Source organism: Topomyia yanbarensis, chromosome 2 (genome assembly GCF_030247195.1).
Source record: "Topomyia yanbarensis strain Yona2022 chromosome 2, ASM3024719v1, whole genome shotgun sequence".
Taxonomy (NCBI): Eukaryota; Metazoa; Arthropoda; class Insecta; order Diptera; family Culicidae; genus Topomyia; species Topomyia yanbarensis.
The window spans coordinates 348,938,709-349,227,066 of record NC_080671.1 but is presented as its reverse complement, the minus strand read 5'-3'; the positions used below and the strand labels follow the sequence as shown (position 1 = coordinate 349,227,066).

The following is a 288,358-nucleotide window of genomic DNA, read 5'->3' as shown; positions in this document are numbered from 1 at the left end:
AGGAAGCTCTTGTGTGGACTAGATTTTGTCGGATATCGCGGACGCGTAGCTCTTCCAATCAATATTTCGTGAGAGGTCATACATTGATTGTATTCGGTGGCCCTGAACCGTTAGCAATATTAATTACCATTGGCAGATGTTCGCTGCCGTAGGGATCAGAGACTACCTTCCACATGCAACCTAACCGGAGCGATGTTGAGCAGAGGGACAAGTCTTATGCGCTTGGGTGCGTTGTGGGAGCCGGAGTCCGTGTCATTTCACCGGTGTTCAAAATGGTCATATTGAAGTTGTCGCAAAGCTCGTAGAGTGAGGTAGATCGATTATTATTATAAAGACAACTCCATACCGTACCGTGCGAGTTTAAATCACTTAAATCACTTAAATTTCTCGGTGCGAGGAGGAGTTGCGCAATATTGCCAAGCCGTCGTGTCGGTGGACCAATGAGGATCTAGGGGGCTATAGGCGGAAGCAATGCAAAGGTCTTTTCCTTTAATTCTGGTTTGGCAAACGACAGTTTCAATACCTGGTGTCGATGCGATTGAAAGAATAGTACTTTTTGATCCCCAGAAGTACTCCTTTGTAAGAGTCTTCACGATCCAAGCGAATAATATTAAAATTGGGAAAGTTAAAGCATATTTCTGAAATAAATAATGTTTCGCATAATGCATCGTATTTCAAATTATTTATAATTTTTTTTAAGAATATGCTTCTGCAATTCCACAGCAAAACAGTGATTAGATCGGTTATCTCGTTCGATGAATTAGCCATGAAAGGAGCGGCCATTTCGCAGTGAACTGCATCAAAAATGTTTTTACTGCGGGGAGAAAATTTGTCAAGATGCTTTCAAGAGGGTCAGAAATATAAGCTGTAAACATTTCTCCGACTGAAACATGGCACCACTTGCGGTTTCTGATGTTTCACGAAGTGCTGGGAGCTCTTTTTCTGAGCTCAGGCTTTTGAGACTGGGAGCTACCTGTTTAGGATATGCACCAGTACTTCCTCCAGTAGTTATTTTTGGGAGACCTCGAAGAAACACTTTCTGGCCTTTACAACGAAGCTTGGGGGAGGAAATGTTCCTCCTTTTTCCATTGCTTCTAGGCACCGTACAAGATGTTCACAGTCGCCTTCGTCAGCAGACAAGTTAGTATAGATGTTACTAGGCTCCGATGGCGTAGCTATCTGTAGCAGTTATGCAAAAGATCGCTTAGAACGTCCCTAAAGGGAACACTTAAATTTCTTCCCGCACTGTTTGTATGCGGGACATGTCGGAAGATCATGTGGATTTCCCTCACAGTAGAGACACAGGAATCATCCACAAGATTCCCACACCCATTTCCCACAACGAGCCTTATTGCTACAATGAGAAGCCGTGTGTCCCAGTTGTTTGCAATTTGTGTATTTCATGACTCGCGAAACAAAAAGGCGAACATGTAGACGAACCTTGTCAAAGAGGAGATAGTTGGGTAGAGCAGACCCGGCGAAGGTTACCCTATAAGAGTCTGAGTTGACACTCAGACATTTATCGGGACACTTGAACTACAATATCTTCACTGGATGGAATATGGGGTCTTTAAAACTATCAACCAATCCTCGCAATTCAAACTCGAATCGGAGACGACCCCATAGACTTCAAAGCGATTTGCTGGTACATATACTCTGTACTCCTTCGTAAAAGGCCCGCAGCCTTGCTTGATTCAAAGCATTTACCACCATTTACTTATTTTTATATTCTAATATGTTTGAAACGGGTTTTGCGAAGCATGTTATATCCTTACAACTTTTAATTTCGGTCGCTCATATATCATTATTCGCTGCTAGGATCTAACTTGAAACGGTAAACCTGCATCGAAGATCTCGGGGTCATGCTAGATAGTAAACTGTCGTTCTGTGATCACATATAATACATCGTGTCCAAGGTATCCAAACAGCTCGGCTTTACATTCCGGATGACTAAATCATTCAAAAACGTCCATTGCTTGAAGGCGTTTTATGTCGTCCTTGTTCGCTCGTTACTGGAGAATTCGGCAGTCGTTTGGTCGCCTTTTTACAACAATGGAGTGCAGCGCATTGAGGCAGTACAACGTAAATTTGTTCGCTTCGCTCTGCGTCAGTTGCCTTGGAGAGATCCAATAAATCTCCCGAGTTCCGTTGCAATCTGATTGGTATTGAAACACTCAGCGATCGGCGCAACATCTCAAAAGCAATATTCATAACTGACTTACTTTTGGACAATATAGACTGTCCCAGCCTCCTTAGCCAACTCAACATTAACAGGACGCTCCGGGGCTTCTTTTTTCTCATTACATTCATTGCTAGAACAAGTTATGGGTTCAACGAACCGATGGCAAGTATGTGCAAAATTTTCAACTAATGTTACACGTCCTTTGACTTTGACTTTAACTTGTCCTGTGTTTCCCTTAGACGCCTATACAGTGTTATTTTAAAATCTTGACCCGTAGTTTAATATATAGTTCGTAACGCTTATTGTTATTAAAATATTAGATAAGATGTGTTATTTTAGGATGTAATTTATATAGCTATAAGTAACTACGTCTCATTTGGATTATCTCATATCTGTTGGTACGAAAAGACGAGGAGGTTTTGCGCCCATTTGAGAAAGAGTGCTTATGTTTTCTCATCTCAATGAATAAATAAAAAAATAAAATTCGTTTGCGCCCTATTTTTAATTTTCCTCCTAATTACATTAACTATTATATAGAATATTTATATAAAAATGGATATACAATTTATTCAACCCATATATCTGTGATTGCAGTCATGCCTCCTACACTATTATACCGATATTATTGTACATCCTTTATTACTCACGTTGGTATCGAACAGCAGTAATGTAAGCTCTCTCACTTGCATTTTGCTCACTACGTTTGCGATGGTGTATGGGGTAAAGGATCCAAATGGTAACAAAACCTTTTGACAAAATATTCAATGTAGACTTTTCTTAATTAAAACTGCAGAATCTTTTGATAGAGTTTCAAGATAGTTTCGAGCTTAATGGGTTTGCACAGTACCGGTAACGGCGCCAGTGGTTGAGTGGTAAGCGTGACCGCCACTCATTCCAGTTGGCCTGGGTTCAATTCCAGCCGAGGTCGTTGAGATTTTTCTGAGGTAAAAAAATCTGTGGTCACGTCTTCCTTCGGAAGGGAAGTAAAGCCGGTCCCCGGTCTATGAGTTGATGGATCGATATCGAGTCCAGATAATGGATTCACCTCTCTGGCGTCGGTAAAGAAGAAGTAAAATCCAAATTCTATACCTACTAAAAAAATCCTCCTACCGTGATACTTGTGGAGTGCGCAGTAGTATATACGGCCTCTAGCAAAAGCAAGTATTGGACTAACCATTCCTTCCCTTTCCTTCCGCGATCTACGTTCGGGCCTGGCTGGCGCCGGTATTGATCAATAAACACTTTAGGATTACCAGGAGTTGCACATAGAAAGATGTTTTTGCTACTCCCAAGCATGATTCCCTGTGCAACTTCAGCTAGTCCAGATCGATAACGGAGTAGCAGCCAGGGGTGGTCGCACAAGCCCAAGCTCAAGCTCAATGGGTTTGCATAGTACCGGTATTACGAGGTATGTCTTTTTCTTGCTCGTAAAACCGGTATTTGTAATGGATATTTGTTTTTTCCAGTTTTGGGTAACGGTGAAACTATGTTTGTTGTGTCCCTTTGCGAAACTAGTGTCCCAGTAGGATCCTACCGTTAGAGATTTCGTGGCGGTCCTCTTGGTATCCTAACGGATGATTTGGCTTTCCCTTCACCTTAAATTTCGCAGCAACGACCGATTACTCAATAACTGTTCGCTGGTGGTTTCAACGGATACGCATTACACGAATAAAGCCTTCGAGACAAGTACTTCACATTAAAATAGCTTTATTCAACACAAGACGGTTTATTGACTATCTAAATTAACTTTACTACACTACACTACTGTATTAGAAGAAAAGCACGCAGTTCCAGTTTCCTCAAACAGAGGTCGACTGTATCACACGATAGTCTACTCGGTCTACTCGCATCTCCCTTCGTTAAGTTTCGGCTAACCTCGACTAGGTTATGCTGATTTCGGTTTTAGATCAGAGTCGCCCTAGGTTCGCTCTAATATTTACAAAATCCATACAAAAGTGACAGCTCAGAGCGAACCTAGAGCGAATCCGTTCTAAAAACGAAATCAGCATTAGTTTCTCCTGCTTTGACATTTTGACGTAAACATAGCCGGCCACCTAAATGTGTTTTTGCTTCAAATTCAACATTTATATTAAAAGACAAGGTGTAACAAATAGTCCTTAACTACATATTTCTGTAACTACAGCTTCGGTGTTGTGCTCATTTTGTTTTAAGTCTGCCTCACTGCAAAACGGTAAAGGGTATAATTTCCGGACCGGTCGGGTGTAAATTCCACTTTTAGTGCGGACGGTTGCTACTCGTACGATATTGTCTTGTCCAGGTGTTATCGCTTCAATCCTAGCAAGCGGCCAGGCGATCGATGGTTTGCTTTCGTCGTGCACTAGCACAATTTGACCAACACGTACATGCATTGTAGCCGGCGATTTTTTTCTTTGCATGTTGAGTTCTGTTAGATATTCGTTTCTCCATCTAATCCAGTGCTTCTGTATTAATTGTTGCAGCTGCTGGTAGTGTTTCAAGCGGTTAGATGTGTCATGTACCCAAATAACGGGTATAATTTTAGTACAGCGCTAAAATTATGCCCTAATTAGAGTTACGCTATTTTAGCGAACATTTGCAGAAAGGAAAATAAAAACATCTGCATTCGAGACGTCAGTCTCCTTTTGCAGTGCGTGATTCAAAGTGATTAAAAGAAGTGTTTTTTATTAAGTAGAAAAAGAATAGTTCCCTTTCTCCCTGTGTTCGACGGAGTTTAAGTGTTGGTTCCTGCTTCTGGAATTTGCCTTCTCTTCGGAAACTGCGCCTTTGTGCTGGATTGACGCTTTTTCAGAAGATAGCTGTTTGAGAACCGCGCAACTAACCCATCCCAAGCTACTCGATAGTTAGCATCGCTCATTGGATATGAATCGACAAGTTTCAACGCTTCGCCTCTCAAAGATGACCGTAAGTAGTGAAATTTTTGTATGTTGCTTAGCTCAGGTGAAGAATCAATCAAGGCTCGAAATGTATCGTGGAAAGGAAGCCATTTTTCGAAATTTCCGTCGAATTCGGGCAGGTTTATTTGAGGCAACCGAACATACGCATGAACACTGCTCGAATCTGAACTAGGCAATGAAGAAGAAGAAGAAGCGGCTGTATTCTCCGATAATTGACGCGGAAGCTTGCTTACCAACCCTGCCCTTACCACGAAGTATTGCTCCTCGAAATCTGCTCTGATCTGACGATGTGCTTCGACGTTTCATTCGTGGTCATCCGCTTCTTCAATCTCGCTCTGTATCTCCTCGAATTCGTTCCATTTCACTTCGAGTTTTTCCAACCGGAACTTGATTTGGTTCTCGTCTGGGGCTTCCATACTGCTGAGAAATTTCGCTGCACGTTGCAGGAAATCCACAACGCTATCTCGAACGTGTATTTTCGGCTTAAGCTTCTTTCCCATGGCTGGTGTCGATGGCGATGAATCAATGTTGAATGGTTTCAACGGATACGCATCACACGAATAAAGCCTTCGAGACAAGTACTTCACATTAAAATAGCTTTATTCAACACAAGACGATTTATTGACTGTCTAAATTAACTTTACTACACTTAACACGTAATTACAAATAACACCGAATATTTTTGATAGTAGCCGATCTAATCGCAATGAAGGCAGTAAAACGAATGTTCCAACGTACAAGTTTTAAATCTAGCTACTACTGTATTAGAAGAAAAGCACGCAGTTCCAGTTTCCTCAAACAGAGGTCGACTGTATCACACGATAGTCTACTCGGTCTACTCGCATCTCCCTTCGTTAAGTTTCGGCTAACCTCGACTAGGTTAGTTTCTCCTGCTTTGACATTTTGACGTAAACAATGTTAACTATGACATGATAGGACAAAACCAAATCATTACTAGAGAATATACTGTCAACCATTTGATAGATTGCATGATGAACAAAGGAAAGAAGTCTTGCGTTCTTGAATAGAGGTCAACTTATATACCATCAAGCCAATGTAAGGTTATACACCGTTGAACTCATCCTGCACCTTCATGTGGTAATCGACGAGTTTTTGCCCTCCAAGTATGAGAAATTCTATAGGTACCAACGGGATTGGAAAGTTAGCAACATGTTGGCAAGGAGACTTATTGACCGATGGTAATTAGATTCAAAACTAGGATTATGAATGTAAATGCAAATGTTTTCCAGACAATAAAAGCAAATATTCAAAAACAAAATTAATTTCATCACTACCTTATAATAAATGTTATTGTTTTTGGGTCATTCTCACCTCAAACGATAATTTTGATTGATGATAATATAACACCATTCATTTGTCCTTAGATTTGTGCTAATCGGACCAGCCATTTTCGAGAACACAATTTGATGTAATCACACGGTGTCTTTTTTTAACAACTTTATGCAAAAAAATTCAGCATCTCTGAAACTTTAGGATTTGAAAGAATGGGCTTTCCCCTTTCATTTGAAATGAACATCAAAAATATCCGTCGGGGGGTCTAGAGCAACTTTTTTTTTGAAGTTTTTTCGTGAAAACATAAATTTTACAATAGAACTAGTTCATATTTCTGTCACTAGATGGTGCTTTATACTTTCGAACAACACTAAAAGTGAGAATCTGATAGATATTTTAATTGTCTAACCTTTCGCACTTTGTTAACAACTAAAAACCGATTTGAAATTATCTGGACAAGTTGTTTAATATTGTAACGAAGTCTAAGTTAGTTTCACAGAAACCCTTGTAAGTCAATTCACACGCACTTTTTTCATTTGCCAAATACCTGTGTTTAGTTGAACAATGCATTCAGTGAAATTTAAGAGCTTGGAAAGTCTCATCTTTTAGCTAAAAATTATAATTCCAGATTCCACCTGATATAGGGCACCATTAATATTTTTGGGATGAAAAATCTTAGATAAGTGTTGATCAAACCAGTATGATAATAATATTCTTTTCCAAGATGGTGAGTGATTCTTCCCGCAGAAACAGCTTTTTCAATGATGTATGCCTTCTTTTTCATTTTTTGATTGTTCTCGGGGATGACTGATAACTATTCTTGCACGAACCTCCTACTTCGTATAAAATTCACTTGTCCTGAAGTTTAACCTTTTTATTTGAACAAACTCAATGAAACTGTTAACACCATTGCAATATTTCGCGAATTTCATTGCAATGCTTGGTTAAAAACGCTGATTATATTTTTCAAAATTAACTCAATGTGACAAACAGTGAACAAAAAACTTTGAGTTTTTGGATCAAGATAATTTTTTTTTTGGAATATATTCGTGGATTTGTATGTATATAAAGTTTTTCTTGTACTCAAATCATATTTTGTAAGTAATACATTTTGCTTAATCTATGATCAATTTATTAACGATTTCTCGCATAATTGATAGGAAATGGCCGTAAAATCCAACTGCCACAATATACTTTGCGGAGAAATTTTGAATATAACGTTTCACGCTAACCACTAATTTGGACAGTTACTTCTGTGGTTTGCGTTCAATTATAAACTGTTTATCCCAACATTTCGTCTTGAACAGAATTATAATAACTGACTTAAACGATCATAATCTAAATTATGCGACGTATGGTCCTTTCCAAAACATAAATGTAAGCAAACCCTTGTAACCAAGAAATACCTTCCGATGAATGGTAGTTCCTTCGAACCTATCGGGAAAGATTACAAACTTGAACCAAAATCACAAATAGTTTTCTGTCTCTATCAAACATCCTAATTTTCAGAAGGTCAATAGGAATTGTCAACGAAGAAGTTGCAATGAATCCCGTCAAATATTTTCATGTCACTAAACCCAATTATTTTTTGGTAAAGAAATAAGTGCGAGAAACTATCGTAGATATAACTTCGTTAAAATCTTAAACAACTTTTCCGCGTGATTTCAGATCAATTTTTAATTGTCAACAAACTTGTAGACAATTAAATTTTTTTTCCAATTTCTCACATTTATTGGTTTTCGAATGTCTAAAGCACCATCTAGGGACAGAAATATGAACTAGCTCGAGTAGTTAAACCAATATTGTTACGAAAAAAACTTCAAAAAAAAGTTGCCGGATCATTTTGATCTTAGTTTCAAATGAAAGGGGAAAGTCCTTTCTTTCATATTCCGAAGTTTCAGAGTTGTTGAATTTTTTTGCATAAAGTTGTTCTAATAAATACACCGTGAATCAATCATTGATCATTTTTGCAAAAGTGTGATAGATGTCTAATCGCAAGAAAATGTTTTTACAAACAAACAACAAATTTCTTGGACAATTTTAAACGTACATTTTTGAACCAAATCTAAATGTATGGCCATCTCGCTGGTTATAGAAGCAAATTACTATCCGGTTAGAAATTGTCCTCAACCGAAACCCGACAGAAAAGCTACCGCCTATCCATTCAGCCACAGAATGATCTCGCTGTGCGGTGGCGTACTCATTTGAATATATTATTATAATGGTTTTTTGTTCGTTCGGTACGTCAAAAATAGTATATAAATAATAAATTAATATTCAATATCGACACAAAGCCGCAAGCTAGTCCAGCCTGGCTGGTTAGGAGGTGAACTGGCGGATTCCGCCTGTATTAGCCGTATTAACACACTCTAGAGCAGTGATTTCATTCATAAAACCCGCGCGGAGGAGTAAATCGTATCCGCTCGTATAGGTCCCCTTCCCCGGTGGTTGCCATTTACTCCGACCCGAGGTACCGTTCCACACATTTGCAACGCGCACAGCATTGGAAATGCGCGTGTTACAAAATTATGAATGAACGCGACTGCCTAGTATATGCCGGTAGGTGGGCAGGTAGGCCGTTGCATTATATAGAGGATACCAATCACGTATGTACCTTCGAACGATGGTCCGCCGCTTGTTTGCTGCGGGGGTTTGGATGGATAGTTATACAGCTGCACCGTGGCAGAAGTGGACGACCTTTGCCGAAATGCAAGCACTTCACCATTGGGCGGGGGTGCAGGGTTGCGTTGATGACATTACGTCAGATATAGGACCAAAAGGTTTACGATAGAGGTGGAATACGCTATTATTTTGTAATCTATCCGAAGCTTGACCTGTCTAATAAAATTTCTGATTACCTGCCTAGCAGAACTTCGACGCATGATCACTTTCAGTGTCTAGAGCGAAACTGTGCCTTATAGTGCTCATTCTACAGTTTTTGGAAGATTTATTTTTGTATTTTGATACACTAGAACTGAAATTACTGTCAGCCATTGTAACGATTCGATTTGAAAGAAAGATAGTATTTCATTCGAGGCAGTTAACCCATTCATGCCCATGTTGTTTGTGGACAACAACGTTTTTAAACAGCTATAACTTTTGATTAAGGCAAAATTTGCTCACAAAAACAAGTAAGGCTAATAAATGTGACTATTGCCTTTCATTTGAGTATTAATAGTTTCAAGGACCACCCGATCAGAACATCATAACAGAAAGCTATCAAATTTATATCTCATGTTGATATAAATTACTCTCTGTGTTATCTTTATGATATACCGAATGGAATGAATGCAAGAAAGCTTATATCAAGATTATATTTTCTGGTGCTATCATTGGATTAATAATATGATATTAATGTACGCATACAACGATGATGTTACAGTAAGTTATATATTCTTTCACAATTATCTTTAAACGCTAACGGTTACACAAATGACAGTATATTTGCTTATACACTGAGGTCTCTTTTTATGCGTCGTAATTCAACTTTTTAAAGCGAATTTTCTATGTTTTTGATTTTTTTGATTTGGATTTTCAAAATTTCGCGTTTTGAGTATGGATAAGTTTTAGATGCAATTGTTCGGCGACAGTGGCGGATCCAGGGGGAGGGTCTTGGGGGTCCGGACCCCCCCCCCCGAAAATTTTTAACATCTTGATAATTTTCAAAAAGGTTCTTTTTTAAATTCATTCTAAGTTCAAAATCTTTGCAAACCAGATTCGATTACCAAAACTGATATTAATTAAATGAGGATATTACATATTACGTATTGTACAATGAACATTTTAAAGTCGGAATTTTGGACCCCTTCGAAATTTTTTTCTGGATCCTCTCCTGGTCGGAGAACGTGTCAGTGAGGTGTTTGATTGACTTACTTGGTTACAGTTGGATTAAGAGATGACATTGCCTATTTTCTGAGACACTCGTCTGACACATAACTTCGAGTAGGAGGCGTATGATTTAAATGTTAAAGCCATTATCATAACAAGCTTTGGAATCGTGAAGTTATCAAAGAACTTTTCTAAAGATTATAATTTTCCTATAGAACTTATTTCGAAGAATATGCAGGAAGTATCAAGCAGTCCAGATGAAATAAAGATACGCGAATTGAAATCAAAAAGCATTTTAAAACTAGTTTTCATGGCTTAGTCTAATGAGTATATAATTAATTTTCCTCTAATCTATGCTGCATATTGCGAAAACGAATTTTCGGGTCACCCAAAATTTTCGTAGTTTATTTTGAGGATCGGTAAGACTTTCAGTGCGATTTCTCCAATTTATGCAGGTTTTTATGAACACTTAAACCTTATCCAGTTTGTGGCTTTCTAGTTAGTGCGTTTTTTCAAATTTCTAAACTACCGACTTTTTTATTTTATCCTCCGCATAAAAAGTGTTTGAGTTTACTTGAGTATATTTAATGGTTGAACTGACAAGTGATTTGAATGCGTTTTAGATAATCCTTAAAATATCTAAAAACTTTAATGCAAAAATATTGTTAATTTCCTCCTTAAAATTTAATTAAATTTGAAAAAAATGTGTAACAGAAAAAACATGAAATATTAAAGAGTCCGTCCCATCGAACAAACATCAACAATTTCTCGAATTTTCTCATAAATCTTTTATATTCGCAGTTGATAGATATAACTTCTGTGAAAGATTTACATTTCTAGCAATTTATTGGGTGCGAGATAATTGTACTGGTTTGTTTAGTCTTCCCCATATCAAAAATGCCAATAACAAATCCCCAAAAGAGACTTATTTTGAAACCTGAAAACACATTTGTTGCTTTGAATCTATGCGGAATCCTAAATAAGATTTCTCGTATTCTCCGTAAAATAATGTACGTAAAATATCCGCTCGATGTTACCATGTCGCATCGACATTATTTCTAAAAACCACGTAAAACACGTTAACGTACAAGAGAAGCGCCAAAGCGCACTATTTAGAATCTAAAAATAGCCCCTCTTTCCTAATCTGAAAAGATATTATAAAGCTATTCAGTCTATCGTCATATAGACAGCTGTATTGGTGAGTAAAACTGAATAAAAACAAAGCGTATGACACCAGGAAAACAAAGAGCACTTAGGCTTGGGCAAAGTTCAATGTGTGCGTTCTGGAAACGTCTTCTACATCTATAATCGTTTTGCCCTTGACGGAAGCGTGGAATATTATGCTAACTTTAAACATCAGTCGAAAACAACGTCGTTGGTTCATGCAGGAAACTTTCCCATCAAACTCAGAATACCCAGGTGTTCAAAGCGGCAATATCGACAAATAATAATCTGCGTGTCATATATTCACAATAACAATCAGCCAGCAGGTATGCAATCATTTGGCAATGCTATAAAAGCTTTTGATGCATGGAAGCTTTTTGCTCCCAAAGCAAAAAGCGCCTTAATGTATGCTTTATTTTTCTCGTATTCTATTTTTAGACGTGTACGCTAAAATCGTTGATATTATACAATAAGTAATACAAGCTATGTTGGGGTCAATTATGCTATCTCATGTTGTTATGATCGTGTTATATTGCTATCAACGTTTGTTATAAATGTGATATTCGTAGAGAATTTTTTGTTAGAATTTTTGTTATTTTAACACCTAACGGTTTCTGCTTTATAACAAAATTTGATAGGAAATTTTTCGTAACAAAATATCAGCATGAGTTATAATTGTGTTATTTCCTCCTGGTCGGGCAGCTCTAGAACTGAAGTTATTTCAATTAGTCTGATTGGATTCTGATGGAGCAGTGCTGCCAGGAACAGTTTACGTTGACGACGGAAAATGAATTTTTCATATATCTTCGTTATGCTGCAATATTATTGACAATTGATAATACTTATCAACTTAGACTGTGTTTGGCTACATTTACCATGTGATTAGACAATTTAAAATATTATAGGAGATTTGTATTGAGCATTGGAAGATAAAAATTGAGCAGCTCATAGCACTGCGAGAAAAGCACCAATCTTTACGAAAAAGGGCTTTTCGTGTTTCTTGACCCCACCGTTTTCAAGGAAAAATAGTTTTGAAACCCTTCATGCACTAGAAAAATGTTGGGTATGAAAGGGTTAAACGACCTAAATCGAAACGGTTTAATAAAAAGTTTTATTATTTATATTAATAATTAAATTTATTTATATTAAATAAAACCTTTTGTAAATCAATTGACACTACAAGTCAGTGGCAGTGGTTTGTCTTTTTCGTGAGAGCCGACACGTAAAGAGGGATAAGTCTGTTCTGGCCGGGAGACATGTTGGTGGACTTGAGTGATTCGTAGTTATGCTGCCTAAGCTCGATCCCCATCAGCAGAAGACAAAAGTTAGTGTGCCAGATCGCTTGGTGGTCGCTGTGGGTGTATTTCTCGCACACTGTCCAATTCAAACTTCCTACCAGCCCGGGGCTGCAGAAGGTGATATCAATAACTGATTCTCAAGTTTCCCGGCGGTATGAGCTGGTTGTACCATCGTTGGCAACATCTACGTTCTGATTTACAAAAATCTCGAGTAGACTACTCCCCCTCGAGTAGGTGAAGCTGATGGGCTGGCATTGAAATCGCCGGCTATGACGACTGGTCTCCGATCGATTAGCTCTTCTGTCAGCTTGTCGAGCATTTCTGTAAAGCAATCGATTGTCCACCGCGGAGGTGCGTTGCAGTTGCAGAAGAAGACTCCATTGATTTTGACGATAGCAAAGCCTTCATCTGCGCGATAAACCACTTTCTGAAATTGAAATTTTCCCTTCGTCCAATTAGCCGCTGATTTTGCGGTATCTGATGTCCAGGTTCCATCGCTGTCCGTGATACAGTATGGCTCCGAGGTGATACCTACACCTACCTACTTCGACTCCGCTACAGATGGCCGCAGTCAGTGTTGTGCTGTGTCGCAGTGGTTTAGGTTGATTTGCGTTACCTCCACTGTGACCTCGTTTTAGTCGCCTATTTGAAGGCCGGATATCGTGAGCCTCCTGTAATGTGGCTGTCACCTTCTTATTTTGCACAGATCAGACATTTCGGAGCATGTCGGCAGTTTTTTGTCTGGCGGCCTGCTTCCCCGCACCTTCTGCAAAATTTGCTGCTGTCAGGTCCACTGCAGTTTCTAGGTGAACTCTTGACACTTGAAACACACTTTCAGTCACAGAGAGACACTCATGGGACATACCGACCAGCCTTTGACCTTTTTGGTTTTTAGTGTCTGGAAATCTAACCAAAACCGCTTGCGTACTGAAAGGTCCCTTCCTCATTCCGATCGTCATCTGCACTTCTCCAAGCTCGCACAGTTCTTTCAGTGCTTCTTCTAGCTCTTCTTCCGAGGATACTTTATTCTTACATTAGAAGGTTGCCTTCGGGCTTTTTTTGATGATCTCTTTAGAAGCAGAGTTGCTTGACGTCGGCTTCTTTTTCAATTCCAGGATCATTTCTCCGGGTGCGCCTGATTTTCTTAACGTCTGTTCTCCCAAATCCTTGATTATCGGTTTTATCCGCATTGCGCGCAGTACCTTCTCGTACGAGTCGTCATTAGCTTTGACTATGAGTGCTGCACCTTTGTTTCGTCTCTTAAAGAGCTTTCGCTCTTCGGACTTACACTTGTTGTTCGCCATCCGTCTTGTGCTGCCGTCGACTTCCCTTTTGGTGTTTTTGCCCACATTAGTGACTGCTTCGTTCGCTACGCATACCACGGTGCCGGGAGCCTCCCTGTGTTTCTTGGAACCTTCTTGTTTACCATAATCTGGGCAAGCTTTTGGTCTCTTCGGCATAGAGAGGAGCACGGTTTCCGTTCCCTGGGGTTTGTCTATCGCCTCATAAACTTCTCTTACTTTAGGTGGTGCCACTGTTTGCCTTATTTCCAAGGACTTCTTAGCCGCCGACATTTCCTTTTCGGTTAATTCCGGTTTCTGCTTCAAGGTTCTCCATACCTTGACGGCCAATTCGAGGTTTTCCTGTATCTTTTGAACCAGTATCTTAATGTCCTTGTGTACATTACTCCTTTTATAGACAAAATGGTTTATTGGGTCCCAACTCTGAACCGCTAAGTAGTTGTAAGTAGTAGCCTCTTGTGATCCTATGGTGAACTATGCAAACAGGGAGGCCATGCTAGGGTTGACACAATCCTTCATGGTGAGTAGTGTTTCGAACCGGAACGGCGTAAAATGGGAATGTTCCATTCGAGCATAGTACCACCATCTATTGATGGTCAGTCTACTTTCTACTTCTGCCGCATTCAGACGTACAATCAAGCCAAGTGAACAACAGGCCTCTCGATCTAGTGTGCATTGTCTCGAGAACAAAGGAAACATCGGATTATTCTTGTCATCATGAGTAAAGTTGACGGAAAAACTCTACTCCGACCCAACGCTGCGGTCGTTGACTTTAAATTTTGTTTAAAACGACCGAGTTTTAGTAAAGTGGAATACCTTCTGAAGGTAAGAATGCAACTTCGACTTACGGAAGTGTTGTACCTTCAGTATCATCATCTTCGCAGTGCAGTGTTAATATCATTCAAACGTTAGCACAAGCCGAGCGTTTCGTTTTGAAGAACAACTTAAAACACGTGGTTGAAAGTGACAACATTGGAATTATATATTATATAATATATTATATTATTGAGAATGATTATATAGATGTAAGGTTATATGACCTATCACCTCGTACCCCTCCTGAGCCAATTGCAAAATGCATGTCGCAATACGGAGAAGTAGAATCCGTTACACCTGATACTAGGAGAAACTTCTTCCCGGGTACTCCTAACCGCGTTTTTGTAGTGAGGATGCGGGTTGAAAGGCCTATACCCTCCTACTTGACAATAAAACTCAAAACTCACAGAACTACAATTATGCAAACTACGCTATGCACCCAAACTCCTACGTGCAAGTATTGTAATCAGACAGCTCATCATGGACAACCTTGCGCGGAAGATGCAAAGGATGACGCATCTCAATCGATTGCCAACTCATTTACGGCAAACCAACCCAAAACAAAGTTTTCAATACCAATGCCTGAACCACAAACGGTGGCCAAATTTGTGGCAGCAGTTGCACAGACCATAATGTCAACCACAAAAGAAGCATCCAGTACCGCAAAATCAACTGTAAGCAACATTGGCAAGGATAACAATAACATACGGATTTACGCTGGTCAACAATAAGTGCAAGAAACAGGGAAAAACATCTGATCGCGTACACCAAGCAGGTTTCGACCTGGACGTGAAAAACAAAAAAGAATTAAATGACCCCCCAGATGCAGATTGCCAGCAAACCACGCGAAAGAAGGTCTCCGCTCGCAATAAAAAGTTGCGCGCACGAGATCCAATATTGTAATAATATTTGTTTATTTTATTTATACATTTTAATATATATATATATATATATATATATATATATATATATATATATATATATATATATATATATATATATATATATATATATATATATATATATATATATATATATATATATATATATATATATATATATATATATATATATATATATATATATATATATATATATATATATATATATATATATATATATATATATATATATATATAAGATCCACGGCTCCGTTAAGTTACCGCTATGAGCCGTGTTAAAAAAACGAATTATAAAAAAAAACTATTGATGACGAGATTTGAACCCACTCGGAGATCTGCCAAGGTTTTAACAGGACGGAGGCAGATTTCTAAAATCTAACAATCTTAGCAAAAGCGACACAGGCCCGGAATTATGGCTTTTATAGAGGCTTAACAGAGCTCAACGCTGCCCTAACTCCACCATATCCTAGCAAAGCTCCATAACTTGTAGTAAGACCGGGGGTTGCTAAGCCCCTCTCCCTCCTGTCCCTGCTGACCTCTTTTTTATTTTTTGATATAAAGTTTAAAAAGGTTAAACAGCTTGGCCTGTACTATATTGGCGCTGTGTGGGGCTTATCAATCACATTCGTGCCTAACCACTAAAACACTCCTTATTCTTTTTTCGCCCTTCTTCCTCACGGAAATACATAAAAGTACTACTTCCGTGGAGCGGGGGGGAGGTCTTGTTGTACTTTTATCGCATTTCTTTTTTCTGCTCACGAGTTTTCCGTAACAATCTAGGAGCCTCACTTGATCCATAAGCAGGCTTGACCTTCGAGCCATTTAACTCTCGACTCTCCTCTTGCTTTCGGTTTCCATCTATTACGTCACCATGTAACTCCTGGTTCAGTGAGTCCTTCAGCTACCATCGTTATCCTGATCTACTCGGATAGCCCCCGGATAGTGAACTCATTCTACTCCGACTGAAAGATCCCTGGCAGCGGAATTTCTCTCGGTACCGGTGTCTGTTCCATGGAGCCAATTAGCTCCCATTTTTGTCACTAGACTGTCCACGACGGTGAATCTACCCTTCTCTCAATAGGGATCTTTAGGGGTGTGCGGGTTAAGGCATATTCTGATGCAGATTAGTACCGTGAGTTAATATCTCAGTCCTTTTTCAATTTTTTGGCCCGAAACTATCGAAAAAAACATTTTTTAGTTTGTTTCCTTTTAGGACAATAACACATCCAAACCCATGCGACTTGCACGACCCTATAGGTTGCCTTATCAGATCTACCATAGTTTGCAGATGAAACTTGGGATGGCAGGTTGCTAGCAGATTGACAAAGTACCAGATCATGCTGTGTGGGGTGCTGTCCCGGTTAACAATGAGGCGAACGAGATATTTGCAGATACGTCATTTAGTAGGACAACTGTCAGTTTGCTGGTTGAGTTTAATTTGGTTTTTTTTAAATTTAAAAATCATAAAAGAATAATTAAGGTTTAAGAATAATATGAGTGTACTCGTAAGGACACCCGCTACCAATACATATGAAAAACTGGCACAATTTTTCCAAATTAAAGATCCCTATTCCCCGGCGGTAAATTTGTCCCTATACCGATGTTCGTTTCCGTGAGTCATTTCGCTTCCCGCTTCGTCTCGATCTACTCGATCTAGTCCCTGAAAGTGGACCGAATCTATTAAACGCACCAACCGGTATGTTCTGAAGTCTGCCTAGCGATTCCGTAGCATGCGGTTTACTTGGTCTTATTCCCCGGCGGTGGATCTAATTTACTCACGAACAACCCGGTAGGATGTCATGGTCGGTACGGCGATTCTGGTGGAATCTGACCACCGGTTCGCTGGCGGCTCGACGACCCGGTACTAAGTCGCGCACTACTCAACTGGTCCTCGGCGCCGGACCTAATCTACGCCGGCGGCAAGTTCCACGCTTGCGAAATTTCTCCCGAGACCCGATTTATGGCTTTACGGCGGCTTTCTAGTCGGTGGCGCTACTTTGTTGTTCCCTTCGCCACTTTCTCTGCAGCTCGGAGGTTATACTCGTAAATGCTCTGTTGACAGCACCTCTGGTATGCTCGTCGTGGCACATCTCTTCGACGATATTGCCAACTGTCACGCCAGGTATATATGAAATGAAAATGTCATTTTTCTCCCATCATCCATGCTGTGGTCAGTGTTGTCACACTTGCATTTTCAGCTTCCCACCAATAACAATATCAAGGTGCTTAGAGTTAGAATAAAAAATCCTTGAACAATATTTTCAAATGGAAAAAGACAAAAGAATATTTCAAATTTGAAAAAAAAAATAATTTGGCAATGGAAAAGATTTTAACTTTTTTTTGTTAGTACTGATAAGGAGGTATTTTATTTACTATTAACAGGGAGCTTCATAAACTATTTAATGTTCAGACACTGGAAGGACAGGGCGACAGTTCCTGGTCGGTAGCGATGGGGCTTTTTAGCACCACCAGCAGCTTGTGCACATTTGCCAACTGCTTATGGAGAGCTTTCCCTCCGGTGGACTTGTGGGCGGTCTGTTTACTTCGGATCATGGCATGAAAAATGCTGCTCTGCTACTGATACTGATGCTGGTAGTACAACGACAGTCGAACGAATGATCAGAAAAACCGCTGATATTTTTGTATAGTCGCACGAATACTATATCTACCATCGCTCTCTTACTCATTTTCGAGGCTTGTGCCTTCAATTCCGTTCGGCTACTAATACTAACATAACCAAAACGATTACCACGTCTTACTCCCACCAACCGGTATTGCAGTCTTTTGAGGAGATGCTCTGTTCGCTTCAAACAGCTCAAAACGAATGGTAATAGAAACGAATCCTTAGCGGACCCATATTTATACCTTTTCGTCAGTGTATGGTTGGTGCATTATAATGACGAGTATGATCGAGATAGGCTGAAAATTTTCACTTTTCCGAGCCGTTTTTGGAAGCTTTTCAAAACACTGCTTTTCGTCGTTAAATCATTTCCCATATATTTCCTGATTATACATCATATTAACATGATTTAATCTGTTCCACAATATTCCGCCACGTCACTTGGTCAGTTGCTGCTGGTCTCCAACCTCTCAGGTGCCCAATACTCGCCACGTACTGCTTCACTTGGTCCAACTACCGGGAACGCTGCGCTCCTCTCCGTCTTGTACCTGCCGGGTTGGAGGTGAAAACCAACTAGGTGGGGTTGTTGTTCGGCATCCTCACAACATGCCCCGCCCACCGTACCCTTCCAGCTTGAGCTACTTTCCAGATACTTGGCTCACCATAGAGTCGCGCAAGTTCGTGGTTCATCCTTCTCTCCTTTCGAAGACTTCGAGTGCTTGCAGATCCTCCTCGAGCATTGTCCACGTTTCGTGCCCGTAGAGAACCACCGGTCTAATCAGTGTGTTGTACATGGCGCATTTCGTGCGGTGGTGAAGCTTCATGGATCTCAAAGTTTTGTGGAGCCCATAGTAAGCACAACTTCCAGAGATAATACGCTTTCTGATCTCCCGGCTGGTGTTATTGTCTGCAGTCACCGATGAGCCTAGATAGATGAAGTCGTCAACCACCTCGAACTCACCGCCGTCGATCGTAATACTACTGCCCAAGCGTTCCCTATCGCGATCGGTTCCGCCAGCCAGCAGGTGCTTCGTCTTAGACACATTTATCTTCAGTCCTATTCGTGCTACTTCGCGCATCAGTCGGGTATACAGATCTGCTACCGTTTCCACGTTTCTACCGATTATGTCCACGTCGTCAGTGAAGCACACGAACTGTCCGGACCAAGGAGTTTTTATTCTCAGGTGATACGATCCTCGAAATCGCCGATCAGCCATGTTGGTTCTAGAAACGACAGCTAACAACATTATTTACTACATCCCCATGCATGTTTGCTTGGATTTCATATGTAAAAAAAGTTGTTCGCCGTCATTTTTCTACTCCGCAGCTTGCTGCACGCTTACCTCACTCCTCACCTAGTTACTGCCAAAGACGAATCACCTTATAACTCTAAGCACCTTGGTCCGGACCTCGTGAAAATCGTGCCCCACATGTTGAACATCGCCTTTCGTATTACACCTTCCAGCGCTATATTGAACAGCAGGCAGGACAACCCATCGCCTTGTCTTAGTGCCCTGCGTGTTTCAAACGGGCCCGAGAGGCCGCCCGAAATTTTAACACAACACCTTACACCATCCATCGTAGTCTTAATCAGTCTTGTCAGCTTCCCAGGGAAGCCGTTCTCGTCCATCATTTTCCATAGCTCTACACGGTCCACCGTGTCATATGCGGCTTTGAAGTCGATGAACAGGTGATGTGTCGGGACCTGGTATTCACGGCATTTTTGGAGGATTTGCCGTATAGTAAAGATTTGGTAGTTTGTTGATCTGCCGTTGATGAAACCCGCCTGATAACTCCCGACAAATCCATTTACCAACGGTGATAGCCGCCGGAACAGAATCTGGGATAGCACTTTGTAAGCGGAATTTGGCACTGTGATCGCTCTGTAGTTTTCACACTCCAATTTGTCGCCTTTCTTGTATATCGGGAGGATGACCTCTTCCTTCCACTCCTCCGGTAGCTGTTTTCTGTCCCAGATTCTTTCGATTATTCGGTGCATGCTTTCCGTCAGTTTCTTCGGACACACCTTGAAGAGTTCCGCTCCTAGACCATCCTTACCAGCTGCCTTGTTGTTCTTGAGCTGTTAAATAGCCTCGTTAACCTCATTCATAGTTGGCGCCGGTACATCATCGTCGGCTGGGATACTGACATAATCGTCCTCCTCGAACGCCCGATTGTCCGCCTGCACACCATTCAGATGTTCATTGTAGTACTGCCTTCACGCTTCGATCACCTCACGTTCGTCCGTCAAGATGCCACCTTCCTTATCTCTACACATTTCGGCCCGAGGCACAAAACCGTTGCGAGAGTCATTCAGCTTCTTGAAGAACGCCCGCGTTTCTTGAAAGCGATACATCAGCTCCATCTCCTCTCTCTCAGACTCTTCCAGGCAGCGCTTTTTGTCCTGAAAAAGACAAGTCTGCTGTTTTTGCTTCCGTCGATATGACTCCACGTTCTGACGAGTGGCTTGAAGCAACATCGCTGCGCGTGCTGCATTCTTCTCGTCCAATGTCTCTTGGCACTCGCCATCGAACCAATCGTTCCGTCGACTCTTCTGTACGTATCCCAGGACGCTCTCCGCAGTGCTGCTTATAGCTGCTTTAGTCCTGGTCCAGCAGTCCTCAAGGGGAGCATCGATGAGCTCCTCCTCCAGTGGCAGCGTTGGTTCAAGATGCTGCGCATACGTTGTCGCGACGTTGGTTTCCCTCAGTCGATCCAGGTTATACCGTGGCGGGCGCCGGTATCTTACACTGTTCACTACGGATAGTTTTGGACGCAGTTTAACCATCACCAGATAGTGGTCCGAGTCGATGTTAGCGCCCCGATAGGTCCTTACGCCGATAATATCGGTGAAGTGCCGTCCATCAATCAGAACATGATCAATTTGCGTATCTGTTTGTTGCGGTGATCTCTAGGTGTATCGGTGCAGGAGGCAGTGCTGGAAGAAGGTGCTCCTTATGGCCATGTTCTTGGAGGTAGCGAAATCGATTAGTCTGAGGCTTTTCTCGTTCGTCTGCTGGTGGGCGCTGAACCTTCCAATTACCGGTCTGTATTCCACCTCCTGGCCAACCCGAGCATTAAGGTCGCCGATGACGATCTTGACATCATGTCTTGGGCAGCGATTGTATTCACGCTCCAGCTGCGCGTAGAATTCGTCCTTGTCGTCATCGCTACTTCCGAGGTAGGGACTATGCACGTTAATTATGCTGATGTTGATGAACCGGCCCTTGATCCTCAACCTGCACATTCTGTCGCTGATCGGCCACCATCCGATCACACGCTTTTGCATCTCCCCCACCACCATAAAAGCTGTTCCCAGCTCGTGTGTATTGCCGCAGCTCTGGTAGATGGTGTGGTTCCCGCGAAAGACCCGCACCGTACATACCTCCTGCAGCTCCACAATGTCGAACTTGCGGTCTTTCACTATATCGGAAAGTATGCGAGTGCTCCCGATAAAGTTAAGCGACCTGCAGTTCCATGTCCCAAGTTTCCAGTCTCTTGTCCGTTTCCGTTGCGTACGTCTGGGCCAATTTTCTCCATCCGAAATTTCTGGATGAACTTCCTGAGCATGCTATTTTTATGGGCGGCTAGCTAGGCCTGCACCAACCTTGCAGTAACGCTGAAGGATCACGGGAGGAGAGAGATTTGGGCTAAGCACTTATTTAAAGGCGGCGCTGGCTCGCCTTGTCAGGGCTGCTTTAGGGCATGTGGTATTTAGGCCTAGAACGTGTAGGGCCCCCTACCTCGTCCTACCACACCCGCAGTCAGCCCCCGCTACTGGTTTAGGTCGCGAATCACAACTAGTTGCTATCGAGACTAAACATTATCCACCACCTATGACCCGCCCGGTTGCTTGCAGCTCAGCTTCCCACTTAACGTTCCTCCACCACCAGGGGGCCTGGGTAATGCATATCCTACATATTCCCAAATTTAGTATAACATTGCTATAAATATTTTCGACAAAACGACGAAGAAATTGTTTGATTCCATTCAACACAACAAAAGACTTTTTTCAAAACTTACACGACTTTTCTTTCGAAATTTTGAAAAGGGCCCCTTGTGCTGAAAGGTTAGTTATGACGAATTTCGCGCCAAATCGTATTCAGAGTTGGCAGCACCCTCTTAGATTCTAATGAAACTTTCTGTACATGAAGATATTGTCACAAAAAGCCACTTTGCATATTTTGTTTTTTCCAAAAATGATCTTGACTGTCTTTTGAAAAGGGCCAAACATTTTTTACCCTTTTTTTAAAAAGGTTATTAGTCTAAAAATGACAAATCCTACAAAAAATGTTGTAGAAGTGATTTTCACAAAATTAGTCAAAAAAAAACATTTTTGATTTGGATGAAATTTTGTTCCAAGAAAGATAATTATGTTCTTTACCTTCCGTCAAAAATTCAAGTTGGGCACTTTTAAAGAAAAAAGTTATTTGAAAAAAAACTTTTCCTTGTTTGAACTGAATTTTTTTTTCAGTGTATTTTTATCGAAAAGTAAACCAATGAAAGTCATAATCATCTCAGAATCCAATAAAACTCAGTTTGTGAAAAGATATTGGCTAATTTAGCAACTAAGCATATTTTTATTAAGGGGTTAACTACTTTTTCATTTTTTATGAAATCGAATTTTTTTGTATTACTTTATCTGAAAGTATAACTCCTTGAGAATGCTTTCCCAATTATTTTAAAGATCCGAGAAATAGATCGAAAGTTACAGCGCTTCCAAGCGCGCTTCGTCTACCAAGAGCAGTTGTAATTTGAAATTTTAAACTCGATTATCTCGAAATGTCGTTTTTCTAAAAATGGTTTTTCCGTGATCAAGATTGCCGAAAAACTACGCAATCAATTTTCTTGATTTTTTTTTCAATTGATCGTAATTAATTTTCCTCGTACTTTAACGATTTCTTTTTTATTCATAAATTCTTGACGGCGCCGGTGGTAAGCGTGACCGCCACTCATTCCAGTTGACCTGGGTTCAATTCCAACCGAGGTCGTTGAGATTTTTCTGAGGTGAAAAAATCTGTGGTCACGTCTTCCTTCGGAAGGGAAGTAAAGCCGTTGGTCCCCAGTCCATGAAATTGGTGGATCGATATCTAGTCCAGGTAGTGGAATCACCTCTCTGGCGTCGGTAAAGAAGAAGTATATCCAACTTCTATACTCTACTAACAAAAAAAAATATCCTCCTCCCGTGATACTTGTGGAGTGCGCAGTAGTATATACGGCCTCTAGCAAAAGCATGTATCGGACTAACAATTCCTTCCCTTTCCTTCCGCGATCTATGTTCGGGCCCGGCCGGCGCCGGTATAGATCAGAAACACTTTAGAATTACCAGGAGTTGCACATTGAAAGATATTTCGCTAATCCCAAGCATAATTATCTACTGATTCCCTGTGCAACTTCAGCTAGTCCCGATCGATGATAACGGAGTAGCAGCCAGGGGTGGTCGCACAAGCTCAAGCTCAAGCTCCTTTTTTATTCATAAATATTTTTTTTCATCAATAAGAATTTTTTAATACAATTTTTAGAGCCTAAAACAGCGATTTTTTACTAAAAACGTTCTCGAATGCAGGAAAAAATTATTATTTATTCAACTCATCGTTAAGGTACGAGGAATACTCATATACTAATGGAATTTTTTGAGTTTTGGGATTTTAGATAATCTATTGGTCTCAAATCGTGATCACCGCAAACCTCTTAAATAAAAAAGCATTTCGGGGAAAAAGCCATAACTCCGCCAATCATCAATTTATTTTTATAAACTTATGCTTGAAAAATGTGCTACCAAAATATTATAAGTTTGATGTAATGAAATCATTGCTTTATTCCTTTTCGTAAATTCAAACTTTCTTGACATTTTTATCACTAAAAGGTATCCCATTGAAAAGTGTTTATGTCGTTAAACAAATATTCCATTATTACTTTTTTATTTTCTTGCTTAGTGCTGGGGAAGAATCAGAGAAAGAAATAACCACCACAACAATATGTATTGAATTTGTTATGGTATTTCCATAGTCGCGAGCAATACTGGGTCTTTTTGCCATTCGCTTGAGAGTGTCACCAATAGCATCACAGGGTCCTTTTCCATGGGATGCTGCAACAAAATGCCATTCTGCGCTTAACTCATAGTTTGACTGGAACCTACACAAGCTTGCAAAGTTTTTCTTATTTTTGTATTGTGCTGCTGCTCCATCAGACATAAAATAAATTTTAGAAAACTTTGTCAATTGTTTCATTAAATTTATCAGTTTTGAGATGAACAAATGAACTGCAGTCTTCAAATCTTCCAGTCTTCTTGTCTTCCAGTCTTACAGTCTTCATTCAAGTTTGTTATGAATATATACCAAATTCGTTACTGATACTGTTTTGCATGTATCAGGCAACTAGCAGCTGGGAAAATGGATTCTGAGATGATTATGACTTTCATTGGTTTATTTTTCGATAAAAATACACTGAAAAAAAACCTATTTTAATCCACCTAGCGGTGCAATTGTGCCTTTCTCATTTCTCTAAACTATGGCACGGAGGCTTTTTATGTTCAACATAATTGTGGAAATGTCCATTACATTCTTAGTACACTTTGCACTTATACACAATGGCATGCCAGCCACGAACTTGAGTTGACGGTGAAACACTTGAAATAAAAAAATATAATACTCCATTAGCCTAATCAGCATTAGATCAATGTTATCTGCTTGCTAACTCATTTTGTCATGCGGGGGTGGGTATGTGAGGAGGGCGAAAGTCCCATGAACGAACGACTCCCGAGCTTAAATTGGTATGCTTTGTGATATAGTGGTGGTTTAAAGATGATGGGGTTGAAAGGGAGGGGTATGAGGGCTGGATGGGGTGGTGGTCTGAGGGGTGATTTAAGGAGATTTTTAAAGGAGGGAAGTCAACAGTAGAGGGGGGGGGGTAACCCCTCTCCGTAAACAATCAACTACGCCCCTGTTAAAATCCAGAAACCTTATGAGAGTCGAAAAAAAATTTTGGCCGGGATTAGGTTGACGTTTTTCAGAGTGATTGCATAACCTTTCTATATGAGAAAGGCAAAAATGTGCCAAAATCCAAAAAAGTGAATCGTGGTCAATTTTTTTTTCGAGTTTGCATCAAATCTCGACGTTTCATGCACCTTGAGCACATTTAACATCAAAAATAAAAATTCTATTTTTAATTTTTCCTATAGTTTATATGAGAAATTTCTGTGTGGCCGCACTCTGAAACCCGTAATTCCGGAACCAGTATTCCGATCGATCCAAAATTCAATAGCAGCCGATGGGAAGGTTGCACCTTTCATTTGAGACTAAGTTTGGGCAAATCGGTCCAGCCATCTCTGAGAAAAATGAGTGACATTATTTGACACATACGCACATACATACACACACACACATACACACACACATACACACACACATACACACACATACACACACACATACATACATACACACACATACAGACTTTTTCCGATCTCGACGAACTGAGTCGAATGGGATATGACACTCGGCCCTCCGGGCCGGGATTAGGTTGACGTTTTTCAGAGTGATTGCATAACCTTTCTATATGAGAAAGGCAAAAAGGTGCGAAATCGGCAGTCTCAAAAAGTCGATTTTTATAAAAAAAAATTTTTTCGAGATAACATAAAATCTCGACGTTTCATGCATTTTAAAGATGTTTGGCATCAAAAATACGAATTCGATTTCTGAAATTTCATGGGGTCCCCCCTTTGGAAAAAAATTTGAGTTCCGGCTTATATGGGAATTTCATATGTGACCGGACGATTTAGTCTATTTTTCCGGACCCATATAAGCGATCCGTACGAAATTTTATAGACTATAGCTATCATTTGGGACTAAGTTTGTGAAAATCGGCCCAACCATTTCAGGGAAACTGATGTGAGTTCGTAAATTTTGAAAGATGGCCGCTTTTCCCGGGCACTTCCGGAACCGTCTATGGTGGTCAATGTAGTCAACGAAAGTTTGTTTGGCCGTCGGTGACCTAGAACTGCAAAGTTAAGTTATTTGAGAGACATTTTAGCGAAATTTTTACCTTTTTTGCTTCCATCGGAGTATCGGTTTGAATCACAATTTGCTATGTGATCGCACGCCATAACCCGTAACTCCGGAACCGGAAGTCGGTTGGGGATAAAATTTAATAGCCATTTACGGGGACGCAACATCTTTCATTTGAGACTAAGTTTGGTTGATTCGGTCTAGCCACCTCCGAGAAACCGATGTGACTGTTAGTCTGAATTTGGATACTTCCGCCGAGGCTTCCGGAACCGATGATGGTGGCCAATGTGACCAAAGAGACTTTGAATGGCTGTTAATGACCTAGTACTACAAATCAAAACAGTTGTGGTCACATTTTGGAAAAATTTTCACCATTATACATTCATTGCAGAATTTCTTAAAATCGACATTTTCTGCGTGATCGTACTCATCACCCTGTAATTCCGGAACCGGAAGTCGGATCCATTAGAAATTCAATAGCAGCCTATGGGAACGTTGCACCTTTCATTTGGGACTAAGTTTGTAAAAATCGGTTCATCCATCTCTGAGAAAAGTGAGTGAGATTGTGTTCGCGTACACACACACAGACGCACATACACACACACATACATACACACACATACATACACACACAGACATTTGCCGAACTCGACGAACTGAATCGAATGGTATATGTCACTCGGCCCTCCGGGCCTCCGTTAAAAAGTCGGTTTTCAGAGCAATTGCAATACCTTTCTATTGAGAAAGGCAAATATTCAGTTTAAACAAGGAAAAGTTTTTTTTTTCAAATAACTTTTTTTTTACCTTGAAAGTGCCCAACTTGAATTTTTGACGGTAGGTAGGGAACATAATTACCTATCTTGCAACAAAAATTCACCCAAATCAAAAATGGTTTTTTTTGTAAATCGACTTTAAATTTTTAAAATCGATTTTTTTCAGTGTAGGAGTCCATGAAGAATTTTTTCAATATTTTTATTCAAAAAATTGACCAATTTTGTGAAAATCACTCCTACACATTGATTTGTAGGATTTGTCATTTTTAGACTATAGCCATTTGAAAAAAATGGTTAAAAATATTTGGCCCTTTTCAAAAGACAGTCTAGATCATTTTTGGAAAAACAAAGTGGTGAAAAGTGCAAAGTGGCTTTTTGTGACAAAGTTCTCATGTTCAGAAAATTTCATCAAAATCTGAGAGGGTGCTGCCAACATTTGTTCGAGCTGTCGCGAAATTCGTCTTATTAGTCACGACAAAAAAAATCATTCAAAAAAGTGGTTTCAAGAAAAACACGTCTTATTAGTCACGACAAAAAAAATCATTCAAAAAAGTGGTTTCGAGAAAAACACGGTTAAATTTTTTAATTCACTTGGGGTATATATAAGAGGCATAGCGTTAGAATTGAACATTTGAACCTTTATATATCACTGTCGCTTTTCATATTTTGAGATAGCATTTTTAAGAGACAGTACATTTTAGGCCAATAAAAATTTATTTTTCAAATATTCTACAGTGATGTAACCCCTTAAATATGGATCTACTCTGTCCACAACTGACATTTTTTATCTGAGACAAATATTTATGTGTTAAAAGACTAAAATGATATTTGTTGCCATTCTTACAAGAGTAATATAATTTATCTAATCACATTATTCGACGACAAGGTTCCACTAGCTTCTGTTTGCTTATTATTTTGAGAAACATTCTAATACATGATACAAATATCAAATAATATGTCGATACTCACTCTAGTTTTCAAAGAACCGGAAATACGAATGTAAATCAATTAATCAGAATTTGAATAGATCCACGAAGAAGTTGATTGCAATGAAAAAGGCGATCAAATGCAAATACAGTAACAACAATCAAGTTGGACGTTTATTGTTTGACACGAGATGAGATCTAGGCCGGACAGGCTAGGGTTGCTGAAATTGGCATTGGACGGAAATGGAGGTATACATATGTATTGATAAAAAAAATCAAAAGTCATTAAATTCAACAAATGGAGTCAACAAATTATTCATCCATTATTTAAGTTTTAACTGTTTCAATAAACCTGTCGAGAGCTCTGGTTATGCACCTGCGACAAGGATCGATTTAATCCAATTATCAATTGCTGATCTGCAGCTGCCCACGACTGCCCCGAGGGTGACACTATACGCAGTCTCTGGTGGGAGTTTTACTTACGGCTGAAGTTAGGAAACTGTCCGGTTTCAAGTGTCTGGCGTAGGTGGATGAACTGGCGCGTGACTCCTGACACCAAAGTAAAATAAAAAAAAACATGTCGCTATCGTCTCAATTAATTTGGCTTTAATTTGCGTGGGCGAACACGATCATGAACGATCAAGGCGCGCGAGAGAGACGAGATCCCGGCTCGGCTGACTCAAATCTCAGGTCGGCTATCTAAACGCTACCATTACACATCGCGGTTTCCAACAATTGGGCGCTGTTCAACATTCAAATCGGGGATTGACTCGAAAAATCCATTTCTCGCAGATAAATATGACCAAATACGACCCGGGGCAGCAATACTCTAGAGGGTATAATCCGACTTCCCACGTATAGCTCAATCCAGCAAACGATTCAAAGAAAAAAAAACCGAGGAAGATGAAATAAATTCAACTAATTTGGCGCCATTATTGAAATGTCGGCCACCAAACCGTGCCCGATTCTTGCTTGTTGTCTAGTCCACCTTATAGGAAACGAAAACATCCAAGACGGCCGTGGATCGTTAAACGTTAAATCGACAGTAAAAAATGAATCAAAAACGCCTTAAGCTGACGGTTGTGTACTACATTTACTTCAATAGCATGGCAACTAGGTATGGCGAGGAGATGAAAAAAAGCAACCTAACTATCAAGTGTAGGTGTTTCCTGTACCGCGGGTGGAACACGGATGACGTTTCTTTTCCATTATACAAAGTTGATTTTCGTGTGCTTCGGCCGGCAGCTTTAGTTGTCTAATTTATTGTTCTGTCGATGGGTGGCTCAGTTCGTCTACGAGAGAGAGAGAAAATGCCTATAGACTAGTCATTTCCGAGTGCCATCTGACATAAAGTGATACAGGCGATGAGTGTGTTCCGCACAGGAAGGCGGCAGGAAGTTAATGTGAGTAATATGCATATATTTAGCGTTTTGACTCATATCTGTCTTGGATGTTTAGATCGAGGTTTGAATATCGGAGATGATTTAATATGTGTAGTTTTAGGCGAAAAGAATTGAACTGAGGAAGAATCATAGTAATATATGTACAGATTTCACATTATTATGGAAACAATATAAAATACGGGAATTGCTTTTTAGGCTTTACCGCACGAAGAGCCTCGATAGAGCTGAAGCTGTTCGAAATGATGAAGTAGTGATCTGTGGGCAAAGTGTCGATGATCCCAAGGGCATACTGAATAGCGGCTAATTCGGCGACGTAAACTGAAGCAGGATCATTGAGCTTGAATGAAGCGGTGACTTTATCATTGAAGATACCGAAGCCAGTGGATCCATCAAGGTTTGATCCGTCGGTGTAGAACATTTTGTCACAGTCGACTTCTCGGAATTTATTATAAAATATATTAGGGATCACTTGTGGGCGTATATGATCCGGGACTCCACGGGTGTCTTCCTTCATGGATGTGTCGAAGAATACAGTAGAATCAGAAGTATCAAAGAAAGGGATACGATTGGGATTATATGAAGAAGGATTGATGCACTGTGGCATGTAGTCAAAGTACAAGGACATAAATCGGGTTTGAGAATTAAGCTCGACGAGCCTCTCGCAGTTTTCAATCACCAGCGGCTTCAAGATGTCGCATCGGATGAGCAATCGATATGAGAATTCCCATAATCGATTTTTCAGAGGTAGAATGCACTTCGAGATTCATCGTATGGGTCGAGTGCATGCAACCTACGGCAATGCGCAAGCAACGATACTGAATTCTCTCCAGTTTGATGGAGTGTATGTTCGCAGCAGAGAAGAAACAGAATCACCCGTACTCCATCACCGACAATATCGTTGTTTGGTATAACCTGATCAGGTCTCCTCGGTGGGCACTCCACCATGTTCCAGTTATTGTCCAGAGAAAATTGATCCTTTGTTGGCATTTTTGTTTCAGATACCTAATGTGACATCCCCAGGTACCTTTAGAGTCGAACCAGACCCCGAGATATTTAAATGTGAAAACCTGATTGATCGTTATACCCATCAATTGGAGCTGGAGTTGCGCCGGCTCACACCTCCTAGAAAAGATAATCAACTCAGTTTTCTCTGTGAAGAACTCGAGATCCAGCTGAAGAGCCCAAGTAGACAAATTGTCCAAAGTATCTTCTAATGGTCCTTGCAAATCGACAGCTTTGGGCCCTGTTACAGAGACCACCCCGTCGTCTGCAAGTTGCCTTAGCGTGCATGAATTGGCAAGACAATCGTCAATGTCATTCACGTAAAAATTGTAGAGCAGGGGACTTGAACATGAGCCCTGGGGAAGACCCATGTAGCTAAATCGCGATGTTGTTAAATCGCCATGCGAAAAGTGCATGTGCTTTTCAGACAACAGGTTTAGCAAAAAGTTATTTAAAATCGGTGAAAGACCATGCTGGTGCAGCTTTTCTGACAGAACGTTGACAGAAACTGTGTCCCATTAATATCCCCTTAATATCCAAGAATAATGATGCCATTTGGATTTCTGTGGAAAGCAACGCAAGGCAATCGTTCGTCCCTTTGCCTTCGCGGAAGCCAAGTTGTGTATCTAACAGTAAGCCATTTGCTTCGACCCAACTGTCGAGGCGAAACAAGATCATTTTCTCGAACAACTTCTGAATACAGGACAGCATTGCAATCGGTCGATACGAGTTGTGGTCGGAGGCTAGTTTTCCTGATTTATGGATGGTGATGCCCTTCACTTGCCTCCAGTAATGAGGGACAATGTTACTCTCAAGAAACATGTTAAATAAGTTCAACAAGCACAATTTTGCAGTGTCAGGCAGATTCTTCAGCAAGTTGAATTTGATTCTGTCTAACCCTGGGGCGTTATTGTTGCATGACAAGAGAGCAAGCGAGAACTCCACCATAGAAAACGGTATTTAATACGCGGTATTGCGAGGAGACGCGGCGCGATGCGTTTTCTGTATCGGGACAGAGACCGGACAGATCTTCTTGGCAAAAGCGAAAATCCAGCAGTTTGTATATTCCACGTGCTCGTTGGCGCTGTTACGGTTACGCACACGTCGAGCCGTACCCCAAAGAGTGCTCATAGCTGATTCTCTCGTTGACGAACCGGCGCCAAAAACTGCATTTTTCGGCTTTCATTAGACTCTTCATTCGCCTTTCTAACGAGTGATTGTTTCTGATGGTATTGGACCGTTAATTATATTATTCTAAGAGGAAAAACTTAACAACCATCTTAAAACTAAGGATACCATTCGATATATTAGAGTGATTGATGTATACAAAGATTATTGGGGTCAATCAGATCTATTTATATGAGTAGTACTACAGTATGGTCTTTTTAACGAGATTATTTAATATGGCATTTAAAACTAAGAAAAAATAGGGATGAGAAGATATTCAGCAGGGTTAATTCTAACATCTGGGTATCAGAAACAGGGAGAGAGGGTGGGCAATGATGACAGGGAGAAAAACCCGTTTTAAACCACCTAATGGTGCAATTGTGCTTTTCTCAATTCTTCAAACTACGACTCCATGGCTGGTTTAGTTCAATGTAATTGTGGAAATGTCTCTTACATTCTTAGTACCCTTTGAACCTATACACAATAGCTCGCCAGCCACGAACTTGATGAGCTACGTGTCGACGGTGAATCACTTTAAACAAAATAAAATTCTCTAATTAGATTAATCAGCATTAGTTCAATGATGCCTTTCTGCTAACTTAATTTGATATGCGGGGATTTGTATGTGAGGGGGTGACTAACCAACAACCGAATCACCCTCAGCTTATTTTGGTATACCTGGCGAAATAGTGGTTGTACAAAGTTGACCTTCGTACACCCCTAGCTACATCCCTGTCAAATTCCAAAAACCATATCCGCGCCGAAAAAAAAATACACACATATACACATACAAACATACATGATGGGAACAGTAGAGACAGGAAGGACTGGAGCTCAGGAGCTTAACGACTTCTGCCCCCTCCTAACCCGCACCTACTACGAGTTGAGGAGTCTTGAAATGATGTGGTGTGGTTGGGGCAGCGTTGGGCTCTGCTACACCTCTCTAAAAATACCCCAATTCCGAACGCAGCTCCGACGTAGCGAGTCTGTGCCGCTTCTGCTAAGATCCTAAGATTGCAGTAATCTAAGATCTTAGCAATAAAAGCACTATGCTATATTTCACCCTAAGGAGGAAAATTTGATAAAAACCAAAATTTCTCACCAGGGTGAAAATTTGTTGGTAGAACCAGTCTTTGTACAGGAGGGCACAAATCCTTATTTCATACTTAGTTGCGTTTCGGCTTCGCCTCATCAGAAACCGACACTAACTTATTGCCGGAATAGATTAGCGCCGGTTTGACGCAAATCCCTTAAAACTAAAACACACTTTGTGTTTCAATCGAACGACTGATCAAACGTGATGTCCCGTTCGAGCAGAAGTTCTGTTTATGCCGATGAGACAGTGAAGCCGAAACTTGTCTTGGCTTAGCAGGATAATGCGAAATATAGCATAGTGCTTTCGGCGCTAATCTATTCCGACAATAAGTTAGTGTCGGTTTCTGATGAGGCGAAGCCGAAACGCAACTAAGTATGAATAAAAGCACCCTAGCGCAACCGGAGTGCCAACCGGCACATCAGGATCGACGCCAGTAACATCCTGATTATGGCATACTGGCCATGGCGCACGTGAACGGGCAGGACAAGAATCACGAATTGCTGCTATTCTGCTCCCTGAACAAGGAAGGATGACACCGACTTGAAATGGCGAGTAGACTAACAGCTAGTAGTTGCGGTTATCTCCGTCTCGTCGAAACCCTGGAAGTTCTCCGGGTAAGCTCAAAACTAGTTACCATTTAGTTGGTGGTACTAGGTTCGGATGCACCATTTCCGAGTTTACGCCGATCTGGCTCTGAGCATTACTCCCCACGAAAAACAGTGTCAACCCTAGCATGGCCTCCTTGTTTGCATAGATAACCAGTACAAGAGGCTACTAGGTACAAAGCGTGTAGATTGCGGCCAGGTGCAACAAAATGAAGAATAAACAAGAAACTCCACCACCACCACCAGCAGCAGCTGAAGTTATTCAGCTAGAGCAGGAGCAGCATAAGCGCCAACATCATCCGGAGCAGAGCGGGATGAGTTACACTCCACAGAAGCCAAAAGTAGTGGCAGCGAAGTGCTTGGGGGAGAAAGTCCACAAGTTTGTGGACGCAAGAAACAAAGTGCCTAAGGACATCATGGAGATGGTTTTCAGAATCCGAATGGCGCTACTGTCTGTCGTGAGGGCGTGAGACCCGGCAACGCTGAAAGCTGATTTAGCTAAGCGAACATTGACATTGGCTAAGGCTACTATCTTCTTAGCCTCCACCTCCGCCGGGAGCAGTGAAAGGAGAAGCTGGTTGAACTCCTAAGAGGGCAAGAACCTCGCCAAGAGCTGGCAGACCAGGCGGGCCTAAGGGACAGAAGCACGAGGATGCTCTAACTGCCGAATGGAAGGATGCCACTCAACCGAGAGAAAGCTGGAGTACCGATGCAGGTAAGAAGGAGAAGCACGGGACACAGCGAAACCGGAAGCTAGAGAGAAAATGGAGAAGAAAAGGAAAAGAAAGCCTCCGGCTCATCAGAAGGCGCCAAAAGGAGAAGCAATGCTCGTCAAAGCCAATGACGTAAGAAGACCAGAGAGCATCCGTAGTTGAGAGAATTGGGGAAAAAACGTGATAGAAACCAGACGTACCCTAAAAGGTGAGAAGCTCTTCGAGTTGAAGGTGGATCCTACGCTTAAAAGCTCGACTATGCAGGAGATTATTACTAAATCACTGGGTGAAAAGGCAGAAGTTAAAGTCTTACGCCCGGAGACGGTGATTGTCTGCAAGAACTTTGATAAGATCACGACAGAAGACGAGCTGAGAGGTGCACTGAAGCAGCAGTGTAACCTGGGCGAGGTGCCCATGACGATCCGGTTAAAGAAGGGATACAGAAGAACTCAGACAGTGATGATTCGTTTACTGGTAACCGCTGCCGACAATGCGCTGGAGGTAGGCAAAGTTATGGTTGGATGGTCGAGATGTCCATTGAGATTCGCCCTACAAGTAAATAAACAAGCGGAGAATGCTTCAAGTATTTGGACTATGGACATTCGCAGGGACTTGGAAAGGATAAATCAACAATATGCTGGAGATGCGGAGAGACAAGCCATCTTGCGAAAGACTGTATGCAGACGCCGAGGTGCGTGCTTTGCACTCCAGCGAACGGAAACGACCATCAGACAGCTGACTTCAAATGACCTGCCTTCAAGAAGGCGACAGCAGGCCAACGGTATTGGAAATAACTCAGATAAATCTGAATCGCTGTGACACCGCACATACACGGCTGTGGCAGTTTACGACAGAAACTATACGTGATGTCGTTTTGATTACAGAACCATATCAAGTCCACCCTGATAACGGTAACTGGATGGCGAATAGATCGGGAACGGCTGTGATACAAATTATGGGCAGATTTTTAATTCAAGAAGTGGTCGAACGCTTTGTGATCTCCAAAATCGACGGCGTCTTCGTGTGCAGCTGTTTTGCTCCTCCAAGGTGGACAGCGGTGCTGTTCAGTCTAATGCTGGAGCAGTTAACCAAGAAGTTGATCGGCCGAAAGACTGGCCATTGGTGGCGATTTCAACGACTTTGCAGTGGAGTGGAGACGTAGAGCAACCAACACAAGGGGGTGTATCCTGCAGGAAGCTCTACCAAAGTTAGACGTACGATTGTGCAATGAACGCTCTGTTAACACATTTCGAAGAGATGGGAGGGAGTCTATCATTGACATCACATTCTGTAGCCCTTCACTAACGGCGAACATGGATTGGAGAGCAAGCTAGAAGTATACGCATCGTGACCACCAGGCGATTCGCTAACGTATCGGACAAAGGAACCCTGCTGCAATACGGAGAAATATGCCCGGCGAGCGAAAGTGGAATACGAAATCATTCAACACTCTTCAAGACCTCTTCATTGAGGCACTCCAGACGAACGGTGGGACCGAGAACGTAGATGCGGTGATCTAACAAGAAGTATTGTGGCGGCTTGTGACGCCACAATACCGCGAAAACTGGAACCACGCAATAGACGGCGTCCAGCTTACTGGTGGAATGAGACGCTTAGTACGCTACGCGCTGCTTGTCTCAGAGCCAGAAGGGGGGCTCAGAGAGCAGTATCGGAGTCAGATGGAGAGGAGCGCAAGGCAGCTTTTAGGAAAACTAAAGCTATTTTAAAACGGGAGTTCAAGCTTAGCAAGGCAGATTGCCACAAGGAGCTGTGCAGAGAAGTAGACGCCAATGACGTGTACCGAGTCGTGATGGGAAAAATAAAGGGCCCGTCGATGCCAGTCGAAATGTGACTGACGATAATCGTTGAGGGCTTCGGAAAGATACCCGAACCAACTACCTGGTCATCGACACCGTACGGAGAAGAAGAAGAAGGAGCAAACATAGGCAAGTGACTAACGATGAGCTTGCGGTAGCATCGAAGCGATTGAAATCAAAGAAAACCTTCGGTCCGGATGGAATATCAAACGAGGTGCTGAAAGCTGCGATCCTGGCATATCCGGAAATGTTCAGGATGGTGCTGCAGAAGTGTCTAAATGAAGGCAACTTCCCCGAAATGTGGAAGGTCCAGAAGTTGTTGCTGCTGCGAAACCCAGGGAAGCCACCGGACAATGCGGCCTCGTACAGGCCCATATGCCTGCTGGATACGCTTGGAAAACTCCTGGAAAGGATCATCCTTAACAGGTTGACGAATTTCACGGAAGGTGAGCGCAGACTGTCCAAGATGCAGGTTGGATTCCGCAAAAAAGCCAATTCTGACAATGCTCGGGAGCGCTAAGAAGGCATCTGAACAGAAGCGAAGAGGAGATCGATACTGCGCTGTGGTCACGATAGATGTGAAAAATGCGTTCAACACTGCCAGCTGGGAAGCCATCGCTTCAGCGCTGCATAGAATGAGGGTTCCTGTCTATCTATGCCAGATCCTGAGGAGCTGCTTTCAGAGCAGAGTGCTGCTGTACGAGACGAGCAAAAGGCAGAAGTCAATGCGAGTCACAGCGGGCGTTCCTCAGGACTCCATTGTCGGTCCAACTCTTTAAAACGGGATGTACGATGAGGTCTTCACACTGCGGTTGCCTAGGAAAATCGTGGGTTTCGTGGACAACGTATCACTAACGGTGATGGATGAGACACTTGAAAAAGTGGAGGTGTCGGTGACGGAGACAATAGACGCGATCGATAGTTGTATGAATGGGGTCAAGCTGCAGATAGCTCATCACAAGAAGGAAGTGTTGTTGGTCAGCAACTGCATAGCGGTTTAGCGGATGCAGATTGACGTCGAAGGTCACGTGATTGCACTGAAGCGTGCACTAAAGCAATTGGGAGTGATAATCGACGACCGGTTGAGCTTCAACGACCACGTCGACTACGCCTGCGAAGAGTCGGTTAAAACAACGAATGGGATAGCGAGGATCGTGCTAAACATTAGCGGTTCAAGAAGCAGCAGGAGACGTCTGCTATCTAATATTCCGTTATCGACACTCCGATGGTACCAGCCTGGGGTGCGGGGCTGAAAACCTAGCGAAACCGCGTAAAGCTGAACAGGACGTTCTGGCTGATGGCCATATGAGTGTCGAGCACGTACAGACAATATCTTCGGAGGCAGTATATGTTATCGCTGGGATGATCTCCATCTGCATCACCCTGGCGGAGGATATCGAGTGCTACAATCGGAGAAACACCAGAAACGTGAGGAAAATGGTGAGAATCGATTCGATGGCGAGGTGGCAGTAGGAATGGGACAATACGGAGAAGGGAAAGTGGACCTACCAGCTCATCACAAACCTGTAGACGTGGGTCAATAGAAAGCACGGAGATGTGAACTCCCACCTGACACAGCTCCTGTCAGGCTACGGTTGCTTCAGGAAATATCTTAATAGGTTCGGGCACGCAACGTCACCATAGTGTCAGGAGTATGAGAATGTCGAGGAGACACCGTAGCATCCGAGGCTCAAAACGACGCGCAGGGAAATGCTACAGAATCACCGCCGGGAAGCTCTCCGCCGGAGTAGGCTAGATCCACCGCCGGCGACTAGTCGAGTAGACTGCGACAGAGCACCGGGTATGGGTCGTCGGGGTGCCAGCGAACCGGACGCCACGCTCCACCCGGAATCGCCGGACCGACCACGGCACCCAACCGGTTGGCTCGATATAAATATTGCGAAAACTACAAAACAATCGGTATCGGGAGAACTCGTCGCCATAAGCTAGAGTCATCGCAGGGATCTAGACTAAGTAGACCACGACGAGACACCACCAGTTGCAAGTCGTCTGGGCTCCAGCGAACCGGATGCCCTACTGCAGCGCAATCGCCGAACCGTCCCCGACATCTGGTTGGTTAGCTCGGTTTCGAGAGAACTTCTCTCGCCAGGGAACTCTCCGTCGAAGTAAGCTAGGTCCATGGTCGGGGACCTCGATCAGAAACACATAACAGAAATATTTCAAGATTATATCTCGCATTGTTACTTGTTATAAATTTCTGTTATTTTAACTACTAACGAGACCTAATTTATAACACAATCTGTTACAAAAATTGTTTTCTGTTATAATCTTGTTATTTCATTCTGATCGGGACTAGACCGAGTAGTTCACGGACAAGTCGGGAGTTCAACGAGAAAGTGGTACTAAGTGGTACTACAAGGGAACCGTAGGACTCAGTAAATCAGACAGTTTAAAGTTTGCCTGCCAGATCACCCTCGTAGGGGATCAGCACTAATTCTTGACCCACCGCTAGCTGTCCTACTGCCATACTGAATATACCACGTTGTGTGGATGGTCGAAAACTGGTAGAGTGTCGAGGAGGTGTGCTGTCATCCTGTTGAAAAAACTAACTACTAAGTAGTTGGATTGTAGTGTGTGCTGTGCACATAAAAAAAGTCCTCACCTCGAAGTAATGGCCTATGGTAGTTCCGGGGAGGAATCAGGTTCCGTGCAAGAGTATTTATTTAAGCGGGTCGGGTCGTTGCACAAACCAGTCCACTGAGTTGTTGGTTCTTGTACATTTTTTTCCTGATCAGGGTGTTTTTAAAAAATTGTTCTACTCCCTTATAAAAAGAAAAAAACACATTCATGATGATGAGAGAGATATCGGAACACAAAGTCTTCGAATGCCCTAGGTCATCAGCGAATAACTGATGTGACTTTATTTCTAAAAAATCCCCTAAGCCCAGGATTTCTGGAATTGTGGATAGTGAATAATAACATCAAAGAATTTTTGATTGGCCGTCAATTATCTAAATCTGCGAATCGAAGTAATTTGGCGTCCGTTTCAGTAGATTTTGAACCTCTGAGAAATTAGGTTTGTAACGGTTTATATGGAAAATTTGTGTCTGGCTATACTTACCAACCTATAACTCCGGAACCAAAAGTTAGATTTCAATAAAATTCAGCAGCAGTTAATGGAAGCGTCATATTTTTCATTTGAAATTGGGTTTGGAAAAACCGGTAGGAGCTTAGGAACTTAGGAATTTGGCAGGCACCAATAACCGTCATAGGCGGCCAGTGTGGTCAAAGCTGCTTCAATTGGTCATTAGTGATCTAGGCACGCCAATCCAACATGTATTGCATCGTTTGGCACTACTTTCATTTGAGACAAAGTTTATGCAAAACGGTCCAACCATCTCTAAGAAACAGAGGTGATATTTTTTGCCACATGCATACCTAGACATTTTCCGATATCGTCGAAGTGAGTCGAACGGTATATGAGACTCGGCCATCCGGTCCTAAAGTCGATGTTTGGTGCGATTGCATAACCTTTCTATATGAGAAAGGTAAAAACAATGAAAAATGATTGACAGTTGATCATATGAAAGGCCGATATGAATAGGGACTACTGATTTCTATAGAAAGTCGCGGGGTGTCCATTTTACCCATAATTCCCCTACAAAATCTAATTCAACTCTAGAACCCCTCTCTGCGCATACTGGTCTCTACCAGTCAAATCGGACTCGTGGCGAGTTAAGCATGTACCATGTCGAGGTGCAGTAAATCAGATACATTTCAAACACCGATCGACGGTCTGCTAAACCTTGGTTGATAAGTGGTTAGTGCCGAAGCGAAGCGAAAATCGTCAAAAGCCGAGCGACAATTCGTGATGTGATTTATGACTAAAATATGAAATTTTGTTTCGCACCCTGTGTGGGCTTCAAGTCGGTTGGAACAGCGTGAAACGCCCCGATCATATTTTTGTTTGTTTGACATGGAGTTGAAACTCGGTGGAGTCATGTATGTAAGGTCGACTGATTTCCGCTGCATGTTGCTGAACGAGTCTCAGATCTGTTTGGGATGGAAAAGTAAGAGTAACACCTAAACAATGCTTCCCATTGTCAGAGAATAATCTTACTACATATTGTCTACATTGAATGACACGAGCAGCTTACTCCAAGTTAAAAAGCATGACGCAAAACAAATCCAAACCTGCCCCGTGTGGATGTGTCCTGAATGGGCATTATGCTGGTAGACTTGTAGTATCAATGTTCCTACAAGCCGACTACAACGACGCCATGCGAAAAATGGGCTGTTCCTAGAACGATCGAACTAAAGAAAAGTGCATTTCCTCATCAGGCACGGCAACAAGCAACAAGTCATCCGTTATTGTTATTATTATTATTATTATTCCGCTCCTGCAGCCTACGTTCCGATACGATTTTATTATGATGATTTACCGGTTAGAAGTTAGCGCGGTTGAAGGATGAGAAAAGTGACGTTTTTTGTGTTGTTGTTCGGAGCACGCCGGTGAAGATGACTCCCCACTGCCATCAGCATGAGATGTTCTATAGTCTCGGTTCGACTGAAGACTGCGAAGATGATGCTGATGATGATGACGATGATGAGCACCTCTTCCTTGGGACGTGTGGGAGTCACCCACGCCACGCGACTTACCGCAGGGGTTATCGTTTTTTGATGTTGTTTATTCGTTGTTTTCGGGGCTTCTTCTCGTGGTGGACGAACAGATGTCAAGGGGTCTTCAATAGTTGCAGATTATGATCGTTTCAATGGTACTTCGTTACGACGAGAGCAGGGCCACACAACCATTCTAGGACCCCCGGTGCAAAACCGATCAAATAAATTCTACCAGACTGTCTTCCAGGTCTGCGTCAGGCGTTAAATCCAGCTCGGAAGGCGTTCGCAGAGTCATGAAAAGAGCACAAAGATTGTGTACATTTATTCAGCCAGAGAAAAGATGAAACACTTTAAAAGCTTTCTAAAAGGCGTTTTAAGCGTGTAAAATATGGTCTAGTGTGGGACAGGTAGGTAGGTACGGTGGTTTGCTGTGCGCACGCAACGCCCAAGAAGGCAAGGCCGGATTGAGTCACACGTTTGTTGCACCAAAGCAGGATAAAATGTAGCCGCTCTGCCAACCTAAACCAGCCAGTCTCCCCTGGTGAAGATGGCCTCTACGGCTAACGATCGTTTGCGGACCGTCAAAGTGTGATTTACTTTCACTGTAATCCTGCCGGTTTTGCCGAAGGAAGGGTGGGCGATGAAAACGTTCATGGGAAAAACAGACAACGGCACAAATAATAATCGTTAACTAACGAGGAAACTGCGCGAATGGGTGTCGTAATATCGCTCTAAGGGATTTTGGAAAATGATTAACTGTTACGAGGATCTGTCAAGGCGTTTCGCCTCGGACTTGGGGCTCCGGGGTGCTTGAAACTGAATGAAACGCTTTCAGGAAGCTTATTCGAACAGATTATTCGTTTTACGGTCCTGGTAGAGTCGACTTCGGCACCGGTCTATTAGATGTGATTATTGAAGGCCACACTGAAATCGGTTCGTTTTATTACTTGCAGAGTTACGCAGGAAACAGGGATGCTCAGTAAAATGTTTGCGAGAGAATCTGCGATTTTACTATTCGAACTACTGGGTTTTGTGAACTGGGATGATAATTTTAAACTTTGTTGTGAAGTTTTCTAGCCAGCATACTTTTTACAATGCCGCAAAATGTATTTGTATCTTTTTGCGGAAATAACAAAACGCAAGACAAAATTTTTATTAACCTATTATTGCCCCGGTCCTGAGATATTGGAACTTTCCGAAAAAATATAATTCAAAGATATCTGAGTTTATCGGTCGGTGTAGCTAGTCAACAGCAGTAACTCAAGTTGTAGTGCTCCGATCTTAATGAAATTTTGAGAAAATTTTTCTCAACGTATATACTTTTAGAATACAGGGTGTTTGGTTCATGGTTAAGAATCTCTCGGGGGGTGATAGATTGCCATATTTGGAGAAAAAAATTGTTCTACACATACCATCAAATCTCAACCGTTACAGAGTTATTGAACTTTTTGTGTAAAAAACTTATTTGTCTTAAAATACCTCTAACTTTAAAAGTATACTTTGTATTTTAAATATTTTAGTTCCATTCGAAAGGTGAGAAAATTTCCTATTGAATGGTGTTCTCATATCTTTTAAGTAATTAGTTTTAATTACCTTTTAGTTGTAAAGTAGTTAAAAGCTAGTGTTTTTGAGGAGGTTTTTGCTAATTTTCTAGAAATAATGAAGTATGATTATAGCAATATCCATTATCCAAAAGTTGGGTTTTGAGACGATTCATAATTTGTTCTTGGACGTCATATTTCTATCTCTTCTCATTTCTTTGTAATTTCATAACTATACTTTTCCTGTAACCGACTTGCAAGTGCTTAAAAGACTCTAATCTAAAAAATATGCTTTATATCGTTATTTACAAGATTCCATTGGAAAGCTGAGAAAATTTCCTATCAGTGTATGTACAAATATCTTTTAGTTAAGTGTACTAAATGATTTTTTACTAACGAAATAACTCAAAATTTGTGTTTTTGGAGAGTTTTTTAATTATTCTAATTATTAATCAACAAAATTTATCGTTACTATTGTTCATTTGATGCCCCTTAATGTTCTCTATAACTTTTTATTCGACACTTTGTCTATATCTCTTTTCATTTTGCTGCTGTTTAATAGTTATCACAGTATGAGCTCGCCACAAATATAGTGGGTTCGAAATCGTTATTTTTCCATATGAAACGATGTGATAAAAACGATTTTGCGTCGAAACCAAAAGAGATAATTGAATGGAGTCAAAGAAAGAACTGTAGAACTTGCTGAAATGCATTATTTCCATGATAATAATGGTGATGTTTATTATTTACTATTTTAAGAAAATTAACGAAAATGCTAATAATAGAACTAACTTTAAACTAATTTACTTTTAAAAGAATACTAAATTCACTTAACTGAAAGGTATTACTACATTTTTCACTGTAAAATTTTCCTGGCTTTCGAATAAAAGGAAAAACAGTACAATAAGTGCCATATTTTTTCAATTAGAGCTGGTACTAGTGAAAATGAGATAAAAATATCAAAGTTGAATAACCCAAAATCATGAAAATAAGAAAAGGTAAGTGTATCATATCAAAGAACGAATTAAGCAGCTCATCAAGACTAACAATCTGAATTATTAAAATGACGAGGTTAACTATAAGGATTTTCAAGAAATGAACGAAAAATCGTTCAAAATTGTTTAATTTTCATTAAATTACTTTGAAAAGGCTACTTAAACTCATTAGCTGAAACACTCAATGCGAAATTTTCTCACCTTTCGAATGGAACTAAAATATTTAAAATACAAAGTATACTTTTAAAGTTAGAGGTATTTTAAGACAAATAAGTTTTTACACAAAAAGTTCAATAACTCTGTAACGGTTGAGATTTGATGGTATGTGTAGAACAATTTTTTTCTCCAAATATGGCAATCTATCACCCCCCGAGAGATTCTTAACCATGAACCAAACACCCTGTATATGGTCGGTGTTAAGTCAGACCGGACTAAGTGGCAAAATATTGATTCGGAGGAAAACGAGTTTAAAATTTGAAATTTTTGCCATAATTCTTGTTTTATGTTACATAATTTAAATCTGGCAAAAGTCGAATGTAGCTGAAGAAATACCTTATCCAGTGATATCATTATCTTACAGTTGTTTTCGAGCCTTTCAACGGAGCAGATCGTTATACTTCACAATGACCATACTTAGTTGCGTTTCGGTTTCGCCTCATCAGAAACCGACACTAACTTGTTGTCGGAATAGATTAGCGCCGGCTTGACGCAAATCCCTTAAAACTAAAACACACTTTGTGTTTCAATCGAACGACTGATCAAACGTGATGTCCCGTTCGAGCAGAAGTTCTGTTTATGCCGATGAGACACAGTGAAGCCGAAACTTGTCTTGGCTTAGCAGGCCTATGCGAAATATAGCATAGTGCTTTCGCATAGACCTACTAAGCCAAGACAAGTTTCGGCTTCACTGTGTCTCATCGGCATAAACAAAACTTCTGCTCGAACGGGACATCACGTTTGATCAGTCGTTCGATTGAAACACAAAGTGTGTTTTAGTTTTAAGGGATTTGCGTCAAACCGGCGCTAATCTATTCCGACAACAAGTTAGTGTCGGTTTCTGATGAGGCGAAGCCGAAACGCAGCTAAATATGAAATAAGGATTTGTGCCCTGCTGTACAAAGACTGGTTGTACCAACAAATTTTCACCCTGGTGAGAAATTTTGGTTTTTACCAAATTTTCTTCCTTAGGGTGAAATATAGCATAGTTCACAATGATGTTCGGTGTGTAAGTTTCAGTGAGTGAAGGTCAGCCTTTGTTTGTTTGTTGGCTGCCGTTCTGCTGGTGCCGGTGGCAAGTCCAGCGTATTGTTTTCGCTGGTGCGGAACAATCGACGTTACTGCAGATAAGTTTTGTCTGTTTTTTTTCCTCCTTTCCTTTTCTCTTTTTTTATTTTACCTTGCAATCTAATAATAAGACACATTCCCGTATATACAACGCTCTTCCCTCGTGCTTAAATGGCCGAGGGCGAAATACCATCTGATATTCTCATGGAAGTCCCTGATTCCCCTAATACGCGCATTGCCCCCCGTATAAAACAGTACCCTCTAGATTCCACTGAGCCATGGGTAGTGTACTTTCGGACCGGGGAGAAACCGGTTAATGTATTGAAACTTTCTCGGGGTCTGACAGCTAACTACCCGGCTGTAGCTCAGATAACACGTGTTCTGGCAAACAAGATACGTGTTCTAGTGAATTCGGCCAGGCAAACGCGATTGCTTGCTGTGAGCGCTTTGCGCGGGAATTTAAAGCGTACGTGCCTTGTGTGGCCGTAGAAATCGATGGGGTTGTGTCCGAACCGGGCCTGAAATGCGATGATTTTTTTTTGTATTTATGCGAAAAAAATTTCAATAATATTCTGAGAAAGAAAAAAAATGTACAAAAACCAACAACCCGACCCGCTAATACAACTAATCTTGAACGGAACCTGATTCCTGCCCGGGGCGGCATTACTTTACGGCATTCGGGAAGAGATTTTTTTTGTGCACAGTACGCACTCCTATCCAACTAGTTCTTTCAGTAGGGTTACAGCACCCATCGTCGACACACTACGCGCTTTACGCGGGAATTTAAAGCGTACGTGCCTTGTGTGGCCGTAGAAATCGATGGGGTTGTGTCCGAACCGGGCCTGAAATGCGATGATTTTTTTTTGTATTTATGCGAAAAAAATTTCAATAATATTCTGAGAAAGAAAAAAAATGTACAAAAACCAACAACCCGACCCGCTAATACAACTAATCTTGAACGGAACCTGATTCCTGCCCGGGGCGGCATTACTTTACGGCATTCGGGAAGAGATTTTTTTTGTGCACAGTACGCACTCCTATCCAACTAGTTCTTTCAGTAGGGTTACAGCACCCATCGTCGACACACTACTAGTTTTCGACCATTCACACAACGTGGCAATTTCGGTATAGTAGTAGGAAAGCTAGCTGTGGGTCTAGAATTAGTGCTCTTCCCCTACGAGGACAATCTGCTGGGCGGCAAACTTCAGACTGTCTTATTTACTGAGCCCTTCAGTTACCTTGTGCCATTTAGAACCACTTCCTCGTTGAGCTTCCCACTGGTTCGCGAACTACTCGGTTTAGTCCCCGACGATGGATCTAGTCTACTCCGACGAAGAGTTCTCCGGTGAGAGAAGTTCGAAAGCAAGCCAACTAGCCATTTGGGCCTTTTACCCCATAGACCAGTTGCAAAAATGAGAGCAAAACACGAGCAAGAGAGTTTGCCATACTGCTGTTCAACACGAACGTAGGCAGTAATAGATACACTATAATACTGCGTATAACAGTTAGGAAGTATATACTATCAAAAGTATTAGATATGTGTCTTGGATAATAAATATATAACGCCTATTTTTGTATCTAAATATTTCATATAAAGTTTAATGTGATTAGGAGGAAAATTTAAATAAAGCACACGTAAATTATTTTCAAACGGTCTAAGTAAACACTTAAGCTTTAATATGTAACACATGAACATAAAACATCAAATTACACACACGTTAGGAAAACAGGAAACGCTCGGGATTGGAAAACCATGGGAAAGCAGGAAATAAAGCCAAACAGGAGAGGAAAATTGCGAGTGAGAGTGAAGCTACTGGGTTAGGATAGAAAGAATGCGAATCACTTTTGCTAAAGACTTCAAGAAAGGCAGACTTCAAAGTTAAAGATAGACAGTTGGAAATATTTTTATAACGTAAAGTTAGAGTGAAGCAAATAGAGGAGTGATAGAAAGTGAATTAAATAAATACCGAGAAGGAATCAGGTATGAAACGAAATTAAAGCAGTCCCAGTAGCAAGCCCATAAGATTTCTCTCCCTCGTCAATATTATCCGCTTGCAGGACCCATTAAATTAGATTCTAAGGCCATCGGAGTAGCCTATAGTCCGAGGCGTGGTGTCCCTTGATAGTGGCACCAATATCGCTAAAAGCCCGTCAAAAGTGCCCATGAGCACACTGAACCAACCACGAGGTTTCATCGAGACCTCCGAGTCATCAGCAGGTAGCTGAGTCCAGCCACGCGGTGCCAGAGTGTCCTTGAATCGCCGGTCTATCACCGAAGATCAACCGCAGTGATCGCCTATCGACGCGCCCGCCAGAAAGTGGCATCGCTGGTTGCATCGGACCACGCCACCCAACAGCCCACGTGTACCTTCGCCACACCAACAGCAGACAATCGCAGCAATATCCCGTCGTCGTAGCCATCGCAGTAGCAGCCGACCGTTTCCCGCTTCGTCCCAGCGTTCACCGGCCGGCCGTATACATACACCTACACTGACACACAAAAATTGTAAGTTACAATAAATAATTGAAAAAAGTGAAAAGACCGTATTTGTCTTCTGATTGAGATAGAGTGACATTGAGCCGACCCTGAAGCCTCCGTGCCTCAAACTCGAGCTAGCCAAGAAAAGAGGCCTTCGGAGCCCACCCCAAACGGTCCCCGTGGCTCTGGTGCGATAAGTAACACAATAGAGTAGGGCGTCCGGGTTGCTGGAGCCCCGGCACGACTGTTGGTGTCTCGTCGCGGTCTACGCAGTTTAGTTCCCGGCGGTGAGTCTGACTGTACACTGACGGAGAGTTCCCCGGCGAAAGAAGTTCTCCCGATACCGATTCTTATTTGGTTTCACTACCACAACTTCTTGAGCCCTTTAGCTCCGTGACCGGTGCTATTTAGCGCCGCAACTCCTTTAAGCCCTTTAGTCCTTTTCTTGGGCCATTTAGAACTACTTCCTTGATGAGCCATTCAGCTCCTCGACATGTTCGCGAACTACTCGGTCTAGTCTCCGACGATGGACCTGACCTACTCCAACAGAGAGTTCACCGGCGAGAGAAGTTCTCCCGAAACCGAGCCAATCCGCTGGATGCCGATGTCAGTTTGGCGATTGCGGTGAAGCAGGGCGTCCGATTCAGGCCGGCAAATGCCTGGGCAATGCGCAATACAGACCCGGTGGTTAGCCACAGTGGTCCTTAGCCTCTTGCCCAGGAACTCCTATCTCTACCTCCCCGCGGAACCGGCTGGGATACGAGTAGCCATAGGAATGTTCGGGTAGCCAACTCGTTGGGACTATGGTCGTATGCTGACAGGGAAGGGGGGCCGTGTAGTTGCCGGCATACAATAGCGCTACGGACCACCCGTTCCGGTGATATGGGCCCACCAAACGGGGTAACCCCAATTCCAAGGCGTGAAGCGATCCGTGCCGAGGGATGAATGATCGGGGGGGTGAAAATGATGCCCGATCGTTAACGGAGCCTGTGGGGTACCTGGGCACCCCCCACAGTAAGTGTCTCTTACCACGCTAATGCGGAGCTCTGGCGTGGCGGACCTATTTTCTCGCGCAACTCGTGGGTCTTAATATGAGTCTTTGCAATAACAATAAAAAAGTATGCGATAAGGAGGCGGAAGTGTTTACGGCGCTGAACCCCTTTGCCAAAGGGGGTCTGGCGAGGTCTCCCCCAACAGGGGCTGACAGCGGAGTGAAGGTGGCCGCAAATAACGGCACCAATGGTGAAATGGAGGTGGTAGGAGATGATACTACCAGCACGCTTGGCGGACCACTACCTGCGATGCAGGAAGTTGCCAAGCAGCTGGATAGCATCATCGAATTCACGAGCGGGAGGAGTAACATCAGTAAGGATCTAAAACAGAACCTGCTGGTGCTTCGTCAGGCTGTTCGAGTCGCAAGACAAGAACAAGTAGCCTACATGAAGAGGTGGACGGAAAGAGAGAAGGCCGACCGCGGTATCCAAACCGAGGCCTTCTCCTTCCATGGCGGAGCGACGATGGCGCAGGAGGCGATAGATTTCGCCTTATCGGCCACCAAACGCTTAATGGAGGGGGAGACTGCGAAGCGGCCTAGGCCTAATGTAGGCACGCGCAGCAATGCCAAACGACGGGCAACCAACAAAGCCAAACGTCGCTTGGGTGGTGCGGATCCGGGTGCGAAGGATCCCGCAGGGCGGCGTCCCGAGAAGGCGACTTCCCAGCCTAAAAAGGCGAAAGCCGCCAATCGGGCGCGCACTGCGGAGCGACCTGGCACCAGCCTGCCGGCGCCATCGGTACAAGATGGCGAATGGCAGGTGGTTAGCAGGGAGCGGAAGTCCAACGCACCTCGACCCGCTAAGAAGAAGGCGAGGGATAGAGGTGAGGCCCTGTTGGTGAAAACCAACGGGGGCAGCTATGCGGATGTCCTAAAATCGATGCGGGCGGCCGAAAGCCTCTCGAATTTAGGACAGGATGTGCGAAGCGTCAGACGCACCAAAGATGGCGAAATGATCTTGGTGCTGAAGCGTGGATCACAATCCAATGGAGCAACGTATAGGAGGTTGGCCCAAGAGGTCTTGGGAAACGGCGCTCAGGTGAGGTCGTTGGGAGCGGAAGTGACTCTCCAGTGTAAGCAACTGGACGAGATCACAAACGCAGAGGACGTCGTCTCGGCCGTTAAGCAGCAGTGCGGCGTCGAGATCGATCAGAACTCTGTACGTATCAGGGAGCGGTTGCTTGGCACGCAGGTAGCTTACTTCAAGTTACCGGCCGCGGAAGCCAAGAAAGTAACCGACAAAGGGAAGTTGAAGATCGGATGGTCAGTATGCCCAGTTAGCATACTCCAGCCGCCTTCAGTGGACCGATGTTTTAAATGTCTGGAGCCAGGCCACAAGTCATACGACTGTAAGGGCCCAGACAGGAGCAAGTTGTGTCGTCGCTGCGGCGAGGAGGGACACAAGGCGCTGAAATGCGAGAGGGCACCCAAGTGTCTCATCTGCGCTAGCAAGAAGCAGGGCCGCAACCATGTTATGGGCGGACCTGCTTGTCCCTTCGGGGAGGCGGGAAAGAGGAAGTAATGGCAATCGTCACACAGCTGAATCTTAACCACTGCGCACCTGCTCAGCAGTTACTGTGGCAGTCGGTATTGGAGTCGGGGACAGATGTCGTCCTCCTATCCGACCCGTACAACGTCCCTGCCGACAACGGCAACTGGGTGGCGGACGGGTCTGGAATGGCGGCAATCTGTGCAACGGGTCGGTTCCCGGTCCAGGAGGTAGTACAGTCCTCTGCGGAGGGTGTCGCGATTGCCAAGATCAATGGTGTGTTCTATTGTAGCTGCTATGCCCCACCTATGTGGCCAATAGAACAGTTCAACCAGATGATCGATAGGCTCTCGTCTGACATGGTGGGACGAAAGCCGTTTGTCATAGCGGGTGACTTCAACGCTTGGGCGGTGGAGTGGGGCAGCCGCTATACAAATGGTAGGGGCCAAGCGCTTCTGGAGGCGCTTGCGAAACTCGACGCAGTGCTAGTCAATGATGGTTCCGCTAGCACATTCCGTAGGAATGGGGTCGAGTCGTGGATTGACGTAACGTTTGCCAGTCCAAGTCTGATCCCAGACATGGACTGGAGGGTAGACGAAGGCTACACCCATAGTGATCACCTAGCAATACGCTTCAAGATCAACTTTGGTGTGCAGCATTCTAGGGCGGGTAATCCCTGTCAGGTACGCGGGTGGAAGACCAATCACTTCGACAGCGAAGTTTTCACCGCGGCCCTGGGACTGGAGGCCAACACCGACAGTCTAAGCGGGGATGCGCTGGTAGCTGTTCTATCACGCGCGTGCGACGCCACTATGCCGAGGAAGACCCTGCCAAGAAATGGCAGACGCTCGGTATATTGGTGGAGTGCTGAGATCGCAGCCCTACGGTCAGCTTGCCTACAAGCTAGACGTAGGATGCAGCGAGCCCGCACTGAGGAGGGTAGAGTGGAACGACGTGAAGTGTTTCGTGCTGCGAAATCGGCCCTTAACAAGGCCATCAAGCGCAGCAAGAGAGCGTGTTTTGACAAATTGTGCGAGGAGGCCAACGTGAATCCGTGGGGCGATGCCTACAGGATAGTGATGACAAAGACCAAAGGGGGCTCCTCACCTCCTGAACGGTCGCCAGAACGGTTGGCGAGAATTATCGAAGTACTCTTCCCGTCCCGAACCATAAGTCCCTGGCCCCCAGCGCCGCAAGGCACGGCGGGTACGGACGACATGGTGGCCCCGGTGACGAACGAAGAGCTACTTGCAGTTGCTAATTCTCTAGCGGTGAATAAAGCTCCAGGGCCTGATGGAGTTCCAAACAGCGCTCTCAAGTCAGCAATCATGGCGAACCCGAACATGTTCAGGTTGGCTATGCAGAGATGCCTTGACGAGTGCCGTTTTCCGGATAGATGGAAAAGGCAGAAGCTGGTACTGTTGCCGAAGGCCGGGAAGCCACCTGGCGACCCATCGGCGTACAGACCAATCTGTCTGATTGACACGACGGGCAAATTGCTTGAGAGGATTATCCTCAACAGGCTAACTCCATACGCAGAAGGTATGGACGGCCTGTCAAGTAATCAGTTCGGTTTTCGAAAGGGAAAGTCCACGGTGGACGCTATCAACTCAGTGGTAAGGACTGCCGAGATAGCGATCCAACGGAAGAGGCGGGGCATTCGATATTGCGCGTTAGTGACACTTGACGTGAAGAACGCATTCAACAGCGCAAGCTGGGATGCCATCGCGCTCTCGTTACACCGGCTTGGCCTGCCGGTGGGCCTGTACCGGATCTTGGAAAGCTACTTCCAGAACCGTGTACTATTATACGAGACCGATGCCGGTCAGCAAAGTGTTCTTATTACCGCAGGAGTTCCGCAAGGTTCAATCCTGGGCCCGGTACTATGGAACCTTATGTATGACGGGGTTCTGAGACTAAAGTTCCCTCCGGGTGTGAAAATCGTCGGTTTCGCCGACGATGTCACCCTGGCGGTCTACGGGGAGTCAATCTCAGAGGTAGAACTAACGGCGACACACGCGATAAGCATAGTGGCGGAATGGATGAGCGCGAGAGGCCTAGAGCTCGCCCATCACAAGACGGAGGTGGTTGTTGTCAATAACCGCAAGTCGGCACAACAAGCAGTTATCCAAGCGGGAGAAGTTGAGATAACTTCTAAGCGGAGTCTGAAGATTCTTGGGGCCATCATAGACGACAAGCTGACCTTCGGCAGTCATGTCGACTATGCGTGCAAGAAGGCTTCGGTGGCTGTTGCGGCATTATCGAGGATGATGTCCAACAGCTCCAAGGTGTGCGCCAGTAGACGCAGGCTACTGGCCGGTGTCGCCGTATCTATTCTTAGGTACGGTGGACCGTCCTGGGCGAGGGCACTGGGAGTAACCAGTTACCGTCGCAAATTGGAGAGCACCTATCGCTTGATGTGTCTCAGAGTGATATCTGCCTACCGCACGGTATCACATGATGCATCCTGCGTGATAGCGGGTATGATGCCAGTCGGGCTGGTCATCCGGGAAGACGAAGATTGTTTCGAATTGCGTGGCAATAGGGGAGTCCGTGAGCGTGCCAGGGTGACCTCGGTCGCCAGATGGCAACGCGAATGGGACAACTCGTCGAGAGGTAGGTGGACCCACCGGCTGATACCCAACATATCTAGCTGGGTGGGAAGACCCCATGGGGAAGTTCACTTCCATCTGACACAATTCCTGTCAGGCCATGGCTGTTTCCGACAGTACCTCCACAGGTTTGGGCACGCTGAGGCCCCAGTCTGCCCAGACTGCCCAGGTGTCGACGAAACTGCGGAGCACGTACTATTCGTATGTCCCCGCTTCGACGTCGAAAGAGGCGCTATGCTAGGCGTCTGCGGCTTGGACACAACCCCTGATACCCTTGTACAGGGGATGTGCCAAGCGGTAGAGAAGTGGAACGCAGTTTCGACTGCCACCACTCAGATTGCCTGCCGGCTGCAGAGAGCATGGAGCGCCGAGCAGCAGGCGAGGAGTTAGAGCGAGTGAATTGGCGGATGATAGACGAAGGTATGGTCTACCCATGCCAAGATGGGAGTGAGTGTGCGATAATGTAAGGCACGAGTGAGAGCGTACGCTAAGTACGGCCATCCCCCCAGAAGTAATGCCGAAAGGTAGTTCCTGGGGATGGATGGCGGAGCCCAATGGAGTTTAGTCGGTATTAATGGCTGGTCACCATTTGAGTCCGACACGCCCCCAGTGCACCCCGTGTGGTAGATTGGACCCTACCGTTAGCACGTGTACTGGGCTAGGACATAAAGGTCTTCTCCATTGTTAAAAAAAAAAAAAAAAAAAAAAAAAAAAAAAAAAAAAGGGCGTCCGATTCACTGGTGCCCCGATGATCCACGCCTGGTGGTGACTCGTTACGGTCTACTCAGTCTAGTCCCAGCGGTGAATCTAGCTTACGTTGACGGAGAGTTCCCTGACGAAAAAAGTTCTCCCAATATCGATTCTTCTTTGGTTTTCGCTATTTTTCTATCGGACCAACCGGTGGGGTGCCGTGGTCTGGCGATTCCGGATGGAGCGTGATGTCCGGTTCGCTGGCGTTTCGACGATTCATACTCGGTGATCTGTTGCAGTCTACTCGACTAGTATTCGGCGGTGGATCTAGCTTATTCCTGCGGAGAGTTCCCTGGCGGTGACTGCGAAACCGTTGCTCGATGTTCATCACGCCGTTTCCGCTATAAGACGGTCATGATCTACATCACAGCTCTGTTTACTGCGTTACACCTCTTTACGTTGCTTGTCATTCTGTAAGCTACATTATCCAGGTTGATGTCCGGTCCTCCCGCTTTAAGTAGCTCCCTGCACGTCACTTCAAACCTCTAACATTAAAAGACCATATGCTCCGGTGTCCCCTCGACGTTCTCACACTTCGGACACAGTGGTGACGTTGTGTACCCGAACCGATGAAAATGCTTCCTGAAGCAGCCGTGGCTTGATAGGAGCTGTTTCAGGCGGAAGGTAATCTCTCCGTGATTTTTATTGACCCACGTCGACAGGTTTGGATGAGCCAGTAGATCCACTTTCCTTTCTCCGTATTGTCCCATTCCAGCTGCCACATCACCATCGAATCGACTCTCATCATCTTCCTTTCGTTTTTGACATTTCGTTGATTGTAGCACTTGATATCCTCCGCCAGTGCGATGCAGATTGGCGATAACGCATACTGCCTCCGGTACGCAATCGCAACTCATACGACCACCAGCCGGAACGTCCTGTTCAGCTTTTCGCTGTTCTACTTTTTTTTCAGCGCCGCACCCCAGGCAGGAGCCCCATATCGCAGTATCGATGACGAAACACTAGATAATAGACCGACATTTCGTAGGTGTAATCAACGTGGTTGTTAAAGCTCAACCAGTCGTCGATTATCACTCCCAATTGCTTCAGTGCACACTTCGATGCAATCACATGCCCGTCGACGGTGATCTGTATCTGCTGAACCGCTTTGCAGTTGCTGACCAACAACATATCCGTCTTGCGGTGAGCTATTTGCAGCTTGATCGCGTCCATACAGCTCTCGATCGCATCTATTGTCACCGTCTCCGACACCTCCATTTCTTTTAGTGTCTCACTCATCACCGTTAGTGACACATCGTCCACGAAACACACGATTTTCGCTTTTCCGGACAGCCGTAATCTTAAGACCCCATCGCACATCTCATTGAGTTGGACAGAGAATGGAGCCCTGACGAACGCCCGCTGCGACTCGCATTGCCCTCTGCCCTTTGTTCGTCTGGTACAGTAGTACTCTACTCTGGAAGTAGCTCTTCAGGATCTGGCTCATTCTTCTGTGCAGCGCTACGGCATTGGTCTGTACGAGGCTGGATGGCCCGGGTACTCCCCTAACTCAGCTTCTGTACCTTCCTCATTTCGGGGAAATTTCCATCATCTAAAGACTTCAGCAGTAGCATCCTGAACATGTCCAGATATGCCAGGATCGCAGCTTTCAGCGCCACGGTTGGTATTCCATCCGGAACAGGGGTTTTCTTTGGATTTTAGTCACATTGACGCTTCTTTGAACTCGTCGTTAGTCACTTGCCACTCGGTTGTGTTACCTCCTTCTTCTTCGACGTACGGTGTCGGTGGCCAGGTAGTTGAATCGTGCTTCGAGAAGAGACCCTCAACGATTATATTTAGCTTACCCGGGCATATTTCAGCTGGTGTCGACGGGCCCTCATCTTCGTCATGAGTCATGACGACTCAGTACATGTCCCCAGCGATTGACGTCTATTTCTCAGCACATCTACTTATGGCTATTGGCTTGCTAAGCTTGATCTCCCGTTTTAAAGAGTTTCTAGCTTCTCGAAACGTCGCTTGCGCTCCTCTCTCACACACTCTCCAGTCCATGTTCGTCGTCAGTCAAGGACTACAGAATGTGGCGAAATTTCTCTCGGTACCGATATCTGTTTCGTGAACCAATAAGCCAAACCAAAGTTTTGTCACGATACCAGGAGCCATTTATTCGTTGTAGTTCTCGGCGGTTGAGCTAGCCTCCACAACGAACCGACAGGTAGGTGTCGCGGTGTGCCGCCAATTTTCACTACAAGGAAATATTCTCACAAGATAACTTTTGCAAATGAAACTTTGAGAATTCCATTTAAAATATTAAGTATATTTTTGTAGAACATATTTAATTTTTTCAAATTTCTTCAAAATATTTCGGGGGGGGGGGGGGTTCGTCCCCAAACCCCCCCCCCCGCTGCTACGCCACTGTAAATGGCCCCTCCTTGCAGCGATCGTATCCTTCGATGGCTAAGTCATCGAACGAGGTCACCGATTCGATCACTGTTCTATAGTGGAACAGCAGAAGTATCCTCCCGAAAATCGATTCCTTCAAATTTTTACTAAACAGTTTAAAATGTGATGCTTTCGCATTATGTGAAATTTGGTTAACTTCCGATATAAATCTCAACTTCCACGACTTTAATATAATTCGTCTGGATCGAGAAAACCCCTATGGAGGAGTGCTTTTGGGGATTAAAAAGTGCTATTCTTTCAACCGAATTAACCTCCCTTCGACACCAGGCATTGAAATTGTCGCTTGTCAAGTTCTAATCAAAGGCAAAGACCTTTGCATTGCTTCCATCTACATTCCTCCTAGAGCCTCGGTAGGGCACCGAACGCTTTGTAATATCACGGCATCCTTACCGGCTAGTTCTGGGAGACTTTAACTCGCACGGTACGGTATGGGGCTGTCTTCATGATGATAATAGATCAACATTAATCCAAGATCTTTGCGACAATTTCAACATGACCATCTTAAACACGGGAGAAATGACGCGGATTCCTACACCACCAGCACGCGCAAGCGCGTTGGATTTATCGCTATGCTAGACATCGCTGCAGTTAGATTGCATGTGGAAGGTGATCCCTTATCCCCACGGTAGCGATCATTTACCTATCGTGATTTCAATTGCTAACGGTTCAAGACCATCGGAAACAATCAATGTCTCGTATGACCTCACACGGAACATTGATTGGAAGAGTTACGCGACCGCGATATCCGTTAAAATCGAATCAACTCAAGAACTTCCTCCGGAGGAAGAGTACAGGTTTTTGGCCGGCTTGATTCTCGACAGTGCGAATCAAGCTCAGACTAAACCAGTACCCAGCGCGAATACCCATGGACGGTCTCCCACAATGTGGTGGGATAAAGAGTACTCAGAGCTGTACACGGAAAAGTCCACTGCATATAAGGCCTTCCGGGAAGACGGGTTGCCCGCTAGCTATCAACAGTGCACGTCGTTATAAAGGCGAATGAAGAGTCTAATGAAAGCCAAAAAACGCAGTTATTGGCACCGGTTCGTTGACGGGTTAACGAGAGTAACAGCGATGAGCACTCTTTGGGGTACGGCTCGACGTGTGCGTAACCGAAACAGTACCAACGAGAACGTGAAATATTCAAACCGTTGGATATTCGCTTTCGCCAAGAAGATCTGTCCGGACTCTGTCCTAGTACAGAAAACGTACCGCGCCGCGTCTCCTTACTATACCGCGAACGAAAAACTGTTTTCGATGGTGGAGTTCTCACTTGCTCTCTTGTCATGCAACAATAACGCCCCAGGGTTAGACAGAATCACATTCAACTTGTTGAAGAATCGGCCTGACACTGCAAAAAGGCGCTTGTTGAACTTAACAAGTTTCTTGAGGGTAATATTGTCCCTCATGACTGGAGGCAAGTGAAGGTCATCGCCATCCAAAAACCAGGAAAACCAGCTTCCGACCACAACTCGTATCGACCGATTGCAATGCTGTCCTGTATTCGAAAGTTGTTCGAGAAAATGATCTTGTTTCGCCTCGACAATTGGGTTGAAGCAAATGGCTTACTGTCAGATACACGATTTGGTTTCCGCAAAGGCAATGGGACGAACGATTGCCTTGCGTTGCTTTCTACAGAAATCCAAATGGCCTAACAAAGACAAATGGCATCAGTCTTCTTGGATATTAAGGGGGCTTTTGATTTAGTTTCTATCAATATTCTGTCAGAGAAGCTGCACCAGCATGGTCTTTCACCAATTTTAAATAACTTTTTCCTAAACCTGTTGTCTGAAAAGCACATGTACTTTTCGCATGGCGATTTAACAACATCGCGATTTAGCTACATGGGTCTTCCCCAGGGCTCATGCCTAAGTCCCCTGCTCTAAAATTTTTACGTGAATGACATTGACGATTGTCTTGCCAATTCATGCACGCTAAGGCAACTTGCAGACGACGGGGTGGTCTCTGTTACAGGGCCCAAAGCTGCCAACTTGCAAGGACCATTACAAAATACCTTGGACAATTTGTCTGCTTGGGCTCTTCAGCTGGGTATTGAGTTCTCCACGGAGAAAACTGAGTTGGTTGTTTTTTCTAGGAAGCATGAGCCGGCGCAACTCCAGCTTCTATTAACGGTGTAACGATCAATCAGGGCTTCACATTTGAATATCTCTGGTTCGATTCTAAAGGTACCTGGGGATGTCACATTAGGTATCCGGAATAGAAATGCCAACAAAGGATTAATTTTCTCCGGACAACAACTGGAACATGGTGGAGACCTGATCAGGTTATACCAAACAACGATATTGTCGGTGATGGAGTACGGGTGTTGTTGCGGCACATCATTTATGGCCGCCCTTTCCGCTGCTACCGTCATAATCACCATAGCAGCGACGCGTTACTGTCAATTGACAAACGCTATGACAACATGCGAATTGCAGTGAATCTGTAGTGTCAGATCAACCAGTGTAATTATGTTTACGTTTAGTATATGTAGGTGTAATAAAATGTGACTCTTTCTCTTTCGCTATCCAACCACCGCTGTGAGCGGTCGGTCTGGTAGATATACTAATAAGTTTTTTGATTTGCCATTGAATCCGAACTCTGCTACCTACGTTCCTGCCGTCGCTCGTTCTGCCACCGTTCTGCGCCTTCGTAAAGTAGGCATTGTACTTGCTTGCGAGGTAAATTCTTGGGTTCCAACCAATTCCGGACTAGAGAAGCTGAACACAACGTAGGGCCTAGGCACCAGACGTATCAGGTGTTTCTGTTTCCGCTCCGCTGCGAACATACACTTCATCAAACTGGAGAGAATCCAGTATCGTTGCTTGCGCATTGCCTTGGGTTGCATGCACTCGACCCATACGATGAGTCTCGAAGTGCTGGCGGGCGTTCTTCCGCTAAAAAAATCGATTTTGGGAACTCTCATATCGATTGCTCATCCGATGCGACATTCTGAACCCGTTGGTGATTGAAAACTTTGAGATGCTCGTCGAGCTTAATTCTCAAACCCGATTTATGTCCTTATACTTCGACTACATGGCACAGAGCATTACTCCTTCTTCATATACTCCCAACCGTGTCCGTTTCCTAGATACTTCTGAGTCTACTGTATTCTTCGACACATCCATGAAGGAAGAGATTCATGGAATCCCGGACCATATACGCCCGCAAGTGATCCCCAATATATTTTATAATAAATTCCGAGAAGTCGACTGTGACAAAATGTTTTACACTGACGGATCAAATCTCGATGGGTCCACTGGCTTCTGTATCTTCAGTAATACTATCACGGCTTCATTCAAGCTCAATGATCCTGCTTCAGTTTACGTCGCAGAGTTAGCTGCAATTCAGTACACCCTTGGGATCATCGACACTCTGCCCACAGATCACTACTTCATCATTTCGGACAGCCTCAGCTCTATCGAGGCTCTTCGTGCGGTGAAGCCTAAAAAGCAATTCCCGTATTTTCTGGGGAAGATACGGGAGTCCTTGTGTACGTTATCTGAAAAATCTTATCAGATTACCTTTGTTTGGGTCCCCTCTCATTGTTCTATCCCGGGCAATGAAAAGGCCGACTCATTAGCAAAGGTGGGCGCATTAAATGGTGACATATACGAAAGACCAATCTGCTTCAACGATTTTTTTAGTATTTGTCGTCAGAGGACACTCAACAGTTGGCAAACCTTGTGGAGCAATGGTGAACTTGGACGATGGCTACATTCCATTATCCCAAAGGTATCAACGAAGCCTTGGTTCAGGGGGATGGATGTGGGTTGGGATTTTATTCGTGTAATGTCCCGACTTATGTCCAACCACTACACCTTGGATGCGCATTTGCGACGTATTGGGTTTGCGGAGAGTAGTCTGTGCGTTTGGGAAGAGGGCTATCACGACATCGAGCACGTTGTCTGGGTATGTGCCGGGTATTTGGACGCCAGGTCTCAGTTAAAGGATTCCCTTCGGGCCCGAGGTAGACCACCCAATGTCCCAGTCCGAGATATGCTGGCAAATCGTGATTTCCCCTATATGTCCCTTATTTATACTTTCATAAGAACGATAAATCTCCCAATTTAGACCCTTTCTTTTTATTTCTCGTTTTTAGAAGTTTCCTCCTGCCTTGTGGAACCGATCAGCTCCAGACTGCCACTATATAACCGCCGTCGCCCTTACCACTACGGAAGCTGAAGCGAGAGCGACTCGAGGTCCGATGACTTTTGAAGGATTCCCCGCGGGTCCGAAGAATACCATCCGCCAATCCGACCCACTAGACTGAGGCGCTAATTTGTTTCGCTGATCTCCCGTTTGCCCGAAAGTTGCAAGTTTTGCTCTTCTCTCCCGGTCACCATCTACGCCTTCTCCCCCCTGTCCTTGATTCAACTGGTTCTACACCGATTTTGGAAATAAGCCCCCCTCTGAATATCTTGACCAAGTATAAGAAACCGATAAAAAATCAAATTTGTATTCCGTATTCCTAGTTTTAAGATAGTTGTAATTTTACCTCTGTGTTAAAGCTATTGTCCCCCATCTTGTAAATAGAATTGTATCCCTAGTTTTAACACATCTGTGAAATTTTTCATAAATATTTTTCCCCCTTTTGTGTACCAAACTATATTGTTAGTTTTAAGATAACTGTAAATATTTCCTAAAAAACTATTACTATTGAGTTCCTTGTTTTAAAATTTTTCATAAAAAAAATCTTTTGCCCCCTCTCTTGTATATAGAATCTTATTTCTAGTCTTTAGATAGCTGTAAAATTTTTCTCTTTTATAAAAAAAAAAATCTACATTGTAACCTCCTAGTTTGAAAATATACAAAATGTAAAAACAAAATAATTTGGCAACGCCAAGCTAACGCATTTGTGCCTATCAAATAAACGAAATGAATAAAAAAGGACCAAACACGGTTTTGATATTTTTTAGTAATGTTGCATAATATTTTTAAACATAGTTTATACGAAAATACGACCATTGGCATTCATGACTAGATTTCTTTAATTTTGTTATTCACATCCTATTGAATCTTTTCTCCAGTTATCTTCATTGTTTCATGTTGGCAACAGAAATATTGTAGCACGAGGATTTTGTCCTTACCACAACGTGTTTGCAACAATATAGTTATTGTCCACTCTGTCTTGGATTTCGCTTCCATGAAAGGAACGAAGAATTGTGTAAACATAAGTCTTATGGAGCTATCTGCTGTTCTACTTATGGTTACGAATGCTTGGACATTTTCGTAAATTAATAAATTAATAAATCTTCAGTATTACAAATAGAGTTAAAGTATGCGAATTGGTTTATAATGTTTCTTGTACGTAAAAGTGTTGTGCATGTACTCTTTAATATTTACAAGAAATTAATCGGTCGCTTAATCAACGACCATCCCGACGGTCCAGAAACTGTTGAAAGGCACTAATCATAACATCACAAGCATCGAACTCCATCCAACCAGCCTCAACGAACTGCACCCATATCCTGTCTATCGATTCTAGGCGCAACAAAATCAACATCCCCGTCGGCTTGATGGTCGCATAAATTGATCATAACAATAATAGTTTTATTGATATTGCCCTTGCAATTTGTACCGGTTCTAATGCCGCGATGCGCGAGAAGCGTGCTGGCACGGGGGTTACACTCGAACTTTTTCATTAAGACGGGACGTTTCAGCCTGTCAATTTGATCGATTCAAAGTGATAAATTTGCGCAAATTATGATCCAGTCGGAAGGAGCGCCTTGCAGCTCAGTCGGGTCTAGCTCGCTGAGCGGCTGACTGTTGCGCCAGTCCCAAGTTGATGCTCAGCTGTCGTCGCCGCGCCAACGCCGGCCGGCCGGCCGATCAACCAGTCGGTGGTGTAACCTTCTAAACAACTTCTCCGCTGGCGACGCCGATAACGACGACATCAATTGTTGCAAATTTGTCTATGACTTAATTGCTTTCGGCTGGTTGGCCGAACAGAGCAACGCGAACTGATGCTGACGTCGCAATCGTTGCCGGGTTAATGCGGTAAATCGAACGGGCAAATTTATGGGGGGCTTTGTAAACTAATTAACATGTGTCGTTAGGGAAATTGAGATAAAACTGAAATTTTATGAACGGTCAATCCGTAGTCGATAGAGGTTTTCTGAACACTAGTAAAAGTAAAACTGAGAGTGTAAATGCGGAACGGACAGTATAGGAATAGTTAGGTTACTATGCTGAGCTGTTTATTATTTAATTTTCATTCCTACTTACTTTCCTTTGCTGTTATCGACATTGATCAAAACTCTTTGTTCCTTGATTCTCGTTCCTTGCTTCTCGTTCCTTGTTTCTCGTTCTTTGTTTTGGGAAATATGTTTCTGGTCTCTTGTTTCTTGTTTCTACTCTTTACTCTTTACTCTTTACTCTTTACTCTTTACTCTTTACTCTTTACTCTTCACTCTTTACTCTTTACTCTTTACTCTTTACTCTTTACTCTTTACTCTTTACTCTTCACTCTTTACTCTTTACTCTTTACTCTTTACTCTTTACTCTTTACTCTTTACTCTTTACTCTTCACTCTTTACTCTTTACTCTTTACTCTTTACTCTTTACTCTTTACTCTTTACTCTTTACTCTTTACTCTTTACTCTTTACTCTTTACTCTTTACTCTTTACTCTTTACTCTTTACTCTTTACTCTTTACTCTTTACTCTTTACTCTTTACTCTTTACTCTTTATTCTTTACTCTTTACTCTTTACTCTTTACTCTTTACTCTTTACTCTTTACTCTTTACTCTTTACTCTTTACTCTTTACTCTTTACTCTTTACTCTTTACTCTTTACTCTTTACTCTTTACTCTTTACTCTTTACTCTTTACTCTTTACTCTTTACTCTTTACTCTTTACTCTTTACTCTTTACTCTTTACTCTTTACTCTTTACTCTTTACTCTTTACTCTTTACTCTTTACTCTTTACTCTTTACTCTTTACTCTTTACTCTTTACTCTTTACTCTTTACTCTTTACTCTTTACTCTTTACTCTTTACTCTTTACTCTTTACTCTTTACTCTTTACTCTTTACTCTTTACTCTTTACTCTTTACTCTTTACTCTTTACTCTTTACTCTTTACTCTTTACTCTTTACTCTTTACTCTTTACTCTTTACTCTTTACTCTTTACTCTTTACTCTTTACTCTTTACTCTTTACTCTTTACTCTTTACTCTTTACTCTTTACTCTTTACTCTTTACTCTTTACTCTTTACTCTTTACTCTTTACTCTTTACTCTTTACTCTTTACTCTTTACTCTTTACTCTTTACTCTTTACTCTTTACTCTTTACTCTTTACTCTTTACTCTTTACTCTTTACTCTTTACTCTTTACTCTTTACTCTTTACTCTTTACTCTTTACTCTTTACTCTTTACTCTTTACTCTTTACTCTTTACTCTTTACTCTTTACTCTTTACTCTTTACTCTTTACTCTTTACTCTTTACTCTTTACTCTTTACTCTTTACTCTTTACTCTTTACTCTTTACTCTTTACTCTTTACTCTTTACTCTTTACTCTTTACTCTTTACTCTTTACTCTTTACTCTTTACTCTTTACTCTTTACTCTTTACTCTTTACTCTTTACTCTTTACTCTTTACTCTTTACTCTTTACTCTTTACTCTTTACTCTTTACTCTTTACTCTTTACTCTTTACTCTTTACTCTTTACTCTTTACTCTTTACTCTTTACTCTTTACTCTTTACTCTTTACTCTTTACTCTTTACTCTTTACTCTCTACTCTTTACTCTTTACTCTTTACTCTTTACTCTTTACTCTTTACTCTTTACTCTTTACTCTTTACTCTTTACTCTTTACTCTTTACTCTTTACTCTTTACTCTTTACTCTTTACTCTTTACTCTTTACTCTTTACTCTTTACTCTTTACTCTTTACTCTTTACTCTTTACTCTTTACTCTTTACTCTTTACTCTTTACTCTTTACTCTTTACTCTTTACTCTTTACACTTTACACTTTACTCTTTACTCTTTACTCTTTACTCTTTACTCTTTACTCTTTACTCTTTACTCTTTACTCTTTACTCTTTACTCTTTACTCTTTACTCTTTACTCTTTACTCTTTACTCTTTACTCTTTACTCTTTACTCTTTACTCTTTACTCTTTACTCTTTACTCTTTACTCTTTACTCTTTACTCTTTACTCTTTACTCTTTACTCTTTACTCTTTACTCTTTACTCTTTACTCTTTACTCTTTACTCTTTACTCTTTACTCTTTACTCTTTACTCTTTACTCTTTACTCTTTACTCTTTACTCTTTACTCTTTACTCTTTACTCTTTACTCTTTACTCTTTACTCTTTACTCTTTACTCTTTACTCTTTACTCTTTACTCTTTACTCTTTACTCTTTACTCTTTACTCTTTACTCTTTACTCTTTACTCTTTACTCTTTACTCTTTACTCTTTACTCTTTACTCTTTACTCTTTACTCTTTACTCTTTACTCTTTACTCTTTACTCTTTACTCTTTACTCTTTACTCTTTACTCTTTACTCTTTACTCTTTACTCTTTACTCTTTACTCTTTACTCTTTACTCTTTACTCTTTACTCTTTACTCTTTACTCTTTACTCTTTACTCTTTACTCTTTACTCTTTACTCTTTACTCTTTACTCTTTACTCTTTACTCTTTACTCTTTACTCTTTACTCTTTACTCTTTACTCTTTACTCTTTACTCTTTACTCTTTACTCTTTACTCTTTACTCTTTACTCTTTACTCTTTACTCTTTACTCTTTACTCTTTACTCTTTACTCTTTACTCTTTACTCTTTACTCTTTACTCTTTACTCTTTACTCTTTACTCTTTACTCTTTACTCTTTACTCTTTACTCTTTACTCTTTACTCTTTACTCTTTACTCTTTACTCTTTACTCTTTACTCTTTACTCTTTACTCTTTACTCTTTACTCTTTACTCTTTACTCTTTACTCTTTACTCTTTACTCTTTACTCTTTACTCTTTACTCTTTACTCTTTACTCTTTACTCTTTACTCTTTACTCTTTACTCTTTACTCTTTACTCTTTACTCTTTACTCTTTACTCTTTACTCTTTACTCTTTACTCTTTACTCTTTACTCTTTACTCTTTACTCTTTACTCTTTACTCTTTACTCTTTACTCTTTACTCTTTACTCTTTACTCTTTACTCTTTACTCTTTACTCTTTACTCTTTACTCTTTACTCTTTACTCTTTACTCTTTACTCTTTACTCTTTACTCTTTACTCTTTACTCTTTACTCTTTACTCTTTACTCTTTACTCTTTACTCTTTACTCTTTACTCTTTACTCTTTACTCTTTACTCTTTACTCTTTACTCTTTACTCTTTACTCTTTACTCTTTACTCTTTACTCTTTACTCTTTACTCTTTACTCTTTACTCTTTACTCTTTACTCTTTACTCTTTACTCTTTACTCTTTACTCTTTACTCTTTACTCTTTACTCTTTACTCTTTACTCTTTACTCTTTACTCTTTACTCTTTACTCTTTACTCTTTACTCTTTACTCTTTACTCTTTACTCTTTACTCTTTACTCTTTACTCTTTACTCTTTACTCTTTACTCTTTACTCTTTACTCTTTACTCTTTACTCTTTACTCTTTACTCTTTACTCTTTACTCTTTACTCTTTACTCTTTACTCTTTACTCTTTACTCTTTACTCTTTACTCTTTACTCTTTACTCTTTACTCTTTACTCTTTACTCTTTACTCTTTACTCTTTACTCTTTACTCTTTACTCTTTACTCTTTACTCTTTACTCTTTACTCTTTACTCTTTACTCTTTACTCTTTACTCTTTACTCTTTACTCTTTACTCTTTACTCTTTACTCTTTACTCTTTACTCTTTACTCTTTACTCTTTACTCTTTACTCTTTACTCTTTACTCTTTACTCTTTACTCTTTACTCTTTACTTTTCCATTTGTCACTAGTATTTATTTCTCATGCGAGTTGTAGCGTCGGTGATTGAACTAATCGGTAGTCAATAGAATCGGCTTCACCTTTGCTTTTGAAAGAACAATTGTAGCGTGAACAAGATCACGATAATCATCAGTATTGTATGCAAATATGCTTGCCAATAGCATGTCATGAGTTGTCGGTAGTTTCAAGCCGAATTTAATATTCCACTCATTCTCAGTTAGTTATGCGCGTTCTTCAGAGCCAACTGGGCTCGCTGTTTCACTATGTTGTCTAGTCTTTCATCCGTGATTTTCCATTTCGCTTAGTTTTCATTTAGAATAAAACAAGTGCGTAATTTTTCATTATTCGGTCCGTCCGCCTGATTACATTGTTCTTCAGAACAAGCAAGCCACCGGCGGCGACAGCAGTGCACGTTAGTCAGGCAGTATCGAATCCGCACCATCGAACGCATTCGCGGGCGCTTCTGCCGCACGATCTCCCGACTGAGGTCAGAATACCAGCGCGAAACTCAATCGATTGCGCTGTTCGGCAACTGAACCAAACCAACCAGCCAACAGAAACACTCCGATTATGCTCCATTGTTTTCGTTCGCAGCTTCAGATTATTAATAACAATAACAACTGCGCCCGTCTGTCGGTAGCTCAGATCTCATCGCGAGGGGCCTCCGGGGCGCACTTTGGTTTCACTGTTCGGCAGAAAAAAAGAATAACACTTGGCTATCGGCTACCTGCCTATTTACTATAGGTACTATACTATAGGCTCGCTGTGAAATCGCAAACAAATCCCTAATTGCCAAATCGAGTGCCCCGCGAATTGTTTACCACCGACAAGTTTTTCAGCATCCGACCGAGTGACCGACCGAAGATTATCAATTACAAGCACCAACAATCGTGAGGGCTCTTCTCCGGTTCGCTTTGGTCCGGTGCCGACCAGCCGGCCGCAGGTCCGGTGACGGTGAGTACGCGTGCACACGTAAAGTGCATGTACCACAATTACGATGTGCCATTTCGCATGTCAGTTTATCTGTTCATTTTTTGTCTCCTTCCCGCGCCTCCACGATCCGCTGTTTTTCGGTTATTGTGTACTGCTTATTGCTGGCTGATCTGCACTTGATTAATAGAGTGCCATTTAGTAGAGTGTGTCGTTACGTAACCTTTTCGCGGTTGCTTCTGCTTGTCGCTTGTGCCGGTCGCCGCAACCGCCGATGTGACCTCGCGGTCGAATGGTGCTTCAGGGGGTCGATATCGGCAACGTAGTACGCTTGCGGGAGGATGCGTGTTGGGTGATTATTCTTCTTGTGCTGGGCTTTCTCTTTCTGGCGCCTAGCTGGGTTCCAATTTTGCCCTTTTGAGTGTATTTTCGTTTACGGCTGAAACGGGATTGAAAAAGTATTGGAAAATTCATAATGTTCAAGCCTATACACTGAAAAGGTTGATATATGACTAGAAATATAGTTTTTAAATCATTAATTCAATAAAATGGATAATTTAAATTCATTCAATTCGATAGTTTGTAGAAACCATAAAAGGCTCAAATTGCTAAAAGAGTAACCATTAAGTTCTGAGATGGTGCTGGCCATTCTAATCCAATTGCGTTAAATTACTGTATTTATGTGACGTTGCTAGATTTGCAACATTTAACACTGCTAGGATACACCTAGAGTACCATTTCATTAGCAGTTTCAGCACTCTGCCAAGCTGTTATTTAAAATAAACTGATGAAGCTGAAATTACTGCAACGCTAATCTTGACCTCAGCCATTACTGAAATTTTTCAGCCTTTCTAGCTTTTCAACATGACTATAATGCAGAGTTAGATCGAGTGCTCTGAAACCAATTTTTACCATTTTGCCAAGAAAATACAATAATAAATAAAGCACCCTTACACAATTAGTACATTTCAGTCAACTGCTCCCACTGTGTCAGCACGGAACAGTAATCAACGCGCTCATATTTACATCTCGCTATATCTACGGTATTTCGCGGGTGTTATACAGTGAGCCTATTCTCAAAGTTTAACCGAGGAAGTGGTAGTGTGTGAAAGTTCGCCGAAAATCGACATTTAGGTGGCAAATTTTGGAGTAAAACAGTGGTAAACGAGTGTGTTCACAAACAAACGCGCGCAATCGCACTCGGTCTAAGTGATACAATCAGCAGCACTGCTGTTGACCGGTGTTGTGACGGTGCAACTGTGGGTAGAAGACGAAATAAGAGTGCGCAAATTTGAAGAACAAATCAGTACGATAGAAGCTGATATTTAATCATAAAGAAGATAGTGTCCGTACGTGTTTATTGACGACTGTACATACGGTTAAGTGATAGTGTCGGATATACTGGTCACCACATAAGTGTCGCCCATTGCGGGCAAATGATCCCTTGGGGGGATACAACCCTAACAAGAACGTTACCACTCTGGATGCAACCAGACGGGGACAGAATCGTTAACCAAACATTACTTCTGCAAGCGGTGAGTACGACAAATGTAGACAATAGTACAGTCCTATCACCATCCCATACCGAAGCAAAACTTCCGTCCAATCCCTTTATAATTAATCAAACCCTACAGCAGTTTCTTGGTTGTGACCCGAGGACAGTGATAAAAGCCTCTAAAGAAGGAAGAGGCACCCGATACGTACTCCGCACATCCGCGAGAACGATTTACACAAAGCTATTGGGTTTAAAAAATCTTGTTGACGGCACTCCAGTTGAAGTAATCCCACATCCTACACTTAACGTTTGCCAAGGAGTAGTCTACGACGTTGACACCGTCGACCTGAACCCGGAAGATCTCAAAAACAATCTCTCCTCCCAAGGCGTGGACAATGTTCGCCGAATCACAAAAAAAATCGGCAATGAAACCCGGAACACTCCCCTCGCAGTCCTCACATTCAAAGATCAATTACTCCCGTCTCATGTCTACTACGGCCTTATTCGTCTCCCAGTCCGCAGGTATTATCAGTCGCCCTTGCTATGTTATGGCTGTGCCAAGTACGGGCACTCGAGAAAGAACTGCTCAGAAACTCCCATTTGTGCCACGTGTTCTCAGATCCATGAACGACCCGGGGTTCAGTCATGCGAGAACCCTAAATACTGCCGTAACTGTGAGGGGGATCACGGACCCACAGATCGAAACTGCCCAGTATATAAAAAAGAAGAAGCAATCATAAAGTTGAAAACCGACAATAATCTCACCTTTGGCGAAGCAAGGGCTGAATTGAAAAGAAACAAACAACCAACAACATATGCCAATCAAACGAGCTGCCAAGACAACGAGAAGGACCAACTAATAAAAGAACTGCGAGAAGAACTAAATAAGGCACGTAAAATTAACAACGAAACAAAAGATTTGCGCCAAGAAGTAGCAACACTCCGCCGACAAATGGCTTCCAATCAGCAGAATAACCCTCAAATAGAAGCCCTATCGGACGAGTTGAAAAGATATAAAGAAGCGTACAGAAAACTTGTCGGAGAACGTTCCATCTCCAAAATCGACAGCAAGCATAGCGCGAGCGAAAACGTGGTAAACTCTCAGACCAACTGGACCAAAAAGAACAAACCCTCTACCTCGGCAGCCAGCATAGAAAATGTTGAAGAAGAAGAAGCGAGCCGCTTACTGCGAAAACAAACCCCAGTCTCCTTTGCAATACCAACCGGGCCGACCACCAGGGGTCGTTCCAAGAAACCAAAATTAGGACACCACGGCAACGCTGTCACAACTGAGTTTAACCCAAAAAACCTAACTAAAAGCACTAGTGACAATGGATCAAACCAAGATATCGCTGACGGAGAATCGGATCTTACCATATCGTACTAAACTTCAAGCGACGGCAAACAATGCAAGCAAACGACCAAAAACTCTCACCATCTATCACCAACATAATATCTCTAATAGCTGCTTATCCTACTGTTCCAAACTCTCCATCCCCTCAGGCATCGAAAGTGCCGAATTTCGATGATCTCGATGTTGTTGGGGCACCTGTACATAACCCATGCACCACTTCCCAAACCAAATTCCTACTTTTCCATGTACTGTTTCTCGCCTCTAGCCGCGCACAAAATACAGCATTCACGACAATAAATCAACCGCAAACCAGGCATAAACGTCAAATACATCCAGCCATATCAGAAGGCCTACCACCTTACGATACATGCTGGTTACAATCAGTCGCGACTATGGCAGAAGGCCAACCGCACAATTCCTTGTGGGGCAGCCGTGGCCCCGTCAGTGCGGACGCTACACCCCCACCGGAACTGACGGACAACCCGCGGCACCCCAGAAGCATTGTGTTTCTAACGGAGACGCACAAAGGCGGTAACGCCTGTTCCTCCTCGGTCATCTGGCAGGACTACGTGGGAAGCCGGACGGAAAAGGGCAGAAAGGCCTATCCCCGGAAGGATTTCGTTGTACTTCATCCCAGATTAAAAACTATAATTATCTACGAAACCACTCTAAAGGAAGACCAATCCTATCATATAACACAACTTCGACCTACCGATATTGCAAAAGGTCGACAGTACAACATTGAATGCTGGTCACGATCATTTGCGACTATGACAATTTGCGAATTGCACCATCTCCAACAGGGCAGCCGTGGCCCCGTCAGTGCGGACGCCATAAACCTACCGGAACTGACGAACACCTCGCGGCACCCTGGAACTATTGTGTTGCTACTGGAGACGCACAAAGGCGGTAACGCCTGTTCCTCCTCAATAATCTTGACGGACCACGTGGGAATCCGGACGGAAAAGGGCACAAAAGCCTATCCCCGGAAGGATCTACCGGTTTTTCCCCTGTTATATAACCCGCAGTGGTGCTTGGAACGCCAACAAGACGATACTCTGGACTAAATCACAATTCCAAATCAAATGGCTTCAAACAACAATAATACTTTATCGAGAGAACTAAGCCCTATACCCGGCTGCTCCTGGCATCCAATGAGATTTCGCGAACCCAGTTTAAACTGTTCTACAAACACTACTCCGGCACCGACAGCACCAAAATCCTCCATTCGTAACACGGACCCCATACCAGCCTTTACTCCAACAAACTCATCAGATATAGGTACTGCGGGTGGGTTTTCTGCCAGTTCCTCAAGACGTGTTTCTCCTAACAGCCAATGTCTTTCGATTCAATGGAACATCAATGGAATCCGCAATCAACTGGGCGATCTACAACTGCTTATCAACCGACTAGATCCCATATGTTTGGCTCTACAGGAGACACATATCCGGAATGATCTTGATCCTAACGATTGGCTCGGTGGGCAGTTTATCTGGTATGCCAAGCAAGGGGCTAACATCTACCAGTCAATTGCACTAGCCATTCGATCCGATTGTATTTTCTCCGTCGTACCATTGAAAACTACGCTACTAGCCTTGGCAGTCAGACTACATAATCCATTTCCGATCACCATGGTCTCCGTTTACCTTCCATCAGGCGCAACAAGCAATCTAAAAGGGAAACTCAGTGATTTATACAACCAATTAGAACGCCCATTTCTTATAATGGGAGACTTCAACACGCACCATACTGCTTGGGGAAGCAAGGTGGATAGCAAAAGAGGAAACGATGTAGCTTCCGTAACTGAATCATTTGATGCTATCTTTCTCAACAATGGTAGCGAGACCTTCACTAATGCTCGAGCATCATCAGCCATCGACCTCACTATCACTTCCAGTAACATTGCTGGTCTACTCAGCTGGCAAGTGTCTGCAGACACCCACGGCAGCGACCATTATCCCATCCAGATAACCCTCAGCAAACAACCTCCTCCTACAACGCGTCGAAGAAGATGGCTCTATGATCGAGCCAACTGGGAGGACTTCGAAAGCAATTATTTAGACCTTGCGCACCGAGACCACGTCTATTCTCCGGAGGAACTATCCGACATTATCGTCAAAGCAGTAGAAAACAGCATTCCCAGGACCAGCGGCACACCTTCCTGCAAGGCCGTTCACTGGTGGTGTCCCGAAGTACATGCAGCTCTCAAAAATAGGCGTAAGGCCCTGCGAAAATTAAAGAAAACTCCAATTAATCACCCAGAAAGGGAAACATACGCCGCAACATTTCGAGAACTCCGCAATGCAAGTAGGAAAACTATTCGTGAAGCCAAAGACAAAAGTTGGTCTGACTTTCTGGACGGGATCCATCCGGATTCGACTACTACAGAGTTATGGCGACGTGTAAACGCTTTTAGCGGGAAACGTAGACAGAGCGGCTTCAACATATTGACCATGAACGGCCCACTTGACGACCCCCTGCAAATTGCCAATGAGCTTGGGAAATATTTCGCTATCCTCGGTTAACGCGTATTGTGAACTCTTCCGTCGGCGTAAAGTAAATACAACGAGCATTCCTATCACGTTTCCTCCAGATCACAATACTCAGTACAACCAACCATTTTCACCAACTGAACTGGCCTACGCACTGGCCAGTTCACGTGGTAAATCCGCCGGCTTAGATGAAATCGGATACCCCATGTTGCGACATCTTCCTGCTCGAGGTAAACGTGCCCTTCTCGATAGCCTAAACCAAATCTGGAAAAGTGGACGCTTCCCAGACTCGTGGAAGGAAGCACTCGTGATACCCATACCGAAAAGAACCACAGGACGACGATCGGTCCAGGACTTTCGTCCCATTAGCCTCCTGAGTTGCATCAGTAAAGTTCTCGAGAAATTGGTCAACCGCCGACTAGTTACCTACCTAGAGGAGAAACAATTACTAGATGACAGACAATTTGCGTTTCGCCAAGGAAGAGGTACTGGTATCTACTTTGGTTCACTGGCAGAAACAATCGCTCAAGCCCGGGGCCGAGGGACAACATTTAGACATTGCAGCAATTGACCTGGCTAAAGCATACAATACTGTATGGCGAAACGGCGTCCTCGAACAACTTCGTGACTGGAGAATTCAAGGAAGTTTAGGTATTTACATCCAACAGTTTCTAACCAACCGACGATTCAGAGTTGCCATCGGTGGTACGTTTTCCAATTTCTTCTCCGAAGACAACGGAGTTCCCCAGGGCTCAGTTTTGTCGGTAACGCTCTTCCTCATTGCAATGAACTCCATTTACCGATATCTGCCAAAAGGGATACATATCTTCGTATATGCCGATGATATCCTATTAGTGGTAACCGGTCTCCACCCTAAACGGGTTCGGCGAAAATTGCAAGCCGCAGTTAATGCAATCGGTCGCTGGGCCGAGCAGAATGGATTCAACGTATCGACGAGTAAAAGCGAAATTACACATCTCTGTGGGACACATCATCGTGCCACTGACCGACCGGTCACACTAAATGGTTATACGCTACGCTACCGAAAGGAACCTGTCATACTAGGTGTTTCAATCGACCGTACTGGCACTTTCGGACCACACTTTCGCAGGGTTAAGAATGACTGCAAAAGTCGTCGCAGATTGGTTCGTGCGATAAGTAACCGACACCGCAGGACTAATCGACACACAATCCTTAATATAAGTCAGAGCTTAATAACCAGCAAAATTCTTTACGGAATCGAGCTCACAAGGTCTTCCTCCGACTTGCTTGTACGCACGCTTGCTCCGGTATACAACGGATCCATCCGTTCCGCTTCTAGTCTCCTACCCAGTTCACCTACGGAAGCTTCGTGCGTCGAATCTGGCCTGCTTCCATTCCCCTGGTTCGTAGCCTCCAGCATCATCAAACGTGCTGTTGCGTTCGTAGAGAAAACCACTGGAAACGATTGTTGCTTGTTGAACACTGCCAGGAACGTTTACAATCAGTTCACCGGAGAAGACTTACCAGAAATCGCCAATGTGCCTCGAGTTTTCCGTCGAAGCTGGTACGATCGAGGTCCAAACATCAACCTTTCCTTGACTAAAAAGATCAAGGCTGGAGATCCACCTGGCGTAATTCTTGCGCAGTTCAACAAACTAGCTAGCAAATACGGCAACCATCTTAAACTGTACACCGACGGATCCAAATTGGACGATCAAGTCGGCTTCGGAGTACATGGTCTTGATATTTACCTCGCCCGCAAACTTCCAGCGAGCTGCTCAGTTTTTTCAGCTGAGGCAGCCGCTATCTTGTTAGCTACTCTCAAGAAGCCCCCTGATATTCCAGTAGTCATCTTTTCTGACTCGCTTTCAGTGCTCAACGCACTTGACAAAGGGATATCCCGTCATCCCTTCGTCCAGGCAATTGAAGACGCCTTGGATCCTCTAACCACGTTATGTTGGATCCCCTGACATAGCGGGATTAACGGCAACACCCAAGCCGACCGGCCGGCATGCCAAGGCCGCAACTGCACAATTTATTTCACAAAAGAGGTCCCAGGAGCCGATATCCACCGATTGATCGACGAAAAAATGATAGAACATTTCGCGCATTACTGGCGAACCATCAGAGGACATTGTCGCAAAATTAAACCAACCATTGGAAAATGGACCGACAGAGAATCCCGCCTTGAACAACGTGTACTCTCCCGCCTTAGAACCGGACACACTAAAATAACCCACGCCCACCTCCTGACCGGTGGGGATCCACCGACATGTCATACCTGTCATTCCAGGCTCACAGTTGAACACCTACTAATCGAATGCCGCGAACTGGAGGAGTTCCGCCGATCCCATGACATCGATTCGATTGAAGACGCTCTGTCAAATGATCCAGCCCGAGAGCAAGCTCTTCTCAACTTTCTGAAGGACACCGACCTATTTAAACAGATCTGAAAGTTGTATCACCACACCAACGATCTCCTAGCGAGCTCCAGCGCGGCTTTATTTTCCATGAAACATACCCGTTGTTTACTTTCTTTTTTTTTACAGCATGGGACACTCTTTCTGGAGATCGATTAATGGAAGTTCTTCCGGCCGAAGTTTCAGTGACGAACGCAAAAACAATATCAATATAATTTTTTTTTTGTAAAATAATTGTAATTATTTTGAAAAATTAGGTGAATGACCCTCGGGGTTAAAACCTAACAATAAACAACAACAACAACAATTAGTACATTTGGAATATTGCAGCGTAGGAGAGATGACCCAATAGTGGATGAACTATGCCAACGCCTAAGCAATTTTAAAATCAAAGTAACTGAAATTTATATGAAAGAGTTTTCAATTCCACAACTAAAAGCTACAAGGGGCTGCCCTATGGGATTGCACGAATTGTAGACTATACTACTTAATGTAAAATATTTATTTTCTTAGTACATTTATAGCGGTAAGCTTGAAGCTAGTTGGTACCGCCTCACGGTACTATCTTTGATTTTAGGCGTAAGTTTAGTTCGGTCTAAGACGTTAGTACCTGTCGTTGCAGAAATGGCTGCATCCTGAAGCCAAATGAAAAAGTGCAAAAGGCCGCCATGTTTAGGGTTGTGGTACCGGTAATACCGGTACCGAAAATCCTGGGAATACCGACCCATTTTTGGTACCGTAATACCGGTACTGAACAAAAGCCATTACCGGTTATAAACACTCATAGTAATAGACTCGCGGATATAAAAATCGCAAAACTGGCAACTAGAAAAACAAGCATGTTAAACTGGCATCACCCAAAAATGTGCAAGCTCGAACGTGCTCGACTGTATTCGATCATCTGTTTTTATCAAAATAATTTTTCAAGTGGTTCAATATATGAATCAAAAGAGAAGTTATATGTTTGGTACTGAGCAACAAGAAATTGAGAAAAGAAAGAAACAAATCCAATTTCTTCAGAAAGACAAAGTTGACGAAAAAGAGCATAAGTAAAATGCTTTTTGTGTAGTTATATTGAACACAATAAATATCTTTCTAAATAACATTGTGAAATACTAATACGAACACGAAAAGTGAAGCCTACTGTGAATAACAAAATATATTTTTTTAACTAAAATCGCAATACTTGTTCTGCTTGTTTGCATTGAATGACGTCATGCTCGTTTGGCTCCGGATATTGACAGTTCGTTTGGCTCGATAAAAGTAGCTTCGCTGGTCTATTACTATGAGTGTCTATATTACCGGTATTTTCGGTACCATACTATTTTTTTATAAAAATATGTAAACTCTCTAGAGGACTTGTTTCAGAATATCGGTCTGCAAGATGACTTTTACCTTTGTGGGGGAATGAGGTGGGGCCATCATCATGATAATTCTAGAAGTTAAACATTACTAGCTCCCGTTGTACTGAACGATATGTTTAAATTTCTGCTATGTTTTGTCGAAATTAAATTTTAACGATCTTGTACTAAATTTCAAAATATTCACATCTAGCGTAAGAGACTAAAAATTTGCTATGATTTTTTTATTAGCGACATTCTGATTGGTTTTCATTATTCACTGGGTGGCGCGTAATAAGACTATGGTCTAATTCATGTCTGTATTTGGTTTGCTCTTAGACCTTTATCTATAAAAGAACGAACAGCAATTTAGTAGCTATCAATTCAAGACTTGGTGAACAGCTTCAAATGGGGCGATTTTGAATTACTGGTGATCGGAAAATTCAGCAAAACTCCATAGTTTACAAGAAACCAAGGAGCCTTGGTATGCATTAGAAAATAGTAGACAAACGACATAAAGGTCGAAACCAATTTACAGAGAAGCAAGCGAGGAAATGCGAGCCCGGATTTACTGCCCTTCTCGCTTTGATTTACTATTGTTAAAGGGTTTCTTACATTTACCATCTGTTGAAGTCGACGAAAGTCGCACCGTTTACAGTTATTGATTTCAAAGTGGTCTAGATTTCGAAATAAAAGAAGGTGCCGCTTACGAAAAATATCTTCTGCTGCAAAGAGTCATGCCAATCCGAAGCAATTAAAACATGTTTTTATGATCAGCACAAATCAATCGTCTGAGAATAAGGTAATCAGTTCAAGCATTCAATTTCCCTTTGAAGTTTTTTTTTCGAATTTTTTAAAAAAAAATTTCGAGTACCGGTACTTCACCGGTACTACCGGTACTGAGGGCTTCAGTACCGTAGTACCGGTTCTAGCCAAAAAGGGGCGGTACTGCGAACCCTATATGTGTGTGTATGTATGTATGTATGTATGTGACCAAAAATAAGCACATCGGTTACTCAGGAATGGCTGCACCGATTTTTTAAACTTAGTCTTAAATGAAAGGTACAACGTTCCCATAGGCTGCTATTGAATTTCATTAAATTCCTACTACCGGTTTTGGAGTTACGGGTTGAAGAGTGCGGACACACAGCAAATTCACATGTTTGCCTTTCTCCTATAGAAAGGTTATGCAATCACTCTGAACATCGTCAACTTAATCCCGGTCAATTTTTTTTGGACTTATATAGGTTTTCTGTATTTTAACAGGGGCGTAATTAGGGGAATGCGGTGAGGGGTACCTCCTCTCCCCCACATTACTCACCACCTTTTCCTAAACCACCCTTCCCTCATCATGCACCTCCCTACCCGTATAAAATTTTCTAGTTCCTCCAGAATAAATTTTCATAGTGGGTCTGAAAAACCAGTGAAAAATTTGGTTTGAAATAATTTTGAGTTAAGAAACTAATTTAAAATTTCTTAACAAGTTGAAAATTTTTGGTGGGATACAAACTCCCGAACCTCCTGGATCGACCGCTGATTTCAAGTGTTTCAGCGTCGACACGTAGCAACTTAAGTTCGAAGCTGTCGATTCATTATACGTATGTGTAAATCGCACTGATTATGTAATAGACATTTCCACCATTATATTAAACATACAAAGCCAAGGAATCGTAGTTTGGATAAATAAGAAAGCCACAATTACACCACCAGGTGGATTAAAACGGGTTTTGTATAACATCTCTGGAAGAAACATAATTTGCGGTGTTACCTGCCATTCAAAAACTACTTAACCGATTTCTTTCAAACTTTACATACACATTCTATATTAAAAATTCCTAACCCCTACGTTGAGTTCTTGAAATAATTTTTCATTAAAGGGGTGATTACTTATAAAAGGCGGAATTTTTCGTGAAAATTAGAAATTTTTATTTAAAATGAGTAAGAAATCCCACTTAATTGAAAATTTATCTCAAAAACTCAACGTTAGGTTAGGTTAGGTATTTTTTACATAAAATTTGTATGCAAAGTTTGAGAAAAATCGGCTCAGTAGTTTTTGAATGGCAGGTAACACCGCAAATCATGTTTTTTTTTTTCAGAGACGTTCTACAAAAGTTTTTTTATTTAGATTATAAAGGTTTTAACCTTAAGGTTATTCGCCTCTTCGGGTTTTAAAAATCTCTTATGAATAATTTCTAACCCTATTTGCGGGTTTTGGGACTCGAACCCAGGTGCGCTGCGTACAAGGTAATCGATTTACCAACTACGCTGCGCCCACCCCTTGTTACAAAAAGTTTCGTCACCGATTCGTTTGCCAAATTTTTGCATAGAAAAATTACAGCATGTTATTGAAATGATACACTCTAACGTACAAAAGTTTTGATCAATTCGCTTAACGTAAAGTTCTAAAAAAAATGCAAAAAAAGAGTATTTTTTTCACGCTGAAACATTTACAACCCCCCTCCCCCCTTAATATCTAATGAAATCTAGATGGATATCTGCCGGCTGTCAAAGACCATCCTATGAAGATTTGAGTACTTTAGGGTTTTTTTCTAGTACTCTGCTTGAGGGATAGCGTACCTCGGAGTTTATGTTGCAGTTGTGATTGCGCTCGGCTGTTCACTTTTATACCTAAAATAGTAATAGTTATAAGAGTCTTCATACACGAACAAGTTGGTACTACTCATCGAACATCATAATGCAATCGTTTTTATTTGCGGAAAATTACTACGCACAAATATATATTTCTATATTCATCATGATTGCTGGACGTAGCATCACTGCTCCGAGACTCGCGAATACAGGCGTAAACAAACTAGCGTCATCAAGTGCCCTGCACCATAATGCACCACTCCATCACGACCCGGAATGCTCCGGTGAATTTGAGTTGAAGTGCCTCCACCAGCTTCATGCCGTGTGCTCCAGATGGTATGCGTGGACATATTCGAAAAGGAATGCTTTATGCGTTAAGGCGGCACCCGATGCAGGAGCAGTTGGGGAGACGAGAAAGAAAAAAAACGGTGGCCTCAAAACCATGCTTTAATGGACCCGGTAAGCGATAAACAATGCAAGTGGATTTTTCGGCAAACGAGAACCATTTTTCAATACTCTACCGGCCAAACCAACAACCTAAAGCTGGAATTATCCTTTTTTACTTCTTGAGGCACGTACGAATTTGCGCGAAAATCGTCCCGGCCATGATCGGTTCGTTTATTTCCACAGCTTCTTACGGTTAAAGGTCAGATTTTTGACAAGCGGAACTTATGGTTACACCGCGCCCGAGATCTACATCGTACAGGAATCGGAGAAATGTTGCAATTTTGGGGACCACTTAATTATCGTCCGCCAGACTTGGCCAGGTTTCGCAGTTCGGTTTTGTAGTGAGCTAAGGTTACCATGTAGTGATTTGGATTTGTTTACGGTAGGTACGTTTGATCGTGGGCTGTTCGGAATTGAGAGTGGGGGTGGCAGCAAAATTAATGATTATGACTTAATCATGAAATAAATTGGATTCTGGGTTGAACAATTGCGCTTTGCGTGACTGGCACCTTCTGTGGTTTCGCGTCTGGTAGAATGATCCGTAGATTGATCTTAACTGTCACGAAGTATCCATTTAGAGTTAAGGGTTTTTTTATCAGTGAAAAGGCAACCACGGTAGCTGGTAGTATCTTCTGGAAGCAGTATCAACAATGAAAACATTGGACGTTCAACATTTTAACCATACAAAATGTATGCATTGGAGTGGGCCAGGAAGGCGGAAATACTGGATTAGATTGCATGCGATTGCGGACTATTTTTAAACAAATTTACTTCTCAGCTCAGTTAGGAGCTCTGGACTGATTATTACGATGGATAGTAGATTCTCGAAAATCTTTTTTTCAATTGGTCTAACTTTTATTCCGCTCGTGACTCAAGTGTTGTTCAACACATTTAATACTGTTTATGGTTTTCGATTCGCCAGTTTACTCCACACATTCTCTATTCTTGATACTCTATACACGTTTGACAATATTTATTACGATTTAGCTGGATTTATTAGCGAGCAAGAGCATCGATATACGTAGCAGCATTTAGAAGTGTCGTATTTTGAAAACTCATTTCCTAACACTGTTCATAGCGAAGAGTTGAGAAAATCACAGCGTCCTTGAAAAGAACGGAGGTTCTAATTTAAATGACCAAAAAGTAAGCAATATTTGGAATTTTATTGTGGGCAAATGATAAAATAAAGAAGGTAACAGTTTTAGGATTCCAATAGCTTATATTTTCGTGGCCATTTACAATTTTTTTTTCAAGGCGAAAAAAAACCAAATGGCGCCCGTGGTGAAGTTCTACCTAAGGTTGGGGGCGCGTGGAATTCCTAAACTGTGTAGGGGAATGGTGCCTAAGACGAATACCTTAAGGTTAAATAGAAAATTCGGCTCATCCATGGATGCATTGATCGCAATTTCCACGTAAACCGTGATTTGAGATCATGTTGCATCAATATAAGAACTTATACTAATAAAATTTCAAGCAGAAAGATATTTAAAATAATTATGAAATAATCATTTCAAAAGTGGTGTGGGTAAGACGGACACTTGGGGTATGTAAGATGTAGGGTAATTTGGGGAGAGATGGCGCACATTTCTTAAAATCGATGCTGTATCAAAGTAAACCATTCAATATTTGATAAAATCATTTTTATCAATTGCGACAAGTCTCGAAAATACTGTGAAATGGTTTTTGTCATGAAAACAAATTCATCGAATTGCCATGAACATTTAAAAAATAAAAGGTCATTGCGGGAGAGATGTCGCATGTGCGGGTGAGATGCCGCACCATGGTCACAATCTGAAAAATGATGAACAAAAGTATTTTTAGCTATCGTTGATGGTTTTGTGATTAGAGGTCTTCAGCTTAGTTTCATGAAGTTTGATTACACTCATAAATCCGCCAGCACCTTCATTTTTCTTAAGGGGGTAATACCATTTCTAGAAACATTTTTTTTATTCAACATTTTAAAATATTTTTTTTTGTAACCTTGTGTAACGGTTAAGCTGGAGTAACTTAATTAAGTGTACTATTTATTTATATGTTTGTACGAGCGATATATTGGTAGGGGTTCCTTGAAAGCAGTTTTTGGTTGTTTCTTCCAACAATTTATTTATATAACTTTGATTTGTTCTTGAAAGATTCATTTTAAAAAGCATCAATTGGTCGAAATTTGCATTTTTATCCCAAGATTGACATCACTACAAATCAATGCGTTTACTAAAATTAGTGCCTGAAACTTTAAAGAATAAACCGAAGTAACTAATACCTAGATACATATCGCCCCTTTTAAATATATAGATAAATAAACGTATATTCCAATATGTCACTGTGTTAGGTCCGTTAGTTTGTGGATATGCCTTATTAACAATCTATACCTAACGCAAATGATTATTTAACTACATTCCGAGGTGAAAAAAATACATTTTAGCTACGTATCCTCTGCCATCGAGTGCGGCATCTCACCCGCAATTTTGGTGCGGCATCTCTCCCAATTGTATGGGAGAGATGCCGCACGACGATATTTTCCTCTGAAATTATGGATGACCGTGTTCATGATCAGAATGCCTTCTAAAAGGTTCCAGCTATTCAACCGATACATGATTTACCAAAAAAAATCGATCAATTTAAAAAAAATCGAAATTTTATTGTGGTACTGAAAAACTTTCGGCACTCCATGATGCAACTGGACGCACATAATCATTAATAAACAATTTGTGAGTTTATAATAAGGATTATTTTACATCTCCAGTGTGGTAATCCTTCGAAAGACAAACTCACAATATCATATTACCGTATAAAAGTGACCCTATATACGAGGTATAGAAAGTGCGGCATCTCACCCGACGCGGCATCTCTCCCGAAATTACCCTACATGTAGCATTGGTGAAGATGGACATAGAATAAGGGCAGAGTGAGACGCTTCTCGACTAATAAATTTTATTTTCTGTCAGTACATCACAATGTAGCGATAACAAAAAATAGCCCAAGGATATGTAATTTGACGGCATTCTGCTTTGTATTGGCTTAAAAAATACACCCAGGTTTTTTACGCGGGGGATACGCACCGCGTTAAAAAAAAGCGTATAAAACCGCGTTAATTAGATAATCCGCGTAAAAAAACCGCGTTTATTCGAAAATCCGTGTAAAAAAATCGCGTAATTCGAAAATCCGCGTAAAAAACCCTCAGCAAAAGACTTAGAATATTTTTGGAAGTTTTTTTTTGCACGAATTTCGCAATTAGCTCGGATTTTGCAAAAATAGTCCTTTTGAATGCAAATGAAAAAGATTTCTACAAAGAACTTAGAAGAATTTTGGCAGTTTTTATTTTGCGCGAATTTCGCAATCAACACCGTTTTTGCAAAAAATATTCCTTTAAGTTCTTTTGAACGCAAAAAACTTAGAAGATTTTCGGAAAGGTGGAAGACTCCTATATGGCCCGCATCTCAACAATAAGGGTATTTTCGGACGATTAGGTACCAGAAATCAATTTTGACACCATTTTGAAATCCTAGATAGCGATTTCCGATTTAGAGAAATTTGCTATAACCCAATCAATATGCGTATTTTCGGAATGGTCCTAACAAGTCGGTGCTAGAAATTCATGTCTGACGCCATTTTGAAATTCTAGATGGCGACTACCGGTTCACCGAAATTCCCGCATAAAAAATGTGGGCGATCATCCAAAACATACTCAAAGAGTGCAGTGAGAATGGAAATGAGAGAAGAAAGAGACGTATGTGGTGTGAGTTGGAGGTTTAAATTGATCCAAATTAAACACATTGCTAAAATTCAAGTAAATTAAACTGTTTAATTAAAACTATTTGTACTACAACTTCAACTTCCAATAATACACATATTGATTGGATTTATTTATTTATTTATTTATTTACTTTTTATTTATTTATTTATTTCGTCAATCGATGTAGACTACAGATTTCCTTAATTACTAATGTGTATATTTCGTGAATTTAGTATAAATGAAGCAATTTCGGCTTTTACTGAGTCATCCTCTTACGCGTTAGAATTTCTTTTGTGTATAAAATATTGCTTTAGTTTCAGTTTAGACATTGTAAAATCAATTGAGTCGCAATAGTGATTATAAATAGACATCATTCGATTTACGGGGCTATATTTTGCATAGTTTGTGCGAAAAGGAGTTATTGAAAATATACTTCGATTTCGTAGCTGTCGTGAAGGTGCATAAAAGTTCAATTTGGATAAAATTTCAGCTGAATCGATACGATGCGAAACGATATTATTAATGAATGAGAGCATTGCAAATTCGCGACGCTCCTTTAATGTTTGAATATTGATAAGCAAGCAGCGTGCTTCATAAGATGGCAGAGGGAATGCTGTCCATCCTAATTTACGAAGGGCAAATAATAAAAACTGTTTTTGTACCGATTCTATTCGTTCTTCATGTCTGCTTGAAAAAGGGCACCAAATAATACTGCAATATTCCAATATCGACCTAACATATGCAATATATAATATTTTTATTGTATAAGGATCTTCAAAATGATAGCTAAAGCGTTTTATAAAACTGAGCATGTTGTTAGCTTTGTGTATAATTGTGTTATAATGATCAATAAAATTTAACTTTGAATCTAATATAACACCTAAATCCCTAATTCTTTCACATTTTACTACAGTCTGATTTCCTAAGGTAATCTCAACATTCGGTGTTTGTCGTTTTCTACTAAAGGTTATTGAATTACACTTTTTCACGTTTAGTTGTAAGAGGCTTTTTTGACACCACATGTGGAAAATTTGTATTTCGTTTTGAAATGTATTAATATCCTCGGCATTTCTTATCTCCAAATAAAGTTTCATATCGTCCGCATAAATTAGTATTTTCAGTTTTTTGAGAATGAAGGAGATATCGTTCACGTATAAAATAAACAATAGAGGGCCTAAATGAGAGCCTTGTGGAACTCCTGAGGTGACTTTAATTGGATTAGATTGCTTTCCATTAAATTTAATTATTTGCTGACGTTCGGAGAGATATGATTCTAACCATGTAAGTAGCCCAGGCTCAATGCCGATCTTTGTCAATTTATAAAGTAACATTGGGATGTCAATGCGATCAAATGCTTTACTAAAGTCTGTATAAAGTGCCTCCACGTAGTTTCCATTATCCATTGCAATCAGTGTATAATTAATAAATTCTAGTAAGTTTGTTGAGGTCGAACGACCTTTGAAGAAGCCATGCTGGAGGTTGGAAATTCTGTTTTTTATTTGAAGAAATATTTTTTCGTTAATGATTGATTCGAAAAGTTTCGGAATACAGGAGATTATGGCTATACCACGATAATTACGTACGTCAGATTTTTTGCCAGATTTATATATAGGCACTAAAAAAGATTTTTTCCATATTTTAGGGAACTGTCCAGATTGCAAAGACATATTAAACAGCCAGAACAATGGGGCAGTTAACTCGGTTGCTAGGTTTTTCATAAATAATGGTGGGATTCCATCAGGGCCAGAACCTTTTGATACATCTAAATGTTTTAGAGAATTGAAAATGTCTTCCACTATGACATGATTGACACTAATATCCAAAGGAAAATCGGGAAGAAAATCGAAGTAATCGCGATCACGGTCTTGTTCAGAAAAAATCGTATATATTTCTTGGAAGAATGTTGCAAATAGGTTGCAGATTTCTTCCGAGTTATCACGTACGTTGTCATCCAAGTGCATTGTTGATGGGAAATTGTCTGATTTTAATTTAGTTTTGACGTAGTTGAAAAAATTCTTTGGACAAGATTTGATCTGCTGTTCCGTTTTTGAATTATAATCCGCAAGTGCAGAATCTATGGCCATATTTAGTTTATCGCAAATGTCGAAATATTTTTCCAAGTCCTCATTATTTTGGTTTTTCTTATATAGCTTATGGGCTTTTTGCTTCCTATTTTTCAAACTCTTAATTTGTCTATTATACCAAACGGGATGCTTCGAGTTGCCGTGTCGTCTTTTTTTCTTAATAGGCACCTCTTCATAAATTATTTTGAAAATAATTTTGTAAAATACGTCCACTGCGGTTACAATATTTTCTTCATTTCTAAGGCTATTTTGCCAGTCGACACTACTTAGCTTCCGCCTGATATTGTCATAATTGGCTTTATGGTATTCAAAGACTTCTTCAAAGTCACAATCGCTGGGTTTTTGAATTTCATGGATGAATAAGGAAAATTCAATAGCAGTATGAAATGCTTCATTTTTCCACAAAGGAGTTAGAGATTCAGATACACAGAAGTCTTCCTGAATGTTTGTAAATAAAAGATCGAGATAGCAATTCTGTCGATTTTTTACGTGATTTATTTGATTTAGTCCTATGCTAGCAGTTTTGTCGAAAATATACTGCAATGTTTCGTTTTCTCCCACGACTGGGATTAAAATATGTTCGTTTTCAGAGTCCGGAATAAAATCTGCGTTGCGTTGGTTAAAGTCTCCGTAAATGTGAACTTTAACCTCGGCTGGGAGTTCAGATAAAATTTGTTCAGCAATTTGGAAAAAAGCTTCGTACGATGTTATATTAGCATGCTCTGGTGGGAAATATACAGAGGCAAAAACATGCCTTTCGCCGGCAATGTTTGATTTAACCCACACATGTTCAAATTCCTTAAACTTCACTGTGACTAGAATTTCTGAATTAAATTGAGCCGAAATACCCACAAGGACTCCCCCGCCAGACTTCTTTTGAGATTCGTGAAGATTTCGATCGTCTCTGAATACGTTAAAACCACTGCCGAAAATTTCTTCACTTTTTACGCTATCGTCCCAGCTAGTTTCAGTTCCTAATATAACCAAAAATGACGAACCTAATATACGTTTATGAATTTCTGCCATTTTGGCTGGACTTTTCATCCTATTAAAATTTTGACAATACATTAATAATTCTGTCGCAGTCTTTTTTGTATTGGAAAGTCTACCATCATTATCTAATTCTTGGAAAACACTGTGCTCAACAGCAAACTCGTCTTTTTCTTCTTCTAAGGAAAGTGTCTAAACTACCGAAAACACGAATGTTGAAAGCGGCATGCCTCACACGGTGATGATGATGGCGAACATTCCGTATTTACTGCATTTAATTGTTGCGAAGATCTTGATGTATCACGTGCTGGGTAGGGATTCAAAATCTCGCCTCGTGTAAATTGAATCGATGGAATATAATTTGTAGGTAGGCCGGAAAAACGATCCTTGGCTGCTGCAAGAAGCACTCTATCCGGTGGTAGAAAATTCGTGTTGCAGCTATGATTTGGATGACGGTTTTGGTTATGACTGGAGCTACTGGCACGATTAAAAAAGTTACGGTTGGAAAAATTGGCCGGCGGGCCATAATAACGATCGTTTATTGTTGCAGGGGGTCTCCGATCAGGTGGAAAAATATTGTTGTTGTTGTTGTTTTTAATATTAGTATTCCGGTTTCTAAATATTTGTTTCTTTTTACGCCTTCTAGCCTTATCCGCCTGTTTTTGTTGATTCAATCGATTTATTTCTCGCGCATCGTACTCACTCCAGTCAGCTTTCCATACTTTTTTTGTGCCCAAGAAACGCCATCCTGAGTTAATAGCGTTATTTAATTCAATTTCCAAACTGGGGCGTGAGTCATTCGGCGATAGCAATTGCGCGGTCTTATTATTCGCATATACATATGCTGACATCGATTTAACCTCGTTGAGAATTTCTGGCAGCAACGTTGATTCATGTGACGACCGTAGTTGCCTGGTGCTTTTGTTTTCATTGAGGGCAACTGAGACCGACTTCAACTCGTCGAGAATCTCGTATCCTAGGGTGGAATTTGGAGGATTACTGTTGGCTGTGTCTAAAGACAGCTGACTAAGCTGACTTATTTCCGCGTTCATGTCACGCAAATCAGCGGATAATTCCGAAGTAACTGTTTTTAACGATTCGTATACACTATCTGATGTTGACTTAATTGCTGTGTCGAGCAGAGAGGTAACGTGGTTTTTTATTGCAATAACACTGCCGGCTAGAGTACTATTTTTGTTGATTGCAATCAATTCCTGTTATAGCGTATTTCGCTCTACCGCCATCTTGGATTTCATAATGGCGTCAAAAATCAATTTTTGGAGCCTACTCGTTAAGATCATTCCGAAAATACCCATACAGACGAGGTTATAGCGAATGTGGCTAACCTGAAAGTAGCCATCTTAGAATTCACGTGGCGTCAAACATCGACTTTTGTCTCATACTCGTCAAGACCATTATGAAAATACCCATATTTATTGGGTTATAGTAAATTTCGCTAAACCGGATGTCGCTCTCTTTGATTTCAAAATGGCGCCAAAAATCAATTTCTGGCACCTACTCTTCACGACCATTCCGAAAATATCCATATTGAATGGGTCATAGCAAATTTCGCTAAACCGGAAGTTGCCATCTTGGATTTCAAAATGGCGTATAAATCAATTTCTGGCAGCTACTCTTCAAGTCCATTTCGAAAATACCTATATTGTTGGGGTGCGGGCCATAAGGAGTCTTCCAGACCCGTCTCTTCCATCTTTTCGAAAATCTTCTAAGTCTTTTGCATTCAAAAGTACAAAAACAAAAACCGTGTTGATTGTGAAATCCGCGCAAAATAAAAATTGCCAAAATTCCTCTAATCGAAGCAGCATGGATTGAACTGGAAGATGTAGCATTATGTCAAGCTGTACATGATGTGTCCCAGGATCCGATTGATGGGTCAAATCAAAAAACCAAAAATCTGCATGGAATGTATGAGGAAACGCTGCGAACAAATGGAACTGTGGAAAGTAAGATTCAAGAAGAAAAACAATGCGTGAATTTTTCTTGTGCAAAAGTCTTTAATTCAGGTCCAGTAGTAAGTGGAAGATAACAACGATAATGGTTTGCCACACACTCTGCAGCGCTTGGTTCAGAAAAGGATACCTAAAAAGAACTTGGACGGACACAGATCACACCTGTTACATCATCACCATCTAGTTTCAGGCGGTGGTTCATCATATTTTCGAGGATAATTTTATGTTGTGGTGTATAGTGAAATGTATGAAAGTGAATGCACTACCCTAATAATGTGTTGACTAAAAGCCATTGTTTTCACTGTACTAAAACAGTAGTTTAACAATAATTTATACTACAGTCTAATATGTCATTACAATACAAAATCAATAAATTTTAACCTTTCTCCATAAAATTTTAAAATTCACCTAGTTTGTGAAAAAGGAGATGGCGGGGTTGGACGGTAGTACTTAACATTATAAAAATTTATATTTTTGATACATTTAAACATTTCTTATATTGCTCATAGAAACAGTAACACGAAATGTTAATTAACTATATAATTTATTGTTGGACAATAAAATTGATTATTGCAAGAAATTTTATTGCAAATTTACTACAAGAATTTCATGTCGAAGAATGTAGAAATATTCTATGATTCAAGCATAATTACTTTTGTTAATTCGTTTCAATAGTTTTTGACTTACTCCGAGACATTTATCCAAACTATTGATACATGGATGTGGATTTGGTGACCAATTTGGTAAGCAGCAAACGTCACGCTCAAAAAGGTTCTAACGTTCGACTGTTTAATCTACCTATGATTATGACCTGTGTCAGGCCATGGTAAACGCCGGAGGATCCTTTGGCACAGTCTAAGCACAGACAAACAGACCTAACAATTCGAAGACTGACTTGAGAAATACATCGACCATATTCAAAAGAGCACATCTGAACATTACATTACGCTACCTACTATCGCTTCAGCTTATCGCATCGTAAAAAGCGATGCATTTAACAGGTGAAGCACTAATAGAACTTCAAATTGTTTGAGTTAAAAGTTGGAGACACAAGTGTTCACCATATTAAACTCTGGTTAGGAATTTTGCACAACCCCGCAGGATCATTGTTTGAAAGCAAGATTCCGTGTTGTCATTTGCCATACTGATAAATTGGAACCAAATTTATAATTTTAAACAGTAAGTGATAATTTGATTCCATCTTTGGATTTACCGTATCGATGACAAAATGTTGGATTAAATTGATACACTGTACCAATTTGCCCCAGGGTACGCATTAAGTTTTATTTCTTGAAGTAGATGTAGTCGTAGTTCAGTAGTTGTAGTTAGTATTCCAGCTCAAATGATACAACCGATTCTAATTGGAATTGGTTGTGTTATCAGCGCCGGAATACTACAACTTAAGCTCAGCCGGAATGTTGGTTGGTTCTAATTCGCATTCCGGCTTCAGTGACACATTCTAGTTAGAATTGGTTTTATCAATGGAGCCGGAATATGGACTAAAACCAGCCAGAATTCCGGCTCATTTCCGATTGAACTTTACTGGGTGTACGCAAAGTCCGTATACCGATTACTGGAAGTCTGTTGGCCGATAGTAGCGTTGGCTAGCGGCTAGTTGTTGCTTACTGATATCCGGAGAAAATATTGTTGGCTCAGCGCAGTTCACAGCAGTCACGAAAGAGATGACAATACTCCTTTTGTTCACGAGCACTAGATGTATTTGGTGAATATTGGTTTGGAACTTCCCCTCAACGTGAATATTGATAATTGTCTTTTAAGCACAACGCTTGGATCTACACAGAGAACGTGCCATTTTAGCCAACCGTTACTGATTCCTGATTCTAGTTCTAATTTAGACGAGATGTGATGACTATATCAACGTACTCCGTGTATCAACCTCGGAAAACAATGCGGTTTACTTCAGCAAGTTAATATCATTATTGGAGCCACTCAAAAAATGCTACCACTTCATTATTTTTGTTTTACTGTATACTATTCTGCCCAAGTTGTACAGTAATGTTTCCATTTCAAGTGGGTACAGTCTAGCATACCAAGTATTCCTGAATAAGCCCACTATTCTGCGGTTCAAAATCGCCTTTGAACATTAACAAAACGCAGATATATTTACCCAACTATACTCTCTGCAATATTACCTCAGATGACGGACATTTGGGCTAAAAATTTATGTAAAAATCTGTCTAAACATCTATTATCTGGGGTATAGCAGGATTCTCACATAGATTAAGGCGCAAATTTTCTCCCATGCGAATATACTTGACTGTAGCGTCCGAAGGACGTATGCCAGATGGCTTTCGCATAATTTAGTAAAACCCAGCTTTCTCTGTCTTTTCAATATAGTATTATCTCCTCTTCAAAGGCTTCGAAATACAAAAAACGAAAGTCTTCGAAACCAATCGTTCTTGAAAACTGGTTCTGCAAAACAATCGTTGAATGGTCAAAAAGCTTCTTCCGCCGCAAGTCTGTTCGTAATATCTAGGATGAGATCTTCTTCATTGCACTCCTGATTCGGAACCGTCGTAGTATGTGCTTCAGACAATAACTGCCGGGCAAACATTAGTTCATAGAATTCTATAAATTCTCATAATTATTATTACATAGAAAAACATATTTGAACAAAAAATGTTTATTGAATTTAATTATACAATGTTTATTGCTTCAATCGGCAAAATTAATGGTACGAACATTTTTTGCATTCAAACAATAATTAACTTTTAATCTCAATAAACATTTCCAGTTCGAATAATTTTGCAATCATTTCAATAATTCAAAGAGAACGATATTTGTTACTGAAATGATTTTATTGAATTCAATAAATAAATGTATTTTCTTTCTAGCTATATTTTTTCACTGAATTAAATCCATATAATTAAAAAAAAATTAAAAAATACTTTATTGCATGATTGCAAAAAAATGTAACGTAACTATAATAACAACTACCGGTGTGAAAACAGATTATTATTTTGGTAACCTATTTACCAACGACCGGTGCGAAAACGGGTGTCTAAATATATTATTGTCGTTTAGCGTAATCAAAATACACACGCATTTGCTTACGCACCGGTGCTGATAGTCTTAGCTAAAAGATATGAGAACACCATTCAATAAGAAATTTTCTCACCTTTCAAATGGAACTAAAACATTTAAAATACAGAGTATACTTTTAAAGCTAGAGGTATTTTAAGACAAATAAGTTTTTTACACAAAAAGTTCAATAACTCTGTAACGGTTGAGATTTGAGGGTGTGTGTAGAACAATTTTTTTCTCCAAGTATGAGAGTCTACATCCTCGGAGAGATTCTTAACCATGAATCAAACACCCTGCATAGTAGGCATTTGTTATGGAGCGTGTTTGTGTGCTATTGGTTGGGGATTGTCTGCCCGCCAGATGGCGCTTCGGAACAAATTGTGGTTTCCTCCTATTTCGTTAAAAGTCCCAACAACGCGCGATGGCTATTAGCTAGTACATAATATAACTTTATTTCAAAAACAATTTCATTGTAATTCGTGAAAATGATTTTTTGTTGTTTAAAATAAATCTTATGTAAACATAGACAACCGTACATAGCAAAACTGCGATTGTTTACATCCGGCCTATCAAGACAATACCCAAAATGAAAAAAACTAAATACATTGGATGGTGTTTATGTCAAATAGAAATAACACTGCTGGAAAAGTATTAATTTTTTCTTACAGGGCATAATTTGTCGTGAAATTCGATACGTCCAACGCTTCTGATAGTGTCAAAAAGGCTGTCAACATAGTTCTGTATTTTAAATTTAAATTTTATGTTCACGTTTCCTGAGTTGAAAAAAACATTGTTGTTATCATGAAAATCTGCTTTTTCGATGTATATAATGAAAAAAAGATTTTTTTTTTCGTTTAATGACCTAATTTACTACAACTTTACAGAATACACTCACTATCTCTAACTATATAAAATAAATTTTGCATCTCACTTATAGGAGGAATAATCAACAAAAAATTATGTGAAAAGAAGCGGCGGCCCATTGCCATAAATCCGTTTTAAACCACTGTGCACTGTGATGTTGGCCGTAAACCGAGGTTCACACCACATCACGTGTTTATCTCTATCTAAAGCAGGTTTCTGAAAACAAACTATCGACAGTCCGAGATTTAAATGTATTTTTTCAACTAGGTCTAATATTCACTAAGTTATTGTATTTTTTCATCTCTTTCTAAGGTTAATCTCGAGTTAAAGCCATCCACCCACGAATCAGGCCAAATAACAAATTAAACTGTGTGTCACTACACTATCTTTTTAAAATGCATAAACTCAGCAATTGTAGTTATTAGTATCAATGAAGGAATGCAAAATCAGCAACTATCTCCGACAGCTCATCCCAGTATCTCGTGTTCAATATTACTGAAAGGATCATCTGTGCCACGGCCGTACACGGTCTTTATAAGTATGTTCGTTTCTCTCCTAAATACTCAACTCTCTGAGACGATATTGCGACCAATTAACGGTTCTCCCATCGCAGTAGCCCCCACCATTCTGAAACGGGGTCCGCGGTGTGGGACACTCACTCTCTTGCTCGTTTCTCGCTTGCGTTACACCACGGTCGCGGCATTGTATTCCGGTCGATCGAGCAACGGTTGAACCAGCCGGCATCGTCCACCTCTTCAAATCTCCAACTCGATCGGGTTGCTCGCATCCGCGTGGGGGCAGAAACAATCCTACGCGCTCATTCGCGCTTAGCACCTCGGTTCGGAGCGGGGACCCAGCACCTTTCGGTGCCAGGCGCTGATCGTCTACAGAGCGAGAGAGAGAGAGAAACAAAGAGCGAACGAATGGATTGAATGGGTAGAAAAAAAAACTGTCAAAACTGAAATCAGTGGGGGCGCACGCGTATGTCTGAAGATCGCGCGAAGGTTCCGGACCACGCATCAGAGCGCGCGACCGGGCAAAGCGAGAGTCCCACCAGTTAGTTTCCGACTAGGTGCCCTGCGTTGTTCGCGAGTCTCAGTACGATTGTGTCTGTCGCGCGGGTAAGACGATTATCGAAAAAAGCGGTTGAATCCATTCCCCATCCGAGTTTGAGTCGAGCTCGATCAGCTGAGCCGTTTGGTTGTTTGTGGTTTTTTGCGAAGGTGGACCGGACCTCCATTCAGACGAGGGTTTTCGTGATCCGCTGGTCAACGCGGGCGGTAGCAAAAGGAAGGAAACCGAAAGTGCCACACACACAACACCCACACACGCGGTGAATTTGAGATCAAGTGGGCACACGACGAGTGCTCGGTTGGTTGGCGCCTCTCCAAATAGACCGAAGGGGGTGCCCGTGCGGGTGCGCAGTGTTGTTGATTGTTTAGTTGAAGATCCTAGCAAATTGGTGGATCGATGATGCGCGAAGCGTAAAGCGGTGAATCGAAGGGAGAAGAAAGATTTCGGCGGTGGTCCAGATCGTATCGGATGCGGCGATTGCGGTGGTACTACGAGTTGCCGTCGTCGTTGAACATACGTCCGATCGTTGATAGAAGAAAGCAAAACACGGCTGAAGAATTAATAATTTACATACTTAAGTACAGTGTGCGGTTGTTGTTGCAGTACATCGGTTGATCGGTGGCCAGCTTGGGCAGTAGCCATACGAGGGAAGAAAACAAAAACACGAAGAAGGAAAGTGTTTTTCATGCAGTGGTCGGGCGGTTTCGCGGTGCGGAGGTGAACGATAACTGGACCCAGGTCTTGAAAGTGCATGTCGATCGGGATCTGCTAAAGTGCAGCAGAAAAGTGGTTATAAGTTGCAAAATTTTAATAAACAGCGCATACGATTATCTCGCTTAATCTCGGAGCTTTTTTCACCGCCGAGGGTTCCCCGCACTTTATTCAGGCATAGTTAGTTCGGTGTTCCCGGTTTCTGTCGCCCGGAGGATCGCGCGGTTTCGAGGCAGCGACCGAACCTCGGCGGAAGATTGCAGCAAGGTGCCGAGGAAGCCGAGAGTCGTTAATAATTTTAAAGATCATTTGTTGGATTTCTGTGCTCGGTTGGGGCGGACGTGAGTGAAACGATCCGTGCAAAGGACCGACCAGAAGATATCGCGAAGTTAAAAAAGGGGGAGAGATAGTGGAATAAGAAAAAAAATAAGCGAACAGATATACTTTAATCGCAGAATTAAATTATCGATCGGATTGTGGATTGCGGAGTACACGGCTACCGAGATATTGATAGCAGAGTGACCGGTATGTATATGTATGCTAAACTGTTGCGACGATCGTATGCGCGCTTACCTATGTTTTGACGTTGATGATAGTAATGCGCTGTCAGAAGGTCAAGAGTTGTCATTTTTATTTTTATCTTAACTGGTGTTCTGTTTTCCAATTAAATTATTCTGAATTTGGAATGTTCGTTAAAAATATTTTTAATGAAAATAAAACTCCTTTTGGCTTGAAGCTTATTAGATAATGGTGTGAGTGAAAGCAACTCAGTTTGATACGATTAAGACTTTTAGAAGGTATAAATAAATCAATAAAAATATTTGTGCGTAATCTGGTATCTTTTTTACAATCACAGCGAAGAATATCAATAAGATATTGAAGTTAATTTCCAGCGCTGTCAAGTATTTTGAATTCAAATCTAGAAAAGTTGGTTACTATCTGAAAAAAATCTGGTATTCATGTAAATTTGATGTTATTGCTAAAGAGTTCGTCGAGTTTTATCGAGGCACTAGTAGAATTCGAGAGACAGACCACTCACCTGCGAAATAAAAATAAAAAATAATTAAATAATATCAGCAAAATGTTCCAAAGCATACCTGTCTCTTGCGGAGACGAAACTTACGTTTTATTTATATTCCACTTGAATTGAAGTGCTTCCGGTATATCTAGAAATCCGTAGTCGAGGTCCGGGCCCAAGGTTTATTTAAATTTTATTTAAAGGGCTGTAGCTAGCAATCATCAGTGCGTGATCTCATAGGCATATGTAGGTCCACAGATGAAACTGTTTGAGCCCTTTATTTTCGTTGACAAGTGTCTATGCGTTAGCTTAAGTGAGCCGTGTTCGTTGGATACTGTGCACGATTAAAAATTGGTCTAACAAAAATCTAAATTTGTAAATCAGTCTTTTTATTAAAAATTGCAAGTTTAATTCTTACAAAATAAATAAAAATATTCACTTATGCTTCCGTTTTAACGAATGCGATTTGCTAGACCTTTCGTTTGACTTCTTCCATTAAGTTTTGCACAATCGCCTTGGTCACTTTCCTCGTGCGGGAACTAGAACTGCTTCACGCTGAAAACAGTCTTTCGCGTCTTCTTGAGGTTCGGCTTGATGGTGTGTTGAGAGGGTTCATGTCCTTAGACACCACCTGGACGTTGTTGGCGGTAGGGTTCGTCACGGTACGGATGTGGACGGTAAATGGATTGTCCGCACCGCAACCGCAACAAAATAATAAAACCTTACCGCTTACCGCAACCGCACTTTATTTACCGCACCGTACCGCGCGGTAATGCGGCAATTTTTTTATATTTTTAAAAATAGTGTTAAAAATTGTACATTTGTGTAACCATATATAATAAAATGTTATTCTTATTCAAACGAAACTTAACTTTAAGAGACTCCTCAGAATGTATTTGCATTTTCTATTAATAAAATTCCATACATTTTAAGGCAAACATTATCTTGAAGAACGTTCTACTGCAGTAATAGGAAAACTTTTATTTTAGCAACCCTTCAGTTAATTGAAAAATGTGGAATAAAAATGTAATAAGAAGTGAAGTTGCTTATTTTTTTTTAAAATTTTCATATTTTCAATGTTTTTGACATATGAAAATGAAATGGATGATTTTCGCATTTACGTAGTAAACTACCTTATTTTTAAAGGAATTTCACCAAAAAAAATTAAAGTCGAAATACCAGTACTTCTATATAGTAGCGCATATATTCCAATACAGTGAAATAAAAACATATTGTATTTCTAGGGTTAACCGTCCTTATTTTAAAGGACATATCCTTAATTTTAGGTAGTGGTATAATTGAAATCAATCAGATTAAGTTCATTCAATCGAACAAAACAAAATCGCTATTTTAGTTAGTCACTTAATCTGACCATAACAAATCAAATGTACTGTACATTTGATTTGTTATGGTCAGATTAATGATTCAATAGCATTGATTCAGTTTATTGGTTAAAGTAATCCTTCAAACTAAAACATGTTTCTTATCTTATTGAGTGTTGGAAGAAAACACGATTTTGTCCTCTAATTCGAATTTTGACCAACTATCTTTTGCTAGCAAAGGGTTCTATTTCTCAGGGTAGTCATCTCGGACTATTCATGTATTTGCTCAATTTAAATGACCTAAACCATTTGCTGAAGTACATGAAAACTTTCATTTTCTGATGACCTCAAACTACTTCATCTTATCATGAATGCGAAAGACGCAGAATTCTTGCAGTCCCAGTTGGATGTATTCACCAATTGGTGCTACGCCAATAAGACGATGTTAAATGCTTCCAAGTGTTCGGTTATATCCTTTACTCTCAAACACTCGAAAGTTAGTTTCGACTACAATATTTTACAAATCTTTCTCAAACGTATGTTAAAGATTTGGGAGTCTACTTAGATCCCGAGTAAACTTCAAGCACCACATTGAGCACATTATTTCTAAGGCCTCTTAGCTTCTAAAATTCGTTTTAGAGTCATTAAAAACTTTACCAATATACATTGTTTAAAAGCACTCTATTATGTTTTGTTCCGTTCTACACTCGAATACGGCAAGTCTGGGTTCCTTATAACCAAAATGATATTCAACGCGTTGAAGCTATTCAGCACATTTTTTTTCATTTCATGCTTCGTCAACTTCCATGGAGAGATCCATGGAACCTACCTTTGTCCCGTAATGCTGTCAAGAAATCGTTTCTGAGCTCATTATCTTGTTAGCTATAGTCTAGTACTAGTTCCTAGTTATTGGGATTATGCTATTAGTTTTAATTGTAGCTAAAAGTGACGAAATGTATCATTTGGATGTTTGTTATCTGTTGTTATAAAAGATGAGGAAATTTTATACCTGCTGGAGAGAGAGTTAAAGCAAAATTCAGCTCCAGCGGATTTTTCCCTATCTTCGGTAAATTGCTTAAACTCACTTCATGGTCTATACTTTAAGCAATAAGTTGTATACTTTAGGAAAAACTTTGGTTTTTGATAATGGAAAAGTAAGTGGTAGGTTTCCTCGTACTAATACCCATTAAAATTTCAAATGTAATGCGGGATGCCACGCGATAACCAATCGACTTTATATTGTGCACAGTTATTTGGGGCTCCAAAAGAACAAAAAAATCGCTGTTCTGAAAAAAAACCATATAGCGAATCTTTTCTAAAAAGCATTTAATAAATCACATTTTGCTCAAAGATGAGTAAAATTTGTTAGTCTCGGTCAAGATTCAAGATGTCCTTATTTTGCTCTCGATCCATTTGGTAACCCTATGTATTCCATCAACAAGAACGACGCCATATTTGACGAAAAAAATTGTTCTATACATTACATCTAATCAGGAGTCCGGTCTCAACCGGAACAGAATTATTGAACATTAGAAAAACTGCAAAAAATGTATGATTTGTAGCATACAGCAGAAATGATTTTTAAAAATAGGGGGTTTTACGGACAAAATATCCCAAAGCTCTAACTTCCGCATTCTTCAAGAAACAGATGCATTATCATTCAAAAACTAAGATTGCTCCCTTTAAAAATTTATGAAGCATAATTTTCTGAAGACTAGTTCGAAAGTTCTAGCATTTAATGTATTTTCCTCTAATATTTTCCTAAAGAACCAATGGCAAAAACTTCAATTGAAGTGAACGGGAGTCAAACTATGTGGTATTTGGCAAAAAAAAAGCTTCAAAAGAGCTACAAAATAGTCTTAACTGAAAAATATTAGGACTTAATTTAGTAGAAAATTTTAGTAAATTTGAATAGAAGTACGCGAAAAAAAGTTATGTAGCATACTTTTTGAGAAAGAGTCCAATAAATTGACTGCAGAACGATTCACATTGATTTTACACAGCAATCAAAGAACATGGAAATACAATGTTGATGAACGAAGGATAGAATAATCATCCTAATTTGGACCCCACCTTATTTTGGACGCTTTCATACATTTGTATCCTTTACTGCTAATTACTGCAAATTCGTTTGGTTTGATGAAGATAATTATATTCTTTGGGTTGTGTTTAAGTCCCAGCATAATTAGTTCATCTCTAATTCCTTTAAATTAGTCAAAATTCACAGTTGAAATTGATATCGAAAACGATTCAAAATTCTACGATTTCCAACAGAATTCGGGAGAAGGATGCATTTTTAATTTGGATTTAAGAGTACAAATTTGTTGTTTTTAAATGATCTAATAATTTTGTCTCTATTTGGATCTTGCATTTTATGTATTTGAAATGGTTAGTTTGTGAAGTTCTAAGTAATAGAAGTATAAAATAACTATTCCAAAATATGTCGTAAAAATAATAGCGTCAACATATTTCGGACACAGCTAGATTTTCTTTCGTAATAGCAGTCTGTTTACCAATTTAGAATAATCAAAATTATCACATTATCAATTTTTGTTTGCGGTGCGGTTGCGGTAAAACCGCGCGGTAAAATCTCTTTCCCGCACCGCATCTGCGGGAAAAGGTGTCTCACCGCACCGCAGATTTTGCGGTGCGGGTGTAGTAAATACCGCGCGGTTGCGGTAATTACCGCAACCGCGACGAACCCTACGAGAGACAGACCTAATATTTATATAATAACAGCAAAATGTTCTAACTCGTCCCTGTCTTTTACGGAAGCTAAACCTATGTTTTACTTATATGCCACTAAAATTGAGAGACTGCAAGTTTCAGGTATCTAATAATTCAGGGCTCGGTATTTGTATCTTGGACTACTAAATAATCTATATCTAGAAAGCCGTTGAGAGACCCTGAAATCCAAATTTTATTTAAATTCAATTTCAAATGCTGTAGTTAGCAATCAGTGCGTGATTTCAAAGGCGTATATGCGTGCATAGCTTAAACTATTTGAGGTCTTTGTTTTCGTTGACACGTATCTATGCGTTAGCTTAGTGAGCCGTGTTCGTTGAATACTGTGCACGATCAAAATTTGGTCTAAAATGAGTTTACACTTTTTATTAAAAATTCAATTCATGATTCTTTTGCAAGTTCAATTCTTACAAAATAATCACTAATGCTTCCTTTTTAGCGATTGCAATTTAGAAGGTCTTTCATTTGACTTCATTCTTTTATTTTTTGCACAATCCCTTGATCACGTGGGATGCCAGTGTGCCAAGAATTGCATCTCGCTGACAACTGTCTTTCGCGTCTTTTTGAAGTTCCGTTTGACAGTTGTCTAAAATTTTTCTATTGTGTTAGGAGGGTTCTTGTGCTTGGACACCATAGGGAATGGCAACATGCCAAATCCGATCAAAACAGAAGGGAATAATTGTGTTGCGTGAGGAAAGACAACATACGTACAACAAGTTTGTTTCAAGGTACCTGCAAATAAATTTGCTAGTTAATAGTCTCAGTTGCGATGTAAATCACGCTCTTCAAGCCACTGAAACAGAAGGCCAGCCACACGAGATAATTTTTTACGAACTTCGACAGCCTAATGTGTTTGAAAATCTCTGCCACATTTCCTCTTCCAATCGCCATATAGTATTCCTGCCCATGAAGTTGTTAAAAGTTCTTCTTGATGCAGGTTTCTTCATTCTGTATTACGCAATTAAACTTCGTCACCTTTTCCACGTAGAGCTTCTCTTGCCAAATCATATTTTTTTCAAATTTTTTTTCGCGAAAACATTCTTTGATTTGCTCAAAACCGCCTCACCAGGATTTACTTGAAATCGGCTTTCGCGTAAGTTTCAATGTCGATCAAGACACATCCATCGAGTTTCGACAGCACCTGGTCGTATAGCTAAAAGGCCCTAGTTCCGACCATTTTGTGTTCTTTAGGGCCACTGTTAGGTTGTTTACTTCTTCGGTAACATTTGTAGTCTTCTCGGAGATGTACTCGCCACACAGTGTAACGTTTAGTTTCTCCACCATGATTGCATAGATCTTTGACGAACAAACCAATGATCAATTGCCTTAAGTGATGCCCTTGTGTGAAACCTGAGATTGAGCCTGAAGAACCAACCCTTTAAAGGCTGCAGTAATATATATTAAATTTCCAACGATTAGAAATATCACATCTTAACAGGCTGACCTTTAATCAGTGGCGTTGCCAGAAATTCGTTTTGGTGAAATTCGATGATTTTTCGAAAATGCTAGAATTGAAAGTAACTTTGATAAAATCTTGAGTCTACGACCAACAAGAAATAACATAAAACAGCTTTCAAAACCCCATAAAAAACTTTTGAAGTAGAATAATTCTAACGTTTCATTCTAGGGGCCCCGTTTCAAAATTTTCTGTTGGAATTTTACCCGAGTATTTGAACGTGAATATCTGCCGTTGTACTGAATGAAAAATTAAAATTATTTCGCTATCTGATTGGAAATATGTACAACAATTTTGTACCCAATTCCGTAGGATGTACAATTACTAAAAATAACGGAAATTATGGATTTTATGAAAGCAGTAATTATCTGATCCATGATCGGTACAATTCGATCAAGCAGCGAGCGTTGTTAAAACTGCCCCTTTTTCATCGAGTGAACAGCAACAGGTATAAAAAGGGAACATAAGAAAAAAATCGTTAGTTTGTGTTCTGACGTTGTAAGCGTAGCAGCTACTGCGTTTCATGTCATCTCGCATTTTTCGGTGGTAAGTAATACGTAGGTAATACACACGGAAGATACAATAATGAATTAATGTCACACCACAGAAAAAGCAGAAAGCTCTTTCTTTTGGTGCGAGAGAACCGCGCTTTCTTGCTCTTTAAATTATATGTGGCGTCAGGTGCGTGTACAGATAAATTCACCACGGCGAGCGTTCTGGAGGCAAACTGGGAAAAAGTTTAATGAATCATCAATGTTTAAGTTTAGTTTATATGCGGCTAGATGACGCATGGAGCATTTTACTTATTTTGTTTGCATATATCGCGACTCAACAAGTGAAAAGTCCATTCAAAGTAATGTCCTGGTACTGCATTCGTTGTCGATTATCATACGTGACAATTGCAGGGTTATAGAGAAAATTCCGCTCTAAGAAACCTGCTTCGTTAAGGATTGAGCATATTATTATATACGAAAAGATATGGTGAACGCGCTTAAGGAAATAGGATAATAGCTTGGATATAGAACATTAATTAGGAGAATTAAATAAATATCATTCAACCAACATTTTCCCTTGTAATCGCAATCATAACGCTTTGTAAAATGGTGAAAAAACATGTAAGATATGCAATGTTTCAAAATCATTATAAATTACACTTTATAAAATGGTCAGGGCAAAACGCACTTGTGCGGGGGTAAATCACCGACAAACCGACATGATAACTAGAACGGTTTCGGAGAAAATTTTTGGCAAACGTCGAAACAGTATCCGTATAATGAGTTACACATCATTGTGTAACATGTCTCTCATAAAAGAACACTAATGTATTCTAGTAAAAATCTAGACTAGATGAGTTTGACATATTCAAACGAGCATAAGTTTTTTGTATTCAAATGAGCATCTTATATAAACGTTTCTAGTAGAAAGTACAGTGGTATTGACTTACTTTGTGCATGGGTTGACTTCATGAAAAGTAAATCGAAAAAAAACAACATTTTTCAAACACATTGTTTGATAACCCATTCTATTTTCGTTGTTCAAGAACGAAACGATTTACGATCCAATTTCAAAGATTTTTCACCGAAAATGCAGACAATCTTTACAAAATATTAGATAAGGGACCATTCATAAATCACGTAACACAAAATTTCCCAAAATTGACTCTTTCCTCCCCCCATATAACAAATTGTCACAAATTTCTCCATGTCCCCTACTCCGTTATTACGTAACAAATTCCTAGAAAATTTTGTTTTCGTTCGGTGAAAACGTGTTACGTATTTAGCTAACTCCCACTCCCCCCTATGTCACAACATGTCACAACTTGTCGTACCCCCTCTCCTCTAAAAGTGTTACGTAATTTATGAATGGTCCCTAATTGTCAACTGTTCAACAAAACCGGAGCATATATTGCTAAGATTATTACGCGCTTCAACAATTTCAAGTTTAGTTCAACTTTTTTAAGCCACATTTCTTGAAGCTATGGCTGTCAATTTTCTCTTGACCAGACTTTTAATGTAGGAACGATACATGACAGTTTTGTGGATTACTGGAGAGTTGAGGCAAAATTTTGTAGCTCGTACTGTCAAATACAAATGTCCGTTTGACAGTACGAGTTACCGATTTTTGCGTCAACTATCTAATAATCTCTTACCAAATCTAAAAACAGAGTGTCATGTCAGATTGTCGGTGGGTAAACTTCACCACAACAAGGGGGCATAATTCAGTACCACAACGAGACAGAAAGCTCGTTTTGTTTTTGTTTGTTTTGTTTTTTGTCGAGATTTCACAAAAGTGTAGCTTTAAAGCGCTTTAGGTTATGCATTTATTAGGTTTTCAGAACAATTTTTCTGTTTTCGATTAGAAAAATAGGAAGGTAATGTCAGAGACATTATCGTAATGTAGCATACACTTTACGCTGTTAATACGAATGATGCAATTTTTAATAATTTGTGAAAGGTTTCATTAAAATAAGTCTTTTCGGTATATCTAAAGGAAACAGCGAAATAAGGGAACAAGTATAACCGATTCTCTACTATTATTATTATTATTGTTTATTGGGGCTTTAACCTCCTGGTCATTCGCCCCGATTCTCTACTGTTGCCAAATGAATTGTTTCACTTCCATTAAATGCTCCTTTCAGGGTTACCATATGAGGATAAATATGTTCGAATCTTTAAGATTTCGATGCACATGTACCGATATTTCGGTGTTTCCATTAGAAATAACCGAATAACTGGTTTTAATACAACCTATCAGAAGATAATCAAAACTATAGCATTTGGATTAACAGCCTAAAGTGTATTCTATTTCACTCCGGTTATGTCTCTGACATTACCCACCAATCTTTTGACATTGAAAATGTCTTACTCCACTATCTGGGGCTAGGTGTCATTCTAAAATCTAAACTATCTCCCATGTAACGAAACTATGTAAGGTTTGCACGCTTATAACTCCGATATTACTAGATGGATTTTAATCATTCATACACCAACCGATTCAGAAACACCTAACTTAAATATTGGTAATAATTTAATATCTCCCCAATAAAAGTAGACTTTTGGAAATTGGTAAAATTAAAAAGTTCACGAAAAACGGGAAAATTACCATTCGTGAGGCAGATTTCTCTGACACAGCCGTCAAGAGAGGGCAGCTTAGTTGCTCAATGAAACACAAAAAGTCATAAATAGAAGCAACGCATGTCCGTTTAAATCAGTTGTTACTCTTATCCCATACGAGCAACATCGTCTCCGGGCGATGCAATAACGAGGGTCTGCCCCAAAGGGAAGAAGAGCGTGTCCGGATAAGAATAAGAAGAGTGGCAGATTTGACAATATTATTTGTGGCAAATGCCTTGAGAACCTCAAAAAGGCTGAAAGCACTAGTTTCTATATTCAAAACATTGTTTTAACTAATTTCGATTTTAACAACTTTTTTTCTGGAAGTAAAGCAGTATTTACGCAATATAGATGTTGCTGATTGTAAAACCAAAACTCTCCCTTTACGTATGCCTATACCTTATCTGATACCATCTTGGGTTTTCACGTCATTTGCAGTTTGACAAGACCAAAATTTGACAAGACCATAATTTGATGTTGGAACGGTCTATCGCTGAGAATCATCATAGGAAGGGCAATCCCTCGTGCAATAAGCGCTATCGATTTTCGGTAACGTTGGCATTTGCACACACTCGCACCTAAGTGACTAAACCATATACGGTTAGTTTATAAATAGAGGTGACGCGTACCCGTTTGAATTAGTTTTTGTTCTTATGTCGAACGGGTAAGATCATGGCTGCAGCGTCTGGGCACTACAATAAGCGGTAGATGCTATGCATTTTCGGCAGCGGTGGCCGTGTGCGGATTTTTCGAGTACCAGCACGGTGTCACAGAATGATTTGCAAAGTGGGTGGGCGGGGTGATTTGGATTTAATTCAATACGGTGTGTGCTGCTTAAGAGTGTTGCGTTTGAAAAAAATATATTTATTTTTATGCATGCGTGTGCGTTGTAACTTGTTAATCCATGTTTACGGCGCTTTGTAGCTGCGTAGGGTAAAGAGCCTATTGGTTTTCATGTTTCATATTTCGGTTATATGTTTTTTATCAGTAAGGCATCTGACAACGTGCTTCTGTAGTTATTGCACTGTTCAGCAGCGTAGTATTTTATATAGGAGAGTACACTCAGGTTTTTTTACGCAGATTTTGAAATTTACGCGGTTTTCATTAACGCGTTTTTTTTTTTAAATTTACGCGGTTTTCATTTACACGGACGTGAAAAATCTGAGTGTAATTGCATCGGAAACAATCACATTCCCAGCAGAACTTTTTGTTTTCTAATTTCAAACACTTTTGTTTCGTACTGCACACAACGGAAAACTTTAAAACAGAACTAACCGTCCCAGCAGCAGTTTAAGCGGGTGTTCTTTTTCGATTCAAATTCAAGCCATGTCTTAAGCGTTACTGGACTTAAAATTGTTTTCCCAGTTTATCCCGTCAGAATATCTGTCCTACTCTATGTATTTAAAACACAGTTCTAATTGCGTTTTAAAGTATACAACAAATAGAACGGTTTGGTATACTAATTTAAATTTTAAAATAAATCTGTTTTAAATTATGAAACAAACCGCTGTACTGAAGATATAATTATGTCAGTCTTATTACCACATAAAACACCTATATAACATCAAACGCTGCAGAATTGGTTTAATAATACAATGTTTACACTACAGAGTTATAGTACGTTTTAATAATTAGCAACAAGAAAAATGTCGCCAAGATAGCATAAAAACCCGTTTTAACTGGTAGTGCGAACGTTGCATAACAATGTAATATAACAAATAATTTCATTTTTTCCACCACCAATCGATCAAGAAATACTTAAACTTAAGATTGTTTACTTAAGTTCATTAGTACATTATTGAAAATTTAAATGGAAAATGAAATTTCATATCGTCGCTGTTGTGCTATCTTATGACAAGCGCCATTTTGCACATTTCGAGAAAAACTATTTTTAAAGCTTGAGATTGAATATCATGAAATTTATAAATGGTAGAAACAGTTCAGAGAAGACAACTGATGCTTCTACCTATTCTGTATTAATCTCACGAATATTACGAAGATCGGTTGACTATGTTGCGAGTTTTCACTAAAACTGTAAACAAAAGTTGTACTCACACGTGTCATCCTACGACATTTTTACACATAAAAGCAACTAAAACATCATTATAACTTGAGCCAATCCCAAGATATAATGATTTGAATAAAAAAGCTCACAATTTCTAATCACTTTTCTCGTTATATTTCAGTAACTAAGCAAAACTTCAAAATTCTGGAAACGCCATCTTGTAGAGACTCGTTAGACGAGTAATGTGGCATATCTAAGCCAGTTTACCCCAAAATGGCGTTTGTCATAAAATAGCACAACAGCGACGATATTTCATGGAGAATCTGTATATTTCCATTGGAGGGCGTGGGCTTCCTCATCACAGCTCTCAATATGGAACTTTTCTTTTGAATATATTTTCTGGACAGACCAGCCTATTTTTACTAGATGGATCAGCCAAATAATGTCAATCACCTAGTGAGATACTTAATTAATTAATAGATTACCGTTAAAAGACCTTCAATAAATTATGTTTTGATGGGGAGGGTATATAGCAAATTGTAACATATGAAAACAGGCGAGTGAACCAGAACGTGAGTCGATATGTGTGATAGATAAAATTCATTTGCACGCTCTTGAAAAAAGCTACATTTTTAATGTCACTGTGGTCGTGTCCTGTACACAACCCTTTAATTTTTTTTGCAGTCGACTTCTCGAAATTTACTATGAAAGATGCTTGGGATCACTTGTGGACGTATGTGATCCGGGATGTCACGAATCTCGTCTTTCATGGATGTGTCGAAGAATACAGTTGAATCAGAAGCATGAAGGAGATTGACACGGTTGGGATAATATGAAGAAGGATTGATATTATGTGCCATGTAATCGAAGTACAAGGACATAAATCGGGTTTGAGAATTGAGCTCGACAAGCCTTTCGAAATTTGCAATTACTAACGGGTTCAAGATATCGCATCGGATGAGCAATCGATATGAGAGGTCCCAAAATCGATTTTTCAGCGGAAGGACGCCCGCCAGCACTTCTAAACTCATCGTATGTGTCGAGTGCATGCAACCCAAAGCAATACGCAAACAACAATATTGGATTCGCTCTAGTTTGATGAAATGTATGTTCGGAGCGGAAACAGAAACTCTCGCACTCCATCACCGGCAATATCGTTGTTTGGTACAGCTTGATCAGGTCTCCTGGTATGAGGCTTACTTGGGTGCTCTCTCTGTCACACCTTGATTCACTTTTCTAACACTCCACATGAGGCTTACTTTTGTGCTCGCACTTTTTCATTCCTTGCTAGGCTTACTTTTGTGCTAGCCTCATACCATACATACCATGTGTGGCTGACTGGGATGCTGACCCTTTCGCTCCTCTGCCACGCCACGAGGCATCGATAGCTAAGTCCCAACATACTACGCTACGACCCTCCCATCTTGGCATGAGGCAGTCCACATATTCGCCTGTACACTCGCTCTTCTGCCTTGCTTCGGGGTGGCTGGGTTTACCCCTTATGCGGTTGCCAGTCGCTGCGCCAAACCTGCCTCAGCATGAACAGACCATTCACTCCCTTTTTTTGCGCTCGGCCTTTTTCGCTCCAACTAACCAATCACTAGTTAGTCATGCCCGTCGTCTGTTGCTCGGTGCGCCAAATTCCCTGTAGCCTACAGGCAATCTGGGTGGTTGCAGTCGAGACTACGTTCCACTTCTCCACCGATTGACACATCCGCTGAATAAGGGTATGAGGGGTTGTGTCCCAGCCGCGGACGTCAAACATAGCTCTTCTTTTGACGTCGAAACGAGAACATACGAACAGTATGTGTTCGGCAGTTTCGTCTACACCTGGGCAGTCAGGGCAGGCGGGGACCTCCACGTGCCCGAACCTGTGGAGGTACTGTCGGAAGCAGCTATGGCCTGACAGGAATTGTGTCAGATGGAAGTGAAATTCCCCCATGGGGTCTTCCCACCCAGCTCGATATGTTAGGTATCAGCCGGTGGGTCCACCTACCTTTCAAGGAGTTATCCCACTCACGCTGCCATCTGGCGACCGAAGTCACCCTGGTGAGCTCGCGGGCTCCTTTATTTCCACGTAGCTCAAAGCACTCCTCATCTTCCCGAATGACCAGCCCGACTGGCATCATGCTCGCTATCACGCAGGATGCACCGTGTGATACCGTGAGGTAGGCAGATATCACTCTGAGGCACATCACGCGGTAGGTGCTCTCCAGTTTCTGTGGGTAACTGGTTACCCTCAGTGCTCTTGACCATGACGGGCCGCCGTACCTGTGGATAGATACGGCAACGCCTGCTAGTAGCCTACGTCTACTGGCGCACACCTTTGAGCTGTTGGACATCTTCCTCGATAGAGCCGCAACAGCAGTCGACGCCCTCTTGCATGTATAGCCGACATGGCTGCCGAAGGTCAACTTGTCGTCTATACCCGACCAGGAGAAAATAACTGGACAATAACCCTAGCATACTATTTTTTGGTATTCATACCAAAACTTAGTATTAATTGTTTATTATACCTCATTGAGGTATTAAGCAGGTATTGAAGAAACATTTTTCGATACCTGCTTAATACCTCAATGAGGTATAATACTTTATTTTAGTATTATTTATGTATTCCAGTTATTTTTACAAATACCAAACCAATACCTTATTGAATTCCTCCATAGAGTGAATTTAATTATTGGAAGGTTGAAAAATGTTTTATAATTATTCAGGTATTATAATAACATTATGAAATAGTTATTTGTAGAACATGTCTGTGTTATTTTTGTTTGGTATTTTACCTCTTATTTAGAGCTCATTGATACCATATTGTGGTAAACAGTCGTTGGTATTGATACCTAAATTTAGTATTCCGCAGTTATTTTCTTCTGCTCTGGTAATGACTCCGAGAGATTTCAGACTCCGCTGTGAGGTGATCACGACTGCTCCCACACGGATAACTGCATGTTGTGCCGACTTGCGGTTGTTGACTACCTCCGTCTTATGAGTAAAGTGCTCAAACCGAAGCTTATTTTGGTTTACGATTTTTAAGTCAAAATAACAATGGATCTTTTTTGTAATGTTAAGATTTATTTATACATTCATTGCGCAAAAAAAAATTTTTTTTGAATTGGATGAATAGTTTTGGAGATATCACGTTCACCGCAATGGTGCTTTTCAAAAAGTTCATTTCGAGATAATTACGTTCAAAGTTTTGTGTCTACTTCATTCGTAGAAGAACCATCGCACTGCAAACGGCTGTATTTAAAATCTAGTTTTCCGACCTAGACGAAAAATTTCGCACAGATATTTTCAAAAGTACATTCAAAATATACAATAATCTTTTTTTCGATTTCCAACTTATGTATATAACCCCTTAAAACAAAAGAAGTTCAGCGTGGCCACCGCGATTGCAGGAAACTGTTCTAGAGGTTCAATACTAAAAATTAAGCGGATAAAACTGAAGTCGATTTTTTTTTTGCCCACTACACCAGACGCCCCCCCCCCCCCCCCTTAACGTGTAAATTTAGCCGCAAGGCGTTCTAGAGTTAAATGTCTTTTGAAAAGTCTCAGCTGGAATAAATCCCAAATAAACAATAACAGCTTTACTGTACCTTTCGCGCCGATCCCACTCAATCAGTTAATTAATTCAATTCACGCAACCTCTTTGTGTGCTGAATTGACCAATTTGACTAGCATAATCGATCAATAAAACCGCCCATTTAACTTGAAGTAATCCCCCATCATCGCATCGTAAAGCATCGCCCGAATCACGTACCTGCCTACCGCTACAACAACTGCTGGTTATTCCAGTAAGTACTCTGAATCGGTAATTTATGTGTGAACATATTGGTTTCCATTCGGCTCGAAAATGACTTGCGAACAAGGCAACGACACCGGACAAAGGCGTCGCCGCGTGGTGCCGTGACCGACTGGTTTCGTGGAAAATAGCCAAGTGTCAAAGCCAAACACTTTACTTTTCACGCAGTAGGTGCACTTCTTCAATTCAGTTCTTTCCTCGCTTTCTCACTCACTTTTCTGCTACATCGCGTTTGAACAATCGAGTACACCATACCGCGTTTCGGTTAGGACCCCAGGAGTGGAGCTTTGTTCGCAGATGATGGTGTAGGATAAGAAATGGGGGAAATCGGGGCCGAGGGGAAACTGTTTGATGGCCATCGGCCACCAATTGAGTAAGTGCGCAGAATAGACATTAAGATGTGAGTTTTTGAACTAATTTGAATAAAAATGAAGACATTTATCATTCAAAGCTTTTCGGACGTGCCTGCAATGGCAATGGGCACGTAATGCCTTCGGTACTTTGCATACAGCCGGGGACGATGAGTAATGCGCTATGCGCATGGTTGACCTTTCGGCACTCAACGCCACCTCCCAGCAATGTCTAGGCTGAACTCGAGTATCCGATGGCGGCTCAAAGCACGGGGTACAAAGGGTATTATGGGGTTGAGTATACCTTCTCACCCTCGCATCACGGACGCTACAGCGGAATTGATAAATGTCGCTTTTGTCTCGCTTGATTATTGCCTCACATTCGTACTCGTTACGTTTTGTTGTTTGGCTTTCTGGTGATCTACGCATTTGCACCCACCGCGCCGCCGCCACCACAGGCACACTCGGATCGGACGAGCCAAACGGGTCTAATGAAAAAAAAAAAAAAATAATAAAAAAAAGTTCGCGATCCTCGCCCCGATCGGTTGCTTTGGTTCTTCAGGCGTGATAAATGAAATCATTATACGGCAATAGATCAAGGCGTCACACTTTTATAAACTTATAAAACAATAGCCCGCGCTATACGATGACACGGCTAGTGAGAAGGGGTTACGGGTGACGACGCGTTCAAATGTTGACTTTAAGTTTGCTGGAGGCGCACCGCACCGTCGGGTAGCGTTTACTTCTCGGCACGCGGTGAGATGATTTCGTTTGCACTAGCCGAGAGTCACCGTCCGCGGCCACCGTTGCGTATTAGCTTTTTCGGAGGGATCTGCTCACACTTTTCGAACGAAGACCTAGTGATGGCCGGCGGGCGACGAGGGTCGAGTGTGATTTTAAGCACACGCTTCTTAATTACCGAAGTGATGCGTCAGTTGTGGGACCAGCTACTTGAGGGTGAGAGATACCAAGAGAGATGGAGAGAGAGAAAAGACAAGTCGTCTTAGTCCCTGTGCCCGTCGAGTGGCCACTTGTTGACGATGAGATGTAAACGGTCAGTTGAATTATTGTCCAAATGAGCTGAAAAATGTTTATTTGCTTTGACCAAATTCAAGCTTAATTCGCACAGAGGTCACTCTTCAGCCCGATTTCGTGTGTATTTCGATGTGCCTCACTGTTAGTTGAAATAAGACCAGCCAAGGTTACTTATAAAATGCTACTGGAGTAGGCTGAGATCATTCTTAATATCGTTGCATGTTGCCACCTTGAACGCTTCCGGGCACAATATGACCATCGCCAGGTCAAAAACTATGAAACAAAATCCAAACCTCCGTGAGTTCCAAATAAAAACGAATCGAATGTCTTTCCAGCTTCCAACTTGATTTTGACCCATCCTACATTACACAAACTAGCATTATCACATTTTTCGTAAAGCTTTGTTTATGTGTTATCTGTTCGTTTTAATTCAGTGAATAGTACGCTGCCTTAAAATCCACAGGAAAATGAAAACTTCGCAAGTTGCTTTCTTGAAATTCATTCAAGTTTTGCTGTATATTAAGCAGCATTTCATTAATTGAACCATTTTCTCGAAACTCGATTTTCCTTGGCAAATGATCCAGACAACGAGCGCAGTCGCTATGTATTCAAAAGACCACACTTATTGGCGATATAGAGGATCGTTGGGTCCCGACAGTTCTTGCGGTTAAAAATAGGGTTGTCTCGTTACTCTCACTCATCCGCCCGTAGCTCGTATTTTGAAAACATAAGCAAAATCAATATATTTAAGCATTCGCTTTCATTAAAGCAACAACCGAAGCGACTCGCACAAGTGACCATCGACCCGCTGCTGGCTGTTCGACGCGATCTACTCGAATTAGTCCCCGGCGGTGGATCTAGCCTATTCATGAGCGACCCGGTAGGATATCGAGGTTAGTCCGGCGATTCCGGTGAAGCCTGGTGTTCGGATCTCTGGCGCTCCGATAACCCGAACCCGGTACTGCGTCGCGTACTACTCAATTGGTCTCCGACGGTGGATCTATTCTACTCCGGCAGAGAGCTCCAGTGCGGCGGAGTTTTTTTTCCGAACCAGACCACATGTTTCAAAGCAGCTTTCTAGTCGACGGAGCTGCTTTGTTGGCCCCTTCGCCACTGCGTCTGTATCTTGGAGAGTATATTCGCCACGACACTGTTGACCGTATTCCATATAGGCTCAACGTGACACATCTCTTCGGCGATATTGTCTACTGTCACGCTAGGTATACTCCTTCGAACTTCTTCGAACCTAGGACATCTGAAGACCACGTGTTCCGGTGTCTCTTGTACGTTTAGACAGTCCGGACAAAGAAGAGACAAAACATTTCCAAACCGATGCAGGTTACTTACGACAAATTTGGGATGAATCGGTGGTTGCAGTCCATGTCCTCAGCCAGGGTGATGCAGATAGGAATCATCCCGGCAATTACGCATACCGCCTGCTACGATATCGTTCTGTACGCACTCGCGACATGAACAGCCACTAGGCGAAACTTCGTCCGGTTCCGCTTTGAGTTCAGCTCCCGCCAGGAGACTGCCTCTTGCTCCTCCGTGATTCGGCATGATGCTTGCCAATGCGTTAGTAGTCTTCGCAGTCTTCTCACATCCAGGTGCTTTCGCACACGCTTCGATGGGATGGATTATCCCCCGACGCTGATCTCGACACGCTGATTTTTTTACAGTTGCTGACCAGCACTATCTAGGTCTTGTGGTGAGCCAGCTGCAACTTCACGTCAGCCATCAAAGTTTCCATGATGCCTATTGTCTCTGCCGTCAACATCTCCACCTCCTCAAGAGCCTCGCCGATTATCGTCAGGACAACATCATCTGCAAAGCCAACGATCTCAACTCCCCTGGGGAGTTACAGTATTAACACTCCGTTGTACATTATATTCCAGAGTGTTGGGCCGAGTATGTAGCCTTGATGGAACTCACGCCGTCACTCTAATCCACCTTTTTCCCATTTTCGTTTCGTAGACCAGTACTCGGTTCTGGAAGTAACTTTTCAGAACCTTGCACAGATAGTCCGGGACCCGCATTCTGTGCAGCGCTGTGGCGATAGCCCCCTAGCTGGCACTGTTGAACGCGTTCTTCACGTCGATCGTAACCACGGCGCAGTAGCGATTTCTTCTTCTCTTTTGCTTCCACGCTTTCTCTGGGCTCTCAATGACTGTGCGAATGGCGTCCACTGTCGATAGCCCTTTCCGGAACTCGAACTACCTCTGCGATAGTTCGTTCTCACTTTCAGCGTAGGTCGTCAGCCTGTTGAGGGTGACCCTTTCCAGAAGTTTACCCAAAGTATCCAGCAGGCATATAGTTGGATACCATGCTAGATCTCCTGGTGGTTTGCCTGATTTTGGCAGCAACACCAGCTTTTGGATCTTCCATCTATCCGGAAAGTAGCCTTCGTTCAGGCATTTCTATAGGACTATCCTGAACATGTCCGGAAACGCCAGGATCGCAGTCTTCAGTGCCACGTTGGGGATACCATCCGGTCCGGGAGCTTTCTTCGCTTTCAGCCCTTTTGCCACTATAAGGAGCTCGTCGTTGGAAACTCGATTGTCACCGGCATTTTCACCGTCTGCATCAACGTACGGTATAGGTGGCCATGCAGTTGGGTCGTCCTTCGGGAAAAGACCCTCCACGAAAATTTTCAGTGAGTGAACGCACTGTTTCCGACAGCTCATCGGCGCACGGAATTGGAGTGAGGGTCAGCACGAAGTACTTTTACAAAAAGGTTCTTGGCGAAGTCCTTTATTTTCCACTTCCGCTCGCCAGTCCTCACTCTTCGCGTTACAGTACAATTCCGCCGACCAATGGTGTAGTGGATCGCCTGATGGTCGCTATGTGTATACTGCTCACTAACTCGCCAATTCATGTTATCCATCAGCGACGCACGGCAGAATGTTACGTAGATGATGGATTCCCGGCCATCTTTACGGAATGTGCTAGCGGAACCTTCGTTGCACAGCCTTACGTTCAGCTTTGCCAGTGCTTCTAACAGGCTGTAACCTTTTGTGTTTGTCAGCCTGCTACTCCACTCCACGGCCCAAGCGTTAAAGTCGCCTTCTATAACAATCGGCGTTCGTCCGACTAACGAGTCGGTTAGTGCGTCCAGCATCCGGTTGTACTGCTCTGGTGTCTATCTGGGGGGAGTGTAGCAGCTACACACGAATACGCCGTTGATCCTGGCGATCACGAAGCCTTCGTGTGTGTTATGCACCACCTCTTGGACAGGACCCATTACTTCGATTGCAGCCCCTTTCCTCCGAATTTTTTAAGCAGTGCAGACCTATCCGGACCCTTGCAGTTTCTCGCCTGATGTCCGAGGTCCAAGCACCTGAAGCATCGCTCCATCTGTTTGGTTACTCGCGGAGCGACTCTCAACGAGCACACCGACAATCCGAATTTTATTTTGCTGGTTTCCGCCAGTTTGTTGGCAACGACCACTGGTAGTCGAATCGACGCCATTTAAGTTCCTCCGTACGATTTCCAAATCCTGATAGTCGCCGGTACGTTCAGTTTTCACTGCTCTATCAGTGCACCCTTCAGTTCTTCTACGGTCGTTATCTCATCTAGACTCTTGCATTCGACTACGGTTTCCTGCGACAGAGCTCTCACGTTCGCTTCGCTACCCAAGGATTTAGCAACGAGCTCGCGGTAGGTCGAGCTCTTGACGGAAGGATCCTTCTTCAGCTCGAAGATCATCTCGCCTTTCTGAGTGCGCCTCGTTTCAACGACGTTCTCTCTCAGCTCCTTCAACTTCTCTCACTTTCTTAAGAAAAGCGGCGTAGGACGTCGTATCGTTCGCTTCGATGATTAGTGCATCACCCTTGTACCTCTCCCGAGAAGGGTTCCGTTTCTCTTTCTTCTCTTGTTCCTTCTTCTTTTCTTCCTTTTGTTTCCGTTCCCTCCGCTTCGCCTGCTGGCTTTCTACGACGCGCCAACCACGGTCTTTCTCAACATTCTTCTGGTCGCTAGAGCCTTCCAGCTCGCTCTTCTGCTTTTTCGGGTCCTCTTGCTCCCACGGCGTGTCCCTCGCTCTTTTCACCGAGCGAATATTGTGGTGATTCTTCGGTGTCACCTCCGTTACTCCCATCGCGTGTTCTGCAGCTTCCATCAGTGCTCTTTCGGCTGATTCGGCTCTCATCAAGAGCGCCTGCTGCTCGCGTTCAGCAGCTGTTATGGCCGATTTGATGCTCGTCACTAGCTACTTCACCTTGTTGTGCACATTGTGCTTATCCTTCACGAACTCGTAGAGTTCATCGACCTTTTTCTTCACCTCCGTCAAGTACGACTTCCCGAGATGTAGGTCATTCTGGGTGGCGTCGCTAGCTGATCTCGAGGTGAGCACTCGATTCGGTAATCGCATCCCACGTTGGTTTCCTCGTGGCTCACTCTGTACCAAGCCGCTGCTGGTACTCGCTGTAGCTACCAGTGGCGTAAACGATGATCTCTGCAGCTTACCGCTCCTTGCAATCGCGTAGGAGTAATGCGACGTGACAATCGAGCGGGCCTCTGTGCGTTTTAGGGGGGACCCTCTTGCACCCTAGTAGCCTACCTCAGGCTACTGAAGGCGGATGCCAAAAAGGTATCCGAGAAAGGTAAGCTGAAGATCGGCTGGTCGGTATGCCCAATTAGCATACTCCAACCGCCTTCAGTGGATAGGTGCTATCGGTTCCTTGAGTCCGGCCACAAATCCTACGAGTGCAAGGGCTTAGACAGGATCAAACTATGTCGTCGCTGCGTTGAGGAGGGGCATAAGGAGCGGGGTTGCACTAAGGCGCACAAGTGCCTTATCTGCACCGCTAAGAAGCAAGCCCGTAATCATGCTATGGGCGGACCTTCGTGTCCCTTCGGTGATGCAAATAAGAAGAAGCCGTGAACGTTACACAGCTAAATCTTAACCATTGTGCAACAGCTGCTGTGGCAGTCGGTCTCGGAGTCGAGGACAGATGTCGCCCTCCTATCAGACCCGTACAACATCCCTGCCGGCAACGGCAATTGGGTGTCGGGCGGGTCTGGAATGGTGGCAATCTGTACAACGGGACGGTTCCCGGTCCAAGAGGCAATACACTCCTCCGCCGAGGGTGTTGCGATTGCCAAGATCAATGGTGTGTTCTATTGCAGCTGCTACGCTCCACCAAGGTGGCCAATAGAACAGTTCAACCAGATGATCGACAGGCTCTCGTCAGACCTAGTGGGCCGGAAACCGGTAGTCATAGCGGGAGACTTTAACGTTTGGGCAGTGGAATGGGGCAGCCGCTGTACAAATAGCAGGGGCAAGCGCTAATGGAGGCGCTTGCGAAACTCGATACTGTGCTAGTTAATAATGGCAACGCTAGTACATTCCGTAGAAACGGAGTGGAGGCGTGGATTGACGTAACATTTGCCAGCCCGAGTCTGGCTCCAGGCATGGAATGGAGGGTAGACGAAGGCTACACCCATAGCGATCACTTAGAAATCCGCTTTAGGATCAACTATGGTGTGCAGCATCCGAGGGCGGGAGATCCCTGTCAGGTACGCGGGTGGAAGTCCAATCACTTCGACAGCGAAGCTTTCGCCATGGCCCTGGGACTGGAGGCCAACACCGACAGTCTAAGCGGGGATGCGCTGGTAGCAGAAATTGTTGCCGAAGCCCGGGAAGCCGCCAGACGACCCATAGGCGTACAGACTAACCTGTCTGATCGACACGACTGGCAAACTGCTTGAGAGGATTATCCTCAACAGGTTAACCCCGTACGCGGAAGGTACGGACGGCCTGTCTAGCAACCAGTTTGGCTTTCGGAAGGGTAAGTCCACAGTGGACGCTCTCAACTCAGTGATAAATACTGCCGAGATAGCGATCCAACGAAAAAGGCGAGGCATTCGATACTGAGCGTTAGTGACACTTGACGTGAAGAACGCATTCAACAGCGCAAGCTGGGATGCCATCGCGCTCTCGTTACACCGGCTTAGCCTACCGGTGGGTCTGTACCGGATCCTGGAAAGTTACTTCCAGAACCGCGTACTGCTATACGAGACCGATGCCGGTCAGAAAAGGGTTCCGATTACCGCCGGATTCCCACAGGGCTCGATCCTAGGCCCGGTGCTATGGAACCTCATGTATGACGGGGTTCTGAGACAGAAGTTCCCTCCTGGGGTCAAAATCGTCGGCTTTGCTGACGACGTAACCTTGGAGGTCTACGGGGAGTCAATCCCTGAGGTAGAACTAACCGCAAAACACGCGATCAACACGGTGGAGGAATGGATGAGCGCGAGAGGCCTGGAGCTCGCTCATCATAAGACGGAGGTAGTTATCGTCAACAACCGCAAGTCGGCACAACATGCAGTTATCCATGTGGGAGAAGTCGCCATCACTTCACAGCGAAGTCTGAAGTCTCTCGGAGTCATTATAGACGACAAACTGACCTTAGGCAGCCATGTCGACTATACATGCAAGAGAGCGTCGACTGCTGTTGCGACTCTATCGAGAATGATGTCCAACAGCTCAAAGGTGTGCACCAGTAGACGTAGGTTACTGGCAGGCGTTGCCGTATCTATCCTCAGGTACGGCGGCCCGTCATGGTTAAGAGCACTGAGGGTAACCAGTTACCTACAGAAAGTGGAGAGCACCTACCGCGTGATGTGCCTCAGAGTGATATCTGCCTACCGCACGGTATCACACGATGCAGGATGGGGAAGTTCACTTCCACCTGACAAAAATCCTGTCAGGCCATGGCTGTTTCCGACAGTACCTCCACAGGTTCGGGCACGCGGAGGTCCCAGTCTGCCCGGACTGCCCAGGTGTAGACGAAACTGCCGAACACATACTGTTCGTATGTCATCGGTTCGACGTCGAAAGAAGAGCAATGCTTGACGTCTGTGGCTGTGACACAACCCCTGATACCCTTATTCAGCGGATGTGTCAATCGGTGGAGAAGTGGAACGCAGTCTCGGCTGCTACCATCCAGATTGCCAGTAGGCTACAGGTAATCTGGCGAACCGAGCAACAGACGACGGGCACGGCTAACTAGTGATTGGTTAGCTGGAGCGAAAAAAGGCCAAGTGCAAAAAAGGGAGTGAATGGTCTGTTCATGCCGAGGCAGGTTTGGCGCAGCGACTGGCAACCGCGTAAGGGGTAAACCCAGCCACCCAGAAGCAAGACAGAAGAGTGAGTGTATAGGCGACTGCCTCATGCCAAAACGGGAGGGTCGTACCGTAGTATGTTGGGACTTAGCTATCGATGCCTTATGGCGTGGCAAAGGAGTGAAAGGGTGAGCATCCAAGTCAGTCTCACACGGCATGTTAAGGGTGAACACAAAAGTCAGCCTCACATGCTATGGTAGAGGCTAGCACAAAAGTAAGCCTAGCAAGGAATGAAAAAGGTGAGCACACAAGTCAACCTCGCAAGGAACGAAAAAGGTGAGCACAAAAGTCAGCCTCATGTGGGAGTGTTTGAGAGTGAATCAAGGTGCGATAGAGAGAGCACCCAAGTAAGCCTCATACAGGACGTATGAACGCGTGAGTGAGAGTGAATGAGTACATTAAGTACAGCCATCCCCCCAGAAGTAATACCGAGAGGTAGTTCCTGGGAGGAACGATGGCGGAGCCCAATGGAGTTTAGTCGGTATTAATGGCAGCGTCACCATTCGAGCCGGACACGCCCCCAGTGCACCCCGTGCGGTAGATTGGACCCTACCAATAGCACGTGTACTGGGCTAGGAGGTAAAGGTCTTCTCCATTGTAAAAAAAAGACTAAAGTCTAGCGTCCCTCATAACATGCTTGTGCAATGAAGATAGATGAAGCATGGCTTCCATAGCTGTAGTGGGTGTTGATTTCATAGCGCCTGTGATAGAGAGGCAGGCTAGCCTCTGAACTTTAGTTAGTTTAGCTTGGGCGGTCTTTTGCTTAACTTTGGGCCACCACACAATGGAGGAATAGGTTAATCGTGGTCTGGCGATGGTCATGTAGGACCAGTAAGCCAACCTCGGTTTGAGACCCCAAGTTTTCCCGACGAGTTTACTGCACGTCCACAGTACTGTTGTTGCTTTATTAACGGCATATGTCGGGTGCGAGTTCCAATTCAGTTCTTTGTCTAGGATAACACCTAGGTGTTTCGCTTCTTCTGCGTAGTTAATTGTAGTTCTCCTGAGTGTTGGAGGAACCAACTTCGATTTTTTCCTATTGTAAAACGGTACAATAACCGTTTTGGCAGGGTTCACTTTGAGTCCCTCTTTGAAACAACTCCAAGTCATGATGAAGTTCAGGGCTAATTAAATCCGCCGCATAGTACAGATTCATGTTGTCCCCTCACAATTAGGACAATGTCATCTGCATATTCAACAATCTCGAAACCCATTTCAGACAGATCATTGAGAAGATCGTCCACCACTAGCGACCAGAGCAGGGGTGATGGCACGCTTCCTTGGGAGCAGCCTTTATTGACTGTTATAGTTGCTTTCGTGTCTCCCAACGTTACTGTGATTGCTCGACTTCTGAGCATTGCAAGAATACAGTCCCATATCGATTTTTCCACTCCTTTTTTGTCCGGGCCTTGTGAATTGATATGTAGGACGTAGTATCAAAAGCACCCTCGTCATCAAGAAAAAGCGCAAATTGCTATTTCCTTGAAATCGAGGGTGTTCTCAATAAGTGTCACTAAGGTATGTAGGGCTGTTTCCGTAGATTTGCCCTTTTGATATGCAAACTGGTACTTGTTTAGCGGAACGTTCGAATATTGTGGTCCAGCAGTTTTTCCATCAGTTTCAGAAGTGTTGATGTCAAACTAATAGGTCTAAAGGCCTTGGGCAGTGTCAAGTTTTTTTTACTTCGTTTTCGAATAAATAACTGATAAATATTACCCTAACTTCTCTCCAGCTTATAGGTGTGTGCCCAAGCATAAGACTGGATCTCACGATGTTTAGTAGATCCAGAGGAATTATGTCTGCTGATTTTTGTAGAACTATTGGAAGAATGTTATCAGGGCCGGGTGATTTGTAGGGTTCGAAGGTGTTGATAGCCCATTTAATTAGAGATGGTGTGAAAATCCGACAGGCCTGTTTCTGTGATGCCTCACAAGTCCTGTTAGGACGGAGTCCATCACAATCCTGATCTGTCGAATTCTCGTCTTTCGCAACCGACCCAGGAAAGTGGGTGTTCATTAGAACACCCAATGTTTCACTGTTTAGTTTTAGTAGTTGGTATTTTAAAGCAAATTATGCGCCCTAAAATATTCTTCCAGTTGTCCAAAGGGAGCTTTCGTGTAAAATAAAATTTACAAAAGTTATTGAGATAAAACAGTTTTTTAAGGAACACCCTAAAGCTTACATTTGGATTTTTCGTACAATGGAAAGTTAAAAAGCTAGAGCTTGTATGTCTTCAGCAAAGTTGTCTAAAGTATGCTGCTCAACAACTTCATCGAAGACAATGAAGCTCTATCTCGAACCGTTAAAAAGTTCAATTTTAAAATTTCCAAGAATTAGAAGCCTGGCATCTTTTAAAATAAAAAGAAGGGCCTTGCAAAGTACAACAACTTTGCTAAACATATTGTAAGGCTAAGTCATTTAATTTTGGCAAAAATGAATTATAGGGGAGACCGGGGCTAGTTGGCGGTGCTTTCAGTTTTCATTTTTTACCGCTTTGATTTTGGTAGATCTTGCAAAATAGAAAAAGTTGTATGAAAGGGCAGACTGTTGGCAATATATCTGAATTTTATGAAAATGTTTCATACGTTGTCTTTATTTCTAGAGACAAAAATATGTGACGCGGAAAAGCCGCCAACTTACCCCAGCCCCGGGGTAAGTTGGCGGTATGTATGGGGTAAGATGGTGGAATGCCAAAAAATAAGCAATCAAATGGAAATTCGATTACATCAGTGATCCTTATGAAATGTGCCGATTATCTTTTCAATAAAACTGTTTATTATTCGACACATTTCAATATATTCCAGTCTCAATACCCCGTCATTTTGACTTCGACGCGTACTCCATATTCAAAAGCAAATTTTCGAAATTCTTCAGGCGATTGGTCGAAATAATTGTCCCCTGCATTGACGAGAGACTCAAGAAAAAGTTTCTCATACTTTGGAGTGAATTCTAGAAATGAAAATATTTGATGACTATTTTTGCATTGTAAATAGTACCGCCAACTTGCCCCATGTGCGTCACCGCCAACTTACCCCAACCGCACTTTTTATAAAAAAGTATTTAAAAAATTACTTTTGTGTATGGATAGGTGTAATATCTATACGGATACTGAAAGCTCTTTTCACGCACTATCGAAAAATATAATCATTCGATAGTGCGTGAAAATTCACCCACAGCTTCTACAAAATAAAATGTTTTACAACAAAAACACATTGGATAATGCGTTTCACATTACTTGAGGTTCACTACGAGAGACAGCGCTTTATGTCTACTAGAAACGGGGAAAAGGGGATTCCGCCAACTAACCCCGGGCCCTCCTATACTGGGGTACAAATGTACCCCACGGTAACTCTGATTCCTGCATTCACGAAGGCCAAAAGCAAACTGGATTTAGCACCTTCTCCTACTCTTACTATGAACTCTAAATTGAATTATGCCTAGAGTCCCAGGTCGCTAAACGCCAAATTCTCGTTTTCACACGGCTCAAAAGATGGCGTGGGGTACATTTATACCCCAGTGCAATGTTCTAGGGTTAAAATACCAATCCACAAAATATAAAAATTATTAGTTTCGCCTTTCATCTAATATGTGTTTTCTAAAATATTTTTCTAATTTTATGCCGAAATCGTGATGTGTTGCCGATACGACAGAAAAAAAGCTACAAATAGTCCCACTCAAGAACGTTAACCCTAATTACCATAACAAAAATTCATTTTGCTATTTTCGACAATCTTCTTTGCCTTGCTAAAAATCAACAAAACGTAAAGCGAAGCTAACTCTTCAAAATGCGCGTGCTGGATGCGGCTTCATTGTCAGCCTAATTGAATTCCTCGACACTCTAATTTTGTCTTTGGCTATGTTCCCGTCTCGCATTGTTTCCGACTGATTAGCAGCTTTCGGGTAATTTGTCCCACCTGTCACGGTCCGCTCTCATGATGTTGTCGTCTGGTGGACTCCGAATTGATCTAACTTCACTCGGTGGAATCGACCTAAAATATATGCAGAGGCTTTGACCCAAACCGACGTGCGGCGGTAACCAGTTCGTACCGGAGGTTACTGTGAGTGATTTGAATTGACACATCCGTTTCATAACTTAGCACCCCGTGCGCACGGAGTTGCCCACCGACCGGGGGAAGAGTGAGGTGTTTGGGAAAATAACAAAACTCTGTCACACGATATCAAACTGTTGTCCTTCTCCGTGGCGTTTGGCAAGTGCCCGCCCAAAACTCGAGCCGACTGGCGGAACGTGTATACCTACATTTTGTTAGCCGTTTCGAGATTGATTTGTGTGCCGATGAATTTGCGTACTTTGACGTTTGAAAATCCAGATCGGACAGCTGAAAAGGAAACGACCTTTCCAAAAATGTTTGACCGACGAAAGCGCGGAGATTTGGAACGGAACATGTTCGTTGTTTCTAATAGTGCAATACAAACATAGGCCGACCGGCTCGTTTATGAAACGTTGTCTTAATGCACTTGACGAATTGGGGACGAATCGAAAAGTGAGTTTAATTGAACTGTAATGATTTGCGGGCTCGAAAAGCCTTGGATCTAATCGTGGCTCCCCGCAGTTCGATGGTGCACTTAATCGGTATTCGTACGCTCATTAACAAGGCGCGATTGACAATTAGCAATCATTGGAAAGATCACCAGTCCCCTCTCTCCACTCCCATGACACGCTACAAATGGCGGATTGTTTTCACACTTTTTAAGCACAGTGCGCTACAATTGAATGATTGGTTTCAAACCATGGCAAGTGCGGTGCAAAAAAAAGAACTAGCAAAGCTGCGATTGTAATGAGCAGAAACAGAAAGCAAACCGCTTTTAAGTAGACTTAATTTGCAGTTCTTTCAATCGCGACTCACTCGGCGGAGTCGCTCATTTAAGGGGCCTGCTTTGCCTGTGTGCTGCTGGCTGACTGACGGGATGTGATTGGTTAGGAAAATTAGCGAGCAAATGATATACCCTAGCTGAACTCACAGTCAATCGGGGTCTGTGCTGGCGCGTATGTTTCAATGGCACGAAACGTTTTATTGGGGCTAGTTTGTCAACATTAACAGATAATTGGACAATGATTTTACCTTATTTTCTTATGAATCGACGTATTAAATAAAAATAAAAATAACTGTGCTTAAAGGGGAAATTTTCATTGACCATCTTTCTTAATGAAGAAGAACCAAATTTACTGAGCAGCTCGGTTCCGAATGCTACAGTGCACCGCATCGTGAAATCACGTAGGTCAGATAATTTTCTCCAATTCGATTTTATTAATTATATTTTAAATCGAAAACCGGTTGATTGGATGATTTTATATCTCGGGAAAGCCATCTTAGTGCTCATGGGTTACTTACTTTCGTCCTCTCGAAACGGTAGGCTGCTATTTTGGACGCTTCCCTCAGTTAGTTCACAGGACTTTTAGACCATATAATTAACCATTTCGCTTCCAAGTCAAGTGAGGTGCTGCCGAATGGGAGGACGGAACTCGGCGATTCTCGGGTCCAATTTGGGGTCATTAATGTATTTCACCCGATGCGGTCATCAATTCAATAGCGGCGGTTTGTTCATTCCGCACACCCAAAATTCATTTCCAAAATCCATTAAATGTTTGATGGCATTTCATTTTCATTCATTTCTTAGGGAAAGTCAATAAATCATGACTCAATTCCGCCGCAAAAATCGAATAAATTCATCGAAATTGAGCCTCATAATTGGAGATTATACCCAAAACACACCAAATTTGGCATTTATGACACCCATTCGGTGGCCCCAGAGGAACGGCACCGCCTCTCAATCAACGGTCGTTCATCTCTCGGCAATGATTCCATCGCAGTTGCGCCCCCAGCAGCACCGAAGGAATTCCAAACCAATTATCGTTTAATTTGGCCGTCCCGAAAGTGCAGTAAAACTTGAAAATTGTCACCAAAGTCTGTGTTAATTTAGCACCAAAGAAGTTTAGCTCCCAATTGCTTACGGCTTTGTATGGTTTATCCGTTTAAGTGCCTTACGATTGATGGCTTTTTGATAGCGATTGGCCGCGGTCGGTTTGCGGCTCCGATTGGTCGAGAAATTCGATTGCGATCTGCTTGGGTCGTAAAATTTGGCGAAACTTCGAACCGTACCAGGAGCAGAAGGTGTCTTGCCTGGGCTAATTCATTTGAGCAGTCGATTTGTGCTGGATACGAATTTGATATCAGTTGGAAGCGAGCGGCGTTCTGTGGGTGAATATTGTTTGGTTGTAGGTGTACTGTTCAGAGGTTCTCTAGGGGAAATTGGAAATGATTAAAGGTTTCGGTATATAGGGATACTATCCGATCCCATTTTGGTAGTCGCCGATAAATGAATAATGAGAGAAAACTGCTTAACAGAACTAGGAATAGGCATTGAGGTGTGTTATGCCTTGATTTTTACTACAGGATATTGATTCCTGCACAAAAATGAAAATCGAGGAATTTAACCTTCCGTCACTCGCGCTAGTGCACTGAGTGGACGTGCACACCATTCTGAAAATCTAGCGAAATCGTCTTAGACAACCAGCGACCAGTAAGTCATCCGGAGAGTTTTCAGGGAACACCAAATACAACAAAAATCTTGAGAGCTCCTCTGTTACAATAAGTAGTAATCCCATTACGCAGATAAGATTAGCTTTTCTAGGCAAATTCTCCCACGGTCGGCTGTGTGGAGTTCAAATTGCTTTTGATTAGAAAACATACGATACTCTCGGTAGCCGGCTACCCAGAGCTTATAAAAAACCAAAAACTAAACAAGATCCATTCTTTTTGAGTGATCATGTACTCGAAGACTAACTAAACAACTACCTAATAAACTATGTTTTACAGGTCGCATCGCTAGCTTGGAGTAAATCCTAGACCTTATACCCTTCCAAACTACCAACTCCGCGACACATATGGAAGAGCCTGATGAATCGTCGTCCTTCCGTTAAGTAGGTGGAGAATCAACACTTTCCGGTTACCTTATCCTTTATCCTTCCCGGTGAACGATGGAGATGGGGCTGGCCGGCAATGATGGCTATCATGCTGTTGAGGTTTTAATATGGGTCGGATTGGTATGAATTTCTACTTACCACTTCCTAAGCAACTCTTATTAGACAATCGGCAGTCAAACATGATGAGGTCAGTGTACAATCTGCCAAAATCGTCGTCACAATGCAACGCAACGCAACAAATCATGAGAGCTCCTGGTTTACCTAGAGTTGTTCAACAGCAACAGTCTTTCTCAAGACTACCTATATTTTTGCTCGATTTTTCAAAACAAAATACTTTTTCTACTCACTCAGTATTTTTCAAGACTATAACGTTGCTGGAGAATAATTCAGTCTAAAAGCATATTTAATTCTTCCAATATGTATTGGTTCTCCCAGAAAGGCCCTGTGCCAAATATCAAAAAGAAGCAGAAAAGGGTAATTCCCCCAACCGAAAATCCATTTGATTGTCGAAACTCATTCGATATTTTACCCGAATGTGAAGCTGAACAACTTCGTAAATTTTCTCGCATTGTGCGTAAAACTAATGAGAAGAAACAACAATCCCCTCCGCCGATAACAGTGATGATATTCGACTTCAAATCCATTCGATCTAAGCTTTCAACATTCCTTCGGGACGTGAAAGCCTCTTTTAAGATTGGCCGAAGAGGACAATGTCAAGTTAGAACGGAGGACTTGATTGGCCAAAACAAACTTTGTAGAGCTATATAAATTTTATTCCGATGTTTTCAATACAGATACACAATTCAAGGCTGTCTTGAAAAGGGTTAGCGCAATGTCAAAGTTTGGACGAAATTTGACTGACGCTTCCTTCGTTCCAACCGATCTAGATAGCGTCACGAAAGAAACATTTATTTTTTTGCAAGAATCAATGGTTCAATTGATGACTGCAATGCTAAATTTTACCTCCATGTTTGAAGCTTTTCAAACTGGGTGGGAATTTGCTACTAAAATTGTAATGAATTTAAGGCTTAGTAATGATTTTAAATAATCATTGAAATTTATTAAATTGGAATGCTTGTTCATTAAAAACGAGCGACGGTGAGTTTAATAAAATCATCGCCGCACGTTTAAATGATTATTTAAAATCATTACTAAGCTTTAAATCATTACAATTTTGGTAGTATTATTAACGACGATCTTCAGCTTCTGATTCGTGGGAAGAGTGTTCGAAGACGTCAATATCAACGTTCTCGTCATTCAGCTATGAAATGCAGCTATCAGGATCTACAAAAAGAAATCAAGCATAGATTCACACTCTTAAGAAATGAAAATTTCGCGAAAGACGTCAAACAAATCAATCAATATTCTAAACCTTTCTGGAAACTTTCTAAGGTTCTTAAGAAACCTCAGAAACTAATTCCAGCTTTGAAGGAAGGTTACCAGGCACGTAGCCAGAGGGGGGGCTAGGGGGCTAAAGCCCCCCCCGAAACTTTTCAAAAATAAATTTAAGAAGCAACATGTTTTTCGGTAACTCGTAAAAAAATTGTATCTTGTTTGGTTTCAACAAATTAATGGGAGAATGGTGAGGAAGATTGCTATTTCGAGCCACCGAAGACATCGGTCACGATATCTACTCAGTATGCCGAGTCTGATAACACACTTCCTTTCATATTGTGTGACTCGTCGGAAGAACAAAAGAAACTGTTACTTTAATTCTTGCTGGGGTGATCCGTCGGATGATTGAATCGTAGAAGCAAGAAGTGGTGCTCCAGCCAAACGTGGAGGCTATTGACTTCTGGAATTTTTGCATAACCGAATTTCATGATGGGGAATATTTGCTGAAGGTGAAAATAGAGGTTATGCTTACGAACATCGCCTTTAACGAGTTCTACCTTGTCAGGCATTCAGTACTTATGTTACTCAACAAATTAGCCTAGGCGAAACCAGTCATTTTGCAACTTGTAATACGTGGTTGATTCTCATATATATGGATGATGAGAAAATCAATGTTCGTCTACAAGATTTGATACCTCTTACTTGAACCGCGGGCGAACGACCAGGAGGTTAAAGCCCCAATAAACAAACTTAACTTCTTTGAACCGTGGCCATTAAAAGATTCCTGTCACATTTGGAAAAAATGTAATTTATTATAAAGGACTCATCTAGGAATTAGACGGGTAGGGTCAGCTAGGATTTCGTCCTAGCTGACCCTGCACGCACAAAACGCAATGCGATAATATCATCATACATGTTACATCTTTGCACATCCATAGTCTCCAATACGATTACCTGAAAAACAAACAATTGCCAAATTTATGGCTGCTGTTCATATAATATTGACGGCAAAAACTGCGTCTAGTATCTCAAAATTAACAGTCAGCATCATCATTGAGGAAGGGGACAAAACAAAAATTAAATCAGATATTCGCGAACTGCCATGTCCATAGCAGTTACCACGATAATAATACGGAAGTGTACAAGATAGATATGAACGACCACCAAGACGCGGTTGGTTATGAAAAATATTTCTCAATCAGTAAACAGGTCAATCGCACGAGATCTGTTGGACAACCATTAGCGTTTTATCATTTTCATTGTTTACATCGTGGAAATATATTAAAGACTCAAGGCTTCATTTAACTAATGCATTGAACCGACTCAAGTAAACGAATTGTATAATAAAAAATTAGAAGTTTCATAGAAAACTGAGTACAAAAACTGTCCCAAAATTAACATTTATCGCTAGTAATGGTATCTAACAAAACTCATTTTATGCTAGATATTGGCCTGAATAAAGAAAGTTAGTTAAATCATACGCAAATTGAATTTCTGTAATAGATTAGAGCAATGTGCGCTTAATATAAACGTCAAGCATCTTCCAAACTGTTTTCTTACATTCTTTAGCTAAAAATAATTGACACGTATTTTCTGGTTTGGCTAAATATTATATTTTTTTCAAGTTATTCGCTTTTGAACTTTTGAAGTCTATAAAATTGAACATTTTTCAATCACTGATAACTCGGAAACGACTCGATATATGGAAAAAAATATTAAATAAAAAAGTTGCGTTTTTAAAAAAAGCTTACCAAAAAAAATCACAATTTTTTTGTTATATAACTTATGAAATTTGCAATTACTTGAAACAAATTGAATTTTTTTAAGGCTGGACCAAATTTTTTATTTATTATTTTATTTAAGTATTAAAATCGTGTTAAAAAGATTGTGTAAAAATTTGGCAGTGGAATTCTTTGCGAGATATTACAATTATAAACATAAAACATGGCAATTTTACACTAAACGCCCAGCGAAAGGCCTGTTATAACTGAAATGTCTCGTAACACTTCGAGTTCCATTCTGAATTTTTCACATAATCTTCTTATTATAGTTATGTAATCAAAATAAATTTGATTTCGGGGGACTTTAGAAAATATTTGCTTTTGACATGAGAATACCCCCAAAAAAGTCTTAAATTTGCAGAATGCGAGTCATTCCACGATTTACAACTATAATTTTAGTTCCCTTCAATTTTTTTGCACTCTTTAGCTGAAAATTATAGACACGATTTTTTTACTTTGGCTGAATTTGACTTTTTTTGTCAAGTTATGAGTTTTTGAACTTTATAAAGTACTAGCTAATACCCATCGCACGTTGATGCGACTTTCAACGAAATAGGAGGAAACCATAATTTGTTCCGAAGCGCCTTCTTGTAGGCAGAAAATCCCCACCAATAGCACACAAACACGCTCCATAACAAATTCCTACTATGCATAAATTTTTACGGCAATTGGTTAAGCCGTTTGGGAGTCCATAAATCACATACATACAAATATCGACTTTTAATAATATAGTGATTTTTAAAAGTTTTATAAATTTAATAGAATTGGACATTTTTCATTCCCTCATAACTGAGAAACTATTAGATTTCTGGAAAAAAGCATTAAATAATAAAAGCTGCGTTTTCGGAAGATCTCGACGGATTTTTTTTGTAATATTTGTTTTTGTTAAATAATGTATGTATTATGCAAATATTAGTAACAAATTTTTTTCAGGGTGGAGCCAAAAAAATCTTTTTAGCTTTTTCAAATAATTTATAATTATATCGAGAAGATTGTGTACAAATTTCAGAAAGAAATTCGAAGTATTTTACGAGATATTTCAATTACAATAGGCCTATCACTAGGCGTTTGGTGTAAAATTGCCTTGTTTTAAGTTTATAATTGTAATATCTTGCAAAGTATTTTGATATCCACTCCCAAATTTTTGCACAATTATTTTAACATGATTTTTAATATTTAAAGAAAATAATAAGTAAAAAATTGGTCCAGCTTCAAAAAATTAAATTTGGTTCAAACAATTGCAAATTTCATAAGTTATATAACAAAAAGAAATTGCTATTTTTATCAGTAAGCTCACAACTTTTTTATTTAATATTTTTTTCCATATATCGAATCGTTTCCGAGTTATAAGTGATTGAAAAATGTTCAATGTTATAAACTTCAAAAGTTCAAAAACTAATAACTTGAAAAAAAAAATCATATTTAGCCAAAATAAAAAATACGTGTCAATTACTTTAACTAATGAATGCAAGAAAAAAAATGGAAGGAATTCAAATTTTGATTGTAAATCAGACGTGGAATGGCCCATATATTTTGATCCTATTGATCACCAAAGATCCTCCTTCCTAACTGGGGTATGCCAAAAAATTATGTTAGCATGATGCATTAGAACTGGTAATAGTTACAGGACGCCAGATCAAGAAAATAGAAGTTGAACCATCTACAATTCGTTTGCTAAATCAGAAGATTTTGTGCAAATTTCGACATTCTCTTCGATCGAACATTTTATGGATATTTTTCTACTCATTTCGATTTAGCGTCATCTACACCTTTTAAACGTGTAGCTTAGAACACCTTGCGTTTTCCAGCACCGTCAAGGATTGTCATATTCGGTTAGCGCATAAATACTGAGAACTCTAGAATATCCATTGTTGCAACGAGAGTAAATTGTAACTTGTAAATAAAAATAAATAATAAAAATCAAATTAAACATCAATAATTCGTTGATGTACTATAGCCTTTCTTGTGACAAAGAACATGGATTGTCTTAGATTTGGCTTTGTTTTCATTAAGAACTTTTCAAAATTTCGTTTAGTTTCTAGTGACAATATGAAGTAATTAGAACTAAAAGCTTTATGCAGGGGCGGGTAAAGCGTAGTTGGTAAATTGATTACCTTTTACGCAGCTCATCACGGTTCGTTCATCAATCCCGCACATGTAGGGTTAGAAATTTTTCTAAAGAAATTTTCTAACCCAAAAAGAGGCGAATAACCATAAGGTTAAAACCTGTATAATCGAAATAAAAAAGCTTTATACAATAATTTTTTAAGCCCCTCCCGAAATAAACTCCTGGCTACGGGCCTGAAGGTTACATACTTCTTACAAACGAGAAAAATGCTCGAAAACTTGCTCAGCAGTTTGAGAGCGACCATAATTTTAATCTCGACGTTGTGAGTCCTATTGAAAACGAAGTCTTACAAAAATATGAAAATGTTACAAATCAAGTATTGTCTCTAGACGAGATTGTTGGAACAAATTATGATGAGATCAAATCCATCATGAAAAAGTTAAAAAATATGAAAGCTCAAGGTTATGATGGAATTTTTGAAAATCTTCTTGAAAACCTTCCTGACCAAAAACCTTCTTGGTCAAAATATTCAACAAAAGTTTTCAATTAGCATAGTTTCCTGAAAGATGGAAAAATTCCTGTTCTGAAGCCAGATGAAAATCCAGATGAAGCATCTAACTATCGACCAATTGGTTTACTTTCTTCTATTAGTAAGGTATTTGAAAAATTCACCCTAACTAGAACGATGCCACATATTAGACAATTCTATTTTCCTTCACGTGCAGTTTGGATTTCGTAGAGGACATCATTAACTTGTGAGAGTAACTAACATGGTAAAGGCAAATATCTCGAGGGCTATTCCACTGGAGTTGCTCTTCTAGACATCGAAAAAGTTTTCGACAGTGTTTGGCACAAGGGTTTAATTGTCAAAATGTGGGATTTCAATTTTCCAATTTACATAAAAAAGATAATTAAAAATTATCTTACTAACCGTACTCTACAGGTTTCTTATCAGAAAATTAGCTTAATCAGCATGAGTTCAATGTTATCTTCATGTGATAATATTTTGAAATGTTGGTGGAATGGGTTTAAAAGTGGAGGGAATGGGGGGTTAGTAGAGTGTGAGTGGAAGATGCGTCAGAAATCCTTCATCTTATTTTGGTATACGGGGTGGATGAAAGAAATGCGGGCGTGAGGGTGGTCCAAGGGGACGGTAGTGATGAAGGAGAGAGATGTAAGGGCAAGGCGGGGGGCGGAGGGGCTCTGATGCAATACTCAGCTGCATATTTTGCCTTCCATTTGAGACTTGGTTTGAGAAAATCGGTTCAGTCATCACCGAAGAACCAATGTGACTTTATTTGGGGAATATGCCCGGAATTACGGACTTCCGGAATCGTCGATAGTGGACAATATATTCAAAGAATATTTGATTGGCAATCAGCGATCTAGATCTGCGATTAGAAGTAATTTGGTGACCATTTCAATAGTTTTTAGCCTCTGAGGTATTACGATTGTACCGATTTATATGGGAAATTCCAGTGTATCCTTACTAACACCCCTGTAACTCCGGAAGCAAGAGTCAAACAGAATGAAATTCAGCAGCAGTCAATGGTATTACTGTATCTTTCATTTGAAATCAAGTTTGTAAAAATCGGTAGAGAATTCGTTGGGGAATGGGTGTGATATTAGCTTAGGAACTTGGCGGGTTTCCCGGGGGCGTCATGAACTGTCATAGGTGGCCAATGTGGTCAAAGTTGCTTTGATTGATCATTAGTGATCCAGACCTGCAAACTAGAGTAATGTTACATCAATTTTAATATGTTTTACATCATTTGAACATCATGGTGGTATCAGTTTATATGGGAATTTGCTGTGTGACCGCACTCTTCAACCCGTAACTCCGGAACCGGAAGTCGGATCAACTAAAAATTCAATAGCAGCTTATGGGAGCGTTATACCTTTCATATGAAACTAAGTTTGCGAAAATCGGTTCAGCCATCTCTGAGAAAATTGTGTAAGTTTAAATGACACACACATACACACACACACACACACATATACACACACAGACATTTGCCGATCTCGACGAACTGAATCGAATGGTGTATGACACTGGGCCCTCCGGGCCTCCGTTAAAAAGTCGATTTTTACAGTGATTGCATAGCCTTTCTTTATATGAGAAAGGCAAAAGTCACAACTTGTTTCTGAACACCCAATATCTTGAATTGCCAAACTAAGTTTCGGTTGCAATAATTCTCACCGGCTTAATCAGAGCTCTTTTTCTTGCGGGACATCATGCAGGACTGGGAAATTGTCCAAAAACACAAAAAAACTTTCGTTTTGCCTTTCTCAATAGAAAGGTATTGCAATTGCTCTGAAAACCGACTTTTTAACGGAGGCCCGGAGGGCCCAGTGTCATACACCATTCGATTCAGTTCGTCGAGATCGGCAAATGTCTGTGTGTGTATATGTGTGTGTGTGTGTCATTTAAACTTACACAATTTTCTCAGAGATGGCTGAACCGATTTTGACAAACTTAGTCTCAAATGAAAGGTGCAACGTTCCCATAGGCTGCTATTGAATTTCTAATGGATCCGACTTCCGGTTCCGGAATTACAGGGTGATGAGTACGAACACGCAGAAAATGTCGATTTTAATAAATTCTGCAATGAATGTATAAAGGTGAAAATTTTTCCAAAATATGACCACAACTGCTTGGATTTGTAGTATTAGGTCACTAACATCCATTCAAAGTCTATTTGGCCACATTGGCCACCATCCTCGGTTCCGGAAGCCCCGGCGGAAGTATCTAAATTCAGAATAACAGTCACATCGGTTTCTCGGAGATGACTAGACCGATTCGACTAAACTTGGCCTCAAATGAAAGGTATTGCGTCCCCGTAAATGGCTATTTAATTTCATCCCGATCCGACTTCCGGTTCCGGAGTTACAGGTTGTGGCGTGCGATCACATAGCAAATTGTGATTCAAACCGATACTCCGATGAAAGCAAAAAAGGTAAAAATTTCGCTAAAATGTCTCTCAAACAACTTCAATTTGCAGTTCTACGTCACCGACGACCAACCAAACTTTCGTTGACTACATTGATCACCATAGACGGTTCCGGAAATGCCCGGGAAAAGCGGCCATCTTTTTTTTTTTTTAAATTTAATATTAATGTGGCTGTTTTTTCTTTTACAAAGTTTTAGAACTCGAATAATGATTTCTATTCTTGTATATAGTTGTCATGTCGTGTATAATAAAAATGTAATATATACATTTGGAAGCTTATAATGAATATAAACAACGCAAAAATTCTTGTGTTCATGTTTGAGAAAGGCACAATTGCACCGCTAGGTGGATTAAAACAGGTTTTTTGATTAGGTATTGCTAAATACTTTGTTTGCATAAATTTAATATATAATACGAGGTGCATTCAATTTCCGGGAAAAAAGATATTTAATTTATTCCAAAAAGCTTAGGTTCTGCGAAAGAAATATGTTTACCGGCAAATATTTGAAGTGAGCAGTGATTGCAGATTGTGCTTTTCCAACTGATTTGCACTATATATCTTTAGGCTCGCTGATATGTTTTCGTGATTTTTAGGTATATAGTCCAAGCCTTACTCAAAACACTGCTATAAATACTGATATTTTCATGCACAATGGATTAATTACCCAGCCGTTGTACCGAAGCATTTCCTTACAGTAGCGTTAGTGATACGCATGATATCTCTGCAACTGATGAGCCGATTGATCAGATTTTTAACAGTTCTTTTAATAGTTATATATTGAATGAAAGGGCTTGCCATCAAATTAGTAATTGAAATGGCGGTAAATTCTTAAAAAAATCGATGAGTGTTTGGATCAAAACTTGGGATGGTTTGTAGTGATATCATGCTTAACGCAAACGCTATTTAAAATACGAGATGTTTCTAGAACGTCTGCAGAAATATTTGTTCGGTTCATCGAATGCATATTTCGTCTAACTTGTTATACCGTAACTGTAATATCTGTAAATTTTTGGATGCATGAAAAGAAATACATAACGCTGTAGCTGTTTAATGTCATGTGCATCCAAACTCTTTAAATGTCATTTTCAAGGATGCTGGTAGGATTTTTGAAGGGATAAGATCAAGCAATCCAGATACTCCCGTAACAGGAAATCGATGGTAGGCTTCATCCATCGCTGCACAGTTCGTCCATTATCTGCTTGATTTTGAATCACACTTAATTCGGAATGATGCTGATCCTACTGCGACGGAAATGGATTCCATATATCACATTTTCTCATTTGATCGGAAATAACTGAACACCATGAAGCAGCTCAATTTTTTCGTTCAAGATTACCAAAGAAGGTGCTTTGCATTAAATTGATTACATTCCACCGTATCAGAACGACGAATTCCAATTTTGGACAGTAACTCCAGTAGCTGCGTTTAGTATATCATCCCAATCGTAATTGTAATTACCAAAATTTAGGTTATACATATAGCCAAGAAAAATCATCAAAAGAAGTTGATGTTGCGTAAACTTATTGATGAGTTACCAAATGATTGAATGATGTGTAGGACACCAAATCGCCATTTTCTGACAACTGCTTTCAGTGGCGCAGTAGCGGGGGGGGGGTTAGGGACGAAACCCCCCCCCCCCCCCGAAAAACGAAACGGATATCGGTACCGAGAGAAATTTCGCCACATTCTGTTGTCCTTGACTGATGGCGAACATGGACTGGAGAGCGTGCGAGAAGTATCCCCTTAGCGACCACCAGGCGATTCGCTACCGCATCGGCCAATGGAACCCTGCTGCAGCACGAAGAAGGACGGGCAGCAAGCTAAAGTGGAAGACGAAAGCCTTTAACGAAAACCTCTTTGTTGAATTAATTCGGCGAACAACGGAATCAAGTACGTTGATACGGCTGACGCCTAACAAGAAGGATTGTGATGGCTTGTGACGTTACAATGTCACGAAAACTAGGGCCATGCAGTAGACGGCGTGCAGCTTTCTGGTTAAATGAGTAACTCAGTACGCTACACGCTGTTTGTCTTAGAGCCAGAAGGCGGGCTCAGAGCGCAAGATCGGAGAGTGAGAGAGGAGCGCAAGCGACGTATCTAGAAGGTAGGGACTCTTTAAAACAGGAGATCAAGCTTAGCAAGCCAATGGCCATAAGTAGCTGTGCTGAGAAATAAACGCCAATCCCTGGGGGATGCGTACTGAGTCGACATGACGAAGACGAGGGTCCGTCGACTCCAGCTGAAATATGCCCGGGTAAGCTAAAGATAATCGTTGAGGGTCTCTTCCCGAATCACGATTCAGCAACCTGGTCACCGACACCGTACGGTGAAGAAGAAGGAGGTAACACAGTCGAATGGCAAGTGACTAACGACGAGCTCAAAGACGCGTCGATGTGACTAAAATCAAAGAAAACCCCCGGTCCGGATGGAATACCAACCGTGTCGCTAAAAGCTGCGATCCTGGCATATCCGGATATGTTCAGGATGCTACTGCTGAAGTCTTTAGGCGATACTAATCCCCGAAATGAGGAAGGTGCAGAAACTGATGTTGCTGCCAAAGTCAGGGAAGTCACCGGGCCATCCAGCCTCATATAGACCAATGCCGCAGCGTGGCATAAAAGAATGAGCCAGATCCTGAAGAGCTACTTCCAAAGTAAAGCACTGCTGTACCAGACGAACAAAAGGGCAGAAGGCAATGCGAGTCGCAGCGGGTGTTACTCAGGGCTCCATTCTCTGTCCAACACTTTGGAATGGGATGTACGATGCACTGATAATATAAATTCGTGGATATAATGAATCATCCAATGCACGAATTCATTCGTCGTTTTCTGCAACGAAGTCTTTTCGTGCATTGTAAATAGTAAGTTTCGTTCATTTCATGAACAAGAATGGCCGTATGGTGAACGAAAGCTTTCGTAAATTTTACACATTTAATGTACACTGCACGAATGTTATCGTTGATAACGACATTATTTTTCGTGAACGAAATGAAATGTTTTGTTTATTTTAATAAACGTTTGTGTATATTACGAACGATTTCGTTGGTCGCACGAAATCTTTTCGTTTATCTTAGAAAAGTTTTCGTATTTATTAGCCTCTTTTTGTTTTCAATCGATCTTTTGTGATCGATGTTTGACAACATCGTTTTTTTATTTAAAAAAATCGATGTGGCCAAATCGATTTTATATTGATACGAAGAAATGGCCGTTTGATGAACGAAAGTTTTCGTAAATTTTACTTATTTAGTTTACATTGAACGAAAGTTATCGACATTATTTTTCGAAATGTTTCGTTTATTTTAATAAACGTTTATGTATATTACAAACGATTTCGTTGGTCGCATTCGATCTTTTAGGATCGATGTTTGACAGCACCGATATTGCTCCGGCAGAGAAAAACTCAAAATTATTCATACAATATCAACGAGCAGTTCGCGACGGCTCAACTGATTCTGTACTGCTCCAGATTCTGAATCAACTGGAAGCGAAAGAGGTTCAGGAAATCTTCCTGCAACCGGCGGACACGGATACGACTACTAAACAGTCAGACAACAACAATTATCTGACGTATAGCAACAATGGCTCCATATTGCTCTTTTGACGTAGACGGTTTGACGAATGGTGCTCGTAAATATTATAAAGATATTCGTAAATAACAGCGAACGACTCGTTTGCTGAATGAAGCTGTTTCGTAATAAGCAAAGCGGTTCAGCGGATACAGATCACCATCGAAGGGCATGTGAATGCATCGAAGCGTGCACTGAAGCAATTGGGAGTGATAATCGACAACTGATTGAGCTTAAACAACCACGTTGAATGCACATGCGAAATTTCGGTTCTTTATCTAGTGTTTCGTAATCGATACTGCGATATGGGGCTCCTGGTTGGGGTGCGGCGCTGAAAACCAAGTGAAACCGCGAAAAGCTGAACAGGACGCTTCGACTGGTCGTACGAGTTGCAATTGCGTACCGGAGGCAGTATGCCTTGACGCCGAGATGATCCCCATCTGCATTACCCTGACGGAGGATATCAAGTGCTACAATCAATGAAACGTCAGAAACGTGAGGAAGATGATGAGAATACGGTGAAAGGAAAGTGGACCTACCGGCTCATCCAAACCTGTCGACGTGGGTCAATAGAAAGCACGGAAAGACCTTCCACCTGAAACAGCTCCTAGCGAGCCACGGCTGCTTAAGGAGTATCTTCATCGGTGTGGGTACGCAACGTCAACACTGTGAATGGAGCGTCTTCGAATGTCCGAGGTTTGAAGTATTTGAATGTCCGAGGAGAGTCTTTGAATGCCCGAGGTTTGAAGTGACCTGTAGGGAGCTACTTAAAACGGGAGGACCGGACATCAACCCGGATAATGTCAAGCGACATAGAGACGTGGAACGCAGTAAACAGAGATATGATGTAGATCAGTGATCCTAAACTTGGGTTCCGCGGGCCCCTAGCGGGCGGCGAAGTCATTGCTGGGAGTCCGCGAAGAAAAATATATTTTCCGAGTGCATATTGATATTTCAAATCTTGTTTCCTAACAAATTGAAAATAACATATTGATAATATACAAAATTGATGTTTATCTGTGGGGGTCCGCAGCAACCCAGTGTGATATCTATCATGACCGTCTTACAGCGGAATGGACATCGAACAACGGTTTCGGGAGAGCAATCACCGCCAGGGAACTCTTCGCTGGTATAAGTTAGACCCACCGCCGAGGACTAGTCGAATAGACTGCAACAGAGCAGCTGGTATGAGTCGTCGAAACGCCATCGAACCGGACGTCACGCTCCGTGCGGATTCGCCAGACCGACCACGACACCGCACCGGTTGTTCCGATAGAAAAATAGCGAAAACCAAAGATGAATCGATATTGGGAGAACTTTTTTCGCCAGGGAACTCTCCGTCAGCGCAAGCCAGATTCACCGCTGGGGACTAGACTGAGTAGACAGCAACGAGACATCACTAGTCGCGGGTCATAAACGCACCAATGCACCGAACACCCTGCTTCACCAGAATCGCTGAACTGACCTCGGCACTTAGCTGATTGGCTCGATCTCGGGAGAACTTCTCTCGCTGAGGAATTCTCTGTCGGAGTAGGTCAGGTCCATCGTCGGGGACTAGACCGAGTTGTTCGCGAACAAGTCGAGGACTGAATGGACCATCAAGGAAGTAGTGCTAAATGGCCCAAGAAGAGAACTAAATGGCTTAAAGGAGTTGCGGTGCTAAATGGCACCGGTTACGGAGTCAAAGGGCTCAAGAAGTTGTGGTACTGAAACCAAATAAGAATCGATATCGGGAGAACATTTTTCGTCTGGGACCTCTCCGTCAGCTTACAGTCAGATTCACCGCCGGGAACGAGACCGCGTAGACCGCGGCGATACACTACCAGTCGCGCCGGGGCTCCAGCAAACCGGATGCCCTACTCTACCGGAATCGCCGAACTGACCGCAGCACCTGGCTGGTTGGCTCGAACTTTTCTTGCCGGGGAACTTTTCGTCGGAGTAGGCTAGATCTATCGTCGGGGACTAGACCGAGTAGTTTGCGAATCAGTCGGAAGCTCAACGAGGAAGTGGTACTGAATAGCACAAGGGAACTAAAGGGCTCAGTAAATTAGACAGTCTGAAGTTTGCCGCCCAGATTGTCCTCGTAGGGGAAGAGCATTTATATTATACCGACAGCTAGCTTTCCTACCTTGACTACCCAAACCCGTTCCCTGAGCTGTTGGTTTTTGAACTTTTTTTCCTGCTCAGAATGTTTTTGAACATTTTTTCATATACATACAAAAAAATATTATATCCCCCCCCGAAAAATTTTCTTACTACGCCACTGACTGCTTTTAGGACAGATACACATGCAATCAAATGGGTTTGAAAACTTTTCAATTTATTCTTTTTCATTGTCAAGAGAATTATTCACCTTTTTATTTTTCTTCTGTATTCCCGGGATCCCGGGATTTCCCAGGAAATTTATTATTTATTTCCCGAATCCCGGGAAGCTGAAAACCATAGGGAATTGGAAGCTCTAGTCCTAATTGTTAGTTTGAAACCTCAGCTACATTTTGGAGCGGTGGTAGCGCTAGGCGACGATTAGCAAAACTCTACGTTTTGCCATGCAAAAAAATTGCGTTACAGAAACTTAATCAGATTAGTCACAGCTGTCGATTGGCGCATCATGTATTTTCTGTGCTGTGACGTGTGCAATAGGGTGGGGCAAAATGATCATTTTTTAAGCGCAGCACTTTTTTGGTTCCATTTGGGGTCCCAAGTAACTGTGCAAAATTTGGAGTCGATTGGTTTTGACCCGGCGTAGCGCATTGCGTTTGAAATTTGCATGGAAATTAATATGGGAAAACCTACTTTATCGCTTTTTCAATTCTACAGACTACAATTCTTCCTGCAGTATGCAACTAATTAGATAGAAGGATATGCTGAACAACTTTACCGAATAATGTATGGTGTTAGAATGTCTCTAAAACAAGTTATAGTTGTTCAAAGTTCGATAGCTCGAATTAATTGCCAAAAATCATTGATGAATAGGGGGTCCGAATAGCCCCGTACGCTCATTCCGCACAAAAGTGGTGAGCGTCTTGAAAATATCTGTGTTTTCACCCAAACAAAAATTATTCCATAAAATAGGAGCCTAAAGCTTTTCAAAATACTTACCTGTTATTTTTTCACTTTTATTTGTTGCTTTAATTACGGTTTTATCATAATAATGATTTTTCTTTTGAAGATAGCGGAAAAAAGAAAAACGTGTTGTATCTTTCTGAAAAAAAAGCTACAGAATGAGATTCATCTGTAAAAATCAATGTTTAAGAATGGCGCTTCCACGAATAAAGGGTGAAAACGAAATTATTGCGACACATTCAACAAGGCATAACTTTTTTACCATTATTGGGTAAAAATCAACCAAATTTTGCACACTTTCTCACTGATGTGTATTGTTTACATGCTGTCAAACTCGAAGTCGTGTTTTTCGATTCAACGAAAATGGAGGTGAATCAACGCGAGTCGAGAGAACAAATTCTTTCCAATCACCTGGAATTTCCTGACCTGTCGCACCGGCAGTTGGGAAAAATGTTGAACATTCACCATTCAACCGTCTCCAGAGTGTAGAAGCGGTTCCAGGAGCGGTTGACGTTGGACCACGGCAAAGGAGCTGGAAGAAAACCGGGACCGGAGAACAAAAAGACGGAGGGAAAGATGAAGCGGATGATTAAAGCAAATCCCAACGCCTCAAGCCGTGATTTGGCAAAAAAGATCGGTATGTCGCAGAGCTACGTCCAGAATGCAATGAAGAGAGCTGGACTACATACATACAAGGTACAGAACTTCCCAAACCGCGATGAGCGGCAACAATCGACGGCTAAAACTCGGGCACGGAAGCTCTACGAGAAGATGCTGACAAAATATGGCTGCTGTGTGATGGACGACGAAACGTATATAAAAGCCGATTTTAAGCAAATTCCGGGGTTGGAATTTTTCACCGGCAAGAGCAAGTTCTATGTGGACGACAAATTTAAGAAGAAGAAAATGTCGAAGTTCGCCTCCAAATATCTCATTTGGCAGGCCATCCGCTCTTGTGGACTGAGGAGCGAGCCTTTCGTGACAATGGGCACAGTAAATGGCGAGATCTACAAATCTGAGTGCCTCGAGAAGCGCCTTTTGCCGTTCTTACAGCAGCACGACGAAGCTCCGCTATTTTGGCCAGATTTGGCATCATGCCACTATTCTAAAAGCCAATTCTGTCCATTTTGTTCCAAAGGACATGAATCCGCCAAACTGTCCGGAGCTGCGCTTGGTGGAGCAGTACTGGGCAATGATGAAGCGGGAACTTCGGAAGAGCAAGAAGACAGTCAAAGACGAGAAGGACATGTTAAGGAAATGGAAAAAAACTGAGAAACTAGTACCAGATGACACTGTAAAGACTTTGATGGAGGGCATCAAGCGAAAATGCGTTCAATTTTACACTCAAGGCTCCATCGATTAACTTTTCTTTTGATTTTTGAAGTAAATATATGTATAAAACTACCCTAAAATTTTGGTTTGATTTTAAACATTATAAGAAAATTGGCATGACATTTTCGGTGTCGCAATAATTTCGTGTTCGCCCTTTATGAAACCTTACACGAAATTCTATACGAAACGCAGACACGGTATGCACACTGGAACACTTCCATACCATATATAATCGTGACTGGTAGTACCAAGAGTTGAGTGAACACTGTTTTTGTCACTCTAGTGCACATATATATACATATGTATTACATAGGCACACACAGACATTGGCCTAATTCGTCGAACTGAGTTTGAGCGAATCACATACATTTCTGTTATAAGAAATGTAAAACATGTAAAATTTTATGGTCGGGTACAAAAAATACGCTGCGTCGTTGTTTACGTCAACTTTTATATTAATATTTTTAGTGCAGTTTACCACAACTTGGGCTTTCATCCAATGCACATTCCTATAGCTATCGATCGGTGTTTTTTATTTTCTCTGCCTTTCGGGAGGTGATTATTCTTCCCTCCCAATAACCATTTGCAATCAAAACAGTTGTATTCCGACGATATATTTAATTGAATTAATTTTTTCACTGAACGATCCATGACAAATATCCTATCAGTGCCAAATGGATTTTTGCATTTAGTACCTGCTCACCGACATGTATCGACTGAGAACTAAGAGAGCTGAAATAATGTAACCCTGAAAGGGAAAAAAGTTGGTTTTAAAACCAATTGCATAGTTTCTTCTGATATGCAAAAAGTAAAGAAAAATCATTCCAAGTCGGCAACGGTTGTCTCTCGAGGCGAGGACATAAATTCAGAACACCGAAGGTGTCGTCCTTAACCAAATTCCGACCGGCAAGAGCGTACGTATCTGCACAAATGAACCGTGCATGCAGATGAAGGACAAACCACAACCACCGTCCGGGGGAAGCTTCGTATCTCCGAAGAAGACGGCATAAAATATTAATTAAACTTCGATGAGGGGGGCCGACAAGGAAAACGACGATCCGACAGTGCGTGGTTTTGCCTGTTGGAATGATCCTCTCGCCAGTTTGCACCGCATCTGGAGCGACTCCCATTCCAAGGTTGGCAACGCAAGATAACCGGAACGAAGCAATACGTATGAGTTTATTGATTTCGTTCAACTTCTGGGGGCCTACAATCTCCACACACACAGTAAGACTGGTAGGAAAGCACGATGTATATCCACTTGTTCAATTCAGTCTACCAAATGTAAAAACTGTAATTTTCTTCCATTCACTCGTAATTAAATTCATGATTCCCTGCTGTTTGAAAAGAAACGCACCTAGCGTGGAACCGTAATTTAATGGATCAAAATAAATGTTAATGCCCTGAAAACATGAACATGATATGCATTTGGCGAGTTTCCTATTTTGGTTCATTTCTTTGACAGTGTTAATAAACAAAATAATCACCCAGTTCAAGTACGTTTTACACTATGGAACTTAATTAAAGCATGTCTCTAGCCATGAATCACGATTTTTGCACCGTCATGTAAGATTCCTTTGAAAATCGAGCTGGTCTTTTTTGTTCCACTAAACTTGTTTCCAATTACGACACAAATAGAACCATTTGAACGTGGTCAAAGACACTCTCTGTCACGGTTCAAATCCCCATCTCCCCTCCAGCTAAAATTCACAAGAAGTGCGGTCACCAATTAAATTAATTAACTTTAAATTACCATTTTCGCTATTTTCTCCACATTTGGCCAACCATTTGATCGGTAGGTCTGTCAGCGCACGAGCCACACAATTCCGGATAGCTTCAAAGTTCGAAGCCACACTGTTTGGCGGTCAGAATTAAGATTTATTGACCATTTCGCCGCACGACGTGACATTCGAGATTGCGTTTTTTGTGCTATCTGCTTTGACTTAATTATGCTACACACGAGATTGAATACCGAAGGCAGTCATTAACCACTGCAACACCCTGGCCGAGCCGAACGGTTCCATTTATTTAGTTTTTTTTTCCTTTCGGAGTAATCCGTTCCGTGACTAAGAAGTGACCCTTGGTCGGAAGGGGGGGGGGGCGCTCGCACAGGACACCGAATGGTGGTTGGAGGTCCGTTCGCCCAAAACTGATTAGAGCCGCGTTGACAAGCGACCAAACTGGTCCCGGCAACGTACGTGCGAGTCCTACAAGTGTTGCTGCCCATGCTGCTCTACTTTATCAGCTTCGGGCTGCCAAATTTTCGCTAATGAGCTCCAAACACCCAAAACACGAACAATGACTGGGCTACCGCACGGGTGGTTATTTGGAGGGCGAGCATTTCGAGATTGGAGTCTAATCACCTGACCTGGTGGCGTGATTGATGGCTACAAGCTAAAGCCTGTCTTAGACACAGCGGCGCGCGTGAGTGCACGGTGCAGCCCTACGGAGAGATATAAAATCAATCAACAGATTTGTCGGAATTGTCAGAAGTGATTTTCACGATTCTGCTTAACTTTGAGATGTACTTTGAAGACATGGTTCATGATGGGGCATTATGTTTATGATATGCATTACAATTCTAATTTGGACAAGAATGTTTTTTTGAAAACTTTTTGTAATGCAATTACAAAAATTTGAACCAAATTTTTTTGAGAACTTGTTGATCTTTGAGAATATCTGTTAGGATAGAATATGAAAAGTTTACCTGTACTTAATGCATAATTATGTTTTGTGCAATGTTCTGTATAACAGGTAGATCGTTAAACTTCCCAGTGTTCACAAGCTCCTATCTCATGACTTCCCATGGGTCTATTGATGAAGCAGCATTTGAAGTTGGCCGAGACTTTCGGCTGATAGTAGTTCCGTGAAGTTTTGCTGTATATCGATTATCAAATGTCGATGTTACAGACAAACCTGCCCAAACGCCGTGTGGTATTTAGCCAAGAATTGACTGCTCCCACGCCGTACGAGGCGACTGAAAGCCTCAAAGCCAAAGTGTTGTTCCGTGCCGAGGACTTATTCGCTAGAGGGTCTGAAATATGCCAGTCGCACACGGAGCATTTCAGGCTTTGCTCTTACTGTGTTATGCAAATCTCTGACACGGTGGACCATTATTTTCTTCGCAAATCGTGGTAATCAAATGTTCAATCACATCATTTGTGGATGTGACATCAATCTGGGAGGCTCTGAACTCATGGTGTACATAAGTAGTAAAAATCTACACATTCTTAATGAAGGAAACCGATCGACTTTTGCGAGGTCTGGGAAAGAGGAGGTATCGCATGAGCTGGGAAATTGACAGGTTCCAAATGAAACTGAACCGCTTTTTTTCGTTCATAAATACATATTTTACGATCATCTTTATGTCACCCTAAATTGAGCTTGAGCTTGTGCGACCACCCCTGGCTGCTACTCCGTTATCGATCTGGCCTAGCTGAAGTTGCACAGGGAATCAGTAGATAATTATGCCTGGGAGTAGCGAAATATCTTTCAATGTGCTACTCCTGGTAATCCTAAACTGTTTATTGATCAATATCGGTGCCGGCCAGGCCCGAACGTAGATCGCGGAAGGAAAGGGAAGGGATGTTAGTCCGATACTTGCTTTTGCTAGAGGCCGTATATACTACTGCGCACTCCACAAGTATCACGGGAGGAGGAATTTGTTAGTAAGTATAAAAGTTGGATTTTACTTCTTTTTTACCGGCGCCAGAGAGGTGACTCTGCTATCTGGACGACAACCACTCCTGGGCCGGGGACTAACGGCTTTACTTCCCTTCCGAAGGAAGACGTGACCACAGATTTTTCACCACAGAAAAATCTCAACGACCTCGGCTGGAATTGAACCCAAGCCAAGTGGAATGAGTGGCGGTCACGCTGACCACTCAACCACCGGTGCCGTCCATCTTTATGTCACCCTAAATTATAGTTACTATATTTTTAGTTAGGCGGAGACACTGAGCGGAGTCAATTGAACATGTCAAATACCGGAGCCAGTCGAGCATGACGTCACATAACATGCTCTCTTTGGATGTTTATGGAAAAGGTATTGTGATTATGGTCATAACTATTTTACTCTTATCTTGTATTATCGAGTGTAGAGAAACGAAAAGAACCAAATTTTTTCTGTAACAAGAAGAGATATTCGTACAAATATGAAATCATATCATCAGATCTTCGAATTGGTTTCTCTATTCGTGCATGTAAAGTTCTTACTACGACGACAATGAAATTATTAAGCTGGAGCTTGAACATTTACATGGGATGCCAGTGTTTTTTTTCCTGAAATAAGAGCTGCCAATTTTCCGACTTTTGTGTCCGTCTAACTCTTAATATAGTAACTTTACCTAAATAATGTGGTAAGGTATCGTAATCCAAAATCTATAAACTGTGACCTGTTTTTGGAAAACTTAGCGACAAAATTTCATGGATTTTCCAACAAATACTCAAGTAAATGATTACTGATGACGTCGTGGAGACGATAAACTCTTTCATAGTAGCATCCTACGAAGAAGCTTGTCTACTACTTACTGCCCCTTGCTGGAGGGCTGACCTTGAAAGAATGAAGAATGATATGAGAAGAGCTAGGAACTGGCGACAGCGCACAGAGGAGTAACTGGAACGAACTCCTGGCCAATGACCAAAATATTATTTTTTTCGATTTTCTCCTTCGTTATATTTTTTTACATACTTAAAAACCTGTTGAATAACGTGGCAAAATTAGGAGTATGTCAAAAATTGTTAAAGATTTTTTGCATGGATGAAAAATAGTGATATTTTAAGGGTTTTATTATCATTTTATTTATATATCCAGCAATATCGCTTTCTAGTGATGATGACTGTATTAAGTAAGACAATATTATTACAAATGTAGTTGAACACAGCCATTTGTATAAGTTTAGGCTAAAACCGACTGAAAATAGTAGTGTTACTGTGCATTGTACCAACTTTAAAATTTACGTTTTTTAAACATTTTATTCCAAACTTGAATGATAAAAAAGTTGCATTATACGGCGAGAATCGCCAAAGTTGCTGAAGCAGTATTACAAAACCAGATTCCAGCTATCCGAAAAACATTCGAACTCTTCCGATCTTGTCCGACCTACAAATTCCAAGCGATTTGAAAATATTGAATTTTTTAGTAATTTGAGGTGCAGGTGAAATGCTTTAGGGCCAAATACTATGTTTTTTAAAATGAATTTCTATAAAAATATGCACAGGCGTCTCTTTTCTCCCCCCTTTTCTACTGAGCAACTGTTTGTGCAACTGGAAAAAACAAATGTATTCGCAAAGATCACCTCGAAATTACTAGTATTCGAAAGGATATAGAAAATTTACCTCTGCACTGGTAGGTGGATAGATGCCTAATTAGTTATTTTCTATTTTTTGATCATATTAAGGAATAATAAAAACAATAGCAGCAACAAATAATTTTGGCCAGGAGACAACATGCGATTATGCGGACCAGACGGTTGTATGATGAGCATATGTTGAAAATGGAGTTGTGGACTGGACTTGAGCTAACAAGCGCAACTATTTGTTGTTTTCGACGCTCGACTCCTTGCTCGGGATAATCAGGAACATTTGTAACCGGCCGAGAGAACCGAGCCAATCAGGTCCGTTAGTCCACGGCATGCTGAGTAAAAAATCATCCACGTCCATTCCTCTCGAAATAAAATCTGCAGGGTTTTGCTTACCGGCCTCATGGTTCCAAAATGATCCCTGGGTGTTCGTCTGTATTTCTGAGACCCGGTTCGCTACAAATGTTTTCCATGTGTTCGGTTCCGCCTTCAGCCATTGTAGTGTTACCATAGAATCTGACCAGAAGTAAGAAGCAGCCACATCCACGTTGAGGGCTTGGACGACACTATTATGAAGTTTTGCTGCCAAGTCAGCTGCACACAATTCAAGGCGCGGAAGCGAAACACGTTTTAGAGGTGCCACACGTCATTTGGAAGCCAATAGTTGCACGCGGATGTTGCCCCGGGAGTCGCTACAGCGTACATAAATACAGCAGCCATAGGCTTTTTCAGATGCATCGGCAAAAGTATGCAGTTGTATAATCGAATATGGGAGCATGGCGTAGCGAGCAACACGAAATTTTGTAAGCTTCTGGAGCTGCTGGACGTATCTTTTCTATCTTTCTTCGACCGATTCTGGAACATCGTCATCCCAGCCACAAGATAGCGACCAAAGTTGTTGCATGAGCATTTTAGCTCGAATAATCACAGGCGAGACCAATCCCAATGGATCAAACAGCTGCGATATGGCTGAAAGGATTGAACGCTTTGTCATTTTGGTTCCTTGCGGTCGCATGTCAGGATCAAATCGAAGTTTATCCTGTTGGGGATCCCAGCAAATTCCAAGGGTTTTAACGGTCTCTTCGGTATCAAATCGGTGCGGGGTCTCTGCGGCTATCTTGTCTGAACCTAAGTCTTCCAACACTTGTTTCTTGTTTGATGACCATTTGCGTAAACTACATCCTTCTTTTCCAAGTAGTTCAATCAGTTCGTCTCGCACGACTATTGCTTCCGCTATCGTTGTTGCTCCTCCAATGAAATCATCGACGTAAAATCCCTTTTGTAGTGCTGGTCCACCCTTAGGGTAAGCGGAGCCTTCGTCGCTGGCAAGCTGCTGAAGTGTACGTGTGGCTAAGAAAGACGATGGCGCCATACCGTATGTCACGGTCAGTAATTCATATTTTTGAATGGGCTCATCGGTGTTAAAGCGCCAAAAAATGCGTTGTAGGGCAGTGTCCTCAGGGTGAAGCAGTATCTGGCGATACATTTTTTCTATGTCGGCGACTAGTGCAACGGGGTAGGTTCGGAATCGTAGAATAATAGCGATAAGGTCATTGCACAACTGGACCTACGAGCAGCGCGTCATTCAGTGAAAAACTGGAAGTGGTTTTCGCAGATGCATCAAACACAACCCGCACTTTGGTAGTAGTACTGGCGTCTTTAATGACAGGATGATGTGGAAGAAAGCATGCTACTGAGGTGTTGCAATACTCCTTCTCAATCAAACGCATATGACCGAGTGAAAGGTATTCCGCCATGAATTGATGATACTCCCTCTTCAGCTGTGGGGACTTTTCCAGTCTTCGCTCAAGTAGCTCAAACCGCCTTTTGGCAACTGATTCAGAATGGCCCAACAATGCGTCAAAGTTGGGATGTCTTGGTAAGCGAACTACATACCGTCCATCTGGCATTCGAGAAACGGTTCTAGAATAAAAATCTTCGCACTCTTTTTCCTGCAGTGATCGAGCAGATCTAATCGGCAATTCTTCCATTTTCCAAAACCTTTCCAGCCTTTCTTCTATCGAGACTATGGGCATGGCTGTGACGTTGCATGTGAGCATATTACTGGACGGACACTTGGAGGTAACGGAACCCGATACGAGCCATCCAAAGACGCTATCTACCAACAGTGGCAAGGACTTCGAAAGCTGGATTCTTGCGGCAGAGGTGAAAAATGTGAAGAAATGTTCATTGCTGATTAGCAAATCAATGTCACCACTTCTATTGAAAGCTGGATCGGCTAGGAATAACTCATTAGGAATTTTCCAGCGGTCGACGGAAAAGTTCTGACCAGGTAATCGTGGCATAATTCTCTCAAGAATAATAAAATCTACGTTGCTTGAGAAGTGTTTCATTCTGGAACGGATTTGTGTCGTCACAGATTCTGTTGCCAGTTTCGGGTGATCTCCAACCCTATTAACGAGCATGTTGACCTTTGTACGTCTAAGTCGAAGCAATTGAGCCATTTTCTCAGTTATTAAGCTAGCCTGCGAAGCACAATCCAACATCGCACGCGCTATATGTTCTTTCCCGTAGCGATAAACGATAATTACCACTGCGGTGGGCAAAATGATATTTTTCTCTTGCGTTCTTAAGGGCATGCAGCTTACGGTGGCAGATTGATTAACGGTAGTCGCAGCAGAAAATACAGGTTCGACGGGTTCTTCATCGCACTGTGTAGCGTAAATCGCGGCCCTCGTCGATTGCTCATACCTAGATGATCGTGGATCAGGTACAGATCGGGCATAGCTTTCATCGTAACCCGGGTGGAGCATAGTATGGTGGCGCTTTCCACAAACACGGCAGCTGTCTTGAGAAGGGCAATCACGGGCATAATGCGTGCTCCTAAAGCAATTCAAACACAATCGTTTCGAATTGACAATTCGCATTCGATCAGAAGTTGACATTTTCGCAAACTTGTAACACTTCAGAAGTGGGTGGCGCTGATCGCATGCGTGACATTTCAATGTTGTGTTGCTTGGGATGCAATTCGATTGGTTTTCACGGACGGATGATTTTGCAGCATACGTGGGAACAAACAACAGGTTGCGGCGGAACGTTTTGCTGATTCACCAAAATCTATTCTAGCACGCGATTTCTTCGATGCAAGAAATCGACGAGATTCTTGTATGTAGGTTGGTTAATGGTGGATGCGTGGTCTTCCCAAGCTTTAAGCGTGTCGTCGTGGAGCCGTGTACAGAGCAAGTGCTCAAGCATTGTACTCCATGCTTCTGTTGGCTCTCCCATTTGATTCAATCCCTTGACATGTCTTTCGAAGATGTCAACGATGCTATGAAGGTCAGCAGCGGTTTCCCTTTCCATGCGAGGAATGTCAAATAACGCCTGCAAACGCCTTTTCTTCATCAAATACTCATTTGAATATCTATTTACCAGCATATCCCACGTACTCGCATAATCCGCAGCACTGATATCAACAGATTCTATTAACTGAGCTGCTTCACCCTTCACAGCAGCTCTTAGATAGTGAAACTTCTGAATGTCTGCAAGATCTGGATTTACGTGAATTAACGCGTAGAACGTATCGTAAAACACGCGCCACTCCTTGTAGTCCCCAGAAAACTCCAGAAGCGAAATCGACGGCAACTTTAGACCTCTGATAGCGGAAGGACCACGAGGGAATGCACCTTGGAGTAATGAATCATTAGAAACCATGGGTGTGGGCAATTTGGAAATAAGGCCAGCATTTATTCTAAAAAACTGACTCTCGAATGAGGATCGATGCTCTTGATTCTTAGCCATACCTTCTTCGCCAGTCTCCAGCTCCTCTAACGTAGATTGTACTTCATCTAGCTCTCGACGAATCTCAGTAAGGTCCTCCAAACGCAGTGAAACCTCGAGCCTGTCCCGTTCCTCATTGAAGTTGTCCAAAAAATCCATAGCTCGACTTAGAGATGACATCAGTGTCGTGCGTCGCACCGTGGCACGATGCTTTCTCGCGTGTATTTCCATTGTAGAAAATTAGCGTTATCAAATCGATCGATGATGCACGATAGATTCTTGACAAGGCAAAATTATGCCTAGTATGATGAAAATCAGGAAATTGAAAAACCTCGAGGCGACCTCTGCAGAAGGTCCGATTTCACAGTATCAGACGCGGATTCCAACAACGGTTTGGTAGGCGAGACTCCTTGTAGCGTTGTACAAAACGGTTGGTGATGGCAGTATCTCAAACAGTATGGCTTGGCTCCCTGATCCGGTAATAGCAGCTGTCACTCTGGTAGGTGGTGATTTGGCGGGTTGAACTTAAAATTCTTGGCGGTGGCAATACTCGAAAAGGAAAACAGGAATTCAAAGGGCACCTGGGATTACAGGCTAGGGCGTTGGAATGGCAATTACCTGACGTCCTAAATCTGGTAGGCCTTGAATTAAAACTTTTTCCAATGGCAAATAGCAATGGCGGCCAAACGATGATTCCCAAGCGTGACTAAGCTCCCTGAGCTGAAAGTGGCGGCATCCACTTTGGCCAGCGGCGAATTGGCGGTGGTTTGGCGGTTAGACTTCAACGACTTTGTCGACGGAAACACTCGAAAGAGAAAGCAGGGATCTAAAGGGCACCTGAGATTACAGGACGAGGCGTTGGATTTACAATTACCTGACGCCTATTGACAATAGGCCTTGTATTCAAATTGTTGCAATGCAATGGCAAGTAGCGGTGGCGCCTAGCTGGCATAAGATTTGGAATGGCGGTTATCAACGGCGTTGCTTCGGCGTCTCAAGGTGGCGTCACAGAACCACTTCTTCCGACAATCTTTCTGTAATTCGGCTGCACAATCCTGGTCACGGCACCAAAATTATGTTGGACCCTGTTGTATTTTGGGCTTAAACATTCCAGGCACGACGTGCGGCAGTTACAAAGATCCAGCTTAACAGAACCGTAAGTGAAATCGCAGAACTTACGGAAGAATACGACGAATTCAAAACCGAAATATTTCGGCGAACCGCAAACTCAGATGAGGCTCGGTTTAATTAAATTTGAAATCTTCATACGCGTAAGTTAACACCTTTATTGAAACATCTATCACTGGGGTACGTTACGGTTTATTCTCTAATGGTTTATTTCAACTGAAATCCTTCGCAATATTTCACTTGACATTTCTTCTTGCCTAATAGTGTGGCTATAAATGTGTATCGCATAAATTTCCCTTCGCGAAGCATGGGAACTAAGCCTTTATCTTGGTCATTAACAAAACATCGAATCCACTACAAAATGACGAATTTCGCAACTAAAATTTAGATTTCATTGAAAAGTTATGAGAAAATAACAAAAGTGGGAACAAATGTACTCACTCTCCCGTTTATTAATAGTGAAAATTCGAGAACAACGTTGCAACTGTTGTTAAGTTAGGACCTTTCGCTGCTACAAAGCTCCCTCTTTCCTCCCTATGTGGTAAACCTTTTCGTGCAATTAGTCTCGCCTTGGTATGATCTGACTTCTAGACTAGATATGTTCACCATAGAAAGTCAAAAAAAAATCGTTTGCTCTAATAATGGCCCACACCCATATTCGCCAATAGGTGATAATTTTTTTTATTGGTTGATTAGAGTCTCTCGTTGCTGTTGATGATGCTGGGGTAGAAATAACGAAAGCTTGATAATGTCCCTAATTTGGAAATATAGTTGCTACCAATACACCGGTCGTCGAATTTAATATTTATTTCCGTTGCAACCGATTAGAGATGTGGAAGAATTGTGATTTAAATCAACAAAAATGGCAACAAACAAGTTTACAGAATTCCAACCTAAATAAACCAATATAAATACATTTAAAAGTAAATGTTTGTATGTATGTGATTTATGGACTCCCAAACGGCTTAACCGATTGCCGTAAAAATTTGTACGTAGTAGTAGGACCAAATTGTGTTTTACTCCTATTTCGTTGAAAGTTGCAGCAACGCGCGACGGGAATTAGCTAGTTAGCCATAAAACAGTAAATTACTTAAAAAATCCTAACTTCTGAACTTAATTCTTGAATTGTAAAGCCGAATCATTTTTATTTTGCAGAACAGTGTCCACGTAGAAGGTAGACAATGCTCCCACAGGCGGAAGACGATCCTAAATCTGTTCAGAATTCCGTCGTTTTATCTAACATGTATCATTATTTTCTATTTTTTTTTTTTTTTGAATCCATCGCGGATCGGCGGTCGATCGCGGAATGAGTGACACGATCAGCGGGCGTACGTGTGAGAGAGCTTTTTCTATTAAATACCTGCGCTCGGATCATTTAATGCGGTCATCATAGAAAAAAAACGGTTTGCCTCCGAGCCAAGATGCCTAATTCATTCATGATTAGCCATTTTTATACGTGTATTAAATGACTTAGTAGATCGCGTGTGGTGGCAGCGACGACGACGGCGGCGGCGGCGGTGGTTCGATGGAGTGGAGTGGAAGAATAGCTGGAAGCGTGGAAAATTAAAAACTTTTAATGGACATAATCTTGGATCCGCCGTCGTCGTCGTCGGAGGCATTTCGGAGGGCGGAGAGACGAGTGTTTAGAAATCAAATATATAGACAAATAAATGAAGGCAAACTCGAAAATGATAGTTTCAGCCTGCGGCGGGGGTCCTACTCCCAACAAGTCGCGTAGTCTTTTGACGAGAAGTGGTCTGAAATGTATTATTAACAGGTTAGCGTTCAACAAACATTAATTAATAATGGATTATGATGATTGAGTCGAATTTCGAAGGAAAAGACCTGCTGCCCCCATCCCCGAGCGAAGGAGAGAGAGAGTGTGTGGCTCGACACTCGGCTCGGCTGGAATAACTTAATTTTGTTTGCAAATTCATTGCCACAGCGCGTTCAGATTGTTATTGAGCGTTATGAAATTATACACGGGCAAACAGCAGTCCAGTCCGCTTAAATGGTGGGCCGGAGTAGCTCCGGCTTTAAACGGATGGGTAGCCAACCGAGCTGCCGACCGGGTCGGTCGGTGTTGTTTACAGTAAACTCTTAAGCAAAGCTAACATTGATTCCGGGTAAACATTTACTGCTTCCTGATGGATAATGTAACTGTTTGGGGGGAGCGAACGTTTACGCGGAGGTGACGTATTCATTATTATCCACCGTGTTATTGGCTTGAAGCAGCATTTAAATAAAAAGCTCTAAGTGGTGCATGGAAGAAAATTATTTCCAAAATCGCGAATGGAAAATTACAGTATGAAAACAGTACAATGAATAAACACCATATGTTTAGGATTACATTATGATTATGTTTAATTTCTCTTCAGTAACGCCTGCATAACGCTTTTTTTAGTGGAGATATTTGTTCTCGCAATATCATTACCAAATAGATTTTATGTACGTGAAACAGTTTAAAACTTTATGAACATTATTCATAAAACCAGCTTTTGCCTTTTGTGTTGTCCAGCCCACAAAAATTAAAATTAGTTAATAATGGTTCAAAATAAAAGCGTCACTGTTATCCCTAAAAACTGGAATCCAGTTTAGGAATTCGGACCAATTGTGAAGAGCATTTTGTAACTAAAAGGGTGGAACTGTGGGCAGCGGAAAGAAATTTGAATGCTAAATAAGTGGGAATCAAATTCCTTGTAAGGATGATGGCATGTATCCGCAAAAAAGCCACCGTTTAGCGATTCAAGCAACAGGTTGGCCACTCAATAGAAGAAACCCGCCCGGCTGCCTATTTCACATCAATACCACCAGCCTCACAACTCTCGGATATGAGCCAATGATTAATACTCATATAAAAGATTAATGATTCCACCGTGGAGCGGACAGACTGACTGGCTGGAATCAATACCTCTAACAATAGCCTACGACGGAGAAACCATCAAAGTTCACCACATTCGGAGATGTGACAGGCGATGAAGAAGCGGAATCCATGCGAGCCAAAAAGCTTGAAAATCTCGTTTTCACCTGTTGTCCGACGTGCTAGGTCCCGGTGCGAGAGTTCGGCTCGAGGTTACCAACCTACTGCCATAGATAATATATACAACTGTTTTTTTTTTCTTTTTTTTCTATCTTACCCGCTCCTCCACGGAGAACCCTTCTATCCTCGAACTGAATGAATTTGCCGGCGACGTCGTTGGCGCTCCGTTGGAGTCCAATGTATAATTTGGTGAAGTGGTTCGGCACTTATTCAGAGAAGAAAACGAAACCTGATGTCGAGAATAAATGCTTTCATATGTTTGTAGAAAAGTGATTACCTTGAAAAATGGCCCCAAAACGGGCTGATTGGCGACAAAAAGAGGACATTTTGCTTGGGCTGCAACTATCACCGCACTTGACGCGGGACCCAAAACGGTTCGTGTCGTTCGCCCGGACATACTGCCACACCATCGAAAACACAATCGTAGTGACGAGTGGGTTGATTTAATCCCGAGCGCGGTTTTTTGGATACCTCCCCCTCCTTTCCTCGCGCCATCGGTCGATCAACTTTAACTTGGTTTAACGCATCGAAATCGTCATTTCGGGTGACGGAGTGAGAGGGGTTCCCTGGTGACTTGAAGGCAGTGCACTTTTCAAAGAGAGAAGAACTTGGCCGCCGCGTGCCACTCGAACATCCCACACGCACATACGCCGAAGCGAACTGTTTGGGATCGAAAAACAACAAATGTTGGGGTGGTTCTCAATTACCGACTTGCTGTTTTTATTTGGTAAACTTGTATTATGTAACACGTCTCAATGATAGGTTAGGGTATTGATGGCTGCATATTTTCCAGTGTTGAAAGTGTCCCCCTAACATTCGGCATGATTAAATCGACAAAAGCGTATGCGACATTGACAACATCGTTGGCGGCGACGCGTACTTGTCGCCTTTGTGGGGATGGACACCCGTGGAGAGTTGGGTCATATTTTGCATACTTTGTACTTTATGTCGCAGTTTTATTTTTTTGTATTTGAGCGAAAGGGTGTCCAACTATGAAACCTGAGATAATGTTCCAACTTAGTTGGGTCCAACTGGACTGACCGTCTACGCAGAATGCAACAAACGGACATCTTTTAAATCCATTATCGAAAGTGGGTTCTCCGGTGATAGCACGATATTTGGGTAAAAACAACTTCTACCGTTGCGTTTCGTGTGTTGATAGCGCTGTGAAGGGAGTTGGTAGACTTTAATTATTGCAATGACAGCTTTATCTCTCATAGCTAATTTTGCTCTCTTGCATAGTATATAGTAGACATGAAAACAACAACCAAAGGTGATTGAAGCGATTCAAATAATTTTCAAGTATGTTCCTCTACCACTGTTCATAGTAAGGGTGATCTTGAATGCAATAGACTTCCAATACTTGACATATTTATTTAAAACAAACAAAGTTTTTTTGTTAAAACAAACAACATGGACAATTTTGTTTTCTGTCGAGTAGCACTCCCAAGTCACGGATAGACTCTTCCTTCTGGATGACATTGGCTTGAAGGGTATATTCGCAACGCCTCTATATTGTCTATATCGTCTTGGAGCTCAACGGAACAGACTGAGGCAATCGAACGAAAGATTTTCAGATCATTAGCATAGAGTTGTTTATCAGACTTGATTCAGGTGCACAGGTCGCTGATGAATACACTGATAGAATATATTCGTAAATCGCTAGGAATTAGTTTCGCACAGAAAGTTTTCATAATATATACGAATTTTTCGTACATATTATAAATCGTTCGTAGTTCTATTGAAACACTTTTATTTTTATTACGAGTTTTTCGTGAAAACCACGAAACGACTTTCGTTGGCTTATTACGAAACAGCTTCGTTCGGCAAACGAATTGTTCGCTACTATATACGAATATCTTTATAATATTTACGAGCACCATTCGTCAAACCGTCAACATCAAAAGAGCTTCAATAGAGGTAGAATATGGAGTCATTGTTGCTATACGTCAGCTAATTGTTGATCATCACGACGGTCTCGGTCGGACTATTTAGTAGCTGAATCCGTGTCTGCCGGTTTCAGGAATATTTTCTGAACCTCTTTCGCTTCCGGTTTATCCAGAAACTGGAGCAGTACGGATTCAGTTGAGCCATCCCAAACTGCTCGTTGGTTTTGTAAGAATAAGTTTGAGTTTTTCTCTGCCGGCGCAATGTCAAAATAATATGCTATTAAATACGGTAACTTCTCTTAGATGAACGAAATGAACTCGTGCGACCAACGAAGTCGTTCGTAATATACTCAAACATTTACTGAAATAAACGAATCGTTTCGTTTCATTCTCGAAAAATAATGTCGTTATCAACGATAACATTCGTTCCATGTACACTAGATAATTCTTTACACAACAATCTTTCTAGTCCTCAATAGAGGTGAGCAGGTTGAAATAAAATCGATTTGGCCAGATCGATCCTTTTCGTTAGTTAAAAAATCGTTGTTGCCTCTGTTAAATATCGATCCCAAAAGATCGAATGAAAAAGGTATGCTAATAAATACGAAAACTTTTCTAAGATGAACGAAGTGAATTCGTGCGACCAACGAAATCGATCTCTTTAAATAAAAAAATCGGTGCTGTCAAACATCGATCCTAAAAGATCGAATGCGACCAACGAAATCGTTTGTAATATACATGTTTATTAAAATAAACGAAACATTTCGTTTCATTCACCAAAAACAAGGTTGTTATCGACGATAATATTCGTGCAATGTACACTAAATAAGTAAAATTTACGAAAACTTTCGTTCATCAAGTGGCCAATTCTTCGTATCACAATAAAATCGATTTGGCCACATCGATTTTCCTAAATTAAAAAAAAATCGATGTTGTCAAACATTGATACCAAAAGATCGGCTGAAAACAATAAGAGGCTAATAAATACGAAAAATTTTCCAAGATAAACGAAATGAATTCGTTTGAATTCGTCATTTATTGAAATAAACGAATCATTTCGTTACATCCAAGAAAAATAATGTCGTTATCAACGATAACATTCGTGCAATGCTAAATAAGTAAAATTTACGAAACCTTTCGTTCATCAAGCGGTCATTACTTCGTACTAAAATAAAATCGATTTGACCCCATCGATTTCTTAAAATTTAAAAAAATTGTTGTTGTCAAACATCGATCCCAAAAGATCGACTGAAAACTTTTCTAAAATAAACGAAATGAATTGGTGCGACCAACGAAATGGTTCGTAATATACACAAACGTGTATTAAAATAAACAAAACATTTCGTTTCATTCACGAAAAATAATGTCGTTATCAACGATAACATTCGTGCGGTGTATATTAAATGTGTAAAATTTACGAAAGCTTTCGTTCACCAAGCGACCATTCTTGTTCATGAAATGAACGAAAACTACTATTTACAATGCACGAAAATACTTCGTTGCAGAAAACGACGAATGAATTCGTGCATTGCATGATCGATTTCATTATATTTACGAATTTATATTATCAGTGTAAGAGAAAGATCAGAGGCCTTGCGCTTGAGCGTGTAGAGCCAATTCAGAAAAACCTCGTCGCTCCAGTTTCAAAACAGCAATTTGTGGGGTACCTTTTCGCAAAATTTAAATATATGGCGTCCATTTGTTGACGCTTCTCTACAGCTGTAGCTAGAAAGCTTGTGTACGTCAACAAGTAGGAAGTGGCTGAACGTTTTTTTCACAAATCCGTGTTGAGGTTCGTCAATTATTCTGGAAGAAGCAGCGTACATTGCATTGTAGACAAACATTTCCATAACTTTAGTCAGGCAGTTCAGCGGCGAGATTTCTCTGTGTTGGTTTCAACCTAATGAATAGGAACTATAGCAGCTTCTTTCCATACAGTTGCGAAAACAACGCTGGAAAATAACACTTACTGGTGCAGAAAGTGTTCGGGCACAATATTTTATAAACACAGGAGGCAAGCGATCCGGACCAGGCCCTTTCAACGGATCCACGCTGGACAGAGCGCCCAATACATCGGCATCATTTACATTAGTAAGAGGTTAATATTCTACGTTAACAATGTTTCAAGGTACTGTTACGATGGATAGAGGGCTGGTAAATACATCTCGGAGATAATCTGCAAAAAAGGTCCACCGACTGGGCTGCGGACTGTGCAGATTTTTTCTCTCGAAGATGGAGGATGGAGGATGGATTTTCTGATATACCCCAGGAACGCTTTCTGCTATTTATAAACGTTCAGAATGTCAAGGGATTATTTCTAAAGCTTCTACTTGGTTCCGATGTTCACCGAATGCACGGTTCCGGGCTGTTCCATATTGCAGTTCAGTTTGACGAAGAATAGTTTTGTTGTCGTGGTCCTATGTAAGCATCGCTTTCGTTGTTTTCGGAGTACGTTCGGTAAACGACCAAGCTCGGCGTTCCACCACAGTACACTTATAATCTGCTTTTCTGCTGATACGTTTTTAGGAACATTGCGGCGAAGGATCTCATATAGGATGATGAGCCCATTTTTGCTATGTTTCTATTATCACCCTACCCATTTGAAGCCGTTGGTTAGAGTAGTGTCTGTCATCTTTGTTCAACGCGTGTAGTCAAATGGTAGCGCGACAATAGAGGCACTCGTTTCGAGTTTTCGTTGCGCTCAAACACGAAAATTTCACTGTTTTCAGCGCATTTGTGTTATTATATTGGCTCTTGACAACGAGGCAAAACTGTTGATGTCAATTTTTACGCATTCCATTGATTGTAGGCCGAGAAATTATTGAATTAGTGAGGTACCCTGCTTAGTATGGTGCTACTAGGCATTTTACTCTATGGCATCATAGAACGCTGCAACTGCCTGATTAAAATCATTTCCAACCAGCATCTCACGCCAATTGAGTGCACCAATGCAATGGCCATTGAGACTTCATCGAAGTTGCATCGAGTAAAGTCAAAATTGAAGTCGTCGTTAGTTATAAGTAATTAATAAATCAAATTTTAAAACGAAGGGTTTATGGTGGGTGTACCCCGTTAGGCATACGGACGTTTGGCATACGTACGACGTAAAGATGTTAGGAATAATGAACGATTGGCATAATGGACGTTAGGCATAAATTACCATATTGTAGCATAACTTAACTTGTAGCATCACCTACAACAAGTACATTGTCGCGCCTATTAGCTTTGTCTAGTATGCTTTGGATAGCAGAGAAGTGAACGTTGTAGAAATTAGGACTACTGATCAGTCATAGATAAAGGCAGCTAATATATAGCGATCTACCTGACAGTGAAGCGCGCACGACAACTTGCACCAAATATTCACCCCCAGGCATTTTAGTACAGTCCTAGTTAGATGTTTCTTTATCGCTATATGAACGCCATCTCCGAGCGTAGACTTGTAGAAGAGTTGCGATCGCATAGGTAGATTGCGTAGTTTGTTCTTTGCTCGGTATTTTATTTATCATCACGTAGGCAGATTTCGGTGAGAACGATAATGTGGTAGGCGCAGGAAGTGAGGGCAAGCAAAAGGCAAGCGTTTTTGTTCTCATTCCACGAACGTTCTGGTAGTAGACCTCCAAATGCAGGACCGGGGCTACTAAGCTGGTCACTGGCTTGTAGCGCGAGTGCGTTGGAGTGCTCGGAGACTTTCGCAGTGTTGTATAGCAGGCGCCCCGGCGATGGCAGTGCAGCGTGAGTTTGTAGATGTGATCTTGGCGATGGAATGGAAATGATGCTTCGTAACAGCAGCTTGTACGAAAGTGTTGTACCCGATGGCACGCAAGAAACCTAAAATAAACACATTACATAATACGTAATAATCTTATTTATTAAAATAAATTTTTACCACCTCCTCTTCCTAGCTTTTCGTCTCAAAGTTCTAACACCTCACTCCTCCCCCCCCCCCCCCCCAGGATAATGCCGTAGCAAACCCTCTTATTTCAATTTTTTTATTCGAGTACAGATGACGTGTTATGTATTGCTGATGGCATATAAATTATAAAATACAAGAGAAGTAAAACATTCGAAAATTCAGATACAACGTAACAGAGCTCTAACATTGAATCTTATGTTGTGAACTATAAAAAAAATTCCTTGACAGCTCGAAAGATATTTCCCTTCGAGTGATTATCTTTATCCTCGAAAGCGGCCCTTTTGAAATGTTAACAGATAGGTACACGCAGAAAAATTTAGCATGTTCAAACCAACAATATGTGTTATTGAATCTAATCATTTATTGTTTATAACTTTAACAAACAAACTTATTGGTTTGAAAATATGTTTTTATTAGAACAACAATAAATTTTTGCTTTCAATAAATATATTTTTAGTATGAATAATTTTCTTTTAATTTCCATAAAATAATTATTAAAAAACGGAACGATACTACGAAACAATAAATAAATTTTATTGAATTCAATAAATAAATTTATTGTCTCCCGACCAATAATTTAATTTATTGAATTTAATGCATAATTTTATTGAACCTACAAATCTTTTTTCTGCGAGTAGTTGTGCTATCTTATGACAAACGCCATTTTGAGGCATATTGAGTTAGATATGACACATTACTTGTCTAAAAAATATCTACAAAGTGGCGTTTTCAGAATTTTGAAATTCTACTTGATTACAAAGATATAGCGAGAAACATGATGATAAATAATGGGTTTATCATCATGTTTCTCACAACACTGGAAATATAGCATATTTGGCAACACTGTAACCAAAATTTACTATTTTTTCTAGATTCCCTGATTCATTACCTTCAAAATGTATCTAACCGATTGTTTATAGACCAAGTTAAACCAAAGATATGAATAAAAGTTTATAATTGATGCTATCTCTATGGAAAATTTTCCATGCGCAATCATGACACGCCATACAAATTTTGTCATAAATACACATCTATGACACGTGTAAGTGTGACTTTTGTTTACATTTTTAGTAAAAACTTGCAATGTAGTTCACCGATCTTCGTAATATTTGGGAGATTAATACAGAATAGACAGAAGCATCAATTGTCTTCTCTGAATTAGTTCTACCATTTATAAGTTACAAGATATTCAATCTCAAACTTTAAAAATCGTTTTTCTCGAAATGTGCTAAATGGCGCTTGTCATAAGATAGCACAACAGCGGCTGAATCTCTGGAGACTTGCAATCTCAGTCGTTTGTTTCCCATTTATCTGTCAGTGTTGTTCAAGCACGAGACATGTCAAGAACACTCAATCCCAGGAAAATCTTTTCTAATCCGTCTCTAACGAGGGCCATTGACAGGTATAGTGCTGATTTCAAATGAACCTGACCGATAAATGGTAAATAAACGGTTAAGATAGTCTTTGTAACAGAGATTCAGCGTCTTTAGTAAACAATAGTCGTTTTTTAAATATTAGTTTTTCGCTTTTAAAATAAAGGGTCACAGTCTGATCCGTGAAGCCTAAATATTCATATCAGCAATTAACTCAAACGAAGCTTAATGCAACGAGTTTTTATACTCGTAACTTTATTTTGGGTTAAATCAACATTTTTTGCGTGACAGAATAATTACAAAAACTAGCTATATATAAACGGTAAAGATAGACACTTCTACCTTTATCAGGACACATGTTAGTGAACTCGGGTGATTCGTAGTTATTCTGCCTAAGCTCGACCCTCATTAACAGAAGACAAAGATTAAGCCTGTACGATATTAAGCCTGTACTAATGACTCTGCCACTTCTAGTTTTCCGATCTGTTTACTTCACATCCTTGCTCTCACTTGAGTACTATGGCTCTAAGTTTCATAACTTTCCCTACCCAGTAATCTCTAGCTAATTGAATGTCGTTAAAACGTTAAAAAGAAAATGTGACTAACATAGTCGAAATAAAAAAAGGAAAAATATATAAACAAATTTTAATAATAAATTTTTTTTTCTAATATTCTGTATTTACTTATTATTTGGACAGGGCCGTCCTAAGATTACGTGGTGCCCCTGGGCACAATAGAACTGAGGGGCCTCTTTAATTGAACAAGTATAAATAGCTCGAGTATGAGTATCGGTGCTGAGTTCCGTCGCGGTACTGATGGCAAACCTGCTAGACAAAAAAGAATGAAGCGGTTAGCAGTTAAAACAGTAAGCGATGCTTATTGAGTTCTCGGTTCTCATTCCAATAAATTGACAACAATAAGACGGTTCTCTTCTGAATCTCTCACTCATTGAAATCATTATTGAGAGGAACTGAAACTGACCGTCATTTTGATAACAATATAAATACGATTATGACGGTCATCTTATTACAATCAACGAGCTAGTATTAACAAACATGTGGTTTCACTTAAGCAGCTTTACATAAAAGAAACAGAAAGATGGAGAAAAAATCAACAAATTACCGCATGCTGCCTGATAATATTTCGTTTACCATTCCAATACAAAATAAATGGTACTCAATCTATCTATCATTTCAATGCGTTCTCTCTCGCACGGTTCTGTGAGACATACCCCAGTAACAATTGAAGTTTTATAGCACGCTACAAGTTCAATCTAAGTTTTATCAGTGGCTATAAAACTATCATAAAACCACAATTGTTACTAGGGTAGTTAACTGAAACACTACCCGAGAAAAATGGAAATGATATAACGGTCATTTCTATGGCGATACGGTCACTTCATATTTACCGTCATAATTCCATCGTGAGATTGCACAGGTTTTAAATCAATACTGCACAAATTATTTGAATAAAACAGTTTTTCTAAGAACACCAAGAAACACCCTAATTTTCGATTTTAAATTTTTTGTGAAATAAAAATTATGACAGATAGAGCTTACATGTCTTCAACAAACTTCTCCAAAATTTGTCGTTCTACAACTTCGCTGAAGGTCGTTTGGCTCTAACTAGAATGATTAAAAGGTTAATTTTTTGATCTTGGTAAAATTCGAACCACCCTAGCTGTTGTTTTAACAAAAAGAAGGGGCTCACAAACCACGAAAACTTCTCCAAAGACCTAATAAGAATAAGTTGATTAGTTTTAGTAAAATCTAAATTTTTCTGCTAAATTGGCATTCTGGACCACTGTGCAATGCGGAAAGAGAGCGATGCAAAATAAATTTGAATATTGACAATAATTAGCAATAATCTTGGCGTTTCGGATTCTCCTCATCAGTAACTAACACTATCTTGGTGCCAGTTAGATGATAAATCTACACTAGCACCAAAATTTGCACGAGTGAGAAGCCAAAACCATCTAACTAGTAACAAAACGGTGCGAGTTACTAATGAGGAGACGCAGGAACACTAAAAACTAACTTTACGTTCGTGCCATCCGCACAAAAAAAAATGGATCGCGCGAAAAAAAAATGCGTCACAATAAGCAACATTATCATTATTTGATATTAGAAGTGTTCAATACTTTAGTGGTCACGAAAAGTTTGTTCAAAATTGCTTTCAAAACGAAACATACAAATTACCCTAAGACTAACTGGGCAGAGTGAAAAATGCCAAATTCGGCCAAAAAGTGTCGAGGCTTCCTTTCTAGAGCTCATGAAGTCACTTTTGGACGCTTCCATGTGGATTTGTCCGCTGACAGACCTAGATGTGACGAAGAAATGAAATTTTTGTCATATCCGCAGATCGCTTGCCATCGCTTTTTTTGGTTAGTTGGCTAAGGTCCATACTTTGTATACGTGGTCTACCGAACGTTACATTGTTGTTGTTAAAAATGAATTGAAACTTGATTCGAAATGTTGGATTGACGTTTGGATACGTTCAATAGCCGTGCAGTTCCTCGTTTCCTGCCGCTCTGATACCCTTTAAAAATTTTATCAGATGGGATCAAAATCTGTACCGATTTATTCTTACCCACACGCTGAAAATTTATGTCCAATTGTGTGCGACTATTCTTTTGAGTATATTCTTTAAAATCATTTTATATTTACCCTAAGTGTGGGGCCCCTGGCCATGGCCCAGTGAGTTTATGCGAAAAGATGGTACTGTATTAGGAAGGTGCACAACTCAATTTTCGTTTTTCAAATTCAAAGAAAGCTACGTAGCTTTGCTTGAGACCCTACCTCTCCACCGTCACAAAATATCAAATTCCACCCTACCCCTTTCAATGGTAAGTCATTTATGGATGAAGCGTTTGGAACCGGAGGAATTATTCGTTAGAATAATAAGAGGTAGATAAAAGTGTTGGGTGGCGGTGTTCACGTGCTGTGCATCTTGAGGTGGCGAATAGTCTGACGATCGTATTTAATGGTTACCGCTGGTTTACCGCCAAGTGAGGTGTTTCTAACACATACTGAGAAATTGTTTGGTTATGTATTATTGCATGCATTCGAAATTTGTGCCCGAATTTTTTCAGTCATGTAGTTTAGAAACGAAAAAACCTGTTTTAATCCACCTAGCGGTGCAATTGTGCCTTTCTCATTTCTCTAAACTATGGCACGGAGGCTTTTTATGTTCAACATAATTGTGGAAATGTCCTACGGTGTCGACGGTGAAACACTTGAAACAAAAAAATATCATACTCCATTAGCCTAAACAGCATTAGATCAATGTTATCTGCTTACTAACTCATTTTGTCATGCGGGGGTGGGTATGTGAGGAGGGCGAAAGTCCCATGAACGAACGAGTCCCCAGCATAAATTGGTATGCTTTGTAATATAGTGGTGGTTTAAAGATGATGGGGTTGAAAGGGAGGGGTATGAGGTGGTGGTCTGAGGGGTGATTTAAGGAGATTTTTAAAGAGGGGAGTGAACAGTAGAGGGGGGTGTAACCCCTCTCTGTAAACCATCAACTACGCCCCTGTTAAAATCCAGAAACCTTATGCGAGTCGAAAAAAAAATTTGGCCTGGCCGGGATTAGGTTGACGTTTTTCTGAGTGATTGCATAACCTTTCTATATGAGAAAGGCAAAAATGTGCAAAATCCAAAAAAGTGAATCTTCGTCAAATTTTTTTCGTGTTTGCATCAAATCTCGACGTTTTATGCACCTTGAATACATTTAGCATCAAAAATAAAAATTCTATTTTTAATTTTTCCTATAGTTTTTATGAGAAATTTCTGTGTGGCCGCACTCTGAAACCCGTAATTCCGGAACCAGAATTCCGATCGATCCAAAATTCAATAGCAGCCGATGGGAAGGTTACACCTTTCATTTGAGACTAAGTTTGGGCAAATCGGTCCAGCCATCTCTGAGAAAAATGAGTGACATTATTTGACACATACGCACATACATACACACACATACACACACATACACACATACACACACATACATACACACATACACACACACATACAGACTTTTCCGATCTCGACGAACTGAGTCGAATGGGATATGACACTCGGCCCTCCGGGCCGGGATTAGGTTGACGTTTTTCAGAGTGATTGCATAACCTTTCTATATGAGAAAGGCAAAAAATGTTTCCACGAATTCAATATTTAAAAAAAACATAATATTACTTGTTCAAAAAACGTCAATGAATATTGGAGAAGGGCTCCTGGTCCGCCGTACGACGCAACTTAGTCGCGATGCTCTCACAAGAGCGGTATCTTTTCTTGCTCAAGATACTCCAGCGTCTTCTTGGGGAAATGAGAAGACGCCTTGTCCGGCCAGAAGACGTACTTTCCATTCGCATGATGCTTATTTAAAAACGGCAGAAGAATTTTCTCAAGACACTCCTCTTGGTACACTTGTTGATTGACCGCACGGCTTGATCCACGGCTTTGAAATCCCTCTGTCCGATATAGCGATGTACTGCATAACTTTTTTTTTTCAAATTTATGCTTAAACTTATATTTTACTTCGTGGGGGTGTGGTCGACTTGTCGCTGGAATAGTAGCTGTCATTTCCTGGAATGTCGAGTCGAGAGCGGAAAATAACTTTCGTCGTCCAGCACTAACCGCGTCTTGCGGTAGTTCTTCGTCATCCACTGGCACTGCGATTTCACGATCGCTATCTGCTCGTCCGTGTACTCGGGGGACCGAGACTTCTTCCGACAGATGATGTCCTCCATCATGAGGGTTCGGTGAATCAATGTATGGAAGCAGTGACATTTTCGTGTGTCCTTGGTATCAAACAGCTTTTGTAACACTTCCTTCTTCTTCTTCTTCTTCTTCTTCTTCTTCTTCTTCTTCTTCTTCTTCTTCTTCTTCTTCTTCTTCGTCGTTATCTTCGCCGGACGGCCGCTACCGGCCTTCCGCTCCACGATCAGGGATGCCAGGATCCGGTAAACTGTACTCACGGGCACGTTTTTCTCTCGAAAGCCGTGAACTTTTTTTCCACGATGACCATGCGCTTCATAAAACAGTACAACACGCTCGCGGAGTGCTTGTTGTTTCGACGCCAGCTTCGATTTAACTGACAGCACCCGAGAGAAAAGAAACATGCCACCCATTTCTAGCGAATCCAGAGAGCAAATTCGTTTGGAGGGAAAAAATTACGCTCTTTACTTTAATTGCAGAAAAGTATTGAAATCAATTTCCATTTTTATTGAACACACGTTACCATTAGGTATTGAAAAAAGGAACAACATATTCACTGGACCAGAATCCGCTATTTTACACCAATTTGTACATATTTTCGCGTAATAAACTACTATATTCGTACATATAGTTTTAAATGATCATCATCAAGTGAACCTCACTTTTATTTGGACGCAGTAGTATTGATTGCAGGAAAAATAACAATCATTTGAATATATCCAAATGCAAAAGATTTCAACCAGTCTTTCTTCTGACCTCGCACAAAGCAGAAGCAAAAAAATCGCTACGCAATAGCAGGCTATAGGAATAGGCTATAGTGAATCAAGCCAGCTTTTGTTCTATATCAGTGCACAAACAAATTGTATCGTTGCCCCCGGCTGCGGAGTGAAATGAGTTTGCCAAATGAAACAAAAGTACCCGTGCTACGGGATAGCACGATTTCGATCAACTTTAATAAAACTCGTGTTAGACCCACAGTTCAGGAAGTGGAACAGTTAGTTACGGTTAAAATGGAGCTTAACCTCGCTGAAGTTACGTACATTCAGTTGCACCACGTTAAAAACTGTGTTTTGATCACGTTTAGAAGTTTAGCAATGTAGAGAACTTCATTGCAAAGAACAACATGCAACACGAGGTAAAATTTAATAACACAAGAATCAAGATCCCCGTACATATGGAAAACGACATAGTAGAAGTAAAATCTGTTACGAATGACACCAAGAGAAACTTTTTCATCGGCATTCCCAACGGTGTTCGTATTGTGAGGATGCGAGTGACTAAAGCAATACCTTCTTACATGACTATCTAATGCAAATCACCGAAGGATGGCGTGATCTATAAGCAAACAACACTTATCACATATCCCGGTCAGACTCCAACATGCCAATTCTGTAACCATACAGCCCGCTACGGAAAAACATGCGCCGAAGCAACTAGTCAAAACTCATCTACTACAGCCAACTCTTACAAGCAGCCACCGACACCTTCAGATAAACCAAAAACAACGACCCAATTAACCAATAATGCAGGTACAACGACCACGACAACCGCTCCCAAACCAACAACTAGCATCGTCAATAAAGAAGCAAATACCGATGAAGACGAATTTACAACAGCGACCCGTAAGAACAAGAAACAAATAAGAACCTCTGATCGTGAACAGCAAGAAAGCAGTACTGATGATGACATGGACGGGAACGATAACGCGAGAGAAGGCAGACTGGATGACCCCCAAACGGCTTCACCGCCAAGAAAAAGGATCTCAACACGCAGCAACAAACTGCGTCAACAAGATCTGGCAGATAGACATACTTAATTTTTTGTCGTGACTAACGACTTACCTTTCAATATAGGGGCCCCTTTTCAAAATTTCGGAAGAAAAATGATGTAAGATTTTGAACGCTTATATCTTTTGTTGTACTGAATGGATTTAATCAATTTCTTCGGCATTTTGTCGAAAATATTTGTACCAATGTTGTATTAAATTTTGGAATATGTAGGATATTCATTATCAACGGAAAAATAGTGTTTTGAAAAATCTTTCGAAAACGACTCGGAAAAGTGAAAATTTTCAGCCCATCCCGCACAGAGCCGTCAAAATGGTGCAGCAAATGAACAATAAAATAATGAAAAGTTTATATAAAGGTCCACTACATGTTTGTTCCTGTGATTATTCGTATTGGGTTGCTTGACGAGAGCAGTTGGTGGGGGAAAGCCGGGATATTAATTTTGGTTAAGCCATTAGAAGTCGGACGGAAAGGAAAGGCTCATGCACGCCACGAGAACGAGCGAGAAAGCGATAGTAGTGCATATTAGCGAAAGCGTTACGTACATTTTGAACCTTATTAACTTTTCTTCTACAAAACGGATTGCCAATCTTGTTTCATAAATCGGAAGGAAAACGTTCAATGCTTGCTACCGATGCGCTCTTTGCAATATAAAATTTGTTTAAATAGTTCGAAAACTACTTTAAATGAAATCAACATTAATGATAAAACCTATAAATAGGGGTGTCGCAGCTTTTCTCTAAGCCAGACGTGTGTAAGACGCCGTGCATAACAGACGTGCGTGGTCGTGAGAAGCTGCATCGGACGACCAATCAAATCAGCTACCATCGGAGAGAAGAAGAAAAACGTTGATGGAGGTGGTGGCGGTGAGAAGTCCAAAAAGCCAAAGGCTAAGAAACGCAGTCACTGAAAAGGCGGTAGTAACTACCACTAAAAATGCAACCAAAACATCGAAGGCTGCAAAGCGTACTCATTCGGTGTGAGCTGCGAAAGGGGAAAGATCGTACGGATGTACGCAGTAAAAACAATCGTCGGCAAGGTTTGAATTGTTTTAAAAGATTCCCGTCTTGAATCAACATAGTTATCCACAAACCGTCCTTATTAGGACAAAGGAAAAATGGAAAAAGAATTTAATTAGAAAATTTCTTTTATTAACTAGTATTAAGTTTGCGCTTGGTAATTCTGTACTTTTACCAGTGAATCATAAGAAAATGTTTTTCCAATCTACAAACCCGAAGGTTTTTGCAAATCCTTCCAAGAAAATCAGTGAATGTGGCAACTCTGCCACTAAGCGAAAGCTACACCAAAACGAATGATGAAAATATTTTCATTTATCGAACAAAAGGACGTCCTTCCATCTGCATTGTAAAGTCAATAAAAAGGAACACCATGATGAAAACCGTGCTCATTCGGTGTGAGCTGCAAAAGGGGAAAGATCGTACGGATGTACGCAGTAAAAACAATCGTCGGCAAGGTTTGAATTGTTTTAAAAGATTCCCGTCTTGTATCAACATAGTTATCCACAAACCGTCCTTATTAGGACGAAGGCAAAATGGAAAAAGAATTTAATTAGAAAGTTTCTTTTATTAACTAGTATTAAGTTTGCACTTGGTAATTCTGTACTTTTACCAGTGAATCAGAAAATGTTTTTCTTATCTACAAACCCGAAGGTTTTTGCAAATCCTTCCAAAAAAATCAGTGAATGTGGCAACTCTACCACTAAGCGAAAGCTACACCAAAACGAATGATGAAAAGATGGGTTGGTAATGTATATGACATAACAGGGGTGTCGTGACCACACTTCGAAGTTATTTCAAATCTTGCAAAGCATAAATTGACATAATTTCAATGATTGTTCCTTTATGAATGAAATGACAAATTTTCAGGTCAACGCGGCAATAACTTTGCAATTTATAGAACAATTTTATATTTTTAGTTATCATATATTAACTGTCATCTCTTCCAAACAACTTAACCCTCTGCTGCCAACCACGTGGTTTTGCAGGGTTAAGGAAAATCATTGTAAAATGTCCAATACATGATTTTATGTTGTTACCTCCACTAAAACCACTTCAGAACACTCCCACCTGTCATACATGTACATTGTCTGCATGTTGAAATCATTATATGAAATTATTGACCTGTATTCAACGCGGAGAACTCGGTAATAAATTTTTTTTGCTGAATATACTAACGAACGGGATCCCCAGGAAAATTTCGCTGAGCCCGGTGAATCGAACTTAATGCGCAAAATTTAGCCATTTGAAGGAGATACAAGCAGAATTTTAAGAATATGAGCATCGCGGTTATGTCCCGGACATTACCCGCCCCTAGTTTTTCGCTAAGCGTGTTCATTTCTGTACGGAAAAGATTCCGATGGTTGTTTCGAGAGATTTTAACATTGATATTTCAAAGCAAGAACATTGTTCATTTCATGAATGAATGTCTCAACGAGCTTAGAATCCAGCGCATCCCCTATCAACGCAGACGCCAACAACAAAGGTTCTTTTCAGAACCACCATAATTATTATAAAGAACAACTTGAAACATTCCCACATATTTCATTGAGTATCATTCGATTTGAATTACAAGTCAAACGAGTAGTCACGACACTCCGGTTATGTCCTAGACATTACCCACCCATCTTTTTTATTTTTACTTTTTGTAAAAAAAGATAAAAGACCCACGGCTCAGTTATACTAACGCATTGAGCCGTTTCAAATAAATATTTAGATTAAAAAAAAACAGATTTCAATAATCCCCCCATTTATATCTCATTTTCACGCTAGTCGCAATACAAAGTACCGTGTGCTAGTGTGAAGTATATTTCAAGAGTCACGGTGAGAGTGCATGAAAAATTAATATTTTTGGCCTATCACGCGGTTCGTATTATTCAATATTGTAAATGTATGCACTTTGCACGATATGTAGCAAGTGGGTTGGATCTGGCCACGCAACAATATCAGCCCTTCGTGAACACTAATGGAAGACGACGTAATATTTATTCACTCTTACTACAGGTGGGATGCAAACCTTTCACCCGAAAATAAAGTACAAATCGGACCACTCTCCTTTTTTCTGAAGGCTTGCGGTGGCGGTCCAACGTATTCGAACTGTTAAAATCAAACCGTCTTATATATGTACCAAAAAAAAAAACGCCGAGACACCTGTTCTCCCGCGAATAACGACTCTAGGACTGGAAGAGCTCGTTACAGTTGCAGTTCAGTGGAATAAGGGACGTGTATGCGCGCGCCATGGTTAACAAGTTAAGGCCAGTCTGTCCAGGCCGCTGCCCAGTCGGAGTAGTGATCATTAAAATCGAAAGAATTAAGTGTATCGAAGAAAGAATGGTTTGGAGAAAAACGATGAAAAATTTACCTATTAAATCTTTTGTCGGCTGCAGTTGCGGTTGCCTCCCCCTGATCGATCGACAGACATGGATCTGCACCAAGGCGTGAAACGATTCAAAGTCGTGTTAAAGCATTCGATAAATATTGACACAAAACAGGAGGAAGCAATAAGCTTTCGATCAAGTTTACGCCTGATAAGACATTCAGATCAGTTTTTTTTTTCGACACTAAATACAGGAACAGGAACGACCACTTTGTGGATTTCGTTATGGCTTTTTGCTATCTTCAATATAATGTCGCAACCCTAACTCACATTTGCGTGGCAAAGTGCGAAAATGTCGGAAACAAATATTAAATTAAAATATGTTGGTAGGACTCTCCCGCAACTGACACCTCTTTTTCGTTCCAGCGCGGAAACAGTGGAGACCGGCGTGCAAGTGGTTTGATTATTTAAATAATACCTCTTTTGATTTAAGAGCTTCACTCAGAGCTTACGCAAGAAAGTCCCTTCTTTTTATATGGCCATTTAATGAGTGGCCTTCTCAAAAATGAAAACCCATTACCTCGGAATCCTCTTTTTAACGAAGTTATTCTTTTTGCTCGCTTTCTTACAGGTCCTTGATTGCACTCACAACTTCCTCCCCGTAGCCCTCGTTTTATGGTCCGTCAGCTGATAGTGCAGCTACGCTATGGTGAGTAACGAATTCCCACATATTATGAAGAACACGATACACGGGAGATGCGTGGTGAGAAGCTTGTTTTCGGAAATGTTTTCGAGTTGGTACATTTGACCAGCGGCTAATTTGTAGGTAGGGTAACTGGGGGTAGCACCAACACCCCGATTTTTTTTGTGATTGCATTTATTACTATTTTTCCCACGCAATTAAATGGGAGAACCACCGTTTCTGTTTCGGCTTTGATGATTATATAGATCAAGGCGAGTGCAAGTTTTCCCTTCACAATTGACCGATCGAAAATGAAAGTCGAAAGGATACTACAGGGTGGTAGAACCCTCTTTAGTATGTTACAATGTAAAAGTTTGAATAAAATTTCAAATGAAAAAACGGACCAACGAGCTTCAGTATAAGATTCGCCTAAAAACTTCAACCGAAAAAAAAACAATAATTCGTGCGCTAAAAATTCGTCGAGTAGACAACTAATAGAAGCAACATTGTAAAAACTACATATTTTGAGCGTTTTTATGTTGTAGGCTTTTCACTTGATTCTTACATTGAAGAAACGCAGTTCGATTTTTGCGTTTATAGTTTACATCGTGCTTCTACATTTTAAAATATGTTACGTCCGTCCAACTTTTATTATCGATCACTGAATTATATAACTAAAATTATCTGGTTTCGTTCCAACGATAATAATCAAACATATGGTCGGTGTTAAGTCAGACCGGACAAAGTCGCAAAACGTCAAAAAATGAGATAATGATAGCACTTGATAAAGAATTTCTTCAGCTACATTCGACTTTTGCCAGATTTGAAATATGTAACAATAAGCAAGAATTATGGCGAAAATTTATTTCCAATTATAATGTAAAGGGTGCTACGATTCAAATTTTAAACTCGTTTTTCTCGAAATCAATAAATTGTCACTTAGTCCGGTCTGACCTAACACCGACCATATACACTTAGATTACTAAGTAGAGAAAACATGAAACGCTAAGACGTTGGTTCCACGAGCCACTCGTCGTTTGTTCGAGCCCTAACCTGGATGAATTCCTAGTGGTTAGTAGAATCGTAGCACTAACCCTTCGATTGTCCTGTACATTGAAGTCGGTCGAAACAGAAGGTCAAGTTTTGCTACAGCATGTAGTATCAAGGCTTTGCTTTTTTGCAATGATCGGAAAATTGAAACTTGGGAACAAGCTTAATTTCTCAGTCTATCCTCTGATCTCGTACAGACTAGTAGCTTCAAACACACTGTCTGCTCACAGCAAAGCAAACCCGCGTTACTTTACAAAACTTAACAGAAAACTCGTTGCCTCCCACGATGAGCTAGATAAATGGATAAAAAAGTGCGCCCAGTGTGGGAAACTACTGTCCCGGTCGACTTTAGGCAAACTCGAATAGGAACTACAGTGCGTGAGGTGGTACAATTGCTAAAGGTGAAAATGAAGCTTGATCTTACACATCCAACTACATCATATAAGAAATGTGGCACTGATAACGTTCAACGTGCTATTCGAGGCAAAACACTTCAAAGTGATGAGCAGCATGCAACACGACGTCGAATGCGATAACATTTTAACCAAGATTCTCGTATTTGGCACCATGTATCAGATTCGAGTACATCAAATTAAATACATTACGAATGACACCTGCAGAAACTTATTTTCCCTTGAATTCTCAACGGGTTTCATGTGGTTAGAAAGCAGCTGTACCAACATATTCCTTCTTACTTGATCATCGAATGCAAACCTACATTCAAAGTACGCTATGAACATAGCATGGAGAGACGCCCACATACTAGTTCTACAACCTAACGGCAGATTACGGTAAACCATACGTCCAAACTGCTAAAGAAAATGGATCTATTGCAACACACACTAACACACAACCTTCGACTGATAAACCTCAGACAGCTGGTCAAAAACAATCCTAGATAGTCCTAAACCAACATCCAGTATATTTAGCGAAGGAATAACCCATAAAAAGACGGACAAACCAAGGTCACTCAAAAACACAAGAAGCATAAAAAGCTACCACGAGTGAAAACCAAAACGACTCTAGCGACCAGGACATGAACGTACACGAAAGCGAGGGACTGACTGAACAATCAACCAGAAGCATACGGTAAAGTGAATAACGCAAATAACGATACCCTCGAATGAGATCACACACAACAGCAAGCAGTGCGCCGTTTTTTCGTTTTGTCTTTCTCATATAAAGAAAGGCTATGCAATCACTGTAAAAATCCCGATGCCCGGAGGGCCAAGTGTCATACACCATTCGATTCAGTTCGCCGAGATCGGCAAATGTCTGTGTGTGGCTGAACCGATTTTCGCAAACTTAGTTTCATCTGAAAGGTATAACGCTCCCATAAGCTGCTATTGAATTTTTAGTTGATCCGACTTCCGGTTCCGGAGTTACGGGTTGAAGAGTGCGGTCACACAGCGAATTCCTATATAAACTGGTACCACCATGATGTTCAAATGATGTAAAATATATTAAAATTGATGTCACATTACTCTAGTTTGCGGGTCTGGATCACTAATGATCAATTAAAGCAGCTTTGATCACATTGGCCACCTATGACGGTTCATGACGCCCCCGGGGAACCCGCCAAGCTCCTAAGCTAATATCACACCCATTCCCCAACGAATTCTCTACCGATTTTTACAAACTTGATTTCAAATGAGACATACAGTAATTCCATTGATTGCTGCTGAATTTCATTCGGTTCTTACTCTTGCTTCCGGAGTTACAGGGGTGTTAGTAAGGATACACTGGATTTTCCTATATAAATCGATACAATCGTAATACCTCAGAGGCTAAAAACTATTGAATTGGTCACCAAATTACTTCTAATCGCAGATCTAGATCACTGATTGCCAATCAAACATTCTTTTAATATATTGTCCACTATCAACGATTTCGGAAGTCCGGAACTCCGGGCATATTCTACAATTAAAGTCACATCGGTTCTTCGGTGATGACTGAACCGATTTTCTCAAACCAAGTCTCAAATGGAAGGCAAAATATGCAGTTGAGTATTCCGTCGCCGCCCCTCCCCCCCCCCCTGCTTGCCCTTACACCTCCTTCCTTCATCACTCCCCTCCCCTTGGATCACCCTCACGCCCGCATTTCCTTCATCCACCCCGTATACCGAAATAAGATGAAGGATTTCTGACGCATCCTCCACTCCCACTCTACTAACCCCCCATTCCATCCACTTTCAAACCCATTCCACCAACATTTCAAAATATAATCACATGAAGATAATATTGAACTCATGCTGATTAAGCTAATTAAATATTATTCTTTTGCCTTTCTCATATAGAAAGGTTACGCAATTGCTCCAAAAACCGACTTTCTCATATAACATTCGACTCAGTTTACCGAGATCGCAAAATATCTGTGTGTATGTATGAGTGTATGTGTGTATGTATGTATGTATGTATGTATGTATGTATGTATGTATGTATGTATGTATGTATGTATGTATGTATGTATGTATGTATGTTTTTTTTATAGTAAGGCTAAAAAAGCTTCAAAAGCCTGGCCTGTAGTGTATTGGCACTGTGTGGGACTCACGACTCACGTTCGTGCCTAACCACTAAAAACATTCCTTACTTTTTACGCCCTTCTTCCCCACGGAACTACGTCATCGTATTACTTCGTGGGGGGGGGGGGGGGGTTCGTTGCGCTTTCGTCGCACCTCTTTCTGCTGCTCTATCTCGGAGACTCGCTTGGTTCATGGAGTGACACGACCTATGAGCTTTGATTTAACTCTCGGTTCCTCTCCTGCTTCTTGTCTCCATCCATTACGTCGCCGTTTATTTCTCGTCCCTGTTGTGAGCTGTTTAGGTGCTGATTCCCTGAGCCATTCACCTCATGTTTCCGTGAGTCATTCAGCTCCCGGCCTCATCGCGATCCGCTTGGATAGTGCTCAACGGTGAACTCATCCTACTGCGACCTATGGTTCCCCGACGGAGGAATTTCCCCCGACACCGATACCCGCTTTCTTGAGCCATTTAGCTCTACTAAAATCTTCCAGCTTTACCGCTTATCCTGCTCCGATTGAGAGTTCCTCGACAACGGAATTTCTTTCGTTACCGGTGTTTGTTTCGTGAGCCAATTAGCTCCCCTTTTCGTCACGATTCTGTCGGGTAGTCCACGGCGCCGAATCAGCCCTATCGTGAATTCCCCGGCGACAGACCGCTCCCGATACCGGTGTACGTTTCTGTGAGCCATTAAGCTCCCCGCCTCGTCTACTCGGTCTAGTCCCCGGCGGTGGACCTAGCCTACTCAACGGCCAGCCAGCAGATGCTGAGTTCCATCCAGCGATTCCGGGTAGAGCGTAGCTTCCGGTTCACTGGCGCCCCAATGACCCACTTCTGGCTATTCCACGCGGTCTACTCGGTCTAATCCCTGACGGTGGATCTAGCCTCTACTCACGAGCTACCCGGTAGAGTGTCGAGGTCGGTCCGGCGATTCCAGTGGAGCCTGACGTCCGGTTCGCTGGCACCTCGACGACCCGAGCCCGGTGCTACATCGCGTAATACTCAACTGGTCCCCGGCGGTGGACCCAGTCTACACCGTCGGTGTGTTTCCCGGCGGCGGAATTTCTCCCGAAACCCTAGTTGTGGTTCCACTGCGGCGTTCTAATCAATATCGTTACTTTGTTGGTCCCTTCGCCACTTCCTTTGCAGCTCGGAGAGTATACTCGTAACAACTCTGTTGACAGCGTCCCAGATATGCTCGTTGCGGCACATCTCTTCGACGATATTATCCACTGTTATATCAGGCATACCCCTTCGGACTTCTTCGAATCTGGGGCATTCGAAGACCACGTGTTCCGGTGTCTCTTGCACGTTCACACACTCCGGGCAAAGGGGTGACGAAGCGTGTCCAAACCGATGTAGGTATTTCCGGAAGCATCCATGCCCGGACAAAAACTGCGTCAGATGGAAGTTCACCTCTCCATGCTTCCTTTGTACCCAAGTAGACACAGTTGTGATGAGTCGGTGGGTCCACCTTCTTTTCTCCGCGTTATCCCACTCTTGCTGCCACTTAGCCAACGAGTCCACTCGAACCAGTCTCCTTGCATTACGTTCATTTCTCCGCTGGTAGCATTCTACGTCCTCAGCCAGAGTGATGCAGGTGGGAATAATCCCGGCAATTACGCATACCGCCTCCGACGATATCGTTCTGTACGCACTCGCGACACGAACAGCCATTAGGCGAAAAGTGCTTGTCAACTTCGTCCGGTTCCGCTTTGAGTTCAGCACAGCAGCCCAGGCCGGTACGCCATATCTCAGGATTGAGGATGAGACATTCGCCAGGAGACGTCTCGTGCTGCCTCTTGCCCCTCCGTGATTCGGCATGATCCTTGCCAATGCGCTAGTTGTCCTCGCAGACCTCTCACATACATAGTCGACATGGCAGTTGTAATTCAACTGATCGTCAGCCATCACACCCAGGTGCTTCAGCGCGCGCATCGATGGAATGGATTGTCCCCCGACGCTGATCTCGAGACGCTGGATTTGCTTACGATTGCTAACCAGCACTACCTCAGCCTTGTGGTGAGCCAGCTGCAACCTGACGTTAACCATCCAGGTTTCCACGATGCCTATTGTCTCTGCCGTCAGCATCTCCACCTCCTCAAGGGTCTCGCCCGTTATCGTCACTCCCCTGGCCAGTTCCAGTGTTAACACTCCGTTGTGCATAACATTCCAGAGCGTTGGGCCGAGTATGGAGCCCTGGGGTACTCCCGCCGTTACCCTAATCGACCTCTGCCCCGTGCTCGTTTCGTAGACTAGTACTCGGTTCTGAAAGTAACTTTTCAGAACCTTGCACAGATAGTCCGGAACTCGCATTCTATGCAGCGCTACGGCGATGGCTCCCCAGCTAGCACTGTTGAACGCGTTCTTCACGTCTATCGTTACCACGGCGCAGTAGCGATTACCCCTTATCTTTTGATTCAATGCTTTCTCCGCGTTCGCGATGACGATGCGGATGGCGTCCACCGTCGATATTCCTTTCCGGAACCCGAACTGTCTCTGCGATAGTCCGTTCTCACTTTCAGTGTAGGTCGTCAGCCTGTTGAGGATGACTCTTTCCAGGAGTTTACCGAGAGTATCCAGCAGGCATATAGGCCGATACGATGCTGGATCTCCTGGTGGTTTCCCTGGTTTTGGCAGTAACACCAGCTTCTGGATCTTCCATCTATCCGGGAAGTAGCCATCGTCCAGGCATTTCTGTAGGACTATCCTGAACGCCAGGATCGCAGTCTTCAGTGCCACGTTGGGGATACCATCCGGTCCGGGAGCTTTCTTCGCTTTCAGCCCTTTTGCACTATAAGGAGCTCGTCGTTGGAAACCCGATTGTCACCTGCATTTCCACCATCTGCATCAGCGTACGGTGTAGGCGGCCATGCGGTTGGGTCGTGCTTCGGGAAAAGGCCCTCCACGATAATTTTCAGCTTGTCGACGCACATTTCGACTGGCGTCATTGGGCCCTTGATCCTGGCCATAACGACACGGTAAGCATTGCCCCAGGGGTTAGCGTCTACTTCTCTCCACAGCTCCTTGTAGCAGGTGGACTTGCTTAGCACTATCTCACGTTTAAAAGCGGCCCTAGCCACCCGGAATGTTACCTTACACTCTTCTCTGACTGCCTCAGATCTTGCTCTCTGAACACGTCTTCTGGCTTTTAAGCAAGTAGCCCGGAGGATGCTTAGCCTTTCGTTCCACCAGTACGCCGGACGCCGGTAGTTCCTCGGCTCCATTTTCCTCGGCATTGTTATATCGCATGCCCTAGCTATTGTTTCCGACAGCTCATCGGCACTCGGAATTAGAGTGGCGCTGTCAGCACGAAGTGCTTCCACAAAAAGGTCCTTGTTGAATTCCTTTATTTTCCACTTCCGCTCGTCAGTCCTCACTCTCTGCGTCACCGTACGATTTCGCCGACCAATGGTGTAGTGGATGGCTTGGTGATCACTATGTGTGTACTGCTCACTAACTCGCCAATTCATGTCATCCATCAGCGACGCGCTGCTGAATGTTACGTCGATGATGGAATGTGCTAGCGGAAGGCACAAATCCCCGACTATGTACGGGGAACGTGCCATTTGAGCCAATATATTCTGATTCCTGATTACGGAATGTGCTAGCGGAACCTTCATTGCACAGCTTTACGTCCAGCTTCGCCAGTGCTTCCAATAGGCTGTAACCTAGTGCGTTGGTCAGCCTGCTACCCCACTCTACGGCCCAAGCGTTGAAATCTCCTCCTATAACAACCGGCGTTCACCCAACTAACGAGTCGGTTAATGCGTCCAGCATCCGGTTGTACTGCTCTGGTGTCCACCGTGGAGGAGCATAACAGCTACACACGAATACGCCGTTTATCCTGGCGATCACGAAACCTTCGTGTGTGCTATCCACCACTTCTTGAACAGGGAAACCGCCCATCACTTGGATTGCCGCCATCCCTGCACTATCCACCACCCAGTTACCGTTATCGGGAGGGACACGATACGGCTCTGCAATAATTGCAACGTCGCACTTCATTTCTGTTGTTGACTGCCACAACAGTTGCTGTGCAATGTCACAATGATTGAGATTGAGCTGGGTAACCTCCATCATTATTGGCCCGCCTTCGTCTTTTTGTACTCTGGGCATAAGAAGGCTCCCGTCATGTGGTCTTTTTCGACCTCATTTGTGCAGAGCAAGCACTTCGGTTGCTTTGTGCAGTCTCTAGCAATGTGTCCCTTCTCCCCACATTTTCTACACAGATCAGATCTGTCGGGGCCTCTACAGTTTCTTGCCTGATGGCCAAAACCCAGGCATCTGAAACACCTCTCCATTTGTTTAGTGGCTCCAGAGATCAACCGCAACGAGCACACCGACCACCCGATTTTGATCTTATCGGTCGACATAAGCTTGTTGGCTGCGGTTGGCGATAAGCGTATCACTGCTGTCTGTGTGCCACTGTACGCCTTCCTCAATCTTATTGATATCTGCTCCCTCTCCAGGTTTCCTTGCTCTATTAGCGCGCTTCTCACTTCGTTTTCCGTTGTGATCTTGTCCAGATTCCTGCACTCGACCACTGCTTCCTGAACTAATGCTCTCACATTCGCTTCTCCTCCCACCGCTTCTGCCACAAGTTCCCGGTAGGCCGACCTCTTGATCAATGGATCTTTCTTCAGCTCGAACAGCATTTCGCCTTTCTGAGTACGCCGGGTTGTATGTATGTATGTATGTATGTATGTATGTATGTATGTATGTATGTATGTATGTATGTATGTGTGTGTATGTGCGGATTTGTTAACAAAATGTCCACATCGGTTACTCGGAGATGGCTGAACCGATTTTTACAAACTAAGATTCAAATGAAAGGTATAATATTCCCATAGGTTGCCATTGAATTTCATTTCCAACCGACATCTTGTTCCGGATTACGAGTTGAAGAGTATGGTTACAAAACAAAATTTGTTGATTTGTCCACATCGCTTTCTCGGAATTTTCTGAACCGATTTTGACAAGCTTGATTTTAAAAGAAAGGTCCATCAGCTGATGTTGAATTTTGTGTGGATCCGAGTTCTGGTTCCTGAATTACAGGGTGATACGTACGATCACGTAGCAAATCCCGATTCTAACTAATTCTGCGATGAATGTAAGAAGGTGAATTTTTTTCCAAAATGTGAACACAACTGTTGAATTTGTAGATCTAGGTCACCAACAGTCATTCAAAGTCTCTTTGGCCACACTGGCCATCATCGACGGATCCGGAAGCATCAAAATTCATCGTCGGAAACTGATATTAAATTCCATCTCCATCCGACTTCCGGCTCCGGAGTTACGGGTTGTGGAGTGCGATCACATAGAAAACTCCGATTCAAACCGATACCGCGATGAATGCAAAAAGGTGCTCTTATATGTACTTACCAAGTGTAATAAGAATGAAAAACATTTCCATAATGTTAATTGTACGAACCATCTATTAAATCATAGTTTGGAGAAATGAGAAAGGCACAATTGCACCTCTAGGTGGATTAAAACAGGTTTTTATGCATTCAAATTAGAATTAGAGGCATTGTCTACATTTAGGCGATCGTGTGGTGCTCTGAAATGATTTCCTTAGCTTTCTAAATGTTGTATATTCGGATTAATATTTTGATAAAAAGATTTGGTATTTAAGCCAAAAATTTTGTCACTCTAAATGTCGCGAAAATAGTTTAACATGATGAGGTTACATGAGGTCCCAAATAACTTGAATAATAAAGGGGCTAAAAACTTTTCTATTTTGCCCCATTTTTCTATAATTATATTAGGCACACCATCCATGGAATCACACTTTGCATAAATAAGAAAAGCACAACTGATTTTCATCCATCACTTGTGATTAAAGCGCCCGAACAAGTTGAATCCATCAAATATCCTTAAACGGGACTCAAATAATCCGATATCTAAACTGATCCCTCAGTAGCCTAAACCCTGAGGTCCGGTGGAGCTTTCCGCGTTCCTAGTTGGTACTATTTAATCTGAACAGTTTCCACCATGACTGAGCAGTAGGAGTTTGATAACAAAGTTCGCCTGAATTTATCCTACATGAAATTACGTTAAAGTTTGCTGAATTCGATTGAAATGAGCCGTGAATTTTCAGTAAAAGGGTTTGCTTTTTTGAGCATATCATTAGTAATGTATTTTCGTCAAGTACTAAAGAAGTTGAAATAACTCCAGCCGGTCCGCCATAAATCAGACAAGGTGGATTGGGCAACCGGGTGACAAGTGGCGGACGTCCTCAAAAAACCACAATGCTCAATGATGTCTTCGTTAGAGGTTTCATTTGTTGACGAAGTGACGAAGATGCAGTTACACATTTTTCATACCCGAAAGTGGTCGTCAATCTCTCGGCTTACCGAGCGCTCAGTACCGTAACGCATCAAAGAATCGGATGGTCCCGCAAGTAGTATCGAGTCGGCTTTGGGAGGAGGTTCCCTGCTCTGTGTCGGCAGCAGCACTCAGCAGCGCCATCTATAGTCATTAATCTCCCCGCCGGTGTACGGTTTGCTGAGTGATGACGATGTCAGGTGTCAGTGATACTAAGGACGGTTGCGGCGGTGGCGGCAACTGCAGTTTCGGGGACAAAAGACTCCAAGGACCGTGCTGCTCAGTCGTTGTTATTGCTTTGTGAACCGAGTGCGCAATTCTGAGATCCCGCCCAAACAATAACCACGACACTCGAGTCCGAGCCCAAACCCGACTGGCGGCGCAGCGGTGATAAACATTTCCATTGTCATTTAGCTTTTATGTACAGTGAAATGATTTACAAGCGAACTGTAAATTACAGGGATTCTTTGGAAAGCTCTCGAGCGCATATGGATCTTTTGACACGTTGAATGGCAAAAACGGGTCGGATTGTAATTGTCGAAAGAAGAGTCACACTCCCGTAAGGGCACGGATTTGATTGCTTCACACGCGCGGCTTCATACTTTTCTTCGTTTCCAGCCCCTCGGGCTATCGCTGTGCCGTTCAGTTCCCTTTGTGATCGCGCCAAGCGAAACGCATCTTTTGTAATAACGTAGGTGATTAATCACTGGCTCGTTTAAAGTCCTTTAGTCGAAGGTTAATTATAAGCCAAAAACACGGCATAAGCAGCTGGAAGCTGGTTGTACTGGAATGTTCAAAATAACAACTAATCTGCAATCTCGCGGGAAAATCAAGTGGGTGTATCTATCTATTCGCTCCATTGAACGGCGCGTCATTTATCCAATCGTGCACAAAAGCTATCGTTTTCATTGACGCGGTTGGCCCAATCGCTACCCCCATTGTGATAGGCGTCAATCGGAAATGATAAATGATTTCTTTCGCCTCGTCACGAACGGTAATCACCAGTCGACTGGAACGCTTTGTACGGATTTAGCAATTTGCTTCCATCAGACTTTTGGGAGTACACCGCAAACGATGCCATCGTTGGGTCAACAAAAGCTATTCGATCTTCGCCAGTAGCATTTCCATGGGCAGGGTTTCTTTCAATAAATTTGACGTCATTCATCAACTAGGATTCTTAACACGGTGCTGCAATCCTTCCTAATTAACGATTCAATCCGCAATAATCAACTCGCTATCCGGAACCGCGATCTGACAGGTAAATCGCCGCAATCATAACACTGATTTCCGCGTATCTGCGTCGCATGATGTCTAAACTTTACCCCGAAGCGTGGCCAATTGACGATCACATACACACCGAATGTCACTTGTCACTCCAAGACTCCAATCAGGCGCGCTTGAATTGGATGTCATTTCGTCGCATCGCCGGGAATGTCTTCATCTTTTCAGTCGTCATTCGGGCTAATTTGCTGTCCTGTTGTTGATCGTCTGGAACCGTCCGAGTCGGAGCGCGGGGCGAGTGCCATCAATGCACTGGCTCAACAAATTACTACCACCAGATAAGCGGTTGACATTTGCTTAGAATTTATATCCCCATTCAGAGGCACGTCGTAGAAGCTCTATCAGCGTACGTCACTTCTGCTGCCGCCCAACTTGTCCGCCGGGAATTTCTGGCCAGGTGGACATCATGTTTGTGTGATTGTCAAATGTCGATAAGACTGACTCTTTTCCATTAATTTTCTTCAGACCGTTTACACTGATGCCGCCGGCGATGGGTGAAGGTCCTCCCGGTTAGCTTGCTGGAATTCTTTTCTGTTTTTTTTTCAACAACCGAGATCGGTCTGGGGATTTATGAGGCAAAATTATGGTAATTAACCGCTTTTACAAAGACCGCGCTCGCGCTGGAAGTGTTAACGTTTTATGGCCAATTGTGTAATGGTCGCTGTCGAATGAAGAAATAATACACATGCCAGCAACCGAGCAGCGGTGACGCCGAGATCGAGACGACATACACACACACGCGCGGACCTGTCAAGGCGAAAGTCGACAGCACTTGAGAAAACTGATAAAATAATAGTGGAAGGCACCAGTTTTACCCGAAACGGGAGAAAAGTATGTAAGGTGCTTATTTTATAATATGAACGCAGGTAAACAAGATGACTAAAAAATCCCGAACTGCTGCTTCGCGCATCGTTATCGATTTCGCACGATCTTGGAATGCTGCTGGAATAAATTCAGTCGAAATTGGACGTGACTAGATTTACAACTTTCGATCCGGGATGCAGATCGGGTGGCAGGGGGCGGGGGTTCGAAATAAATTGAGAATTTTACTGGAAGCGATCGATGGGAGATAGGGGAATTTATGTTAAGGTAAAAACAAATTAGGTGTGTATGCATCGTGGAGACACGGAACTGCTGATTTTATTGAAGATTGAAACTTAACCCGAACGCCGGTGGCTGTAACGTTTCACCCACGACAATGTATTTTTGGTCATATCTTTGAATAATCAACCAAATTTTTAACTTGGCTCGTTCCAGCTTTGAAGATTTTTTCCAAGGCCTGGAGCTCGCAGTTTGATTTAATCGGCTCAGGTCGACTAATTAAAGAAAATGGACAGCGGAGCTGTCTTGAGGCCACTCGAAGCTCCTGTGTACTATTAAACTGAAAAGTCCCTGTCATTAGATAAGGTCAAAACAGATGTAGAGTTATGTTGCCTCACAATACATGGATGACTAGTAATAGCACTATTTTTAAGAATTTTTGTATGAAGCTATGTTATTCATAACATGTCTTAGATTAAAGTATCCGTGTTCTGTTTCTTGAATAGTAGATACAGTAAGATTCCGTTTTTGGCACGTTCCGTTTTTGGCATGCTCCCTTTTTGGCACACTCCGATTTTGGCAACAAATGGGTTTCGTTTTTGGCAACATTTTTGTTGGTCATAACAAGTCTTTTAGAAATGTGCAAAAGATATTTTTTGTATCAATTTATATCACATTTGACTTCATTTCCAAACATGGGAGTCATATTAACCCTCAAAGGCGCAAATCAATTTTTTTAATATTGTGACAATTGTCTCATAGCTTCAATACATTACTGTGATAATTTTGAGATGTTTTTCGCAATGTTGTTTTAAAACAGTGTTATGTATTTAAGGGTTATTCGTGGTTATAAAGTTAAAGGTTTTTACTAGTCACAAACAAAATTCCAGCTGCTGCCATCTACCCCTTCGTGGGTTATTACAAATTTTGTGGAACATATTTTTTAATATTTTTGATGAAAACAACCTTAAAATGTCATGATAACATTTATCACTCTTTTAAGCATTTTTATTATTGTATATTTTCGAAGATTTAGGAATAAAACATTTATTTCTAGATATATTTTTCATAAACAAATGTTAAAATTTATTTTTTCGAGTATTTTTTTAAATCTCATGTAGCGCCATCTACATAGGTTGTAAAGTATAAATGTCTTCAGTACATGTGTTAGAAATATCAAAACAAACAACTTTGCCGAAGAAAGTTTTTTGATAGAACACCTCTATCAAAAGATAGAACTGATCTAGATCAGTTTCTACTTATCTAGATTAAAACCAAAGTTGTCAAAATAATGATCATTTCCATCTAAGATGCTTTGCTAAAGACACTAATCCTCCAGGATATATACCCAGGGCGGTAGAGGTTTTGAGCGTCGAAAGCTTTCCCCACTGTACGACGTCTGAATTTGATAAAATCATGAATGAAGTTGAATTTGCATATTTTTTCTTTCATCTCATTTCATTTCACATATGATTAAAAATCCTTGAAACCTTTTTGAAGTCGTAAATTAAAAATCCAAACTTTAAAAATAAGGTTCCATTTTTGGCACGGTTCCGGTTTTGGCAACTGAAAAAAATAAAATTGTTGCCAAAAACGGAATCCTACTGTAATAATGATTTAGCAGAAACATTTAAATTCTCGGTATAGATGTAAATAATTGTTCTATTATGTGAATCTATGCTCACTGCAACATTCCATTTATCGTTTCTTTGGTGTGCTAAATTTCATCACATCGAAAAATAACCTGGTTGAAACACAATGCCTTATATATCGTTGCGCCGAAAAATTTCTAACCTGGTATCCAGATCAAGGACGCCATCACATGATTTGTAAAATGGATCAATCTATTTTTTTCACCGGATCAAAAGAAAAATAAAAAAGATGGGTGCGTAATATCTAGGACATAACCGCAGGGTCGTGACTACTCGTTTGACTTGTAATTCAAATCAAATGATACTCAATGAAATATGTGGGAATGTTTCAAGTTATTCTTTACACTAATTATGGTGGTTCTGAAAAGAACCTTTGTTGTTGGCGTCTGCGTTGATAGGGGATGCGCTGGATTCTAAGCTCGTTGAGACATTCATTCATGAAATGAACAAATTTCATATTTTCTTGCTTTGAAATATCAATGATAAAATCTCTCGAAACAACCATCGGAATCTTTTTCCCTAGCGTACAGAAATGATTAACGCTTAGCGAAAAACTAGGGGCGGGTAATGTCCGGGACATACCCGCGATTGTATTTCTTTCAAATGGCTAAATTTTACGCATTAAGTTCGATTCACCGGGCTCAGCGAAATTTTCCTGGGGATCCCGTTCGTTAATCTATTCAGTAAAAAAAAATATTACCGAGTTCTTCGCATTGAATACAGGTCAATAATTTCATATGATTTCAACAAGCAGACAATGTACATGTATGACAGGTGGGAGTGTTTTGAAGTGGTTTTAGTGGAGGTAACAACATAAAATCATGTATTGGACATTTTACACTGATTCTCCTTAACCCCGCAAAACCACGGGGTTGGCAGCAGAGGGTCAAGTTGTTTGGAAGAGATGACAGTTATTATATGATAACTAAAAATATAAAATTGTTCTATAAATTGCAAAGCTATTGTGTGTTAACCTGAAAATTTGTCAATTCATTCATATAGGAACAATCATTGAAATTATGTCAATTTATGCTTTGCAAGATTTGAAATAACTTCGAAATGTGGTCACGACACCCCTGTTATGTCATATACATTACCAATCCATCTTTTCGTTGCAGATGGAAGGCCATCCTTTTGTGCGATAAATGAAAATATTTTCATCATTCGTTTTGATGAAGCTTTCGCTTAGTAGCAGAGTTGCCACATTCACTGATTTTCTTGGAAGAATTTCCATAAATCTTCAGGTTTGTAGATTAGAAAAATATTTTCTTATGATTCACTGGTAAAAGTACTGAATTAACAAGCGCAAACTTTATACTAGTTAATAACAGAAACTTTCTAATTAAATTCTGTTTCCATTTTGCATTCGTCCTAATAAGGACGGTTTGTAGATAACTATGGTGATACAAGACGAGAATCTTTTGAAACGACTCAAACCTTGTCGACGATTTGTTTCTATTGCGTACATACATATGAGCATTCCCCTTTTCGCAGCTCACACCGAATGAGTACGCTTTGCATCAACGCGTTCCTATTTATTACCTTTTCGTTGCAGATGGAAGGCCATCCTTTTGTGCGATAAATGAAAACATTTTCATCATTCGTTTTGGTGTAGCTTTCGCTTAGTGGCAGAGTTGCCACATTCACTGATTTTCTTGGAAGGAATTGAAAAAATCTTCGGGTTTGTACATTAATTTGAAAAATATTTTCTTATATAATTATTTTTAATTATACAAATTAATGAAAAGAACTTCCTAATAAAATTCTTTTTCCATTATATATTCATCCTAAGGACGGTTTGCATATAACTATGACACAAATCTATCTACAATTAACAGAGCTAACGAAAAATAAGCACCACTAATTCTTTACAAGTATTTTGTTAGTAATGAAAAGGTCTGTTGGCAACATTAGAGACGCGTGAATTTACTTATCTTCTTCGGGCAGCTTTCTTGGCAGGTTTGGCGGCCTTCTTTGGCTTTGGGGTCTTCGGATTGTTCGATTCAGCCTTCGATGTTTTGGTGGCAGTTGCTATCGCCTTTTCAGTGACTGCGTTTCTTAGCCTTTGGCTTTTTGGCCTTCTCACCGCCACCACCTCCACCAACGTTTTTCTTCTTTTCCCCGCTGGTAGCCGATTTGATTGGTCGTCCGATGCAGCTTCTCACGACCACGCACGTGTGTTATGCACTGCGTCTTACACACGTCTGGCTTTGAGAAAAGCTGTGACACCCCTATTTATAGGTTTAATCATTAATGTTGATTCTCATTTAAAGTAGTTTTTGAACTATTTAAACAAATTTTATATAGGAAACAACGTATCGGTAGCAAGCGTTGAACGTTTTCCTTCCGATTTATGAAACAAGATTGGCAATCCGTTTAGTAGAAGAAAAGTTATTAAGGTTCAAAATGTACGTAACGCTTTCGCTAATATGCACTACTATCGCTTTCTCGCTCGTTTTCGTGGCGTGCATAAGCCTTTCCTTTCCGTTCGGCTTCTAATGGCGTAACCAAAATTAATATGCCGACTTTCCCCCTCCAACTGCTCTTGTCAAGCAACCCAATACGAATAAGCATAGGAACAAACATGTAGTGGACCTTTGTATAAACTTTTCATTATTTTATTGTTCGGTTGGTGCACCATATTGACGGCACTGTGCGGGATGGGCAGAAAATTTTCACTTTTCCGAGTAGTTTTTGAAAGATTTTTCAAAACACTATTTTTCCGTTGATAATGAATGTCCTACTTATTCCAAAATTTAATACAACATTGGTACAAATATTTTCGACAAAATTCCGAAGAAATTGATTAAATCCATTCAGTACAACAAAAGATATAAGCGTTCAAAATCTTACGTCATTTTTCTTCCGAAATTTTGAAAAGGGGCCCCTATATTGAAAGGTAAGTCGTTAGTCACGACAAAAATCCTTTCATAAATTCACGGATCAAATCTCACGATTTCGTGAACTGAAAGATTTACGAAAACCGTGACTAAGTTCCTGAAATTATGAATAACAAACCTCGTATTCATAGAACTATTTGTGTTTTCAAAAACTAGTCATCCCTTAATATATACATGGCGTTTCATTCGAATATTTGGTTTACTGTTGTTGTTCCTGGACATGTGAAGTTCATAATTAGGGAATACGCCGGATATCAAACGATGTTCATGATTTCAGGAGCTTATTCGAGATTTTCGTGATTTCCCATCAAGTTTCCGTCCTATTTTATTCATAAGTTTACCATCGGATTTTTTTGTCAGACTAGTGGTATTTATGTTCACGATTTCAGGGTTTTACACTAAATTTTCACAATTTCTATTCACGTTATTGTGATATTTTAGTAATGAGTAGTTTTTTTATGTTCATGATTTCAGGGTCCTAGTCAGGATTAGAATAGCCTCACGAAACGTATACACCCATTTTACCCCAATTCTTCGCATAACTAACGCTTGAAGTTAATCCTGGCTTTATATTTCGGTAAATGGCTATATGCTATATGGCTATTGTTCAGGTTATCGTTTAAATATAAGTAGACGAAATGTGTGTAGCCGTTTTACCCCTTTTCCTCCCATAACTCAAGGGTAAAGATAATCATGGCTCTGAATTTTAGAAAGGGGCTGAATGCGGTTGATCAAAAGTAGTGTTTCTTATGTAAAAAATTCTGAGGAATCGATTGAAGATACACACCAAAAAAATCTGAATTTTATCGTTGACGTAATTGCAAACATGACACAATTCAACAAACCGTAATTTACGAAATGACGGAACATTACCGTGTTCCATTTAATTTTACATGAAATATATACTTTACATGTGCGATGACATAAAATTACACTTCCTGCCATTTAGAACAAACGCTGTATGTGGAGTAAAATTACATGATTTACAAAATTAAACGTCATGTAAAATTAAAATCAAACGTAAAACTAAGTCATTTTCGATGCTCGTATATGTCAGGGACAGGAGACGTAAATTTACTCTATTTTTTCTAGGTGTGTAGTTAGAATGGCAGCACGAAACGTATGTACTTGTTTTACCCCAACTCTTCCATATCTCAACGTGGCTGTGCTTTTCGAAAAGAGGCTGAATGTGGCTGATGGAAAGTAGTAATTCTTATGTGGAAAAACCTGTTTTAATCCACCTAGCGGTGCAATTGAGCCATTCTCATTAATCCAAACTACACGGAAAAAAATTGTCCCCAAAATCATGAATAAAGTGCCATGAATCTTGGAACAATCATGTTTTGTCTTTCTCATATAAAGAAAGGCTATGCAATCACTGTAAAAATCGACATTTTAACAGAGGCCCGAAAGGCCCAGTGTCATATACCATTCGACTCAGCTCGTCGAGATTGGAAAATGTCTGTGTGTGTATATGCGTGTGTGTATGTGTGTGTCATATAAACTCACACAATTTTCCCAGAGATGGCTGAACCGATTTACACAAACTTAGTTCAAATGAAAGGTATAACGCTCCCATAAGCTGCTATTGAAATTTTAGTTGATTTGACGTCCGGTTCCGGAGTTACGGGTTAAAGAGAGTGATCAGACAGCAAATTCCCATATAAACTGGTAACACCACGATGTCTAAATGATGTAATAAATATTAAAATAAGTGCAACATTACATGGATTTGCAGGTCTAGATCACTTATGACCAATCAAAGTAGCTTTGACCTCATTGGCCATCTATGACGGTTCTTGATACTCACCAAGTTCCTAAGCTAATATCACGCCATATTTTCCAGCGAATTCTCTACCGATTTTTACAAACTTGATTACAGTAATACCCTTGACTGCTGCTGAATTTCATTCGGTTCTGACTCTTGGTTCCGGAGTTACAGGTTGGTTAGTAAGGTCACAGTGGAATTTCCCATATAAACCGTTACAATCGTAGTTCCTCATAGGCTAAAAATCTTTGGAAATGGTCACCAAATTACTTCGACTCGCAGGTCTAGATCATTGATTGCCACTCAAATATTCTTTAAATATATTGTCCTCTATCGACAATTCCGAAAGTTCCGGATTCCGGGCGTATTCCACAATTAAAGTCACATCGATTCTTAGGTGATAACTGAAGTGATTTTCTCATACCAAGTCTCGAATGGAAGATATAATATGCAGTTGGATGTAGCATCGTCCCCTCCCCCTCACCTTTACACCTTCCCCCTTCATCATACTCCCCCACTGGACCTCCCTCACACCTGCATTCTCTTCATCCACCCCGTGTACCGAAATAAGATGAAGGGTTTCTGAGGCATCCTCCATTCTCAAGCTACTAAACCCCACCCCCTCCAGTTCCAAACCCATTCCTACAACATTTAAAAATCTGATTACATGAATATAATATTGAACTCAGGCTGATAAAGTCAATTAAATATTATACTTTTTAGTTTGAAGTGATTCGGCGTCAACTTTCGTGGTAGTAGTGAGATACGTGCTACGTATATTAACCGTTATGTATCCGACGCGGTACCTTTTTAGGTTTCAATTCATGAAATTCCAATGTTTTATCCATAGCTGGAAATTGAAACTTTGTGACATCTTAGAACTTCACTAAGTTAATAATATTGTTGATATAGTAAGGGGGATTTAGGGGCTCCTGAATTTTTTTACTACTTAACAGGCCGACGTGGGTACTCGGGTACCCACAAAACTGAAATACCAATAATTAAGGTAATTTCCAACCGATTTTGATGCTTTTGGGTGTTTTGGATTCAGGAACTCATCCGCTTTTGGACTTGGTAAAAATGAATCGGGTTACTTCATTCGATTTCCGGAAATCCGGATTTCCGGAAGCAGGTTCCAGTACTGGGATACTATTTGTGAACTTCAATGGAATACTAGCAATATAGGTATCAAAATTCTTGGAATTGCATCAGTAGGCTGTATCTCGTGGTTTTGGAACCATTTGGTGATTTGTCCCCGGAACGAACATTCAGGAGCAAGTTCCCGTGAGGCCGTGAGTGGCCATTCCATACCAAATCCATTTTTTAAATTACCATAAGGTCCCGTAACAATAAATAACAGACTTTCGAGACAAGAAGAGTTTTGATACTAATATTGCTAGGACATTTTTAAAATTTACAAATCATACCCTAGTACTGGAACATTACCCCGGGAAATCCGGATTACCAAGCACCAGATCCATTCATCCGGTTCAATTTTATGAATCAAAAAGTGGACGAGTTCCTGAATCCAAAAAATCTGAAAGTGTCCAAATCGAATAAAGGAAACCGTAGTTATGAGCATTTCAATTTGTGGTACTCGGGTACCCTCATTGGCCTGTTAAAGGTGTTTTTTTGTTGGACACATAACAGTTAAGAATGTAATAAATATTTTCACAATTATTTTGTACAATCCTAGCTAATTAGCAAGGGACTGGAAGGTGTGAAATATATTTTAATATTAAGAGCTATAGTACTCAAGGAAGAGAAAGGAGTTGAAGGAAGAAAGGCGTGGAATAGGGTCATTTGAGTATGTTTAGAGTTTTCCGGTGATTTAACCTTTTGTCTTCTACAACGCAGGGGTTAGGATATTTTGGCATTAAAAGCGAATCACTTGATTCTGTGGCATGCCCAGACAAGCGTAAAGTCACTTATTGACTTATGCTGCTAGAACCGGGAAACTCTAAGCTTGCTCATATGACCCTATTCCACGCTTTTTCTAAACTTTCTTCCATTCCTCGCTCTTCCTTGAGTACTATGGCTCCTAATATTGAAAAATATTTCACACCTTTCAGTCCCATGCTAATTAAATATCGTTACAATATAAACAAGGACGAAGATTGACTCACTCTAAGTCGTTATTGAAAAAGAAAAAAAACAGCTTAGGAATCATAGTTTGGATAAATCTACTGTATCGATTTTGTTGGTTATTTTCGCCAATTTGAGACTAAGAGAAACGAAAGCAATGAAATTGAAAGACGGATAGGTATTCTAGAGCGAATCAGTTATAAACTTAGAACGGAAAACTAGAACTAGGCAGGCTCATATGGGCATGATCGAAAGGAAATGTGAAGAATTCTTTGCCTTCTGCAGAGTAGGAGTTGAGCGTTGCACCCAAGTCTACCGCATGGTCTATGGTAGAACATAACTCATCATCATGTTTTTACGCCGGCAAAGTTTGGATAAATGAGAAAGGCACGTGGATTAAACAGGTGCCTTTCTTATTTATCCTAGGTGGATTAAACAGGTTTTACGTTATTAAAACAGGACCATGAACAAAAATCATGTGCTTTATAATTATGTTCAATTTCTTCTCAGTAACGCCCGCATAATGCTTATTTTAGTGGAGTAATTTTTGTTTTGTGAACGTCAGTCGCGGTTTCCGCCAAATCATTTCTAATGCGATTTTCAGTACGCGAACTATTACACAACTTTATGAACATTATTCATAAAACCAAAGGTTTACTCATGATGATTTTTCATAGATATAGGGGCCATAGCTCACAGAATCAAAATATTCTTTATACGTTCTCGTAAAATATTTCGCGAAATTCAAAATTGTTATTATGAATCCATTTAATTCTCGTGAACTGATTCATGATCTCTAATATGAGCGACCGAAAATAAAAGTCGCAAGGACAGTACATGGTTCGTAAAACCCGTTTCAAATATATTAAAATATAAAAACCGGATATAAACTTCAAGCATAAAAATAGGACTGGAACATTTCTTTGTAAGAGTCGGATAAAAAACCTTCAGTAAAAGAACCGGAAAGAAATATATCCGATTCTTACAAAGTAGCTTTTTTTAGCCGACTTTTAATCTTGAACATCAAGATATACGGATGCTCCTACGAGCGATTTATTTATTTTAAAACGAATTTTATACTGGAGGTTCATCCTTGCCGAGTTTTATGGGTGAAAACTTTTTAAGCGATTCTTATGCTGAAGAATTTCTATCCGATTTTTATGCTTGAAGTTTATTTCCGATTTTTATATTTTAATATGTTTGAAACGGCTTTTGCGAAGCATGTTCTATCCTTGCGACTTTTATTTTCGGTCGCTCATATATTAGGTACGATCCAATATCCGTGCTCGTGAAATAGTTCACGAAATCATGAAATATAATTCATGTATTCGTGAACTGGTTCGTGATGCCTAGTACATGAATTACAATTTATTTTGCGTGCTGGTGATATTAAGAAGCTATCGCTAATCATTTACAATTTCATGCAACATGATAATGAAATTTTCCCGTTATCTCTTTCACAAAATTTGGAGAATTATTCGTCGAATCATTTTTATTCCACGCACTGTTTTATTAAATGTCCAGCTGCCAGCGACCATAGGAATAGACACGAGCATTAGATATAAAAAAACTATTAGGACCTCGAACATCGTTATTCGTTTGATAAGGTGGTGATGGTGATGTCTGGAAAGAAAACTAAAACGCTGAGAATCCCAGAACAAGATATCGTGAATCAGTTACATTTTTATGATCCAGTTCATATTGTCACGTTATTCCGAATAAAAAAACCGATAATAACCAAAAAGTAATAGATCACAATTAGGCGAAGAGAATTTACGAATATCATGGTAAAACTGCTGATATCATGAACATTAGTCATATTACTCTTCGTGTCAAATTTGGAAGTGAGTTCTAAAATACATAACATGAACAGAAATTACGAAAATCATGACTAAGATCCTGAAATTATGAACATGAATTACTTTATTTATGACTAAAATATTACGACAACATGAACAGCAGTTATAAAAATCGTGACTTAGATCATGGAATCAAGAACACAAATGACACAACTCGTGACAAAAATATCTAAAATCGTGACTAAGATTCTGAAATTATGAACATAAATCACTCTACTCATAACTCAAATATCACGATAACGTGAATAGAAATTACAAAATCGCTGCAAAGATCCTGAAATTATGAACTTTAATATTGCTAGTCTGACAGAAAAATGCGATAGTAAACTCATCAATAAGATAGCACACCCAAGTAACAATTGTAGTTTTATAGCACACTATAAGTGCAATCTAAGTTTTATGAGTGGCTATAAAACTACCGTAAAACCTCAATTGTTACTAGGGCAATAACGTGATGAGAGATCACAAGAATCGCGAATAAGCTCTTGAAATCATGAACATCATTTGACTGTTGGCTGTGTATTCCCCAATCATAAACTAGAATCACAACAAAAACTAAACATGTCCAGCGAACAACAACAGTACCCTAACCAAACATTCTAATGTAACGCCATGTATATGTTCGGGGCGAAAACAAAAAACACAAATAGTTTCATGAATTCGAGGTTTATAATTCATAATTTCAGGAACTTGGTCATGGTTTTCGAAAATTGTTCAGTTCACGCAATCGTGACCTTTTGTTTCGTTTGTTCTCCGTGTACGATTCCATGACTGGTTATGTTGAATATAATGGTGGAACTGTCCATTACATATTCAGTACGATTTGCACATTCATACAATGGATCGACAGCCACGGATTTGAGAAGCTATGTGTCGAAGCTGAAACACTTAAACCCAGCAGTAGATCTAAGAGGAGGATTCGGGGGGTCCGAGCTCCGCCAAACATTTTCAAGTTGTTAACAAATTTTAAATAAGTTTTAATTTTAAAGTAGTTTTTAAACTCAAACTCATTTTAAACCAAACTTTTCGCAATTTTAAACCAGACCCACTAAGGAAGTTTATTTTGGAGACTCTAGGAAATTTTCTTGGGGGGGGGGGCGAAATTGATGAGGGAAAGTGGGTTTAGAAAATGGTGATGTGTTCTGGGGGGAGGGTAGTGGTAACCCCTCATCGCATGCCCTTAACTACGCCTTTGTTAAAGTAGAGAAAACCGCTCCAGAAAATTAGACTAAGATTAGGTCGACGATGTTCAGATTAATTGCATAACCTTTCTACATATGAGAATGACAAAAAAGTAAGGTGAACTCAATTTTTTTTAATTAAACTACCATAGCAAACGAGCAAAACGCACCATGGCTGCTAAATTTCGAGAAACATCGTTGATTAAGCTTCAAAACAAACGCTAAAAAAATTGGTGCAGTTTGTTTGAATAAAAGTTATTCTGAGAAATTAGGGTGAACGTAAAAATGTGGGACATAGGGTGATGAGCCTATTTTCACCATACTAAGCAAGGGGCCTCACTAATTCGGTAATTTCTTGCCTTACAATCAATAGAATGCGTAAAAATAGACATCAACCACTTTGCTTCGTTGTTAAAAACCAATATAATAACATAAATGCGTTGAAAACAGTAAAATTCTCGTGTTTGAGCACAATAAAAACTCGAATCGAGTGCCCCTATTGTTGCGCCACCATTTGACTCAATGCGTTGAACAAAGATGGCAGACACTGCTCTAACCAACGGCTTCAAATGGGTAAGGTGATAATAGAAACATGGCACAAATAGGCTCATCACCCTACTGTATTTTCCCGCGAAACCGATGTCAAAAACTTCAAGCAAAGTGGGCGGAGGTCTAAAATTGTCCAAATAATAATAAATTTGGCATCTAAGTTTACTTTGCTATTTGTCACAATAGGAGGCCTTTGAGATTTCAAAAATGAGTGTTTTTTTGCAATGCCCTAATACGGGTGCGAGGGTGGCCAGGGGGGGAAGGTGGGCTGATAAAAGGAGAAGGTGTTAGGGTAAGTGAGGGGCGATATATTATACCTTCCATTTGAGACTTGTTTTGAGAAAATCGGTTCGGTCATCTCCGAGCAACCGATTCGCAATTGTTGGTCACACGTAGACACTCATACGAATACACACTTTTTCGAACTCAACGAAGTGAGCCGAATGATATAAGAGTGTTGGCCAACAACTTGAAGCAATTTGTAACTCATTTTAATTATTTTTGCATCATTTATACCTATATTGATTACCAGTTTATATGCCCTCCCCTAGGTTGATGGGTTTGACGGTATTGTAAACTTTGAACTGGAGTCGACTGTTTCCAATTTTTAGGTTAGGTGTATGGCTTTGCAGTCTAATTTTTAACTATTTTGTCTTCATCCGACGTTTCGGTCCGTTTGGGACCTTTTTGAAGGATTCGATAATTGTTGTTTTGTTGTCAGATCTGTTGTTGTACAACAATGGATTGTCATATGGGTTTTCAGGATCATCTGTTCCGATCGTGTAAAGTTTTATCGGGATCGAAATGCTCGTCTTTTTCCTCTGAATTTGGTTCAGTCAATATCCTTCAACTAACTGCTAACGTTTGCAAACGGACCGAAACGTCGGATGAAGACAAAATAGTTTGTTTTTGCTTAAAAATTAGACCGCAAAGCCATACACCTAACCTAGGTATTGTAAACATCTTCAAGCATATTTGAGCATAAGTTTTAAAGAAGCTCTGACAGACAACCCAAACTAACACTCAGCTAAGAGCCTGTGCACACTGGCGTGGCCGATTGGCGGGTCGCCGTGGATGACTTTTTTTTGTGGGCTGTGTTTGCAGACATTATTCAACAGCTTAACGGCAGTCTTTGTGAGCACGGCTCGCAGTGGAAGTCATTGTGTGTCGATTTATCGGTCGACCTCGTCAACGTGCATAGGCGCATTAAAAAAAATAACAGTTGAACCCTATTAGTTGTATTGTGTTGTGTTGTCATAATTTTAGTTTTTGGTACTAGAGTACAATTGTTGTGTGCTAGTCGTGTGTCTATATGTGCATGTGGGCGGCTGAGTATTTGTGACATATGGGTCAGGGAATGGATGCAGAACTGGCTTCTTGGGATTCGTTGGTCACTTTTTACCGGTGTTCAATTCGTGCATTCGATTCGATTCATTCGGATTGGATAAATGAAGGTACTATTGATTTGCCGATGCACGTCAATCATCCATTCCCGGCCAGCATAGCATTAGAAACTTTTAACGGAATGCAATTGTCGCTAATGGTAAATATATATCATTTTCTGGAATTCAGACGATTCCAAGTAGTTTTACATGTGTGTTGTTCAATAACAATACTAACTTCGTGGGCTTGGCGGTGGACTGCAAATTTTTATGCTTGGGGATTTGTAGCTTGGAGACCTTGGATTCTGTTGGTCCCTGGAGTCGGGTGGCAGCACGGCGCGTGCTTCGGGTGGTGGATGGAGGCGAAGAGATGCCCTGACGACTGGCAGATTGAATTGTTTTTGCTGTCAGTTCAACTGGATCCGGACCGATGCAGTTTCCTGTGGTTGATGGTTCATTGCATATAGTCTGAATTAAATATCATTCAATTTGCACAATGCATTTAAACTTATAGCAATTAGCCAAGGTACTCGGATCATGCCAGTTTGAACCCAAATCTAGAGGACAAATTATTCAATTGCACAATGTATTGAATTTGAAATTTGGGTGAACTATCAAAGGTGTTGGGACCATATCAAGTCAAATGTTCAAAGTGTGCCTAGTAGTTTTGAGGAGCCGTCGTCCGCGCGAGCCGAGCCGTCAAGTGGAGTGACTGTGTTCCCAAATTTAGGCAACTTGGAATGCGTCCCTCCCGTTTTTTTCTTCTACTTCATTTGTCTGTTTTTGTTTTACTTCTATTAGTTTGCTTTTCCACTACCCATGTTCATTTGAGACTGATTTTGTGAAAATCGAGTCAGACATTTCTGCGAAGCAAATGTGAATTCAACTCAGGAACATAACCACTTTCCCGAAGCTTCCGGCTCCGCCGACGTTGTCCAATGTGGTCAACGTGGATTTGATTCGGCATCAGTGAGCTGAAACTATAAATCCAAACATTTTCGAACACATTTTATGAAGTTTTGCATCTTTTAGATACCATGCTGATTCCGATTTATATGGGAATTTCATGCGTGACCCCGCTCTTCAAGCTGTAACTCCGGAACCGGAAGTCGGAATTAAATGAAATTCAATTGCAGCCTATGGGAACTTTTATTTGAGACTAAAATTGAAAAAATCGGTCAGCCATTCCTGAGTAACCGATGTACACTCAGGTTTTTTTACGCAGGGGATACATGCCGCGTAAATGAAAACCGCGTAAATGAAAACCGCGTAAATTTAAAAATCCGCGTGAATTAAAACCGCGTAAATTTCAAAATCCGCGTAAAAAAATCCGCGTAAAAAAACCGCGCAAAAAAAACGCGTAAAAAAACTTGAGTGCACATATTTATTGTATAAGAGACTCAGCCCTGTGGGCCTCGGTTAAAAAGTCGGTTTTCAGAGTGATTGCATAGCCTTTCTATAGGAGAAAGACAAAAAACGTTTGAGTCCTGTAAGTTTTTTTGGAATTAAAATATATCATTGTATTTAAGATTTACTTTCATCGAGTTTGCTTTTCCATTGAATATTAAGAATAAAGCAATGAAACAAGCTGGAATTCACGGAAAACGTAACAACCGATATTTCTCACGCGGCTGTCCATTATTCTATTTTTTTGTAAGTAACGCGAAAACCGAATTAACTCAGGGCCAAGAAGTTGTTCATTCGTTATCTAACCTCTGTATCGACTGAAATAAATAGAATCCGCTGTATCTTCAATTGTATCATCACTCTACCTTTGACAGTTTACGTTCACACCGCAAACACGGGTAATCATAATAATGTATTTGACCCGTGAAAGGAGTTCCAAAGGTTAAAATAATACCATTCATTACTCATCCACCAGCAGTGACTGCAGCCTGCACAGACTCATCAGCAAACTTTTTGCCGGTGACCTCTTTCATGAAACGCTAAGTGATGAGTGTGGTGAGTATTTGCAACTTAAACACTTAAATCAGGACACGGCACATGATATCCATTCATCGCGATCGTTCAGAACCGTACCGATGCCCCAAGCCATTAAGCAGATCCGTGCGGGAGGAATCATATCTCGATTGACTTGGTCACTTGGCACTTGGCACTTGGTCACTGATGCCGCGGTCAACGTGGTGCGAGCGGGTGGAAGGAATATTGCTGCTTGAGCCCACTTAATCACAACGAGACGCACTCCGCTACACCGTCTCTCTCTCTCTCTTGTTTTAAGGTCTCGCGAAACTTGGCAATAATCATAAAAGTAACCGTATGATGAGGCTTTTGTTTCGCATGCAATATTAACACTGCTTATTATTGGCAGACAACAACATACTTGCAAGCGAACGAATGGCGGCGCGTCGGATTTCACGCCCCAATGCGTCCGGATGTGACGGATCAACCGCGACCTCGGGTAAAGGTCTTATGTCAAATCGGGTATGCTGCGCCGCCGGTTCGGGAACGCTTTGTCCTATATGGTGATTATTTTTGCTCACATTGAGTGAATCTGCCCACCGTTGCGCACCGTTATCAAGCAGCATTTCACTTGACCATAAAAGGCGATAAATTGCCGTGGTCAATTGGGGTCTCCGGTGACATCCGTTGAATCGTTTGCTCGTCCTGACGGCGGTGGCGCTGGATGGCAGTGTCGCGCTGATTCACTCTGCTGCTGGCTGTCCGCAGAGTGCCACTTTTGGAAAGCTCCGAGTAAATCATCTGTCATAACGTTAATGAGCGCCGACATACGACCGTTGCATTTTTGACCTCACATCACAGCCGATTGCATCCCGGGAGATTATCTCTACCCGAGCTGCTGAGTTGCTGGCTGTTGAATGGCTGCAGTGCATTGTAGGTGAGGTATCAAGAGGTGATTGGACGCTGCTTGCAGCGTATTTGCTTATTGTTCAATAGCATTAACGAATTTTGAGCTGGGCTTGTCCGAAGGGTCATCGCTGCTGTATGGAGCTCGTACAAGTTGTAATTTCATTAAATACACCATTCTTCCTATTGAATGTGGATATGTCACGAATGGTTTTGCACTACTCTAAAATCTTGATTCTAATAATTTGAGTGAATGAAACCAAGTGTTAGAAGTGGTAATGTGCTTCCGCATACAGTTTCTCGGCGTTATGAGTGGAACAGTGTAAAACATTACATGAATTTTTGGGAAATTACCAGAACAAATCGCGAAGCATCGCCGCCTTGTTTTTTTCTAGTGTGGTGAAAAATAAGAAAACCTCTTCGAAATGAAACCAAACCATACGAAACTGTTTGAACAACACGTGTTAGGTTTTACCACAGCACATAACTCCTTCAGTGAGTGAGCATAGCTCATCATGCCCATATGAGCCTGCCAAGCCCGAGTTCTTCGTTCTATGTTCATAACCGATTCGCTCTAGGATACCTATCCGTCTTTCATATATTTCATTTCTCTTAATAGGAGGTTCTCATTGAAATAACCAAAACGTAAGCAAAATTTTGAATTTTTTTTGTGGGCTAATGAAAGAACATAGAAGAAAACGGTTTGAGGATGCGAAAAGCTTATATTTTCGTCTTCATTTATAATTTTTTTAAAGAAGAAAAAAATAAAATGGCGGAAAAAAGTTACCTCTTTTACGCAGAGATGGATGGACCGATTTCCACAACTTAGTATCAAATGAAAGGTACATACTTCCCATCGCGATGCATCGGCTGCTATTGAATGTGTTATTGATTGGACTTCTGGTTCCGGAGTTATGGGTTGAAAGAGTGCGGCCACGTAGTAAATACCTATTTGAACTGGTACCACCATGATATTAAAATGATGCAAAACTTACTAAAATGGGTACAAAATTACTTTGATTTGCCAGTCTAGATCAATAATGGCTAATCAAACTCGCTTTGACCACATTGGCCACCTACGACGGTTCTTGATGCCATATAAGCAGGAATTGAAAAAACTCAAAGGGGGGAGTAAAGGAAAATATCAAAATCGAATTTGTATTTTTGATGCCAAATGTCTTTGAAAAATATTGACTTTTTTGGACTTTTGCACATATTTGCCTTTTTGCCTTTCTCATATAGAAAGGATCTGCTCTGAACATCGTCAATCTAATCCCGGCCAATATTTTACCAGGGACGTAGCTAGGGGTATGTGGTTAAGGGTTACCCCCACATTACACACTACCCTTCCCTAATCCACTTCCACAAAGTCCCCTCACATCATATCCCCCCCACCCCTCTCATCTAGCCCCCAACTCATCCACCCACCCCTCATTCATCCCAATCACATTCATCTAGTGGGTATACCAAGATAGGCTGGGGGCGGTTCGGTTGTGGGTTATTAATCCCCTTCACACACCCCCCGCATTAAATTAAGCCGAATGAAAACTTCCCCAATATTAGGGACCATTCATAAATTACGTAACGCTTTTAGGGGTGGGAGGGGGTACAACAAGTTGTGACATAGGGGGGAGGGGGAGTTAGCTAGATCATTACGTAACATGTTTTCACCGAAGGAAAAAAAAATTTTGCTAGGAATTTGTTACGTAATAGGGGAGGGGGGATGGAGAAATTTGTGACAATTTGTTACATAAGGGGAGGGGGGAGTCAATTTTGGGCAATTTTTGCGTTACGTAATTTATGAATGGTCCCTTATATGTTTTTGTTTCAAGCAGGGGAAGATCCAAAATAAAATTTCCTAGTGGGTCTGAATTTTCGATTTTGAAATGAACACATTACGTAATACGCAATAACCGCATTCAACAACAACCAATAAAATTTGGTTTGAAGTGATTTTGAGTTGCATTAGTGCAATTTATGACCCGCGGGTATGATTAGACGGAAAAGGAAACGGATCTTGTGTAAGAGAATGTAATTTGGTAAGGCGGTTCTAGCGCAGGTCACCCGATAGGAGTTTGATTTGAGAGTATGTTTTCTTACCATCCCCTGCGACTTATACTGAATGCAAACGCTTGCAATCTTTCAAAATCTGTAAGACATTCAGCGACTTTGCTTTGAACCAAAATAAAGCCACAAAGGGAGCGGTCGAGAGTACCAGGGAGCCATCGACACCGTCAATGCACGGGGTATGCATCCGCGCAGACGGGTACAGTACAAATGGCTTTATTATTAGTCGTTTTTATTTATTTTTTTAAAACTCATTATTCTTTTTTATTTTAATTCAGCGTACCCCTAATACTTAAACGTTTGGGTTGTTGACAACTGTTGTTGATTGTTCCGATGTTGTTCTCAGCATATTCAGTCAAAATAAAAGGGCAAAACTGTAGGAAAAGGGGCAAATTTTTCTCAGTATGCGATCAATGCCTACTAGACTGGTTCAATTTTTGACTATTAGCTCCACGAGGCTCTACTGATTTTTTTTATGGCCCTTAGTAATTGTTCAAATTTTGATACCGATCGGTTGTGTCTACCGACCTTCCAAAAATTTCAAAGTTTATATGGCAATTAGCATGGAAAATTGATTAACATGTTTTTGATGTTTTTTTACTGAATACATTCGTGGAACATTACAAGTTTGCGAAAAATCGCTGAGAAAAGTTATTAACCAAAGAAGCAGCATAACTTCAAAACAAGTGGATTTTATTATTGATCATAGCAACCCTCTTTGAATAGCTGCATCTTCCATACGGTAGCGGTGGGTGGCAAGTCTAGTTTACACTAACAACGCTGAATCCCTCTGGATAAAGACTCGACACGTCAATCGTTTGTTTACCATTTATCTGTCAGTGTCATTCCAATCGAGCACGAGACCTGTCAATGGCCCTTGTTCCAGAAGGATCCGAAGCGATTTTCTGCGAAAAGCTTTTGACAGGTCTCGTGCTCGATTAGAATAACACTTACTGATAATTAATAAGAATAAGATAGAGATGGCGAGTCTTTATCCAGAGGGATTCATCGTCTTTAGTTTACACTTGTATAACGATGGAGCTATTCAAACAGGGTTGCTATGAATAATAATAAAATCCACTTGTTTTGAACTCATGCTTTTTCTTTGGTTAACAAATTTTCACAGCAAATTTTCACAAACTTGCAATGTTACACTAATGTGTTTACTAGAAGAATACCTTCAGAAATATATAATGTTGTCATTAATTGATTGATTTATTTTCAATGTTGACCGATTTTCCATACTAATTTCCATATTAACTTTGAAATTTTGGGAGGGTCCGTAGACACAACCGATCGGTACCAACATTTGCACAATTACTAAGGGCCATAAAAGGAACAAGTAGAGCCTGGTGGAGCTAACAGTCAAAAATTGAACCAGTCTAGCTCACTGCATATTGAGCGAGAACTGCACCTAGTACATCTAAACAAACAGACCGCACCATCAACAGGAAATCATACGACCAAGTAAACGGATACTGTAGAAGCGCTAGCCCGGCTTCAGAGGGAAATACACGGGGATTGACGCGCTGGGTTATGGAATAAAACTTAAACCTTTATTCCCGTAAACAGGGCGGATTGGTTCCACAAGTGCGCTCAGTCTGCTTGGTAACATAAGACAGACTAATGCCAGGAAGACAAACAAACGGTCAGCTAGTGGCACTGAATGGTATCAGAATTCAGGAAAACACTTGTTTACTCACTGCCATTTTTATTATAAAGTACACAACTGAACATAAAACAAGCGGTGTCGTTTATACACATACATAGCAAAACATATTCAGGGGTATTCCTGCATGCTGCACTGCTGTGAACAGTGCAAGCAAGGTTGTAATACCGGTAGTACCGGTACTGAAAATCCTGGGAATACCGACCCATTCTTGGTACGGAAATACTGGCACTGAATAAACATAAGTACCGGTATTTTCATTACTATGCAATTGATGAACAATATATTTAACCTGACCTTTCAACCAGAGTTACAAATAATCGAAGCTCTTTTTTGAAGGCTGAAAATGAACCTGATGCGACTCGCTGTGAATAGAAAAAATATTCATTCAAATATCCATGTCATTCATTCAGTTGAATATCGTACAATATATTTATTTCACTAATTATGAATGAAAATGTTTTCAAATGCCGGTAAAGCATATGAAACAACAATCATCATCGCTTACATTGTGCCAGGGCCTACTTTGATGCGTTTGATTCGTTGCTGCACGGTCGCTTCGTGTAATAATCGGAGACGAATGAAAATCTGAATGGATGAATGGGCGGTTTGTCCGTCTGACGTTTTCAGCTGCGTCACTGAATATTGAAAATGAATGTGGCTGAATATGATCCATTTTCATTCAATGAATTTGAATATTTTTAACTCTGCTTTCAACACATATAGGGGCCTGTTTCAAACATCGGCCCGCAAGGTGGAATTAGAAGATTAACGAATATAACTCCCGTTGCACGTAACTGGATATATTGAATATTGATTCGAAAATAAATGTACTCTGAACTAGCAAGAATAAAATAACAATTGATTTGTTTTTTTGTATATAAGCGACTTTCGAATTGTTTCTGGGAAAGTGGCAGCACTGGCGAATCGCCCAGACGTGTTGTCGTTAACGTCCAATATTTTTCAAAGTTTATCAGTGATATGCAATATATTCAACAGGAAAATGCAGTCAATCGTTTAGTAGGTATCTTTTCCTATGTGAGTAGGTTAAAATATCGCGCAAAAAGTGTCATCTTGCATAGAAATTTGTCGTTACAACATTTCCATTAAAATATGTGAAGCATGACGTGAAAAATACGCCCGTTCGTTCCGCTTAGCGCCTGCAGCGCCGCCTGGCCCTGAGTAGCTGATGCAACAATTTCACGGTTGGAGGAGAATTCTTCACAGAAATCTCATGAATTTATTTATTCAGAGCTGGTGAGATGGTTTCATATAATTTTTGAATGCTTGTGTACCTTCATAAATATTTTCCATTTTGTAAATACGTGCCAGAATCAAAAATATTTTTCATTCTGGAAGTGCGAATATATTGCAAATATCCAATTGATACGTGGATGTATTCGCGCGGGGCTTATTGTATATGAAGGCGGCCTCAGAATGTACGTGTAGGGACAGGCATTCTTGAAATGGGTCGTTGGATGTGCAATAGAGCTATCGCCTTTCATTTTAATTATATGTGATTTGCATCCAAAACCAGATCAGTGGGAATATGTTTCGTCATTTGGATTCTCACAACATGAATCGTTGGAGATGCACGGAAAAAAGTTTCTTCAACTAATGGATTTTAATTCTCCTTATCTCGATATGACTCCTTTAAGGAACTCCAAGTTAGTGCACGGTGCAGATCGACGTATCTTAGGGGTCATCCATAAATGACGTAGCATTATATGGGGGAGGGGGGAGTTTTGTATTTTATGATTATGTGTGACGATAGGGGGGTCATGTCATGCTACGTAACTTTTTTAAAGGGGAATAGAATAGAATTTTTAAAAAAAATTACGTTGGCAAGGGGGAGGCAGGGTTATCGTCAAGCTACGTAATTACCAGGGGGTATTTAGAGGTTTGTGACGAAATGCTACGATGGGGGAGGGGGGTGTTAAAAATCACTCAAAAATGCTACGTCATTTATGGATGGTCCCTTACTAATTTCATCATCCATATACGCGGAAATATTGACGCAAACGTTGTTGTATTCGATGTTGTGTTGCATGAAATTGTTCACAACGACGCATTCAGCCTCGGTTACTGTGAACGATGGCAGTACCATATTACGCTCACGATGCAGCCTCTTCCGTGAGAATTCTCGCCGTTGTCACCTTTAGGGACTATTCCACCAACCGCATATTTGGATTAATAGGAATTTGTTTAACCTCAGTCACAATGGTAATTCTCGTAACAGAGGCACGTTCGCTCAGCCGCAGGAGCGATACTGTACTGTTTGTGCAGTGGATAAGCAACAAATCAATAGAAATTGATTGTTTGGTTTAGTGATAGCTATAACAGAGTAATTTGTTGCTTCTGCTCTGGGCGAAATTAGAAGGTAGACGGAAACATACAATAGCTTACCAATAAAAGTATATTTTTAACAATTTCTGTCACTCTGGTTTTTTTAGTTTGATTTTGGAAAAAAAGCATTCCAGTACTGGTATTTTACCGGAGGGATACAGAACCGAGAAACCGGTTCTTGCCAAAAATGGTCGGTACTAGAAACTTTCAGTGCATGCCGCTTGTATGGAGGCGTATGCGAGCGAGAAGAATAAATACGTTCTATGCTGCCATGGTGTGCTTTTGGCTGCTGGTGATACGCGATGCTTCTAGTGGTTTCTCATGTTGATTCGCGGAATTTCGTGATGTTTCTGGAATCTTACGGGCTTTTTATTTTTTCAGAGCCGGTAGCGAACAGATAAATAATCGTAAAAACTAAGTGCTTGATGTAAATAAGACTTTCCGGCCGTGATACTGCTACTGATGATAATACGGGCGTAGGAAATAATGGACTAAATGATCCAAAAGTTTCAATCATCAATGCAGCAAAAGATTCTCCGACTATAAAATGGAGCCCCCCTAATTGAAAACTTATCCCGAAAACTCAACGTTGGGGTTAGGTATTTTTTACATAGAATGGGTATGCAAAGTTAAAAATAAATCGGCCAAGTAGTTTTTGAATAGCATTTAAGCGTTGAAACACTTACCCTCCCCCCTCCCCCTTCACATTAGTGTTTCAGGGCAAATTAAGGCATTTCATTTATTTATTGTTTTTATTAAAAGAGAATTTTTCAGTTTAGCCATGAATGATGTCCCGGAAGTTTTGGTCTGAGCCGCAGCGTGCGGTTGGCTGGGTTAGCCCCCGCCAAAGGCTCCAACCTTAGGGGGGAGATGAAATCCTGATCTGCTTTATACAACAAGCGAGGATAAATGTCAATATAAAACAAACTAAATTTTGGTTCGAAAATCGAACTGAAAAAGAAAGCCAATGTAAACATCAATGAAGCGCACAACTGAGACTCCACCGACGGTCCTGTCAGTCTCATCCAGAATTATTCATAATATATGGTGTTGTTCTTAAAAGTGGATGATTGCACCATCGATCTGAACATTGTGAGCGGGCATGTAGACACGGTAGTCCTTCATAAAAGACTTGTCGCCAGTAACGTAAACTGCTTGCTGAAGTCAAAATATCACAATTCTGAGCCTATCTTGGCAAATTATATACAAAACTGCCACGATGGGTATTTCTGCATCAGTTCTTTCGAAATCTTTAGAATATTTATCGGATTGTCTATGATTCAAAAGAAGATCAGAGTTCAATTGGTATGATTTAAACGGGAACTCACTAGGGGCAGATCACTCTCGAAATGTACATCAAATTTAATCAAATTTGAAAAAATTGCATCTAATGTCAACTTTACACTCTCTCGCAGAAAAGTCTGTGCAACAAACGCCTTACGCCGATAAACTTCGTTTGATGTTTTGTTGGATGTAGAGCTAATTTCTTGCAGGGTTTTGACGTAACATGCAACGCTAAATAATTCTAAATTTCGTTTTGATAGCAAGAAAATGCTAACGTCGGTCGAATCTTTTAGAAATCGGGTTTTCCTGTATGTTTACCATTTTCAAAGTATCGGATATAAATATACAGAACGGATGTTGAAGGAACAAATATTCAAATAAAGTCTTCGAATTATTGTGTGATAGAAACAAGTTGAATTCCTTAATAAATCGTCAGCTCACTGAACTAATCTACACATGCAGTCTGGCGGAACTATCCTCTGTCAACGTCAACTTATTCCTCAAAGTCTTCCGAAAAAATGCTTCATCCGTTATCTTTATTCACCTGTCTTCGAACGATATTAGACAAATTTGAGTTGGTTGTAATGTAACGCCATGCATATATTCGGGGTGAACTAGTTTTTTAGAAAAACAAATAGTTTCATGAATACGAGGTTTATTATACACAATTTCAGGAATTTGGTCACGATTTTCGTAAATCGTTCAGTTCACGAAATCATGATCTTTTGTTCATGAATTTATGAACGGATTTTTTCCGTGTATTGACTTATAATGTCTTTGACTATCCTTTCCATGCAATTGCAATATTGTATATATTCTAGGAGCATTGTATTAATCATTAAAATGGAAAAATTGTGCAGCTTGTAGCATCGCGAAAGGACATATATCTAGATCAGAACAAGTTTTTCGTGTTTCATGATCCCAAAAATTCTAAGGAAAATTAATTTTGAAACTGTGTACGGTAGAAAAAAACTCGGTCAAGAAAGAATTAATATTCTTAGCTACAAACCGGCGTACTCACTTGTTGATTCATATGTTTGACCCCAAATTCAAACCCTGTTAAATTAATTTTTTTCTTTTTTTCTTTCCAGGTAATAATGCAATATGTATTAAGCTTTCGTACAGTAAGTGTTACAAAAAAATCATTTAAACATACTATTTATTTAGTTCACTCCGATTCATAAACAACGCCAAACAAGCACAGTCCATTTAGACGCAGAAAATGCATCAAATGGTACAAAGTGGCGTCATATCACCGTCGCTTTACGCCGAATGCAGTTCCGCTCGGTCCGGTTTGCTTTTGGCCATCGTAAACTTTTTCGTCGCCGTAATCTGGCTCGTCAAATCATTCGAGTTTGCGCTTTACCATTGTCGATACGGGTTCGTCCGATCCTACGACTAAACCTGTCCAGAATGCTGAACATCGGTTCTCTGCGCGGTGATCCGGCAAAAACGCACGCCACCGTTACGCGGATAATTAAATTAACGACGCCGCGCACTGCCGTCGCTGCCGCCGCCGCTTTTTGTTGCTGATCGCGCGCTACATGGCGAGGCGAGTCAAAAGGCATCAACGCATAATAGGCTGCAAATCGGTTTAACGTTATTTTTGCGTAATCTCGGATACTTTTTGCCGGTTCGGCATTGCTTACCTCCCATGGGTTGATTCCGGTTGACTGGTTGAGTCATAAGGTCCGGGGGATGGACGAAAGAAAAAGTTGATGCTCATTTGTTTTATTATGTTTACTTTTCCGTGTTTTATGACGATTTTTTTTCACATTAGGTGACTGCTGTTGGTGACCGGTGTATATCCAGTAAGTCGGAGACTTTTTAAAGACTATTTTGATGTAGCTTTTTTATTATTTGGTTCGAACCGAAAACTTATTTCCTTGTTAATTTTTCATTATTCGACCAACCTGCGTGCATGAAGAAACTCTGAGGTGCAGTTCTGCATTCAACCGCGAAAAACGACAAAAAGAACACACCCACCACAATGTCTTCCCCGTTCGGTTGACCAGCTCACAAACAGCGAATCGTCCTCACTGAGCCCGGGTAGCTGGGTAGCTGGGTAGTAGCAGCATCATTATTTCCCCGCTGCTGTCAGAAGGAATAAGAAAGCGTGAGCCGTACGTGTTTGCGGGTCGTGACATGACCTCCTTCTGTTTGACCTCCCGTCCGGTTCGTACGTCCGTGCGGGCGTCCAGCGCAGCGCAAATGCGTTGGTGGATATGGTGGCCGGCCAGAGCCACGGCGGCAGTGTTATTCGGTTTGGAACGAACGAACTATCAGTTGACGTGATTTGACTTGATTCGCTTGGACAGCGGAGGCACGTTTATGATTTGAAGTGGGTCGCGAGAGGTTTCCAGCCGAAAAGGCCATCGTACACCCTCGCGCGGAACAGAGGAAAAGTGCAATTCGAAGAACGGTTGCAAGTTACGAGATACACGTGGTTGCGGCTTTCACGGGTTGGCTGTGCTGCTGTGACGCACCCATTCAGCTACAGTCTGGGGGAACGTGGTCTAAGCGACGTTGGTTGATTTTTATGCGCGGGCATTTGTTTTGTTCCGTCCGTTGAGCATCGTTTGAACTTCGAAGAATTGTGGGTGCGGGCATGACTCGAACGTAAGCAATCTTGCGGCATGCTGATCCAATTTTTCAGGTTCACTTCTTTTGAAATGTCGTCGTCAATAACTTATCGAAACGGATTGATCTACGGGTTACACTTAAACTGAAACTACGTGACCCAAATAGCACCCGACTTGACGACAATGAGATGCCGCCGATTTTCTGATATGTCCAATAGTGTTAAATATTGCAACTTATGACCGCCCGAGACAGGAGCCTTCAAAGACCGACCGGCACCGATCGAAAGAGATAAGCGACTTACCTACTTACCGTGTTTACTTTTCCCACACGGAGAACCAATATTCAGCTCAGATGCGAAAACCTTAGTTGATTTGCTGAATTCAATTAGTTATTATTTAGGACAACTAAGCAAATTCTCATTTTGATTAGTTGTATTCGATCCTTCTGAATAGAGCTAAAATGCTAGTTGGAATTTCTGTTTTTTCTGTTGATTTAGCGAGAAAAAGATGCTGTCTTTTTTAGCGGAGACACATTCTCCATCTTTTCAACTACAGTTTTTGTTGAATTTAGTACTATTTTCTGTTGATTTCAACCAATATATTCTCTCAATTCAAAACTTTTTTGCCTTAAAATCAGCTATTTTTTGGTTGAATCTAGTTTTTTTCTTCAGTTGATTTCAACAAATTTCGGTTTTGAAATTAAGCCATTCTGTTTTTAAATTTAAAATCTTTGGTAGTTGAATTTAAAATGTCAATATTTTAAATTTAAGACAGCTTTAGTTCAATGTAGCGTTTTTTCTATTGATTTAAAAAAATATTATATCCAGCTTTCAAGACTTACATTTCGACTCAAAGTTTACAGCTTGTTTGCATAGAAACTTTAAATGGAGCATCTACACTTCATACATAATACTTCTAATAAACGTCAATTACCGGGATTTATGAAAAGTTTTGTTTAATTTCATTGTAGGCGGTTTTGCTGACTATTTACAAAATTTTCTTGAATAACATATATGATTAACCTAATTGATTTAAGTAGAAATAAAAACCTACGCCCTGCAACTTCTTTCATCTTGTGTTTAACGGTTTTGTTAGATCTTGTTCAAGTGTAAGTGCACACGGCTACTCAGTCAATGAATACGAAGAATACGCAGCGTTTTGTTCACGTCTGTGTCCAGCACATCAACACACACAGCCTCATCCATCAGCTAAAGAACTAACGATAAAGTTGGTTACACAATCGTCAACCACCAGCAGTAATAACGACACATGGCATTTGGATGCAGCTCAAAAGAGATGTTTATCTGAAAACAAAGAACGATCAGATAATGACGCATGTACGTTAACAAACTTTTGGATCAACACGTTACAATAAAATGAAACATAATTCGACTCAACTGTTCGACATTTTAAATGCGCTGCCTTTTCGAACGACAACCGGTATGATTTATTCCACATTATACATTTACTATAAACTCCGATTTTAGCCGTTTGGAATCGATTGTTGGGGGCTGCTTTCTGTGTCATTCAGTCGAAAAAATCTAATAGTATGTTTTTCACTGCAAATGTTGTAATCATTAGTTAATTAAATTAAATACGAATATCCTGTGTCAAAACTACCTGTGAAAATCATTCGGAATTTGATTTAGAATTACAAATGTTATGTCTGGACTCCAGTTTGAATTCAACAATCGATTGAGTAAATGTCAGTATTACTTACTTCAGATGGTATGATCGTTAAGTATGATTTTTTGCAGCTTTTGGAATCGATCCTCAACTGCTAAAAATTAGGACCTTCCGAAAGATGAAAATTGATTACTTACAGTGCAAAACAAGGCCTTGTTATCTTTCCGTATCACAAACTATAGAAAGTAACTTCACACAAAGCCACGAAATCGAAGGGTTTGCAAAACGGAAGAATGCGATTTTTATTTCTAGCCAAGCATTTCAGATGGTCATAAGTGCAAATGACAGTTTCTCTTTGTTTACTTTCTCTTTAGCTAATAACTCGGCCGTTTATACGTTTGTTCCTTAACTCTTACCATAATATGCTAGTCGAAATCAGAGTTTTTCGATATATCCTGAAATAATATTGAAAAGTTTTATGATGACACCATAATAATCGAAAGAGAAAGGAAGCAAAGAGAGGCTCTCATTTGCACTTAGGACCATTTGACATGTTTGTCGAGATTTTATCTTCATTGGCGTTTTACGGTTGGGTTGATCCCAGCATGACGTCCGTCTAATTAATCATCGATTGGATCGAACGTCAAACGAATAGGACCAACGGAAGACGATCGTCGGGCGGATATTTCTACTTGGGGGAGCAAGGAGCAATTAGGGCGGGCTCCTATTGTTGACTCGAATCAAAACTCGCCGAAATGTCAATTGACAATAATTTCATCCGATGTTTTAATGAAGACACGCGGAGAGTAAAACAGTGAATTAAATTGCACGGTTTACCAAGTTATTTTGTCTGCTAGTTTTGGCAACCAGGAGTTTTGTGTAAACACGAGTGACTTGTTTTAATGGATGCTTGACGAATTCCTTTGGAGAAATATTTCGCATTCTGAGTATCAGAATGCATCGTAGTAGCTACAATCACTTTATGCACAGACTAGCGAAGTGTCAAAAATTGCAGCCAAATGGACTGTCAAAAAGTGCAGTCATGAGGGTTTTGAGAGGAGAAGTACAAGAGGAAGCCCACACAAAGCTTATTCTAGCAGTCACAATTATTGGTTCTCCGAACTGTTTTGGAATCATACTAGATCGCAGCTTCGCTTTCCTTCCGGTTGACTGTCAGGCGGAGATAAAGAACAGGAAAATGGTTCTTATCTTTTAGCTTAAAGGTGCAGCATACAAGGAAGTATCATTTTTATTTTCCATTCTGTTTGTTTTTTTAGCAAAATATTTACAAATTGCGTAATTTAAATATATCACAAACTGAAACCATTTGAAAAATAGTAGATAAGGAGAATAATGGTGCTGGTGTTTTGAACATTTTTGGTAGAAGCTAGCGGGTGCAAAAAAATCCTCTAACGCCTATTTGTTTAAATTTTCAACAGTAAAAAAGTTTCGGAAAAATTGATTTGTTGATTGATTTTTTTTATGTTTACATCTTAACCCATCTTTGTTTTATTTCGCCATATTTATATTTTTCCAAGAAGGATAGTTTTGACAAATGAAAAAATAAGGAGAAACAAAGATTTTGGTTTCAAACATTGTAAGTAATATGGACTTCATGTCTCCAGACATGTTTTTTTATAAATATACATAAAATTAAAAAAAAAATAAGAATATTTTTTTTCTCATTTAATGACCCAATTCTTTGGCGAACAATTAAAAAGAAAGAAAAGGCCACGCTTCACCTCGGATCTTCCGATTCGAACACCTGGGGACACGGAATGCGAATTAGAACCAGCCAGAATTCAGGGTGAGCTTAACTGGGAAGTTTCTTAAAATTTTATCTGGGAAATAAAAAATTTCTGGCAACGCTCGAGCACCCCGTTGAACTCTAACGATTTCGTCATCAGGGCGCCAGTTTGTCGCTACGGAATGAACTTTGTTTACTTTCGACAAGTTTTGATTTGAGCCAACAACATCCGGCTGCATGTTGTTGGCTCGAATCAAAACTTGTCGAAAGTAAACAAAGTTCATTTCATATCGTCAACCTGGCGCCCAGGTGGTGAAATCAACGGGGTGCTGGAGCGTTGCCAAAAAAATTTGATTTTTCCTAAACTTCCCAGTTTAACTAAGCCGGAATGCTGGCTGGTTCTAATTCGTATTCCGGCTCCGGTGACACAACCGATTCAAGTTGGAATGTTTAAGGGGTACCATTTCAATGCGGCTTAGTCGCATAACCGAGGCCTAGTAACCGAAGCGGCGCAAAGCCGCTGAGGATCCGCCGGGCGAGGTGGCCACCGACCCATCGTCGGAAGCAAGCGAACCTGTGATCCACTCGTTTGCCCGACTTACTCAAACATAGGGGCTATCCCTAGTTTAAGTCCGACTGAGCGGTAGCGAAGTCGGACAGCACGCTTAAAAGCGATGTGGCGTAGCCACATTGGGTGCTGGACACATAATAAAATTGGCAACGCTAGCAAAATGTAAACACAAATCTTGACAAACATATGATTACGGTCTAAAAGCCAACTGTCAAAATCCACTTTTAATGGAAATTCCGGACAAGCCGTTACTAGCTGAACACATTTCACAACAGTTTATGAAAGAGAAAACTTTTCTCTTTCGTTTACTACCAACATCTGTGATTGACATGTAACGGTTTGTCCGGAATTTCCATTCAAAGTGGATTTTGACAGTTGGCTTATAGGCCGTAATCATATGTTTGTCGAGAAATGAACACTTCGGATGAACCTATCGTCAATGGACATTTCGACGAGTTTTGATTCGAGCCAATAATATGGGCCTACAACATCCAGTCCATAATAAGTGTCAATTGATATTTCGACGTGTTTTGATTCGAGCGAGGGCTCTTTTCTGACTTCAACAAATTTTGGAGATGGATTCAGCAGATTTTTACACTTCGTGTTTATAATTATCTATAGTACAAAAATATAATTCATTTATTTCAAATTCAATTTGCTACATTATATTAAGTCTGAATTACCCCTACTTAGTATGTGTTTATTAGTGTAGTGATCCGTACTTGTACTCCAGTGTAAACCTTATAGAAAAAATTGTTGAAGTTGACGTATATACGAAAACGGTTTTTTTTCGGACAAGTATAGGAATCACTCGATATCAAGTACGTACTAGAAACCGTGTTTAATTGCTAAATGACAATTAGGCAATCCATGAGACGTTTCTGATTAGCTGATTAGTTCATCTATGTCGGACGAGTTTTTCTGTTCGCAGGAGTAGACTATTGACCCACCGCTGAATTGTCAAACAAACGTCTCATAGATTCTCACTGTACATACATTCCTATAGTAAACAATATACTTGCCCTTAAGTGCGAGATAAGCTAGATAAGCTTTGCTGAAAAGGATCACTAAATTGATTCCGAAATTTAAGTATGATCATCAAGGGTTCATTGCTTCCAGTTCCCGTTTGTCGTTGCTGGTTTAAGTACGATTTACACAATACGTCAGGCTTCCGTCACCGGTACAGTATATCAAAGGAACGTCAAAATTAGTTACATGCACTGACATGGAGACATTCACATAACATCAACGGCACGGAACGTTTTGGCGTAGGGAATGTGTGAATGAATACACGAGAAACGCATTCAACTTATCCTGACGGAAAAGTTACGTAACGTAGCTGTTCTTTTCCGTTGACGGAAGCTGTTGTATCGTCTGAATTGGCTTTAACTCTTTGCTTGGTCTTGTGAAACTTCCGTATGTTGTTCTTTCTTCTGCTACCATGTCGACATATGGGCTATTTATAAAACGAGATCGATTGGGCAGAGATTCAAGTACGGCACTATATTAACTGCTATTCGCATAACTGTCCCTTGTGTACTATGGGACTCCCTATACATGTACATGGGACAACCATGCGTAGAGTTGCAGTATAGGTAACCAATGTTTTATGCAGAGAACCAAAACGAATGTCCAATGTACTAATATCGAACAAAAGGGGCGTTATAAGTTTGTACTTGATCCTTGACTTGATTTTAATTTCTAGCAAGGAGTAGATTTCACTCATTTCTGTTAATAACTAACCTACTAAAAATACGTAGCATTGGCAATACGTTGGATGTTGGATAAAACGTTTTGTCGTCAGTTCTGCTTTGATCAGACAATCTAACTCCAGTAATTATTCTTGGATAAGTTCGTCATTCACTTAAGCATGAGCATGGGGTTAAGCATGATTACTAAATCAAGGCTTGTGTGATACTACGTTAGCTCCGTCCTTTAGTGTAGAAACAGCAAACTTCAAATCACCTATTTACACGTTTGGTAATTATTCTCAATTTATTGAACTAGAATCACTTAGCAGGAAATAATGCCTTTTTGGATAATGGACATTGTGTAGAATTTCTGATAACGTTTTGGTAGTGTTGAATGGAAGTGAGAAGAACGAAAGGGAAACTCCAAATGTAAGTGTAACAAATCCACAGAATGATGTGCGGTAAACTGTATGATTGTAGTACGACACTTTGTAGCTAAATGTTCGTTATTTGTTGGTGGCTAGCTTGTTCCTAAAGATTTAGTTTGCATGTGTTCATAGCTTTTACTGTTTTACCATTCAATAGGCAGGCCGTTTACATGATAAACCAAACAATTGCTCGGCCATACTCCCAACTTGTAACAAAATAAGATTGTTGATATAATTTGCACTATTAAACACTCAACTAATCTTTTCTGCATGATGCTGACTATCTCCACACATTCCACTGGTTGAATGCTAATATTAATCACTTATTTTTGAGAAGGAACGAAACCATTTTTTCGACGGTTCAACATTTTCGTTTGACTTTGACAGTATAAAAATCTACAGATTCAAGTATGGAATTATAATTATTGTAACTAACAGCAATATATTCAGCAGAAATCAAAGCTTACCATCATTTTCAACCGAAATGCTACACTTTTCTTGGACAACTTAAGGCAGCATTAACTTTTCATTTTATCGGTTCCATCAATTATTTTCAACAATACTTTTGAACTAAAGCCAAACATTAATTCACGAAACATTTCGCAAACACCAACTACCAACAATTCATTTCAAGCGTTCAAGCGATTTCGCCATGAGCAAAAACTGTTTTGCTTTTTAACATTGTTTCTGGTTATAAAATTCAGTAAAGATTCTTGTTCACCGTGCTGAATTTTCACAGCAGATATATACACTGTATATTACACAGCTCCGAAAAAACAAAACGGCATTTTTCATCTGTTCGTTTGAGAATGCTGTTTTAATTCCTAGTTTCAACCAAAAACAAAGTTGAAATTGCAAGTTTTATTTTTAGATTTTGTTTTGCTGGTTTGTGTCCAGGATTTTTTTTTCAGCTAAAGCCTTCTCTTAAAAACAAAAACAAAATTAGAAAAATATGAGCTGAATTTTAACCAAACTGCCAGTTGTTTTTAGGGATTTTTTTGTTAAATTTAACTAATTTGAAAACAAAAATAGGATTTAGCACTAGAGCTGATTTCTTGCTTTCCGTGCAGTTGCTCAAAACTAACAGTCGACGTGCTCTAGCTTCTATTATAGATCGGTGTAGATCTAACGAATCTAAGCCGCTTTCATTGTCCTTTCGGAACCCAACTCACGGTGGTCAGCGAAGAACTAACGCCACACACAAAAAAGTGCTTTAATAAAAATGCACACGTCCAAAAGGACTGCGCCGTGAGAATACAAATGTAAATATTGATCAACTTGAAAGTTTGATTGATACCTGCGCTACCGGGAGGTGACACTATCAGCTCAATCCGATCAACCGTGCGGACCCGTTGTGGTACACGGCGCAAGTGAGCGCGTAGCGTGTGGTGGCAGGTCTTTGCGGGCACTGGCGTAGCGAGGGTGCTTCAGGAGCCGAACAGATATTTAAAATAATGGAGGAGTGTGTACTTGATTGTATAAATAAAATTTGAGTGCTCCTCTTCACTTTATCGTCTCAAGCATCATATTTTTAAGACATGTGTAGAGCCAGAGAGATTTATTTTAAAGCCAAAAAAATAATAATTTCGCTTACAGACGAATTAATTTGTTTTGACTTGCAAACAAGAGCGCATGTCCGAATACACAACCTTAAAATAATTCAATCCCGTTCTTCAAACATTTTGAGATATTTTGTATGAAAACTTCGAGTGTCCTCGATAGTGAGAAAAGTATAAGCAGAGGTTCACACACCACACACACCAAAAAATATGAAATTTAACCGACATGGTAATTGATACGAATGGAATCATTCAAACCAATAATCGAAAATTTGAGTGAAAAATAAGTTAAAATCAATGTGCATCAAAACGCATATGACTTTACACTCAATACGTATGATATTACATGTTATATATTTTACAAGGCCGTGTGGTGTCCGGCGGACTAAAATATTTTGCACTATTTTAGCCGAGTATAACACCACTGGGAACCTGCTCCCATGTCGTAAGACGCGACTAACAACATGTTAGGACTTCCTAAGTACTGCCCTGCACCGAAGACTTAATCTTGCATCATAGCCTTTATTCATTTTGTATTGAGTGAATCACTGACATATAGTCACCTTTCGCTATTCCCGATTGTGTACCAATGTTTCAGGTTTCTTCTGGCGGTTGTACAATAGCCGTAAAAAAGAAATCTAAATTTACACTAAGTAACAGCATATATTAATATACCGGCTCTTCCGCACCAACTTTGGATTAAAAACCGTATTTAAAAACAAACTTTCATGTAGAAAATTTATTGAATTGGCCTAAGATGCATTGCACAAAAAAATTTTGTGTGGCAAGCGAACTGAAGATGCGTCAAGTTTTTTTTTTATTAAATCTGGAACCGTCTACCGACAAATCTACATTGACGAATACCTCCAAAAGTGACTTCTTGACGTCTCATGAAGGTCTGCCACTAGCTTTGTACGACTTTTGCCTTCCTAAACAGTGGTAAACATTTCAGTACTCTGTCAGAAAATGTAGGGCCACCAGAAGATAAAACTTCGTACAATCACACTCCTGGTCGTTTCTTCAAAATAACCAGTGCAGTACTCTGCGTCACTCTTTCGAGGTTGAACCGCTCATATGGTAGTCGGTCTTTGCCAGTATTGCCTTCTCCCATACATGGCCGGCGATAAATCAAGAGCCCTTGATTTATAGACCCCCCCCCCCTGTTAGGTTTATTAAATTTATTTAGCATAATAAACACAATGCAATTAGGCATTTAATCCAATTATGAAAACGTGTCTGATAGGGAGAGTGGAGATGCCTAATTGTCATTAACATTTCGCAGTGACTTTCTTCACATTCATATGGGATATCTTTTGTACTGTAGCTGATTAGTTAAAATCGGTCGCTCGTAGTAACTTTTTAAAAATAAACGGGCTGAAAACTGCAAATGTCAATATTATGGCCAAAAACTTTTTTTTTCATGCTTCCAAAAAATTGGATCTTCCTTCGAAATTGCGATATCACCTAATTTGGGTGGCCCGTTTGAGAAAATTTGACTCAACATGAGACATTTTTCAGTAGTAAAATCACAGTTTTCAAACTCAATTTAAATTTTTTTAAAGAATATAACCTTTGCCATTTTTTCTGAACATACTTGAAAGTATTCTCTTTGAAAGGCAAGAAAGAGAATTTTTTTCATTTGACCTAATTTTAAATATAAATGAAAGGGATCTATTTTTTATTTAATATTGCTCATAACTTCAGTTCTAGATGTGATATCTGAATTCTTCTATTATAACAAAAAAATGTCCTGAAGAGCTTTAAAAGTTGTCTGAAGGCATCGTTTGCAGGAAAGAAAAAATAAAAAGGTTACAACAGTAAAACCGTTTTGTTAGTAACACCCTAAGTTGCTCAATTAAAATAGCTATAAAATGAAAACCTTTTGAGATGACGTCTTCGGCAAAGTTGGTTGGTTTAAGTTCCTCTACAATATTGCTACAATATCTACAATATTCTATCTCATCACGTTCAGAAAATAATTTTTGAAACACCCTATCAATAAGAGCCACCCTAATACCATCGCCAATAACCAGGCAAGGGTGAAAAAACCAACACCACACGGCGTGTAACCGTTACGGCCAAACGCCGTTTGGTAGAGGTAAACCGGGGCGAGTAGGTAGAGCAACTCGGTGCAACCGGGGCAGGGGGCGTAAACGCTGGTCACCAAGAAGAAGCCGGCACCGACACATCGCGGCCCGCGAAAAAGCCCAACGACAGAGGCGAGGCCTTGTGGTTAAAAACCGACAAGGACAAATATGCCGACGTCCTAACGTCGATGAGGGCCGCCGAAAGTCTCTCGGCCCTCGGGCAAGACGTTCGCAGCGTGAGACGCACCAACACAGGCGAAATACTTTTGGTGCTGAAGCGAGGCGCACAATCTAGTGCGGTGTATAAGGCCTTGGCCCAAGAGGTCCTGGGTGAAGGCACCCAGGTCAGGTCATTAGGGGCGGAAATGACTCTCCAGTGCAAGCATCTGGACGAGTTCACGACCGCAGACGATGTCGTCGCAGCCGTCAAGGAGCAATGCGACGTAACAATCGAGCGGGCCTCTGTGCGTTTGAGAGGGGGACCCTCCGGAACCCAAGTAGCCTACCTCAGGCTTCTGAAGGCGGATGCCAAAAAGGTTACCATGATAGATAAACTGAAGATCGGCTGGTCAGCATGCCCAATTAGCATACCCCAGCCGCCTTCAGTGGATAGGTACTATCGGTGCCTTGAGTCCGGCCATAAATCGTACGAATGTAAGGGTACAGAAAGGAGCAAACTGTCGTCGCCGCGGCGAGGAGGGGCATAAGAAGCGCGGCATAAATGCCTTATCTGCACCGCTAAGAAGCAAGCCCGTAATCATGCTATGGGCGGACCTTCGTGTCCCTTCGGTGAGGTAAATAAGAAAAAGCCGTGAACGTCACACAGCTAAATCTTAACCATTGTGCAGCAGCCCAACAGTTGTTGTGGCAGTCGGTCTCGGAGTCGAGGACAGATGTCGCCCTCCTATCAGACCCGTACAACATCCCTGCCGGCAACGGCAGTTGGGTGTCGGACGGGTCTGGAATGTTGGCAATCTGTACAACGGAACCGGGTTCAAGAGGTAATACACTCCTCCGCCGAGGGTGTTGCGATTGCCAAGATCAATGGTGTGTTCTATTGTAGCTGCTACGCTCCACCAAGGTGGCCCATAGAACAGTTCAACCAGATGATCGACAGGCTCTCATCAGAACTAGTGGGCCGGAAACCGGTAGTTATAGCGGGAGACTTTAACGCTTGGGCAGTAGAGTGGGGCAGCCGCTGTACAAATAGCAGGGGCCAAGCGTTAATGGAGGCGCTTGCGAAACTCGATACTGTGCTAGCTAATAATGGCTCCGCTTGTACATTCCGTAGAAACGGGGTGGAGGCGTGGATTGACGTAACATTTGCCAACCCGAGTCTGGTTCCAGACATGAAATGGAGGGTAGACGAAGGCTACACCCATAGCGATCATTTAGCAATCCGCTTTAGGATCAACTATGGTGTGCAGCATCCGAGGGCGGGAGATCCCTGTTAGGTACGCGGGTGGAAGTCCAATCACTTCGACAGCGAAGCTTTCACCGCGGCCCTGGGACTGGAGGCCAACACCGACAGTCTAAGCGGGGATGCACTGGTAGCCGTACTATCACGCGCGTGCAACGCCACTATGCCGAGAAAAACCCTGCCAAGAAACGGCAGATGCCCGGTATACTGGTGGAGTGCCGAGATTGCAGCTCTACGATCAGCCTGCCTCAGAGCTAGACGTAGGCTGCAAAGAGCCCGCACTGAGGATGCAAGAGAGAACCGCCGTGAAGTGTTTCGAGCTGCGAAATTGGCCCTTAACAAGGCCATTAAAAGCAGCAAGAGAGCGTGTTTCGACAACCTGTGTGAGAGTGCCAACGCGAATCCGTGAGGTGACGCCTACAAAATCGTGATCGCCAAGACCAAAGGGGGCTCTTCACCCCCAGAACGGTCTCCGGACCGGTTGGCGACGATTATCGAAGTACTCTTCCCGTCTCGAGCCACAAGCCCCTGGCCACCTGCACTACGAGACAGTGCGGGCACGGCCGAAATGCTGGCTCCGATGACGAATGAAGAACTACTCGCAGTGGCTAATTCCCTAGCGATGAACAAAGCTCCAGGGCCGGATGGAGTTCCAAACAACGCTCTCAAGGCAGCGATCATAGCGAACCCGAACATGTTCAGGCTAGCTATGCAGAGATGCCTTGACGAGTGCCGCTTTCCCGATAGATTGAAAAGGCAGAAATCGGTGTTGTTGCCGAAGCACGGGAAGCCGCCAGGCGACCCATCGGCGTACAGACCAATCTGTCTGATCGACACGACTGGCAAATTGCTTGAGAGGATCATCCTCAACAGGCTAACCCCGTACGCGGAAGGTAAGGACGGCCTGTCAAGCAACCAGTTTGGCTTTCTGAAGGGTAAGTCCACAGTGGACGCTATCAACTCAGTGATAAAGACTGTCGAGATAGCGATCCAACGAAAAAACTACAAGGGGCAGCCCTATGGGGTTGCACGAACTGTAGACGTAGGACTATACTACTTAATGTAAAATATTTATTTTCTTAGTACTTAGTGTGTGGGAAAAACACCCGGACCGGTGAAGAAAAATCAAATTTTAGACAATATAATCACATCTCATGTATAGACCAAGCTTTCTAGTTGCTCTCAAACAGATCCTAAAAGTTCAAACACCCTTGGATAACCCCAAGTTTGTAGATGTGTTTCGATGCCACAGGATTGTAAATGGTTAATATTACGTCATGAAAATTCAATTCTTCCGTGATATTTTTTTTGCCTGCAAAATTCCCTGTGTGTATGCAAAGCTCATGATTTGTTGGGATATTAGAATTGATCGGAAAAATGCTTTCCAACGCTGCGCATTGCATACATACAGAACATTTTGCAAGTCACCAGAAGCTGTTCATTTTACAACCGCCACATGTTCAATTTACCCACTCGCTATAAACATGTCTCATTTTTGGACATGGTTAGAAATCAAGAATCATGTTTGAAAAAATGTGTTTATGACGAAGTATTTTTACCAGATATGCACAAAATATGTCTAACAAGAAACATATAAGGTGATTGTAATATCTCATTCACTTATTAGTTAGAAAATAATGACTTTGCTTAACGTGTTCATTTTACCGCCAGTTCCCCTACCTACCACCACATTCGCACCAAACATTGAACCCAAGCGCACAATGCAAAATCAGTCAACGCTGATGATGATGGGTAGAGCGAAAGAGACAACTAGTACCACCACGACACTATTAGCGCCACGTATATGGCACCCCTATCCCCTTTGTAATGAACTGACATAAGTCAACATCTCAGCGGGCACACAAATTATGGGCCCCACTGACAGTTTAAATTGTTCTGCTTGTTTTGCTCGAAGCTTGATTTTTACTAGTCAGATACCGTACGGCATAACTTAATTTTTAGACATTTGTTAAAAAGCGAAAATATTGGATAGCTAATTGAAGAAATTTGTTGTTTTGGACATAGGTGAATAACAAAACCTTTACACCATGCTTCATCAGTAAATTAACCGAACTCTCGACTATCACAAAATTGTGTCGATTGAAATTGATTCTGTTTATTGTGGATCGACCCTAACGCGACGTTTTAGATGTTGGCTTTCAAATCATGGCGGCGTAGCAGATTTTTGATTAGCGCATTTCACCAAAATTCAACGCGGCCATTCCCGATTGAAAGGAACGGCCGCGCTTAGCCCCATCTGTCATAATATCGTGATTTTGCATAGTGAAGGGCTGAATGATAACACATTTTGTTCCAAAAACAGCCTTGCGTTATGCAACACTTTGTGCAGGTTGATTATACCAGTTGCAAGTGGGGCCAAATTCACCAAGTTCCGTAAAATTCCTTTTAAATTACAGAATTGATAAAATTGCTGGGATGAGCTAAACTAATTAATCAAATCCTGTTTCTAAAACTGTCCTTGCGTTTAAACCAAAAAGCTTATTACTACCACTACATTACTTAATTTCAAGCACAAATAGCAAATACATGTGCTAGTTAAACTAAAAATTTATTGGCAACATTACAGCGGCATTTAGGAAGCAGTTGGAGCGGTTGCCTGTTGGACGACACAGTGTAGCGTCCCTCCACAGCCAGTGTAACGGACTTCTAACTCAGCTACACTGGCTGTAAAAAAACACAGCGCAGTGATCTGCTTCGTTAGCCGTTCAACAGGGAACTGAGCGTGTCTGGCCAAGTCCGTTCTTTAAATAGTCGATGATGACGTCATTCATAGAAGCGTAGCGCGCTAGGTATACCAATCCGTCGTACAGGGCTTGGGAAGCGCTATCTTCTGTGTGTTAATGCTCGATATTTTGACAAGGTTGTATATTATTTAATTTTTTAATGCTATGATATCAAAAATCATTGGGTTTATCTGTTGGAATCAACTCTTAGAAGTATTTCGGGGCGATTTGTGCAAAAAACTTGAAAATTTATCGTGAGATGGCTGAATTATATGCGTTTAAAATTGGACCACTTTTCGTTACATACCATTTTTGTAGAATTTACAGAGTGCACCCCCATATCGAAAACAAAGACGTAGTCCTACGTCAAAAGCGAGGTATTCGATACTGTGCGTTAGTGACACTTGACGTGAAGAACGCATTCAACAGCGCAAGCTGGGATGCCATCGCGCTCTCGTTACACCGGGTTAGCCTACCGGTGGGTCTGTACCGGATCCTGGAAAGCTACTTCCAGAACCGCGTACTGCTATACGAGACCGATGCCGGTCAGAAAAGGGTTCCGATTACCGCCGGAGTCCCGCAGGGCTCGATCCTAGGCGCGGTGCTATGGAACCTCATGTATGACGGGGTTCTGAGACTGAACTTAGGGTCAAGATCGTCGGCTTTGCGACGTAACCTTGGAGGTCTACGGGGAGTCAATCCCTGAGATAGAACTAACCGCAGAACACGTGATCAACACGGTGAAGGAATGGATGAGCGCGAGAGGCCTGGAGCTCGCTCATCATAAGACGGAGATAATTATCGTCAACAACCGCAAGTCGGAACAACATGCAGTTATCCATGTGGGAGAAGTCGTGATCACCTCACAGCGGAGTCTGAAGTCTCTCGGAGTCATTATAGACAACAAGCTGACCTTCGGCAGCCACGTCGACTATACATGCAAGAGAGCGTCGACTGCTGTTGCGGCACTATCGAGGATGATGTCCAACAGCTCAAAGGTTTGCGCCAGTAGACGTAGTAAAGCGATTCTATGTACGAGAAGTAGAGAGTGTGGTATCTCCCAAAATTACCCTATTTGAATAAAAATTGCTAACTTTGACTACAATAATAGCTTCGCCTAGTTTAATCGAATTAAATCGTTATCCGGTTCAGAGAAATTCACTAAAACAGTTTATAGGTTATAATGTTTCCTCCCGAAACGGTTGAACATACAACGGACATTTTCTACTAATTTAAAAACAAAGACATCGCACTCGTTTTCCAAATCACTAGAAACGCCCCTGCTAGAACCATTTGCTATAACTCAAAATAATCAGTGCCATGACCGGGAGGTGGCTGCTAGAGTCGGTCGGCACTACCACGAATTTCGCTTTCAGTCTTCGCACCACACCACCCGGTTCGGCAGACCTGATCGCAGGTGTTAGAGTACAGTTGGTTCTCGATTTACTTTTTTTTTATTTCATTCTACTGTTCGCTCACCGATCATCGAGCGCGATCGCAACAGCGAGGGGGCGTCAGCCGCAGTGTTTGGATTGTTTGCTGAAGTCAAGATAAGCGCGGAACGTTTTTACGATACACGCCAAGATTGCGCGGTGTTATTAATTGTGCCTTGCAATGACGAAGTTGCTGCTATTCTGGGTATCGGCCGCGGTCAGAGTGTTTCGGAGTTATGGAATTCCGCTGGTACATGGTCAATGAATGCATTTTTCCCGGTTCGCATTTTATCGGCGAATCCAAATCGAGCAGGTCTAGATAGTGATCCCGGGCCAATTCTCACCGCGAGCAACCGCAGCTATGTTGCTATCCGATTTGGATCTTATCTCCATGTACGGCACCAAAAAATCACTTTTTCATTGCACTATCTGTGGTTTCCGATGTGCTGCTATCAGTGATGTTGCGAAACCACCGGACAGCAGCAAGGTGCATTGATTCCTGCCTGGTTTTCCGTACCCGCTATGATGAACCACCAGCCCGGGAGTGCGCTGGTATTTATGGACATCGTTTGCAACCCGTAGCAGGTTGGCGGTTTCTCCCTTTTTGGAGCGCCCATATGTACCGCTATACAGCAGCAAACTGTCAGCAAGACGACGTTGTACCTGTTTTTATTGACTTTAGTGCGCCGACTGTGTTTCGTTTTGGAATCCGCGCAAGAAAAGGCAGCGTTTGGTACGGTAGGACCAGTTCACAGTCGGTCCTTTTTTGTCCCGCGGGGACGTGTTTTCATGGGAAAAATCTTCAGCTGTAGACGGTTTTGCGTTCTCGGAATGCCTTTGAACTCGTGGTGTTGCGTGGCAGAGTTTGGGTTCGATGATCTGCTGGCTGGAGGGTGTCTCCGTACGTAATATCAACGGTTCGATTAACTACATAGCAATTCCACGCAAATTCAATAAACGGAAGTGCTTGTTTTTTCTTCTTATCTGTTAGGGCATCGCAATTTTTTTTTTTTTGATTCTCAAGGGCCCGCCCCTCTCATATTGCGACAAATGTCAAAGTAAGCTCAGATGCCAAATTTCACATCATTTGGACAATTTTAGACTCCCGCCCACTTCGCTTTTTTGAAATTGGTGCTGTGGGAAAATAAGGAGGAAAAATATATTAAATGCTATAACTTTTGAAGTAACAATCAGAAAATTACAATTCATACCTCTTTTTAAAGTAAATAACCTTAGTATTGAAATGATATTCCTGTTTCTATAAAAAACGGGAAAGTGGGGAGCTGGGCCATTTTGACTCCAAAAACCCCTATTTTTTATACTATGTTGCGTTTCGGCTTCGCCTCATCAGAAACCGACACTAACACATTGTCGGAATAGATTAGCGCCGGTTTGACGCAAATCCCTTAAAACTAAAACACACTATGTGTTTCAATCAAACGACTGATCAAACGTGATGTCCCGTTCGAGCAGAAGTTCTGTTTATGCCGATGAGACACAAGTGAAGCTGAAACTTGTCTTGGCTTAGCAGGCCTATGCGAAAGCACTATGCTATATTTCACCCTAAGGAGGAAAAATTGGTAAAAACCAAAATTTCTCACTAGAGTGAAAATTTGTTGGTAAAAACCAGTCTTTGTACAGGAGGGCACAAATCCTTATTTCATACTATGTTGCGTTTCGGCTTCGCCTCATCAGAAACCGACACTAACACATTGTCGGAATAGATAGGGTGAAATATAGCATAGTGCTTTCGCATAGGCCTGCTAAGCCAAGACAAGTTTCAGCTTCACTTGTGTCTCATCGGCATAAACAGAACTTCTGCTCGAACGGGACATCACGTTTGATCAGTCGTTTGATTGAAACACATAGTGTGTTTTAGTTTTAAGGGATTTGCGTCAAGCCGGCGCTAATCTATTCCGACAATGTGTTAGTGTCGGTTTCTGATGAGGCGAAGCCGAAACGCAACATAGTATGAAATAAGGATTTGTGCCCTCCTGTACAAAGACTGGTTTTTACCAACAAATTTTCACCCTAGTGAGAAATTTTGGTTTTTACCAATTTTTCCTCCTTAGGGTGAAATATAGCATAGTCCTATTTTTTTAATTTTTCTGCTGCGTGGTGCAAACCATACATATTTTGCATGTGAATTGTGAAAAAATCTCAGGAATCGAACGAAACCTTTTTGACCTTTGTCCAAATACGAGAAGTTGGGGTTATAAAGCCTTTTGTCATTCATATTAAATTTTATCATTTTCTCGTGCATATATCTATTATTCTTCATTCAATTTTCATAAATTGTACCTTGTTGAACGTGGAAAATCCTTAGGAACAAAATAAACTTTTCTAGAGATTTATGCAGGTTTAGCTGAAAACCTGCTTAAGTCGCCCCATGTTCCCATATATCACAAGAGCTACTTTTCCCAGAGACTTTAAGCTACAATGTTTTTGCATATATTTTATGTTGCAGTTTCCTCGCCTTCTATGATTACTTGCAACCATTCTCTCAACCCCTCATCCAATTTTTATATTTGTGTTAAACCAACGAATAATATTGTGTGTTGCTTTTATTTGTTTATTTGTTCAATACATCAACAGGCATATCAAAGCCCCAATGATGTTGACCTTAATACTAATCTAATTTCTAACAATCAAGTACACAAAAACAATAGTCATACAATAATCAAAAACAAATAAAAAGGTCAAGCGTAATTGATTAAATAGTCTGGAAAAATGTATACGCAGAGTTTGTCGAGAAACGTTGAAATCAAATAGCGTAGCTCCCTGGTTAAAAATTCGTTACAGACCAATGATGGCTCCATACATACTACAGTTAGTGCGTCGGAATGGTAATCTGAACATAGGGGAGAGTGGGTACGCTTGATCCCACTTTTCTTTTTTACTCATAACTTTTCAATGAAATAAAAATTTCAATGCAAAATTTGCCATTTTATAGTCAATTCGAATTGTAAGAGCTGTGCATATTGTGTAAATCGGAAAACTATGTCCTGCCAGTAATATGAACAGTTTTGAAAATCATGCCAAAACGAGGTTTTTGTAAAAACGTGTGGTAACTTGATCCTTCGCCTACTAGGGCTAAAGAAACAAAGCCGACTTAGACCTATAGATACGGAAGTTCTGCTAACCACCTATCACGACAAATTAAATAATAAGACTACCTTTTTAGATGCATGACAAGCTCTAACCACAGTAGAAAGTCGAGACAAGTATTTGCGGTAAATCAATGCTGTTTAACTGGCTTTTCAACCTTCAATAACTTATACAAACATTTGTTCACGGAAAAAACATTTTAGATCAATTAATAGTGCCAGGTACGTTATGAAAATAATATTTTTCTAATTCTATACATTTCCGAAGTGTTTGAGAGAACTAATTGTAGGGATCAAGAATACCCATTGTTACAGGGATCAAGGGTACCTGTTGTATAATGTGAACAAAATTTTATTTTTTTGCATGTGTAGTGAAACTTTTTATTCGAAAAACGTGTTTTTCTAGGCAACTGCCCTTAGAAATTAATCATACTTGAAAATATTCATAAATAATTAGTTCGACGATCTCATACAACCGTTCAAAAAATTTGTGAAAAGATCTTCGAGATGGATTTAACCGCACATTTTCCAAAATATTATACAACTTTTCCAAACCAAATGCAATACATCAGATTTGTTTTTTAAACATCATAAACGACCAAATACTTCATTTTCTTTTTATATTGTGATAACTTTATGCGTATGGATTAGGAGATATGGCCAGGGAATCAAATATCTCCAGTGTGTCCTCACTCTCCCCTAATGTTGTTGCGTAATGTTCGAGGCGCGACATTTATGTTGATTTGTTCCAAAATAGCTGGGGCATCTATACGACCTTGCAGAGTGTCAGCGATGAACAAGGCTCTTGCAGTATTCCTTCGAACATGTAGGGGCTCTAGTTGAAATAGCTGACACCGGTTTTCATAGCGAGGTAGTCGGGAAGGATCTCTCCACGGCAATCTACGAAGCGCGAAACGTAAAAAGCGACGCTGAACGGACTCTATTCTCTCAACGCCATTATTGTAGTTTGGACTCCAAACTTCAGAGCAATATTCTAGTTGGCGGTGGTCAGCTATTTTCGTCCGCGTCCCTTATCACCAATTTTTATAAAGTGATTCATCAGCAGTGCTATCTTTGAAAATGAACCGCCTTGGTTATGCAACTAATTTTTCCGATCTTTTTTTAAATGCAAATAATTAAGCAATCTTCATTTCGTTATATTCTGAATTGCACATATTTTGTCGTATGTAATTTTAAATGTACTTTCATTTGATGAGCCCGGACTTAAGTCCATATATGAAGGTTATGCGATATTTCTCGTATCAACTAAGTCATCAGAAACATTTTCGCGAGATTTTAAATGATTTGAACGAATTTTTTACAGCTTTTTGAAGGGCATAACTCAAGTGTTTTTTGCCTTATTTGACCGTAGGAACTACATACGGTTATTTTCGTTTTTCAAAGAAACGGTTGATTTTATGCATTGCATTACTTCACCAAAATTATCCGTGTGTTAAAATAACATCCTAAAATCGCCAAAAATAAATCACTAGTTTGTTTAATTAGTGTTTAGATAACTGTTTGTCATGAATTTTTATTGAATTCGAACTTCTAATGCGATAACAACAACGACACCCGTGAATGCCCGCGATCACACTATACTCATTTCGAAAGCTTTTAATTTTCTCTTTAAAGTGAGTTTATGCTAGTTTTGCGAAAACTTGCGATAAGCAGCCAAATTTAAAAAAAAACTGTGGATGGAGACGCATGGTTATTGCTGATATTGAATTTGAATAATCACTTTATAGCCATAATAATGACAAGAATACATGCAAAACTTTCAAATAGCATTGAGAGCATAATCTACAAGGGTTTTACTAGTGATCAAGACTAACGATCCGAGTGGGAAGTATAGTTTTTTGGATGGTAAAGGAATTTAGAATGTTTAAAAATCAGTAAATATTTTCAACCATCTGAAATATGTCATAAAATGTTTCTGTAGCTATTTCTTGCTAACTTACGCAATAACTGTCAAATTGAGTGAACACAGTTGAGTTCTAGTCATTTGCTGAGACTATTTTGATCCGAATTTACGTAGCACTGATAAAGCTTAAGGGTATGCGATATTATCCAAAGAAAATAAGACCATTTTTTTAAATATACGCTAAAAAAGGGTTTTGGATTTATTTTTATTTAGGATTTGAAATAAGCAATCTAAGTAACTTAAAACACACCTGCGAAAAAAAATCGTTACCCGTCTTGTTGATTAGTGAATGTAATTAAACAATCCACTAAAATGCTCAAAATGTTTGTTTTGAAAATGAAAGAAAATGCATTTTTCATCCCAAGTAACCCACTAATGAATTAAACGTTCCAAAATTGGTCGAACACATCCTATTTGATCCGTAAAATCAAAATAGTAATTTCTGAAGAACCATAATGATATGTCAATCAATTCAATTCAATATGGAAAATAAATTCTAAAATTAAAAATACTAGGGGAACCCGGGGCAATTATTCGTGGAACCGCTATTCTAAAACATTAATTTTGAGAGCTGAATTTGATTCTTTGATCTTTGTAGAAAGGAGATACAACGAGTTTCGTTGTTTTGTTATTCTCAAAACAAAAATCAATTTGATGGAAAAACCGTGATTAAAGCAACAAATTTAAGTGAAAAAATAAAAGGTAAGTGTTTTGGAGAGCTTGAGGCTCCTATTTTATGGAATGATTTTCATTTGGGTAAAAACAGAGATATTTTCGAGACGCTCACCACTTTTGTGCGATATGAGCGTACGGGGCGCATACCATACCATTGACCACGCCACAGAAACGAAAATAAATGGGCCGCCAATCGACAGCTGTGACATACCAGATTAAGTTTTTGTAAAACATTTTTTTTGCTTGTCTCTTGTGACTAATTTATAGGTAAACATAGTTCCACTGTAAAATAATTAAAGAAAAATCACGGTCTGAATTGCCCCGTAGGGAGGTCCGAATTACCGCTACATTGTAAAAGGATGGAAAAACGTACAGGTTTGCAAATAGTCGCCAAGCGCTGCCATTGAGTGATGCAAATGAACCTTTTATGGCACCAAAATGTAGCTGAGGTTTCAAACTAACAATTAGGACTTTTGACAGGTAACTTTTTTCACATCAATCCACCTAAAAGGGCGATTTGCTTAAGCAGGTCCGAATAGCCCCGGGTTCCCCTATACTAATTGAATACTATTGAAAAAAAAAATCATTTCAAAAGACAAAATACTTACTTTTGAGCCACTTTAATAAGTAGTAAAGTTAATTTCTATTTTTATAACCATTATGGCGCTCAGTTCGGTTTGGCTTAACGCAGGCCAGATATCCGTAAAATTTTTGGCTATTCTGAAGATGCATCCCAGTGCTCGAGATGCTTTACCAACTGCATAGGAGACGTGTTGTTTAAACGTAAGTTGAGGATCCAGAATAACTCCCAGATCTTTAACGTGACTGACGCGTTCAATGTCTGTTTCTAGTAGACGGTAGTTAAAATGAATCGAATCCTTTTTCCGTGAAAACGATAGTACCAAACACTTCTTCGGGTGGGAAGTTTGGAAGACCCTTTCTCCACTCCCACACACAGGACCGGGACGACTGGTGAACGTTGGCTGCAGTGGCTGAACTGTGGTGGGGGGATCGAGGGCTTCCATAATACAAGCGGCAGTGTATCCCGGTGTTCCATTAGCGAAATCTATCCTGCTTTGGCTGGTCGAAATTGAATTCCCGAACAAGTACTCCGTTCGGCCAAGTAGACGCTTTGAGTCAGTGTCCTTTAGTTCGCTCGGAAGCTCGACTCGGAAGGAAATGAAGTTGAGTTTCGTGATATCGGTATCCTTCTTGACCAACAATACTGCTTTGGGTTTGTCGCTTATTCCGAGGCATTCCTGGGTCATAGCAACAATTTCATCCACTGTATGGCTCAGGTCGAGATGGCTCAAATAGACCCAAAACTGCTCCCGCTCATCCGCAATAGTTTTGATTTCCCGCTGAATAGCTCTAATACCACAAACAGCGGCTGCGTTGGCTCGAATTTTTGCATTATTCTCGCGACTTCGCTTCGGAGTGGGCAGATCACCTGGAAGTCGCTTGACGAGCAGCCCCCTTTGAGCCACAGAACCAGAATTGGTCGGAAAGTGAGTTTCAATCCGGCTCGAGAGATTAGAGATGACAGTGTTTAAATTATCTACAGCCTCACATAATTTTTTTGAGTCCACAATGGGAGCAACGGAATCGGATTTCTGCACCCACTCGTTGAAACAGCGAGCACAATCGTCACACAGCCAATAGACCTTTCTCGTCAAAAAATTTTATATGATAGGATGCTTCCTTTTTATCCCCAATTCGTTACTTCCTATTGCGGCGATGATTTGGCACCTCTAACTATTGAAAAAATCAAAAATAGTGCAAGCTGCTCATTTAACCCCATATTCTGAATACCTATCTTGACTTGTTTCCCCGTATTTTTACACCATTTGGATGAATTTCCTGTGGGGAAAACTAAAAGGATGCCAGATCTGCATATATATTAGTAAATCTGTAGATTTTGCGTTTTCACTGCAGATCATTTGCAGATTACAAATATTTAGCAGAACAAAGCCTATGCCAGCCAATTTATACACCAGCCTTCAACATTTTTGACCATTTAAATTATATACAAACTACATTTTTACGTCGCATTTATTGAAGATTTTTGTAGCAATCTGCAGACTTTTATATTTTTACTGCAGGCTATTGTTTAAATAGACCTGGCATCACTGATGCTGAAATGATTCATTCATATACCTGTCAAAAATATAGAGCATTGTGTGAAAATGTATAACCTCATTTTTTTACAGTTCGGTGTGCTTGTTTACCTAAGATTTGTTTACACGGACTTTTAAAATTTACATTACTTGAATACTTTCGATGCTCTTTGAAAGAATATCAACTCAAGAGGGATGAGGATTGGAACAATGGTAACCTGGTTCATACATTGACCACTCGGCGCTGGATGTAAAACCCGGTGGCATATGCTGAATCGAAAGATCAAGCATTGGGCTATAAAACGATTGCTTTCTGGATGATGGATAAGGATTTGTACACATTTGTTTATTTGCTCGTGGGTTAACAAGATGATCCGATTGATTATTCATTTTCAGGTGGTGAAGTTTACCTGAACTTTATAGGTAACGAATTCGGTCGATGATAAGTTGTTGAAATGATTTTGATCGTTCAATGCCCATATCGAAGAACGTTTCCATTGGTCAGAATGCCTACCAGCGTATGATAGCTGCAAACATGAGGACAACAAGGTTATCGCTTTCGAATGGAACAATCATTTATTATTCGTGTTCAAGTTCCATTACAGTAAAAGTTTCGTCGATTATCGCATTGTCGTTGATTTAGCCGGAAAATGCAAAATAGCGCACGGCACTGACGACAAGGAGTAAGAAGGATTTGATTGGAGTGATAATAATGCAGAGCATTATATATTCTGGTAGAATATCAGGGAGGAGAAATTATATGTAAATTTATATTATATCCCGAGTTGTATTAATTTTGGCACCGCAATAAAGCTATCTGCAACTGCTGTCTTGTTCAAATTGGCATGAAATAACTAGGCAGCGAATGATAGATTTCATAGTCAATTTATTTACTTTTTCTGAAGGATAAGTAATTAGTATGTTGTGAATATATGTGTCGCCGGTGCCGTGTGTTATGGTGGTACCGGACGGAACCGTTGGTCAGCAGACCGTCCTTGTCGTACTGGTCATAGATGTGACGTTTTTTCTTATCTGATAGCACTTGACATGCTTCGGAGATCTGTCTTAACGCTCTCTACTTAGCGCAGGATACGCGAAACCGCTGCTAGCTTTCGAAAGAAAATTCCTAGCTGCTGCTACTCTATCAGTCTCTCTCTAGACTGAGGACTACAATTTCGGTCGATTAAATTATGCTATGAAAATTGTACTTCCTGGAATTTCATCTAACGAGATCAATTCATTGTGAGGAATTTCGCTGCGTTCCAATATTGCTTGCCTCTGTAGGTGATGATGTGTGTGGATTCACTTCGGCAGCCAGCTCTTATGTTTTGGGTTTTTTTACTATCTTATTCTGCTGAATAAATCATCTGCCTAAAGCCTCTATGTTCTACTACGATCACTTTAAAACGCCCTGCTATTTAATCTTGTAGCTCTCGGCAAGTCAGTCCTGGCACTCTTCTCGACTATTCCTGGCGCTATACCGCTGACGTCGCACTTATCACGGTGATCAAACTTGGCGAGAGCGGCAGTGGTTTCGTCGGAATTGTTCAGTCGACAAGAAGTAAGTGCAAGGACTCTGCTACCTATGTCTGAGCCCCTTATTGATACCTTCGTCCTGCCGGAGTGTTAGCTTCATCCGATACCGGACCGTATTGTTGAACCAAACCAGTCTGCTACTGGCGCTGCTTCCTTCGAATTGGAATCGCTGAATATTCCCGTTAGCCGAATGTCCAACGTGGCCGAAGGCAAACCAATTGTCAGCCGTAGCTGACATTTTAGCCTTCAATCCAAGTCCCTGCCATTGGCATAGCGATAGACGAGTGCGGCGCAGGCTGGACATCAGTAGACTCTGTGCCGGACGGAGCGAAACAGCTGCAACAGGAGCGGACCTAGTATGGGGTGTAAAGGTCATCAATTGCCATAGATCACCAAAGTGCTCTGCGACTAACATTGTGAACAAAACAAACCAAATGAAATTGATCGCAACAACGATAAAATAATCTAAATTCTACCCAAACGTTTGAAGCATTTGAAAAGGGTCACTGCCAAACGTAAACCTTGAGAAAAAGGCAAAAGAAGTTTTGGTCGAATTCATTATAATTCTATTTAAAAATTTAATACTGTTTTATTTAGTTTGATTGCGCAAATTGTTTACATCAGACACTCCCCTTAATTCATTGTGTACGTATTTCACTGCCTTTATAATCCTTTTGGAATCAGTTACAATAATCCTTTATAATCATTTTATAATAAGCGTATTGCTAGTTAGGACTTTTATATCAGCCGGGCCCTTTTATAATTTGTTATCAAATCATTATCAAAATTCTTCATAATCCATTGTTGCGTTATGTTTATGCACATGGCCAGATAGATAATTTTTAACTGGGACGTGATGTGTGTATACGAAAAAACCTAATGTCAATTGCAGCCAGGGGAGCTGTCAAATGCAGCCAAAGGGAACCGCCAAATGCAGTGAGGGGGAACTGTCAAATGTAGCCAGTCCATTTAAAATATGTGAGGAAGAAAGAGTGGCTATGCAAGACAAAAGATCAAATGAACAGAAAAAATGAAAAAGAAAGCATCTATCCACAGGTTTTGTCCCAGGATTTTAATAGAGAACATGAAAATTCGATTTGTTTGCATTTGGCAGTAGGCCTTTTTCAAATGTTTGGCTAGAAATTCCTTACTTCTTCAATGAATCATGTACAAGAAAAGTAAAAATGTTAAATTTAACGGAATAATGTATGATGCCGACATCAAATAAAAAATTACAGCTGAGCTTGTTTGGAAAGTGTTAACATTTGGCAGCGAACCAAACCAAAAATTCCAAGACCATGTAAACAATCTCTCTGAACTGTCAAAAAAGTGAGGTTAAACATTATCATGCAATGTTCTCCCCCGAGAGATTCACTTTAGTTTGTTTACATAATCAATGAACTTTGTACCGCGACTCACCACTTCATTTGCCGCGTTGCCAGGAACTCAAGCAAAAATATACAAAACAGTGTTGCCCAAACACACATTTTGAGTCCCACCATTCTTGCAAAGGTGAAAAAAATACTCAACATTCTTGAATTTTTCAAATTTAAAAAAATCATTGAAAAATCCCGATAGCTCCAAATAGTCTCATTTCAACGGCAATATTCTTAAAAATGTGTAGTCTTTTGAATAAAAATAAGAAAAAAAAGGGGGTTAGGTTGGACGAGAAAGGTCTATACAGGTTGTTGTTGAAACTTGACAATAGGTCTAGTGCGGATCGCTGCATACCGGGAATACAGGTGCGGTGGTAAACTGATCCGCAATGCCCGCGGCATGCAATTTTCTCAATCCCATTGATGGGATTGAGAAAATTGGAATCATTGTTGATTCCAACCCGCTCTGTATCCAACTTTTTGATTTCGACTCGCTATGCGACAAGTTGAAGTGTGGGGAACACTTTCCATTACTCGCGTGCAGATCGCGAATTGAGTGTGTAAAGTTTTTGGTGGGGAATTACACACAGGTCGAAGTGTCACAATTTTCGCATAGACTCACAAAGTTTTCACAAGGCGAAATAAGGCACTTTTGCACTACAATTTCACTGGTGAGTAGCATATAAATCGAAAAAGAATGTCCGTCGACCGACTGGAATTGTTTTTACCGAAAAACTATAGGTACAACACACAATAAAATGATTTTGCACTGGAGCCAAAAAACGTAAACACGATGTAAACAAACAATGTGAATGTACATTATAACCATAAATTTGAACTAGAATCATTCTTCAATTTTGGCGCAAAGAAGCGTCCGATGACAATAGCTATTTTATTGACACAGGCAAGCATGGGAAAAATCGCATTGTGAACCGATCGTTCGCGCTTCGCAAGCAAGCTTTCTTCAGTTGTGATGCATTCTGTTAGCTTCGAAAATGATACCTAGCAACCTGTCGTTACGGACACATGCGGTTCAAAGCTATAACGACCAACGAAGAAGCACATCAGTTGTGTTTTAATTCTTTCCTTCCCCAACGCGGATGGCTTCGTTCGCGAAGCTCTTCTCGAGCGGTTCGCGGTTTGCATAGGATTTTCATTATACAGTTTTATTTCATTTTCACATTCGCACAATATAATTAATACTTGGCAAACCATATACTATTTTAAAACCAGCTGATAATCAATGGTTTTAAAAATTTACAACAATGCACTGCTAACAAATAGACCGCAAGGAACTTCAGTAGATCAAATTGCTAGTAGTGTATCACAAAACTACCCATAACGCGATCTGTCAGCAAAAAATCCAGTGCAAAAATAGGTACTATGTTTTAATCATGCATGAAGAAACCATTGTGAGCTTCGCGAAGCTACGTGACAAACATTCACGAGCGAAGAATTGACGCTGCTCTTAATTTTTTTAAGCTTCACTTTTGATTCGCAGTTTGCCCATCTAGTGACCTGCTCTGAAGTTATTAGACTTCTCCCTTCATGCGTTGATTATGGTTAATTAGTGAGCACAATATTTTGACTACTTTGTGATCCACAGTTAGCAACAGTCGCGCGAGTGAACGAATTTTCCCATGCTTGGACACAGGTGCAGTTACTGCCTTGCGGGTGCCACGGTCCCCACAATTTTCAAATTTCAGCGTACTCACCAACAATAAAATAAAAATTGTTAACATGAAAGCATTATTATTGGAAGCTAACGAAGGCCAGAATTTTTCACACTGTTTTTTTTCTTTCGGGTGTGCCAGATTTTTCCAGACTTTTGTCATTTTTCAGGAATTTCTCAATAATTGTATTTTTGTCTTGGATCAATGACGTTTTATATACATTACACCAGTTCTGTGTAGTATTGCATATTTGATTGAAAATTATATGCCTATTCTCTACTACTATCTAAATCTTAAACAATTACGAATTTTACAAGATATTTAAATCGCTGACGTCTACTTTTAAACGTGGTGATCATTTTTCACCGATTCAAAATGTTGGTAGCTTTCTGAAAAAATATGATACTTAATTTTAACAAAAAGATCATAAATCTAAGGATTTCAAATACTGTAATATTTTACCTTTATCATTTCGAACAATGATCGCTTCCATTATTTTAATCGATCGCTTCAAAAAAATTCTTATCAAAAACTCCTACAATTCAAATCATCACATATACATCACTCAAGTTTTTTTTACGCGGTTTTTTTTTGCGCGGTATTTTTTTACGCGGTTTTTTCTACGCGGATTTTGAAATTTACGCGGTTTTCATTTACGCGGATTTTGGAATTTACGCGGTATCCATCAATGAGGTTCCCTTTATCGCGGATTCTTAAATTTAAGTGGTCTTCATTTACGCGGATTTTGAAATTTACGCGGTTTTCATTTACGCGGATTTTGAAATTTACGCGGTTTTCATTTACGCGGCTCGTATCCCCCGCGTAAAAAAAACCTGAGTGTATAATTATCTTTATGTACGGCACAACTCCGCAACGGAATGAATTTTCATGAAACACATGCAACCAAAAATCACTCAATCACTTTTTTGACAATTTTCGGAGTTCCGCCACCATTCCCCAGAAGCTACCCGATTTAAATCGAAATCCATCAATGATGAAACCAAAAACAAGGGCAGCAAAAAAAAAGCTTCCCCAAAGGAACCTTCCCATGACGCCTCGAACGCCATAAATTACCGCAACCCGTGATCCGCACAAAACGATGCGAAAATTTATCGTTCCTGGTTAGGCCTGGGGTGTCGGCAACCCATCCGCACGCCATTATAATAACATCGAGGACGACCTCTCGAGTACCTAACCCAGTCACGGCCTCCATCACGATGGAGGATCACGCTGCCCATGCCATGGATGACTTGCGTCTCGTTCGCATTTGACTCCCCTTGTTGTGAATTGCATCCAGCAAATCGGCTGCGATCATTATTGATTGTGAAATCAACCGCCCGGAGGCGGCCTTCCCAACGCTAAACGAGGTGCCACGCAACCGGCAATGGCGCGGCGCGGCTCGACCAGGGCAGGGTGGAGATTATAAAAAGAAATCCTATTAACAGTTGACCGCCCGAGTGCTGAAAGCTCGCCATCAGAATCCTAGTGTGTCATCGTAAATAATAATCGCTCGCGCTCTATTGTTGGTCGGAATTCGAATTGTGCGGGTACCGCAGGTTGAAATATGGCCGCACGCTGATTGCGACGCCGTGGTCCCGCGTGTGAGAATAATAGTGCTATAGTTTGTGATTTATGGCTAATGAAACTTTGGGCTGTTCAAGAAGGTGGCTAATCGAGCGAGAAGAAGGATCCCATTAAGTAGCGTTCATTCTTCCGAGAGATACTCAATCACCATTAACACGTTGATAGCTATTTTTTGTGTGTAATTTTAACCTTCCACGGATTGCGAGGTTCAGGTCGCGCTTCGGAGAATCAGACTTTCTGCATTTTTTTTTCGATGTCAATTCATGTTGTACTATTTTTAACTAAGTACCAGTAGAGTATAATCATTATCGACATCGATTCATTACAAGAAAGGAGGTTATCCTATAACTATAATTTAGTGTGCCTCGCAGCTCCTTTACTGGAAAAAAGAACATCCTTCTGTTTCGCAACCATGCGAGTGTCTCTCATTTTCATCATTTCACCGCCATAAAGCTGTCGAAAGCGTATTATTTTAACACCTTATAACGAAGACTTATAGCAGCCGATGACAATTTTATTTCCCATGAGTTTGGTGTCCGCTAAAAATTAACACACCTCCGATAATTGAAAGACAAAAAGCAATTGGCGAAACCAGCCGAATCCGCCATCAGACCGGGCGCCACGGCTGACTGTTGACGGCATCCAGACGTAAGCCACCGAATTTCGTGGATGATGACAGGGGGTAAAATAGGGCCGAAATGTTTCCTTCGGGGCAAATGGGAAACACAGAGTGAGTTAAGAAGGGTCAAACAGAATGATCCGGCTCTATCTCAGCCTCATCATGACCAACTTAAAAAGTTGTTGTGACCTTATAACCACGATCGTGGTTTTTGCAGATATGACCATGGTTTGAAGATTTTTAAAGCAGTATTAAGATGCTCCTTCGGAACTTTGATCCTTTAGGATAGGGTGTTAAGGCCAATTGTCAAAATTCACTTTGAATGGCGATTTTGAACGAACCATTACTTCTGTTCCAACAACGGTTGGTCCGCAATTTCCCGTTAAAGTGAATGTTGACAGCTGTATATACAACTCTTATCCTAATTTCCTGGAGACAAGTATCGCCAATGAAATAAGACAAATGTTTTACCCAACCATACCAAACGATTGTTTTCGTTTTGTTGATTTGCGGCACATGGTGAGTTAATAAAAATGAAGTTGAATTGGAAATGCGACCTCGAGTGCTGCTGGGCTGAATATTCAGAAAAGGAATTATAAAAGGTCCGTTGCTAAGTGAGTTTCAACTTGCTAAAAGGCGTGGGTGAGCTGATCAATAATTAGCATGAAGTTTATTTTACGGCCACTCGAACGACATGAGACTCGTTCGAGTGTGCGATGAAGGGTTCCCCTATACACAAAAGGTATTATTTCTAGGGTTCATTTTCGGTTTTCTTAAACATTTATATTATATTTTAAAATAATATTTATTGATCTTCTGTCTTCTCCGATGTGCTCTTTGTCTTTTATTTTGGTTCATCGTGTAACCACAAGTCTGAGTTATAAAACTCTTGGTTAATTTTCTGTGTCAGATAATTTTGTCAAGAGCTATCATATCCACCGACGCACTCCTGGAGGTGGAATGGTTGGACGTCTGCTTTTGGAACGCTCGTATATGTGGCTCTGCGCGATGGATTTTTTTCACAAGAAGTCCATTCTTGCATTGTCTTCAAAATCTTAACAGAAAATTACTTTTGGTTAGAACACTTTACACCAGAGCCCCCTTAATACTGATTTTGAACCGCGCAAGCTTATTTCACATTGTCGTCGAGAAAACAATCGATATTTTTTTAAGTGTAGTGGCAGCTTTTATTAAGATGATTTAGTGCTTTTCTAGTTTATCTTCTGTAAAAATAATAATTGAACTAAGTATGTTTCAAGGCATTCCTGCTATTCGCCGTTACTTTATTACAAGAACGTATTTATATATACCTAAGCTGACCAACTCTGACGAAAAAATCCGCACACCGTGCGAACTGTTTGCCTAAGCGTGGTGAACGATTTCGCTTCGTTGCGGTATGGTGTACGGATTTTTTCGTCAGAATTGGTCAGCTTATATGAGTAAAGCCATGTCAAGTGATCTTCGAATTTTTCGCAAAATCACCGATCTTCATGAGGTATATTTTATTGTATAGGGATTATAGTGAATAGCTTTTGTTATAAATATTTCGTTAAAATTCCTTTTTTTAAAGATATTAACTTTTAACTTTATTGCATTATAAAATTGTAAATTTTATATCTCAAAAACTACTGAAGATAATTCAATGAATTTTTGCACACTTATGAAATGATACTTGCACTATCTTATAAAAATGTTTTTTCTTTATAATCGTGTGAATAACGGTACTTTGCATCTATTTAAAATTTTCAATTGCATTTTTTCTTGTGTTCTTCACGCTTATTTTCAAAACGTTTTCAAAACGTATATCAAATTATGCGGCAATCTTTCACCTTCAATAATCTGTATTGATAATTTTTCATTTTGGTTTCTATCGAGAGTTATGGAGGATTTTGTAACAGTGCGCTCTTTCAACGCACGGCCCACCTTCATGCACATCTCTCTATTAGCGCAAAAGGGCAAACTTTTATATACGGATTATCGCAGGTGATTTTTTCCGGATTTCTTGAGATGCGTTAAATTTTTTTGACCGAAAAGCACAACAAAAATTATAGTTGTTTAATATATTTTTATATTTCTTATAAAAGAAATGTATAGAATTCGCTCAACTTTCAAGATTTTTTCCGAGGCCCGGAGGGCCGAGTCTTATATACCAATCGACTCAGCTCGACGATTTGGGACAATGCCTGTGTGTGTCTATGCGTGTGAGTGTGTGTGTGTGTGTGTGTATGTAACGGAAAAACTCTCATTCGTGTCAGAGCCGTCTTAACGCCACTCGGGGCCTCTGGGCACTACTGAGCTAAGGGGCCCCTGTAATTGAACAGGTATAAACAACTGCACGGTAGGATGATCAAAAATGATCCCCAGCATCACGGAGCCATTTTTACTCCATGCCACACCGTGGGAATTAAAATATATAGAGAAAAACACGAAGTCAGATTTCCATCACGATAGATGTCGTTGTAATGTCCAAGTACGTTCGAAAAACGGAATATACTTTGAGCAGATCCTAAAAAGTTACTACGACTTCTGACCGATAGTGACAAAGGGCCTAACACACTATATGCGGCGGTCGAAGTTCGATCATAGGTAAACTACGTATTTACAGTGTAATGGATTTACTAACTACGTTATGCTCTCCACAGGCGGTGTAATCTGATCTACATAATTGTAAAACGTTGCTTGAGGGTGAAGAGTGCCTCCGCCAGGAAGCAGGAATGGTGGATTAGAGCGGGTTAAACGTCCGTTATTTGAATGTTATCCTTGTTGACTAGTAAAAATTACAGACACTTTATATAACAGACTAGCGGAGAGAAAAACAGTAAAACTAGCAACCATGGATGTAAACTGGCATCACAGAAGCTCCCATAAGCTTTGTATGGGCTTCCTCTAGCACTTCCTCTCTCAAAACCCTCATGCTCGTTTGACTGCACTTTTTGACACTTCGCTAGTCTGTGTATAAAGTGTCTGTAGTAAAAATGCCTTCGTACATACTCCATAACGTGTAGCCTTAAGCGGATCGCAGTGCTTCTAATATTTTGATGAACACTTCATGTAGTTTCTACATGTTAAATCTAATTTTCGCCACACTGAGGCCATTTTATGTCAGTAATTATCAAATGTATTAAACGGATAGGAAAACAGTGCTATCAAACTTTTTAATTGACACGTATCTGTCAACATTTTGAAACAATAATTGTAACCGTTTTCCGTTTGTATTATCAACGGATTTTTGAGTACTCTTCTTTAGGGTCTTATGTTAATAAATGTCTAGAAATATACACGATATAAACCACAAGAATTCAGCTTTTTTTTCGCCAAAAGTATGCGAAAAATTATTCAAGTGAAAACGGTAAAGAGTACAGCAATGATGTATTCTTAGAGGTTTTATGATGATCCAAGAACCTCAATTTTGTGATGTAATTATAGTGATTGATTCCCCTTGATGTGAAATATTTGTAACAATTTTTTAAATGTATGAAAAGAAAGATAAAGTCTTCAGGAGTGTTGTGAACTTGTTTTCCGAACATTTTTACTGAAGATCAAAAATCTCTATCTGTAGTACACTTGATGTTACAGACAGTTATTGTTTGTGGATGGCCTCTTGAAAACATTGTTAACGTAGAATTTTAAATATCTTAGATGAAGTTTCAGAAAATTATTCGCCTTGTCAAGATATCTTTCCAGAAGAGCTCATTCATATACTCGATGTTCTTCAAATATCTTGAAAGGTACGCACATTATATCTGCTTTGTGTGACGGTTAAGTTAGGGTTTATTGGTGTAGACTATTAGAATCACACTTTCATAATGGCAATTTTAAATTTTTTGAGATTTACGCTTTCATGATAGCTTTTTTGTAGGACAGAGTGTAATAGAAAATAACATTATTAACCCTTTTAAGACAGATGTCGCTCAAGTTTTGATTACATCATTGTTTCTGTACCAGTCTAAGAAGGCATAGTAAAAGATGCCAAATACGGCCGAGAAAGTATAGAGTCTTCGCGAGACTTCAAGAAATCCAGAAGTCACTTTTGAAGTCTTCCATGTATATTTTCCCGTTCCCGGTCCCAGACATCGTGAAGAACTGAATGTTTGCCACATCCGCGAATCGCTTGCAAAACAAGAATTTTATAGCGAATTTCGACATAATCTTCTTCCACTTTCTGTATAGCTCTTTGTATAAGTTTCGCCAACATGTTCTATTTGCCGCTTCTGTTTAGTGCCTTTCGAGCTTTGTATAAGTTTTGTACAAAACATTTCATTGTTTTTGATCAAAATAAACTTGGATCGGAATGTTTAATTGACAAATTTGTTCAATACAATCCTGGTCTTGCAGTACCATATTTCCACGTGATTACCTGCTTGATTAATCGCATGGGAAAAGGTGCAATGTTCGATTCTTAGCTGCTACTGATTCATTATTATCCACACAGCAAAGAATTATAAACAATTGAGTGCGACTATTTTTTGGAACATAACCTTTAGAATTATTTGTATTCATCCTTGTTGGGGGCCCCCAAAATCCCGGAGCCCCTGGCCCTGGCCCAGTGTGCCCATGCGCAAAGACGGTACTGATTCGTGTTTCTCAGTAATGGCTGAACCGCTACTGAAACCAATTTTAAATAAAAGGCCTAGCACCCAGACAGAACGCTATTAATTCCATACTAAATTTGCAAAAGGGCGAATAAGATTTGTACACAAACTTTTATTTTGATGGTTTCTCTTAATTTACTATAATTACAAACCAGAAAATAATTGAAATTACTTCTACGAAGGGTAAAAATTTACATTAACGCATATTTTTCATGAAATTCCACTCTCAACTCCACTAATGAGCGAAACAAGTTTGTTTACAAAAAACACTTTCGCCCTTTTGACGAATAAATATTGAATTTGTTTTTAATTCTGATGTTTAGTTTTCAAGATATGAATGCTTAAAATTGTAAAAATTGTGTTTTTTTGCAGTTTTTTTTAATTATCTGCCGAAATTGACGACATAGATAAACACTTTACATATTTTTGGACAGCCTTTACGAATACTTTTCGAACGATCTATAGATTGTTGAAATCGGACTAAGAGATATTTAATTTTAAATATGGACGAAAGATTTTTATCATTTCCCATAGCTACAAATAAGACCGAAAACATGATATCTATTTTTAACACCAAAACGGCTAATTTTAGGTCAATAGTGTCTTCGGAGAATTTGATAGATGTAATATGGCCTTTCTTTTGGTATTAGTTTTTTGATGATTAATCCACCTACGAGTGAGATATTTTCATAAATTTTCTTGGAACTGATTTTATTGAAATGATGTCTTCAGCAAATTTTTAGCTCTTACTTTTGCGAATAACTTTACTGAAGATATCAAATATCTGTTTTGAATACTTTAAAAGTTATAGCTTGTTTTTGTGGATTACCCTTTGTCGCCTATGTATTGTTCAATATAGTAGTAAAGCATTTAAATTAGCCAAATATTATTTCGATTAAACGAATTTCGTATGTCCTTTTTCTATCTACAATCGCCAGAAATAACCGCCGAACAATTCCAAGTTGTCGGCATGGAACTTGATCACTTATCGATTAAAAAAATTTCATTTGCGCGGACCTGATGACTGCAAAGTTTCTAAGTCACCAACATCGGATCGATCTGAAACAGATCTTAGAAAATGAAAAGCTATATAAATAACTCCAAGCAACGGCGTAGCCAAGAGAAGGCTTCAGGATTCAACCCCACCCCTTGCCGCCCACCCAAAAAATAATTGGATTGATGGATCTTGACCTGTAACTGATCTATTGGTCTTGATCTAATAGTTGTCTAATCACATCAATATCGAATACCTGCCTGAAAACATTCCAATAGACACTCATTGCAGAGCCCTGAAATCAATCATAATTCCCAGATTTCCTATCATATTGAGCTCACTTTTGAATGGGTGTACTGTGATATGGATTAGGGTCTTTTTAATAGGAAGCGAAGTTGGAAACACAGAAACATGAAACATAGAACTGCTCACCGAAAAATTGCACAGCATTCAACATTTGCTGAACGTGTCTTTATTTTGGGAATGCGTAGAGTGGAGACGAAAACGTAATATGATTAATGACGAGGATAACACTTTCCGAAAGTGGAGTAAAACTTAAGAAAAATGGCGTTTTCCGTTCGACTCTAGCAGGTCCTGATCAATTTGGATGAGCTTTTCATTTTTGTTGTGTCACCAATTATATGAATAGGTAAGATAAATATTCGCAAACAGTAATTTAAGGTCAATGCTCTCAATATCTCTCACCAAACACACCCGATACCGGGTAGATAAGCGCGATCATGTTGAGCAATAAAGTTCAGTTATCTATCGATCATCAAACAGTACACATGGGTTAACTTTCTACTCCCAATCTTTATATAAATAAAAGTTAAGTTTAGTGAACCCGTGCTGTGTATTAGGATCACCGAAAGAAAGCCAGTGATCGAAGGCAAGGTCTGGGCGAAGATAGTTAGTTATACAGTCCACTATTTGTTCCCCCCCCCTTCGTGTCCCTTCGTGATTATATAATTTTGCAACCGCCAATTCCGGAGGTTTAGTATCTTCGATGAATTTCACAAACGTTAAACAGCACATCATCTGATAAAATAACTTTGGCGTTATATCCTCTAAGAAGTATTTATGTAGAATTTACTCTTCAAACAAATCTAGTTCCAGGCTTAATGTATTCAGCAAAATTTTGGAGAGTGCTATTACAACCCACTTTGCTGAAGACAAGAAGGCTCCGTGTGTTCAGGGTATCAACATATTTTAGGCTATTTGTACCTTTAAAATAAATTATTATAATTGTACTGTTTATGATCTTCTACTATTTATAAACAATAAATTTTGCATTTTATCCAAAGCTTGAGTTTGTGAAGCTCGCAATAAAAAGTTGTTTAAGATAAAAAAAAATGATTAAGGAACATTGCGTAAATATCATTTACAAATCGATATACTCCCTACTCGTGGTATTCATTCCTGCAAATAAAGTTGTCTCAACAAATTCGCTAAAAAAACGAACTCTGTTATTATTTTTTGAAAAATTAATTCTCCATAAATTCAAATATGACGGTTTCGGAATTATGTAATTTTTAGATTACGTTCTATTTTCACCAAACCCCCACCAAACCGAATTTCTAGCTAAGCCGCTGACCCTAAGTAAGTAGAAACAAAGTCGTTCTACACTCGTCCACAAGAAACTTCGTCGAATACTGCCTATTTATTACAATACAGTGAAGGCTGAATTTGAGTAAACCCTTGCTTGAGCATATTTTTCTTACCTTAAAAATGCAAATATGCAAAAATAAAAAAATCATTTTGCTTTAAATTTGCGCTAGAAGGCCCCTTTAAGAGAAATTTATATGATATAATCAGAAATAGCTATCAGACTAGATCAAGGGAAGGGAAGAATATTTTAACAGCTTCAGTTTATTATAAAGAAGAAAAGAAATATGTCCCAATGTAGTCAATGTCAGCTTAAAACACACCATGAGGCTGATAAAAACGGGTCTTTACTATATTTATTATACACTGTGTCCCACATTAATAGGTCCATCCCTTCTTCTGAGGATATTTTCTTTCCATTGCATCGAACTACACCAATTTTTTGGTAGTTTTCAAGGGGTTATTTTGTCGACTTCTTCCAACATTTTGCTGATCTTATTCCTATTTGTGCGATAGTTTATTTTAAAATGGCTTTCTAAATTAATTGGTATACTTAAGGGCTTATATGTTGCAATTTGAGAAAATACAGAAGTTTTCAGCTTTTTTTCCTACATAATATTACAAAAGCTTATTAAACAACTTTCCCTAATAAGGTTGTAAAAATTAAAAAGCATTTGAAAATTAATAATAGCTTTAGTAAACGGGGTAGTGACCGTCGCTCCACAATGCAGTTTATTTTTCATGACTTGCGGTTAGCACGAGTTCTCGAATTGGTAAACTGAAAATTATGGAATAGCAGCTAGTTTTTAGAATTCTTTACAGATTTAACCCGCTGAAAATCGCGCAAATGGCTCGGAATGAGACCCGCTGGTGCCCTAAGACGATTTCGTTAGATTTTCAGAGCAGCGTGCACCCAGTGCACTAACACAAGTGCCGGAATGTTATCGAAAAATTGCGTGTAAACGAAAATTGCAGTGATGACGATTTTCCCTAACGGGTTTTGAGAGTTTATTATTTGTTTTTTGGCATTAGGATGAGCGATAATAAGTCAAATCAAAGATACTACTAGGAAGTCACTTTTAGAAAAAGTCGATATCGAAATAAAATTTGAACTAGTCACGCATGCACTTCAGAGGTAGCGTGATATTAAGAGCTACAATTTCAGTTATTAGTTCTCTGCATGTGTTATCGAAAACATCGCGAAACATAAAGTTCTAAATATTCTCAATCGATATGATATCAGAAAAGAGTGATAAGGGTTATAAGAAATGTCTCGTCACACTGTTAGGTGGATTAAAAACGTTTTTGTTGGAAATTTTGTACAATCGTGATTCGCTGGTTGGGTTGACAGATGTTAAAACTGCTCAAAGGGGATTTTTTATTCAATTCGTTTATTTGACAAGGCACCTTTGCGTTAGCTTAAAGGTGCCATTTTTTCTTTGTTTTACATTTTGAATTGCTTAATATTAGGAGGTTACACATTTACAATAATTTTGTTTTTATATAATGAAACTAAAGGAATTTTACAGCTAACTTATACATACACAAGAGGGGATAATATAATATTCGTAAGATTAGGGGGGGGGTCATTTTGTGTGTTCTTTGTACAGCAATGCACTTTGTGGTTTTTAGAAGGGAGATTGTCGGAGCAATTAATTATTAACTAAGCGGAACATTTTACAAGCTTATTAACTAGGAGTGGTTTAATTTTATTAAGATTGGGGGGGGGGAGATTAATTGGGGCTATTTTTAAGTATTGGTACTATTGGGCATTTCTTAACGAGATTAAATATTGATCAACTAAAACTAGAAGATAGGGGGCACCTATGTTTTGGGAAGATATTCAAGGGAGGGGGGGGGGGGGGGGTTAAGTCCTACGTCTTGTGTATCAGAGACATGGGAGAGAGGGTGGACAAGGCAGACAGACGGGGGAATATAAACTTTGAGTTTCCGGCATCTTGAATCAACGGCCAGGATTACAGATTTGGACGGATGCATCATGTATTGGGACGCCGGGCGGTCTTCCTCGAGCCGGCAGGGGTTCCTCCAGACGATTTCGTAGTACGGCTCAGATGCGGATCAGCAACACACCGTGTTGCACGTGTGATGTTGTACTGTAGGTCTCGTGTTGTTGGGACATTCGACAGATGTTTTGTCTCGTCTTGGAGTCGCATCAGACCATCGTTGGGGTACGATAGGCGGAAGAGGGCACTTCTGGGAATGATAAGAGATGATAGGGGCAGTTAAATTTGGATATTGATGATTATTAGGAACGTGTATATAAGGGACATGTAGAGGGGATCGCGGCTTGCTAGTACATCTCGAACCGAGACATTGGGTGATCTTCCTCGGGCCCGAAGGGAATCGAATAGTTGAGATCTGGCAGAACAGTACTCGGCGCATGTCCAGACAATATGATCGATCTCGTGATAACCGTTGCCACAAGCGCAGATACCGCTATCCACGAGCTCAATACGCCGGAGATGAGCGTCCAGCGTGTAGTGATTGGACATGAGCCGAGACATCACGCGAATGAAATATTGAAATCCCGACCCACATCCATCGCCCTGAACCAAGGTTTCGTTGATACCTTAGGGATTATCGAATGTAGCCACCTTCCTAGTTCACCATTGCTCCATGAAGTTTGGCAACTTTCGAGGGTTCTCTGGTGAGTAATACTGAAAAATTCGTGGAAGTTAATTGATCTTTCATATATGTCACATTGTAAAGCGCCCGCCTTAGCTAAAGAGTCCGCTTCATTACCTGGAATGGAGCAATGGGAAGGAACCCAAACTAAGGTAATCTTGTACGATCTTACAGATAAAGCACGCAGGCGCTCCCAGATTTTCCCCAAAAAATATGGAATGTGCTTTTTAGGTTTCATTGAACGGAGAGCCTCTACTGAGCTGAGGCCATCCGAAACAATAAAGTAATGATCGGTGGGCAAAGTATCAATGATCCCAAGGGTATACTGAATAGCAGCAAGTTCTGTGACGTAAACTGAAGCAGGATCATTGAGTTTGAATGAGGCAGTGAGGTTTTGATTGAATATACCCAAGCCAGTGGAGCCGTCGAGGCTTGACCCGTCGGTGTAAAACATCTTGTTGCAGTCGACTTCTCGAAATTTACTATGAAAGATACTTGGGATCAATTGCGGATCCGGGACTCCACGAATCTCGTCTTTCATGGATGTGTCGAAGAATACGGTTGAATCAGAAGCAATAATAATAACGAATAATATAAGTTATATGTATGCCATAAAATCATAGTTAGCCTACATGAGAAAAGCACAATTGCAACAGGTGGATTAAAACAGATTTTCTTTTCATACACGATTGTCACTCCTGTATCGTTCATTTGACTTACACATCCTAATCTAATTTTAAATATTAAGGACATGCTGAATAGAACCACAAGGTGGCAGCTAAAATGGCCGCCGCCGTTTCTGCTTCTTCTTTTTATTTCATCGACAAAATCAAAACATTGCATTGGCGCGCAAGACAAAATCTTTTGTAATTTGAATGTCTTATATCAGATTGCTTAGAAATTGTACCACTGTATGCAGGCATGTTAGCACAAGCTGATGAATAGATTCTCTTCACGGAATTTTGATTGGTTTGGGAAATTTGTACCATTTTATTTTTCAAAACAAATGAAACACGTGGTGCAAAAATCAGTCAGCCGACTGCTGAACGATACGCTTATGTGCGTGCCATCTCATATCGGAATAGTACTTTCTAGCCGCATACAGATGCTGAACGTAACCCGAACATAGCCGAACATAACCGAACCTTTGTTTTGATTTTGGCATCGCTTCACCTTAAATCCCCAATAACGCGAAACTAAGATTTTCTTCCGCTTTTCTTTTCATTTCAGGTTTGAAACATTACAGCGAGCATCGGTAAAAACACTAGGCAAAATCAAACCACGCGAACCGCCGCAATGCATCACAAGCTAGGATCAATAGCGGGTCTCACCTTCGACCAGATGCCCATCATGAATTTGGCCGACGCAAACAATAACAGCAGCAGTAGCAGCAACAGCAGCACTAGCAGTGTCACCAGCGGCAGCGACGAGATCGTCAAAAAGGATGAGAAATATTCGCTAAGACAGCGACAGTCGCGCCGATCGACACCGGCGGCGGCAGCGGTCAAGCATGAGAAGAAATCGATTCCGAAAGAGAAACCCAAACAGAAAGCTGCTCCGTTAAGCAAGTACCGGCGGAAAACGGCCAACGCTAGGGAACGCACCCGGATGAGGGAGATCAATAGTGCGTTTGAAAATTTGAGAAAAGCGGTTCCGATCGTGGTGGCAGGAGCCAGCGGGAACTGTTCCCCCGTTAGTTCACCCGGTCAGACCGGAAACAGCGCGTGTGAAAAGTTGACCAAAATCACCACTCTGCGAATGGCGATGAAGTACATTCGGATATTGAACGACATACTGAACAACACGGACAGCAGTCTGTTGATGGATAACAACAATGACATGGATATGGTGAATCACAATGAAATCGAGAGAGAGGTGATGCTTAAGGGAGCAATGCTGAACGAAGCCATCTTTAGACCGGTGAGTCCAGTGGCTGTGAAGCGATCCCCCGGGAAGTCAAGTTCTACGGCTGCTAAGCGAAAATCAAAGAAACCCACCAAATCGGCATCCAACCGAAAGAGCACTTCCAACCGTTCCAAACAAATCGTGAACAAACTGGACGATCTGGCTCCGAGTTTAGATACGCGAAATCAGCTAGTGGATCTTGGTATGATGCTGGACTCTGACAATGATTCGTTAAACCTGTCCGAGCCCTGTATGAGCCCGCTGCAGTCCCACGGTGGACTTAAGCAAACGTTCAACAGTTGTAACGCTAACACTCCGAACGAACTGGAGTTTGGTTTGTTCCTGGAATCGGACGCCGATTCGCTCCAGCTGTCGGAACCGTGCCTCAGTCCGCTCAGCCATCTGGACTCGCTGAACCCCTTCAACGACCTGCTGCACACCGGGTTCAATGAACAGGCCGCCCTTGAACTGTACTTATAACACACTTTCCCGTCCTGAAGTGACTCTAACAACGCTTAGATAGTGCAAAATTCTTATGTAAATGATAGCGATTTCGATGTGAATAGTTTAAAAGTTTCAATAAGTTTAACAACAAATACCCGTGATAGAAGTGACGATTCCTCCTACTACTATTACTACTCGTTAGACATTATATAGATAGTCTAAGGCAGAATTCAATGATCCTGTTATTTATTCTCAACGTGTCATATTAGCTAAGTGGTACAAAACAGTCCCTCACCTGTCAGTGCGCGTTCATGGCTGAAACCACACAACGCATTCCATTAAAATAGGGTTAGAGAAAATCAGCAGAACAATCATCAGCCAGTCGTTGGAAACTGTTGCCATACTAGTTGAGTAGTTGGATAGTCAATCTGATTAATGCACGCGATCCTTTTAGCCCCCCATCGTCGGAGCAGAACACAAATCGTGTTATTATATATTAGTTTAGAGATTGCTACCGATTCGCGGGTCTGCCGAGTGTGGAGAAAAAATGGAATATTTTAGCTACCCTTCCCATGTTCAAATCATTGTCTAAAGAGCCGTAACCGTTTTTCATTGCAATCGTTAATTTGCTCTCAATTTCCCCCATTGTTTCCAATTCTCGCAATAAGCGGGAGAAAACCCCGCCCACATGCCACTACATTGGCAACGGTGCTGTGGGGCTAAGGTGGTTTAGGAAAAGTCATGCGCAGTAGCACTTTTGACGAAAGGTGGGAGACCACTCGAATGAGCACCGCGCCGCCCAACACCACGTCGCTGCGCACTGGGGAGAACTCAATCGCAATGTAGGTACTACTGACCGACGAACCGAACCGTGTCGAGTAGATTGTGGGGATGTGGGGGTGGCTAGAGCGTTCTTTTTTCGTCGTTATTATTGTTTGCTAGCGTTCGGTGCAGCGCGAATTGTGCAACCGACCGCGCATTTCATGTTCTCAGCTCTCTGCTGTGCGGTGGTTGGCGGCTACTGGTATGCCTGGGAAATATACAATTGACTTGTACGGTTTAGGTTAGCTTAGGTTTGCCTTCGAATGCGGAAAACGGTTGGACGTCGGTGCCGATCAGGGCAACTCGATAGCGAAATGTCATGCGGTGTGAAAAACAAAAGAATGGGGGCACATTAGGGTTGACATTTTGGCCAACGACGACGATAGACGACGCGTGGAACTGTTTGTATGCAAATGAGAGCTACTGGCAGGCCACAATTGTGCAGGTGGGTTTGAGAAGTCGTATGTGAAAAAATTCAATTAAATTATTTCTCATTCTGGCATCGTATGTCAAACATTTGTAATGTAACCGGAAGATTTATTATGACGACTCGCGTAAATGGACCTGAGAATTAATTTTGCTTCGGAATGTTTCCTGCTCACAATATTTTCTTAACCGATTACGATTTCCGATTGGGTTGATTCTATTAATGTTTCAATTTATTTTGTAATTAGAAATTCAAATGTACAAACAACAGAGAAACAACAGCGGACTAATTATTTGTAATTGTGTTAGACCTTGCAGAAGGGGGCGGAAGACTAATTTTATAATAAAAATGGTTACCATGATATGTCCCAAAGTGGATTATTTCAGAGTTTATCAATCTTTAAAGATTTATGGGACAATTATCTGTAGTGTTGTGCTTATAGAAGAACACACAAAAAATAATGAAATTTAACCGTTGTGTGTCCGACGCGGTACCCGGGTACCTTTTTAGGTTTCAATTAATAAAATTTCAATGTTTTATCCATAGTTGGAAATTGAAACTTTGTGACATCTTAGAACTTCACTAAGTCAAGCTTTTGGGTTAATAATATTGTAGATATAGTAAGGGGGAGTGAGGAGAGGCTCCTGATTTTTTTTATTACGTTACAGGCCGACGTGGCTACCCGGGTACCCACAAAACTGAAATGCCAATAACTAAGGTAATTTCCAACCGATTTTGATACTTTTAGGTGTTTTGAATTCAGGAACTCATCCACTTTTAGACTTGGTAAAAATGAATCGGGTTACTTCATTCCGTTCCGAGGAATCCGGATTTCCGAAAGCATGTTCCAGTGCTGGAATACTATTTGTGAATTTCAATGGAATACCGGCAATATGGGTATCGAAATTTTTGGAATTGCATCAGTAGGTTGTACCTCGTGGTTTTGGAACCTTTTGGTGATTTGACCCCGGAACGGACATTCCGGAGCAGGTTCCCGTGGGGCCGTGAGTGGCCATTCCATTCCAATTCCATTTTTCAAATTGCCATAGGGTCCCGTGACAATAAATAACATACTTCCGAGACAATTTGAAGAGTTTTGATACTCATATTGCTAGGACAATATCAAAATTTGCAAATCATGCACCAATACTGGAACATTACTCCGGAAAATCCGGATTACCAAGAACCAGATCCATTCATCCGGTTCAATTTTACTGAATCAAATAGTGGACGAGTTCCTGAACACAAAAAATCTAAAAGTGTCCACATCGGTTAAAGGAAGTCATAGTTATGAGCATTTCACTTTGTGGGTGCCCAGGTACCCGCGTTGGCCTGTCAAAGGTGTTTTTTTGTTGGACACATAACTGTTAAACGACATGTAAATCAATACAAATGCAAACATACAAAGCGTGAATCCAAATTTTGGTTGAAAATTAAGTTGAGTTCGATGTACTCAATGGGAACATCAAAAAGCACTTTACACTTTTGTTCATGCGATATTACATGTCATTTATTTTACAGCAATATTGGATTAAAAATACATTAAAATGCATTGGTATCCCGTTCAATAAAACTGTACATTTCAATCAATGTGTGAAGTTATAATAAAATTCGTTGAAGGAAACACGACAAGTTGTGTGTATTTGTGGTGGAACTTAATTTTACATTTATATTCAAGCTCCAAATATGTGCATGAAAATAAATTTAAAATTACACAATGCTTTTTTCTGTGAACAATGCATTTCAAATGATCGAAAACTGCACTGCCCTTTTATGCAATTCTGACGTTAGCGCCAATAGGAATATTTTTCAGGAAACCAAATTTTGCGTTTCGTGATGTTTTCAAAAGCACGAATAATGTTTCAACTATTTGTTTTTTGCAAAAACCTTGTAAATTTCAGCTAACGTCACTTTTGCAAAAAAATAGCGATTTCATTTCACTGTTTTATGCAATTCTGACGTACGTATACAAACCAATAGTACCGGGTAAAACGTGTCGTATATTATCAACCGTTTCAACTGAATTATCTGCAAATGATTATGAATTCATTCAAGTTTCCGAGGCTATATGTGGTGGTCTGGTCAGATGGTCGGTTTTGGATATATACGGATGTTCCGTGGACTATATCCGAGAGCCATTTTCATTAATTTGCCGAAGTTTAGCTGCAAGTCAGGCATTATTATAAAATGTATTGTATATTTCATCCAACATTTGACCAGTACGACTTCATTTTGGTATTATGTAGGCCTTTTTCAGGCAACGTGGAAGCGGTTCTGGGCTGGAAGTCCTAGTGAATACGGAATGCGCTACCCATGTTTGTGAATCATTTATACTTGAAGATACCTGCCATGCGGCACATTAACGATGATCTATAAGCAATGCAGACATGTAAAGTCATCCGAACACACGGGGAAACTTTACAACCCATTCGGTGATTCCGGACTCCTTTATAAGGGACGAATTTTTAAGTGAATATTCCTGTCACGCGGCACATCAAGGTGCACATGTAAAGTCATCCGGGATGAAACGTTTTTGTTAAACATTTCTGTCATGCGACAACATACCGACGACAAAAAATATCAACCCTATAATTTATGGACAATTTAATGTCAAATAGGGACACTTTATTAACAATTCTGGAATATACAAGTTCGTACCAAACAATTCTAGTAATTATTTCTGTCATGCGGCACATTAAATTCTGCGATCTGTGAAAAATACAAGCATATTTGAAGACATTTGTTTCAGATGGTTTCAGAATTAATTGAGAGCCTTTATATATACAATTTATTAATGTTCATGTTATTTTAATACCAGTTTTCATGCAATACTTTGAAAAATTAATGAAACTGGCTTTACATTGCCTCGGACTGACCCCATGGAATTTTCGTATGAATTTGGAGCCGAATATGTGAACAGTTCAACTCGCGGTTTATTTCATTTCATTTGCAGGTGTTTTGGTTGGAATTGGTTTTGAAATTAATTGGTTGGGTACCCTGAAATGATGAAGTATAGAACAACAGCGGTCAAGGTTTTGAACAAAAGTTTTCACCAAGATACATTCGTACATTATTGTGGTATGAAAAATCCATGTTGAAAAAGACTAAGCTTCTGCTTTACAGAAGCATTCGAACTTGCACAGGTGAGTTCTTTAAAAAATGTAAATGGTTAAAAAAAATTTATCATGCTAAAAAACTAATTTGAATACCACCCTAACCTAATTATAACACCACCCTAGCCATTTACAACACAAAATGGTGCTTTTCTAGTTCCCAACATTACTTATGACACAACGGCTTAATAATAAATTGCTTTACCTTGTTAAATTTATCTTCAATACTATATTGCACCGATGCGTCACTTTGGTAAAAAAATGGCGTCTGTGTCACTTTGTTTTTTTCGTTTTAAAAGGCCATTTTGCATATTTTTTAAAGACAATTACAATTGAAATATGAAAAAATGAAATTTGACCAAAGTGGCGCTTACGTTACTTTTGTATACAAGGGCAGTGCAGAACATAAGGCAATTTTTTTTGAACTTTTACTATGTTTCAAATTTGAATGAGATTATTCATGCCCATGAACAAATTCATGATTTAGAATATATTAATCACGACTTAGCACCTAGAAAAAATAGTGTAAATTGACGTCTCCTAACCCTGACATACACGAGCATCAAAAATGTCTGACTTTTAAGTTTGATTTTAATTATACATGTCATTGTATTTCTTAAATCACATAATTTTACTCCACATATAGCGTTTGTTTTTTTTACAGTGGAGAAGACCTTTACGTTCTAGCCCAGTACACGTGCTATTGGTAGGGTCCAATCTACCGCACGGGGTGCACTGGGGGTGTGTCGGGCTCGAATGGTGACGCTGCCATTAATACCGACTAAACTCCATTGGGCTCCGCCATCGTTCCTCCCAGGAACTACCTCTCGGTATTACTTCTGGGGGGATGGCTGTACTTAATGTACTCATTCACTCTCACTCACGCGTTCATACGTCCTGTATGAGGCTTACTTGCGTGCTCTCTCTATCGCACCTTGATTCACTCTCAAACACTCCCACATGAGGCTGACTTTTGTGCTCACCTTTTTCGTTCCTTGCGAGGCTGACTTGTGTGCTCACCTTACTCATTCCTTGCTAGGCTTACTTTTGTGCTCGCCCCACCCATACCATGTGAGGCTGACTTGGGTGCTCACCCTATCACCTGATTCACTCTCAATCGTGCCACTCTATTGTACCTCTGTCACTCCCCCTGGCATCCCATGTGGGACATTTTTCTTAGGCCCCACTTCTGACATACCATGCGAGGCTGACTTGTGTGCTCACCTTTTTCTTTCCTTGCTAGGCTTTCTTTTGTGCTAGCCTCTACCATACCATGTGAGGCTGACTTTTGTGCTCACCCTTAACATGCCGTGTGAGACTGACTTGGATGCTCACCCTTTCACTCCTCTGTCACGCCATGAGGCATCGATAGCTAAGTCCCAACATACTACGCTACGACCCTCCCGTCTTGGCATGAGGCAGTCCACTTATACGCTTATACACTCACTCTTCTGTCTTGCTTCGGGGTGGCTGGGTTTACCCCTTACGCGGTTGCCAGTCGCTGCGCCAAACCTGCCTCGGCATGGACAGACCATTCACTCCCTTTTTTGCGCTTGGCCTTTTTCGCTCCAGCTTACCAATCACTACTTAGCCGTGCCCGTCGTCTGTTGCTCGGTTCGCCAGATTACCTGTAGCCTACTGGCAATCTGGATGGTAGCAGCCGAGACTGCGTTCCACTTCTCCACCGATTGACACATCCGCTGAATAAGGGTATCAGGGGTTGTGTCCCAGCCACGGACGTCAAGCATTGCTCTTCTTTCGACGTCGAACCGATGACATACGAACAGTATGTGTTCGGCAGATTCGTCTACACCTGGGCAGTCCGGGCAGACTGGGACCTCCGCGTGCCCGAACCTGTGGAGGTACTGTCGGAAACAGCCATGGCCTGACAGGAATTGTGTCAGGTGGAAGTGAACTTCCCCATGGGGTCTTCCCACCCAGCTCGATATGCTAGGTATCAGCCGGTGGGTCCACCTACCTTTCGAGGAGTTGTCCCACTCACGCTGCCATCTGGCGACTGAGGTCACCCTGGTGCGCTCGCGGGCTCCCCTATTTCCACGTAGCTCGAAGCACTCCTCATCTTCCCGAATGACCAGCCCGACTGGCATCATGCTCGCTATCACGCAGGATGCATCGTGTGATACCGTGCGGTAGGCAGATATCACTCTGAGGCACATCACGCGGTAGGTGCTCTCCAGTTTCTGTAGGTAACTGGTTACCCTCAGTGCTCTTGACCATGACAGGCCGCCGTACCTGAGGATAGATACGGCAACGCCTGCCAGTAACCTACGTCTACTGGCGCACACCTTTGAGCTGTTGGACATCATTCTCGATAGTGCCGCAACAGCAGTCGACGCTCTCTTGCACGTATAGTCGACATGGCTGCCGAAGGTCAGCTTGTCGTCTATAATGACTCCGAGAGACTTCAGACTTCGCTGTGAAGTGATCGCGACTTCTCCCACATGGATAACTGCATGTTGTGCCGACTTGCGGTTGTTGACGATAACTACCTCCGTCTTATGATGAGCGAGCTCCAGGCCTCTCGCCCTCATCCATTCCTCCAGCGTGCTGATCGCGTGTTCTGCGGTTAGTTCTACCTCAGGAATTGACTCCCCGTAGACCTCCAAGGTTACGTCGTCAGCAAAGCCGACGATCTTGACCCCAGGAGGGAACTTCAGTCTCAGAACCCCGTCATAAATGAGGTTCCATAGCACCGGGCCTAGGATCGAGCCCTGCGGGACTCCGACGGTAATCGGAACCCTTTTCTGACCGGCATGTCTCGTATAGTAGTACGCGGTTCTGGAGCCACCATTTCGGCCGTGCCCGCACTGTCTCGTAGTGCAGGTGGCCAGGGGCTTGTGGCTCGAGACGGGAAGAGTACTTCGATAATCGTTGCCAACCGGTCCGGAGACCATTCTGGGGGTGAGGAGCCCCCTTTGGTCTTGGCCATCACAATCCTGTAGGCGTCACCCCACGGATTCGCGTTGGCACTCTCACACAGGTTGTCGAAACACGCTCTCTTGCTGCTTTTAATGGCCTTGTTAAGGGCCAATTTCGCAGCTCGAAACACTTCACGGCGGTTCTCTCTTACATCCTCGGTGCGAGCTCTTTGCATCCTACGTCTAGCTCTGAGACAGGCTGACCGTAGAGCTGCAATCTCGGCACTCCACCAGTATACCGGGCATCTGCCGTTTCTTGGCCGTGTTTCTCTCGGCATAGTGGCGTCGCACGCGCGTGATAGAACAGCTACCATCGCATCCCCGCTTAGACTGTCGGTGTTGGCCTCGAGTCCCAGGGCCGCGGTGAAAGCTTCGCTGTCGAAGTGATTGGACTTCCACCCGCGTACCTGACAGGGATTTCCCGCCCTCGGATGCTGCACACCATAGTTGATCCTAAAGCGGATTGCTAAATGATCGCTATAGGTGTAGCCTTCGTCTACCCTCCATTCCATGCCTGGAGCCAGACTCGGGCTGGCAAATGTTACGTCAATCCACGCCTCCACCCCGTTTCTACGGAATGTACTAGCGGAGCCATTATTAGCTAGCACAGTATCGAGTTTCGCAAGCGCCTCCATTAGCGCTTGACCCCTGCTATTTGTACAGCGGCTGCCCCACTCCACTGCCCAAGCGTTAAAGTCTCCCGCTATGACTACCGGTTTCCGGCCCACTAGGTCCGACGAGAGCCTGTCGATCATCTGGTTGAACTGTTCTATTGGCCACCTTGTTGGGGCGTAGCAGCTGCAATAGAACACACCATTGATCTTGGCAATCGCCACACCCTCGGCGGAGGGGTGTATTACCTCTTGAACCGGGAACCGTCCCGTTGTACAGATTGCCACCATTCCAGACCCGTCCGACACCCAATTGCCGTTGCCGGCAGGGATGCGGTACGGGTCTGATAAGAGGGCGACATCTGTCCTCGACTCCGAGACCGACTGCCACAGCAGCTGTTGGGCTGCTGCACAATGGTTATGATTTAGCTGTGTGACGTTCACGGCTTCTTCTTATTTGCCTCACCGAAGGGACACGAAGGTCCGCCCATAGCATGTTTATGGGCTTGCTTCTTAGCGGTGCAGATAAGGCACTTGTGCGCCTTAGTGCAACCCCGCTCCTTATGCCCCTCCTCGCCGCAGCGACGACATAGTTTGCTCCTGTCTATGTTCTTGCACTCGTAGGCTTTGTGGCCGGACTCAAGGCACCGATAGCACCTATCCACTGAAGGCGGCTGGGGTATGCTAATTGGGCATACCGACCAGCTGATCTTCAGCTTACCTTTTTGGCATCCGCCTTCAGTAGCCTGAGGTAGGCTACTTGGGTACCATAGGGTCCATCTCTAAATCGCACAGAGGCCCGCTCGATTGTGACGTCGCATTGTTCCTTAACGGCTGCGACGACATTTTCTGCGGTCGTGAACTCGTCAAGGTGCTTGCACTGGAGAGTCATTTCCGCCCCTAGCGACCTGACTTGGGCGCCTTCATCAAGGACCTCTTGGGCCAAGGCCTTGTGCACCGCACTAGATTGTGCGCCTCGCTTCAGCACCAGAAGCATTTCTTTACCAAACATTTCAGAACTATCTGAAACAATGGTTCTCTAACTGGTACAATTTTATTTATTCATTTACATTATTTAAATAATATTTTTAAGTTTTTATTGTATATACCCATTTTTTCAATTTATTCATTTTATGTATTTTATCCGTTTTTTTTTAAATTATTCATTTAGAGCAGGTGACTGATTTTAAAAATATTAAAATACATTTCATTTTAATCATTTAGTTCATTCAGCATTCTTTTTGGTTGTTTGAGTTCATTTTATCTAATATACTAGTTTCATTCTTTAGATTCATTTTAATAATTGATTTCGTGCATTTTTTCTATCTAACTTAATTTATTTCCTGTTTTCATTCTAAGCATTTTGTAATTTTTTTCAAGATTATGCGTTTTATTCAGTTTCTTCGTTTTAATAATTTACTAAATTTTTTTAGTCATTCATTATATTAATTTCATCCAAATTATTATTTTTGACGCAAATTAATATTGTAGTGCAAAATAATTTTATTGTTAAATCTTATAATTTTATTGCTATTTAAATATGAAGGTTTCAATAATATAATTCATTTTATTCTGTTTATTTTTCTTCTTTTGTTTAATTGGTAAAATTATATTTATTTTCTTTATTTTATTCAGTAAATTGATTTTGTAAATTTATTGATACTCTTTATTTTGTGTTTTATATATTTTAATTTTTTTTTTCATTTATTTTATACATGTCATTTATTTTTTTATTTTATTTATTTTGATTTTGTTCATTTAATTATTTTATTGATTTTATTCATTTTATTAATATATTTTATTTCATTTATATTTATTATTTTATTTATTTTTTTATTTTAAATGTATTTTGTGCATCCTATTAATTTTATTAATTTCAATATGTTTGTTAATTTTAATATTCTAATTTTATTGGTTCTGACCAATTATTCCTTTTATTTATGCCACCCCCTTTTTAATTTAAATCAATTTAATATATTCCATTAATTTTATAACTTTTTATTTCGCCCAATTTTTCAATCCTTGTGCTGAACTTGTCTGATTTATTCATTCTATTCATTTAATTTATATGAATCATTCTACTCATTTTATGAATTTGGTACGCTTTTCAAATTTTAGGCTTTTATAGTTTTAAATTTCATTTGTTTTATTGATTTTCTTTATTTTTTCAGTTTATTCGAGCTATTATTCGTGCAGAACTCGAAACTCTGTTCATTCCACCTTCGTATGAGTTCTGCAAACTAATGAATGATCCAACAGTGATAGGAGTAAGAAATATCTAATCTCACTGTAAGCTGGATTAAGTCGATTTTTCGATCTAATTCGAGTCATTCAAGGCGAACCGGTTCGGGGGATGGGAGGGGTCATTAATGTGACAGGAATGAATGACCCCTATCGGGTCACTCCTGAATCGATTCCAAGTCCCACCAGGAGTATCTGTTCCAAATTTAAGCAAAATCGAACAAATATAGCTACCGGAACAGCGTGTGCAAAGTTTGTATGGGATTTTTCCACAATTTACACGAAGAAGGAACCCTAACTTGCATTATCACCGATAAATGGCACTGTATGCATCGTATTGTCACTGTAAGTAAAAATAAGAAAGACAATTTAACTGTGTACAACTTTGCTGAAGACAGCAAATCAATTTAACTTCCTTCCGAGAAGTTATTAAACCTTTAATGATATGATGTCTGAGTTAGTTTTTAACGGGACCTAACAGCACTTGGTGGAGTATCTGTAGAAGTCATTCCCACGAACATATTTTTGTTGCGTAAAAATGATTGGTATAGTTCCTAACATGCGTTCCAGTTAAATCTAACTATTATTTTGCAAAAAAAAATAATGTTCGTGGGAATCGACTTTTGATTTACCAGCATGTTCTATTAGGCCCCATGCAAAACTGACATTTATGACATTTTTGATACTTATCCACCGAAAAATGAAAAAAAAATCGATTTTTTAAGTTGTAAATAGAGTGGTCCCTTTAAGAGACAATTATAACTAATTTATGTTCTAACACTGAATATGAAGGGATAAGGGGTGATAAATATAAAAAAAATTCGATTCTAAAACAAATTTGACGTTCCAGCTTTTTGCTAATTATGGTCCTTCAGTAAACTTGCAAAAGCATACTAGAATCAATCGTAGCAATACACAAAATACAACTTCCGTTTATAAAAACTGAAATTCATTCCGTTAGTGGTGGTTCGCCGCTCCATTAAAACTCCCCCTATTCATCGCTCACCTCGGCAGACACGCTCACATCGACCGGTAATCCCGGCGCCACCGTCAATTTCTTCAATCATGGCCATAAATTCTTGAAAAATTTATACCTCATAGTCGTAAAGTCTAAGCTAGCGCAACGGAAACAGCTGAAACTGACAGTGCCGTAAATATTCATCAGAATATAGCAGCCAGCACAGCAACAATAAGAGTAGAAGCCAGCATATAGAACACCTTAGCTATTTTAGCAGGAAGAAAGAAAATATGAACCAGTATATCGCATTCGGTTAATGGTCAGAAAAAACGAAATAGCATAACATACAATGAGAGTAAATATTAATAGGAATATTATAAAGTATGCAAACACGTAAATATAAATGTAAATATTAGTACTTTTGTGACTATTATGATTATCGCTATTTATTCTCCGCTTGGAAGCGCGCCGTTAGAAAAGTTTATGTACATAACGATATAATAGTAATGACACCCCGCGGTATTCCCAGAACCGCCGCAAACAGTCAACTACTCCTGACCCGATCCGAGACTCATCTCGGTGAGCCGCCCGAACCGCCAATATTGTTGACAAATACAACAGGCCGGAATTATGTTTTGAAAACGATAAAAATTTGCATTAAACAATCGTCAGTTCGGTGCAAAATTGCTGTCCCGATAGGGATGTTCGCTTTCATTTATAAGTACAAACGAATTCTTTTTTAATTTGATTTTCATATGAATAAAAATTTCTCTGAAAATGTGTAGAATTCGATTATCAAAAATGATTCGCGCAAATAATCTATGAACATCCCTTTAACCTTCTCTCACTAAGAAGCCAATTGTTTTCCGTGGTTACTCCTACCGGCCTACGGGCCGAGTAGAGCCTTCATGGCAAATCAATGGGCACCGTAAACACGATGCTTGATGTTGATCGTCTGTCAGAGCTATTCTCCAATCACTCAGCGACGCTAGAAACCAAGCAGAAAATGACAACTACCGCCAGCCAGCCAGCACACTGCTGCCTGAGTGACTCAAGCACTGCCACGCAGACCCGGCCCTCTGAGTCGTGGCAGGTCGTGTATATGTACAAACATTAAAATTTCCATGCACAGAACATTCCACGCGAGTATCTATACTACTGGTAAGCCCAATTAAATGTAAATGTTTATGTTTAGATTTATTTTAAAATAGCCTAACAATGTTTGATACTTCCCAATGAGCATGTAAATGTCTAGTTATTGGTGTGTTAAAAGAAGCGAACAAGTTGTAATTTTGAGCTTAATTGAGTAGATATTCAAATTGATTGCGGACTAAGACGTGAAGCCATGTACTATTGTTTTCCAATTGCCATTGTATAAATAGTGTAGATTTCAATTGTTAGATGCTGGGGTCGATTGACGTTATTGGAATAAATATTTAATGTTTGATTACGAAGTTCGAAACACGAATGTTTGTAGTAGGAGAATATCACATCCCAGATTGGTTCACTGGAAGCGTGGATTAAACCTATTGAACTTGGTTCCAGAAGACGAAAATGTAATAAATTTTAATTACAAAGTATAAACTTGGAACATGTGTTATTCATTTCTGATAGCTCAGTGACATACCGAAACCCCGAGTGCGATGCTCACATTGTTTTCAACTAACCGTAGCACATTTAACGCGCATCCTTTTGTCTAGGGTTCGTCGCGGTTGCGGTATTTACCGCAACCGCGCGGTATTTACCGCACCCGCACCGCAAAAACTGCGGTGCGGTAAGACACTTTTTCTTGCGGATGCGGTGCGGGAAATGAGCATTTACCGCGCGGTATTACCGCAACCGCACTTAAAAAAATAATTGATAAGTCTGCAGTCTGCATTAAAAAGTGAATTAAAACTTTGACTTTTACCATTTAAGAACGACGAAACTTATTACCTTACAATAGGGAAACATAATAATCATTTTCTTGCTCTAATTTCCATGGACTTGACAATGATTGGAAAATAAATCCGAATATAATCTGTATTCGACCTATTGCTACTTGATTTTTTACATTTTGTTTATTCTAATATGATAAAACAATCTGTTACTAAGAAATAAAATTTATAAGCTGTGTCCAATATAAATTGGCATCAGTATTTTTACGACATATTTTGAACACTTTTTAAAATTTACAAGCGAACCTTTTCCAATATATAAAATGCACAATACAATCATTGAAAAACAATTGAATTGCACTGTCAAATCCAATTTAAAAATGCATCATTTCTCCCGATTCCTCTTGACTATCGTGGAATTATGAATCGTTTACGATGACATTTTCTCAACTGTGAATTTTGATTAAATTGGAGAACTTTTGATTAATTTGGAGAACTTAAAAGTTTTCCTATTGATTACTGCGGAAGAACGTTTTTTTTTTTATTCATTTCGTTTATTTCATAGGCACAAATGCGTTAGCTTGGCGGTGCCAAATTCTTTTGTTTTTACATTTTGTATATTTTAAAACTAGGAGGTTACAATGTTGAAATATTTTTTTAAAAAAGAAAAATTTTACAGCTATCTTAAGACTAGAAATAAGATTCTATATACAAGAGAGGGGGCGAAAGATTTTTTTTATGAAAAAAATTTAAAACAAGGAATTCAATAGTAATAATTTTTAGGAAATATTTACAGTTATCTTAAAACTAACAATATAGTTTGGTACACAAAAGGGGGAACAAATATTTATGAGAAAATTCGCAGGTGTTTTAAGACTAGGGATACAATTCTATTTACAAGACGGGGGACAATAGTTTAACAAAGAGGTAAAATTACAACTATCTTAAAACTAGGAATACAGAATACAAATTTGAACTTTTTTAGCGGAGACTTATGCTTGGTCAAGATATTCAGAGGGGGGCGGAAGAACGTTTTTGTATGTATAATGATGAAGTACATGTAGGGTTCGCAGTACCGACCCTTTTTGTCGAGAACCGGTACTACGGTACTGAAGCCCTTTTTTAAATTCGAAAAGAGCTTCAAAATGAAATTGAATGCTGAAACTGATGACCTTATTCTCAGATGATTGATTTGTGCTGATCAAAAAACATGTTTATTGTTTTTAATTGATTCGGAATGGCATGACTCATTTCAGCAGAAAATATTTTTTGGTATGCGGCACCTTCTTTTATTTCGAAATCTAGGCCACTATGAAATCAATAACTGCTAAGCGGTGCGACTTGGTAAAAGTAAGAAACACTATTAATAACAGTAAATCAAAGCGAGAATGGCAGTAAATCCGAGCAGGTTGCTCGCTTTTCTTCTCTTGATTTGCTGTAAATTGGTTTCGACCTGCATACCAAGGCTCTTTGCTTTCCTGTAAACTATGGAGTTTTGCTCAATTTTCCTATCACAAATAATCACAAATCTCCCCATTTGGAGTAGCTCACCAAGTTTAAAATTGTTAGCTGCTAAATCGCTGTTCTTTATTTTATAAATAAAGGTTTAAGATCAAACCAAAGACATGATTTAGACCATAATCTTATTACGTGCCACCCAGTAAAAAATGGAAACCAATCAGAATGTCGCTAATAAAAAAAATTATAGCAAATTTTTACGTCTCTTACGCTAGATGTGAATATTTTGAAATTTAGTACAAGATCCTGAAAATTTAATAATAACAATATAAAGAATTTAAACATTCCGTTCAGTACAACGGGAGCTAGTAATGTTTAACTTATAGAAGGTAATTAATATAATTAAAAGTCATCTTGCAGACCGATATTTTGAAACATGTCCCCCTAGAGAATCCACATATTTTTCATAAAAAAATTGTATGGTACCGAAAATACCGGTACTGGCTTTTCTTCAGTACCGGTATTACGGTACCAAAAATGGGTCGGTATTCCCGGGATTTTCGGTACTGGTATTACCGGTACCACAACCCTAAGTACAGCTACATTTCATATGACTTCAGTGCTATGCTAAGATTTACCTTGTTTCGAAAGTATTTATCTCAAAATGTACGGAATTTTATTAATAAAACAAAGTGTCAACTTTTTTTAATTTTTTAATAAATGTTACATTCTGAGGAGTCCGTCAAAGTTAATGTACGTGTAAATACGAGTAATATTTTATTATATTTGGTTATTCAAAAAAATTGATAATTTTTCAACACACTTTTCAAAAATACAGAATTTTACCGCATTTACCGCATTACCGCGCGGTGCGGTGCGGTAAATGCAGTGCGGTTGCGGTATGCGGTGCGGTTTTATTATTTTTTTGCGGTTGCGGTGCGGACTATCCATTTACCGCCCACATCCGCACCGCGACGAACCCTACTTTTGTCTTTTGCTGGTTTGCTTAGGCACTCATACCCATGTTCCGCGCCATCCAATTATCTGGCTCCAAGCGGGAATCAGTTCTCAACCATTGTTCACCGCATTCTTTCCCATAGCATAATTTAGTTTTTCTGCATAAACCTCATCAATAATCCTATAAATAATTCAATAACTGCACGCAACTCGAACGATCGACCGAACGAACGAACGTGTCTTCCCAAGTTGCCCAGTAACAGCAGCAGCAGCAACAATAGCAACAGCAGGGAGAGTTCCCTGCGTGTAGAAGACGACTACCTACGACGACGACCAACTAGCGTAGCGTCGCATGCATCCACACCCAGCTCTACGCGCCCAGTCCAAGGAAGGCGCGCAACGGCCGCCAGTAGGGAGCCCTTCGATTGTATACGCGGGAAAATGGGCGCGTTTCGAGATCAATCAACTTTGGTGATGTTTCACATGGCCGCACACAATGGGCAACAGCGGCAGCAATTTATGGACTAGTGGTTAGATGACATAAAGTTTCCCGCTTACGAAGCGCTTTCCACACCCGTGAAGATGACGATGGGGGCTTGTGGCCTAGCGAATATTGTCTTGCCCTTTGGTTGCGGCTATTGTAGTGTTTTGCTACCGGTATCTACTGTTTGAGAATCTCGCAACCTTTTTTTGGGTGATCGAGTGTAATCATGTTACCAACAGTCCGTTGATAGTTGGCAAGAGTAGGATTAAAATAGACTCAAGAGGTAGACATTTATTTTCTTCTCAGTTTACTTTTGGGAAATTTCTCTCTCAAAGCACAGATTTGTTATAGATTGAAAGCAATTAGATGAAACAGAAAAATAAAAAAAATGTGGCTAAATTTTCTTTTAATTTTGTGAGATGCTCAAATAATTATAATTGAAAATTATTATTGAATTTGATTCAAGACCATAGGCGTGCGTAGTCTTTAGGGGGACCAACAGCTCAAATACTTTCAAATATGTTAAGCCTTCATTATCAGATAGATTTTTGGTGGAGGTTTTGATACCAAAACAGTTATTTTACTTTATTTTACCGGCCTCTGTTCGTACTGAGTGCCTATCAACGATGGCACAGAGGTGACTTCACCATCTGGACCATAGATACCGGCCCACCAATGCATGGACCGGGACCAACGGCTTCACTTCCCTTCCGAAGGAAGACGCGACCATAGATTTTTCACCTCAAAAAATCTCAACGATCTCGGTTAAGATTGGGCTCAAACGCATTAGGGTGAGAATCGGCCACGCGTACCACTAGCGTCATCGAGATTAGAGCGATGGACAATGTTTTTTTTTTATTTCGATTATAGAGGTTTTAACCTTAAGGTCATTCGCCTCTTCGGGTTAGAAAAATCTCTTTTGAAAAATTTCTAACCCTATGTGCGGGGTCGGGACTCGAACCCAGGTGCGCTGCGTACAAGGCAATCGATTTACCAACTACGCTACGCCCACCCCCATGGACAATGTTGTTATCAAGCTTCAAAGTAGCAAATAGAACTGAGCGTGCAAGCCGAATCGTTGAACCCAAAGTGAAGGTTCAAGAAAAAAAGTTGGCGTGGCAAAACAATAACTGGAGCCTAATCTCAAACATACATATAGCTACACCACGTCCGTCATCTGGTACTGCAAACTCTGAGAAGTTTAGCCCAGACAGAAAACTTCGTTGCAAAGAAAAACATTTAACACTAAGTCGAACTAAGTTGAAATCGAAGTACGTTTACACAATCTAGCAACGTGCACCAAATCAGACCACTTTAAAAATTCATATTGGAATGTGGAGAAGTGGCACCCATTACGAGCGATACTTGGAGAAACCTTTGCACTGACGTTCATAACGACGTTTGTGTGATTGGTATGTGGGTCTCTTTTCCTATCTGTCTCTTAAGTCAACATTAATGTTAACTATAAGCAAATTACGCTGGGCTTCTACTCTGGTTAAATTCCTACGTCCCAGCTCTGTAGCCAGATGGAAAATCATGTGCCGAAGCCGAGAACCAAAATCAACCTACTAGAATCAACATCAACAAACAGCCTTTAACATACATTGCTAGACACAATCAAAAAAATAACTGATGCATTTTGTATTTCGAAACCTACTGCCAGTACCAACATCAATTGCACCCAGTGCTTCTAAATTAACAGCCACTAACACTAATAAAGAAGCAAACATCGATAACATAACGACAGATAGTAATGTCATAGATCTATGAACCGTCGTGCGTCTTCTCGTGACCTGCTGTGGTAATCACTGACAAATTATTCATTCGTTTTCGAGCACTCGGTCGAGACACAAGTGTTTTATCGCCAGTCCGTGCAGTATGTAATGACAAAGAGTAGTGCTAATCCGCATTCAAGGTTATCATGCGCACTCTCCGCCTCGTCGAGGTTTCAATATTTTCCCTTATTTTGTGTTTCTGTTTTAGAGTACCGCAGAGTTTTTCTAGTAAGCCGTCTGGATACCGTTATATACACAGTTAAGTACACGGAAAAAAATCTTCCCAAAATCGTGAAAAAAGTGCCATGAATTCTGGAACAATCACGTTTTTCCGTTACGAAAACAGGACCATGAACAAAAATCATGGCTTTTATAATTTTGTTCAATTTCCCTTCAGTAACGTCCGCATAACGCTTTCATTAGTGTAAATATTTGTTTTTGCTTTGTGACTTTCGGTCACGGTTTCCGCCAAGCACTAATTCACAACTTTATGAACATTATTCATGAAACCAAAGGTTGACTCATGATTTTTTCATAGATATAGGAACATTAGTTCACAAAATCAAAATATTCTGGTTATTTTTTCGTAAACTATTTCACGAAACCGGAATTTTATTCATGAATCCATTCAATCCTCGTGAACTAATTCTTGGTCCCTAATATATTAGTCACGATCCAATATCCGTGCTCGTGAAATGGTTCACAAAATCATCAAATCTTGAGCGTTTTTTCAAAACGTCATATCTGCAATGCGTTACTCTCTTTGTTTACTTTCTCTTCTGTTAATATTTCGGTCACTTTAACATTTATCCCTCAGCTCTTTGCATAATATGCTAGCTAAAACCACCGTCTTTCGATCTGTACTATAAAATAAGTGAAAAGTGTTATAATGACGCCGTAAAAATCGAAAGAGAAAGTATAAACAGAGAGTAACTCATTGCAGATATGACGTTTTGAAAAAACGCTCAAGAAATATTATTCACAAGGATAGGAAGAATCGCATCGTTTTATGCTCACTCAAGGCTCATGCGCACTCACCTACCTCCGATGCTTTATTCTGTTTTTCTTGTTTATGAGTGTGCATCTGTTGAGCGCCCGATCGGCCAAAGCCAAGTGAATATGGTATCTCACATGTTCGTATTTTTTCACTCTTACGCTCACCTTGGATCGCTGCAATTTAGGTTCTTTCCGATACATGTTCGGAATTGTATACGAACTATGATGATCGGATCCGTTCGGCAATAAGATTCTTCCTCAAAAATTTGGATCGCGATCTATGTTCGCCTAAATCGAAAATCGATTCAATTCCCACCGCATGCGAGCGGGAGCGGTGCTTGCGATTGTTTGCATTGACGCTGCCGCGGTGTTTTGTATCGAGTGCATGTGCGTGTTTGTAATTTTCTAAGCGAGCAGATTGTCCCTTTGTATATCGTTCATATTCCACATAGGTAAACATGAATAGCGGACTTTACGCGTTCAATATTTTGTTATACCACAATGGATTATTGAACGCTTATGTGCCGCTAATCATTAACAGACTTTGGAGTTTTTGTTTTCAAGACAGTTTGATGTTTTGCATAATTTGTAGTATGATAGTACAGTAAGTTGACTTTGTGGCCAAGCCGGGGTGCGTGGAATCGGTTTCTTTCACTAGGCTGTTCACAGTGATGTCATGTGGATCTAATTCGGAATGATGAGCGGTCAAGAATGGATTTGGAACGTGATGTTCCGGGTACGAGGATTTATCCATCTGTTCTAAATATTGTTTTCTCGATGTTTTGATTGCTTATACTTTTTGTGGTGCTTTTTGTTTTTCCTGCTGTCAATCATCATATATACTAGTAAAGAATGTTTGATCTTGTTTGTGTTCCATATTAGCGGTCTTTACACGTTCAGTTGTTTTGTCAATACTGGAGCGTATTGACAAGGTTTTTCAACGTGTAATGGAATGGTGGAAGTATTGACGATGTGTTTTTTATGTTTCTTGGAGGCTGTTCAATGATAGTACAGTAAGATTCCGTTTTTGGCACGTTCCGATTTTTGCATGATCCCTTTTCGGTACACTCAGATTTTGGCAACAAATAGGTTCCGTTTTTGGCAACATTATTGTTGTACATAATAGGTCTTTTAAAAATGTGCAATAGATATTTTTGTATCAATTGATATCACATTTTACTTTATTTCCAAACATGGGAGTCATATTACCCTCAAAGGCGTAAATAATTTTTTTTTAAACTTTTGTGAAAATTGTTTCATAGTTTCAATACATTACTGTAATAATTTTGAGATGTTTTGCGTAATATTGTTTTAAAACAGCGTTAAGGGTTAACTATATTTTATGCTATACATGTTATATTTTTTGATCACAATGCATAGAAATGTATTATTTATGTATAATATAACTGGTAACAGTGTAACTAGTGTCTGACGGAATCAATTTTTATAGTAAGACCCAGAGTCTGTGCACTTTAGGAGTCAAATACAGAGGAATGCGCTACACTGGATAACAAGACTATATCTGGAAAAAAAAATTTCAAAAGAACCTTTTGTTTGGACAGTTGACAGTGATTTTTACAACAAAAATGGTTTTCTTCAAACTTAAATATCTTCAGTCATTACAATTCGATTTTCAATCTATCGAACTCGGTCACTAAAAACATGACGACAGTAACGCACCGGGTGGAGATATCCCAATTAGCTTCCACAACGTTAGTGATTTTTACACAAGTTGAACGCTAAAGATGGACGTCTGTTCTCTGTGGTATGTGCTTCTCTTTCAGTAATAAGCTACTACTTAATGTTTACTTTCCGAAGCACAATAGAATTCCCCTAGAATCTTTGCAAAAATCCAGTTGCTTGGAAAAGATAGTCGAAGACTGTCCAAATTGATAGTATTTATAAGTTCTTCAGTTCTACGTATTTCCGTGTCGTAAGTGACCCAGCTATCGCAATGGACACCATCAGATAGCTAAGCTTTTACAGGATTGTCATCACTTCTTCCATCTGACACCACACAAGAACATTATTAAACAATTTTTTATATAAACTCAAAGATGTAATTCGGTTTGAGACTCCAAGTTTTCCTAACAGCTTTTCTGTGCTGTCTGAAGGCTTTTCACATTCTTTTCGGTCTGACCCCAATGAGAACAGTTTAGTTTAAATTCTAATATAATTCACACAATAGTCACAATCATAGAATTGCGACCTGTATTAAAATTCGCATCTTCGTAAAATTAACCATGTAACATTTTTCAAATTTGAATCTTAGGAAAGTATCTTTATACCGTGAGATTTAACCAATTTTCTCTGAAAGTATTATATAACATGGGTCTACTATTAATATTCGATTCAAACTCAACTGATCTTGTCCGATTCAGAAATTCCAATCGATATGAAAATTCTGTGATTTTAAACAATTTGAGGCGGATCGAAATGTTGTTGGCCAGTTATTATGATTGGAAAAATATATGGCTACGAAAGTTGCACACGTTTTCCATCCCCGGTTTTTGAATGATGTCTATAAACAAATTCATTCACACCGATCACTCGAAACCTTTCATGCTAAACTTTTTTTTGATTTGTTTGTATCAAAAAACACTAAAAACCTCTGATTATCAAGAGTGATGCTTCTATCAGAGTGCTATGGCCTGCCCAATTGTTCAATAGCCCATAGCACAGGAAAGATAGCCAAAGATAGTCTACATTTATGTGCTTTTATCAGTTTTCAATAATAATGCAATATAACGAAAATATCTACAAATTTCATTTTCACTGCTAACTGAAAATGGCAGCACTGCTCCAGCGGAATCCTTTCAGACTAATATCAATAACTGCAATGCTATAGATAATACAACTGTAAGCGCATACATGAATGGTTATAGTCCCAGTTACTAGCCATATCTATTTTTGTGAACGTTGCCTGAAACAAACACCAATAGTTACTCCGCCAGAACGGTGATCCTTGTTACTAAATTTCACGCAATCCACATTCCAATTATTAGTTCCAAGACACTTAATAAACTTAACAGCATTTCAGTAAAAATTTCGTTTGGTAAACTGTTTTTAAAATTTCGATTTATCTATTATATTTTATTATATTGTTATTAGTTGATACATATGATTCCCTTTCTATCTATTTATTCACTCCTAATTTCATGCACACAAAAAGGTATGAATTTTATGCGCCGGACTCGTATGCCCTAGCACGAATGTGTTTTTGTTTGATCTCGAAACTGAGTCAGGTTTCAACCGAAACTGTTATCACTTAATTTATTTTGACATCAATTTGAGTTATAACCTGGGCCAGCTTCGTCTCAAGCCAAAACCACCTAAACGTGGATAATCATATGATTGAAGCAAAAGATATTATCATTACAGTTAAAAACAAGAAAATTGATCTGCGACAATCGATATTTTGTCAATTTTATGCAAATGCATATCACCGGAAGTAGTGAGCTATATTCGCGTAATGATACGCTATAAGACGCACAACTTTCGAGATTATTTATTGGCATAGAAAAGAAGACAAATCTAAGTTTCCTCTCGAATGTAGCGCATGGAAGGAGCCGAACGCGCCTGAACATTGAAAATTAAACTAAATCCAAACAAATAAATCTAAACCAATGTACATTACCACACATCTCTACATCGCAAGTACGGCATTTGTACATACAATGGTAGAGTTCAACTCGAGCGATAACATGTATAGCGCATGATAAAATTAACACGCAGCAAGGAAATGACTGCGAGTTGAACCTACACAGCAGAAATTGCCACTCCGTGCGGTGTCCAGGCGGACACTGACTCCTACCGATATTTTTAAGCCAGCCATATATTTCAATCGTTTAGTTTCAGGATTGCGCGCGAAGATTTGGATCATTTTTCCGAACGAACATGTTCGCTGCCGAATATGTTCGATGGCACTCATTATCTCACTGCATCGACAATGCGGAACGCGGTCAAAAATTTTGAGATTTCCGATTCTCTCTCCCTTCGTAATCGCATACGGTGTGATGCGGAACGAGTTGTGTGGGTCTGTATCTTTTTAACGAGAGCGTAAACCCCCGACGATGTATAAGGAAACAAATTCATGTACGCTCATGGCGGTGAGCGAGTTTTCCGCACCTTGATTATTCATACATTCGAGAACTGGTTCATGATTCTTAATATATTAGTTACGATCCAATATCCATGCTCATAAAATAGTTCACGAAATCATGAAATATTCTTCATGTATTCGTGAACTGGTTCATGATGCCTAGTACAATAGTCACAATTTGTCATTCATTTTCATGAAAAAGTTCACGAAATCATAAAATATTATTCATGTATTCGTGAACTGATTCATGATTCGTAGTGCATGTTTTGCGATCTATCTAGTATCTATTTGCGTGCTTTTGATATTTAGAAGATATCCCCAATCATTTACAATTTCATGCAACATGGTAATGAAATTTTTGCGTGAACTCTTTCACAAATTTTTAAGTATTATTCGTAGAATCATTTTTGTTCCATGCAGTTTTTCATGAAACGCCCAGCTGCTTGCGTAATAGGTACGAGCAGTAGATATAAAAAAACCTGTTTTAATCCACCTAGAGGTGCAATTGTGCCTTTCTCATTTCTCCAAACTATGATTTAATAACTGGTTCGTACAATATAACATTATGGAAATGTCTTTCATTCTTAGTACTCTTGGTAAGTATATATAAGAGCACCTTTTTGCATTCATCGAGGTATCGGTTTGAATCAGAGTTTTCTATGTGATCGCACTCCACAACCCGTAACTCCGGAGCCGGAAGTCGGATGGAGATGGAATTTAATATCAGTTTCCGGGGACGCAACACCTTTCATTTGAGACTAAGTTGATCAAATCGTTCTAGCCATTTTCGAAAAATCAATATAACCGTCGATGGTGGCCAGTGTGGCCAAAGAGACTTTGAATGACTGTTGGTGACCTAGATCTACAAATTCAACAGTTGTGTTTATATTTTGGAAAAAATCACCTCACCAATTCATCGCAGAATTCGTTAGAATCGGGATTTGCTGCGTGATCGTACGTATCACCCTGTAATTCAGGAACCAGAACTCGGATCCACACCAAATTCAACAGCAGCTGATGGACCTTTCATTTAAAATCAAGTTTGTCAAAATCGGTTCAGAAAATTCCGAGAAACCGATGTGGACAAATTAACAAATTTTGTTTTGTAACCATACTCTTCAACTCGTAATCCGGAACAAGATGTCGGTTGAAAATGAAATTCAATAGCAACCTATGGGAATATTATACCTTTCATTTGAATCTTAGTTTGTAAAAATTGGTTCAGCCATCTCCGAGAAACCGATATGGACATTTTGTTAACAAATCCGCACATACATACATACATACATACATACATACATACATACATACATACATACATACATACATACATACATACATACATACATACATACATACATACATACATACATACATACATACATACATACATACATACATACATACATACATACATACATACATACATACATACATGCATACATACATACATACATACATACATACATACATACATACACATATACATACACATATACATACACATATACATACACACATACATACACACAGATATTTTGCGATTTCGGCGAACTGAGTCGAATGTTATATGAGACTCGGCCCTCCGGGCCTCGGTTAGAAAACCGGTTTTTGAAGCAATTGCATAACCTTTCTATATGAGAAAGGCAAAAGAATAATATTTAATTAGCTTAATAAGCATGAGTTCAATGTTATCTTCATGTGATTATAATTTGGAAAGGTTGGTGGAATGGGTTTGAACGTGTAGGGAATGGGGGGTTAGTAGAGTGAGAGTGGAGGATGCGTCAGAAATCCTTCATCTTATTTCGATATACGGGATGGATGAAGGAAATGCGGGCGTGAGGGTGGTCCAAGGGGAGGGGAGTGATGAAGGATGGAGGTGTAAGGGCCAGACGAGGGGGGGGGGGCGGCGACGTAATACTCAACTGCATATTTTGCCTTCCATTTCAGACTTGGTTTGAGAAAATCGGTTCAGTCATCACCGAAGAACCGATTTGACTTTAATTGTGGAATATGCCCGGAATTCCGGACTTCCGGAATCGTCGATAGTGGACAATATATTCAAAGAATGTTTGATTGGCAATCAGTGATCTAGATTTGCGATTAGAAGTTATTTGGTGACCATTTCAATAGTTTTTAGCCTCTGAGGTATTACGATTGTACCGATTTATATGGGAAATTCCAGTGTATCCTTACTAACACCCCTGTAACTCCGGAAGCAAGAGTCAAACAGAATGAAATTCAGCAGCAGTCAATGGCATTACTGTATCTTTCATTTGAAATCAAGTTTGTAAAAATCGGTAGAGAATTCGTTGGGGAATGGGTGTGATATTAGCTTAGGAATTTGGCGGGTTCCCCGGGGGCGTCATGAACCGTCATAGGTGTCCAATGTGGTCAAAGCTGCTTTGATTGATCATTAGTGATCCAGACCCGCAAACTAGAGTAATGTTACATCAATTTTAATATGTTTTACATCATTTGAACATCATGGTGGTACCAGTTTATATGGGAATTCGCTGTGTGACCGCACTCTTCAACCCGTAACTCCGGAACCGGAAGTCGGATCAACTAAAAATTCAATAGCAGCTTATGGGAGCGTTATACCTTTCAGATGAAACTAAGCCTGAGAAAATTGTGTGAGTTTAAATGACACACACACATACACACACACCCATACATACACACACAGACATTTGCCGATCTCGACGAACTGAATCGAATGGTGTATGACACTCGGCCCTCCGGGCCTCGGTTAAAAAGTCGATTTTTACAGTGATTGCATAGCCTTTCTTTATATGAGAAAGGCAAAACTATTAGAACTTCGAACATCGTTATTCATTTGATAAGGTTCATTATGATGTCCGGACAGAAAACGAAAACTGCGCTGAGAACCCCAAATAGTGTGCGTGACATAGTTCACAATACCAGATATCGCGAATGAGTCTTATTTTAATGATCCAGTTCATATTGTCATGTTATTCCGAGTAAAAAACCGTTAGTAACCAAAAAATAACAGATCACGATAAGGCGAAAAGAATTTACGACTACCATGATAAGTTAGTTACATTACTCCTTGAAAGTAAGCTCTAAAATAAAGTATCATGATAACATGAACAGAAATTACGAAAATCGTGACTAAGATCCTGAAATCAAGAAACACAAATCACACAAAGTATGACAAAAATATCTAAAATCGCGACTAAGATCCTGAAATCATGAACATGAATTACTCTATTCATGACTAAAATATCTCGATAACATGAACATAAATTACAAAAATCGTGACTAAGATCTTGAAAGCATGAACACAAATCACACAACTCGTGACAAAAATATCTAAAATCGTGACTAAGATCCTGAAATCATGAACATGAATTACTCTATTCATATCAAAAATATCACGATAACACGAACAAAAGTTACAAAAATCGCGACTAACATTCTGAAGCATGGACACAAATCACACAACTCATGACAAACATATGCAAAATCGTGACAAAGATCCTGAAATCATAAACATGAATCACTCTACTTATGACTAAAATATCACGATAACGTGAATAGAAATCACGAACATCACGACTAAGATCTTGAAATCTTGAACTTTTATCCCGCTAACGTCATGATAATTCACAAGAATCGCAAATAAGCTCTTGAAATCATGAACAACGTTTGGCTGTCGACTGTGTATTCCCAAATCATGAACAAGAATCGCAACAAAAACTTAACATGTCCACTGAAAAACAACAGTACCAAACCAAACATTCTAATGTAAGGCCATGTATATATTCGGGGCGAACTAGTTTTAGAAAACACAAATAGGTTCATGAATACGAGGTTTATTATTCATAATTTCAGGAACTTGGTCACGGTTTTCGTAAATCGTTCAGTTCACGAAATCGTGATCTTTTGTTTATAAATTTATGAACGGATTTTTTTCCGTGTATAGTTATTTTATACGTTTCCCCTTCTTGGATCTCATACTAATGTACACTGGCCAATAGGTTCGCGCAAAAATGATTTCCCCTGACGGGCGCGGCGGTTCATCTCAAAGTGAGATGGACGTCGAAACAAGCTCCCGGTTCAAAGTATATCCAAGCTTGGCCACCGGGCCCTTAGTGATCTTCTTCCGAACCAAAGACAACAAGTGTTCGAATCTGTTGCAGATTTCTCGAGTTCTGACGGGTCGGTATTTGGTCGTGACAGAAATATCGAAACTTCGCCCTGATAAACCTCGGGTGGTTGTAAACAGTTTAAATCAGGCAACTGATATTTCTACCTTTTACGAAGGAGTACAGGGTATATATTCCAGCTAACAGGGTTGAAATCTTTGGTTTCTGATTTGAGTTTGAGTTTCGAGGACCTGCAGAAATATGGTACCTGCTGTTTCAAAGACCCCGTGGTTAAGCCAGTGAAGATACTGGAGTGCAAACGTTTGCATTCAGCATCAGTCGCAGCTGACGGGAAGAAAACATACGTCAACTCAGACTTTTGTCGGGTGACCTTCGCCGGTTCTGCTCTACCCAACTACCTCCTCTTTGACAAGTTTCGTCTACCGATTGCAAACAATTGGGACACACAGCCTCCCATTGTAGCTATAAAACCCATTGTGGGAAATGCGGTGCGAATCATGCGGATGATTCCTGTGGAAGGGATGTCGAAACGTGTCTCTACTGTGGGGAAAACCCACATGATCTCCCTTCATGTCCCGCTTACAAACAGCGCGAGGAGAATCTTAAGCGTTCCCTTCAGGGACGCTCTAAGCGATTTTTTGTAGAAATGCTTAAGATAGCTACGTCAACTTGTTTACTAACGAAAGCGACCGTGATGAACCCCAGGAGGGAACATCTTCTGCTGTGCCTAGAAGCAATAGAAATAGAAGGAACATTTCCTCTCCCAAGCTTCGTCGTAAAGGCCAGAAGATGTCTCTTCATGGCCCCCTTAAAATAACTACTCAATGAAGTACTGGTGCAAAACCGAAGCAAGCCGCTCCCGGTCTCAGAAACCTGAGCTCAGGAAAGGAGTTCCCAGCACTTCCAGGAACAACAAAAACCCCAAGTGTTCCCATATCTCAGCCAGAGAAAGAGACCAGCGCTGGCTTAATAAATTTCTCTGACATTGTGGACCGTATTTTTACAGCACTAAATATTTCTGACCCTTTTAAAAGCATCTTGATAAGCTTTCTCCCCGCAGTAAAAACATTTTTGATGCAGTTCACTGTGAAATGATCCCTCCTTTCAGCGATTGTATCTTTCTTTGTATCTGAAGTGATTAAATATAATACCACGTTGCTCAAAAATTACCATTAAGTAAGCCTAATTAGAATTCAGCAAGCCAAATTGGTTTTCACCAAACTAAAGATAAAGGTTACTTCAATTACATGTTCATCAGCCTTGGCTCAACAATAGCAGCATATCTGGTAAATCTCCCCGCTTCCTGCTTCTCACCAGTAGAAGCAAACTGAAGAAGTCACTAATAAAATTTGGCATAATGCTGAATTGTTCATTAATCTAGAAAAATCGCTAGTAATTCCATTTGTACTAATTTTATTATTTGCGTTTATGAAATTATTCTACTTGCATTCTACAATAACATTTAAACGTTAAAATTCAGTAACATTCGGTTTCAATAGATTATTCAACAAAAATACAATGCGTGCATACAATTATACGTTTTAGTACACTAATCCATAAGAATTATGAAATAATTCACCAATACGCATAATACATTGCATTTCGTGAACAATACACAAATACGTTTTTGATGCGCTAATACGTAATAATTATGAAATAAATAATCAATACTCATCAATACACAAAGTACATGTCATTTAGTGAAAAATACACAAATACGTTTCTCAATACGTTAGCCTGAATCGAAAATACTAGAGTGAGTCACCCCTCGTACACAATGGTTTGCCAGCCACGAACTTGATGAGCTACGTGTCGACGGTGAAAAACTTGAAACAAAAAAAAATCATACTTAGTTAGCCTAATCAGCATTAGTTCAATGTTATCTGCTTGCTAGCTCATTTTGTCATGCGGGGGTGGGTGAGTAAGGAGGGTGAAAATCCCACGAACGAACGACTCCCCAGCTTAATTTGCTATGGTGTGTGATATAATGGTGGTTTAAAAATGATGGGTTTGAGAAAAGGGGGGCATGAGGGCTGGATGGAGTAGTGGTCTGAGGGGTGATTTAAGGGGACTTTAAAGGGAGGGGAGTGAACAGTAGAGGGAAGGGAGGGGGTAGACCCTCTCCGTATACCCTCAATTACGCCCCTGTTCAAATCCAGATACCTTATGCCAGCCAAAAAAAATTTTGGCCGGGATTAGGTTGACGGTTTTCAGAGTGATTGCATAACCTTTCTATATGAGAAAAGCAAAAATGTGCCAAAATCCAGAAAGGTGAATTTTTTTCGAGTTTGCATCAAATTTCGACGTTTCATGCACCTTGAAGACATTTGGCATCAAAAATAAAAATTCTATTTTTAATTTTTCCTATAGCTTATATGGAAAATTTCTGTGTGGCCGCACTCTTAAACCCGTTATTCCGGAACCAGAATTCCGATCGATACAAAATTCAATAGAAGCCGATGGTAAGGTTGCACCTTTCATTTGAGACTATGTTTGGGCAAATCGGTCTAGCCATCTCTGAAAATTAGTGGCATTTTTTGACACATACGCACATACATACACACACATACACACACATGAAATGCCTACTGAGAGCTGCCCCACGAGTAAATAAACAAGCGGAGAAATGCTTCAAATGTTTAGACTTTGAACATTTAGCAGGGGCTTGTAAAGGCCCGGACAGATCCGGGATGTGCTGAAAATGCGGAGAGACGAGCCATCTTGCGAGAGACTGCACGCAGAGGCCGAAGTGCTTGCTTTGCACCCAGCGGAAGGAAACGACCATCAGACGGGTGGCTTTAAATGTCCAGCCTTCAAGAAGGCGACTGCAGGCCAACGGTGATGGAGGTGACCCAGATAAACCTGAATCACTGTGATACCGCACAGCAACTGTTGTGGCAGTCTACGACAGAAACTATGTGCGATGTCGTTTTGATCGCAGAGCCTTATCAAGTCCCCCCCTAATAACGGTAACTGGGTGGCGGATAGATCAGGAACCGCTGTGATACAAGTAATGGGAAGATTCCCCATCCAAGAAGTGGTAGAACGTTCATACGAGGGTTTCGTGATAGCCAAAATCAACGGCATCTTCGTATGTAGCTGCTACGCTCCTCCAAGGTGGACAGTAGAGCAGTTCAGCCTAATGCTGGAGCAGTTAACCGAGCAATTGATCGATCAGAAGCCGGTAGTCATTGGTGGTGACTTCAACGCCTGGGCTGTGGAATGCGGCAGAAGAGTAACCAACACAAGAGGGTGTATCCTGCAGGAAGCTCTAGCGAAATTAGACGTACGATTGTGCAATGAAGGTTCTGTTAGCACATTTCGGAGAGACGGGAGGGAGTCTATCATCGACGACACATTCTGTAGTCCCTCATTAACGGCGAACATGGATTGGAGAGTATGCGAAACGTATACTCATAGCGACCACCAGGCGATTCGCTACCGTATCTGTCAACGGAACCCCGCGGCAGTACAAAGAAGGATGACCGGCGAACGAAAGTGGAAGACGAAAGGCTTCAACAAAGACCTCTTTGTTGAGGCACTTCGGCCGAACGGCGGGACCGAGAACGTGGATGCGGCTGACCTAATAAGAAGGATTGTGACGCCACAATGCCGCGAACACTGGAACCACGCAACAAACGGCGTCCAGCTTACTGGTGGAACGAGACGCTTAGTACGTTACGCGCTGCTTGTCTCAGAGTCAGAAGGTGTGCTAAAAGAGCAAGGTCGGAACCAGATAGAGAAGAGCGTAAGGCAGCGTTTCGGGAAGCTAGGACCGCTTTAAAACGGGAGATCAGACTTAGCAAGTCAGAGTGCCACAAGGAACTATGCCGAGAAGTAGACGCCAATCCCTGGGGTGACGCATACCAAGTCGTGATGGCGAAAATGAAGGGTCCGATAACGCCAGCCGAAATGTGTCCGAGCAAGCTGAAGATAATCGTCGAGGGTCTTTCCCCGAAGCACGATCCAACTATATGGCACCGTACGGCGAAGAAGAAGGAACAAACACGGATCGGCAAGTGACTAACGACGAGCTAGCAGAAGCATCGAAGCGCCTAAAATCAAAGAAAGCCCCTGGTCCGTATGGAATACCAAACGTGGTACTGAAAGCTGCGATCCTGGCATATCCGGACATGTTCAGGGTAGTGCTGCAGAAGTGCCTAAATGAAGGTAACTTCTCCGAAATGTGGAAGGTCCAGAAGCTGGTGTTGTTGCCAAAGCCAGGGAAGCCACCTGGCGATCCGGCCTCGTACAGGCCCATATGCCTACTGCCCACACTCGGAAAACTCCTGGAAAGGATAGTTCTTAATAGGTTGATGAAATTCACGGAAGGTGAGCGCGGACTGTCCAAGATGCAGTTCGGTTTCCGCAAAGGAGCATCGACAGTGGATGCAATTCGGACAGTGCTCGAGAGTGCTGAGAAGTCATCTAAACAGAAGCGAAGAGGAGATCGATACTGCGCTGTGGTCACGATAGATGTGAAGAACGCGTTCAACAGTGCCAACAGGGAAGCCATGCTGCTGTACGAGACGAGCGAAGGGCAGAAGTCATTGCGTGTCACAGCGGACGTTCCTCAGGGCTCCATTCTCGGTCCAACTCTTTGGAACGAGATGTACGATGGGGTCTTAACGCTGCAGCTGCCTAGGAAAGTGAAAATCGTGGGTTTCGCGGACGACGTGTCACTAACGGTGATGGGTGAGACACTTGAAGAAGTGGAGGTGTCGGTGACGGAGACAATAGACGCGATCGAGAGCTGGATGAACGGGGTCAAGCTGCAAATAGCTCACTACAAGACGGAGATGTTGTTGGTCAGTAACTGCCAATCGTTTCAACGGATGCAGATCGACGTTGGAGGGGACGTGATTGCATCGAAGCGTGCATTGAAGCAATTGGAAGTTATAATCGACGACCGTTGAGCTTTAACAACCACGTTGATTAAGCCTGTGAAAAGTCGGCGAAGGCAACGAACGCAATAGCGAGAATCATGCCAAACGTCGGCGGCCCGAGAAGCAGCACAAGACGTCTGCTATCTACTGTTTCGTCGTCGATACTCCGATATGGGGTTCCTGCTTGGAGTGCTGCGCTGAAAACCAAGCGGAACCGTGAAAAGCTAAACTGGACATTCCGGCTGATACGAGTCGCGAGTGCCTACAGAACAATATCGTCGGAGGCAGTATGCGTTATCGCCGAGATGATCCCCATCTGCATTACCCTGGCGGAGGACGTGGAATGCTATCAGCGGAGAAATGCACGTAACGCTAGGAGACTGGTCCGAGCGGACTCGTTGGCTAAATGGCAACAGGAGTGGGACAACGCGGAGAAAGGAAGGTGGACCCACCGACGCATCGCAAATGTGTCGGCCTGGGTACATAGGAAGCATGGAGAGGTAAACTTCCATTTGACACAGTTTTTGTCCGCGCACGGACGCTTCCGGAAGTACTTGCTTCGGTTTGGAAATGCTTCGTCACCCCTTTGCCCGGAGTGTGCGACTGTGCAGGAGACACCGGAACACGTGGTCTTCGAATGTCCTAGGTTCGAAGAAGTTCGTAGGGGTATACCTGGTATGACAGTGGACAATATCGTCGAAGAGATGTGCCGTGACGAACATATCTGGGACGCTGTCAACAGAGTGGTGTCGAGCATACTCTCCTAGTTGCAAAGGAAGTGGCGAAGAGACCAACAAGAAGCCACAAATCGGGTTTCGAGTGAAATTCCGCCGCCGGGGAACTCTCCGACTGTGTAGACTAGGTCCACCGCCGGGGACCAGTTGAGTAGTACGTGACGTAGCACCGAGTTGGGTTGTCGGGGCGCCTGTAAACCGGACGTCAAGCTTCACCGGAATCGCCGAATCGATCTCGACACCCTACCGGGTAGCTCGTGAGTAGGCTAGATCCACCGCCGGGGATTAGACCGAGTAGACCGCGTCGCAGAGCTAGCAGTGGGTCGTTGGGGCGCTGGTGAACCGGAAGTTACGCTTTACCTGGAATCGCCGGATAAACCTCAGCACCTACTGTATGGCCCGTTGAGTAGGCTAGATCCACCGCCGGGGACTAGATCGAGTAGATCGGGACGACGTGGAGAGCTAAATGGCTCACAAAAACGAACATCGGTATCAGGAGAAATCTACCGCTCGGTTGCAGGAGAACAGGCTAGATCAATTGTTGGGGACTAGACTGAGAAGTTCGCGAACAATTGAGGGCGGGAGCTGAATGGCTCATCGGGAAAGTAGAGCAAAACGGAACGAGAGAAAGCCAAAGGGCTCAAGAAATTGTGGTGCTAAAACAAAAGAAGAATCGGTATCAGGAGAGCTTCTCCGTCGGCGTAAGCTAGATTCACCGCCGGGGACTAGACTGAGTAGACCGCCACGAGATACCACCAGCCGCAGGTCGTCGGGACATCAACGAACCGGACGCCCTGCTCCACCGGAATCGCCGAACTGACCTCGACACCTGGTTGGTTGGCTCGGTTTCGGGAGAACTTCTCTCGCCGGGGAATTCTCCGTCGGAGTAGGCTAGGTCCATCGTCGGGGACTAGACCGAGTAGTTCGCGAACAAGTCTGGTGCTCAACGAGTAAACGGCGCTGAATGGTGCGAGAAGGGAGTTGCGGTGCTAACTGGCACAAGAGAGCCGAAGGGCTCGGTGAATTAGACAGTCTAAAGTTTGCCGCCCAGATTGTCTTCGTAGGGGAGGAGCACTAAGTCTCGACTCACAGCCAGCCTTCCGACTGCCATGCAGAAATTGCCAGTCTGTGTGGATGGTGGAGAATTGGTGGTGTGTCGAGGAGGGGGGCTGTAACCCTGCGGAAGAAACGAACTAGTAAGTAGTTGAATTAGAGTGTGTGCTATGCACATAAAAACCCCTCGCCGAAGTAATGCTGTATGGTAGTGCCGGGGAGGAGTCAGGTTCTGGGCAAGAGCAGTGGTTTTTTAGCGGGTCAGGTCATGGCAACCCAAACCCGTTCCCTGAGACATTGGGGTTTTTGTACATTTTCCCTCAGGTCGCAGGGTTTTCCTGAAATTTTTTTACAGCTCTCTAAAAAAACGCACACATTCCGATCTCGACGACCTGAGTCGAATGGGATATGGCCGGGATTAGGTTGACGGTTTTCAGAGTGATTGCATAACCTTTCTATATGAGAAAGGCAAAAACCATATCTCAAGCTCGGAATAAAATTTAGTAGCTTTAAAAGTGGCGATCAACAAATAATCGTTAAGATACAGGGTAAGCAATGTCAGTGTCTATCCTAGTTTTAGAAGTCTCGAATTCGTACGGGTATATGCTGGATGATTGCGGTGTGTGATCCTACGCAATTCAAACATATGGCTGAAAGTACTTAAGTTATCAATGTCACCCTGGTTTGGTGGTATAGAAGGTACGGCGCTAGTCTCAAAAGCCGTACCGTTAACTCAAATGTCTAATACGCCATAAACATTCTTCGAAATCCAGCAGCATTTTACGCTTCACGGATAACGGGAAAGACCTTTAATAAATGGATGGATGTGCTTTTCGACTTTGTCTCAACAGTATCTGGCAGACTGAGTTGACCTAAACGCTAAATCCGAAGCAAAACACTACCGCAAAGACGGAGGTTTTGATTGCTGATGTGATCGTAGCGAAATCGAAATATCCTTCAGCTAGTAAGCAAATTTTCTCCACCGGGAGTAATAAAGCAAAAAGAAAGACTTATAAAGTACAGCACACAAGGGAAACTGAATAAATTTGATCGAATATACGTAGTTACCTACATGTTTTGTCCATCATAAAACCATACGATTGTACATACTGGCATAGACATAACTCCCATGACCAAATATTAAACTGCTAACTAACTTTTAATTGATTTTCCGTGCACTTTCGTAAGACAAACTAGAACAAACGTCACCGTCGGACAGGTGAGCGGGACTGCCAATCAGACCATCGTTAGATGCAAATCAACCCGCATCCAGCCATGCCATTTATTATTGTGCAATTGTATGATTAATAATTAAATTAGACCCCAAGATACCCAGGCCGAGTCGCCGCTCGGTGCAACACGACGAAATGATGGATAATTTGTGGATTTATGCACACGAATTGAGCACTAAATAAGAGGTATGGAGAGTCCGCCTCACCATAAAAGGGGCCAAAATCGTTGTTTGAATAAGGACTGCTCGCCGCCTGTCCGCAGACCCTATTGGTATCGATTTGGAGCAATCAGCTTATGACCGATGCGATGTCTAACTCTGTCTTTACATGTAGACACTACGTGCTACCAGCGTATAGTGATGCTTGCGGGGGCTGACTGTTTGGTGGTCCGATTCCGAAAAGGGACCGCCCCGTCCGTCGGTCGTCCGGCTGGCATGGCATGCTGCATATGGGGAACACACATGCAAAGCTCGTCGTCGCGCCTTCGTGGTTTGAGGAGGACTTTTATGGGCAAATATATGGACCTACAAGTTGGTGCCGTGATTTTCAAGGCATGACTCAATAAATTATAATAAAAGTTTTACTCACTTTGTAGATATCCAGCTAGAGTTTTGCTCCTGCGACCGGGACTGGGTTAGCGTTGCAGGGCTGCCATGCCAAGACTGGAATTGTTCCAAACATGAACATTTTTACGAAGTGGAAAAATATTTAAATACCAATCCAAATTATCGATACGAAGTGTCGTTAAAATTTTACTTAGGTACTTTGAAACGTTTTTAGTTACATTTAAATGCGAGATTAAAAAGACTATATTAGAAATTTTGACACTATCACATTATTCCAAGTGGAAACATCTGGCAACACTTGACCAGTTCGCACGCTGTTCCTTATTCGATGATCGGTTGCTGGAGCTGCTCCGCTGTGTTCGTATAATAGAGCATTATAGAACCAAAGTAGCAGTGCACTAGCAGTCTCTGTAGAAGGCATTATGGAAATTGTCTTTTTATTGGTTCATTCAAATGGAGCACTGGTGGAATAAATAAATTATTTATTAATAATGCTCGTTTCGTCCAAGCCATTGCGAAAGTTAACAAGTACCTACATTTCGTTTGTTATTTTCGCTCGATCCTTTTTCGGGTGGAGGAAACTAGAAGTTAATTTGTCCACGTTAATCGCTTTTGGTACAGTCGTTTTCCGCAGTCGTAGATTCCTGCTCACCCGATCTGTAAAGCGCACCTTCCCTAACTAGTACGCGTCGCCATAAGCGAACCATTTAATTGAGCATGAAACTTATTTTCTCCACCAAGGCGAACATCGAATTAGAAGGATCGAATAGCCGAAGCGAGTGCGAAAAGCATGCGGCAAATTAACACATTTATGACCTACTTCGATTGGTTGGCGCTAGACGGCAAATACTGATTCATTGGCGGATGAGAAGGATACCGCGTCTCTTGTCAGTGTCGCGTCGCGACCAGGGATTGTTTTTGTATCATCAATTAGATAGGCAGCGGTTCCAGACAACAACGGGTGACTGTCGGATTGTCGTAATAAAATGCGTCATTAGCGCCACTCTTCGTCAATTGATGAAGTGATCGGTCAAGGGGACTGGAAGGGGCTTTGATGACTTGTCGAGTTAACAGGTTGTAATGTAAATATGTAGTCAAATAAAATTCAAGATACTTGCGATCGATTTAATGCTTTGCCATAAATCCTTAAACCCCAGACTAGTGTATTATTTTTGTCGTGATCTGTACATAATTTTAAATGACCACAGTTAAAGTTTTTTCCCAATCATCATACTGATCCAACCCAACAAGTACAATTCAACGTGTTTCATTTCGAAGGGTTTGGGATGTTGAAGTAAAGCGTAAATCGATTTTAACTTACCGTTGCCGTCCTTATCGATGATCATGTCAATTGAAACTAATATTGCATTTTAATATGACAACTACCTGTTCCATAGATACTGTACCTGATGGCTTACCTCCCGGCAAGCAGTAATCCTTCGAGTTTGAGAAACTCTCACAACATTCAAACGTAGATCGCACAACAATAATCGATCAAGATAAATATGTAAATTTCCTTTGTGTAGTCCTCTAAGCGAACATGCGCACACATCAATGGCTGAAGATTTCTTCGTAAGCAAACTTGGAAGCAACCTCAATTTTGAAAAGATCCGTCGACCCACAAATGGTTGAAATTCCGACTACTCTTTCTCGATATCCACGGATCAGGAAACTGATCATCAATCAATGGACGAATTGCAGAGGGTCTTTCGAGTTCCACTATTGGTTCCGTGTTTTTTTTGCGACAGCTACCGGTTGAGTGTTTCTGCGAGGAGCATGAGTATTATTGTTTACCAAATTTTATTGAATATAAACTTGCAGGTATGTGGACCCCTATTTCATTCTACCACCCAGCCGATCGAATTAGATGAGATAAATTCGTTATCTGGAAATCTATTTAAATTAGGTTTATCAGTTCTTAATAACTGGGGTTTCATAGACCAGGACGCTTACAATTCTTTAGTGTGAACGAATTTATAATTAGAAATAGGAAATATCGAGCGTTTTCGGGCTTTCAATTCTCTCACTGATAAAACAACAAAAAAGAGGGAGGGATGCTTCTTGAATCCATGCCTGTGCTTTTGGGGGTTAAACGTCGCTGGTGAAAACGTATCGAAAATTCGCAAAACTTTTGTAAAATTGTGGG

General features: G+C 40.9%; 2 protein-coding genes across 3 annotated transcripts; both read left to right on the top strand.

Moving 5' to 3' along the window:
• Positions 1-67,329: 67,329 nt before the first annotated feature.
• Positions 67,330-253,312, top strand: LOC131684189 (helix-loop-helix protein delilah). 2 transcript variants are annotated; one of them, XM_058966846.1, is made up of 3 exons: positions 67,330-67,411; positions 170,324-170,401; positions 249,730-253,312. In XM_058966846.1, the coding sequence occupies exon 3, from the start codon at positions 249,796-249,798 to the stop codon at positions 250,882-250,884; it is 1,089 nt and encodes a 362-aa protein (XP_058822829.1). In that variant the 5' UTR covers positions 67,330-67,411; positions 170,324-170,401; positions 249,730-249,795; the 3' UTR covers positions 250,885-253,312. The 2 variants fall into 2 exon arrangements, with proteins under 2 accessions (XP_058822829.1, XP_058822828.1); XM_058966845.1 differs by lacking the exon at positions 67,330-67,411 and adding an exon at positions 92,797-92,991.
• Positions 71,670-73,169, top strand: LOC131680668 (uncharacterized). Its single transcript, XM_058961381.1, has one exon. It carries the CDS (start codon positions 71,670-71,672, stop codon positions 73,167-73,169), a length of 1,500 nt encoding a protein of 499 aa, XP_058817364.1.
• Positions 253,313-288,358: the final 35,046 nt, after the last annotated feature.

Bases quoted from the DNA above. Each gene is read 5' to 3' on its own strand.
- LOC131680668 (XM_058961381.1), top strand. From the start codon at position 71,670: ATGACAGACAATTTGCGTTTCGCCAAGGAAGAGGTACTGGTATCTACT.
- LOC131684189 (XM_058966846.1), top strand. From the start codon at position 249,796: ATGCATCACAAGCTAGGATCAATAGCGGGTCTCACCTTCGACCAGATG.